Consider the following 217,158-nt stretch of genomic DNA (forward strand, 5'->3'; position numbering starts at 1 on the left):
TTGTTCTAAAACTTTTCTTTACTTTTTTTGTATCAAACTCAAAAGCAGCCATCATAGCTGTATTTCTACTGCACCATGAAATGGCAAAGCACCTTCAGCAGGGATCTATGGAGGAGTGATGGCAGTGACCAGGAGCCTCTAGGCTTGGAACAGTATTACTGTTACATTGCTACCATGTAGTCAATCTGGCTTCTCCCTGAACAACTACTCTGCTCCGCAGGCCAGTCATTTTCTGAGCTGGGTTGTGTCGATATTGACCTCCCACAGGTACACGACTCTCCTTTCATCATTCCCTCTCTCCGCCCTAAAGGAGTAAAAAATAAGCACACCTCCTTTACTGTCTAGATTCATAACCCTTCCACTGTCAGTCAGAACTTATGGTAAGTGAGTTTGTTTGTGCATGTGTGTGTGTCTGTCTGGATGTAACTCATAAGAGTGAAAGACTACCAAAAATTAGGCTGTTACCTCTTTTAAGGTTGAAATAAATCATGAAATTGCAAACATGCAAAGTCCTGCACACTTTGCTTTGTTTCTAATGTTTTTTGGAGAGTTTATAAAGTTTATATTAAGCCTAATATATCACTTTAACATACTTTTGTGTATTGCAGGTACATTCTGAATGCATCTCATGTATAATTTATAGGGAAAGAAAATACTCTAATTCTCACAGACTAGAAGCAGGACTTAATAGGAGGCCAGGACAAGACTGGCATAACAAAAACACAAAATATGATATACATGCATTACAGAAAAGCCTAAATGCCTGAGGTCTAAAGCTCTTTGGTTTTCCAAAATCTGGGCACTTTGTAAAATAAATCACTCTGCTTGTTGTTATGCAATGGTTTTGATAGATAGCATGTATGGGACTGAGTCATTGCACCTAGTGACTTTTTGTCTTCTTTCTTGTGCCAAGACTTGCCCTTTAAGGCATCCCATCTGCAACTACACAGATCAAATTTTATCTATATTTGGATACTTTCCATAAATGCAAAGCACTTCATGTAAATTTTATATTTCTCTAATCTCTAATAATGTTGGAAGCGTACACGACACATTTGCACACTGCAGATTTTGCACAGAGGAATGCAAGTCTGTAGATTCAATCTGCCAACAAACTGCTGATTGTTCAACATGGATATTGTGTATTCTCGTTCTGTCATAGTCCCGGTGCAATATCTTTTGTTTTAGTAGCTTGTTCCATTGCTCCCAGTACATCATTATTGCTCAATTGCGCAATAACATCTGTGTATCACAACAGTAATTATTACATTTCATTACATCATTTTAGAGTAATCAAACACGCCATAATCAACGGCTCATCAGCGTGTAATTGTACATCGCTATTCAAAATATCACCGTCATGTAATTATCAGCGAGCGTCGTGAAATTACTTTCCCGGCACTTTGTTGTTTTGCGAACGCCCCGACTGTCATTGTAATGGTAAAAGCAGAGACGCTAACCTTGGTGGTACATTTATCTCAATGACCTATTTGTCAGTGATGGAGATGATAACATCTGTGATACATGATACACAAATGGTTCCTTTGATAGACAATCACTCACAGGCGGCGTAATATCTCATCGTGCTCCCACCGCTGCTGTTTCCGAAAATAAAATAAATACAAGGATAATTAATGCCCAATTTCTGTGCCCTTGAAATTAAGTTCATAATGCCTTTTGTGATAAGAGCATAGTGAAATAAGCATCAAAGGCTCTCTGAGGGGAACCATGGCCCCAAAAAGACTCGTTAGCAGTGATACAGTGTTAAAAAAGAAAGTCGCCAAAGGGAGAGGGGGAGTCGAAAAAGTTCCCAAAGATATTAAGCTTTCTTGGAGAAGTGCAGTTTCCACTTTTTAGTCAGTAAGCCCAGATGTCAGATAGCAAGAAATTTTAATATGCATGAAGGTGACGAAACTTAATTTCAGAAAGTCATTTTTTAAATGATAGAAAGATAAACTGATATTTACATGAACAAAATGCAATTTTCTTCCTTAGTTGTCTCCTATCGTCCTATTAATTCTGACAGCTTATCAGTTTCCTCTGTCAACCACTGGCACATGAATCATTCACTCTTTATCACTGAAAAAACTAAATAGAAAAATAATGCTTTGATAGGCAAATACAGTATAAACTACACAACAAAAATGTAAAAAGGGTGCTGTAACCAAATATTAGTTGTCACCTAATGGATGTTTCAACAATAGCCCTCAAAGCTGTATTAAAAGCTCCAATTTGACCAGCTAAGTGAATGAGTGAGAAATTAAGGGTTCTATAGATTGATAGAAGCTATAATGCCCATCTTCCATTGCGTGTTTGATCTCCTCTAATTTTAGAAAACCCATTTAGCCATTTAGCCATAGTTATGCTTTGTACACTGAATGAGCTAGTAAAAGTTTCAGATTCTCTATTTTAATCAGAAATTTAAAAAAAACAAAAAAACCAAGCTGCATTATGGTTTTGCTCCATCATGTACCGGCATTACAGCTTCTGTGCACCTTGGTGAAGTCTGTGCTAAAACTGGAGGAACACAAGTCTTCCAAAAGTTATTCCACCATTTAGATGACGGTGGAGGTGAGCCCTGTATTGGCATGTACACCCAAAATCTCAGAGTACATCAAAGTTTTTGATTATTATTAAGGTGATTTTATTATCATCCTACTAATCCTGAGTATTAGTTATTGTGCAACTTGAGTTCTACTCACTTAGTACGATTCTGCTTTTTGATTTTAATCTCATTTTTCTAATAGTGAGTTTGATTTCTTCTGTTGGTGTTATCTCAGATTTCTGTTTTTTAATTCATGGGTTCTCTAGTAACGAGTTTGTTTTGCAGTCCTTTTTGGCTAATGTTTTCATTGTTATTCTAGTATGCTGCATTTTAGATTTCTGCGTATTAGTTCTGGTTCCCGTCTTGCATATAGAGCACTCAAAGCACTTTCTGCTACAAATGTCATCAGTGAGTCATACGCACATTCATACAATGCTTTCATCTAACATTTGCAAACACTCATTCTTCAATATGTGTGTGTGTGTGTGTGTGTGTGTGTGTGTGTATCTTGCCCAAGAATACTTTAATGCTAGAGTGGAGGAGCTTGGGATCGATCCACTGACTTTTTGATTGGTACTCTACCATCCGAACCACAGCTGTGGTCCCTCGGGTCTGTCACGTTAATGTAAGTCTTCTTCTACCTATGTTTACTTGTGTGTTCTCTGAGGTGTTTTCTATGATAGATGGCTTCTATAGTGTCTTGCTTTGAGTTCAACTTCCTTTAGAATCTTTAGAATGAATTAGAGCCGAAACTGCGAGCCAGGCCTTCTCGTCCAACATTGAGGTCTGACCTCACAAATGCACTCTCGAAAAATTGTCAAAAATTCCCATAAACACACTCTGAAACCTTGTGGGAAGCTTTACCAGAAGAGCTGAAGCTGTTATAGCTGCAAAGAGTGGGATGATATCTTATTAGATCCTATGGATTAAGAACAGAGTGTTACTCAAGTTCATATGTGTATATTTTGGTTTTTGTGTTAAAGTTTGGACTTTGTCAACATGAATTACAGCTTTTTTTGCTGATAAATCTGCTTACAGTGTACAATCCACACACTACTGTGATAGACCATGTAGGCAATAGCTGATTGATATTCATCAAATGATTCAGTGACCAGCATTCTATGGATGTAACCCTGGAAGAACTGTGTCATTGTAGGATAAAGGAGACACATCGATCAAACTGCAGCAATATTGGGAGTCAGCAGGTAATGATCTGGTTTTAGAGAGGGGTAAAGTCCACATTTGGAGTTTTGAAGTAATTTATTCCCACTTGGGCCTTTAGTTTGCTTTGTCTTCACTGTTTGATTTGCACCAACTTTTACTTTGCTGCATGTTTCGGCATTGCTTGGTCAGGCTTAGTAATCAATTGTGGTATGGGCAAAATATGTATTAAATAAAGAACACTAATCAACCTTTTTTTAAAGGCATTGCAAATTATACTCTATTTATATCCTTTTTTTCAAAGCCAGTATTTGATAGCCTGGGAATAAAAATAGGATGTTAATGGAAAATTGTATTTAGTAGTCAGTATAATCTTTTAGTGATATAAGTTTGCATATGGTAGAATACTGCATGTAGTTATTTGTATTAGGAAATATTCAACCATGTATACTTAGAGGCATATAATTAATTGTGTGTGATCTTTAACAGGCTGCAAAGGCTTGGTGTGTATTCCACAGTAGAATGCATCCTGGGAGCACAAGAGAGGTCATACCTTCTCTTATTGTTTTACGGCAGGATTAACGTAGCCATGTCTGTTTTAGTTTAAGTGCTTCTTTACATATAGATGAACTGCTGGACTTCCTCACCATGTTATTTAGGGTGAGGGGGAGACTACCCTTTCCTGACCAAGGATGTACCTTTTGTGCTTTTATGACCCTTTGATCAGCAGGACACACACACACACACACACACACACACACACACACACACACACACACACACACACACACACACCACTGAAGTATAAATAAAGACCAGCGCAAAGCTCAGCGCGAGTCTCTGAGACTGCCCTTGCTAGCAAGAACTCTGTGTGTTTCTCTTCTCTGAGTCTTTACTGAAGAAGTGTTTTAGAATATTTTCCCTAACATAGGAGCATCATCTTTCATCTCTGTGGGGATCAAGCATTGAAGTTTCTTCTGTAATTTGTCAAAAAAAAAAGTGCAACTAAAAGCCATGGGTAAATTATCTACGCTATTTTTTTTTCTTTTTTTGGAAGCTGAACACAAATAAAAATTCAACATCTTAACCAAGAACACTTAAGTGAGGTAAAAAGCTGCAGATAGCCATTGCAGCTCATTTTGGTTTAAGGGTACAACTGAGTGCTCTTTCTGGCCCAATTTATCTAGAAGTACTGGGTCTATCAGCAGGTGACAGAAATGTGAGATTTCATCTGTCCTCTATAGCTGCCTAAGGGAGGTTATTCCATCCAAAATTAAAGGCTAAATAGGGGGGAAATGACAGCCAATTCTGCTGGGAATCTAGGTTGTATTTCATGGACAAAGGCCAACTCTCGACCGCATATATATTATACATTTCAAACCAGCTCTACACCTTTGACCTGGTTGCACTCACAGACAACTCCCGCATTGGTGCCTTTTTCCCTTGTGCCATCATTCCCTCATGTGACTCTATTATTACACTTCATTCTTTCTCCCGAGTCTAACCATGTCAGCGCCCTTACCTGAGCTTTAATCCTAAAGCTTTGCTATTCCCCCTTATCCTGCTTCTTTCTTCTGTCTCAGTACTTTGTACCTTGCGTGTTGTGCCACCTCTTTGTGGCTTTTAATGAAAGTGTATATTTTTAAAAAAAGCAACTCTGCAAAAAAAGTTGGTGATAATAATGCCAGTCTCTGTATCCTCTCATATCCACTTATTTCTCCCTGTACTCCCCACAAACCCTCGTTTTAGTCTTTTCACCTTTCGCTCTTAGCCATCCCTAGCTTTGACCTCCTTTCTCACCCACAAAGCTGCCATTGACTCCTCCTTTCTCCCTCTCTCTCTTTTAGTCTCAGAACCTCTTTTTATAGGTCTTTGGAGCTGCAGCATGTTAGCAGTGGGAGCTGCTCTGATTCCATCTTCCAAATAAATGACTGTGAGGAGATAAAGAGAAGGGAAAGGCAGAACGATTGTGTGGGAGGAGAGGGGGCTCTCGTTCCTCTGAGATAAGCAGGAACACACTGAGCGTGTTTGAGTGTTGTGTGACTGTTTGTGTGTGTGTGTGTGTGTGTGTGTAAGGAAAAGAGGCAGTAGAGAGAGGAAGCTCCTGAGGGCACCACAACATGTCACCTTATCAGCCACCAACACTCAAGCATCAGTGAAGACCACCCCTTACTGCTTCTTCTTGAGCTCCCTTTTGGGCCCTTGCTCAAACAGCCAAAGGTAGTCATGTGTGGAATCATATCGCCATCAACCTGTGAACTCTCTGATATAACAAGGAAGCGTACTGCTTTCAGGTATTGCGAAATGCTTGTTATGGAGCAGTGTTTTTACTTTAAAGATGATTACAAGTCTAACTACAAAAAAAAATCACACTGATTTTCTCTAACAAAGCTCTTAGAAAAACCAGAGCTGCGCTGCATGGGTCAGCAGCTTTGTTGAATTTTGGATAATTTTGTGATGAATGACTGCTGTAATTGCCTTTTCTTCCAAGAGAATTAGGCTTGCTTTTATAAAGGAAGCTTAATGTGAATAATGTATCTCTATTCATCAGAGAGTGTGATGTAGCCATCGCTCATGCAAGCTCTTTCCAACTCTGCAAAGTTCCTTCCTTGCTTTGCCAAAGCATTTTAGTAATTAGAACCAGCAGATGCCATTTTTGGCACAACTAGTCAGCTTGTCAGAGCTGAACAGATCTCACACACTTCCTTTCACCCGTTCCCATTGCCTTACTATCTGATGTCGGTGCTTTTTCTCCCCCCCTCCACGGTCTGGTACTATGACAAATTGGGATCGGAAGATGAATGCTAAATGTTTTGTTTTTCCTCTGTGTTTTCAGTCTCTACCTATCACCTTGGAGATGTAGGTTCCCTTTTGTCATTGTCTCCCAGTCAAGCAAATATTCAGCAGCAAGTGCAGTGAGTCAAAAAAAACCCCCAAAAAACAGGTAAGACAAAGACAAAATTTGCAAGGCTTGTTACCTTTCAATTGTTTTAATTAGTCAGAGAGGCAGAGATGAATCATTTCTAAATGTTTGTAGAAATCTGTTCATGTTGTCATGCTTCAGAACTATTCCATTAAATTTCCCACCACCCTCTTGAACACAAATCAGGACCCTCCAACACCAGGCAGAAAATGTTCCCTCTAAGCCAGGAGGGAAAGCAAAGGAACACACAGGTGTAAAGAAAGCTCTTAAAATATGTGGTTATCCCAATCGGGCTTTCATAAAATCAGCAGAGATGCACAGAAAAGAAGGTCAGACACCAACTAAGGAGAAACAGAATGACAAACAATATCAAACAATATCAAACAATATCAAACAATATCGTCATCCTTTATGTAGCAGGTTTATCAGAGAAACTCAGGAGAATCTTTTCCAAGCACAGCATCCCAGTGCACTTCAAACCCAGCCATACACTCAGACAGAAACTGGTTCATCCCAAACACAAACTAAACAATGTAGTATATCATGTGCAATGCAGTGAGGAATGCTCAGACCTCTACATTGGAGAAACTAAACATCCAATTCATAAACACATGGTACAACATAGAAGAGCCACCTCAATGGGACAAGACTCAACTGTACACCTGCATCTAAAGGTCAAAGGTCACTCTTTTGAAGATGTCAATGTTCACAGAGAGACAGATGGTTTGAAAGAGGAGTGAAAGAAGCCATCTATGTCCACTGTGAACGACCATCCTTGAACAGAAGCAGTGGCTTACGACACAAACTGTCTGTCACCTGTAATCCAGTTTTGAGATCCCTTCCCACCCACTTACATCTTCAGTCAGTTGATCTCAGTAGGTCACATGATGGGGTGAGCCAAAGTCTTACAATAGTTTCACTCGAAACCTCTGCTGATTATGATCCGCACCCTTTTTCACACCTTGGCTCTTGTAATGAGGCAAATGATCAATAGTGGGCCGAACCCTCTTAAGGGGCAGCTCCCACTAGGGCTTAAAATCTGGGACTCTCCACCATTTGGTCTTAGAACTGAAGAAGCTTCTTGGAGAGATGAAAAATCTTCAAGACACTTAAAGAAGTCAAGACGCTTTTCTATCCTTCCAAGTTCCTTAGATTACCATAACCTGGATGACCTAGACTCTACACAGACATTCCATGAAATACAGCAAATACATTATAATACAATACAGAAATGCAGAAAATACAGCAGCATCCTATTCCTAGGTTTATTGCAAATAAATATTACTTTACAAATGCATTAAAGTGTTTGACAATGTCTTCCATTTTCTTTGAGGTGTGTAAATGAATCTATAGTCAACAATATGAAGATGTGCTGCAATATTAAACTTTGTGCTAACAATAACAATAACAATAACAACAATTATAACAATAATTGTGAACTCTTCTGTATACCAGTAAAAAGTATTCTATAGTCAAAAGGCAGGCTATCTTTCTAAAAGGCATAACATATCAGCAATTACCCCACCCAGGGAGGTTTGGAGTCTTCTCCCACCCCCATTCTCTGCGGCCTGCTGGAGCGGGAGGGCTAGTAGGAGGAGTTGGCCGTCCGACTGCGGTCTGGGGTGTGGGGCCTCCCTGCTGCTGCGGAGTCGGGGTGGTCTGCCTCTCCCCACCGCAGGGAAAAGGGTAACACCACCTGGGTCTGGGTGCAATTCCCCCCTCCAGGGGCAAGGGTACCTAGACCCGGTTTGTAGAGTACGCTTGGGGAGTGTGATTGTGTGTACAGCGTCTCTTTATGTCTGTCTCCACGTTGGTTGAGTGTGGAGTGAGTGCATATGAGAGCATGAGGGTGGGAATGGATGTTTGTGTCTGTGTGTGCCTGTATGTCTGTGTCTATATGTCAGGTTGGGTATCAGACGCCACCTCTCTGGGGACACCTCAGGCCCTCCAAGGTTTGGAGGCCTATCTCCACCCACCACCACTTCCCCTGCCGGTGGCGGACTCCCTCAGGTGTCGGTGTGTTGGTGGTTCTTTGTGTCTGGGGGTGGGCGTCCGGGTACACACCGGCTCACTCCTTGGCGGCCGCTTGTCGGGGCCTGGGGCCTGGGGCTCGCTCGGGCCCCTTTGGAGGTGGGGTGCCCCCGGCCTCTCGGCCTGGGGCTCGGTCACTCAGGCACAGCTGGGGGCCGGCGGAGCTCACGGGCGCGTCACTGCAACTCCCCCTGACTTCTGCTCCGCGGCTGCTGGGCGAGCCCTCATCTGGGACTCTCCTCAGCTCTTACTGGGACAGTGGCGCGGCTGCCCCTCTGTTGGTCTTCCATGGTCTCTTGTGTTCTGGGGGCCTCTGGATGTCTGGAGTTTTGATCTCCTCCATACCCGCTTCACACCCTGGAGGACGGGGCTGTGGCCCCCCCACACTCCCTAGCAGATCATTACATGGAGAAACCTTTGGAATGCAAGCATGCTGATCCACACAGGTATGCACACATGGGTATTCACAGACGCAGACTAAAGCTTTCTTGGCTGCTGCCTCAAAGCACACTGTGCGCTGTCTATCTTGCGTGCTGCACAATATCGTTTATTACTTAGTAAATACTGATATCTATGACTAGCTAGTTTATTGTGATGGTGCTTTGTTTTCTCTATTATTATGTTGCTCTTTGTTGTTTGCTGTCTCCTCTGTTTGTTTTTGTTTGTTTGTTTGTTTGTTTTTTTTCTCCATACAGGTGACCCAGGAGTTTTTTTTTTTGTTTTTTTTTGTCTCTCTTCCCCCCCCTTCTCACCGTCTCTTCTCCCCTTTGGTTTTCTTTCTTTCTCTCCCCCTCTCTCTCTCATTCATTCCCCCTGTCCTATTTATTAAAAAAAAAAAAAAAAAATGACAAAGGATGAACTGAAGCTCTGCCATCACGTAATGTCGCATACTGCTGTTTCTGATGTCATTTAAAAAAAAAAAAAAAAAAAAAGCAATTACCCCACCCACAGCAGCAAATCTGCAACAGAGTGCCTAAAAAAAGAAAGAAAAATCAAGGTGTTTCAAAGGTCCATTCAAAATCCAGACCTCAACCTGATTGAAATGACAGCAAAGCTCAATGAGCTGTTGTCATGTTTAACCAGAAACTGCACCCAAGGACCAGACTCAGACCAGTGATAAAGGATTTATTGAACAATAATAAGGTTTGCTGAAGAGGTCATAGATGTCAACAAAGAGCAGGAGAGTGACTTGAGAAAGGATTATCTCTGCTGGAGTGAGACTAGAGAGAAGAGACAAGTCAGCAATGGCCAAGGATGAGCAGGTTAGTTTCTGGTAGTTATACGACTAAAGTGTGAAACCTTACTTGGGGTTTTCTCAAACAGAAGTTGTGGAGAGGCTGTTGGTAGTCAGGCTAGATTCCTTTGGACTCTCATGAAAATTGATGGAGTGGGCAGGCAGGTGAGTAATGTGAGAATCCAAAGAGGGTCTACTTTCTTTTAACCCGGAGTTCCAATACAGAGAATGAAACTGATGTTTTGCACATGGACTTTAAACCCAAACTGTTTGCATTTATACTTTTAAATATGAGATTAAAAAAAAACAAAAAATGTCATTGTCATAAAGTCACTATAAACAAAACTATTTATACTGTAAATATAGTACAGATTACTTAATATTCAACTGATGTTGGTACTTTAGCAATAAGACATGAGTACAAATAACTTTTTCCCACTTGGCTGTCCTCTTGCTTTCTTTTCTTTTTTTCTTTTGACAATTTATGAGTTTATACACAGTTTCAAGCACGTAATGGTCTGACCCAACAGATGTGGATCTGGACAGAAAATGAGCATAATTTGATGAAATTTTGCATTTTATCCCACACAGTATGCCACAAATAGGGCATAAGGCAACCCACACAGCCTCTCAAGCCCTAACTTCCCAAAGACTATTGTGCTTGAATATTCAGATCTTCTAAATCCTGCTTCGACAACTTCTGTCACGTGTTACCTGTCACTTTACTCAATGATGACATAATAAACATCCTAAAACGCACAAATATTGTCTGACTTCATTATGACTTTGTGAAATAGACTGCAAAGCACATGAACCAAAAAAACATTTATTAAACCCTAGTCAAATATATACAGCTGCAGACTTAATGGGTTATTGCAATGATTCATTAATGATTTATTAGGTTTTATAAATGCATGTGATTTACTATGCCCAGCTAATGGCTTTTCATAAAGTATGAATCAAATGACCCCTGATGACTTAATAATCTTCATAAATGAAGACAGATGGCTTATTATTTATAAAGACATCGCTGAGCATTTACAACAGATTTTTCAAAACCTGGCAAATTGGCTTTACACCTAACCTTTTACTTGACCTATAAATGATCACAGAATCATGTATTTACTATGAACAAAGTCATTTTTAACAATTTATGAAAAATGTATGAAGGATGTCCTATTAAAAAGTGATACTGAGATCAAAAAAACTACAAATGAACCTGAGTACTTTTTAAATTTGTGCTTTTTTTCCCCATAGACTCAATTGTTCATTCATGATCGGACCTCCTCAGCTACTTAGACTCTAGACAAAATGAGCAATCACTGTCAATGGCGTGCATTAGACTTCCATAATGGCCAGGCTAAAACCAAGTCAATGCGAAAAATGTGCAACAGTTTCATGAATATCAACTATTGTGCTGTCTACATGTATCCTTAGCCATCCTAACAGTGTCTGATATCTCTCTTTGTTGTTAGCAACTTACCTTGATGTAATCTCTCCAGCAGGTGCAGCGAAGCAGTGACCTTTATGTGACTTTTCTTTATGCAAACCCACACACCATCTTGTCTGTCCCCATGGAGCTAGTAGAAGAGCTCTGCATGCCATTTAACCGTTTTATCTCTTTGCTTGAAATTGTATGTAGGATTCATAAGCAGAATGTATATGCTGATAGGGGCAAAATGTAAAGTCAAACCGTACTGTGTGAGGAAGATCATTAGTCCAAAATTGTAAAACTGTGGCTTACTAATAGTAATTGAATGCACAAACTTCCCTTTTGTATCAAAGAAGAGGCAAAAAGTCTTTCATAATCCATCATTAAAGTTTACAGCCAAGTCCTAAAATATAATGAGAACACATTCAAATTATGATTTTCTTTCTTGTGTGTGTGTGTGTGTGTGTGTGTGCTTGTTTGGGGTTTTTTTAATATAAATCAAATCATCTTTCAGTAAAATGAAAAAAAGAAAGAAAACATTAATTATAATTAATCCTTTAAAACTGCCACTGTATGAATTTCTGTTTATTTTTATGTTCTTCTACAGCTCATCATTCTCCTCTGTGTTTGGTTGTTCATTAGTCAGAGAAAGGCCAATTATCTCCAACAGGCTCACTGCAGAGTGACCCAAGAGAATGAGTGGGGAGTGTTAACAATTATCCAACCCCCAGCACAAGATTTTGATCCATTTACTGCAAAGTATTTGGGAGCAAGCACATCTACTGCGCACTCTGAGACTCTCTAAGGAGACCGAAATCTCTCTTCCTCATTTTTGGATCGCAAACCTGTCTTCCTGTTGGATGATAAGATGAATTTCGAGGGGGAAAGATTGGTTTTTAGGACCAAAAAGTGAGGGAAAATATGCCTGGATGATTTTTTTTAACCTTGGCCACCTCGTGCTTGCTCACTTGTCACTGCTTTAGTGCCTGTGAAGCAGCATGGAAGTGTTCTATCACCATGAGTTTGAGAGGTCTCAAAAAAGATTAAAAGCAGCACAAGTCAGCAGGAAGAGACGTGAGGTGCAAATAGCGTGAACCGAGAAGAGCGCTGCTGTGTTTTTCTGAAGCTCTTTGCTTTAATTATTTCCAGGCTATTATTTTGAGAAGGCATGTTGTATGCACCAATGGGTATCTGTATTTGCTCATTTGAACATGTGATAATCACATAAGCGTTCATTAGAGAACCCCACTTACTTAAACTGAGAGCGTATTCAGTAAAAGCTGCAACCCTGATTAATTAAAGCACAAAGGAAACAATCAGCTGGGTATCAATCTAGCAATGGTGTGGTGAGTGTATGTGTGCACGCATTGAGATTTTTCAGCAGGAAGAGTGATGGCATTAATATATGCAATAATTGGGGTGAAGGAGGGTCAGTGTTGTACTCTTAATGAGCCTCCCGGTTCTCACAAGGTGCCCCCTGTGAATAGCACATGGAACCAACATATTTTACTTCAATATCAAGCAAAACCGACTTCAAGAAGTATCAGTGAAAAACAAAACAGCAGAGAGGGCATAAAAGCCATATTATGTGCTTCATTCCCAGTGGAAAGAATCCAAAGTGAGCTTACAAGAGAGCAAACATTAGCAAATAAATTTCAGCTGAAGACAAGCTGATGATGGGATAGCTCACAAAAGCCTCACCTCCAGTGAGTCTGAGGCTCACGTGGTTTGAAAAACAGTTCTATATATTTATATACCAGATAATGATGCTGCTTATGGGAGTTACAAACACATTACAGATAATTTTTTAAAAAATGGAAACAGGCCATAGCGACCCCCCTGCATCAAACACTCTTTACTCAGTAGCCACAGGTTGGATCAGAGCTATCTTCTAACTCAGCTACCCATCAAAGTTTTCTAACTGTTGTTCTACAACCTGAGACACACATAGAGAGCTTGCTAAGATACTCAAAACTATATTCTAAGGACAAAAGCACTTTAAGTTTTGCCTGTCTATACATTAAACATACAGGAACTGCTCGACAATGGAAATCCATGTCATGAAGCTCCCAGTGCACAGTTTGTGTGCTGATGTTAAAAGTAAGACTTTCAAATCAGAGGTGGTCTGGAACTCTTCACTTACCCAGTCAGCAAAGTGTTTGCAGCCACTATTAACTTTAAGTGGTGTGCCATTTAATTGCTGAGTTGCTATGGTTCCTAAATGCTTAAAAGCAACAGTTAATCGGGGATGTCTAGGAGAGAAGAAATGTCATGAAATGACTTGTTGCATCCTATCACAGTTCAAAGCTTTTTAAAACAACCCATTCTTTCACAAATATTTGTAAAGGCAGACTGCATGGCTAGGCATCCACATGCAGTGGACGCCTAGCAAGGACTACCATAAAGATAGCTCTTGCTAGGCATTCACTGCACAAGAATGCTATCTCAAGGATTGCATCTTGCCATTGGTGACCAACTTCATGAATTTTGCAGAGGTATAGGAGTTTATCCCCAGAAGTTGATTCTGTTCATCTGGACATAGCGTTTTCAGTGGGAGAAATGTTTCATCATTCATCCAAGTGACTTCTTCAGTCTCAGCTGACTGCACGTTTCCCCAGTCTTATAAACAGTATATTTGCATAATGACTGAAACTAGCACCACTGAAGGAACAATGGGCTGGGAGGTCAGTTCCTTGATCACTAATATGCAAATTATCTACAGGAGTTTATTTGTTGTTTTTTACCTCTGGCCCAGTAATTGTCTGCATAGGTTCAAGTGACTATGGCTTGTATATCTGACAAGTCATTTCCAGTTACTTCATGGTCACTGGAAATGGACATAAATAAGGGAGACAGGAAATAAGACATTTGAGAATGTGCATTATGACAGCTCCTTCTTCAACTCACCAACTGAAATTTGAAGGTTACTCACTTTCCCTATACTGTAAGTAATAGAATGAGAGGAGAGCCGGATGATGTGTTCAGAAATGGGGCCTCATTTCTGAACACATCAAAATAATACAAGTAAGCAAAAACATTTTAAGATAACACAGACTCCAAATGCTAGTTTCATTTTCAATTTTTATTAAGTACAAAGAAGTTGACAGAGTTCAACAGATGACTTTTCTCAGTTCTGTGGATTTATTCTGAAAAAACGTGAAAAAATTTAACATTACAGCAAGTAGAGCTACAGTAGAAAGTAGATATTAGGTACACTTAAGCAGAGATGGGCAGTAATGTGTTACAAGTAACGCATTACTGTAACCCGATTACTTTTTTAAGTAACAAGTAAAGTAAGGGACTACTACTGCAAAAAAGTAATGAGATTACTGTTACTTTTCCGTAAGCACACTGCGTTATTAACCATGATTTTGTTTGTGAGAATGTCTCATGATGTACAAGTGTGCGATGTCTGTGGCAGCAAGAGACGTGTGTAGATCAACAATGGATAATATGGAGTGCGGGAGAGAGTACTTGGTGGCGCTGTCACTTGGTGTTCGCTCGCTCTGCGGTAGAGTATCACTTCCTGTTCCTGCTCAAACACAGTGGTGTTTCTGAGTAGCTTATTTGCTTAGCAATTTAATTAACAACTTTTAAATACATTCTTCTTTCATAGTATAATTTTCACGTGCTTCATCCGAAGCACACTTTCTGTGTACTCACTACCTAATTTATAGCCAAAGTATTCACTCACTGTCTCTGTACTGTTTCGCTAGCTTAGCTCGTAGCCGACTCGTTAGCACCATGGCTACTTCACCTGTCCCTCCTGCACTTTCTTGCTCATTGTGTCAGATGTTTAGTTACTCCTCGGCCTCCTTTAGCAGTAATGATATCTGTAACAAATGTAGCATATTTGCAGCTCTGGAGGCCAGGATTACTGAATTGGAGACTCGGCTTCGCACCCTTCATTCACCTGTAGCTAGCCAGGCCCCTGTAGCTGGTGCAGCCGAAGATAGCATAGGCCCCGCTAGCTGTTCCCCGGCAGACCCCAAGCAGCTGGGGAAAGAGGGCGGCTGGGTCACGGTGAGGAGGAAGCATAGTCCTAAACAGAAGCCCCAGGTACACCACCAACCCGTTCATGTGTCTAACCGTTTTTCCCCACTCGGTGACACACCCGCCGGGGGTCAAACTCTGGTAATTGGTGATTCTGTTCTCAGACATGTGAAGCTAGAGACACCGGCAACCATAGTCAATTGTCTTCCAGGGGCCAGAGCAGGCGACATTGAAGGAAATTAAAAACTGCTGGCTAAGGGTAAACGTAAATTCAGTAAGATCATAATTCACGTCGGCAGTAATGACACCCGGTTACGCCAATCGGAGGTCACTAAAATCAATATTGAATCGGTGTGCAACTTTGCCAAAACAATGTCGGACTCTGTAGTTTTCTCTGGTCCCCTCCCCAATCAGACCAGGAGTGACATGTTTAGCCGCATGTTCTCCTTAAATTGCTGGCTGTCTGAGTGGTGTCCCAGAAACGATGTGGGCTTCATAGATAATTGGCAAACCTTCTGGAGGAAACCTGGTCTTGTTAGGAGAGACGGCATCCATCCCACTTTGGATGGAGCAGCTCTCATTTCTAGAAATATGGACAAATTTATTAAACCCCCCAAAATATGACTATCCAGAGTTGGGACCAGGAAGCAGAGTTGCAGTCTTACACGCCTCTCTGCAGCTTCTCTCCTCCTGCTACCCCCCCCCCCCCCCCCAAAAAAACCCATCTCCATAGAGACTGTGTCAGCTTCCAAAAAGACAAAAAACAAACTAAAAACCAGCAACAAACGACTTAAACATAAGCAATTACAAAGAAAGAACAATACAGTATCCACATCTGAACCAAAGAGTAAAACAGTGAAATGTGGATTATTAAATATTAGGTCTCTCTCCTCCAAGTCTCTGTTAGTACATGACTTAATAATTGATCAACAAATTGATTTACTCTGCCTTACAGAAACCTGGTTGCAGCAGGATGATTATGTTAGTTTAAATGAATCAACACCCCCGAGTCATTCTAACTACCAGAAACCTCGAAGCACAGGCCGAGGGGGCGGTGTGGCAGCAATTTTTCACACCAGCCTATTAATTAATGAAAGACCAAGACAGACTTTTAATTCATTTGAAAGCCTGATGCTTAACATTCTCCACCCCAGCTGTGAAACTCAGAAACCAGTCTTACTTGTTATCATCTATCGTCCACCCGGGCCTTACACAGAGTTTCTGTCTGATTTCTCATACTTTATATCTAATTTAGTTCTGAGCTCAGATAAAATAATTATTGTGGGTGATTTTAACATCCATGTAGATGCTAAAAGTGACAGCCTCAACATGGCATTTAGTCTGTTATTAGACTCAATTGGCTTCTCTCAAAATGTAAAAGAACCCACCCACCACTTTAATCACACTCTAGATCTTGTTTTAACATATGGCATAGAAACTGAATATTTAACAGTGTTTCCTGAAAACCCTCTCCTGTCTGATCATTTCCTGATAACATTTACATTTACAATAATTGATTACACAGCGGTGGAGAGTAGACTTTATCAAAGTAGATGTCTTTCTGAAAGCGCTGTAACTAAGTTTAAGAATATAATCCACCCACTGTTATCATCTTCAATGCCCTGTACCAACACAGAGCAGAGCAGCTATCTGAACGCTACCCCAACAGAGGTCGATTATCTTGTTAATAATTTCACCTCCTCACTACGTACGACTCTGGATACTGTAGCTCCTGTGAAAACTAAGGTCTCTAATCAGAAGTATTTGACTCCGTGGTATAATTCTCAAACACGTAGCCTAAAGCAGATGACTCGCAATCTGGAGAGGAAATGGCATGTCACAAATTTAGAGGATCATCATTTAGCCTGGAGAAATAGTTTGCTGCTTTATAAGAAAGCCCTCCGCAAAGCCAGAACATCTTACTATTCATCACTGATTGAAGAAAATAAGAACAACCCCAGGTTTCTCTTCAGCACTGTAGCCAGGCTGACAAAAAGTCAGAGCTCTTTTGAGCCAACCATCCCTTTAACGTTAACTAGTAATGACTTCATGAACTTCTTCACAAATAAAATTTTTATCATTAGAGAAAAAATTACCAGTAATCATCCCACAGATGTAATATTATCTACAGCTACTCTTAGTACCATTGATGTTAAGTTAGACTCTTTTTCTCCAATTGATCTTTCTGAGTTAACTTCAATAATTACTTCCTCCAAACCTTCAACGTGTCTTTTAGACCCCATTCCTACAAAACTGCTCAAAGAAGTCCTGCCATTAATTAATTCTTCGATCTTAAATATGATCAACCTATCTCTAATAATCGGCTATGTACCACAGGCCTTCAAGCTGGCTGTAGTTAAACCTTTACTCAAAAAGCCATCTCTAGACCCAGCAGTCTTAGCTAATTATAGGCCAATCTCCAACCTTCCTTTCATATCAAAAATCCTTGAAAGAGTAGTTGTCAAACAGCTAACAGATCATCTGCAGAGGAATGGTTTATTTGAAGAGTTTCAGTCAGGTTTCAGAGCTCATCACAGCACAGAAACAGCTTTAGTGAAGGTTACAAATGATCTTCTTATGGCCTCTGACAGTGGACTCATCTCTGTGCTTGTCCTGCTAGACCTTAGTGCAGCATTCGATACTGTTGACCATAATATCCTATTAGAGCGATTAGAACATGCTGTAGGTATTACAGGTACTGCACTGCAGTGGTTTGTATCATACCTATCTAATAGACTCCAATTTGTGCATGTAAATAGAGAGTCCTCTTCACACACTGAGGTTAATTATGGAGTTCCACAGGGTTCAGTGCTAGGACCAATTCTGTTTACATTATACATGCTTCCCTTAGGCAGCATCATTAGAAGACATAGCATACATTTTCACTGCTATGCCGATGACACCCAGCTCTATCTGTCCATGAAGCCAGATAACACACACCAATTAGTTAAACTGCAGGAATGTCTTAAAGACATAAAGACCTGGATGGCCGCTAACTTTCTGCTTCTTAATTCAGATCAAACTGAGGTTATTGTACTCGGCCCTGAAAATCTTAGAAATATGGTATCTAACCAGATTCTTACTCTGGATGGCATTACCTTGGCCTCCAGTAACACTGTGAGGAACCTTGGAGTCATTTTTGACCAGGACATGTCCTTCAAAGCACATATTAAACAAATATGTAAGACTGCTTTCTTCCATTTGCGCAACATCTCTAAAATTAGAAATATCCTGTCTCAGAGTGACGCTGAAAAACTAGTTCATGCATTTATTACTTCCAGGCTGGACTACTGTAATTCATTATTATCAGGATGTCCAAAAAACTCACTGAAAAGCCTTCAGCTAATCCAAAATGCTGCAGCAAGAGTACTGACAGGGACTAGAAAGAGAGAGCATATTTCTCCTGTTTTGGCTTCCCTTCATTGGCTTCCTGTTAAATCCAGAATTGAATTCAAAATCCTGCTCCTCACATACAAGGTCTTAAATAATCAGGCCCCATCTTATCTTAATGACCTTGTAGTACCATATCACCCTATTAGAGCACTTCGCTCTCGCTCTGCAGGCCTACTTGTTGTTCCTAGAGTATTTAAAAGTAGAATGGGAGGCAGAGCCTTCAGTTTTCAGGCCCCTCTTCTGTGGAACCAGCTTCCAGTTTGGATTCGGGAGACAGACACTATCTCTACTTTCAAGATTAGGCTTAAAACTTTCCTTTTTGCTAAAGCATATAGTTAGGGCTGGACCAGGTGACCCTGAATCCTCCCTTAGTTATGCTGCAATAGACGTAGGCTGCCGGGGGATTCCCATGATGCATTGAGTTTTTCCTTTCCAGTCACCTTTCTCACTCACTATGTATTAACAGACCTCTCTGCATTGAATCATATCTGTTATTAACCTCTGTCTCTCTTCCACAGCATGTCTTTTATCCTGTCTTCCTTCTCTCACCCCAACCGGTCGCAGCAGATGGCCGCCCCTCCCTGAGCCTGGTTCTGTCGGAGGTTTCTTCCTGTTAAAAGGGAGTTTTTCCTTCCCACTGTTGCCAAAGTGCTTGCTCATAGAGGGTCATATGATTGTTGGGTTTTTCTCTGTATCTATGAAGCGCCTTGACTTTTGTTGTGATTTGGCGCTATATAAATAAAATTGAATTGAATTGAATTGAATTGAAGTACATCCATGCAGTATTTAAAGCTTGGAAGTACTGACAGAGAAGTAATGGGATTACTTTCTTGGAGAAGTAATCGGTAATTAGTAACTAATTACTTTTTTCAAATAACTTGACCAACACTGCTCTTATGGCACCTTACAACTCCATCACCTAGCAAAGTAGCTTTTGGCCACACAACACCTGTTGGGAGGCCACACTCTGAACCAATTCCCAGGGACAAGGATCAGCATAGTGGCCAAGCATGTTATGACAGCTTCTGCATTCATCACACGACACACAGCAGCCAAGAAAGCAGGTTTCCATTCATGCTCACTGTAAAGGGACTGACTACAAAACAGCAAATAGAGCATCACAAACACAAATTAAATCACCAGAACTGGATTTAGCTGTATATCGTTATTTATATTATCCAGTTTATATCTTGGGGACTCAGCAGGTTTAGCTGGCAAACATTATAGCCATTTCCTTTCAGCCAATTTGGCTGGCCAAGAACACTACTGTGCTCTGGGCTGAAAGACATGGAAACGTGTGCCAGAGAGCAACATTTCATGCAAAGAATGAGGCCCCATTTCTGAACACATCATCCAGCTCTCCTCTCATTCTATTACTTACAGTATAGGGAAAGTGAGTAGCCTTCAAATTTCAGTTTGACAGTTTGACAGGAGGTCTCATAACGCACATTCTCACATTAAAATCTATAGTGAAAAAAAATCACTGACCTTGAAGCTATGTACACACAAGGTTTTTGGCTTTGCGGTGTACAAGGTAACAGAAAGATTTAGAAACTGAATACACTGAGCACTTGGTTCTCTCTGCCAGCATTCATGTGGAAGCAGAATATTTGATATAATGTGCAAAACATGCAACTTCCACTCCAAGTAGATATTATAGCTTATACTTGGTCATTCTTCTCGTTTTCTCTCTCTGCCTTATTCACATTCTGACACATATTGTTCCCTCTAAGTCTCCCCAATCTCTGGTTGTTCCCAGTCTATCCTATCACTCCTGCCTCTCCTTATATATCAAAATGGAAATGATGGACAGGCAATCTATATGTAAATAGTATACAGGTGTGCACACTGTGCTTGGAGACATAGACATCCCTTGTGTTAATCTGCAGGGTTCCCCTGCAAAACAATACATTCTCTATTGAAACAACTGTGCTGTTGTATGGCTCTGAAACATCCATCAGTTTTATAGGTTTTGTTAGCCTGTCACTAGTGGGAAGAGCATGGTACTTGGCAATTATATGTGCTGTGAGGTTGTATTCAGAGATTCTAGGAGTCTATAAAAATACAATCAACCAAATAAACTATAAACTATCTATACATTATGATTCATAACATAATATATTATTAAAATATGAATTTTTTTAATGGTAACATTATGTACATATATAATGTGTGTAACACCTTTGTTGTCACTTTCATGTGCTAAACATGTTGTATACTGTGTGTACAAAAATGTAAGTATTGCATCTGAAATAGGATATATAGGCTATAGTGTCCTGGGTCTCTGCATTTGTCATTCTTATTAATAGCAAGCATCACAACACAGTTGCTGCTAAAATGAGCTGAAGATATCCACATATCATATCACATCAGACTGTCTGCATGCTTCTAAACGCAATGTACTATGTGGACACCACCAAGAAGACCTGACAAGAAACTACTACAGCAATTTCCTCAGTGAATACATTTTACACGTTTTACACATGTACGCTTCACAGAGCACACTTAAGGAACAGCTGTACATCTGCAATATATATGCATGACTAGACTAAGAAATGATCAAAAGACACTAGAGGTTTCAAAATGAACTCTGTCAAACCTTGTTTGTCAGACATGTTTGCGGGGCTTTTATGTGCATTTCCATTGTAAACACTGCATGTTTTCAAAAGGCTGTCTAGATGGACCAGTCTTGTGTTAGCATCTTGTTTCATTGAACCCTTTGCTAAAAATATACAGCAGCATTTATAAGCAGAAGTTGTGGGGAAATCATACATGATGTAATGAACTTTTGTACCTGATGTAATGTAATTTAGCTCTTTATTCACCCAGTATTTCATCGACTGATGATGCATTTGTGATCCTAATCAGTAAATTAAATTGCACATAATTAACTCGTGATATTATGCATTTAATCTCCCCCAAAACACCCAACTAACTGCAGTTTCTAAGGAGATCTCAAAAGGAGAACTTGAGACAATCACATAGAAATTCAAACACCTGCACCAAATTCTTATATTTTTGTTAAAGTCAGTAAAGATCAGTGTATACACTGCGTTCCACCAAGGACAAGAACAGCTCAAAGAAATCATTAAAAGCACAAAATTATCATGATAGTCATTCCCATACTGAGTGGATGTAAACCTCTGGCCACATATATAGACCCTAATCCACCCTTTCTGTATTGTTGTTGTTGAGTTAAGATACATTTTAATACTAGATTTCTTATTATTTTAACACAATTCAATTTAAATTTACTGAAATCTACAAAAGAGAATTTATAACAGAGTGTGCGACAAGTTAGCAGCTGACTTGTTATTCTTACAGGTGGCCTTATTATATATGTATTGTAGGCACTTCCTTTTCAGAACAAAATACTTAGGCAGGAAAGCATTTAAACGAATCATACAAACTTGATTTACTGAGGTCTCTGCTATAATACTCCAAACTGCAACACTGTGTTTATCTAGCTGTCACTAGAAGTCCTGTTTTATATTTCTTTTGTGCTAGTACAGTTCTGTGAGAGGACATTGTTTATTGTGTATCATTTAACAAATTTATTAAGTGTCTATGTATCTGAGAATTTTCATTGGTCCCTGAAGCGATCCTTGCATTTTCCATGTTCTTTGCAGTTTTACTTCAGCAACTGTAACTCAAAATTAGCTCTAAAATAATTGAAAAATTATTTTCAGTGCTTATTTCTTTTCTCACAGATGCCTCGAGCAACAACGTTAAGAATGTACATGTTCCACCAGCTCTGACATGATGTTCATGCTTTTTCCAAAACTAGCCTGATCTATTATGTAAAAAAATATGTATTTATAGTGATGTCCAGTGTATGTTTCTGGTGTTTCATGAAGTAAGAATTAAGTTTAACGGTTGTTTAAGTGTGCAAATACTCTTTGGGGTCCCTGATACCATGTCCTTCCCCTTTACTTTGTACACAGATAACGTTATTATTTTCAAATAAAGCTATGCAGCACTGTTTTTGACCAAAAGAAAGTTTAGGGGAAATGGAGCACAAAAAAATGGAGAGGATTAAGCAATGTAGGGAATTGTGGAAAGGAAGGAAAGTGAGAGACACAGAGGAGTGGTTGGAGTCCACTTAGGCTTGACATGTTCAATATGCTGCGCTGGGTACACACCATTCTATGCCAAGTTGTTGTTTTCCCCACTGAGACCCATCGAGCTGCCTGCAACTCAGTGTGCCTCCTTACTGCTTTAGAAAGGTCAAAGCGGACTTCACAGTACAGCTTCCTAGAGCTGGACCAAGACTGCGATAAGTATATGGATGTATCAACAGGTCCCAGGTGAATGAATTTTTTGGGCATTATTGAGCTGTAAAGCAAAAATGGAGAGCACAGGAAGATCAAACTAAGTGCAACGAAGGCTAAGTGGGGAAGCCTTACTTTGCACTCCAGGTGAGGACTGACCAGAAAGGTGTTGATGCTAATCACCAACCAATAAAGAATTCTGACATTCTCACAAGTCAAAGAAAAATTGTAACATTTAACATGTTTTCCTTCTTTATAGCTGAAGTCATCCTGTACACTGTAATGTAGTAATCAAATGGAGTCTGGTAAGCTTTTTTTCTTAATCTGAATGCCAGTTTTTGTTTGTTTGTTTGTTTGTTTAATCAGGTTTGTTTAGCCATAATGCTAAAAAAAAAAAAAATGAGGAAAAACCAGAGTCAGACTGCAGCTTATCGGTCTGGTAACCCAAACAGTCTCTCCTCCAAACTGTCCATACTTAAAAAGTGCTTTACAAACCCTAAAATTAAGACTAACAGGTGGATTTAGCCATTTCAATTCAGCTAACAATAAAGAACCACTTACTGCTAAAGAAACAGACAGTGAAAGTGGTCAGCATAGATCCAAAGCATTTTAACATGAAAGTCTTTGTTGTAGCCAGGGGTGTTAGACTGCTTTTTATTTTTAGTCATGTTTTCCACGGCGTTATTAGCAATGTCACTTGTTAGCTAACATAACCCAATGTTAGTCTATTAGCCACACCCAACCAAGCAACCCTTTGACGTCACATTCTGTACCAACACAAGATGGGGCTAAAAATGTTCTAAAAACTTCTTCCAGTTTTGCAGACAGTGTTAAACCTATGTCAGTTTTTGAGAGTAGGGCTCCATAGTGTAAATTATCATAGTTTAAATCCATTTTAAACCTGATAAGATAAGGAAGGAGAGGATCTGAACAAGATGCAAGACTAAAAAACCCAAGGCTACACTATTTTCCTTATTGATTCCAAGTGGGACCATAACATGGAAAATAGAAAACAGTCAAACTTAGAGACTGAGACCATGAACTCATCAGAAAAGAAAGAGGTCATACATCAGTGAAGCCAAAACATAATTTTCCCAATTTCTTCGATTCAATAAAACTTTCTTATGCTATAAAAGCAGTCACGCCCGCAGGCTGTTAGTAAGAATGCAGATTTAAGACCTTCACACACTTCAAATCCATCTTTTATATAGTCTATTCTCCACACACTCGCATACAAGTACAGTGGCTAAATTACACCAGTTCCCCCCATCTCTATCAGACTGCCAGTCGTGACTCACTTGAAATTAGATTTTTGAAGGCATTTTAATTTTCATTGGGAAAAAGTTTTGATTAGATTATCATACTTGTTAGTATGTTCAGGGCTCAGATGCTAATACAAATTTACTGGCTAAGAAATGTGTTGTTGAGTTTAAACTAGGGACCTGATCTAATGAGGATGCGATATCATGGAATCAGATGGCAGTTTAAATTTCAACAGTAATCACTGGGAGAAATTTATTTATATTATAACACTCTGGACCACACAGTTGGTCCAGAGTGTTGTTTCCATAGCAACAGGTCATTCTGCCAGAAGAAAGGAGGTATAAAAAAGTGGCTGCACATTTTAAAAACTTTCTCATGTTCTCTGTTTTTCCTGTCTCTCCAGTGTCTTCTCACAATAGCGTCTCTCTTTCGTTCTGTCAGAATCTCCTCTCTGTTATTCTCGCACTCTATCAAGACTATCACACGCATCTGTGCTGAGTGTCTTCTGCTTGATCTTATCTCAAAAAGCTCATCTTGAGCCCCGTTTGCCTTTGGATCAGACTCCACTGATTCTTTGTTCTTTTTGCTTGGCTCTTTTAAAGCTGACTGGATAATCAAAACTCTCTTCCTCTTTCCTGACTTTTAGGGACAGTCACAGAGAGAAAAAGTTAGTTCGTGACAGCCATGTCCGTAATGAGGAGGCTGTTTTTGTTCTGGCTGGTGCCTTTTCTTTAAAGTGAAGCAGTCAAGGGTCATCTCTTTCTACTATGTCAGTCCTCTTAATGAGCCGTGGACACTAACCTCACATTGTTGTTTGCTTTCAAATGATGCACCAACCAATTATTTATGTAGCTTGAATTTTTGAAAACCATGGAACAGTTGGATCAAATTACTCTGTACAGGTATTGTCCTCCGTAGAGGTTTGTCAGGTTGAATCAAAAGCCTTTTTAACTCAAAAAGAAGTTGTAGAGATGGATAAAAACGCTATTGTTAAAATGTAAATTATTGACAGTGACACTGTCATTTTGTTTCCGTCTCAGAGCCATTAAAGCATGAAATTAGCCTTTTGTCCTTCTCTGTATTGTCATGTTATGTTAAAAAAAAATGCAAAAATCAATTCAGTTGGGAAGCACAAAGTTAAATATGTACAGTATGTTGACTCAGAATGGGTTTCCAAACAAGTAACTTAACACAGCTAATAGACTCCACAAATTTACTCAAATGGACACAGCCAGCTGTGCACATCTGTCTGCATGCAGTTTGTCAATAACATCTTTGACAATGAGTCAGTCATTGTTTTTGGAAAAACAAAAATGTTTTCTGTTTTTTAAGGGAATGGAGACAATGGATTACAAATACAAAGTGTTAGCCTGATTGTACTTGTCAGGAGCACAACTGATTGTTTTTCCATGGCTGTCCAACAAACCTGTATACCTTTTTCTACTTGCCAGTGCATTGAGTATCAACTTGGTGACACTGACCAGAGTCTTTTTAGTCCTTCTTGCCACACTGAAGCCATCTTTGAAATGCTACCTTGTTTTAAATGTTTCACCAGGTAGAGTTGGGCAGATTGATCCAAATAGCCATAGTATGGATACCAATGCTGGTATTGGTATTCGATTGATACTTGTGCAATAGGATCGATACTTTGTTTCTATCGTCTAAGTTCAGTCCAGTGTATTGTGTTAAAAAACATACCTCAAACATACAGTGGTCACTAAAATGTGTTCATTTGCAAATTACTGATGATACATCTCATACGCAGCCAAGTGGCGGAGGGCTTTCGCTTTGGTGGCCTCAGAATCTCATCTCTGATTTTTGCAGATGATGTGGTTCTGTTGGCTTCATCGGGTGAAGGCCTCCAGCTCGCACTGGAACAGTTCGCAGCCGAGTGTGAAGCAGCGGGAATGAGGATCAGCACCTCCAAATCTGAGGCCATGGTTCTCAGCCGGAAAAGGGTGGAGTGCCCACTCCGGGTCGGGGATGAGTTCCTGCCACAAGTGGAGGAGTTCAAGTATCTCGGGGTCTTGTTCGCGAGTGATGGGAGAAGGGAGCCGGAGATCGACAGACGGATTGGGGCTGCAGCTGCAGTAATGCGGACGCTGCACCGGTCCGTCGTGGTGAAGAGGGAGCTGAGTGTAAAAGCGAAGCTCTCAATTTACCGGTCGATCTACGTCCCTACCCTCACCTATGGCCACGAGCTGTGGGTAGTGACCGAAAGAACGAGATCGCGGATACAAGCGGCAGAAATGAGCTTCCTCCGAAGGGTGGCTGGCCTCTCCCTTAGAGATAGGGTGAGGAGTTCGGCCATCCGGGAGGGGCTCAGAGTAGAGCAGCTGCTGCTCCACATCGAAAGGAGCCAGCTGAGGTGGTTCGGGCATCTGACAAGGATGCCCCCTGGGCGCCTCCTGGGTGAGGTGTTCCAGGCATGTCCCACCGGGAGGAGGCCCCGGGGCAGACCCAGGACACGCTGGAGAGATTATATCTCTCGGCTGGCCTGGGAACGCCTTGGTATTCCCCCGGACAAGCTGGAGGAGGTGGCTGGGGAGAGGGAGGTCTGGGCCTCTTTGCTTAGGCTGCTGCCCCCGCGACCCGGCCCCGGACAAAGCGGATGAAGATGGATGGATGGATGGACATCTCATACCTCATGACACATTGTTCTCCCCAACATAAGCTGCCACTGTACGTTAAAAACATCTGTATTGGTATTGGCAATGCTGTCCCTGTATTGGTATCAGATCAATAGGAAGATTAGCAGTACAGTGGTCCCTCGCTATAATGTGGTTCACCTTTTGCGGCCTTGCTGTTTCGCAGATTTTTTTTGTGCAATTTTGCATGTTTTTTTTTTCCAGCGCATTGTGTTCTGCATCCTGATTGGCTGTAGACCGTTGTCAATCAGACTCCTCCATGCCATCCAGAGGAAGATAACCATTGCACAAACAGTTGGACTTCCGTATTTTTCGGACCATAAGGCGGATTGGATTATAAGGCGCATTACGCCTTATAACAAAACAGTCAGATAAGTTGAACTTTACTCAACTCCTCTTCTGTACCATCTGTATCATTAATTTTGAATTCTCTGGCAGCTGCTCTATCCCCATGTTCTGGACCTGAAAACAGGGTTTGATCTTTGGTTTCTTTCTATAATACTGGACTTATTTTTCTACAAAGGTTTGAACTTGTGAGCGTTTAAACAAGAGAGAAAAGTGTGAAAATGTTCATGCCTGTCTGAGAAAGTGTATAAAGTGTGTATGGACGGGTTTTACAGCCCTAAAACATCTATAATAATCGTAAAAAAAAAAGTGGCATTCACCTATCGTGGGTTATTTTTAGAATTTAACTCCCATGATAAATGAGGGACCACTGTATAGCACAGCACTAGTAGCTACAGTACATGAATGAGAAGAGCCAAAAATAATTTCCAAAAAGCTTCTTTTTTCTACACAAGTCATACTCCTACTGTACATGTACACAGTTACAAAACTACAGCTCAGTCTAGAGTGCCACTACAATTGACATCCTTGGTTATCTCATGAGAGCACTCAAAAAATGGCATTCTAATTTCTATATATAAAGTAAGGAAAGGGAAACGCACACTTATCATGACAAGCAGTACAGAGATACACCTGCCACCTCACAGCTGAAACTGTGGTGATCCTTTGTGTCAGCACAACAGCATGATTTTCCACTTCTTTGGGGCAGGAACAGGGCTACTGCTGTGGTTAACTTGTCATAAGTGTCCCACAGATTCAAAAGCCAAGTATCCTGTGCTCATCAGGAGCAACACAGACTGGGCACCACCGTGTTTGACAGTTGGTATATGGTGTTTTTGCTGATGTGAGTTTTGTTTTTCACAAATGTGGCCCTGTGTTTTATGACCAAACGTCTCCATGTTGGTCTCGTCTCTGGAAGAAGCTTTCTCCAGGCAACCTTTCCAAACAAGCCATGTTAGTTTAATCTTTTTATAAGTGTACTTTCATGAACTTTAACATTATTATTATTATTATTATTATTATTATTATTATTATTATTATTATTATTATTATTATTATCTAATTTCAAAATTTCTGGCATGTTACTGGACCTCAGCACCTGAGCTCAGTGACCTTTTTCAGCAGCTTTGGTGTTCTGCTGATCGCATCCTCTAAATCTACAAAGATGAGATACAAGTCAACAACTAATGTTTTCTCCCCAACGACGGTCTGACTATAGAGAGCAGTCACTGTCATTGTTGTCCACTCATTGGGTTCAAGTGCAATTTTGGAAAGCTACACATGCATTCTGTTGGCGAAATTTTAAAATGTGCTCTCAAGCTGCCCTCAACAGCTGGTAATTAAATGTTTGATGTGTGTTGTGTGTGATCCAGATTTTAAATAGGGAGCAGTTCACCACCTTGGTCAAGAGAGGAAAATGGGCTTCATGGCCAGCAACTGTGAAAGATTTAATAATATTGATCAGGCAATAGCTTTAGAGAGAGGGGCACGTCCTCGAGTGGCTGCACTGGCATAGATTTGTAGTTACCATCCACTGTCCTAACTATAGTCACATGTAATGGTTTACACATTTGCCTACAAAGCAAAAAAAAATCCCAGATTAGATTCCAAGAGGTGACAGAGATCCTTTTGGGTTGTGTCATGAAGGGCATCTAGAGATCTGGTGAATCAAACATGTGGTGCTCCTGCTGCAGTGACCCCTGGTGAATAACGGAGCAACCAAAAGTAACTTAAGTCACAGTAGGTTGTTCAGGTGGCTGAAAACAGAACCCTTTTACAGCTTGTGTAGGAAGGAAACTGAAACTTCTCTTACATTACTCGATACTCCCCTGATTCGGCTTTTGGGAAAACTAAGCAATGCACAAGAAATTCACACTTCATTCTTTATAATATGTCTTAGAAAACAATGTTAGAACATACCAAACCTTCATTCAGCACTTGCAGTAAACATATAATCAGAATATTAACACTGTGATGGTGCTCACAGAGCCAAAAATACAATTAAATCTAACTAGCTCTCAAACTCTGCAAGAGAGTAAATTGCTTTATCTTAGAAGCAGTTGTGTATAAGAAAACTTAAGTGTTTGTTTCATTTTTATCTCTGTTGTTCATGGATATAGTGCAGGCCACAGCATCTCTTTTTATTTGTGGATAAAATAAATACTTGCAAAGCAGCAAGTATTAAAGAAAACTTCAGTAGTTAAAAGTACAAAAGAAAGAAAATACACAAGCCAAGATTAGTACATAAAATTGTACTTACATAAAATGTCACATTACATTCAAATGATTATCCTCTAAAACTTTGATGGAGGCTCTCTTATGGTGGTTATAATGGTTATAATTTTTTTAATCTGTGTTATTCAGATTAAAGTAGCACATTTTGGAAGGCATACTAGCCCACAGATCATTTAAATGGCAAGAAATGTGCCATTAAAATTGAGAAAATCCTCAACGAACAAATAAACAAACCAGAACAAGAACAATCACCCACCTACTTCTGGTCTCTACTTCTCTGTTTGTTACTTCAGCCTTACTTTAGTTTCTTTCTGCTTACTCTTCTGCCAGTTTTTCAGTTGCTCTTTTTGTATTCAACTGGTTCTTATTATACAAGTATTCTGCCTGTAATAAAATTCATTGGCATGCTGAGTTTTTGGCATCCGGATTCCCCTGAAACATGAAGTTCTCTTCAAAGGACAAATAAATGCTGTACTCACTGTGAGACCCTGAGCAGGTGTTATAGATTTTATACATAATGTTTTGTTTCCAGTCTTTTTTTCAGACAACTTTTCAGTTTCCCCATGATGGTACTGAGGTTCTATCAGACTGCAAATTGTCTGTTATTTGACTCTCACCTAAAAATTGATCGTATCTGAGAAAAATGTCAGACAAAAAGTATAAAATCTGATATTTGGCAGATTACGGAAGCCACACTTGGATCCACTGATTGGAATTAGCTGCTTCATTCATGCTTTACAGTCACTGCTCATTCTTCAGCTGTTTGGCAGTTGAGTAGTAATATCCAGTCATATTCACGCAGGTGTAGAGCTTGGCTGGTTTTTGACTTCCTCCTAATGTGGAACAGTTTTGATCACCCTGTGGCTGATTTGTGGAATCAGTCAGCTGTCTCAGTCGTCATTCACTGCCAGGAATTTCTACAACAGGAAAAATAATAATAACTCAAGTTATATAAACAGTGTACTTACTAAATTCCAGAGAGGATTTGCATTTTTTTAAAAGAAGAAATAGGTGTAAATCATACACACTCCCCTTTCACCCCAACAGCACAATAGGTGTTAAAAGTAAACTCTAAACTAAGTTTACTGTGCTTCTGTAACAGCAGGGGGGAGATATGGAGGCTTTTTGCTACCTGCTCTCTAAATAGGTTTGTTTTCCTGCCTATAAGTGAAAATTGAAATTACAGTATAAGCAAAGTTGGTGGCTGATTTTACCGTTAGGACAACAATTAGCCCACACAAAGACTTTACAGTCAATCTCACCTTGTGGGTTTGTATTTAGCTTTTGCTTTGCTTAAAATATGTTATTATAATGCTAATGTTGTTTTTCTGCCACAATGTTTTAATAGAATTTTTTCAAAACAGCTCTTAGAGGCTTGACATTGTGAAGTGCTCAAAATGGAAAAAATAACTTTTCACTTCTGAATCAGCCACATCCACAATTAACTCGAATGGTGAAGAGGGGCTGGCATATAAATCTGAACTCAGCATTAGGCCTTACACCAAAAAATATTTACTGTGCTGCAACCACTGTGCAGTACAGCAGGTATGACGGACCTTTTGTAGATTTTTCAATGGGCAAATGTGACCTAAATGCAGGACTTGCGAAGCACAACATAAAAACAGCTTTATTGCTGAAGACATGCAAAACATAACCAAACATGAGCCGGTAACAAACACACAGAAGGAACACAAGCACTAACAAGCGAAGTGAACACGACAAAGGGCAAGGAAAGACTGAGACAATATATACTTAAAGAGGATAATGAGGGAAAAGGCCAAAGGTAGGAACACAGCTGACACTTATTACACACTAAAGAGACAGGGGAAGCAACACTGAACCTAAGACTGACAAACCAAATCAGCAAATACTAAACACTGAACTAAAAACTAAAACATAAACTTAAGAGAACTAAACAGGGACACGACTGGGGAACCAGAGAGGTAAATAAGTGTAGAGACAAGACTTACTTCCATTGGAGATGCAGATGATAAAACACTGAGACGAGACTAGGAATAGACTGGACGAACAAAGGAACTAAGGTCACAAAACAAGAAGCAGGAACCAGAAATGTTGTTAAAATGGCGCCGGTGAGGTCGGCTGCCGTGCTGGATGCTCTGCCCTAACTTCTCCACTTTTTCGTCACTTTTTGCTATATCTGCGATAATCTTGCATGGGCATCATGCAAAACACACAAATCCGCTACAGTAGAGACACTTTGGTTTCTATTGGTCTGCAGTACACGAACATTTCACCATGTTTAACTCCGGACCCAACCTGGCCAAAGGAGATCCTGAGAGAGAACAAAGGACGCGACCCTAAGCGACGGCCTCGAGGTAAAAGAGCTGGCATCAGGAACAGGCTACGGGCTCGCGCACACCGCGCACCCATGCCCAGTATCCTGCTAGCCAATGTTCAATCCATCGAGAACAAGCTTGATGACCTCAGAGCCAGAATCAAGTTCCAGAGAGACATTCGGGACTGCAACCTCCTCTGCTTCACCGAGACTTGGCTGAACCCAGTGATACCAGACCACACCGTGCAGCCGACGGGGTTCTTTTCGGTTTACCGCATGGACAGGACAATGGAGTCGGGGAAGAAAAGAGGTGGTGGAGTGTGTTTGATGGTGAACAACAGATGGTGCGACAGCACAAACATCTCCCCACTCACACGCTCTTGCTCGCCCAATCTGGAGTTTTTGATCGTTAAGTGTCGCCCTTTCTATCTCCCTCGGGAATTCACTGCGGTCATTGCCTGCACTGTTTACATTCCGCCTCACGCGGACTCGGACACTGCCTTATGTGAGCTACATGAGGCTCTCACACATCAACAAACACTTCACCGAGATGCCGCACTCATTGTTATGGGAGATTTTAACAGAGTGAATCTCAAACGGACATTTCACAACCTTCACCAGCACATCAACTGCCCCACCCGGGGCACGAGGACATTAGACCACTGCTACACCCCGTTCAAGAACTGTTACAAGGCTCAACCCCTGCCGGCATTTGGAAAATCGGACCATTCCGCCATCTTCCTCATACCTGCTTACAAACAAAGGCTAAAGCAGCAACCACCAATCAGGAGGGAGGTCGCTCGCTGGACGGACCAATCGGTGGCCGCGCTGCAGGACGCACTGGATGACGCAGACTGGGACATGTTCCGGCGCAGCTCTGATGACATCAACATGTTTACGGAAGCGGTTGTGGGATTTATCGGGAAACTAGCGGACGACACAGCAGAAAGAACTATCATCCGAACGTTTCCCAACCAGAAGCCGTGGGTGGATAAAAACATCCGCAACGCTCTGAGATCACGCACCGCTGCCTACAATGAAGGGCTTGTCTCCGGTAATATGGACCTATACAAGGCTGCGTCCTACAACGTGCGCAGCGCGGTCCGAAAGGCAAAGCGGAGCTACGGGGAAAAACTAGAGTCACAGCTACGACAGTGCGACTCTAGGAGCCTGTGGAAAGGACTGCGGACTATAACGGACTATAAACGACCAGCTTCTTCAATGATGAATGCCGATGCTTCACTGGCTGATGAGCTGAACACGTTTTATGCTCGCTTCGACGCCGCACCAATTAAAACAACAAACGGCTGCGCGCGCTCGGAGTGCACCAGTGAAGAAAATGCATTCGTCATCACAGAGCATGCCGTGAGGAACACCTTCAGGAGGGTGAACACCAGGAAGGCAGCAGGACCAGATGCAATCCCTGGCCGGGTCCTTAGAGCCTGCGCTGATCAACTAGCACCGGTGTTCACGGAGATCTTCAACCTCTCCCTGGCCCAAGCTGTGGTTCCCACGTGCTTCAAACGGTCCATTATTGTCCCTGTTCCAAAGAAACAACAGCCCGCTTGCCACAATGACTACCGTCCAGTAGCACTGACTTCAATTGTGATGAAGTGTTTTGAAAGACTGATGAGAGATCACATCACTTCTTCACTTCCTCCCACCATCGACTCACTTCAGTTTGCTTACCGGACTAATCGTTCCACAGACGATGCCATATCTCACCTGCTCCACACATCCCTGAGTCACCTGGACACTGGCAGAGGGAATTATGTTAGGATGCTGTTCGTGGACTACAGTTCAGCATTCAACACAATAATTCCCTCTAAGCTTTTCACCAAGTTGACGGATCTAGGACTCAGCTCATCACTGTGTCAGTGGATCCTCAACTTCCTCACAGACAGACCCCAATCAGTGAGGGTAGGAAAACAAGTCTCCCCCTCCATCTCACTCAGCACTGGAGTGCCTCAGGGCTGTGTTTTAAGCCCCCTGCTGTACTCACTGTACACTTATGACTGTGTAGCCACATCCGACACCACCTCCATTGTCAAGTTTGCTGACGACACTGCTGTTGTGGGCCTGATCTCCAACAACATCGAGACGGCCTACCTGGAGGAGATTAGGAACCTGGAGACCTGGTGCCAGGAGAATAACCTCCTCCTAAACATCAGCAAGACTAAGGAGCTGATCATGGACTTCACTACAAAGCAGGCGAGGAATTACAAACCCCTCATCATCAGTGGCACGCCAGTGGAGAGAGTGGACAGTTTCCGATACCTGGGTGTCCACATCACTCAGGACCTGTCATGGTCCTGTCACATCAACACCCTGGTTAAGAAAGCCCGTCAGTGTCTCTTCTTCCTCAGAAGACTTAGAGACTTCCATCTGCCACTGAAGGTGCTCAAGAACTTCTACTCCTGCACCATCGAGAGCGTCCTGACGTCAAACATCTGCACCTGGTTTGGGAACAGCACCAAGCAGGACAGACGAGATCTGCAAAGGGTGGTGCGCTTGGCAGAACGCATCATTCAATCAGAGCTCCCTGACCTGCTGTCCATCTACACCAAGCGGTGCAAGTCCAAAGCTAGGAAGATTATGATGGACCTCTCCCATCCCAACAATGGACTCTTCTCACTGTTGAGGTCTGGGAAGCGCTTCCGCTCCCTTAAGGCCAAAACAGAGAGAATGAAGAGGAGCTTCTTCCCCTAGGCTATTCGGGGCCTGAACCAGGTGTAGGACTGGACTCTCCCAAACACGTCACTATAAGACTGGACTCTCACACACGTCACCACACGCACCACCACACATTTCCTATAATCCTATAATTCCTATAATTTATAATCCTTATCTTTATAATCTCTTCTGCTATTTGCACATTCTTTACTGTAAATTCCTAAGTTAATTTGTAAATTTTTGTAGTAAATTGTAAATATTGTAGAACTTTTCTTCTGTCATTTAATGGTCGGGCATTGTACAGCTACAAGCATTTCACCCCCATGTCATACTGTGTATGGTTGTGTGTGTGTGACAAATAAAATTTGAATTTGAATTTGAATTTGAAATACCAAACTCAGATGCACCGGAGAGTAAAAACTACAAAACTAACTAATACAACTAAAACCTGAAAATCTCTTAAATCCAAAAGAACAGATCACAAGTTAAAAAAAACAACATAAGGGGCACATAAAGCATAAATGAAAAGCTTCCAGTTTTCAAAAAAAAAATTCTGTACCCACCCAACGACAGAGTATTTTCTTAGTCTACCTTTTTTCTAAAGGAAGCAATGCACCAATTTGAAAGACTGTGTATGCCACGATCCCTGGTCTGTTCCTATTAAAGTTTTAGAAGCAAGGTTGCACCTCTATCATTTTGCAGCAAAAGTCTTGCAGCAACTACATCTCTAATCTTGGAGGAATTTCTGTTTCAAATCTGTGAGGTTCTAGTTGGACTCTGTAAGTATTTAATAGAAACTTCTGTGAATGTAGAAGGCAACAGATTTGTGATTTGTGCTAGTTTATTACAGTTAATCACAGTATTATCACAAACAGATTGCATATAATTGCCATCTTGACCCCCTTCAATCCCAAACTGATGGCAGACTGATTCCATGTTATTGCTGCTTCATTGCTTTCTTCATGTTGCAAACTTGCTTTGAAAAAGGCAACTGACTGCGAGTGGTTGTAGGTCTGGTCCCTGTCTTTAAAGTAAAGAGAGGGAGCTTACAAGTTTATTGCACACAACCACAATAACTTTTTCCAGCCTCCATTTTAACTAGCCTAACTGTAGCATGATGTTTTGAATTTGACTTTTTTTTGCATTGTTTAGATTTTTGGATTTTGGCATTTAGCTATTGAAGCTAATGTTTTGTTTCTGACCCCTGCCTCCTTCTTCTGGGTCTCATCTTAAAGGATATACTTGGTGGGAGGGCTTAGAAAATCTTAACCAGTGGTGTATTTGTTTTGTTATGAAACATTTTTTAGTGTTTAAGACTATTGTAGTGTTTAACGCTACAATTTAGCCTAAAACTGTTGGTTTTTTCAACGCTGACACTGTGTCTGACACTTCGTTAACACGCGTCCATGCTGTTTTTCCTTTATAAGCTCACCCCTTAGATCAATCCAAAAACCTCCAAATCATAGACTAACTCATAAATAATTTCTGGCTCAACAAAAAGTGTGCACAGTAAGACAGTTACTTGCATCTCTGACACAAACATTCATCAAAGCTTTGTGTTCTCACAACATCTATTGTGGTGTGTAATGTCAAAACAAAGCAGCTAATGAAGCTTGAGGGACCTGAGCTCACTTATATCATTTTTAATTTTCAAAACACTGCGATTTGTACTACAGCAAACTCCACAGATAAAAAGTAAAGTAGTTCATAGTCTACATTGTAGTACAGTGTGGTGTACTAAGGAATATTTCAGTTATTTAAGTTAATTAAGTAGTCATAATAACGGTAAAGTAAATATGTCAGTTAAATCATTTCAGTGGCTATGACTGATGTAGATTGAAAGAAAAAAGAAGAAATGAGGCACAAGACCGACCAGGTCTATTTCTTGGATGTTTGAACCTCTCATAATGGGCTTTTTAAAAATTTTCAGACATTGCAGGTAAAACGGTCGCGATCTGATGAGACCATTGTTGTTTGAATGAGTCAGCAAAGCCAGATGAGCAGGTAGTCCTTCAGTGTGGCGCAGGATATATACAGCTTCAGCTTCTCTGTACGTGTGTGTGTGTGTGTGTGTGTGTGTGTGTGTGTGTGTGTGTGTGTGTGTGTGTGTGTGTGTGTGTGTGTGTGTGTAGACAAATGAGCAATGCTTCTTATTTTGGCATTCTAACTCCTCAGGCTTTAAAAGAAAAATTGAGTGATACTGACAGTGACCATCCAATTAATTCAAAAGCTGATACTTATAACCTTTTATATTAATAGGGAAAAGAATCCAACGCATGCTGAACAGATGCTTTTGTGTTATTGTGAAAATGTGACAAAACTGGCCTCTAATCTTGAATTCCAACATTTTAGACATAATAACATTTCTGTTGAAGGAGATTCTGTTTGAGATTCTGAAGGAGAAACTTTTGCACTGTTTGACAAAGGTTCTAGTCATATAATAATAAGATTGTCTGAAATTCAGCCTCCAACCCAGATATTCTCTTTCTTTATACTTCAGAGTTCTGAGCTGCTGTCCAGCTTTCTGGAGCACTGTAAAGAAAAGCATTCGAGTGAAAGTACAAGACAAAAATGAAGCTTTATTTTTTTCCATGCAGTTGATGTATTTGACAGTGCTTCTCTCACTCCGCTTCTCAACCAGTCTCTATTCTTTTTCCACATTTCCTCTCTGCCTCAGGTAACATCAATTACAGGCTGAGATACATTTGTGCAGTATAATGTTGTTCCATTACTTTTGTGGAAATAATGCAGAGCAGGGTTTGTTCCCTGTGTCCAACGAGAAAGAGATAAATTTGAAGAAATCTGCGAAAATGCGAATGTATGCCTGTTGAAAAATAATGAGCTCAGACCCAGACTGGCTGATGGACCATCTGCCAGGAGGGTTAAAGAGCACTTTGATTCTCCTTAATCAGTTACCTCCTTCTGTGGCATGTTTTCCTAAATTGATAATCAGAAATACTGGAGATCTGGAGTTCTATGCTGCAGATATTCCCTTTGTCTCTCAGTGGCTCATCCAGCTGGCATTGGTACTGAGGCCTGACTTTTTCTGACAAGTTGAATTGTTTTTAATTTTTGTCAGTAAAGAAACAGTTTGTGGACTTTATATGTAGATTTACTGGTGTAATAGTAGAAGCAGGAATTAGTCTTGGGAACAGCAATCATTTCTTTATCGTGCATAGAAAGATTTATTTTTTATCTCAGTTTAAAAAAAATCAGAGATTAATGGATTATAATATTAAGCATTATATACTTTTAGTCTCTATAATCTTGGGATTTCAGGCTACCACCCTGTTGATGTTTGATAAAAATTCAGTTCAAGTCAGGTTTACTTATATAGCACCAAATCACAACAACAGTCGCCTCAAGGTGCTTTATGCTGTGAGGTAAAAACTACAAGCACTTTGAAACAGTAGGAAGGAAAAACTCCCTTTAACAGGAAGAAACCTCCAGCAGAACCAGGCTCAGGGAGGAGAAGCCATAGGGGTGAAGTGGAAACAAAAGAGAAGAAAAAAGACAAAGATAACATAGGGAGACAGAGAAATAACACACCAAGGGAGAAAAAAGACAAAAAATGTAATGTGATGTATAAACATAAAGGGAGTGAAGAGGTGCTCAGTGCTTCACGTGACGTTCTACAGCAGTATGAGCTGACAGCAGCATGACTAAGGGTTGATTCAGATAACCTGATCCAGCCTATAAGCATAAGGTAAACTGATGGCTTCGAACTGATGAAAACGCACAGAAAAATTCAACGGCCCTAACAGTTTAACCAGTCTAAGGCCTTACAGTGAATGCCATTGTATCTGACATTGTCATTGTCATATTGTATTGGTCAGGAATGTACATTCAACCTCTCGTAAGAAAGAGAAGGGCTTTATATGAGAGAGAGCTGGCTCTCTGACAGAACTGAAAATGAAATCATTCAACAGTATGCCAATGCTTTTCACAGTGACGCTATAAATAGTCTGTGGGCTCGCAGTCGATAGCACCCAGGATGCCAGTAAAGTAGGAAAAAAAACAAAAACATTGACGCTGCAATATACAGAAATATGCTGCAGTGTGTAGAAAAAAACATTTATCCTGATTCCCCTGAATTTTGAAATAATCCTAACAGCCCAGTTTATGTGTATTTATGTGAATATTTTTATGAACATCTTCCAAATAGGACCCAAGTTCACACAGAAATGATGTTGCTGTCAGCTGGGACTGCTATATTTGTCACAACTGTATTTGTCTGTTCCTTATGTATAAAAAAAGAAAGAATACCGTACTCATAAGTATTCATAGAATAGGCTGTAATTACATCTTCCAGAATAACTAAGACACTCTCATAGTTATGTAATTAATCTATAAAAAATACATAGGAGTCGGTCTATGGGTTGCGGAAGCAACCATGTTTGCTTCCCATTATCTTTAAATACAGTGGTCGGGAAAAACATCTCCCTTCTGTCTAATAGTGTTTTATGTATGGGGCTAGAGATCAGCCATATATATAATACTCGAAATGTGGAGGAGATGAGAAGTTGTAGGCATTTTCACAACATAGGGGGGTTATTTAAATTTGGTCCTGCACCTTCCACTTCAAGATATGAAGGCTATGTTTTATCATCTGAGACGGGGTCATCGTCACCAAAGAAGCAAAAAAAATGAAGGAAAGAGACAACGTGGCAAACATCTTAATAAAATGTCATCCTCCTTCTCCTCACTTCAAGCATCATCTCCTAAACTGAAGTTGGGGCTTTAACATGGCACATTTATACACATTTATACACATTTATACATGTGTACAAATGTGGTGATTTATTCTTGATATTGATAAACCTTGAGTGTCCTACAAATCACACTTTCCCACAAATACATAGTTTGATGATTTCACATTACATGAGAGTATATTTCCTAAGTTTAACTATCACCAGCACATAGCAGGTAACAGAGCTAACAGTAGCTAACAGCGACAAAAACAGTTTAGCGCATCCTCAACAATTCATCTCAATATGGTGGTCATTGCTCATTTAAGACCGATTTAAGACTCTGTTTACAAAGTTTTACAGCCTATTGCAGAGTAAATAAAGGTAGACACATCACCATTGACAGCTGAGGTAAAGAGTAGACTCATAGGGAAAACCCTGGGGCAGATCTGGTTTAAACAGTAGTAGAAACACTCCAGCCAACCGTGGCCATTGTTAGATACAGAGTCGAGGGGGGGTGTCATATTTTTAATCTCTCTTGGCTGACTAATCCATGTTTGTCCTATAGCAGTCACCTATCCTATAGCCAGGATTGTGCACTTCATTTGGGAGTGGTAGGAAAATCTAGTGGTGAGAATTTTACACACTGTAACATTATTCCAAGCATATCTGAATGAATAAAACTGTCATTTTTATATATTTCAGTTGCATTGCACAGGCTCAATACTACTGACATGATGCTAAAGCATTTCATAAGAGCATACACTACTGTATAGTTTGGAATACATTTAGCCATGTAATCAAAACTTTGCAAAAATTTCCTCATATTTATTCTCCTAGTCTTTGCTCTTCTGTATAGGTAAGTGATCCTGCAGGGATCTTCTTTATTGATAAATGCAAGTGAAGGAATTGCCAATGGTACAGAGAAGGTATCAAATGTGTGTTTGTACCCAGTGTGGTGTATCTTCTGCTTGTGTCTAAATGCTCTGCACCACACCCTGAAAAAGAAATCTTTCTTCTTCCATCTGGCTGGCTGTGCTGTGGGCTGAATGGCTGATGTATCTGGGTTTCACTTTTGATGACAGCAAGGCGGCTAGAGGCAGCCGAAGCTGGCAGGGCCTGAGGGTTAAGACAGAAGAGCTCCCACACAAAGATTCGCTTTCCTCTGGAGGGGCTCTACAAATGTTTTCCTCCTAAATTAGGCATTTGTTTAAAAGTCTTGGGGAAATCCTCTCAGAAACAATTACCTCTGCTGTCTGAGATACAGTCTGTGGAGGCTGGAGGAGGAAGAGAAGGCTCTATGATTTTTCTATTTAAAGATACTTAACACATCCCCTTAGATAGGTATTTTGAAAGAGCCTTGGGTAGGAAATCCTTTTCTTCCTTCAGTCCCTTTTATGTTTTCCTCCATTTTGTCCTTTCAGGTCCTCTCCTGTCACCTGCTCCTTTGAGGTTTTATTGAATAATGATCTTGATTTGACTTTTCAGTCCTTCATTTTTAGCATCTCTACCAACCTACATCTCCTTTGCATGGCATTTCAAAGACTGAATTGGTGCTTGGTGTGATTTACACTGAACGAGGAGCTCACCTATGTCAAACCTTCAAGGGTTGTAAGAGGTTCTTTCCATCCATGAAAGCATTCTGCTGCCTTTTACAAGGTCCAGAGTGGGGGGGTTTCTCAAAAGCCTATCACTCCACATTTTTGTTGATAAAAGCTTCATTTGATATGTTAATTTTAGTTTGATCTTGTGGTTTTGTTTACCCACACCATGCCTTCAGTTTTAAACACACCTTCCTATTAAATGATATGCATCAGTCAGATAATCATTTTTAATTATAAGCAGCTGGTATCAAATTATGCTAGAAAGTGTATTTACATGAAAGAATTTTAAAAGCCAGTCCAATTTGTTGGCATCGTGCAGTCAGTTCAAAGAGAAAACAAAACTTTCTCCACAAACAAAGCTGAAACAACCAGACAGGGATGGAGGGTCAAGGCACCAAAATCAAGTTAAAAATAAAGTATAAAAATATTAAAGTATTGATTTAAAAAGTATTTCACTGATTAAAAAAATTGTCTGGGATGTGCCCTCCTGCTCGCCCTATGAGAACTGGAATAGGCCCCACCCCCTTTCAGTTCTTCAGGTCTTTATATTCAACCACGCCCGCCTTCAAAGTCAGCACCTTCTTCCCAAGTGATGCAAACAATAGTACACACTGTACAAAACATTTCTTCACTACTGTCTCAAGCAGCAGTAAGCGTCTACTGCTAACACCTCCCCTCAATGTATCCAGGAGCTGTCAGCAACAGCCACTGCAGGCAGAAATAAAAAAAAAAGAAAATGATTTATGTGATGTTATGTTGTGCTCCTCGGTAAATCAACCAAGTAAACAAATTTATGTTCCTTCCACAACATAGATTGTGACAACTGAGGGAAAAATATGAGTGAAAGGTTTTTATTTTATCCTCTTTGTCCTTCAGGAGTGTGAAAGCTGCTGATATATGGGTCTGCTGTTGTTTTTGGTGAGGCCGTGTGTGTGTATGTGTGTGCGTGTGTCTGTGTTTAGGTGTGTTTTTATGTGTGTTGTCAGAGGCTCTACCAGACAGCAAGGCTGGCATTGCTCTTTTCTAGCTAGTCCACTCGGTGGACTAGCTAGAAAATAAAATACAAGCATGGTCAACAATGTTGGAACTCAGAGTTCTGCACCTAAAAAGAAAACACACACACACATAGAGACACAGGCATTAGACACACACGCAGACGCCTCAATTACCAGGCTGTACACATCCGTCTACATTCTCTGGGACTCTGTATTAACTCCCAGATTGTGTCTCACCGTTCCCAATTCTCTCTTCTACTGTTTCATCACGTTGTCTTTTGTCATGCCGAGCCCACACTTGTCACCATTAAAGCGGCCATCAGATTTAAATCCACTGTGAATAACGTGCCATCTCCATTCAAGCCCACATCTGGAGGAAGGGAAATTCCATTCACTCCTATATTTACAGTTAATGCTTCCCACAGCATTCCCCAGAGTAGTGTTGACATGCTGATATCCACTGCCCCCCACTGATTCTGCCTAGAATCACATGCGCTTCCTGCACAAGCAGACAAAAGGTCTGCAGTATGATTCATTGTGGAGAAAGAACGTGCACGTATTGTAATGTTCATGCTTGCCCAAGCACTTATGGGAGCAGTTTTTGAACAGTGATTAAACAAGGTATGTTAAAATTTTAAAGTGGTTAAAGTAAAAAACCACATAAAATATTAGGTTGGAAGTGGCATATAATTCCCTCAGTGTAGTGTTTGCAAATGTATGACTTTCATTAACTGAAGCAGACATGCACTATTTAATACCCTGTGGCAAGCGTGTCAAGTGTGCACGGGCACCGAGGGCAGAAAAGGGGAGGGGGCGGGGTTGTAATTAGCAGTTCCAGTAATTAGACTAAAGGTCAATGTTAACAAGACAGAGTATCTAATTTCTCATTGGGTATGAATCTGTACGCAGACCACCATCTGAGAAAACAGGCATGCATGCGCGCGCTCGGACGCCCTATTAATCACGGCACAGATAAAAGTGAGACAACATTTCCATTCTAGGGGTGAGCTGATCTTGCGCATGACATTTTTCACCTAACTCTTAAACCCCCACCCGCTCTCTTCCTCTCTTCAGCCACTGCATCTCATTAATGGTGATAGCCAATTAACACGAGCAATAATTACTAACCTTTTCCATTTCTCTTCCATGCCACTAATGACCCCAGTGTGCTCTGCTCCTTATCTTTATCCTTGCTATCCAGAGACACGAGTGAGTTTATTTCTTTGCCTCAAGCTGAAGTTAATGCAGCAGCGCTCATGAGGAAGAAGATGAATAGAGTTGTGCTTCTGTTTATTGTCTTAAATGGCACCGCCACCTACAAGGGGGCTTCATGAAGATGATATCTAAAGGTGAACTACTCACCCGTGAGGACTCGCTTCCAGCCCGCCCGATCATTTCTTTTTAATGTCTTTCATTTTTTATGTAGATGGTGTCAGCCTCTGTGCCATAACCCTGCACATCTGTGTTTCTAGTTTCTCACAATAGGTTAGAACAGTAAGCTGGGCTCCGAATGAAAGGAGAGATGTTCAAAAATGTCATACAGAGAAGTGCTTTGCGTAATTCAGTGCTTTTAGAAGGGGTTTCAAAACCAGTTTCGTAGGTACAAGCTTTCAAGAACTCGGTGAATGATTAATTCAATTCAGTCTTTCTGAAAGAGCACCAATTTACAGCATAAGCAATCTCAAGGCACTTTATATTTTAATATGAGGACTTTACAATACCAAAAGTACAGCATTCACACTCTCCCTTTGACAAAGCTTTGTAGGAAGTGTTGGTAAAGCGTACTAAAAGCTCAGCACATTCTCTACATGCTTTGACACATTTTTCAGTCTCCCACACAAGCACAGAGAAAGAGACACACTCAGACAATAATAATAATAATAATGGATTGCATTTATATAGCGCTTTTCAAGGCACCCAAAGCGCTTTACAATTCCACTATTCATTCACTCTCACATTCACACACTGGTGACGAGGAAAGGAAGAGATATAGGGGCCAAGCCTTGCAGCCACTATCCATCACATCCTCAATTAACATTTGACTGGGCTAGATGGCCGTCTGTATCGACATTTCATTAGTAGCAGAGTCAGTACAGTACCATGTCAGGTATGTTAATGGGGTGGAGCCTTGCAGCCAACAGTACAATTTGAAGCGTAGAGCTAAGAGGAAGCCAAGAAATCTAATGAAGATATCCTCCTCTACTTACTTTATTACAGTGCAGTACTATGAAAGGTCTCCTTGTTGGCTACTGCTTTTATATTACAGTCTCTGGTGGGAGTAAAAATATGTTCTGTAACCTATAAGGACATATTTTGGGGCCCATGCTAAACACAATGCTTACATATTATTACTTCTTATTAGCACTTTTTAAGGTGATAAGATGCTGGCAAAAGAAAAAAAGAAAGACTGCAGACATACAGCGCAGAAAAGGTAGCAATGGTGTTTTTTTGTTTTGTTTCTACACAAAATATTGAGAAATGTTTCACAATTTTGCAAAACAGCATGTGGAATAATTTCATAGGAGTTGCTTGGTTAAGAACAAACAGCTGTTGCAAACATCATCATACAGAAATAACATGGGAAACCTCCGATCATGATTCCGATCATGTCTTGAGATAAAGACATGATAGGAATATATTTTAATATATCAGTTTATGTGAATCTCCCACCCCATCCCAAAGCTGCTTTGTTGGATAGAGGTGTGGTGACTGTGGAGGCTGTTTGAGTACCATGAACTCACCGTCATCTTCAAGAAATCAGACTGTGGTCATGTGGGAGTGACATGGTCAACAGCACTCAAGTCTGTAGTGTTTAAATGAGGCTAGGTTGGCCAAAGTGTGTCAGGAAAATATACACAACAAAAATTACAGAACCACCACCAGGAAGGATGGATCCATGTTGTTTACATCAAATTCTGACTTCCCATCCAAATGTCACTGCAGGATTCAGGACTCAACAGACCACGCAATGCTTTTTCCAATTTGCTATCGTCTAGCCTATAGTTTCTTGTTCTTAGCTGACAGGAGTGTCACCCGCTGTCGTCTTCTGCTGCTGCAGCCCATCTGCTGTGCACCTTACTTGTACTGTAACAAGTGGTTCTTTGAGGTTTGTTGCCTTCCTATCATCTTGAAGCCGTGTGTCCTGCTCTGACCTCTGTCATCACCAAGGTGTTTTCACCCAGAGTACTGCCGCTCACTATATATTTTCTCAATTTTTCCTGGGCTTCTCTGTAAATCCTACAGATGGCTATGTGGGAAAATCCCAGTAGGTCAGCAGTTTCTGAAATACAACAACCATGCCACGATAACAAGCAGTTGAATAGGTGTACCTAATAAACTGTCTGCAAATGTATATCCGTCTGTTGTGCTTCATTCAGCATGTTTTCAAGGCCTTTTCAACACAGATGAAAGAAATACAAATAGAGCAGCAAAGCTGTGGTTTACAATAAAGAAAAGAAAGAGCAGAAAGAATCTTAAAAAAAAGATCTCAGTGTAGATGATGAGAACGAAAAACCCGTGAAATAATTCTCAGAAATTATTCTCAAGGGTCTCGTCCCTACAAGCAACCACTTCATGTTGCATGTTGTTATTTGATCCAGGGCTGTTTTGAAAATTATTGATTATGGCTGCTTGAACAAAACAAATGGCCTTGATTTAATAGGTCACTGGGAAAGACAAACAGATCTATCAGAAGCCGGTTCGTTTACATAGCCATCATCTCGTGAACCACTCACCATTTGTCAATTCATCTGAAACCAAGTGTGAAAAGGCACCTAATTACCATCTACGAACGACAGTATAAGACTGTAAATTATCTGGCCTGTTCAATCAGCGATAACGATGTTTCTCTCAGTGACACTGGGAGCTCTTTCTGTGGAAAAGAAAAGACAGCCGTGGGTAACCAGACCCACTCTGAATGACACCAAAATGAAGACATCTGGAATGAGACTGGTGCAGAAGAAATAAGAGGTGGCTGGCAGGAGGAGAGTAAGAGAAGTAGGTGGGGATATGACCTTTACTCCCAGCACCTGCAGGCAGGGATATTACTCAGCAAGCCACTCAATGAGTGAATCGATCCAGACACACAGCTCAGCTGCAATCAATACTGGCCTTAATATAGTCCATACTAAATATTGGCTTTTAAATGAGATACCAGTGGCATTTTTTCACCTCACTTCTCTCATTACAGTTTTTTACAGTCGCTAACAAGCGCCTATCCATACTTCAGATACTTTTTCTAAACTCTTAACACAGACCCACACCTACAAAACACAATTGGCCAAATGGATAATATCCTTCCCAAAAATGCACTTTGTTAAATATATACTAACTCCTCATTTCAAAATTAGAACACATCTTTCTCTGCACACACTAACTGTACAAAAACACTATAAATCTGACTCAAAATGAAATTAGTCTGTCAAAGAATAACACTTGTTTTCACTTCACAAGGTACATGCAGTCAATCAAAGTACACCAGGTTTCAAAATACTGGCTATTATTGACATTACAAAAACTGCATAGACTTTTATGTTTCAGTTTCACAGGTATTTGCATGCGAAACATGCAATCCACCATATTGACACCAGAAATGTCTTGGTTGGTAACTGTATGTCCACATGTACAGTAATGTTCACATTCAAAAGCATTCCAGTAAAAAGCAAACAAGTTTTTGTTTCTTTACTGTTTACCACAGGAGGTACAGTAGAAACACGGTATGATAGGACAGAGAAAGTTTTACAGTATTGCTTACAGTGAACAAAATATCCATGAAACACACAAGAGCATTCTGAACAAAAAAACAACAGCAAAAAGCCAAGATAAAAAGGGGGGGAGGGGGGCTAAAAAAAAGGCAAAAAAGTTGCATCTAATCTCTGCGATCTTCAGGGTTAGGCCACATGTTTTCATCAACATCACATCTGATGTCAGCCAAGTCGATGCACCTGGGATAAAACCGCCTGGTATGTCGGATCCACCCTTGGCAATCGTCAACTGTGATGTCCCTGGAGCCAGCATCCATGGCTTCAAGGAGGGACATCTGGTCATGTGGCTGATGGTCATAAACCTTCCACCGCCATGCAGAAAAGAACTCCTCTATGGGGTTGAGGAAAGGTGAATAGGGTGGAAGGAAGAGACTCACCAGTCTTGGGTGGACTTCAAACCATGTTGTTATTGCTTGCGAGTGATGGAAAGCCACATTGTCCCAGGTAATTACAAAGGTCCTCATGTTTTCACCCTCCTGACCCTGCTCTGGAACCAGGCGCTGGTGGAGATCATTGAGAAAGGCAAGCAAGCGCTCTGTATTATAGGGTCCAACCTGACATTTGTGAAGGAGTAATCCTGCATTTGCAATTGCTGCACACATGGTAATGTTTGCCCCTCTCTGTCCTGGCACATCAACTGTGGCCCTTTTTCCAATTACATTTCGTCCACGTCGACGCCTTTTGGCCAGATTGAATCCTGCCTCATCGATGTATATGAATTCATGAGGGGCCTGGTTGGCCTCCAATTCCATAACTCTCTGAAACAAAGTTTATGTAAGTCATGTTAGTACTGTATACCATACTGTACTGTAACCTAGTATTGTGTAGGTTACCTACTTGCAAAGTGCAAAGCTTATAGAACTGGACATTGGATTGAATATACACTGTACCTGGACATATTGTCGTCGTAGCTCCTTGACCCTCTCACTGTTCCTCTCAAAGGGAACAGTGTAGAGCTGCTTCATCCGCACTCTATGTTTGGACAATGTCCGCGAAATGGTTGTGAGGCTGATTCTATCGATATTGTCGAATATCTCATGGTCCGCCACAATTCTGGTTTGTATTTCACGCAGTTTTATTGCATTATTTGCAGTAACCATTTCCACAATGGCAAGCTCCTGATCATTACTGAGGAGCTTTCCTCTTCCCCCAGAGGGTGGAAGACGTTGCATTCTTTAGAAAGACAAAAAATTCAACATATGCATTACTGTATGACCATATTGACATGTCAAGTGAGAATAGGAACAATCCATGTAAAATGCAATACTTACCTGTTGGTTTGTTGAAAGGTGCGTATAATGGAGGCAACCGTTGACCGCCTCAAATTGGGCTGCACTCTTTCACCAGCCTCTCTTAGTGAAAGACCATGGTTGATTACATGGTCAATGATAGTGGCACGGATTTCATCACTGACTACTGTTCTTGCAGCCCTTGGAATGCCACCACCACGCATTCTTACACCTCTACCTTGCCCTCTCCTTGGGCCTGCTCTTCTCTCTGGGCCCCTTGCTCTTACTCCTCCTCGACCAGACATTACAGTGTTTGTCTTTTTTTTGTTTCCAAAAACATCACTCCTCAAGGTCTTGCCTTATGAACCCCACTGAGTCTAAGCCAGAATGGAAGAAGGTGTGGTTGGCCCAATTTACCCAACATAAATCAGCTGTGTGTCAATTATTCAATTGTTTGTTTGTTTACAGCTGAGATATATTTTTGATATTGATATTGTTTTTGTACTGATATCATTGCAGGGGCAGAGGTTTTTATACTGTATCTACGGTTTGGAATATTGTTTTTGCTATTGTGGGATGTTGTGTGTTAACATTCGTAGATACTACAAGAACAGTCCATAGTTTTGTTGGGAGGTATAACTTGTCTGTTAAGAAAATGTAAGCATTGTGGAAATGTGTTCACTGACTGCATATTGGGTGAACACGACATGAAATGTGTGAATGGTATGGCCACAACAGACCGATCCTGTGCTAATTGTGTTTAGAGTTTTGCAAATGTGACAACTGTTTGGACAAACGCTTGTTAGCGACTGTAAAAAACTGTAATACCCATCATGTTTCATTTTACTCCTGTTCCAACCTCAGGCAGCTCTGAGCAACAGCAAAACTGAAGTTAACAATTTAGTCCCGCTGGCACTAAAGCAGTGCGTTATTTCCACCTTTGGATTCTAAAATTATTGTAATTTACCTTTGCATAGCAACGCTGAATACCAAACTCCCTTCAAGGGCCCTATGTGAGAGTGTGTAAGCAATCCTGTGGGTAAATATGTGTGTGTTGACACTAAATGAATAGATCTCCTCAGTTATGTTTTTGTCTTCTGCTTCCAACAGCTATTTAATAACACATACACAGGCATGTGTCGCACGTCATTATTCGAACTTCATGTCATCTCAGCTGTTCTGGAAGCTGAACAGTTCATGCTGTATGACAGAGTGGCAACCATCTAACAATAGCTCCCTCATGTGGTGGAAAAGCTTCTCTGTTCCTCTAATATTACCTACATGTTCTTCTAATGTCTATTCAACAGGGAGAAGGTTTTTTTTTTTTTCCTTTTTCTTTTCAGTTACAAGTTCCTGCTTAAATTAAAGCAGCCATCTCTGTAGCTGGATCACTTTTACAAAACGTCAACATTTGTCCGGACCACTGAAGATTATTCAAGCTAAAATGTCACATTTGCATTCTTTTGGAGAGCCAATTCCCCTGCAGCCCTCTGCTAAGATACACCCTTTTACCTCGAGGTGAGACATTTAAAGGGATGGGCCTATCGCCAAAGCAAACCTTTAGTCAATAAATCTTCAGCATGCTGTGAAGTGATGTACACCAATAACGCTCGCCGTTCATCATAAGTGGACCGAACCTGCTGTGACTTTAAATGAAGGTGCTTGTCTTTAGCTAATTCGTCAATTCACTATGTGCAAATTCACCCCTCCCCTGCATGCACAAATTCTCATAAGGCCTTCAATAGTCTGCCTGGCAATCACAGCAAACACACAGATATTGTGTATGAGCGCATACAACAACGCCAACAACAACAGTCTACAAATACTTCTCCAGCAAGCGCTCTTAGGAATCACACTTCATATTTCTCAGGAGACGTCTGCTCTTTCAGTTCCTGGCTGAAGTTTGGAAAAAAGGGAGTCCGTTTGGAGGACAGAGTCTGCGACTTACCTCATTCTTCCTGGTACTTCCTGCCCTCCTGGCATGACCTGGATAAGGTCTGATCGCGCTGCCCTGCCCTGGGAAAGGGGAAGCCATTAACAGTCTCGTGAGAAGGACACATTCAAATAGGAAGCCATACAGAATAAACACAGTGTGAGTGCGCCGTCGCGTTCCCATGACCCAAAATGACTGGATGTGTAGGTGTGTTTGGGCATGTGTTCAGTGTCAGCCAGAAATCAGGAGTGCTGTGTGTTGACCCAGCCAATTTCCAGCGTGAGTTTAGACTACAGGTTATACCTTCCACCTGATTTTACCATGCAGAACTTTTGGGCTTTTAACGTGAAGGTAACCACACCTCCACATCACAGAGTTCACTATAAAAATTTTGAGAACTTTGGAAGCTTATTTAAGCTCATCTTGCTAAATATCAACCCAAACAGGCTCTTTGGGTCTTTCCTGATGTACTGCTTAAACACAGCAGTGTTTTAAGGCTTTAAACAATAGTTATTTTCATTGCTGATTAATCTAATTTGTCAACTGTAGTCATCGTTGAATCGAAAACATGTCCGCAGTCACATAAGCCAAAGAAAAGCACATTAGAGAGTCTGAAACTGAGTGATTGCATCTAAAGATTTAGATGTTAGATGTAAATGATCAGTTAATTAACTGACAGATCCAGTAAGAATTAAAACTTTGCGCATTAAATTCAAGCATTTCTTTCATTACCCACCATTCTCTCATTTATGTGCTTTGTATCTTTTCCAATCTGCTCTCAGTTCCAGATGTAAAATTCAAATAAGCCCTCTCTGAACTGGGCGCTTACCACTGAGAGGCAGTAGAGTTCCAGTGTTAAGCGCCTCACCATACAGTCCTAAGTGCCACCTTCAACGAAAGCCAAGCAAATCACAAACACATTCAATATTTCTTGATATACTGCAGACAAAACTATATTTACTCAAGGCCCAAATTCACTTAAATACAGGCACGACATACCGAATCACCACAGTGAGCTGAAAAATCCTCACGGTGTCCAGAGTGTGCATTTACAGGGCATAAAAAGAGCATTTCTATCAAAAGAAAAACACACATTTTGTGCAAATCTTACACTTGTGCTTTGATTTACGGTCACACCTTGGAACAATAGCAGGTTGCTATTTATTATTTCATGAAGATTTACTATGTGAACAATTTTAAGTGCAGTGATTTCACTTGGTGATGAGCCAGGGTAGTTTGCCGGAGGTTGCCAACATTATTTCATCTCCCTCCCTGTTACACTTCAATGGATAGAGCAAGATTTGCACTCCTAAACATGGGTCACAACCTTAGCTGGGGCAATCTAAGTGCTATATAGATTGTATAAAAGTAAATGTGTGCCTAGACAAAAGTAGACGAGCAGTATTCAGACCTCGGGGGGCTGGGGGTTGTATTAGGAGCCTCTGATTATACAATAATGAAGGATAAGGTTGAGAGCAAGAAGGAAAAGGGTGGGTTTACCTCTTAGTGAACAATACTATTAAACAAAGAATCCCATTTGCATTTAAGTGGATCAAAAGCTTGGTTCTCTAGTAATGTATGATTTATAGAGTATATAAGAGAAATATGCTATTACAATGGCTTTATTCAATTCCTGCCAGAAATCCAAATTGAGCAGGCACAGACAAATTGATAGGGGGTTTACAGGCTCAGAGATGGTATTATCATGGTTATCTTTATAGGCCTGGTGTGTGTTTGTGTGTCTGTGGTCATGTAGCTATATTTCTGACTGCCTGCTTGTGTGTGAGAGGTTCTTCATACGTGAGTGCGCGCATGCATGTATTGTGTGTATACATAAAGAGGGAGGGGGTTGTCACTGAAAGCATGGTGCAGATTAAAAAGGGTTGGGGGTGGGGGGGGGGGGGGGGGGGGATGTGCGAAGGAGTAATGACAAGAAAGCCGAGGGTTCCCAAGGCAACCTGCTGCTCCCTGGCCCTTGGTGTGGGGGGCCTTGTCTCATCTTGTGTTGTGCCTGAGCACCTGCATAGTGTTTGCACAGGCAACAGTGATTATTTTGATGATCTCTTGGCTTGCTAGAAGCCCACACTGCAGACCGTATCCACTGATCCAACATCCCCTCCTAGATGTCATCCATTTACTCAGCTGGAAATGTGCTGAAGAAATGCCTCATATGCGGAGACAAAAAAGATTGAGCCTAGAAAAAAGTAACAATGATGGGAGACCTTGAGTGACAGTTGTGACATGGTTGGTGCAGCCTTTAGCAGTGGATCCCCAGTTACATGTTACAGTCTAATTTCTACACTATCATCAAAGTGAGGTAATCACAGTGGGAATATGGCTGGATGATTTTGAACTGATTACATGTGGAGGGTATAAAAGCACTGACAGCCTTTGGTGAGTCGCAGTAAAGAAGCGGGGTGAACGATCTTTAAACCCCAGACTTTCCGGAGTTTCACTGTGTGAGCGCTGTGCTAGTGGTTATGATCCTTTTCAACAGAAGTTACATCATAAGACTCAAATGTAGGATGGTTATTTAGTGCTACTAAAGATAGGTAACATATGAGCTAGACAGGCAGACAGCAGACAGACAGAGAGAGAGAAAAGGATTAAAGCATGTTGTGAGAAATTAAACCTGCATTAACTTTTTTTTCACCTATTGTTCACAGTACTGTGTAACCATTTAAGCTGATATGGTTAGTTATGGGTAGTGCAAACTGAAACCTATAACTAATCATATAGGTTCATTTTGAGTTCAATCTAATTTGAACTAAACTTATTGCTCTGCTTTGTGTCTCAACCACCTCTTGATCAAAAGCTCCTCCGTGCTTTGCCAGCGAGCCAATGACTCACTGCCCACTGTTTGATTCCTAGCAGGCAGTGTTTGTCAGAGCTTTGTTTGTGGTATATTGATGCTGATGAGGCCCATGAGAGTCAATAAAAAACTACAAAGTTGCAAGCCATAAAAGCAAAACAATGGGCTGAAATGCTAAATGCTCCCTATAACTGAAGGGAACTTCTTCTGTGTCTTGGTCAGTAAAAATTCCCATTAGCATACACTAGATTGATTATTCTTTCCTTTCTTTTTTACAATTATGTTACATTGGGTTTTGTTTTTTTTTTGCAAAAATGCAAATGCCTTCTATGTGCGATAACAACGAGCTACTGTTTACTGACCCAAAGTCTTATACACACACTTTACCCCTTCTGAAGACCTCTGCATTTCCTGTTAGTCCCGATAATGCAGGAACAAGCAGTTATACTTCCTGGTTCTCAGGCTGGCGCGGAAGGAAGCACAGTCTGGTCACACGGTGCTCCCTCCCTCCCCTCCCTTCATTCTTCAAACTTCTCCTTCATTCAGTTTTTCTCCCTCATTCTTCAGCTGTCTTATGTCATTTACTTTTTCCTCATTGCTCTCACCTTTGTCTCCTTCTACCTCCCAAGCAGGGCCACACAGATTCAGGCAGTGGGAAGAAAAAAAAGGGCTACCTCTTGAAGGAGAGGGCACTCGAACAAACAAATAAACTTTTCTCGGCGATGGCAGGATGTTCCCCAGAACGAAGGATATTTTCACATGTCGTGGAGATGGTTTGAGGAGCGAAAAACACGAGCTCTATCTTTACAGGCTGTGTTTATCTCCTGTTGTGGAAGTAGGACGTGGAAGTTGTATTTAAAAAAGACAGCCTTGTCCTATTCTAGGGCAAGGCAAGAGCTATTGATGGAGATGTGTAACAAGAGGGGGGAGAGAAAGAAAAGGTTAACTTTCAAAGTGCTGTTGCAGTAGAGTGCTAGGAGAGTGATCTACTGTACACTTTCCTGCTAAAAAAAATGGCCACTCAACACCCGAAAACTTTTAATAAATCATTCATTCAGGCCTCTAGAGCACCATATGGGAACTTGCTGATGCAGTTCCAGAACAAGTGCCGACAAAGTAGTGCACTACGCGGTTATGTGTCCCCACAGACGTGTTATAGCATCATTGTCTGGCTGTAAGCGCCGCGCTCTTTGCTCATACTCCCCGTGGCGTGTCCCATTAGTGGTCTCTTGCAGGCCACAACTCATTCCCGGCACAAGCCAAAATAATGCATTATTAACCAGCCTTGCTTGTTTTTCCGTATGTGATCAACCTTAGAAGCAACCAGCATGGTATGGCCACATACAGCCAGGCATCAATGCATTCACTGTGCATACACACACACACACACACACACACACACACACACACACACACACACACACGTTATTTACTCTCAAATGCAATGCCCTCCAGTTCACAAGACCTATGTGAAAAATTGGAGCTCTGGTTACGGACAACAATGGTGGCATTTAATATGGGTCATGGTTACTAGGCAACCACAAGCCAAGTGGACTGGTGTTGGATTACTGATTGTTTCATAATTAATTATGGATTATGAATAATTGATTGAGAAGTGTTGGGTAATTTACAGTCGTGTGTAAATGGGACCTAATCCACCGCCTTACCCTCAGAGTGTGCGCGCGTTTGTGTGTGTGTCTGCATACAAATGGCATCAATTTATGCATGCAGCTATCATCTCTATTGGTGCAAGTAATATCTTGAGTGAAAAAAATGTATTTTATTTTCTTAATTTTCCATACAGTCTTTGTACATTTCTTTAATAATACAGTTCTCTATATTTCAAAAAGGAAGATGATATTTCTCATTTCCTTAATTGTTGTTAAGGAATACTGAACTGATACTGTCACCTGCAGTTTGTGGTTTCTTATGGAACCTAGAAGTTTAATTTTTTATTTTTTTTATTTTCTAAAATAGAAAGTTATAACTGGAAACTGTTATTTTGGATGTTAGCATGGACACATCAATGAGTAGCTGGTGAGAGGGGGTTTCGAGAAGAGCGTGTGTTAACAGATAGAAATAGAGAGTTAGAAAGAGAGGCAAAAGAAGAGAGGAGGATGTAGGTGAGAGGTAGATAAGCAGTGTGTAGGAGTTTGAGTGGGCTGGAGAGAGTGGGAGAGAGAGAGAGAGAGGAAGGGATGGAGCTGAAAGCAGATCTGGACGAAAAGACCAGCCAGGAGGGAAACTGTCCTCAATTCAAGCTGAATTTAAATCCAAGATTAGCTTTTAAAAACATTCACAACTCGACTTACTAATATCTGTCACAAGTTGATTAATGGCAGCACTTCAACATCTGTTACACAAAGGAAAACAGACAGGAATGACTGAAGGAACAGTGATTTAAAAGAAACTGATCTTTAAAAAAAATAAAATAAAAGTAATTAAAATTGTATAGTATTCAAAAAGATGCTGTTATTGGGGTGACCAGTAGGGGTCAATGGCATCACAGAGGGTAAAGAACTACAGTGTATTAGATAAAGAGATGGAAAATCAATGGAAAAGAAAATATGTTATTGTAATAAAATGTTATTAAAACATGTGCAAACATACAGAGTATAAGGCAAAAAGTTTGTACAATTCTAAAAATATTCTCAAATGTACTTCGTGACATCGTCATTATGGCTAATCAGAATTGAATCAAGAAGAAGAAGAGGGATGAACGTTTATTGTCCCTTTATTTGTCTTAGACATAGAGTGCTAACATAGCAGCATTTACATAACAGCTCAATAATAACATCAATTAAATTAATTAATTAATACACATTTGTTTCCCATAATACGATTCCACCGCACATTCAAGTACATGTTGATGTGACTCCAGAGCTTTTAGATTTCCCTAAATAACAGTTTGTTTCACAGCTGCTTGCTCTATGATAGATAGATAGATAGATAGATAGATAGATAGATAGATAGATAGATAGATAGATAGATAGATAGATAGATAGATAGATAGATAGATAGATAGATAGATAGATAGATAGATAGATAGATATCCACTACAAGTCTATATACAGAATAACTGAAATAACCTCCATCATCATTTTTAAGTAATTGTGCTCAGTTGTTTTCAGTTCCATTGTGGTCCCCAAATAAAAATACTGTATTACACTCTAAAAATGTGAGCAGCTTGCTGATGATATTTGTTTTCCTAAAATATGTCAGTATTTAAAGTATTCAGTTGTATTCACACAGAACAGTACACGACTGCGCTAAATAAAGGCATATCAAATCTAAATGTACCGTATTTTGACAGCAATTTTTTATAGAGTCTTGTAACACCATTGTAACAGTGTTTGTTCTCCATGTTTTTACTACTTCTGAAACAACTGAAAACACCAAATAGAATTAACAGGCATAGACCAAATTATTATATATTTAAGAAAGGGCAACAAAGTAAAGGGTGGAGACAGTAACCTAATGGAAAGAAATGCACACCAGTAAGGGTGGTATGAGCGGGAGATGCATAAAAGGAGGGAGGGGGAGAAAAAAGAGCGGCAGCTGAATGAAAATAAAGGAGGGAAGTAAAATGAGAAGTTAGATTAGTGTGGTATCACTTTCCTCCTTGGACCCCCATTATCACGCCTTCAGATCCCCTCTTTTGGCCTCACACAAACACACTAAATCACGTTGAGCCTCCCTGTTATGAGTACTTGGTGACTGTTAAGATTACAAGCCTTTGTGTTACAGGGTACAGTAAGGGAACAAACACTCAGAGCCTCAGTGTTTCTTTGTGTGAAGTTAACAGTCTGTAGGGATCAGAAATATGAGACTGAACGAACAAGCTGATATAAACATTCAGAATTAACCTTTTCAATATGCAAGTTTTCCCGATTACAACACAGATAAACAAAGTTTGAGACTGAATTAGTACTGCTTCAGTTAATTAAAGTCTACTGGGACCACCACGAATGAGAAAATATACAGAAATTGTGGTCTGTAAGACAATAGCATAAACAGAAGCTCAGCAACAAAAGTAGAATAAGTAAGAAAAATCTGTTATAAAAAAGTATGTTCGTCCAGTTTAAAGAAAAAACACTGAGTAACACAGCTAGTGATCTTCTGAAGTCAAAAGTAGTTACAGATATGGGCGATAGTTCTCTTATACTAATGTTTCCTCATTATGAATGCATATGAATACTTGCATACTTGTTATCAAGAGTGTTGAATGTAACATGTTCCAAAGTAATGTGTGACTGTAATTACATTACATTTTTCAATAACACAGTAATGTAATGTGTTTCTGTACTAAATTCACTAACTACATTACAGCAACAATGATGTAATAATAATAATAATAACTTTATTTATAAAGCACTTTCAAACAAAGTGCTGTACAAGTATTTGAAATTAAAGAGATAAATAAAATAAAAGCGATACATAGCAATACAAATAAAAAACACAATACAATATCATACTAACAACAACTTTATTTCTTATTCAATGGATTCCACTTTGTGTGCTGGGAGGTGGAAGATGGTGGAGCAGTCTGTAGCTTTTGAGGAGTCGTAATTTGGACGTTATTTTTCATTTTATTGCAAGACAAGACAAGAGCACAATGACAAAATGCAGACTGTGTCCAGGACAGAAACAACTGCATTATACTCCAACACAACTTCTGCTCTTGGAAAACATCTGTACAGACAACATGCTAACACAAAGCCAGTGAAGAATGATGTTAAAGCTGAGTGTTGTTCAAAGCTTACAAAGTTTGCAGGATTGCGATAAAGTTCACAGTGATGCATTATGTGGGAGTGGCTACCCCTAAAGTACACTTACTAGGTTACATCAAGGGTTGCAGTTTAGGTTAGTTAGGTAGGTATAGGGCTAGGAAATCAGCAATTCTTTTCCCCACGCCTATACCTAGTCTTAGTGTCCCCCCCATTTGTTAAATCCCACTTTAACTCCTGCATGGAAAGAAAGAACATATCTGATGTTGATCTTTGCTTTTGTCATCAGAACAATGATTGGTCACAAAAACAAAGTAAAAATAAACATATACATATATATATATATATACATATATATACATATATATGTGTATATATATATATATATATATACACATATATATACATATATATATATATATATATATATATATATATATATATATATATATATATATATATATATATATATATATATATATATATATATATATATATCCATAGGTCCCTCATCCTATTCATGTAGCCCCTCCCTACACAGCCTGCACCTGGGGTCTTGCCTGGGGTCCGATTACCACGGGGACCACCGTTACCTTCACCCTCCACATCCTCTCGAGCTCTTCTCTGTATATATACATATATATATATATATACATATATATATATATATATACATATATATATATATATATATATACATATATATATATATATATACATATATATATATATATACATATACATATATATATATATACATATACATATATATATATATATATACATATACATATATATATATATATATACATATATATATATATATATACATATATATATATATATATATATATATATATATATATATATATATATATATACACATGGAACTACCTTTGAGATATAAGCAATCAGGAAAACACTTAATACACAGAGGATCCTTTTTTTTTTTTTTTTGCTAAACAATGCAATAAGTAAAGATTTGGCATTACTGCAACCTGCCAGTTTAGCTCACTGACTGAGCAGGTGCTTACATGCCGTATGGCTGAAATGTACCAGCTCAGTTTTGAGTCAGGCAGGGGGCCCTTTGCTGCATGTCTTTCCTGTCAGCTTTTCACTGCTGAATTGTTGAATAAACAAAAGTCCCACAATAAATCTTTTTTAAAAAAGAAATGAAACTGGACATACTGAGAAAAGCAATCTAAAAGATGCAAATACACTGATAGTTGGGGCAATGTCTGTGCTCTCTGGTGACAAGCAGTTGTAGTGGATAGAAATATAATTGGAGTGAGTTGCAGGTAATAATGGATTGCATTTATGTAGCGCTTTTCAAGACCCTCAAAACTCTTTACAATTCCACTATTCATTCACTCTCACATTCACACAGTGGTGGAGGCAAGCTACAGTTGTAGCCACAGCTGCCCTGGGGCAGACTGACAGAAGCAAGGCTGCCATATCGCGCCATCGGCCCCTCTGACCATCACCAGTAGGCGGTAGATGAAGTGTCTTGCCCAAGGACACAACGACCGAGACTGTCCGAGCCGGGGCTCGAATCTGCAACCTTCCGCTTACAAGACGAACTGCCAACTCTTGAGCCACGTAATAGACTGTGGATGTTTACTAAGCAGCAGTAAAGCTGCCAAAAGTCATACAAGAGGCATAAAATACTCTGGCAGCACCACAGATAAACTGCAGGCCTGCTGTTCTGCCTACTTATGTGTGTTTTGTGTGTTTGTTTATTAGCAAGGATCTGAATGTAATGGAAAGTATATATTGCGGACAACCAACCATCTTCATGTTTGTTGTTCCAGATACAAGCTTATGTAACATTCCCGTTAGGCAACAATCTAGAACAGATTCAAAAGTTTCACTAGTATGAGCTGGTTCCTCTTACCATGAACATGTTATACTTACTACTTTAATGTCAGGTATAAAATCAAAGAGGAGAACTCCACCTTTATTTCAGCGTGGCTGTATTTACCTTTGATGGGGAGCCATAAGGGCTGCCGTCCTGCAAACTGCATGCTCGTCTCCTTTTACAACCTATTAATTATAGTGCCACTATCTCAGAGCCTTTGGCAATCTTTCCATCAGTCCATCACCCACTCTGTCTCTCCTTGGACAAATAATCTCTCTTTCGATTTCTCTCCGTCTGACTACTTTAAGATCTCTTTCTGTTTCATTACACTGGCATGACTCCCTGTGTTTTTCATTTTCATTCCGTTAAAACTGGCAAAGAGTATCACATAACAAAGCAGACATGCATCCACAAAAGAAACCACTACCTTTGGCAGTTTCAAATCCTTTTATGTCTCTCTTTCTTTCGTTCTTTCTTTCACACAAAGCGATAACCACATGATGACTACAGGTTTACTGGAAAAGTCAGGAAGGATATACCTGAATAAACATGTAGTGTGTGTGTGTGTGTGTGTGTGTGTGTGTGTGTGTGTGTGTGTGTGTGTGCGCGCGCTTGTGGTTTAATGTGTGTACATGCATCTACAAAGACCACACACTTTTGCAAAAACTGTACTGAAATGTATGTCAGCGTGCAGTTCTGCACAAACAATGTAAGCATTTGCTCACATGCATACTGTGGTATATGACATTACGCTCTACAGCGAGGAAAGTATATTTCAGTTTTAGCTCATGAGTGTTGTGTTTGCACTGGACAGGTTGTAATTTACAGAAGGAACACAGTGGCTCACAAAGGGGCAGGACCCAGGGGGGCCATCAAGCTGAACTTGCTGTTCCCCGGGACGTGCCCTGGGAAGAGACCCGATGTCACATGGATAAAAACAACACACACGCCCTGTCAAACAGCAGGGGAGGATGGATGGATCGAAAGAGGAGAGGGGAGCAATAAAGAAGACGGAAAAGAGAATAATGGCGGCCAGAGTTAAATGGACAGTCGATAGAATAAGATGGAAAAAGACAAATAAAAAGGAAAAAAGTGACTGTGTGAATGGTGCAACCCTGGAAGTACCATGCTATCATCTGACAGTGAATGGAAGAGATTATAATACTATAACGGTAATGTATCACTTGAATCCCTGCTGGGTCTGCACTGTTAACAAGCAAAAATAGAGGCGTGGTCTGGCGATCTGGAAATAAGATCAGCGTGACCCCCTCAAAAGCCACAGGGGAGTCACAAGTTGGTTTTGTATTTGAATGTCTTTGTTTTCACAAATGCAACCCTCTTGTTCTCCAAATAATTCTGCAATAGTGCAAACTAACAGTAGAGCAGCAATACAAGAATTCTAAAAAATGGACCTCAGTGACAGCTGAAGCGCATAAAGCGACAGCTCGGGATGAGTCAGTTTACTTGCTGTCTCTCTGGCTTGTCTCGCTTTATCGCTAAAGAGAACCAGTTGTGTAAGGAGGCATAAAAAGGCAACATCTGTGGAGCCTCCACTCTTAATGCTGGAATGTAAAGATTTATGAGAAGTATTCAGACAGATGACTCGTACAGCGTTAGAAGCCAGGCCTTGAATTTTATGTAGCTACCTTAAATGTGTGGAAAGGAAATTCTAATTTAGCTTTAAAACTTGTCCTATCTGCATTGAATTTTTGCCGCCCGACTGCACTTCAATTGCAGAGACTTGCTAATGGATATCCTCTTGTCTCTGCCATCTGATGCTTTACTGCTCTTCTGGGGTGGAGCATGTTTTTCTGAAAGTGTGTGCGTATATGTGTTTACACTGCAGTGTCTCTGGGGCTGACCACTGCATGATCAGGTGACCTCCTTATTCGATGTGTAAATTGACCCTATGTTGGACACTGGCCTCTTTTCTTTCGATTGAAGTACTGTATACCACTTCTATACTACTTAATGTCTGTCAGTGAGGAAAAAACACTCAGTCTGTGCAGCTGGATATGCTGTGACTTCCAGGAAGAGTGATCAAAGCTTCTTCCTTTTCTTTGGGATCAAACGACAAGGGAATATTTACTGCTTTGTTTGGTACTAGGTCAGAGAACTGCATCATTAGATGAAGATGGGAAACTAGAGACACTTTAGTTCCACTGAAAAACAGAATGTTACAACAGAAACAAAAAGCATGTCCACAATTTCATGCATCCAGAATTATATAAAACAGGTGACAAGGACAAGCAATTATTTCCTGTATGTTATACAGATGCTGTATATCGATAGTAATATGACTTAGAATCTTACAGGGCACAGAAATGCTCATATACATACTGATAACTACTTCTACTACTACTAGTAGTAGTACTACTACTACTACTACTACTACTACTACTAATAATAATAATAATAATAATAATAATAATAATAATAATAATAATAATAAATATGAAAACAAATCTGTTTTAGCAACTGAATTAGAAGACCTGCCATCTCTTGTTTCCATCTTCAGTGTCTTTTTCTACTTTAATGCATTGTATACAAAAGTCAGATAACAAACACAAAGAGTAATCTGTTATGTCCTGTGCAATTCCTCACACATGTTGGTTATTTTGTCCAGAGGTCAGGTAGGCTACTGTTATCTTGGAAGATGTTGGCTCATTGCATAGTGGGTTAATACTGGTAGCATCTTTTTCATGATTCCAAAATAACCTTGATAATTTTGTTGCAACTCTTTGCTGTAACTCAAGTATCATTCCACCCCTCATCACCAGTTTTATGGGGTTGTGCTCACAAATGTTTACAAGTGTTGTTGAGTAAATAATTGCTCACTATTAATTACTGGAGTTAAAAAATATTACTTTTCGGTGGCCCTAGTCCTGTTCTAAACCTCTTGTGTACATGACCAATTTTACTTCTGTTTTGTCCTACCTGCCTGTTGCCAGCAAGATCTTCTCTTTCATTTGGCCAAACTAGCAGTCATCACAGTGCAAAGCTGTCAAAGTTCAGTTTTACTGATCTTTGACTACAGTAGCCCCTGAGCTGGGTAGTGCACTTTGACTTTCCTTTCTCCAGGATCAGATTTTCATTGTACAGCAAAAGCCTTTCAAAAAAATGGGTGTCAGAGTGCAGCACGATGCGTACGAAGGCAATAATGTTGGGTAACATTACTACCAAGCATGCTGGGAGGAGTGTACATTAGTTGAAATCTAGTTTGGACAAAAACATTTACATTTATATTCAAGTTCTAATTCTCCCAAATTTTGACGTTTTTGGACTGTGGATGGAAACTCGTTTACACAGGCAAAACCCACTCAAAGCTAAGGTTCCAATGCTGTGGGTCAACAGAATGTTGCTCACAACCAAACCACTTTAACCACTTTATTGTTTCAGTGGTTTGTTCAACCCTTGAAACACGAAAGTTTTGCTTCATTTCTGGTCATTTCAAACAAACATATAATGTCAGCTGTAATTCTTGACAGATAGACAGTTGACTTCATAACATTTACTTAATCCTTCATATGTCACCTCGTTCATTGTAAGGTGGCCAACTAAGCACTCGCTATAAAAAGGTACAATAAAGAAGCAATATTTTGTACAAGAGTGAAAAGGAGCATATGGGCAGTAACATTTTAATGGATCACAATCAAACAAAACATCTCCATAAGTCCATTATGACGAGAAGAGATCAACAGAAACAGCTGTTTTATGGCTTGTGTTTGCAGTTGAAACACGCCAATGTGTTTTTCCAGATCGCAATTAGAGCACAGGGTGATCACTGCTGTTGGTCCAGTTTGTCATTTTATAATACATTTGTAAGAGACGTGACAGGTGTTTCATTATGTCTACATGGTCGGTTATTATTTCACTGAACAAACTGCATACAATAAAAAAAATAATAAGAATGTAGCACAATAAGGTTTTATAACTGCCATTTATCAGTGTGATGTTCCCTAATCTCTACAGTATCTTGGTTCTCAGATAAAGGCCTGGCTATCAGTCTGTTGTGTATATGCTGAAATCAAGCTCAAAAGACTTCCCAGAATTCAAATAAATTTTGAAAATGTTTGCTCTTGCTGAGAGTCTCCATAGGTTCAAGGGACAAAACATTCTGGTTAAAAAAAAAACTTCTAACAACACACAAGGTAATACTGATTCATTCGCAAGAGATGTAGAAGAAGCTGATTGGCTTTGCTTAGTAACAGTTTTTGTTTTTCAGGGTTTGTTTGTTTGTTCTTTTGTTTGTGTGCTCCAACTGTTGAATGGCATGAAAATAATGTCGAATCCTGAAATGTCTGGTATCTTAAAGCAACTGCTAAATCTAATTTAATACCATGCCTGAACAAGGAAATAAACATTTTATGGAGTCCTTAGTTTGGCGTTCTATATTAAGGAATTAACTGACAACATAAAATACTACCACACAGTACAAAAACAACAGTTCTGGGGCCATTGCTGTGTTTGTGATGGATATTACCATATTTTTATTTCATGAAAAAAAAAATTGGATGGATTACCTAAACATGTCTCTGGCTCGTGAATCCAGTCCTGCTCTGGCAACAGTTGGTGAGCTTGGCTGTAGTGGCCATCTCATCATCCAGCTGAATAGCAGCCGTTCCAGCAAGCAGTTGTGGGATGTGGGCCCTGGGCCCCAGGCCCCAGCTGCTGACTTAGCTTCACTGTGAATCTGCTGAGTTTGAATATTCATTAAGCTGGCCAGATAATCATAGACTCACCAGTGTTTGCGTTGCTACCTCAGGGGTTGAAGGCCCCATTCAGACACATGAGGTTTCGTTTTTTGCCAGCAGACACTTTCATGTGGGCTTAGACGTGACTCTCGTGACGCACTACATCATTGTACCATACACACTGTTTCACTGAAACCAATAAAATAACAGGTCATCACATGATGGGATAGTGGCTCATAATTATTATAAAGTGTTGTCCATGACCTTTGATCCAGTCTTAGAAAATGGAAATAAACCCACAAATTGCCTGGCATACTTATTATTATGATTATACTGAGCATGTGCTCAGCCTAAATTCTCTTGCAACATTTCCCCACTAAATTTCATCATGGGAGCTGGCTGGGCAGGCAGGAACCAGAATAAGTAGCTCTGGGTCTTTCTGGCTCTCATGAGGCTTTGTGATCCTGGAGTCCTCGATGGCACACGGAAACTGAACAACCTTGGTATCCTGCTCTAGTGAACCAAGTAATTCCCTGTCAGTTGGAGGCTTATAGAGCAACTCTGCTCCCTGGGAAGATGCTTTTCATTGCTACAACACCCACAAATCACCATTTTCATGGTCTGACTTCCCCTGCAGAGCCAGGCCTTTTGCCCCCATTGTATACTTAGGGAGAGGGTTAATTTCCAGGTGTCCTTTGCCCGATGCTGTTAACAAAATTGGGACCTCTGACTGGACAGGAAAAGACTCTATTTTTGGGGACCAGATGGTCACATGCCCACAATTAGCTTTCCCCTGCAAATTAGGTTGGATGACATCAAGGCAGCTGCCGGAGAACCGTTGGGGATTATGTGGACACTGGAAGTTGATGTGTTTTCATACAACCAATAAGGGACACGCTAATTTTGAGAGAAAACGTTTGGAAATTTTAAGCTGACGCTGTAGTATCTAATTTCCTCTCAATCTTTTAGTGATTCTGAGAATTAGTCTACAGAGAATTTACAGATTTGGAGGTCTACAAATAGCATCTTTGGTATTATATAGCATCTTTGGATTATTCATTCAGGCTGTTTAAGGGAACATACCACAGAAACCAAGTGTGGTATCTTCTTTCCTGCCCAGTGGTCTCCCTTTCTAGTTGTTCTCCCCTCTTAGGAGCAAGTGGTGGTGAGCACGGTGGCAGAACAGATCCTCCAGGTGATTGAGTTTTCAGCCAAAGCACCTTGAATAATTAAGCACGTGTTGTGCGAGCCTGCTCAAGTTTCGCAGTCGATTCAAATTACCAAGTGTATACAAACAGATGGAAGCGCATACGTAAGCACATGTGTACTCATACAAAATCTTCTCTGTGTAAAGTATCCACACACACACAAATACAGACACACTCCCCAGTATAGAAAGGCCCTTGGCTATGCAGCTTTGTGGGAGGTTATCTCACTCTTATCTGGTCTTCTCCCTCCCTCTCACTATCTGCTGCACAATCAACTGTGGTTTCAAAACAACTTAATCCCTCTGACTGCACTGTGTTGTTGCTATGCCGGCTAGATGTCCTACACCAGGGTACAATTTCACACCACTGTATCCTACTCAGTCCGGTAGTTATGTTTATCCTTGAGGGCATTATGGAAATGCATTTTTGATTATGAATGATGGTGAAAAGCCAAGTGTAAGTCTTTTGGTTATTAATTTGGGTTCAGACTTCCACAGGTTTAAGTAAAACCTTTGTATGCCTACAGTATCGTTTAGTGTGAAAGCATGAGGAGAATGTGTCACAATTATGACGATGCTGCTGCCACTGACCCTTTTTGGGATAGTCTCCAGCATTTTTTGATTCCTCGCTGTTTAATGCCAAGAAAAGGCAACAACTGCCTTACAGCACAGGTTGCAAAAGATTCTTTCCTTATTTTATCTAATTTTAGGATCCAAAAAGTGAATTTCTCCATCTTCCAAATAAAAAGAAAATGTCCTGATGTCAACCAGCTTTCTTAACCAGACCTCATTTAAAAGAAATCTAAGGTGAGGCTTATGTGATTCGTATGAAGGACAGTCAAATCTACAGAATAACCTTTCATAGGAATCAATAGTGTAATTTTTACAGAGAATGAACTTTTCTAAAACACAGGGGTCTAAAATATTAAATGTTTACGTAGAAAAAGAAATTCAGAAAATGACGGTTTTGCTGAGCTACAAAAACAAAATAAGATAAAAACATTCTAAAACGGTCTCGGTCTTGCCCTCCTTCTTTCCCACTTCCTGCTGTGTTGCATGGCAGCCCGGCTGGCATCACCCATCTGGGCTGTGATACTCGATGATGTCATGCACCTGGCTGGGCTCTGCTGCCACTGCGACACCTGATCATGTTTGGCATGGTCCTGGAGCTGTTCATGGATGTTGGTACAAGTGTAATGTGACAGCTCATTCCTTTCACATTGCATGCATCTGATGTCGTCTCTGCACACACTGATAGACTTATGCTACTCAGTTACAGCGCTCTTCACATGCCAGGGTGCAGGAAATGCAGATCCATTTGGATCGCTCAAGTTGGATCACATGAGCAATTTGGGAAAAGCAAAAGATGCTAAGCGCAACATATGTGCTGCATAGAAGTTGGCGTGAGTGACTTGTGATCTCCAGCGGGACTTTAATTCATATATATAAACTGTTCTTATGACAGCCACAGTCATAAGAATAGAGATAGTCTACAACGCAGAGCTCACTGATAAAATAAAAAAGACAAATATTAATAATAAGAGGCAGCGACTGTACAGAACTAAAATCTGTATGATCTCTCACAGCATCTATAATGTACAAACAGATTGTTTTCAGCTTTCCGAGACAACATGGACAAGAATTCCTAAACAACTTTTTTGCTAAAATGAAGATATTGGTAGCTGTAGTTTTGCAAACCATAGCCCCAGTCTTATTCAATATATTTCAGATGCTTAAATTTTTAAGGACCTACATCTTTTGTGTTATTGTTTTATTGCACTAAATTTTATCAGTGTCCATCAGGTCTGGCCTGCAGGTGGGCCAGAGTTTCATTCTCTTTCTTTTACACTGGCCTCATGGTGTTATAATCATGGGTGAAAGTGGGATTTAATAAGTGGAGAACTCATGATATGTATGTGTCGGCAAAACCATTATTCAAAAGTAAGACATGTAAAACTTCCTATTGTGAGCTTCAGTAGATTTATTGACTTTGGTTGAAGTGCGTGATCAGCTGACCTCTGCTGCTGCTGCTCAGAGGTTTTCTGCTCTGTATGAATTTAACTGAATTCAGCAAGAAGCAAGCAAACAAATCAGTTTCAATTTAAATGGATGTGTCTTACCTTTGACATAATCTACAATTGACCATAAACACCACAGCGGCTCTGCACAAGTCGATCACAGTGCATCACTGTAAATTTAGCCAAATCTATTTAATAAGATATATGCAGATGTTATGCAAGCTATATGGCTAATATTCAACTGTTTGATACTATAAAGCTAGTATAAAAAGTAGAATTCAGTGAGTTAATTAAATTAACATATCACTACCATAAATATAAATGTCTGCTAACATTGAGACAACCTAATAACAGTACCCTAGATGTAAACAGTCCAACACAATACGTTAGTGTAAACTTCATCACAATACTGTAAACTAATCAGTGTAGTCTCCACTAAACTATATTAAACTGCCTAGTACTTTCATGCAACATCATTACACATCAAATTGTTTTTCAAGTATTTCACAACTTGATAAGAAAATCAGACACAAATATATGATTAAGCAATTTCCTGTTTGTCAATGTGACTGAGCAGTCCTCACCTTTAAAAATAATCTGTCATCTATTTCTCCTGGTAACTCCTTTTTACATCTTTCCTCCATCCTCACCATCACATATGAATGTATTTTTCTTGCTTTGGAAATACAGCCTCTGTAACTTTAGCTTGACATTATGGTCTAAATTGCAGTTTGTGTTTGGTATTATTTGTTGAGCTCTTTGAAGCATTTGAAATTGCCTTGAAAAGTATAAGCATCAATTAAAAATTCTCCATTAATGGTCAATAATCTTCTTTACTGCTAGCCAGAGTCCTCAGCGAAATGCTAATTCTGTGACAGCTTTATTGACATCTGCAGCATTAACGTATCACAGTCACAAGAAGGAAAAAAGGTTGTGCTGAGGGTATAAGTGGGCAATGGGATAACATTACTTTCTTAGTGAGAGAACAGTTAGTGAGCAAGCATCTCTATGCAATCAGCTGGAAGAAACACTGGGGTCGACACACAACAACCTGAGAGCATCATGTATTAAACTGGCTATCAGATTTGCTTACTCATTAATTCAAGGTGCCCAAAAGGCCCCTCCGTAGTCCACTTTAACTCCTGGTTATCATAGGTTTTACAGTTGGTTATACAGTTTTATTAAAATGCAAGCCTTCCCTGAATGGTGCATTATGTTGCTCCAAAATCTGTACATGTCACTTAACGTTAAAGGCGTTTCCACAGATGTGCACAGAATCATATCTTTTCTTAATGCAGTGCCAACTATGGCTCTGAAGGTCACAAATGTTCAAAACTGGCTTTTGGTCTTTTTCCTCACTTACAAAGATTTCTCCAAAATCTCTCAATCTTTAATAAAGCATAAATGATTGCACATCCAATTATGTAATTTTACATTGACATCAATGTCAATCAATATGTTAATCAATATTTGTTTAATTCAATATTTATATTTACCCAAAGTTTTCTTATATGTCTTCAAGAAAAAACATTGTCTGACTTAAGAGTTGTTTGATGTTGTACTTTTGTCACAATTCTTTCTATTGCAGCGTCTTGTGCTGCAGTATATCATAACACCCATATCTAACTGTATAACTTAATTTCATCAGTCGTGTTCACAGTCCATGCTGTCACACAGACAGGATGACAGAGTGGAATGACTTACACCTGTTAAGGAAACAACCATTGGCTGAATGTTGCGATGGGTATGGGAGAGCCTCTGGGCTTCCACCACCTGCTCCATTTCTCACATTCTGTCACACCTTAGGGGACATATCTCATCCGGTCCACAGCCCAATTACTCCACAACACATTTAACTGCCATCAAACGCTGCACAGCAGGGGTGCAAAAGAACCATGGAGAGCCAGGCTGTTGCCATGGCCACTGTCACTCAGCAGATTTCCAAGGATGGAAAAAGATACCGAGAGCTTTCTGATTGGTTGCTGGGCTATTTTGACCAACAGAGATATAGCCAGTACTCACAACAATCACAGACACTGTTGTTATATAATTGAACAATTAGAATATGCACATTTGTGAACACTGGCTGGTCCTATTTGTTCAGTTGGAAGCACGTCAGAAAAAGTGGTTGGACACCAATTGTAGTATCTAGTTCACATTTGCATTTCAGCTAAACTATGACTAAATACTCTGTGCTCTCTCATAGGATCTGTGAAATTACAGTTTAAGTAAAAGGACTCCTTGTTAATCTCAATGTTAGAAATGTAGTAAATGATTCAATTTGCACCTGTAGCATTTAAATAAATAAACAAAAGGAAGATTATATCTGAAAGGGTTCTATTCAATGCTATCAACAGGGTATTGCATTCTTGGAAACTTAGAATTACCAAAACTAGAAGACTAAACTGTTACAGTGCTTGATACCAAATACATAGAGGTTTTTCCACCTGAATAACAATCCTGCTGGCACTGGCAAATTGGGGAAGAACTGGTTGCTTAACGTTCTGTGACAATCCATCCATCCATCCATCCATAAGCATGGGGGCACACCAAGTGTGCCAAAATCAAATAACTACATGCATCATTAAATAATTAATTAATGTTTAGCTAAAACAAAAAAAATAATAATAATAATAATTTCCTTCCATCACGCCTAACACATCGTAGTAGATGTTTGCCCCTCTTTAAGCCAGGCCCTTTTGGAGGTTTCTTCCTGCTGAAAAGGAGTGTTTCCTTTCCTGTGTTACCAAGTGCTTGCTGAAAGGGGGTTGTTCGATTATTGGGGTCTTTACCTCACAATATAAAGTACCTTGAGGTTCTTAGTTATTACCTGGCCAAGACACTAAAGAGTCCAAATTAAGGTATAGGAATATATAGAATTATGTAGACTTTCAAAACTTCTGTTTTAAACTGATGTTTAAAATACAAATGAATACATGTAAATAAAACAGATAATCTGACCATCTCTGAACCAGACTTGACATTACTTTTCTAGATATGTAGAAATAGTATCAGCATGTCACAAACACTAGTGAACCTGATTCATGGGTAACTATACATGCCGATGCCATAATATTGCCACCATCATGTTTGACAGATGATGTGATATGATTCATATCAAGAGTTGTTTCTCTCCTTCTCCATGTTTTAAATTTTCAGACAGCTCCCAGAAGTGCTCAGCAGGCAATTGGAAAGTCAGAATATAGAAAGACACAACTGTTTTATCAGCCGGAAAAGGGTGGACTGCCCACTCCGGGTCAGGGATGAGTTCCTGCCCCAAGTGGAGGAGCTTAAGTATCTCGGGGTCTTGTTCGCGAGTGATGGGAGAAGGGAGCCGGAGATCGACATACGGATTGGGGCTGCAGCTGCAGTGATGTGGGCGCTGCACCGGTCCGTCATGGTGAAGAGGGAGCTGAGTGTAAAAGCGAAGCTCTCAATTTACCAGTCCATCTACGTCCCTACCCTCACCTATGGCCACGAGCTGTGGGTAGTGACCGAAAGAACGAGATCGCGGATACAAGCGGCGGAAATGAGCTTCGTCCAAATGGTGGCTGGCCTCTCCCTTAGAGATAGGGTGAGGAGTTCTGCCCACCGGGAGGAGGCCCCGGGGCAGACCCAGGACACGCTGGAGAGATTATATCTCTCACTTGGCCTGGGAACGCCTTGGTGTTCCCCCAGATAAGCTGGAGGAGGTGGCTGGGGAGAGGGAGGTCTTGGCTTCTCTGCTTAGGCTGCTGCCCACGCGACCCGGCCCCGGATAAAGCAGAAGAAGATGGATGGATGGATGGATGGATGGATGGATGGATGGATGGATGGATGGATGGATGGATGGATGGATGGATGGATGGATAAATACATTTATGTACAATACTTTTTATACCACTGTTAAGTGTATGTTGTTAAATTATTGTGTATCTATTTGTCATAACTGTTAAAATTAAATTAAAAGCAAATCTTACCTGTGTTCTTGACATATTTGAAGTTTGTATTACCAAACTTCCAATATGAACCTGCCTGTATGAGCACAAACAGCATCAAATTTGAAACCCTGACTGATAGAAAGTGAAGTATAAACTATACGGAAGGTAGAAGGAGGCCAAAATCCTGTCAAACGGAGGACGTCATCCCTGTACAATGGTAATGAAGTCATGTCCATGTTCCTGCTTGCTTCTTGGTGGTCATGGTGACAATATTGACAACAGGAACAGGACCTGACTAACTCATTTCCCCCAAGCTTTGTTTTCTCTGACTCAGTGGCTTGGACCATGAAAGTATGACAAACACAAATTTACCTCCTGGGTATATATAAGTTTGTACTAACCAGTCCAACAACCAGCATTTGTGCCTCCTTCTAGCTCAGGGTAAAGAAAACAACTCTCAAATGGAGAGTAATAAGTCTATCCTTTCTCTAGCAGGAGACCTTGCTGAGCATCAAAGGACTGGAAACTCAGTGCAGCTCAATAATCATGGAGTGTTGAAGGGCAATGGCACAAATACACAGCTGAAGCCAGATGCCAGGCAAAACTAATGCAGAACGGAACCCGTATGGGTGTTTTAACTAGTGGACTCAGAGATACTCTATGAGGATAGGGGGGACTAATGGAGACCAAAGGCCTGTGGTCTACGTGATGCTGGCCAGAGAGACCAGACGACTGATGACTGATCTGGAAGGAGGAGGGAGTTGTCGTGTGTGTGTGTGTGTGTGTGTGTGTGTGTGTGTGTGTGTGTGGAGGCGGGGGGGGGGGGGGGGGGGGGGTAATTAAGGAGCTACTCAGGCTCTAATCATAGAATAACACTCCTTCTTTTATCTACATTTAGTTCCATCTCACAATGAGAAAAACCAAGAATGTAATCCAAGTCCCTGCTACAAATGTTGAGTTTTCACTGATGAGTCTTAGCAAGGAAACATCTGCAAACCATCCACTTGGAATGAAAGTCATGAAAAAACAGAGAGGGGTTCAAAAAGAAGAGGATCAGTTGGATTATTTCCAGGACAAGTTGTTTGCTCTAGTGATTACTTGAATCATTATTTATATTGTGCAAGAAAGACATGGCTGTAATGTATCATTTCATAAAGTTAACCCTTGTCCCGCTTTCCAAAAATGTACTTATAAATTATAATGTTAGTTTGACAGCTTAAAAAAAGCTTGGCGGCACATACCGTGGAGAACAGACATGCTTCTGTGCAGCCCCGAGAGGATGTGATTTTAAAAAACTTACTCTTAATACGTTAACTTTAATATAACTCTTCAGTGGAACTTCTATTTACCTTGACACAAAATGTCAAATTCCGATCTAAACCAGAATGCTTGAGAGGAGGCTGCAAAGCATCGCAACCTGTTGAGCCAACAACATAGTCGCTCTCACTCTCATGAAGCTATCCTCACTGCTGTGCTGCGTCAAATCATGACTGACTCTTTGAAGAGCAATGTATTTGGGAAAATTAATGCCCTGTCTATGAGCCTACATTCCGAAATAGCATCAGTGAGACATGAGCTGTACAATTCAGTTGAACCACTTGAGTGCAAGGTCAATGCACATGAACTTGCAAGATAAAAGTGGAAAAGCTTGAGCAAGTGAGAGAACTTGGGTAAGCAGCCTCCAAATCCTCGCGCTGGATGAACAGTGCCAGGATCTGGAGGCCAAGATATAATACATATATGCTTGTACCAGAAGGACTGGAGGAGCCCCAACCCACTCACTTTATTTCCCAAGACCTACTTGGTGTGGAGGAGAACCCCGTGCTAGACCATGCACATGCACCTTTGTGAGAAATCCAGGGAAGGCAGCCCACCGTGGCATTTTACTGCAAGAGTACACTATGTCTGCCACCAGTCTGAAATTCATTGCTGCAGCAAACTGAAAAGTCTTTTGTATGTCTACTGTTCCATGTTCCTCTTCATTTTTCCCCAGAGGTTACGTTTGGTCTTCTCCACCCAGCAATACTGAGAATAGCCGCACCAGTCAGAATGTCACACAGTTCTGATGACCCTGCTGCAGCCACTGTCTTTACAAAACAATATCCCTAAGCGATTAACCTTCCGGAACAGACTTATCTTCTTGTTTTGTTTGTGTTTTTTGTCATGCGTACCTGCCAAAGACAAACCTATTCAGATTTCTTTTGTACTGGACCCATATGGTTCAGTCTCAACTCTATCAACAACAAAGAGGAAATCCACTTTGGTTTGTAAACTGGAATTGTAAGGGGCTAAATTCCCCAACAAAATGTAGTAAGGCCCTGCCACCTTCAATGATTAAAAGCTCATGATGTTAATATACAAGGAATGCATCTGAAGCCTTCTGTAACTCTTAGTGTGAGAAGTTGATGGATCCATCCCAAGACAGAAGGCGGGGTAATCCCTGGACAGGTTGCCAGACTGTCGCAGGGCTAAAAGCTAGATCAATCTACTACAGAAACCTGTTTCCCCCTCACATTCAGCCAGGGTAATCAAAGCCTTTATGAATGAGTCCTTAATTTCAGACCCTTGAAGTATTTTCAATCCTAGAATGAATTCACAGTTACAACATAAATATAGATTATTTCCTGGCTATTTATACTGTAAAAAAAATTTCCTGGTTGATAGCAGGAAAAGGTGGAGTCATATTCATATTAAACCATAGTAATCTTTGATCACACCACTTCTTAGTGTTTTGACACATGGCTTCTCGATGCTGGATTTCATAGAACTGATTTGTAGTCAGATTGATATATTTTTGGGAAAAGCCGACATACAAGGATAGATCATAGCTTAGGTTATAAGAAAAAGTGTAAAAGAGATAAATTACATATGTAGAGAGAGACAGGGGGGGGGTTATATGTATTATGCCCTGATATGGTTGAAGAGTTGGATTGCCTTGTTGCCATTTGAAAATTCAATATATATAATTTTTTTATATACAAGCTTTGACGTAAACCTAATATGGAAACTGAAATCCACAAAACTGCATAACGTCTATAGTTGAAGAAAGACAAAAGGCTGCTTAACTTTTTATGTTAAGTCAATGTGTCATCAGCTTGTCTTGCAAATTTTATGCTGGCAAATAAAATGACAGCATAGCCGACAAACACAAAGAAAGCTATAGTGAACACACTGATATCCAACACACTTATGTGGTCAGAAAATACACATGGGATGTGTGAATCGGCTATTCAGATCATTTGCTTTGACATTTTTGTTCCTGAATGGTTAGTAGCTCCAACACAGATCTTAAACTGATTAAGCAAGCCGGGGAAGAGAGTGAGGAAAGCATTAGTTAAGAAAACAGAAGCAAGAGCTGAGCAACAGAGGTTTGGCTTATCGACATTGTGAGTTGGGGCACTCTTAATTCACTCAGAGCTAGGCGACCCATGTCGTTCCCTTGTTTATTTGTACAGGCCGTGGCACAAGCCTTTATCTGGCTAGCTAGCTTTGCCAACTCCTCCCAGGCTCTGACATCGACACTGTCTGCCTTAAAACTGAAAACTGAGTGCTGATGTGACAGGAAGGATAGGACAGATGGTCACTGAAAGCGGTTTTACAAATCAGACAGAAACATCCTGGCTCAGAGTGATGCTAAAAAGCTAGTTCATTAATTTATTACTTCTAGGCTGGACTATTGTAATTCATTATTATGAGGCTGTTCTAAAAGCTCCCTAAAAAGCCTTCATTTGATCCAGAATGCTGCATCAAGAGTACAGAGAGGTACTAGAAACAGAGAGCATTTTTCTCTCATACAGGCTACATTTTATTGGTTCTCTGCAAAATTCAGAATCAGATTTAAAAATCTTCTCCTCGCATACAAGGTTTTGAATAATCAGGTCCCATCTTATCTTAAAGACCTTGTAATACTTTATCACCCCAATGGAGTATTTCACTCTCTAACTAGAATATTTAAAAGTAGAATGGGAGGCAGGGCCTTTGGCTTTCAGGTCTCTCTTTATTGAAACCAGCTCTTAGTTTGGATTTAGAAGACAGACACCCTCTCTACTTTAAGATGAGACCAGACTGGATCAGGTGACCCTGAACCCTACCTTATTTCACTGCAATAGGCCTAGGCTGCTGGGGGAATCCAGAGAGGAGTGTTTCTTCTTCTTTCACCTTTTTTCACTCACTGTGTTTATATACCACTTTACATTGAGCAGTTATTATTAATGTCTGTATTGTATCTTTGGTCCTGTTGCTGAGCCAGGTTCTGTTGGTGGTTTCTTCCTGTTAAAAGGGAGTTGTTCCTTACCACTGTCACCAAGTGCTTTCTCATAGGGGGTTGTCAGATTGTTGGGCTTTTCTCTGTATTGTTGTAAGGCCTTACCTCACAATCTAAAGCACCTTGAGGTAACTGTTGTTTTAGCGCTACATAAGCAAAACTGAACTGAAGTTTTCTGTAAGCTTTGGTGGACCATCAGCAGTTACTGGACTGGGTAACTGACTAGCCCTGTGGGGAAAACCTGCCTGTCATACAAGTAGTTTTAACAGCCCTAAAATAAAGGAACTTCCCACCGAACATCTTACCTCAAACTACATTACTTGGCCTTGGCATGACAGGCAAATAAGACTGTGATTAAAATGTAGTTATTACTCCGTACGTAGAGTGACAGCATGAAAACTGAAATGAAACATTAATTGTCACTAGAGCAGCTCAGCTTTTAAGCATAATAACACAAAGACATGTGCCAAGTTTGACAATTTGTCTCACACTTCTGAGCAATATATAGATACGTCAGTAATGTTTGCTCCAAGGCAAAGCGCTCCATCATCATCTATGACAAATTTTCATTCGAAATCAATCTGGATTGTCTACATGTGCGAGCACACCATGAAATTGTGCACAGCAAGCCTCATTAATTTGCAGATGTGCTGACTGATTCACTTATAAATATCCCAGAGACTGAACAGAGCCGATTACATGGACAATCCAGACATCAGTGCTCTGGGTAATTATAATAATCACTCAGTGGAAGAAAATAGACATCTGTTGCCACACGTTTAATGAAATAAAGCAGGGGGAAAAGGTTTTGTGAATTATGGAAAAATGAAACAGTGTAAAGCTGTGTGGATTTCTCTTCATAACATTTATAGGGCATGTTAAATGTAATACAAAATCCTTCTAAATCTATCCAACTGTGAGTCACTCCGCTTTTATAACTTGTTTAATCCTCTTCGAGTCCCATTCCTCACCTCTGCCCCCATGAACTTGCCGTTTGCATGCATATCACATTGGCACAGAGTATCCATTTTGATTTTACATTGTGGCTGAGTCTGTCATTAAGAGTGCAGAAACAATGGGTGGAATGAGTGGTGCCACAGTAAACAGCTCCCCTGTGAATCCCAGCACAACAGTTCCACACTGCAAGAATGGGGGGGGACCACGCCGCACACTTACTTGAGCTGCAAATCATCTAATGACATTATTGCAACCACTAAATTCTCATTCCCACACAATGGTTTTAAATCGCACTGTAACGGAAAATGGTGGGTGTATTTGCAAAGATGATAAGTGAGAAAGCAGCAGGCTCTGTCTTTTGGCGCTCTGCGCCCTCACTTTGACCTCTCTGCGGTTAACTGGAATTGGACAGATTGCAGTGTTAAGGGTGTGGAGGTCCATATGTCTGCCAGTTGCTCAACAAAAACTGCGTCACAGTTCGGGGTGATTTTTAGAGTTTAAGCAACAAGCTCTTCAAAGAAGCACTTCTTAGTTATATAGCATTGCTTTGACATAGAGAAAAAAACTGTTGCTGGTGAATCTTTATGGTTCATCAGCAATGTGCTTGTACTTTCATGCGGCTTCCTTTTTCATAGATCCCCAATTCTTTTGCTCACTGCGGTGGTTAGATTAAACATTAAAGAGTAAACAAATAATGAAATACCCGTCTCATTTGGTGTGTTCTACCCAATGAAATAACCCCAAAGGTCATCGCTCTTATTGTGATCTATGACTGTATTGTGAAGCTACACTACTGCAAATGAAAATGTAATTAAATGCACATAAAATACGCAATGGTGTCCATGCCATTGAGATGGTGTTCTATAGATGCTTAACCAAGAATGTGGATTTTCCTAACATATGAAACCCCTTGTGAAAGAGTATACAATAACCCCAATCCTGATCTTTTTCTAACCCGTAGTGAAAACTAAAGTAAACACCAAAAGTAAGTGCTTTCAGAATGCACTTTGCACAGTGTGTTGCACAGAAGTCCAGACTTCTCATTTAGGTTGGTTTGCCTACCAAAAGCAGACATTTTCACTCTTCTGTGGAAACTCACTAAAATGTTCTTTAAGAAATACTTGCATGGCTAAAACTACTGATTCAAGAGCTTGGCTGAACCTGTCAGTCAACATGCAGAAATCAGTCAACAGGGATTGTCATGAAAATGAAGCTTGAAAAATGAAGTCATGTTAATCAGACAACTTCTAGATCGATCATAATTTGATCAGTTCTGACAAAATCCCCAAAACCACTTGCTGAAATGGAGCCCCAACCGGATTCATCACTCCACAAGACCTGTTGCTACTGATTTTCAGACCCGTTTTTGTGTAATTTAGCATACCTCAGCATTTTCTCCCTGTTCCCATTCCTTTATAAGGTTTCTTGACAGCCACTCTTCCCCTGAGATCATTTCAGTAAAAAGTAGCTGAATCAACTGAAGGTTGCCAGATGCATCTCTCATGTCTTGTGTCAGGTCTCTGTTGTACTTTTTTAGATGTTGTAGATAGTTTTTTATGCCTGACACTTTTTTGTAATCCACTTGTCAGGTTCATCGCACACCATATTGAAATATGTGAAGAAAAAAAGAAGACAGACACACACACACACACACACACACATTGAAAGACCTTCACACCCCCTGGAGAACAACTGCTTCTATATTTCTACAATGTATTAGTATTGTTGGAAGGTTCAGCTGCACCACAAACAGAGCAGCACATGTTGGTCAGTATTTTGCAAACACTTTGTTGTAGCTGTTTTCTCCTGCTGGAAGTCGTGAAGCAGTTGGACAGGAATATCCGTTAAAAGACTCATTCCCCAACAAAAGGTGAACTCCTGCTGGGCTCACCTGTCAGTAAAACATAAATATAATACTGCCTGAACCAGCTTTTCCACTCAATTAAATGAACCTCCTGACATTTCCCAGAGGAAACGCTGCTAAATGCAGCGTATGGTTACAGTCATGTCAGGAGACAAATGTGTAACATGCAGGCACAAAAATGCACATCAAAACATTGTAGTATCGCAAAATGGAGATTTACACCAATCGGTCATGACATTAAAACCATCTGTTGACTTGTGCCTAGGTCCCCTTTGTGCTATCGGCTAAACACCAGATCCGTTGTGTCCTGTAGGTTGCGTTATGCATCATACGGTGGAGTGTGCTTGCTTTGTAACAATGTGTAGGTGTAAAATCCACATGGTTGCCAGGACTTGACCTTTCCCAGAAGGCATTGCATTGTTTCACCTATCAGAGGTCTAAATGTTGTGGCTAATTGATGTAAATGCTCAGCTCGTCACCATCAGGGTTTCCCTTTCAGTGACTCAGAGCAGAGAGCGTGTGCCAGCTGTCCGCAAACCACACCACCACTACTTAAAACTTCAACCACTCTCTCACATTGACACACACAGAACTGCAATCACAGAAGGATCCCGCTGTTCATTTGTTATCACACCATCCGAGCATGTGCATGTGAAAAAGTAGGATAATGGCATCCCAATCTAAATGCAAAAACGTCTTTAGAAGTAGCGTACTGTTGCGGTCTTTTATTTTGGGCAGTGATACAGTCTAATTACATCGAATTGTGTTTTTTATGGTTCATTCTGCGTAAACCAACACAAATTCAGTTTTACAGGGGAGTTGTTCATTTAACTCAGGAGAGGAAAGGACGGTTTTAAGCTATGTTTGCGCAGAAATTCACATTCATCACTTACTTGATGTCCACTTACTCCTGTGGATTCTATTTTGGGTTTTTTTTGATGACCTATATTCATTTCTCTCTTTCCCCCTCACTCCTAAAACTCTAACAGCAGGTGGTTGCCCTCCTTGAACCTGGTAATGTTGGAAGTTTGTCACTGGTAAAACAAAGTTCTTCCTTCCTTCCATCGCCAACTCCTTGCTCAAAGCAGACTGTATGATCATCGGTGCTCTCTCTAATCCTTTTTGAGCTTTACCTTATAATATAAAGTACCTTGAGGCAACTGCTGAAGTGAACTTGCACAATATAAATAAAACTAAATTGAAACATCATGGATACATATGATGCAGGAGAATAATAAGGAAAAAGTAGAAACAAAATTGAAAGGGCCCCCCTCAGAGTTTTTCAGAAGCTTGAAATGTGACAGTTTTGACAGTATTTTGGACAGCAACCCTATCATACAAATCCCTGCACGGCTAGGAAGTTGAGTGAATGTAAATATTTTATAGTATTTAACAGTTTAATAGAAATGATTGGCCTAGCATTGCTTGGCAGTTACACCCATAAAAGTTTTTAAATGTGCGGGGATCTTGGCCTCTGTTCCATCGTTTCTGGTCATCCTTTTTTAAGAAATTCTCTCCCTGCTCCTTTAAACGTTTAAAGTTATCTGGTTTTCTTGCAATGGTTCAACTGTTATAATAATTACAGCCAGTATGAGCAAACAAGTATATCCCATATAATGCCATGGACATGCTTATTTTGCTGGTTATTAGTGTTTACAAGGCATTTTTGCCTACATTTGACACTGCAGCAGTTTGGAGAGAAAAACAGAAAATGTGACAAGACTGACAGTCTTGCCTGAATTTGAAACAGAGCCGTCACAGTTACACACTTCATAACTTAGTGATCAAGCCACCATAGTGAGTGCAACTGTCAAATTCAGTCCATTAGCTAATTCCTGTGTTGTTTCCATTTCTTGGCATGTTCTTGTTTTATAGTGATTTTTGGACAGCTATGACTTCATTAATCTTCACTAATCTTTCTTTCAACATATTTTCTTTAATGAAAAAAAAAAGTTGGATTCAATCTAGCAGGAATCACACTGAGGCAGCTGTCACTGATTATTAGAAGCATAAAATTATTTTTAAAAAAAGGTTCTGGAAGACACATGTTTTTAGACTTCGGCGATTCAAAGGCACATTAAAAAATATTGAAAAATAATAATTTCCGGAATTATATCACCAGGAAGATCCTCAAAGTGGACTAAGATCTGTTTTGTTGCATGCACGCTGCAAAAAAAGTATACAATATTGACAACAAAAACATTTATTACATTTTCAACCAACTCACCACTTGCACACAGGTTGTTTGTCAAATGTTTCCAATTGCATTGAATTAAATGACCTTTTTGTTTGAAGAGGCCTCTGCTGCTTTCTGCCAAGCCTCTCCCATGCAAAGTTAAATGAGAACAATCTGTATCTCTGTTTGATGATAACACAGATCTCTGTGGCTAGTGAAGCACACCCAAGGCATAATGTGACCTCCTCACCAACGAAAGATGAAGTCAAACTTTGTGGTGGCAAACAGACATCGGTAGACAAAAAAAGATGACACTGATATAGATATTGCACACACACATTCACACAATGGGTATCCAGCCCAAGAAGGAAAATCGCACGAGTCATTTCTCCTAGAGAATATGTTTAATAAACATTTAAAACCTTACATGCATATTTTAATAACTTGAAGTATATCCACAGTAATCCCTCCTCCAAGCAGAACTAATCATTCAAGCTTTCCTTTTGTGCAAAGGCCTTGTTCTGGTCACGGCTTGTTTGCAGCAGAAAGCTCTCAACAAAAAGTTCAATCTTATATTGGACACAGGTGAAGATATTTGCAATGTCACCAACAACACCTCCTATCATTCTCGGAACAAAAGCACACAGCCTTCCCATCTGGCCCTCTGCATCGACACAGTATGTCACAAAGAGTTAGATCCAAACCTTTAAAAGACTTCCTGTGTTTCAGCCAGCATCTGCTTTCTATTTACCCGCCTCTAAAAGCGCCTGGCCATGGGTAGGGAAAGTACCTGAGAGCGTGTGCTAATCACACTAGTTTGGAAAAAAGGCTTTTAATGTTTCCAGTTTCCCTCGGTCATGACCAATAAGAAACATTCAAAAGCAAGTTTTATGTTTGCTGCCTCCATCTACCTTCTATAGAGCTCCAAATCAGGGGCTTCCAAGTTACAGTGCTATGCAAAAGTCTTGAGCCACCTCTTATTTCTTTATGTTTTACTAGGAAAATGGGAAATAGGTGCAGCAATTTATTGCCATGCCCAAATTTATATGGAAATACAGCATATAAGGCAAAAACAGAGCTGAATTGGAAAGAGGTTTTGACTTTAAAGTCAATATTTGGAATAACCACCTTTATTCTTCAACACAGCTTGGACTCTCTTAGGCAGCTTTTTTGTCATTTCTTTAATTAGTCTTCAGGAATAATTCTCCAGGGTTCTTGAAGGACATTCAAAGCTCTTCTCTGGATGTTGGCCGCCTTTTGTTTGCTTTAATAATCTTTAGGTCTAGGCTCTGAAGAGAGCAGTCTTTGCTGTTCCACTGTGTGTTTTTATCCAGGTATGCTTTTACTGCAGTCGCAGTGTGTTTGGGATCATTGTCAAGCTGAAAAATGAAGCTGCTGTCAATCCAGATGGTATTATATGGTGGATCAAAATCTGATGGTTCTTCATAATTCCAACAATTTTAACAAGAGTCCCAACACCACTGGCTGAAATGCAGTCCCGAATAATAACAGAGCCTCCCCCATTTAACAGATGGCTGACACACTCACTGTTGTGCATACTGACAACAATTTGGAGCAAAAATTATAAAATTTGGCTACATCAGTCCATAAGACCTGTTACCTGTTTGTTACAAGTCAGCCTTTTCTCCCTGTTTCCTTTCATTAACAATGGCTTTTTGGCAGTCACCCTTCCACTGAGACCATTTCTGTTGAGGTTTCAACGAACAGTTGATGTATCAACAGAGGGACCAGACACATCTTTCAGGTCCTGTGTCAGGTCTTTGTCTCTAAAGGACATGACTTTCAGATCCTATTCAAAATACTATTTTATGCCTATCAAACTTTGTTACCTATATCATTTCTGATCAATTCATTAATTAGAGAATTTTTGTGACAGGCTGCTGATAATAAAGTTCCTAAAGATACAATTTACAATTGATTCTTTGCTAAGTAATCTCTATGTCTAAACAAAATTGTTCACAATTATTCATCCACTGATTTAGGTAGCTTCTTTTTTTACTTGAATAATTTTTTATAATGCCCTGAAAATGGTCAGATACAAGGACTCGACTGAAAAGCTGCCAAAATAAAATCAAAAAAAATTGGAAGACGTCCAGAAAGCCTGGAGAGCTATTGCTCAAGATATGAAAAAAGTTTTTTGTTTAGTAGCTTTTTGGAAAAAAAATCTTGTAGGTTGTTATAATTCTGAAACAACTGAAGCTGTTAGACACTATGGCTCGGTTTTTGTAAGAAACATGTTTCATTTTGAGGTTTTTACATGTTATGGTTAACTTCCCATCTATCTGAACATCTACGTGAGAAGAGATTAGCTGTAGTAACCAAGGTCAATAAAATCCAGTAATTTGCATTAACAAAAATCATCATTTTTTATTTTTGAAGAGGATCAGTAAAGAAAATGGCAGCAAAGGACACTATTGATTGACTTATTTAACTACATTAAAGCGTTTTCTGCACAACAGGAGCCTGAACTGTCCGTGAGAAGCTGTAAACCAATGAGCTACAACAGCTTTATATCTGGATGGGGCTAGTGAGCAGGTACTCCAGCATGTGGTTGTGTGAACGTATAACCCTCTGATATATATCCCACTCCATTGGTATCGTTCTGTGAAATTGTTCATGTTAAAAAAGATTAAACTTATGTCATTTTTATATCACTTGTCTTTGACAGCACCTGCAGTTGAACTCAGATACAGCATTGCTTTGAGTTTAATGTTAACATCAGCATGCTAGCACGTTCACAATGGCAATGACATGAAAGGCTGATGATTTGTAGGTCGAATGTTTTCCAAATGTAATAAAAACATCTTTATTAAATCATACTGTTGAGGGTATAAGTGTGTCTAGCAAATGGCATGAGATCAAAATATTTCAGTCAAAACCACTTACTTTAACCGACATCTGCTAGATATAGTTTATGACATCTGTAGGCTTTATCCTCTGGGAAGCATGAATCACAGTTAAATAAATGTTCATGGGAATCTCTGCAATAAAATAATTTTGTGCCCATTCTGGTAGCGGGGGCCCAGCTGGTGTGGTGGTGGTTTTGAAACAGGCGAGAGTCACTGATACATCAGAAAACATATTCTAGAAGACTTTAAAGATGGAGCAGAAACAGCATCAGGTGCTTTCTTTCTTTGCGGCAGACATGAGGAATTTTCAGAACGCTTTCCAAACTCAAACGCGTTGACTGAAAACAAACACATTGACTTGTTCGTCTCCAAATTTTCCTCTGCTTCTTTTATGACTGATTGACCTCCAGAGGCTTTCTAAATGCAAGCAATTTTTCCCCTTTTGCGCGGCTTGTTATTCAAGACGGTGTTTGAAGCCTGAGTTGCCGCGTCTCTTTTGTGGCCAGATTGCACAACAGGCAATAACGCGTGCTGCCTCATCATATTACAGCCAGGCAGGTCAGTCAGGTCAGGCACAGGTAACACCTCAAAAGCTGCTTTCTTGTAAATTGTGAAAGTAAAGTTAGCGCTGTCCGGTTCAGAGGGACAAGAGGCAATTTTTTTTTTTAACATTATGATAATTCAGCTTAACAAAGTTTCCAACTTTGCTCACAGCTCTTTGCGTATCATCCTTTTGCAGAACAGCAACCTGTACTCTAACAGCTTTACAATATTTATGATTTACAGATTTCAGCGTCAGTCTTTGTAGGATCAAACAACACCATACATCCAGCTCTATAAGCCATCTGAAATGCCGCCGAGCTTCCCATGTGTGAGTCGTCCTTCATTTTACAATGTCAAGAACTTCAAGGCGCGGGGAAAGAACTGTAAATATTCACTCTATTATTGTCTGCATATGTCGGCAAATGCAGACAATAATTGACTCCCCCTGCACATGCTGTGCCCTACCAGATTTCTAGACTAATGTTTTAAACAGAGAGCAAGCCACCTGAAGTAGGGAAGGTGTTTAGGACAAGCTACCACATTGTAGCTCCAGGAAGAAGAAGGAAACTGAGAGCAAATGAGCTCCGTTTTACACGCGAAAAAATTAATTCAACCATTCTGTTAGAAAAGAAGCCCCATAAAAGGTGTTTAAAGGAAAGATTTTATGATGTGTGCATACCCCACCTCGCAGAGAATTGCCCAATAAGCTGAAACCCAATCACTGCTGCTGTAGCCTGGCGTCTGCCAAAAGCACTGAAGTCTCAGTTGAATGAGGAGCTGACTCGCAGCTGTTTGACAGAGCAGAACATTTTCAAACTTTTTCTCTCCCCCCCCCCTCCCGGTTTTCTTCCAGGTGTCCATCTGTGTTTTCTCTTTCTAAGTACACCCATTTTGCATGCTCTGTAGTCCTGAGCTGTATTTACAATAAAAGCCTAGAAAAATAAACCCCACTTTGACCTGTCACACTGTCATCAGCCATCAGAAGGCTCAGCTTTTCCACTTCTACCTGCAAGAGCTCGTGTACAGTACACACCTGGATATACCCAGAAGTATATACACGCCAAAACACCAAGCAACCGTACTGTACACAGATAATCCTCCATACACACACACACGCACACACGGTTTTCAGGGGCACACGCGCACGCACACACAGATCACACTTTGTTTCCTTTCTTTCTTTCTTTCTATTTTTTTTCTAATTCTCATTGTGCCATGGTCTGTTTGTTTCAGGGGCATGGTGTCAGGAAGATAAGAACAACAATTCATGAGGGAACACAAGTGGCAGAGAACAGTTTACGAGAGCGTTTTTGTGAAATGTGCATGCCATATTTCGATAAGGGACAATATAAACTATTTGGACTGTTCTCAATAAACATGCGCTCATGCAGCGATTTCAACTGATGGCAGCTGTGCTCGGCTTACAAAGGAGCATACTGCGTCTTTAAAGAATTATGTGACAAAGACTTTTTTTTGGTGTGTGTACGCGCAGTAAGCCACTGGAAACCAATAATCAACTGGAACTTCCAGCTGTTTATTGAGTGACCATCAATAGTAAGACATAGTGCTGCGGGCCTGCTCGAGGATGGAGTTTTGTGCTCAGATAAAATGTTCATTGAAAGATTTATCAATAAATGCAAGCAAACTCAGTTTTCTTCATCACTGCTAATGAATTAGAGCAAAAATATGAATACTTCAGCACACCCTGCAAGAGAGCTCTGGGCAGCTGTGTTTGCCTGCAAAGAAATTCCTTGTATGTTTCTCCAAGCATGTGAAATATTTTGACCAGTGGTGATAAGTCTTTAAAATTTGCTGGGTTCATTTTTCCACAGTAGACTGTCCACTAAGGCATACAGTCACAAGAAAAGGGGGAAAAAATGACATTCACATTACTCTAACTGCACCCCCCCACCCCCCACCCCTCCCCTCAGAAGTCACTTGTTGCTTTATCTCAGAGGAGTAATGCTTAACCTTTCTGTAAGTTAACTCTGACTTAAGTATTTATATTCACTGTGAATTTCTTAAAAAAAAACAACAGCAAGATTTTTCCCATCTAATAAAAAAATTCTTCGTTTTGAAGGCTCCCTAACCCCCACCCCCATTGATCTTTGGCATGCTGTGGGGGGTTTTTCTCCCTCTCTCTCTGTCCTCCGCTCAAACTCCAGATCCAGACAATCACCAGGCGAGCTGTCATTCTTCCAGCCTCAGGAATGTCTGAAAACCTCCTCCTGATTTCACATATAAAAAGAAGACTGTAAAAAAAGAAGAAGGATGGTTTGGTTGTCCCATTTTGGCATCAAATGAAGACACGCCCGCATACATTAAAAAACATATAATCAACATTACTGTGAAAAATTGTATATTTAAAAAAAAATGCACATAAAATTGCACCAGCATACAGGAAGGTTACTTTTCACTTTGACTTTGGCTGATTAAGGCCAGAGGCAGCTCTGTGGGGCTAGTGACGACGGTCTGCTGCCACACGCTCATTTGGGCTGCCACTGTTATTTTCTGCTTTGCCCTTGTGAGTCGAGGAAATTCAGCACACATGTCACGAATCAATGCCAGGCAAAAACTGTGGATAACATCAACTGTAAGGCTTCTAATGTTTCACTTTCTTCTTAAAAATGTTTATGTTATGAGCAAATATATGTGCTTTGTATTTATGTACAGTGTTGTGCAAAGGTCTTGAGCGCCACTCATTTCTTTATATTTTGCTTCAAAGGAGCCAGACTTTTTATTTTATTTTTAACATGATCTTCAACAACAGTTCAGAGCTCAACTGAGTGCTCAGTTAGAGTAAAAAAGCTCTATGCAAGAACAAGTCCATTCATCATTTATAATATCTTTGCAAAGTGTGTGGTGTGTTCTTAGAAAACTATCAACAGCATCTCAAAGTCGTGTCGTTAAGAAGTAGGAATAAATCTGGCAAAGACCTGATACAGGACCTGACAGTTGCATCTGGAACTTCAGCTGATCAACCTGCTCTTCACTGAAGCTTCATCAGAAATGGTTGATGTCAAGAAGCCATTCTTAATGATAGAAAACAGGGAGAAAAGGCTGAGCTATACCAAATTAGACAAGAACTGGACTGAAAATCAGTGTCAACAGGTTTGATGGAGTGAGGAATCTTTTCTTCAAACTGTTATCAATATGCATGGAGAAAGTCAGGGGAGATGTACAATAGTGAGTGTCTACAGCCATCTTCTTGTCTTTTGTTTTGTTTTTTTAGCTTGTCGTGTCTGGTAGCTCGTGCAATCAGAATCAGTATCTGAATGCACTGCTGAACAAAACACGTTAGCCTTTCCAAGATGAGCTCTATAGATCTGCTATAGGCTTGGCTTGTTTGTGTTTTTATTTTGATTCTTTTAATTATTTACCTAGCGATTCATTTCTATTATTATTCATGAGTGCATGTGTGATATGACAATAACAGAGATGACAGGCAGGAAGAAAAAGAGTAAAGAAAAGGGGGAAAAAACAGGTGAAAGCATAAGAATACAGAGATCTGTAAAACACAGTGGAGGCTCTGTCATGGTTTATACTACATTTCAGCAGGGATCACGTCAAAGTGACGGAATTGCAGAAAAACACCATCAGATTTTGATCCACTATAGACCACCATCTGTAAAACATCTGATTGGCAGCGTCTTCATTTTTCAGCATGTCAATGATCCAAACACACTGCCAAACATGAATAGAAAAGTACACAGAGGAATGCTATCAGTCATGTGAAGCCCAGACCTCCGAATTACTGAAGCAGTTTGGGATCATCTTGACAGAGAACAGAACAAAAGGCAGAAAACATCCAAAGAAGAGCTTCAAGAATCCTGGAGAACTACTCCTGAAGACTACTTAAAGAAATGACAAGAACGCTGCCTAAAAGAGTATTGAACAATATAGGTGGTCTTACCACTGTATTTCCATGTATGTTTGCATGTTTCAATAACCCACTGCCCCTATTTTCCTTTTTTCTAGGAAAGCATAAAGAAAGAAGAGCTCAAAACTCAAACTCTGTTCGTCTTTTCTCATGCTGATTCTAGAGAGGGGTTAAATCAAAACACATATAGCACTGTCCTTGCACTTCCACATAAAAGAAAAACTCTGAACTTCACAAAATCCCTCAAGCTGTGTGCAGATTGCCAGTGCAGGACATGTTTTCGAGAATCAGATAAGAATGCTTTGAAACATGACTGCACATGCAGGCCAAGAGATAAGGAAAGTGTCCGTACTGTGCGGCATGTGTAGGACTATAACAAAGCAGGGATTTTTCTTTAGTCCTTAGTCCAAAGAGACTAAGGACCAAAGAAAGTCCCCTGACACTGATCTGAGATCAATAAGATAGAAGCACTACTGATGTCATTCTTACTGCAAGTTGGTGCAGGATGGCAAACGTGAAGTTGAAACTGTTAGTGAAAGTAAAAAGTAAAAAGATTCAGACAGATAAAAACAAAGACCAGAGCCAAAGTATTGTTTGATCTCTACTGGAAGTAGATGTAGATTTTATGTGTGTGGCTTTACCTTGTAAGCACTGTGTGCAAATAAAATTGTAAATAATACTAAAACAAAATACAGAATATATTATTTTATTTTGCATATTCTGCGATTGGCGAATAATGTTTAGATCACAAATTTAAATGTCAGGACATTAAATCCAATTGGTCAAAAGATGGGCTAAGAGCGGAGAGAGCAGAAAACATATTGATGCTACAGAGAGTAACATAATGACTGCTGTGATATTCAATGATTTCTTTATTTTTAATGCAAATATGTATTGCTTGGAGGTCTTTTGGATTTCATCTTTCAACCAGCCCTTGAATAAAAAGCCAACTGTTGCATAATTAAACGGCCTGGACATGCCATGGATTTCTCTAGAATTAAATCTACTAAGAAAACAAATATGGATGAATTAATTATTATATAAGTTATAGCATATAATAAGTATATTGAGGTCTGTGGAGTTCACATGATGTCATCTCTCTGGTTAAAAAAAGAAAAAGAAAAAACTCCCTGGGGCTGTTTTTAAGGAATCTGCTCGTCTGTGGTGTTCATATGTGAGCAGTGTGTCAGGTCTCAGCAACTCCACAAGGTTCAGCCCCTCAAGAGATACATTTCCCAGATCACTCGAGGAAACTTCTGCATACATAATTCTGACATGAAACTAGTGAAATATTTGTTTCTTGCAGCTGGAATATTTCAAGATAATTGAGCCAATACCTCAGTAGGTCCAGTCCACTGCTGTAGACTGACATGTCATTCATTAAAGTGATCCAATCACGATTACATCTTCATGTTTTTTATTGGAGTTAGAGGAGACATCTTTCATCCTTTATAGGCAATCAGAAGAGAAATGTATTGCTCATTTGTCTCCAATAGAGTATACATCATTGTTTTAATAATGTTGCACTATGGCTTCAATTTCTGAGTGACGTGAGGTGAATTGGATTTAATTGACATTTGCCTTGCCCAGATGGCTGTGTGTGTGTGTGTGTGTGTGTGTGTGTGTGTGTGTGTGTGTGTGTGTGTGTGTGTGTGTGTGTGAGTGAGATTTTGTGCGTTTGAAAGGCCATGTGTTCCACTGTAAGATCCAGGGACTGTGTTTCTCCCACCAAGTCACACTCTGGCCAATGTTACTTTTCTGCCTCAGGGGATGAATATCCCTGGGAACCTCTACAGCCAAGCTCACACGTGCACCTTTATGGGTATTGGGAAAACAATAACACAAGAGAACCTATGCAAAAACATACCTGGTACAAATCTAAGCTTTGTGAGGTGTCTCCACTAGGTCATCTGTCAAATACGAAGCACTGGATGCAAAGTTGACTGTTCTGACTTTTAATCATCCTGTTCCTGCCAGCTCCACACACACAATTAGCAGCCACAGCATCATTTGTTGTCATCCAACTGGGGTTTACAGATTTTCCAAGTTAAGCCCTCACAGGATCTGGAGATCACTTGGGACTTGAGAGAAAGGGGGAGGCTTAATTCACAGAGAGACAATTAGGGGCATATGCCATTTGCCAAACAAATGGCATCAAAGCATTGCCCATTAAAAAGGAAATTGCACAAAAATTGACCCCAAGTCAATTAGGCTCATTATATTTTCTTCAGTAGTGTGTCACAGGCGGTCAAAAGAGGAGGAGTTGGGGTTGGAGGGTTTAAAGGCTTGGTCTGAATACTGTACAAAGAGCTAGAAAACGGGCCAGTTTACAAGAATGAAGCAACCTGTGTTTGTTATGCACGGCATCCGTGTTGTGAATTAGAAACAGAAAGCAACATGTTGACAAAGTTAAAGGCATTTGTGATTGCGATGGGAGATTTAGTGAGTGTTTGTTGCAAACCAGACCATAGCGACAACATCAGCTTCGATCCCAATGCGATAAGGCTCTGCTTAAAACATGTTGTGCATACCAAGCTGTCTGGGACTAGCGTTTTTCCACTGCCATTCCAGGACTCCAAGTATTCCTGTCTCAGGCCCAAACTGTCGCAAATTGTCACAAACAATGCACAAACTGGCTTTTGTTCTCATGTTTTGCCACAATTTACTGGTTGTCGAAGCTTATTGAGGACCTTTAACTGTCATTTTTCAGCAAGCAGATATTATGTTGTGAGGGGGCGTAGTCCACCCTAAACCACAATCTTTCCCTAAACCTAACCACTTGTTTTAGGTGGATAAACCTAACCGAACAGCAAGTGAAAACTAAAATAAACAGAGAATGAAAACAATGCACAATACACAAAGCTATCATGAACTGCAGCTTCCAGGTCAACAAACTGGCGATTAAAGCCACTGCCACCCTTCCGACTTGGTCAGTCTTTCATACAGAACCGCTAGCTATGGGGGTCCAATATTGCATGGAGGAGGCAGAGGTGTGTAATTCTAAAATATCATCAGCTCTTTTTATTAGAACATATTGTTACTGCATCCACTGTACTTTCTAGTGCTGTAGCAAATTATTTTCTTTCAAATACAAAGGATGGGGGGGTTTAGTCTTGCCTCCTTGTGTGGAAAATCTCCATAGTGTACCGGAAGTCCTGCTCAACCATGGAATAGTTCAGCACCTAATCCACTATAAAAACAACAACAACAACAACAAAAAAAAAGAGAAGAAAATCAGTTGCTGCCACAACCTTTTTTCTCAGCTCCTACTAGGGAAACATATAGTCATAAAATACTGAACTACTGATTTAATCTGAACAAATTTTGCAATTTTGCACAGAACGGCACCACAGTAGTGTGCTAATTAGCACTGTTGCCCCACAGCAAAAAGTGCCAGGGTTCAAATCCAGGCAGGAGAATTTACATGATCTCATCATGTCATTGTGGGTTCTCTCCAGATACCAAGGCAAGATGGATCCATGTTCATCAGAAATTCTAAACCTTCCATCTTGATTCCCAAAAGTTGATTCTGTTCATCTGGACGTAGCTTTTTCAGTGGGAGAAACGTTTCGTCACTCATCCAAGTGACTTCTTCAATCTCAGCTGACTGCAGTTTTCCCCAACCTTATAAACAGTACATTTGCATAATGACTCAATCTAGCACCACTGAAAGAACAATGGGCTGGGAGGTCAGGTCCTTGATCATTAATATGCAAATTCTCATGACCATTGATCAACAACCACTGATCAAAGCTCATTGATCAAAGACCATGAGTACCATTCACAGAGAGTTGGGGAATGGCTGCAATCACAGCATTGTAAGATGGCGAAAGATGTACCCTTAGGCCCCCTCCTTGATTCAGAGATGGTCTTTCCCTTTTCACGTAAATGGCCTCCTTGTCTCCCTGCTGAAACCAGAGTTCCTTCCTGTCCAGGATGCGTACATCCTCATCATTGAAAGAGGGTCCACTGGCCTGTAGGTGTGAATAGACTGCGGAGTCCTGGCCTGATATGGTAGCTCTTCCGTGTTATGCCATCCGCTTTGCCAGAGGTTGTTTGGTTTTCCCGATGTATAAATCCTGGCAATCCTCCTGGCACTTAACAGCGTACACTACATTACGTGCTAGTTTCAGTCATTATGCAAATGTACTGTTTATAAGATTGGGGAAACTTGCAGTCAGCTTACACTGAAGAAGTCACTTGGATAAGTGACGAAATGTTTCTCCCACTGAAAACGCTACGCCCAGATGAACAGAATCAACTTTTGGGGATTTGCTTACCTGGATTAGTGAGTATGACATCAAGACCTACCATCTACCAAATTGAGAATTACATATCGGAAAAGTTTTGGTAAGCTCATGTGAAAACTGTAGCTATTCAATCTCTAGCACCAACAACACAATGGTCCTGAGAGCTGTAACTTTCTGGAAATTCTCTCTTTTTTGGACCAATTTTTGCAATAAGAATTGAACATGTATACCTAATGGAGATGCCTGAGAGTGCATACAGCACTTAACAATGTTGAATTTGAGAATATTCTTGAAGACAATGTAGGAAATATAATGCATTATGCACTAAACTGACTTTCTGTAATTCTATGATACCAGTCAGTGATCAGATAGACTTGGAATACTTGCAAAACAAACATAAGTGAATAGGAATATATCCCATCTGCACAAAATCCAATGTATTTCTAGTGTATGAATTATTGGGTCCACATAGCAGTAAGTAACATCCTTGTCATGTCATGAGTCCTTTTCTGAAAAGAACAATAATTGTGGGGGTAATAAATGCAGAATATGCCTATATGTCCAAATCAATACACACAAAGAAATAGGCTTTTACCTCTTTTTCTTTTGAAAAGAGAGACAAGATTGAGGGCACTTTAGACTATTGAAAAGCTAGCTGCAGATCCCGCAGTCTTCCTTAAGTGTAATGACAGAGTGTTATTCAGACAGCTTTCTCTGAAGACACCATACCATTAGACTGAGAGAAAGGTGGGGGCAAGCTGTGTCACACACAAAAGTAATTGAATCACTTCCTTTAAGCCAGATTCAATTACTGCCACTCATAAATGGTCAGGTTAGCTGTCCTATGGGTCCATTTATCAAGTCAAAGAGACAGTCAGGGTTTTCTTAAGGAGTAACACTAAGTATAATTTAGCAATGCGAACAGTTATTGTCTAAACACAATGTCAAAGGGAATTTATATACAGTGTTGGTGAAGGGGTGGATTTGTCCTTGTCTGCGCAAGGACAATGAAGAAAAAGTGCTTTTTCAGCCAAATTGTTATTACTGCTAACTTTCGCACACCTGCTGCTCTCTGGTAATCTGACCTTGACATGAGTACAATGACAGCTGCATGCAAAAGAGCCCACTTTGTAATTATACCAGAAAGCTTCATGTTTAACTCAAGTGCCCAAGACCACAAAGCAAATAGGAGGTTATGCTTTTTAAGTTTGTTCGACATAGGTGACTTTTACAGCTTGAATGCTTTTAACTGACCTGGTCACTCTTTAAGGAAATGGAGTTTGTCAGCAGTCATTAGTGTTACCCTGACTCTTGCGGGAAATACTGTCACACAACTATCTGACTGTGTGTTGTGTGTTTGCTAAATCTGTCTCTGTGCTCTCACAATCATCTAATTCCCCAAATGATGTATGCAGCAACCCAGCTGGTCTCGTCCTGGGCTTGGATCAGAGAATACAGTAGGCCGCCTTTGAAGGGATCAAGGAAAAGACTCCTGCTGGTAAACAAACACAGTTCAAAACCTTGCTTGCTGGAAGTTTTTTAAGGGTGCATTTGCAATAAAAGGGACTAATTTAAAGAACTGTAGTGGGTTTTATGGATCAGTGTTTACAGGAATAAGACAGATGCAGGGAGGGAGTAAATGTGTTGTTCTGTTAGGAACAGCAAAAAAGAAAAATAAGGAAAAATATCACAATTTGCCCTTTTTACTTTGCTTTACTTCAAATCCAATAAAACTAAATGATTAAACGTTGGCCCCATTAGATGCTCAAATATTACAGAAAAGAACAGAGAGGATGATAAAAGGCTATTACAGGAGCACAGAGAGCAAAATTCAACACAAGGATGAGAAGAAGACACTAATGTCTGTTTGCCAATGGCAGCTATAAAAATTCAGAACATGCAGGGTCAAAGCAGTCTCTTCTGTGTCTTAAGTGGGTTTTAAAGTGATAATTGTTTTTTACAGACTGTAAAGCCTGTGCAGTATTTCTGTACTCCAATTTATCTGTCAGTTTTCCTGGGGGCAGGTCATGGTAGAGGGAGGCTCTACTTTGTGGTACTTCTTAGAGGTCTGAGCTGTTTCACTGTCTCTTTCTTAGTGAAAGCTCTGCCACCGTATAGAAAAAAATAATGTCAGCCTCCTCTTTCTCTCTATAGCTAAAGGAAAATGCTGAGTAAGACATTTTTTAAATAACAATAAGTGGAAAATGCTACAGCTTGTGACACTTTGTTACCTTTGTTAAGATGTAATAAAAAATGCAAAATTGTATTTTTCCTACTAGTCAGCTGGTCATGCCAGAGATTACAGCCTATGCTATTTGAGCCTTTTGGTTTGGGGCAGGGGTGTCACACAAAAGGGCCTCTGAGTAAAGTATCTGGTTCCAATGGACAGCTTTTGAAAACATGAAGAAAGACATAAATTTAGGACTAGGAATCTATTTGCATAAAGATCTCTTACATTCATGCATTAATGCTACAACAATGTAATTAGGCAATAAATTAAATTAAAAACAATTAATAATGATAAGGTTGCTGTTTCAGTATCAATTATAGAAATGTCAGGGGTTTTTTAGACTGGATACGCAGCAAAAACTTTCCATTTTATAATTACGGGACACTAAAACCTTTTCTGTAATTTTACATTTTAACTCTTACAATTACAAAGAGCACAAAGAGTTGTGCTAACAGATTCCTTTACTTTATTACTTTTCTTTATCATTTAGAAAAGAACTGACATGTCCAGTTGAAATTGCACTTCTTTTTCTTATATTAAGACATTTTTAGTGATAAAATTTGTAATGAAACATATTTATGTTGACAGTATGGGTTTGACATGCCTGGTTTCAGGGATGTCAAATTCATTCAAATTCTCTACACAGAGTATGGGTCTGATCTTTAGCCAGATCAGCTAATCTTAATGTCAGTCCACATCAGTGGTCAGCTTAGCTCTTTGTAGCATCCAACTGCTAAACTTAAGATGGGACAAAGTATTTAAGCTGTAACAGTACCTGTGCATCTGCAAGCTCCTTTGCAACCCGACCTCCACCCTAGATGCTGCTTTCATGTCACATCTTCCTTAACAGATTTAATTTCGGTTGTCACTGATGCCTGCTGTGTTTAAGTAATGGAGGTCTTGCTGCTGCTCTCTGCTGTCCCAAAGCAGACTCATACAGCCATATACATTGCTATTATATATTAATACTAACAATCATCTTTTGTCTATAGTGGTCCAGGCTGAGTTAGGTCTTCTATTTTGTTAGATATATGCTCAAACACTACATAATTTACCCACATGCATTAATCCAGACATCTTCCATTTATACAACAGTGAAGCCTGAATAATAATAACAAGAAGAAGAAGAAGAAGAAGAATGGTGGACACAGAAGATGTGTGAAGAAGCAGCTGCTCTACAGCTCAATGAGCAGCAGCAAAGGAAGAGGAGGAGCTTACATCAGCCAATCCCTGCAGGAATCGGGGAGCAGCATGTGATGCAAACCAGGAAGCCACCTGATGTGAGAGGGGTCAGATAAATGCAGCAGAACTGACGGTCACACAGGACAGGTGCTTCCTTAATGATACACATCCCACTCATACACACACACACTTGCATACTATATTAGGCCTGTTGCTCATCCCCTCCCTCAGCTGTGTCCGAGGCTTTCCCAGACATCCAGCCCACGCTCACACACACATTCACACACACACTCATGCATCTTCAGACAGGAGGGGCGGGGTGGGAAGACAAGCAGGCCAAGGAGGACGGAGGACAGGGCACGCACACAGACAAACCTGACAACAGGCAGGAAACTCTAGAGAGCAGCCGAGGCTATTTTCTCTCCTCTTCCAATGGGTTCAATTTCCATTTCGGTCAAAACAGGTAGGCGAAAAAAAACACTTGCAGGCGGGGGGGGGTCTAAAATTCCCAAAAACATAAACAGGAGCACAATGAAAACGTCAAATAAACCTGTAAGAAAACACTAAAAGCACCAAATTAGGATCGTCTCCCGTTTTACGTATGAGAGGGATTTGGATGCCTCATACTTCCTATCATGTTTCCCCCTCACAGTCTGCAGGAAAGCATAAGTTGCATATAAAGTTTAGGACTTCCGCCAAGCTGTATCAACTCTACACATTGAGACAGAGAAGAATGTGTCTTTTGAGTTATCCATACGTGCAGATTGCATGGCGGAATAAAACAATGGGACCATCATGATGGGGTCGTGAGAGGGGACGGCTGGGGTTGGGGACAAGCCTGAGGGAGGAGGAGGGGGGGGATACTTTGATTCAGTGCCAATTTGTGCACGTATGCAATGCCGCGTCCCCTATTAAATATGCACACAAAGACGCACATTTGCAACCCTTTAAACTTCTGACCTCAGGAGGGATGCAAACATAGTGCAAGTGCTCATTCCATCTAAACTGGGCCAGACGCCTTCACCGTTCTGTGGAGACCCAAAAAAGAAAAGAGAAAAACCCAATGCTGCAATTTAGAAAATCATAGGAAGTAACAAATTTTATATGATAACAGAGGTGCATCCTTTTGTCATTGTGTCATCTCAGCAACTTTAATAGTACGTTTCTGTTTACAGGAATGGGGCTCTGTCATTTACTTCTGGGTCATGGTAATGTTTCTAAGATTGCAACCACTAGTTTGGCTATTCAGGAACCATTTATGGTTAAGTGGAGCAAAATGGGTTTGACCGCCAAACATCTGAAGATTCTCAGGAAAACTTCATTTTAAAAAGCTCACTTTCACACTTGTGCGTGAGCAAATTCCTCAGAACATTCAAATGAGATTATAGTTTTCCCCCAAGGACCCATCTGAATATGTACGATCTTTATGAGCATGTGATGGAGAAGGGAGAAAAAAGAAATTAAAAGCTCATGACTGAGGGAGCAGCGTGCACTTTTTTATGACAAGAATGTTTCATTGTTTTTACAACAAAACAGATTATGATGCCGAGGCGAAGGCAGGCGGGCTCACAGCCGGTTGCTCAAGCCCACTTACAGAGATATAATGTCAGCCTGCCGTTTGTTTCAGCGAGTGTCAGTTGGGCACAGTGGGATCTTTTTTCCCCCTTTGTTTGTTTTCAATGGCCCATAAACAGTCTGGATAAACCAACAGAAAAAGACTTCTCTCGCTCTTTCCTCTACTTTTTTTTTCTCTTTACTCTTTCTCCCTCCACTTCTCTTTGCTCTGTGGCTTGCCTCTCCGAACCTCGTACCCACAAACACTCTGGGATTGTTTTGAGCTGTCTGGCGGAGGAAGGAAAGCAGTGTGAGAAAGTGGCTGTTTTTTTGGAGCGGACAGGAATTGGCCTAACGGCGCACGGTTCCTCTCCTCGCAGCGGGAACAATGCCGTGGCGTCACACCCCTAGGCTGACCCTCGCTGTTTCACATGGAAAAATGTTCCCAGAATTCCGCTCCCAGGCTTGGAGGTATAAGGCCGACAGTGGGAAGGGAGAGAGAGAGAAAAAAAGAGAGAGGGATATCAGGAAAGGTAAGAGGGGAGAGGAAACCTATGCGACCAGGAGCATTTGTAGCCATGGTGACATAAGCTACGACTCCTGAAGCTGATTAGTGAGATGGAGGGGTGGGGCGTGGCATTAAAATCACACGTCCCAACAGCGCCTCATATCACTGAGCCGGGAATACAGAGCGCTGTTCACACAGGTGAACTGTAGTACACTACAAACTCAAGTCCTTGCATTATCACACTGCTGCCCCCTTCACTTCCCTGTTCATTATTATATTGTTGTGCCTTGCCAGTGTTTGTATAAAAACTAATCAGACTTATCAGCTGTTGTCGGGGCAGATGTTGCAGTGATATTGGCACGCAAGGCTCAACTTCCTGGTGGCCTAATAAGGTCACCTCAGGGAAGTAAAGTTGGAGCAACCATTGGTTAGTGGCTGATCATCTGGTGTGGATGTTGGGCTTTGGAAGCTTCCCACATCTGACGCCAAACCTTTGCAGATCCAATAAGTAAGCATCTTCTACTGCTACTGCAACATTATACCACTACTATTACCTTAAACTGTTGATACGAGGCAGGATTGAGCCATGATTTCTTGCTGTTTGCACAAAATCTTGACCCAACCATTTGAATACTGCAGGAGAAACTGAAAGTCAACATTTTTCTAGTCTTCTGTTGTCCAGATGAACCCATGTGAACTGTAGCCTGAGTTTCCTGTTCTTAACTGACAGGAGTGGCACCCGGTGTGGTCTTCTGCTGCTGGTGCCCATCTGCTTCAAAGTTTGCTGTTGTATATTCACAGAGCTCTTTGCATACTTTGGCAGTGGCAAGTGGTTATTTGAGTAACTGTTACCTTCCTGTGAGCTCAGAGCAATCTGGCCATTCTCCTCTGACCTCTGACATCAACAAGGCATTTCCACACAGAGAACTGTTGCTCACTGGACATTTTCTCTTTTTCAGCCCATTCTCTGCAAACCCAGGTGCATCCATCTCACACCAACATCTATGCCACATTCAAAGTCGCATAAATCATCTTTCTTCCCCATTTTGATGCTCACCTTGAACTTCAACTGGTCGTCTTGACCATGTCTAAATCCCTAAATGCACTGATCTGTTATCATGTGATTGGACAATTAGATATTTGATTTAATAATCAGCTGAACATGTGTACCTATCAAAGGGCCATTGAGTATATATGCTAAAATAAATCAGCCAGCACCGCATTTCAGTCTAATGGACAGATTTTCAAATATTTCTGCCAACAACCAACAGCCAGGAGCTCATTGGAAAAGGAAGAGCGGTTGTTAGAGATCTTTCAAATTTGCATTTTCTGGAAATAAGGAGAGGAAAAACTTTAGCCTGTCCAAAGCAATGCATTTTTGTTTTTTTACAGAACAGTTTTTTAGGCAAATCAAGCAAAAATCCTCTCTTGTTTAAATCCCAATGCTCAGAGGGAATTTATATATCTTCGAACATGGCTGGAGGGGATCTTTAAGTTTCTGTGTTTGAACACTCACAAGTCTTTGCTAAGGCTTTCAGGAATGTATTTACTCCTTATCTCCCAGTGCATCATTTAATATTAAACCTAACACTAAAAACAAACCCAGCAGATTCACATCAAAATGCAGCTTTAGACCAAAATTTACATATGACAGGCACAGAAGTATGTTGTTGTGCAGCTTTATTATCTCTGCTAGTAACAACACCCTGCGTGCAGCTGCCCAGTAACCATTTTATATGCCCTTGTGAACTAGCAGTGTTTGCATAACGCCCCAGTAAAATCAGTGCTTATGTGTAAAAAGATCATAAAGCATGCATAGAAATCACACAACTGCTGCCAAATCTCCTTCTCAGAGAAGATCTGACAGCCTATTCTGTACAAGATAATCAAAGTGGTATACGTAGAACAAGGCTGTGTTTCTATTCAATGTTTTATACCACTGGGAGTTGAAAGTAAGTCTGTTATTTGCACTTATTAGCAATTTAATGCACACACCGCTTAAAAGAAAGCACATTGCTACTTTTATTATTCAGTGCTTGTTTAAGGACCTAAACAACAGCATCTGTGAGTTTGGCGCCCATCACTTGAAAGCTACACTTCAGAGGCAGACAACCAAACATGCTGATTGGGTTAATAACAGGGCTTGTGAAGCTGAAAGACTCAATGACTGATCTGCTGAATACTGAGTCTTTAAATTCAAGGATGGCTGGCATTGAAAGGGCACTTCTGGTGATGTGATAAAACATATTGAGGTCATTGTTATGTGAAAATGTAACTGACATCTCTGTCGTCTGACGCACACACACTCGCAAGACAAAACAAAACAATTAAGCAGCTAAGTCTGGATTTGTTGTTCCTCTTCTTGCATCGCACACAGACCCCAGAGCCGATTTGGACGATCAGGACGGGGAAAGAGATGAAAAAGGAAGCTGGCAGCGAGTTTAGAGGAAACGGGGTGTGGAGTGAAAGCATTTGTGGAAGGAGAGGAGGAAAATAAGGGGACTGCCTGTGCCCCATTCCTCTGTTTTGTTTTAACAGAAGTTGGCAGCACATTGCCCCGACCTGGTTGGCACTGAGGCATCAAACGGTCTCCACCCTGTGCCGTTACTCATTAAAGCTTCTGAATGTGAGCTGCACTGCCAAACTTTCTCTGTTTTATCCTTTGCATGCCATGCTCATCCTCTTTTTTTACAACCATAGCACAGAACTTTAAAGTGGAATACTTGCACATTTTGCATTGGTTAATATGTTTCCAATACCAACTAGTTTTTCATTTTCTCCAAATTATTTTAAATGTTATATTTCTAGTCAGATGAGAAGATCAGTGTTTCTGTCATGTCTGGACAATAAATATGAGGATGGCATCAGCTTAACTTTAATAGTGGACGCGGTGGAAACAGCTGTGTTGGCCTTCGGTCTAAAGGTACTGAAGGTATGCCTGTTTTTCTTCACATATTCACTGCAGCCCAAAACTTCTATACATTCACTTGTATGTGAGAAAGCAAATGTCGGATTTAGACAGACTGGACATTAAATCCTGCCCACTCCCTAGTACAAAGTCTATGTGATTTCTTACTCAGCCCACATGAGAAAAGGCGAGGTAATTATGCTGTTTATTTACGGTAATGGAGCACCTTCGGCGCACTCTACCCAGTTGTCACCCCTGACCTAAACCAAAAGGAGTGTTTCCAGTAGTATGATTTGTCTTGTCTCTCCATCCATTTTAAGCACTTTCATCAATTCAGGAGGTGGTGGTAGGGGCAGCAGGGTCAGAGGGTGACAGACAAGCCAGTCGTCAGTCTATTGCAGGGCTAGCACAGAGAGACTGACAACCATTTACACATATTGCCAATTTAGAATCACAAATGACTTTGAACTATGAGAGGAAGCCGGGGTACCTGCAGATAGAGCATGAAGACACAGGGAGAACTTTCAAACTCCATGCAGAAGGGTCCCTGTCCACCATTGAATTCAAACCCAGACCCATCACATTGGGGTGACAGTGCTAACCACTGGTGCACTGTGCCACTCCTATTGTAGACCATCTGTAACTGGCTGCTTGTTGGAAAAGGCAACTACTGGCCATGTTATGACCCAATTCTTATGAAAGTCATGCAGGTCATCGCCCATAAGTGTGTGTCAGTTTATTCTGAGAAATGTTGCCACTTAGCACCTTTAGAGTCAGCTGCCTTTTTTTTAAACAGCATCTTACTATGAAAACTGTTACAAGCTGCTGAGGTTCAAATCTGCCATTTTTAAATTGCATTATTTTTTAAATGCAGATGCTAGCAACATGAAATTTAAACTCATCTATATAAAGCATCTTCGTACGTTTCAGATTTTGAACTATTGCCTTCGTCACAGTATGCCTCTAGTAAAACTGTGTATAAGGACTCATTTGTGGCAAATGCATTTAGTACAATGAATAGTGAAATGCTTTGATGTATTTATGTAGTTTTATTCAAGTTTTATTTATGTATATATATGAATGTGTGTTGATTACGAACAGTATTTTTACTACAAAATGATTTTTGTTAGTGGGGACAGGTTAACTGGAAACTCTAAATTGCCCATAGGTGTGAATGTGGGAGTGAATGTGAGACCGAATGGTTGTCTGTGTCTATGTGTTAGCCCTGCGGCAGACTGGCGATCTGTCCATGGTGTACCCTGCCTCTCGCCATCCCAACCGCCGAGATAGGTTCCAGGTAGGTTCCAGATAGGTTCTTGGTTCACGCTGGTTCACGCTGACCAAACTCGAATTTTCACATGTGATTAAACAGATCTGACCAGTCAGACCACTTCATTTGATGACAAGTCCGCTTGCAGCTCAAACTGCGCGCTGGTACTGAAAATACAATGTTTCTTCCTTTTCTTACTTAATAATATCAGGGCCAACTTGTCATCACTTGATGTCTACTTTATTTGTATTCACAGGACAAATAGGACACATTTTTGGTGAAAATACTTTTGGTGTGTACATACGTTACACAACTAGTTTGAGCTCCCAAAAAATTCAGAATTTTGTGCAATTTTTTAACAACACGGATGGTTTGTAATGGCATTAATTCTAATTCAAACTCTATGATCAACTTTGAGCATGCATATCATGCAATATAGTCCCAAAAGAATAAGGGTGTCCAGACTTTTTACTGTTAGTAGATGCGAAAGTTATTGTATTAAAACATAATAACACTAATAATAATTCATGTGATTCTGGGGCATTAGGCTGTACTCACTGGTACTCCATGGAATGACCCAATGTACTCCTGCTTCCCAAAAATTACATCACTTGGCTTCAAGTTGAAGAAAAGTGTGAATTATGGACGGAGCAAATGCTTTTTTATTACTAGTCAGTGAAAGAGGCTGAAAGCTATATCTATTGCAATTACTGTAAAATGGGAACGGGAATGTGGGGTACTTTTTTAAAAAAACACACTTTGCACTGCCAAGCTCTGACATAAAAAAATACTACAGTTGACTTTTATGAGGTCAGAGGTTTTGAGATGGCTACACACACTCAGTAAATATAGCTCACCTTGGTTCCCACATCGTAAACAACCTTGTGATGTCAGTGATGATCCCGAGGACAGGATAAGAGCAATAAACAGGAAGTGGCTCAGCAGCAAGCTGCATCCCATAATAATCACAGCAAAAAAACAAAACAAACACACACTGACAAACAATCCCAAATCACCACAAGACACAAAGTGACAGACAACACAGACAAACGACCCCAAAACCCAGCACAAACGTTCAACAGCCCCAAAAAGAGCACGTGACAGAAACACAAACAGCCCCCCTTCATGGAGAGATTTCCCAAAGAGAACATCAAATGCATCAATTTCCAAAATCAAAGGCTTCTAAACCTAAACAGTCCATGAATCAAAGAAAGGCGCATGCAGGAATGAGCAGAGATGCGTGCAGAGAATGGTACAAACAGGCATAAACAGAGGATAGTGTGACAAACACTGTAGGATCAACTGTGAGACAACTTCACATCTTCAAGAGTGATGCTCTAATGTATCATATTTCCTTGTGTAATATGCTACAGTGGGGCACCACATTTCCATTTTATTTGAAGCACATAACAGAAAGAAGAGCCTTCATGCTTCATCTCAACAGCAAAACCTCCTTTATGGCCACCTGACCTGTGTCAGCAGCACATAAATCCATTTTGAACTTATCATACTGCCTGTAAACAGACAGGGAGAGTGTTTAATGCACTAAGAGCACACAGACATAAAAATATAGTGTATAGATACCCCGACTTTCTCCACCCGGTGAGCAACCTGAGGGAGACCATCTGGATGCAGTTTCTCTGTGTTTTATACCAATGGACAGTTGACTATGCAATCACAAACAAGCATTTTAAAGCCTTACTAATTGGCCTGCAATTAGCATTAATCTCAAAAACCTGAACACCTTAATCAGCATAATTACTGCTACTATTAGTAGCTTAATTACAGATTAGCATACTAACACACTATTGTAGGATAGCAAACATGGTAGGCATTAAACATGTTAAACATCAGCACATGTTAGCATGCCATTTAGTTCAAAGCATCATGGTACAATTAAATATCGCCCCAGAGCGTCTCATACAAAAAACTTGATTTCAACTTTAGTGATGGTACTTTTACAATTCTGACGAAATTAAACGTAATCATGTCTGACTGAATAAAAGATGCTGTTAAAAGTATGTTGTGTGCTGGAGGGGTTGTTGGACTGTGTTTCAAGAGTTGTATTGTTTTTAATGAGTGCTAATGGATCCCGATGACAAAGCACGCCAACTACCACAAAAAAAAAAAAAAAAAACTAAATTCAAGTGAATCTATGACAACATTTTCTTTTACTGTGTGATGAGTGTGCAAATCTTAACACTGATTGGTTATACTCAGTTTTTATTTTCAGTTAAATGACATGCTTGACTCTTCCTGTAGCGCAAAAAATTCTGCGAGGGATCTCTGGTTATGATATTGCTCGCTGGATCAGACGCTTGTCTGGAACGATTCAACGTCCTTCCTTCATCCACGGCTGGCAGACCCACCAAGTCCGTGCAGCTGTTAATCCTGCTCCCTCCCATCTCTGACTACTGACCGCCGCCACACAAGGAAGGAGAACTTGAAAGGCAACCTCGGTGACTGTACTTCACACCTTTTTCTCTGCCTTACACACAAGGGTGCTTGCGCACGCACATCATCTGTCTCCTCGTTTTCATATAAACACACACAGACAAACACGCAGCTGCCTGGACGCTTAAGATAAGGAGCAGGAGCTGTGAGGTGCGGGGAGGGGGGTTGCTCTGATGAAGTATGCCTGTATGTGTTTGTGTCTGTTTGTGTCTGTGTGTTTTTCTTTTTTCTGGGGGGGGGTGCTACTCTACAGGACGTCCTGAGAATGGCGAGCTTTTCAAACAGGAGACAGGTTGCGCACCACGTCGAGCCATATACAGGGCAAACAGCTCAAAAACAAACAACTGATTGCTAAACCCCCTAATGGCTACAGGACAGCTGATGACAGACATTAAATATCAATAAGCTAATGACCAAGCAATCGTGATAGCCAGATCTGGCAGATATTCAAAGGGCAGCTTTTTTTGTTAATGAGCTGCAAATATATTAGAGCTCTAACTATGGCCACCGTTTGGAGAGAAAAAAAACACCAGCAGCAGCTGAACAGTGTCGTTAGCAGCAGGAGTCCACTGATGGCACTGCCTCTCCATTTCCCTAACGACTGCACCATAGGAAGAGAAGCAAGGTCTTCTCAGCACTGATTTTCCTCCTGGGTCCGTGTGTGTATGTGTGTGTGTGTGCATGTGTTGTCAAGTGTGAAGGTAGTAGCCTTCCTAATGGGATGTGTTGTATACAGGGGGGGTCTGGGAAACAACAGTGTAACCAAAGGGAAGAGCAGAAGGAAAACAAGGACCCCTCCCTGTCCGAGTATGGGACAAACACATTCGACGCACACACGCACACATTAACACACATGCCTCCTCGCTCTCCTTTCAGGCTGATCTGGAGGGGGGCCAAGTTTCTCTTGGACACCTCTCTCTTGCCGTGCTTGGTTGGCTTGCGTTTTGTATTTGAAGGATGTGTTTTGATGTCGGACCAGACGATGCAGTGAAGCTCTACTTCATGCATCCCGAGCTCTAAGTTTAGGAAGAGGAGGGCAACACCAAACACTGTGTACGCTTTCTTTTCATCTTGTTTATTGGCCAACATGCCCTGTGGTCTCTGAGAGCTGCGAACCAATGACAAGCCGGGGATGAGAGTTGGCACAGTGCCCCGCTGGAGCAGGTGCAGCCAGAATAGGAGATAAGGAAAACGTGCTGACAGACCTGCCGATCAACTTAAAATCACTGATTGCTGAGGGGACACTGTTGTACTACCCATGTGGGTGTGGGTGGCCCTGTTTGTGTGGGATTAGAGCAGGGAGGGATGGGGAAGGGATAAAATAGTGCATATGTGTATGTATGTGTGTGTTCTCTAGTGCCAGAACTCCTGTGCGACATCGTGGAAAATCCTCCTCAGCAGTTTCCTGTGGGTCTCCATTATCAGGCCTCGTTGATAGACCAGCTTTCCCCCCTACTTCCTGGCTCTCTTCCTCCCCTTCCACCCCACTTCCCCTCCCACACTCTTCTCAATCACATGAATCACCACTGCCATGTTGAGGGCGAGGGGCTGGCAGCAATTATAAACAACTCTCCCAAATCGCATATGGCCAAATTATGCAGTATAATATTTACTGTGCAATGAGCTAATGCCATCCCTTCAGTACTGCATGTTATTCGTAACATGATGTCATTACCGTGCTGCATTTACTGACATTCTGGTGCACACACTTAAGACAAATGTTGAGTCACTTGAACATGAGGTCATTCCTCCTTCCCCTGTGAGATGTGAACCCAAGATGCCAATCAGGACTGAGCTTGCCCTGTTCAAACATCCTTAGCAAGCCCTTGCTGTTTGATTGCAGCCAATGCAAGTGGGCCTGAGTGACGCCACCATTCATCACGATCATTGCGACCGTACAAACTCAAGACGATGTGTGAGCCAGATTTCAAGGTTTCAGTTTCTCCTCCTTCTCTCTCCAGACTCTCCTGTGATAAGACAAACTGGTTTGAGATGTGGGGATTTTAAAACACCGTACTCTAATCCTTTTCAGCAACAGCTAAATGATTCTTGGTAACCCATGTTGTTACTAAGACAACATCAACAAACACAACCCTACCTGACAATGATGAGGGCTGAAAGGTGGTTACTGGTCAATAAACATACACGCCGAGTTGAAAGGAGAGTGAGCTTCAAATCTTTTCACCAAGTTACACTGCAGGTTGCTAGAGGGATAGGAAAGCAAGGAAAAAAAGGGCACCCATGAGTCATTGTAGGTGGAAATAAGCAAGAAAAGGTTTGAGAGTAGGAAGAACAAGGGTTGGGGGGATAAAACATGACTAATCTTGCTTGCATACTTTTTTTTCTCCAAGATTTCAATCAGTTCTGTAGACATGAAGAGGATTGATCTGTGGCTGGAATCATTGTGCCTTTCAGGGAAGGTAGGGCTGTTGTCCGCTACAGGACGTGACACAGAGCATGTGTGAGGGGCCTGATAGAGAAGCAGAGGCCGATGAGAAAAGGAAAGAAAATAAAGAGAGGGAGGAAAGGGAAGCACTTAGGTGTGCTTGATATCCTATCAGCACCCAATACCCATCTCGGGCATGGAAAAACACCGCGAGTATCATGAATGGGAATCGTAATTTGGTTAAAAAGGAAAAATCAATAAATAAAAAGCTTGAGAATACCGAGCGGATTTTGGACTGTGAATGAGAGCGGAGATCAAATGTGGATGGATAAAAGGTGGGGAAACAATACCCAGATCCCCTGTGTGTCCGAGAGCCAAATTCGCAGCGGCAATATGAGTTCCTTTTTGTTCTTGAAAATGCTCCTCAGATGTTTGACGCAAGACTGAGAGTAGAGGAGGGGGAGGCGGAGGGAGACAAAACAAACAGCAATTAAGGTAGTTTGTGGATCCGTTTGAAAGGCCTTGTGATCCATCCTTTAGGAAACATCTGCCATATTGATGTATGAGTCCAGGAAAAGACAAATTCCTTCTATCCCTGTAAAACAAACCCTAGCAAGGATGAGTTGCCTATTAATCCATTTCTAACCTGACGCTGGTCTTCACGAATACTTAAATCAATGAGTCACATGTAAACGCACTCAAACAAAGAATGTGTTTTTTGGCTATACTCTAAACTTTATTCTTCCTAAACATTTTTAGTCTAAACACAGATAACACCAACCCTTATCATTTCGCTCTCAGCTGGAAATTCCAGTCAACCTTCTGATAGAGAAAGTGGATAAGAACATATTTTTTAAAGCAAAAAACTTCATGCTTGTCTAGGGAAGAAACATAATTCATAATCTCAAGAAAATGCAACTGCGTTTATCGTCCGTCCACATATTGCTGGTATGAAAGAGTTCAAACGTCTCCGCTGTCGGTCAAAACAACCCTGAAAGTCCCCGAGAGGAAGCAGACTGAAAAAAATCTCAGATTTACTGTGTGAGGCAGATGGAAAAAGATACAAACAATAGTTTTACAAATTCACCATGCAGTTCCCTGAACACTAAATCATAGTAAAAGAACTCGGGAAACACCACTGTACAGTTTACATCACTCGTCTTTGGGGAAATCATCATCTTTGGATGCGTTAGAGCGATTCATCATACAGTTAATCTGATAAATCAGACCACATAAAACACTCAAGTGCAGTTTGGAGGAGTCAGAAGATAAATGACAGACTCCTACATAGCAATGCAAGCCTGACCTAGTGCTTTACACACCTCGAAAATGGGAGTTTTGTCTTTTGTCGTTTTTCGTGTTTCTGTTTTTTGGGTTTTTCGGGGGGAAAGGTGATATGTCTATATGTGACTGCTAATGTCAACCCATTTATACTCCACCTTCAGCAGTATAGCCTGGAATCCAAAAACAAGAGGCTGAGGAAAAATCCAATATGACAGTAGTTTAAGTGGTTTGTTGTACAATAAACAGAGGAGCAGGCTGCAGTGTGGCATTGTTTTTATGTCAACACTGAAATATTCATCCAAGGGACCACTCGCTTGCAAGGGCATGCACTCAAAATTGTGTCTGTCCACCTTGACTTATGCCAGCTTCTGTAAATGTAGTCGGCAGTGGTAGAAATCATTTTAAGGTAATTTGATTTGGCGCTGATTTTCTACGCTGGATGCCCTTCCTGAAGCAACCCTCCCATTTATCTGGGCTTTGGACCAGCACTAGGAGTACACTAGGCTGGTTTTGTGTTTCCTCCCATTTGCTAACCGGGGAAACCTTTTGTGTGTTAGGTGAATGTGCTAACCAATACACTCTACAAACACAAGCTTGTCTCCATCCTAACATAACAAAGAACTAAAGAACTTATAATTAACCGAGACACACAGTGCTTCAGGGGTACTGGTTGGACAAAATCAGGATGGTTATATGCACATGCTTTCTTCCTACTTACTAACATGAATGCAGTTTCCAGGTCTGAAAAAAGAAGCCAATGCAGAATTGCATTCAACTTTGTTTTTTATCTGAAGGCCATCGGATGGCTATAGATGTGGTTGCAAACAGAGGCTTTCTGACTTGACCTCTGTAAATGCTTTTCTGATGAGTTAATGGCTATAGTCACTCATTTGGGGTCATCTTGAATTAGTCATTAGTTAAATTGGTCATATTATGTTTCAAAATGGAAAATTGTCTGTGGTAAGAAACTGCACACCCATTGGCTAACAATTTGTGACTGATAAGTCGTTAGCCAGTGAGCATGCAGTTTTACAGTCAGACATGTCCCACTCAGTTTTTTACAACCAAGATGGCAGAGACAAAAGCATTAATCTAGAGGTTTCAAAACAAGACTGCAGATATCAGTGGTTGATGTCATCTTTTCTATTTTGTATGGTTGCTCCAAGTAGATTCATATTTTAGCCCACAGACTTTTAAAAAGGCATCAGTCTTTTCTCTTTAACTCCTAACAAATGAAAGACAGGACAGATACAAATTAATTTTACTTTCAGGGGTATTACAGTAGTCTTCTACTTTAGGGCTCACAACATTGGATCATCTGCCACCATCTCATCCTATCCCTTGCATCTTCCTCTGTCTAACCAACCCTCTTCATGTCCTGCTTTATGACATCCTCTGTGGTCTTCCTCTTTCCCTCCTGCCTAGCAGCTCCATCTTCACCAACATCCTTTGTCTAATATATCAACTATCCCTCCTCTGCACACTGTTATACTACGGTAGTCTATACTAGAATCAGATTTTTGTTAAGACATGTAACCATTCTTCCCTTACTGAAGTGATTAGTGTTGAAGACAGCTGAAGGTCAGGTCTAGACTCAACAGTTATTTGGAAAAGTGCAAAATGCATGTTCCCAGGCATTAGCATCAAGATGGAGGAATGTGCACAGACAGAAATTAAAGCTAAAAAAAATTAGTTTATTCTGATTCATCATAAACAACATTTTCATTCTGTTTCAATCTGCTTGGTCTTTGAAAGCAATTACAGTCAGAAGGTAAAGCTCTATGAAAATTGACCCAGTCAATTAAACAGAAATAGATCTGGAAGAACAATAGAAACCTTAAGTTTGGCATTCCCTTGTTTGTGAATCACTTTACTATTTTAACTGAACAATGATTTACAAAATGAAGATTAAATTGTACTGATACCAATTCAGTGTATTTATAAACAAAATGAAAATCGAGGTAAAAAAAAATCAGTCAATCAAATGAGAAGTATGGCTATGTTCTCATAGTGGTGCCTGTACCGGCCACTGGAAATAATGCAATTTTAAGTCACTTCCACATTAGCTCCATGTGTCAGTTCCACAAGCTTATATGCAGTTGGTTTTTTTTGGACATCTCCATTTTTATTTCAATTGCACTTGAGGTTTATTTAAACTTAACCTCAAATTCAGCTGCACTTTGTCCTGCAAAATATGAGTCATGTGTTGCTGTGTCTGTGCTTTGCAAGTAATAGATCACTCTTTGTTTACATAAAAAGCGAAAAGCGAAAGAAACACTGAGCTGATAATGAAGAGCCCAGAGACTCCCAACAGTTTAAGGAAGAAATGTGTTTCTTTTCATTTTTCAAGTGTTTACGATAACATCAAGCAATCGCCATCCAGGGTTACACAGCATTAGCTGGATGCAATATCAGATTGAAATATGTAAACATTCCCCAAATGAATTATAATCATAAAATAACATTTTTGGTTCTCTGACCTTGCAGCATTTTAGTGCACAGATATTCAACCTTTTTTGTGACTTTCCCAAAGCTGACTTTGCAAACTGGCAAAAGGGACTAAATGAAGATACCGGCAGATAGTCCATCCCTTGTCCCCGGGATGTCAAATAAAATGTTTTACTAAGATTAATGCTGTACCAACATGGTTGATTGCATAGCAACTAAAGGGGAGAAAACAAAATCACCATGTTGTTTATATGTAATGTTTATTGCTTGACATGCAACATTGAGAAATAAGCGATGCTTCAGACACTTGATGTTTATCATATGTAACCATGTAGCACAAATGCAAACCTTGTATTTATAGGCATGAATCGTTTCCTCTGGGGTGTTTGTAGCTCTCTGTTTGTTCTGCTAGAAGTCGGTTAATTTGCAGGGAGAGATGCAGAGTAATTTGGCCTGCAGCAGGACTGTACAGTTAGATCAGAAGCCAGACTCAGACAACATTGGCCAAACCAAAGATCCATCTGTCTGTTCCTTGCTGAGAGGAGCGTGTAGGGCATAGAGTGCATACACACACACACACGCACGCACACACACACCTCCCATCGCCAGCTGGATTGGAGAAAGCAGCACTTGGGGAACAGTTGACATGCTGATCTCTTTAATGGTTACATCCTCCACACCCAACACCCGAGATGCTCAGACACACACACGCGCTTTCATTACTTTAAACTGACTGACAGAAAAAATACATATTGCAACATTCGCCACCCTCCACCCCCCAATTCAAGATTCGCAACACAAACACACACACATATATGCAGCACCGTACTGGTCACACACACGTATAGACACACTATCCTGTTAACCACCCCCACTTCCATGCAATCAGAGGCTCAGAATAGGAAGGAGGGAGAGGAAGCGGCCCTGCATTCACAGGCTGGGAACAAGGAGAAGGAAAAACAGCCGGAACCTGGAATTTACGGAGGAAAAAACAGCAGCCATCCAAAAATACCCCACTACCATCTCTGCAGATAAACAGAAATATCATTACTCTCATCCTCCCGCTCAGGAGTTTTCCTTACATACTTCCTTTGACTCATCCTCAACCACTCAACGCCGTTTCTGGCTACTCAATCAAGGAAGCATTCATCGAAGCTGCAGAGATTTTTGTTATTCACCCAGAGTGGCTGATCCTCAGATGTTTCTGCCCAGCCTTCCTCGCTCACTCAGGCCAGGAAAGGCCTTGAGTTAATCACTGTTAAGTGGAGGTGTGGAATCCCTAAATAGCAGACCAGACACTCAGCCAGTAGTTTTCCCTGATGGTAGGCGATGAGTACCCACTCTCCTTCACAGCTTCAAATGAACTGGTGCAGTATGGTTTTGCATTGCATCATAGCCATATAAACCTGGAGAAGTAGAATCTGAAGTTTATTATAAATTGCATGAATGATAGTATATATAGAAAAGGGGTGATCTCTGCAATATAGCTCTTAATTTGTAAGGCTGAACCATCCAATACATGCAAAATGCAGGTGGATATAAAGTGCCGTGAAAAAGTATTTGTCTCCTTGTTGATTTCTTATGTTTTTGCATATTTGTCACAGTTGCACGTTTCAGATCATTAACAATCTTTTAATTAAAGATAACCACAGTAAATCTTCTTCTTTGTAGAATCATTCTAATTCAGCAACATTTGGGGTTTTCAAGTATGAACAGCTTGTTTTTAAGGCCATGCCAAAGCATCTCAATCAGGTTTGAGTCTGGACTGTAACTAGTTTCATTTTGGTTTTTGAGCCATTCTGAGGTGGACTTGCTGGTGCATTTTGGATCATTTCCCTGCTGCGTAACACAAGTTTGTTTGAATTTCAGAGCAAGAACCAATAGCCAGACATTCTCCTTCAGGATTTTCTGGTAGAGCGAGGAATTTAATCCATGTCATGATGCAGCAAAGTAGCCCCATCACACTACCACCACCATGTTTGACTTTTTATATGATGTTCTTTTTATGAAATGCTGTCTTAGTTTATGCCAAATGTAACAGAAGACAAACCTCCCACAGAATTCAACTTTTGCCTCATAAGTAAAAGGAAAATTTTCCCAAAAGATGCATTTCACCTCTTCTATGAGGCAACTGTTGTTTTGGGTTTCTTTTGTGACCTCCTTGGGGTGATTTTGGTAGGCCACACACTCCTGGAAAGGTTCATCAATGTTCCAGGTTTTTTCCATTTGTAGATAATGGCTTTGACAATGTTTCAACTGGAGTCTTAGAGATGCCTTAGAGATGTCAGTGATTTTGTTTCTCAGCTATCTCTTTAGATTGTGATATGATGTGTTGTTTTTTGAGATCTTTTAGCCTTTTTCATTTTGTCAGAGAGGTTCTACTTAAGGGATTTCTTGATTCAACAGGTCTGGGCTGGATGCGGCTTAAGAAACTTATCTAAGCTTTCCAAAAAATGTGGTTAATCAGAGTTAATTCATGATTTGACAAGGGTGGCAATTACTTTTTCACAAAGAGTGGGTTGGGATTTCTTTTTCCCCTTAACAAATGAAACCATCACTTCAAAATGGTATGTAGCATTTACTCAGATTATATTTGTTTAATAGAAAAATAGGGGGAAAAAAGTTGCCAGTGGGTCCAGTAGACAGCTCACTGACAGAGGTCTTCCTGTGGATAAAAGGTGGGGTTAAGTGACCCTGAGGCCATTTCCTCTGACCTCTTCTTCCTAATTGATTCAATTTCCAAGCCACTGGCCCTTTATTAGGATGTTCTAATAGACCAGTGCCACATTTTCTAAGTCCCTTTCTTTTGTCACTAAAATAGGGCAAATTTCCATGCTGTCCACTTGGATGAACTCAATTCATGTTGCTAAAATTTCTGCTTCTATCCACATGTGATATCAGTTAAATGCATACTTCCCTCACTATGTGCATAACCGTTAAATTACATAATTAACCTTTCAATGAAATAGCGGTGTCATCTGTTGAACTCAAGTGGAATGCAGTAGATGTGGGACTGCAGAAAAAAAGATGTGGCAAATGGCTTATCTGCAGTTTGCCTGAGAAAGCTTAAACCATACAGTTACATTCAAAACTATTTAGTGATACAATTTTGCCCAGTGCGCTGAGAAAATAACAAAAATTGTTATAAACAAATACAAATAACAAAATTCACCTCTTGCACAGTATAAATAAATAAATACCATCCAATAATGGATTATAACACAGATAAAGATTAAAACAGTCACAGGTTTAAACTGAGTTATATATGTATATACTTGTTTATATCTGGCATCAATTTTCCTGCTGTGTTTAATGTAACTTGTAACTTTAACTGTTGTTAATAATCAACTATAATTACAAACATACAGTATTTTATATACTACTGCATATATGATAGAGTGTGTGTGTGTGTGTGTGTGTGTGTGTGTGTGTGTGTGTGTGTGTGTGTGTGTGTGTGTGTGTGTGTGCATATCTACACAGGAGATAGGGTACCATATCATATCCATTCATTATAGTATGATGCTATGATACGTTATATTGTGATACACCATTCTAATCTGACATTCTATTCGTTTCTTAAATTACTCATCAAATCTACAAATATATACAACTGTGGGATTTGTATAAAATATTTCCATATGCTACATAGATGATGGAACTCATAGTGGCCCCGGCAATGTTTGTGCAAAGTTTCATTAAGTTCGGTCCACTCATCTAGGGGGAGACGGGGAAGATATAAACAAACGGACGCTACATTCATTATCTTGGGATATAAGTGTTTGTGACGTTAAGAATTTCACTGCAGCATAAATGAAACTATTGATTACAAAACATCAGCATTTTTCGAGAATGTAACAAATTTTTTTCCACGTTTTCTTATGTAATCATATTACAGTAAACTTAAATTTGCTGATTTGCTTACCAAAGCATGTTTCACAAGTTGTCAGGCCAGTGACGGGCACCATGTGACTGCTATTTTGCCATCAGACGCTGCTTAGACTAGGCTCCAGGTTGACTGCCCTACAAAGCAGGTGAGGGTAGAAAACAATACCATACCATCAGGAGAATGTATGCAATCACCACATTTTACTTTTATTCCATTACCACATACGAAGTTATTTTTCTGACTGTAAAAATGTCATTATCACTGCTTCTCTTCCTTACGCACACCAAGGGGATCGTGAACATTAAACTGCTGCAGGTCCTACGATAAGTCAATTTCACCGTGTTAACATCCATAAACATTTCAGCCCATAAGTCAGACCCATTTCTGTGTAGATGTAAACACAGTGTGACATCAGGGTAATTAAACAACTCACGAGGACTCCAGACTGGTCTCCTTCGGGCTGTTCTTATGTCTGTTTATTCATTATGTTACTTTTTACGTGTTCGTTTATGTGACTACTGAGCGAAAACCTCTAATTAAGATAAAATATCACCACTGCACTGGAAAAATTACAGGCAGCCCCAGACAAGATGTTTCATTTGAAGTCCATGAACCACCCGGGGTAATTCACGTAAACTCAAAATTTTGCTCTAATACAACCGGATACAATATTAATCTTTGTCCTTTATTAAATATTAGTAAACATGGCTGATATATTTTTGTTTAATCTGATAAAAAGGAATTAGATAAACTGACACAGATACTTGCCCATGGAAATGTGCCACTTCAGCAAAACTAAGAACTCGGGACAGATAAACAACAATTGCAATTTGTTTGTTCTTTCCTTTTCTTACACTGTTGACACAAAGCATGAAGCAGGAAAATGACTTCTGTGGCAATTAAGGAATGTTTCATACGATGAAAAGCTTGTGTTTGCTTAGATATGCTGGATTTACAAACATTTCCAGGGCCTTTTGGAGTTTAGACTGAAAAATATCTGTGAATTCATGTAAGCCATGAGCAGTTGCTGATGCAGCAGTTTGTCTGATTTGCTAAGTGGTGTCTTCATCTGTAGCAGTTTCTGTTTATTAGTTTAAGTGTTTGACATTTTCCGAACGCAACGTCTTATTCAAACAAGCCTGCGCCGAGCACGCTGCTTTAATCACAAACTGCTCTTTTAGGATAAATACAACTGTCAGCCTGTCAGAGAAGCATTTCACAAAACTATGTCTGTGTTTGTTAGGCATGGCGTTTCAGATGTGTGTGTGCACATGTTCAAAAAGTGTTTACGTGTGTGAGTGTGTGCGTGCGTGTTAGCCCCACTGAGAGAGTTATTACAAAGAGCCAATAGGAGCGAAGGACCACACTCTAGCACATCCTGTTTGACTTGACCTCAGAGGATACTCTCCTTTCCCAAGCAAACAAACTGCCGGCTTTTTGGATCGTACCAACGTCGGAGGGGAAGGGAGGAGACGGGAGGAGACGGGAGGCAGGAGATGTCTCTGGTGGGGAATCAGTGGGCTGAGCAGAGTTTTTGCAGCACAGAGCAGCAAAATAGTTAATATATTGCCAAAGGGTGGGGGGAGGAACAGGTATAATCTCAGAAAATCTGCGTGTTAGCAGACTCTAGTCCTACAGTGATCCAATGATAATACACTGCTGTATATCTATATGGATATGGACTGGCTGATGTGTTAGGAATGCCACATTGTTTGGTGGATATGAAAATTATCAACTTACAGAGGGCTGAATGCAAAGTGAAAAAGTGAAAGTAAAAAAACAATAGAGCAGGATAGTCCATTTTTCCGAAATATCATCGAGCAACTCAAAATGATACTCAGTACAGTGGAACCCCAACTTACGAAATTAATTCGTTCCCGAGGTTCTTTCGTAAGTCAAAAATTTTCGTAAGTCGAAGCACCCATTGCGCGTTTTGAGTGAGGCGATGCTGAACGATAGGCTATAGGCTAATTGCTAACTAGAACAACAATACGTCGTTCAAGTGAAACAGCGAAGCGCAAGTACAGAAGCCAAGGGGTTGTCACATGATTCGGAAGGCATTGTGGGCATTGTAGGCTCAGCCGATCAGAGCCAGCGGATTTCATTACCCGGGCATTTTGCCGTAACAAGGGCAGAAATATTGCCGTTCAGTGCCTTCGTAACTTGAATTTTTCATGAAATGGGGTATTTGTAAGTCGGGGTTCCACTGTAGTTTGTATGGCCCCCACATACTTGTATGCATGCTTGAAAATGTTTAAGCCTGCTCTTGATGAGACAATGGATGGTGTACTGGGGGTTTGCCCCCAATTTTGGAGCATCACTGAGCTCTTGGTGCAACCTGGGCGCGTTTGGATGGACTGAAACATAAGCATTTTGGTCAGGCAAGTGTGGGAGTCAGTGAGTGGCATCAATTCCTTTAACCTCCAGAAACTGCCTGCATACACTAGCCACATGAGCCAGGCATTGTAGAGCATCAGGAGATACCCAGGTTGTACTGCAACAGTGTAGGCTTTGACAGTGGGTCCGAGGATTGCATCCCAATACCTAATGGCAGTCAGGGGACTGTTGCACAGCATGTAGAGGTCTGTACATCAATCCATGAATAGGCCTTCTCAGAATATCACTGACCTGTTCCTTGAACAAAGGAAGTTGCTGGTCTTGTTGATGAGTTAAGGGCCTTCTACAGCCCTGTCCAGCTCTCATAGAGTAACTGTCTGTCTCCATGGAATTTCCTTCACACATTTGAGACTGTGCCGGGAGACACAGCAAACCTTCTGGCAATGGCACATACTGATGTGCCATCCTTGAGGAATCGGGCTACCTGAGCAACCTGGCACCTATCACCAGTAGTGACATTGAGCTTAGACAAATGAAGACTAGTGAAAAAAAACATTCTTGTTTTAGTTGTTGCCCCTCTAGTGCACCTGTTGTTAATTTCATTAACACCAAAGAAGCTGAAACTGATTAGCAACCCTCCCCACTATCCAACTGACCAAACTGGATCAATATCCCAGAAGTTGAATTTACTTAATGCTATATTCTGATTAAAAAGTGGATCTTTATATTTTTAAAAGGGCATTATGTATGACATAGCATTTACATATTTTACATAATGTTTGAGCTGCATTCTCAATTCTCAGCAAAAAATATTTGTATATTCAAAGCAAAGCATCCCAATCAAGAACAATCACAAGTATATGGCACTGGGGCTCACTGTTGTGGCGAATCCACTTAGCCAAAAAAATGGATCGGACATCAATTGTAGAAACGATAGTCTTTATATAAGGCTTCAAAAAGGGGAATGTACAACAAATAAACTGCTCGACATCAGAGCAACATATAATGGCTTCCCGAAACTTTCTTTGCTAGCTAAAACCCAGAGTAACTTTCGTCTACCACAAAGGATTCTGGGAAATGCAGTTTTCTAATGAAAATACCTGTTAAATGCTCCCCTTTAGCAGGAAATTAAATCTATAATTAACAGCTCTAACTAGACATGTGGCTAACACTTAAATCACTTACAAAATAACCAAAATGCTGTTATCAAACAATAAACTGCAATAAAGTTACAACACTCACAATTCTCAGTATTCAGTACTGATCATTTTTGTAGTTAATCAATGTTTTTTAACCAGTAATATTTTTTCCTGTGTTCAGTGGTGTTTCAAACAAAATTCTGTCATGGAAACAAATTCCAGTGACCCTTAAGTTATGTTAATGGGAACGTCGATGAACACGACACATGAAACAAACACAAACGGGCAACCCCCACAACCCTGAATTGGATGGATAGCTACACAAATTTTTTGCGCCAGAGGAGATTGAACTGAAAAAGCTTCTCGGATGAGAGGTGAAACGTTTTCAAGAAACTTACAGTACTTAAAGGAGTGCAGTCGCTTTTCTTTCCAAGGTCCTTAGACAACATAACATCACATTCACAGGGGAAATAATATATCCATCCATCCATTCATTCATTCTCTTCCACTTGTCCTCATCAGGGTCGTGGGTGTATGGGGCTGGAGTCTATCCCAGCTGCCACTGGGTGAGAGGCAGGGTACACCCTTGACAGGTCGTCAATCTGACCCACCCGTTGAGGACGTGATAGGGCACATGCCCACATATATACATAAATAATCTATCGTCAATATAGTGAAACAGCATTCATTCTGGCAGTCAGCATACCGGTTGCCTGATCCTTGCTTCCCTGTTGCTGTCATGGAATTAGGGTTAGGGTCTTGTAACAGATTATGAATCACACCATGTGGACACGGCAAGTTGGCTCTCCAAGACTACTCACAAGAAATAAGCTTGTGAGTAGTAATCGCTTTTTCATTACTCTTAATTGTTTTGCTATAAGTATTTTCAACTGTGTAAAATTTGACATGGCAACTTGTTGGGTTTCTGCTTTTCTAAAGCTTCTTAATATGATTTTAAACTTGAAAATAAAAAAATGTGTATGTCTATCCATCCTATTACCCGGTCGTAAGGGGCTATATTTAACAAATGCATATAATTAGACTACCATCTGGAAACATCAGAGTTGTGTTCTAGTTAGATGAAATTATCTACTGATACTTTTGTTTTTATGGTGGAGCTTTTTTTTTATTTGTGTGACTATGTATTACTGCTTGATTTTATTTTGTTGATATATCTGTCCCAAGTTATAGGTACTGAATTGACTGATTCAGTGAAAATTTCAGGCAGTTACCTTTAATAGCTGTTTAGATATGCTGGAAGTCGATGAAAAATCTATCTTAAATAGTATTTTATACATCATATTGTATTTGTACCAAATTTCTGGGTAAATCCAAGATTGTCAAAAAGAAAATGTTCTAAAATTTTTGATGATTTAAGGTGTTGTGAGCCGATAAGCTCACATTAGTCTAAAGATATTTGTTTTATTGTGTCACAAAATAATTAATCCAAATATACTTAACGCTTAATAATGTGTCAGCTGTGTCATCTTATCATTGTAGGATGAACAAAACATATACTAACATACTAACACAACAAGGCATACAATATAAATCTTGCGATATATGTAAGGCAACAATATCAGCAAATTGCCCGTATAGGAAAAAAATGGACAAGCCTGCATCACAGTAGTAAGTTTTTTTTGTTTTTCTTTGCACATTATGTAGAAAGTCGTCTCCTCCTCTATCTGTAACTGATTAATCCATTATTTGGTTAAGTCGCTGCTGCCCACTCCCTTCAGCCTCCCACCGGTGTTTTTCTCAGCTAACGGTGGGCCAGCTTGATGCTGCTGCTGCTGGGAGACTATTGGGATTAATGCTGCCGACTGACACTAATCTCATTGTGGTTAAGGCTTTGGAGAGACTGCATAGCCTACACCCACTTCACTCTCACTCCCAAACACGTATTTATGGCACCAATCCACTGGGATATTCATGCCCAGGGAGGGATTTGTGTAGTGGATTCTTTCACTCACTGCTCATCTAATGGATGGCTTGATTTAATTCCTAAATGACTGATTCTGAAGTCTTGAAAAACTAAACTTAAAAGATACAAAGAAACACAGAAATCACAAACCTATTGTGTGCTTTTATTATTAAACACTATGTCATGATTTTTACTCTTATTATTTATCACTACAGTAAAGCCTTGACTTTGAACTACATATCAAAAAATTCACCTGAGCGGTGAGTCCTTCCACTTATCTGAATAATTATTGAAAGCTCTTTGTTCATGGTGAATGATATCTGCTGCTTTTATCAACTTCAGGAGCTGCTGTCACTATATTTAGCTTATATAGCCTGTGTTTCCATGGCTACTACAGTTAAACTGTGGTGGTTAAAGGCAGGAAACCTATACAATCCACATCCTCGTAAATCATGTCAGCAATCACAGCGTTTGTATCAGAATACTAAATCATTTCCACCTGAGTCCTGTAGTAAACATTAACAGAACTTAAAATCATTAAGTCCATAACACTGGCATTGCTCTGTTATATGAATTCATGTACCCAATTTTTATGTTTGAAAAACTGTTTCAGTAAAAAAGTATTTTAGTTTGATTTTTCAGTTTCATCTTCACAAAAATTGTGCTGATTAAATTCTGCAAAGCTTGTCTTGAGTTAAGTTGGAGTAACGTGACATGCTCTTCCCTAGAAATGTAACTACACACTGCATCAACCCAACCCTAAACAATTACCATCTCAATATAAGGAATAATAATCATAGCATAATGACTCACAAATGTCTCACTCGAGGGACAAATATGACAAATATACCCCCACACCAAATTTAAAAAAAAAAAACCTGACCAGAACAAAGAACATAGAAAAAAGTCCCAGCATTTTATTTGTTTGTATCGGCTGGCACTGCATATAAAACATGACCACAATGTAACTGAACACATAACACACCAGGTAAAGGTGCTGGTTTACACACCGAACAAACGTAAGAAGCATGCCAGGAAGAGTAACTGGTGTAGAAAATGAGTAAATAAATCTACAAAATCAATCATGCAGCGCTACCTGCAGTGACAACCCATTGTGACTAAAAGAGGAACAGAAAGTACCTTTATGATGCTTTCTGCTTTTATTCCCTGTGAGATTATTATATTAGATTATTATATATCAATGCAATTATTGTGGTTTGTACTTCGAGCTATTCATTTTAAAGCTGTAGGTACTTTTTTTGCAGAATTGCAATATTAAAGACCAAACTTTATACCCATCAATCAATCAGTTATTACAATTGAGCAAATCTAAATATTTTTCATTATACAAAATATAACATAGCAGTTTTATTTATATAGCATATGTCATTATCATAAACCTTGGAGATTAAAAACATAAAAATCTGTGTAGATTTTACAATGCCTCAAGGCAGTGAAAAGCATCAATTAAAAAAAAAAAAAAAAAACGCACACAGCTATTGACTGTAAGCCTGTGTGAACCAGACGGTTTTGAATCTGTTTTTGAATGTGAGCACAAATGCTTGTTACAAAGAACAGGACCACAGTAACTGAAAGCACCCTCAGCATACTTGAATCTGATTCTAGGAATATTCAAAAGATCTGCACCTGATGACCTGAGAGGTCTGATTTGGTTATAAACAGTGAGCTAAGTCAGAGATGTCCCAGGAGGGCCAAACCACTGAGAGCTTTGTGACCTAATAGAAGGATTTTAAAGGTAATTCTATATTGCACTGGGAGCCAATGAAGAGAGTTTAATACTGGGGTAATATGGTCAAATTTCCACGTACCTTTAAGGACTCCATCTGCTGCATATTGAATGAGTTGAAGTCACCCTACTGATGCAAACAGAGCATTACAATAATCTAACCGGCTTGATATGGGACACATTTCTCAGAGTCCGTATGAGATAAGCATTTTCACATCTTTTAAGGGATTTCAAAAACATTATTTATCAGAACATTATGTTTAAATTCTTTATGCAGACTACTTATAACATAATGAATGTGTAAACACAGGACTGCACATGAGCCTGAAATACGTGTTTTCTATCCCAGGTTTCCACAATGATTTTATTTCTGTTTAAATATTAATTTGTCTGGGTTCTCCATCCTGTGCTCTCAGTCTCCTCTGTCTCACCTTATTTAAAAAAAAATCCTGGAAATACCCTTTGTTTTGAGTTGTTTCATGTTGGAAGTATTTCTTTTACGTAGTAAAATTTGATGTATGTTTTTGTGCTTTTTATGGTTTTTGGTCCATTATAACCAACAGAAGGCAGACATCTCTATAGTTCATTTTGTAAAAAGGGCAATTTGCACTGAAGCAATCTAGAAAATATCACATATGGGAGAAAAAAACATGTTTATTTGATTTTGTGTGACTTCTTCATTTAAATTATAAAACTCAAAGCTAACCTCAAACCTTAGTGTGTACTCCATTAAGATAAGGTAAAACTGACCTCGACCCCCTCCTTGAGATTATGATGTTCTCAGACAAGGTGAGTTTTGATGACGGCACATTCTCTGTAGTCTGCGGCATGCTAAACAACTCCAGATGGTTCATGTTGCCACTGTAATCGTCAAAAGGCCAAGTCAGTGCTGGTACAGTGCTGTTTGTAGTAAACACCATGAAGTCAGAGAAAGAAAAGACAGGTTCCAAAACAGAACATAAGGGAAAGCATTGTTAAGGTAGACAGATACGGGGCATTTTGCTCCAATGAAGTCCAAATTTCAAGAGTTGAATCAGATGTCTGAATTTTCCTTTCAATCAAATATCATGGATTATCTAAACTATGTTTCACCTTCTTTAATTAAAATAACTGGACTTTTATTAAATTGGTTTGTATGAAGAACTTCTTAAAATGTTAACCTATACATTCTTCAGGTTTCATTAAAGAAACACTTTTTTTTATAGCTTGACCTCTCGAGGTCATTTCCTTCACCTGCAACTGAAGAAAATGGAAAATCCAGAGAGACTCGCATCTGCTGACGGATTTTTTTCTGAATCACTTTTGTGCAGGTCACCCGTGACTTCCTTAAATGAGGTCTTTCAGGTGTGACTAAGAAGTATCCTGTATACAGCCAGGCAGTGAACCTGTACCTCTGAGGAGCAGGTCATAAATCTGCCGTCTTCTGGTGTAACTGTCGATGTCAATGTCAGTCTACTCCAACACACTGGCCTCCTTTCAATTAAATCAGGATTTATGATACATTTACGATAAAGCCCAGGTGGACGTCAAATATAAGCTTCGTTGAGTAGTAGATATGGTCCGGCCTTCCTGATCATCATCCAGCTAAACAGGATCAGACAAATATGACTGACTGCATACACATGTCGTATATAACGACTGAGTCATAGTATACAAAATGTGAAGTCCAAACCATTTCACCTGATGTACTCCCAGTTCTGTTATTTCTCTGCCTATAAGACAGGCTTGGTGTAGTGAAATGTAAAACTGTCAAGGCTTCAAATTACAGCATGTGTTACCTTAGACAATTAGTGGCTTCCTTTTCCTTCCTTCACTCTCTGTGGTCTAAAACAGTAAAAGTGGACACTTGATGACTTTACATCTTGTCCACAGAAGTTTAACCTGGGAAGAAAAAGGAAGAAGCAGAAGAGATTTCTGATTCCACTTTGTTATCCAAACTATTCTACTTCAAAGATAACTCCAAAAATGTACGACCGGAGTTAAAATTGCTGTTATGGTCTGGTTGAACAAAGAAGCAGATTCCTGTCATAGCAAAATTATATTATGTCAATTTAGTTGAGTCTATATTTTTTTTAGATTAGCACCCATTGAAGTTTAAACCCACTTCATCTACCCACAAAAAGTTTAAAATATAAATAGTTTCAAGGTAGTACAAATGGTAGTGTGCATACTTATAACTCCTTGTAAGAGAGCCCTAAAAACTTTAATAGCCTTCTGTATGTTAAGCCATGTGTGGCAAATAAAACTGTATAAATTAATTTGATATAGAGTGACAAAGGAGCAGCATATTAGAAAAATATCTGTCTTCTCATATTTCCAAGTTTCAAGTATCATTACAGATGCGCCTATACTGTAGCGCTTGCCCTTCGTTTTCAGATTACTCGTGTGATAAATGGAGAGGCTGACATCATCTTGCTTGCTCCATTAATACAGCATTCTTCACATTCCACTGACAACAATAGATATTTTCTTGGCCGCTCTCTGACCGATCAACCTGTTTACACTTCCTTGTCAGATCACAATTATTCATGAGAATTGTCCAGAATGGTGAGAACAGGAAACGCGGTTTTCTCCGCAGCGTTCCTCAAATCCACAAACAGCCAGGAAAGCATCGCGGAACGATCTGAAGCGCACCAGCAAAACCCACGAGGGGGGTTTGCTCGCTGTGGAGTAGAGGGACGCAAGAGGAAGCAGAGGAGACATGAGCTTGTACGCTTTCTTCAGCTTCCACGACACCCACATACAAGCTCGTAGACACAGACACACACACATCCAAACATCAAAGCGCTCGGATGAAGGCTACAGCATGAACTGAAGCCTGGTCAGTCAGATCCTGCTGTGTTGCTGGAAAGCAGCGAGCTTTGATGCAACATCTTAATAAATGCAGGGTCCCAGCTTGTGGTTTAGAGAATGGGTCCAAATAGCTTAAGAATGAGCTGCACCAAAGCAGTTGGCTTGTTGTGGGCTCCAGTTGCTGCCTGGCATTGCATAAGAGCTCAAGAATACAATGGTTTTTCAGCAACGCATGTTATAAATAAAACCACAGAGAGCATTTGATGACAGCGGCTTAACTCTATCTCAGATCCTCTACTGGAAATGTTTCTGACTGCAGACATCGTGCGACGTGTTTTGATTTTTGCCTACCATGCTTTACAGCTTCAATGCTTTCCCTTTAAAGAGTTTTCAACTTTTGCCAAATATAATCAGTAAGTAAGCATGAATAGGCCATCTGCAAGTATATAAAAGTGTAATATCTGCTATCTTGTACAAGCACTATAATAAAAGAAAGGGTCTGATATTGCCGACATTAACAGTGTTGTATAAAAAAAGCAAAGCTGTTTGGTTTAGTTCAGCTTTATGAAAAAAAAAACAAAGCCCATATGGCATTGTCTTCATAGTAAAGACAGTTTTGTGTTATCAGCTGCACTCACCTGTTAAACTGCAACTGTCACACTTTTTATGGTGGTGACATTTTAGCTGGACTGGAGACATAGGGCCATAAAGCAGATAAGCGGGGGAATATTGAAGATGATTAGAAACCATTATTGGCAGAAAAACTGATGTGCTAATGTGGATCAGTAATCCTGAACCAACTCAAAATGCGTGAATTGAATAAATAGGTGCAGCTCCTATAGAGCGCACACACAGATTCTGTTTAAAAACACCTCATTAAATCAGAAAGAGTCATCAACATCGCAGTGTCAACAAGTTACAGAATTAGCATCCGAGAGTCAAAAAAAAGGGGGGGGAAGAGCTGCACGGCATATGGCTCAGTCAAGCCAATGCCATTGTGTCTCTGCGGACCCACTAGAGACACAACAGGTGTGTCAATATGACAAGCATTCAACCAATCCATCGTGTCTCCCTCATATAAACACTGAATAAATATAGATGCTCTCCATTTTCACTCTCAGCAGTGCACAGAAACAACAGATGAAATGCAAACACTTTGAGATCGTGCCGAGGTCAAGGGAAAATCACAGACTATTTAAGCGTGTCATCATCCGTTAAGTCATAAATATACACTTTTAGGAGGGGGGGAAAGCAGCTTTTGTTGATTCTAGGTGACTAAGATTTTAAGATTAATCAGACTCTAGTCACATGTACTTGGACACATTTGTTCCCTTTTCATAAGCATAGCATGCACACCTACAAGAAAAAAACGGGGGGGAAATAAAAGAGTTGATGGAGGAGTGCACAGTTCATATGCTCAGCACTGACTACAGTATTTAGTGTTTTGTCTTCAACAACCTGATTATCATATTTTCCAGAAGCCTCCTCCTCACGTGGGCAAATGGTGTTGCTGCACAGCAACAAGTTTTGTCATATCCCCAGCGTTCACGTAGGAAGTCATTTTATTACACTATTACTGTAGTTTCCTCTTAACAAACGCTCACATGATGCCAAACAGAATTTAGATGAACAGGTTGGAGAAAACTGGCTCGTGCCCTCCGCGAACAGACGATAGAAAAACGGTGCGTCGGACTGCCAGTCTCCCACCAGATGGTAAATGAGAGAGACACGGGCGATCGAACAACAAATACAACCGATGAGATTAATCAAAAAAACAGCCAAGGGATATGAGGGGGGAAACTGAGGTAAAGAGTGGGTTCCAAAAATTCAAATAGGGATTCTTTTTCTTTTAAATATCCCCCGGAAGTCTTTTCAATACAAATTCAATAAATAACATGTATAAATTTTATGTGATTGACATTCTTTGTGCATTACACTGGCGTCTACGTCATCCTTAGTGGGTAAACCTGGAAGTTATTTATTTATTATTTGCGTCAAACGGATTTAAGATAAGACAAATTGTCAGTTTAATAGTTGGACGCATCACCGCTGCCAATTTCAGGCCATCAAATCAAATATTTTATCTCGAAAATGCGGGGCTCAGATTCCTATTAGATGTAAAAGGCCGCGTGGAGAATAAATCAGTTTTACGCACGCGGGTGAAACCACGCGCAGTCTCTCCGTGTGTGTTTGTAGGGTATCACAGAGAGAGAGAGAGAGAGAGAGAGAGAGAGAGAGCTCATTTGCATACAGCTGAATAGTTAAGTCCCCCAGTCCTGTACACCCGCATGAGGGCGAGAGAGGGACACGCGCCGCAACAATAGGAGGCACGCTGCCATTAACCGTAAAAATACTTGGGTGGGCATGAAGGGGCGCACGCGCTGCAACATTAAACACAACTAGAATAAGATGTTCAGAAAGGAGAAAAAACAGAATGGAAACATAATACGAAATGTAGGTGGGTGTGCGTAAAATACATTTTTTATTGGAGCTGAGCAAAGGCCCTTTTTCTAAATTAAAGCAAGCGTGCGTTTTAGTGGGATCATTTGGGTTTGGGAGTTGTAAGATATTGGCTCTTGTGCTTCTGGGTTTAGTCTGAAAAAAAGTAACATTCTGAAAACTCAAAAACAACTCAAAAGATTGTCTCCCCCCCTGTAATCGCATTTCTGCTTTCATTGTTTGTCTTACATCCCGAGGGAGGCGCACATGTGACCCCACAGAGAGTGGAGGGTCCTGGAAGGATAGCCCAAGTGTGCGAGGCTCCAGTGCTGCAGTAAGGGCTAATTAGGCGTGCAATTGAGTGGAACCGGGGGTTAAGGAAGGTACAAGGAGAGTAGGACAGTAATTGAATTTCTGCTCTCCATTCTCGAAGTTTCGGCTCTCCTGCGCTGTCCCCTCTCATTGTGCAAAAAAAAAAAAAGTCTAAATGTGCGCCCCGCATATTGTGCGCTAAAAATAAGTCAGCAGATGTTGGGGGCTTGTTAATAATCGCCCGGTATCCATGGTGGTCAGTCATCTCTCTGCCAGTGGGTATTAAATCTGGATAATTGTTGGGGTGGAAAGAGAAGGGGGTTGAATATGTAAAGTGGGCGGTGCCAGTTGGGTGAGTGGCAGTTTATGTAATGAGCAGCGCAGTGGTAGTCTATATATCTGGGAGGAGACACACTAGGGTTCATTCAGTAGTAATAAGACGAGTGATGAACGTCCGTGGCGCACTGACGCACCGACTTGAGCACCAAAACAAGGTCTGAGCCGCGCGCACACAGAGGAGTTGACCATTGTGGAGTACAATATCATGCAAGGAGAGGACGCCTGCTGACGGAGTGGGACACAGCTGTGGATATTGGTCTTCCCTCACCTTTGGATAACTTGGAGATTGGAAACGCTTCCTCTGGACGCTTTTGACGCACGGCAACAAGGAGCTATTGAGGACTAATCGGGAGTGGAGGATTTATAGTGTTTCGTGGAAGGGTTTTTTTCAATACCCTATTTGTTTACCTCGGCGTCAATACTTCGGAATAAGAAGGTTTTGCTGCGTGAGTGGCTGGTGACGCGGCTGCCCTGGAGAAACAAGAAGGATGGCAGCCTGGTTCACCTTTACCATCGCATTTAGCACCACGTTAATATCACAGGTATGAAAGAGGATCTACATCTCCTTGGTGGTCCTGAGACCTCGGCGAAACCAGATGGAGAGCCGACTGTTTAATTTTTACCCCCCTCCTTTTTTTAAATAACAGAATAAGCTTCATGTAGCTGCACGGCGTTTTCTTAAATAATATTTCCTTCTCTTTTAGGTATTTGGATCCGGAGTTTTTGAGCTGGATCTCCACGAATTTAAAAACCACAAAGGTCTGCTTGCAAACGGAGATGCATGCAAACCCAACTGCAGGACTTATTTTAGAATTTGCTTGAAGAACTATCAGGCTGTGGTCTCTCCAGGTGACTGCATCTTTGGAAGTACAATGACACCAGTGCTGGGGACAAACTCTTTCAGCGCCAAGGACAGTGGCACTTTACCTACACCGATTCAAATACCCTTCAACTTTGGCTGGCCGGTAAGGGCGTGGAGCAGCACATCCACTTTATTTGTTTCACTACAGCGATTGCTATTATGTTGATTTCGGGGAACTGCTATGCATTTTGGGAGCGCACCAATTATTGGTCAGCTAGTCTAATCCATATCATTAGGTAATACTCTTTCGACTAACAGATTGGACTGCTGCCATGTCGTTCATTTCAAAATCCAGAAAGGCTCTCGTGATCACTGTGACACATATTTCCTCGTGCAGTCTTAAGTCTGATTTAAATTTCTCTTCTCAATTAGCAGGAGCCTATGAAATACAAAAATAAGCAAGATTTAGGCTCTCGTCTAAATTGCGAGCACTCTTTTTTTAATCGCTATAGTATTTGTAGCATGTATTAACGGCATATGTTTTCTCTTTAGGGGTCCTTTTCATTAATAATTGAAGCCTGGCATTCACCTTATGGAAACCTACCTGTAGGTAAGTGCAGCCTTTTTTGCCACAGGAGGGAGCTCTGTCTGTAGGTTTAACACACTCCAGTCGGTTTACAATTTTTGCACACTTAACATGCACGAAAGCAGAAAATAAATTGGGCTATTAAATGCAGTTTAGTCACTGAAGTGTTCCCCCTCCACCTCCCGTTAATTGTTCATCATTTCAGACAATTTTCACGCCTATTCATGCCTTTGTTATGAACTTCAGAACACCTTTTTCATTCTTATACCCAATACAATTGAACTTCCTCTAGTTTATTTTTGGCGTGGGAAAGAGCTGTGGGCTTTGGTGAGAATACTCAGTGCTTGCCAAAAGCCCCTGACTACATCTTCCTGTATTTTACACCTTACTCTGTTCTGCCCTTTGGAAGAGGGGACTGGGCCTGGGAATGTTTTTGCTGACGGAAAGAAAGAGGAAATTTCAACCTGAGTTTATCTTTCATCTAAGCTGTATGGGATTTGATAAGGGATGCAGCTTGGCACTGGGCAGATTATTAAAGCAAAAGTGGATGACTTTTGACCTCGCAAGCCATTTATGATGCATAAGTGACATAAAACCATAATCAATCCAGGACATGGGCAGGTTTAAACTCTAAACTTCCTCCATTAGTTCTGACTTCCTCTTCCTTCTCCTCTTTTTTCTTTTTCTTCATCTTCTTTCAGAAACCAACAACCAAGACGCTTTGATTAGCCTCTTTACCATCCAAAGACAACTTGGTGTAGGAACTGACTGGTCTCAGGATACACTGGCCAATGTGCAGACAGAGCTGAAGTATTCGTACCGATTCATCTGCAATGAAAGTTACTACGGAGAAAGTTGTTCCAAAAAGTGCACGCCCAGGGATGACCGATTCGGCCACTACACCTGTACCCGTGATGGACAGCTATCCTGTCTGCCCGGCTGGAAGGGGAAATACTGCGAAGAACGTAAGCAACCAGCTACATAATCTTTATGTTTTACAACTGTCTGGCTCACTTGCTATCAGTAGTCTATTCTTGGTGATCACAGTCTGTAGTTGCTTCAACTCAATCTGATTGTAATGAGTTTTTGGATAGTGTTCTGCAGGATTTGGTGGACAGGCCTTACCTTAAAGTGGTTAACTGTCCAATACTCTGATGAATCTGTTTCTGTACATCGTCCTTTGCTCTTCATAATCATTATAATGGTTTCTGCCTATAGAGAGAAATGCATAAGTTTGATATCAGCTGTTGCTAGTATGTGAGTTGTGTAACCCATAGGTCATCATCCTCAAGGCCACAGGATGTTTGAGTGCTATAACTAGACATGACCTCATGATATCTGGCAAGTCTGATAGGCAATTTTGGTGTGGAATGCATTTTTCATAGCTGTTTGCTTCATATAATTTGTAATCATGTAATTCTGACGTGCAATTGGTGGGTTTGTGGGTACTCATTGAATATGGGTTTTCTTGGCAGGGGCAGGCTTAGCACGACAACAGGCACATTATACTTGTGCAAACCCACTTGGCCAGATCGTGCACCAGCACTCCCAAGATTTGGAAAGTTCTGAATGAGCCTATGAGGAGGCTCGATGCCATTTGGCTCCACAATACCAAGGGCCCCCTTTCACCAAAACAAATTAATCAAAGAGTAGATTGGAAGGAGGCACCGTGAGAGTAATAGTTACCATGTGCTGGATATGTGGCCACACGGGTGACAGCGGATCTGTCATCCATGTCACTTGGCGGTGAAAGAGAAATTGGCATGTGCTATTTTGACTGTGGCGCCAAATTCTAACCAGATGGGCTCACGTGTTGCAATTACACACACATCAATCGCCACTGACTACAGAAAATATACATGAGAAAGACAGATTGGGCATCTTTCAGAGGCCATAATTTGCCTTCTCGCTCACACGCTCCCATACATAAATTTTAACAAGCCCGGCCGTTCGGGGCCATAGTGTAGAGTTTGAAGGAGCTTAGTAGCAAACACATTAATGCAGAAACACACACTGTGGACACTTGCGCACAGTGGTAGTAGTAGTAGTCACGTGACACAAATGGCTGGCTAACTTAAGCTAAATCTACGCGTATTAGCGAACATTTACCTGCCGTTTCTGTCCAGGTAAGTTAAAGGAAGAGCTGTTAATTTCTGTTTACTACTGTACCTTCAGAAAGCGCGTGCCCGGTAACTTAATCTGCAGGAGAGAGGGGAGGGCGCGAGGGGGTGCGCGCGGGCATTGATAGAAGGAGCCCGGGCGACTGCACGCGCCAAGGTTAATCGCAGCATTATTATCCGCCACGCGCCACCGATGTTTAGTCCCCTTCCATTGTTGGGCGCGCGGTAGTGGCAGCTGCAAATATGGTTCTGGCAGACCACAAACAACAATAGTGACAGCTGTCTGCTATTGAGAGCGAGCATCTGTTCTGGACTAAACCGGCCGCTTACTGTCAGTCGCCTGATATGTTGCCCCGGCGAATCAGTGTCATGACCGGTACACTTAAAACAGGACAAACAAACTCTCACCCACACACACACACAAACGACCCACCCAGTGGCAGCTGTGGGTGTGGCGGACAGGTTTAGATCAAATGGAGGCTTCTGAGGAAAGTTGAGCCTCACCAAGGCCCCGTGTACTTTAATATACAGAGCTTACAGTTGGCTATTTCAAGGAAAGCCTTGGTTGTTGTGTGCCTAATGGCAGTGCAAGGGGCTTGTGTGACATTTTAGCTTATGGTTTATTTTTAACAGTATGGAAAATGTGAAATTGTCACACCTGATGTATTGTGTCAGGAGGAACAGGTGGACAACAGGCAAAGAACAGTAAAAGAGCAGCACCCTTACTGTAAGTTTCATTTTTTTCTCTCTCTTCTTTCTGCTTGTAGCTATCTGTCTGGAGGGTTGCAGCGAGAGGAATGGAAACTGCACCAAACCTGGCGAGTGTGTGTAAGTATTAATAATTGCAAGTGTTGAAATATGCGTTGGCTGTTAGGAAAGGAGCACATATGGGCACAGCGTCAGCTCCTTTCATGTGGAAGGCCTGGGTTGTTTTTCACTCAACTTCTTCACTCAGCTGCCTCCCAGTTTATGCGCAACAAAAGCACTTTTATCATCCGAGGATCCACATGAGCTGAAATATTTCCATATGATTCATTAAGTGAGGCTGAAGTTCACGTCAGCGTTTCGGTCCGCGCCCTCTCTTCACAGCATCACTCACTGAGTTCTCCGCTTCCCATGTTCCCTCCTTGTCACTGCCCTATCTCACTCACCAGCGTGGATAATTCACACACACACACACTCACCCACTCGCTGTGGGAAATTCCTCCTGATTTTTTATTTTTGCCCTCTTTTTAGGCACAAATCCACCGTTCCCACCACTAAAACCATTCCAGATTAAGGTTAAATCCTTTAGATACCAGTAAAGCTGCTCCCATGTCTCTGCGCACTAAGTAACAGAAAAATGTTTTAACCTTTAAAAGAGCATCTTAAGTCCCACGATCTTAGGAACCTTTAGGAAGCATCTTAATCTTTAAAAAATATTTTTGCTTGGGTATTATTATATTATAATTAGTAATCTTTAAACACAATAAAGATCCCTGCTTCCAGCCCCACTCTTAGCATTAACGTCTACACATGCTGTACATACATTGTATAACCTACCTGTACAAATAAAGTGCAGTTTCACTGAGTGATGAGCGATGAACTAACAAGATTTTACTACTACAAGATCTCACTTTTAGCCAAGTGAAAGTTTGTTTGTTTGTTTGTTTTTTTCAGATTTCTGTGATGCATTAATTAATCATCTAATGATTGTGTCCAACTGTGGTATGACGCAGTTACTGATGTTAACCGATTTCTTAATATTAACATCCAATTAATCTGTTACAGGGATATTTAATCTGAGTTATTTGATGGCTTAAGACTGCAATCACAACACTTTTAGCATGAGAAAAAAAACAAAGACTAATGTTTTAAATGTCTTTCGTTTTTGTTTTAATTTTTCAGATGCAGAGATGGCTGGCAGGGCACGTTCTGTGACGAGTGCAGGAAGTACCCGGCCTGCAAGCACGGTACCTGCCAGCTGCCGTGGCAGTGTAACTGTCAGGAGGGCTGGGGAGGCCTATTATGTGACCAAGGTACGCCAGACAACTTGGCTCACTGCTGCTATTCCTTTTTAAAAAGATGCTCTCATATTACTTGCACCCTGTTTTCATTTGAATTAACTTGAAAGCATTAGTAAATTAGGTTTCCTCTGAAGTGTTCTATTCATAGCTTTCTACACATCCGGGGGTAGATTGGTTGTGTGTGTGTGTCTCCTGCAGACACCCTGTAAACAAACACTCTTCTCCTCTCTCCCCCAATCCAGACCTGAACTTCTGCACCCATCACCATCCCTGCTTGAATGGCGCCACTTGCATGAACACTGGCCAGGGAAGCTATACGTGTACATGCTTGCCAGGCTTCACGGGGGTCAAATGTGAGCTGGAGATGAAGGAGTGTGACAGCAACCCCTGCAGGAATGGGGGGACATGCACAGTAAGTATGAAAATGAGCGGTGCATGCCCACCTTTAGGTTTCAACATTCACTGCTGATCATACTTACTCACTGACTTGTTTTTATTTCCATTTCTCAAGAATCTGGAGAGTGGCTACATGTGCACCTGTCCCCAGGGCTTTGAGGGTTCCCACTGTGAGCACAGCCTGCTGACCTGTGCCGACTCTCCCTGCTTCCACAAGGGGAAATGTAAGGAAAAGGACAACGGGCGCAGCTACATGTGCGAGTGTCCCAGAGGCTACACCGGGCTCAACTGCGAGAAGAAAGTGGACAAGTGCACGTCGCTTCCCTGCGCTAATGGTACAGTCTTCCTTTCCTCTTTGCCCCCCCCCCCTTTTTTTTCTGAACTTCCCTTTCCCCCCCCACTCCAATTCCTGCCACTGGAACAACAGGAATTGGTGGGAACTTGGTGTCTATTGTCCTCCATGTAAACACTCAGCAGCTTCGAGCAGCAGCTTGTAAATGTCACCACAGCTTGCTGTGGTTGTTGATGAAAGGGGACAAATAGCCAGCGCAGTTCAATTTCTGTCCTCATGTAAACACAGAGGGCTCTGGGATTGTTCTGCGCTGGGAGAACAATATGCAGCACTGCGGTCACACTGTGGATTCAGTGGAAATGTGTGAACTCAAGCAGCCTCGCGGGAGGGATTACGGAGATTGTGTTCTCTGTCTTTGATTTTGAAACGCCTCAGTGTCGAAACGTCTCTCACTCTGTTTGCTAATGGTAGCTTCTGAGTTTCCTCCGAACCTGTATTCGTTGATGCTTATGATCTACATCCGCTTTCTCTTTTTTTCATAGGAGGTCTGTGTCAGCTCCATGGTGGCATCCGTGTGTGCAGCTGCCGCGCAGGGTTTACCGGCCAGCGCTGCGAAATCAACATCAACGAGTGTGCTGGAAACCCCTGCCTTAATGGAGGCACCTGCCAGGACCGAATCAACGACTACACCTGCATCTGTCCTGCCGGCTACGGAGGGCGAAACTGCGACCGGATCCTGAACGAGTGTTCCCTTCGGGCCTGCCTCAATGGGGGTACTTGCAGTGGGGGAGGTGGGCCGGGCAAGTCTCCAGCAACTTGCAGCTGCCCCGCTGGATTCACTGGACCCCAATGCGAATATTTCGCCGTCACCTCTCCTGTGACCACCGGAGAGAACAAAGATGGTTTCCAGTGGGCGGCGGTTTCTCTGGCTGTTGGGCTGGTGGCACTACTGGTGGTGCTGTGCATGGTGGTCTTGGCCTTGAGGCACATCCACAGGCAAGCCCAGAGGCAGCGAAGAGAATCAGAGACTATGAACAACTTGTCCAGCAGTCAGAGGGATAACCTGATCCCAGTGTCCCAGCTCAAAAACACCAACCAGAAAATCAGCCTGGAAGTAGACTGTGACTCAGAGAAATCAAACTTTATTCATAAAAACTATCACTTGGACCCTTACAACTCGAAATCAAAGGAGTTCAAGGACGAAAAGTCACAAGAGGATAAAAGTCTTATTTATGACAAGGGTTTAGATGATAAAATGCCTTTGAGTAGAGTGTACAGGTAAGAGAAAACATCTTTGCATGTCTTTATACTCTCGTCTTGGCTGCGATAATGTCTGTTAAAGAACTATTTATTCCACTCACATAGATAGTGTGTATATATACAGGGCTCTGCTGAGTAGAAATGACTGTTATGTATGAGAAGCCTCTGTCATGTAATCCTCATTTGCACCCAACAGTGGGCCCCCAACCATACATTGCTCTTCATCCACAGAGTTTATATTGAACAAGTGCTTAGCTATGTACTCTTCTTTGCTGCTTCGCCGCATGTGTATACACCTAACGCATAGTTCTGCCATGTGCTTCTAGTTTGCATTAACACAAAGTGTGATTTGTGTTTTGCAGCGAAAAGCCAGAGTGTAGAATATCTACAATATGCTCCTCGAGAGACTCCATGTACCAGTCGGTATTTGTTATAGCGGAAGAGAGGAAGGAATGCGTCATAGCGACTGAGGTAAGGCAAATAAATAAATAAATGAAATGAAATAAAATCACGTCTTCATCAGCATTGCCTTAGATCCTCTATTTGACATCCATTAGGTTGTCTCAAGTGCACGATTCCTCACTAGTACACCAACATTCATAGGAGAAGATGAGACTTGCTGTTTTTCCCTGTTTTTTTTGGTATTCTGACCTAAGCTGGGGGGGAAACGCAATCACGTGCATTATTGGTTTCTATAAATTATGCTAGCTACACTTTATCTTGGCCATATGAAGACCTAAAGTGAGAACCTATAATGATTTCTCGCACATGTTTGGCTCTGCTCAGTCTCAAAGGTGCTATGTTTTAGTGCTGTGGCTTTTAGTGGAATTTTTAGGATGTTTACTTCCAAGCAAAACATAACAGTGATACCGGTGCGTTTGAGCTAAAGGAGTGCTTGGAAACTGTTTTTAATTTGCTGTTTTTATGTTGTTCAAATTATTTGGTGTAACTCCATTTTTTTCTCTCTTTTATCCCACAGGTATAAACTGTGAGTGTCAGAAGGCAAGGGAACGAGGGGGGGAGACACAATCAAGGCAGAATGTAATATTCTGGATTGTTTACAAATGCTGAGAAGAGACTGGAGATCATTTTAGATGTTCACTGCTGCTCTGGAACACTTGAGAACTGGAGAGGGCAGAAAAGTCTGCTCTGCAAAAAGGAAAGAAAAACAAAAACAACAAAAAAAAGGACAGAATTGAAAAACTTTGACCGAGTGTTTGTATGCAACACATGTACAGTGAAGGACCTCTCTCAGTCGCGACAATGGTTAAATGGACTGGCAAAAAAATAGACTGACTGCACGAGGTGTGACGACAGCATCAGTGAAATTATTAAACTTCTAACCTTGGCCATCCTGGACAGTAAAAAAAAAGAGAGAGAGATAAAGGGTGGATTGTCGCCCTGTGTATCTAACCTGGCCTTGTGTGATAATCATGATGACTTTGACAGCCAACCAATCAGTAAAAAAGAAAAGGTGCCTAAAGATTTGACCACTCCAAATCCGCCCCCCCACCTTTCTCCTTCTTTCCAGCCAGCTTCGCCTGCTATGCAAGACTCAGGGTCTAGACGAGTGAACTCACCCCGTGTCACAATCCAACCTCACCACTGCTGAGTTCTGAATGTCTGAAACTAATCTTCAGCCGTCAATCACGTGGAAAAAAGAAATTTGGGGGGGGTGGACACGTCATGCGCAAGGGTGAAGATCGTATGCAGCCCAAATTCACTAGAAGCCTTAAAAAACGGGGTTTGAATGCTCAGTTGTGTGCCCCTGTCTATCCTTGGATCGATTTGCACTACCAAAATAAATAAACAAAAACAATGGGGGAAAAAAATACTTTGAAAATCAACAGAGATTTGAAGAGAAAACCACAGGAGCACAACAGTCAGTGCAGTGCCAGCACGATCCAAGAGAAAGGGAAAAGTTTGCGCATAGAAAAAAGGTGTTGGGTTTTTTTTTTTTTTGTTCTTTTTAATGCAACTGAAAACAAGAGACTCAAAACGAGAAGAAAAAGACTGTCACACCACTGCCTGCCTATAATGAATTTCAAAAGTACAGAACCAATAATGTAATTTTTTTTAAATGAGTATTTCCAGAGTTTTAATTTAAATATGACACACTGCTCTTTATATGTTTTATAATGTTATTTTGTATATAATGCATATTTATAAGGACCAAACTTCTGTAGAATAAAAAATTCTGTGAAAATTTCTGGAAAGAAATTATTTATGAGGCCTTTTTTTTTTCTTTTACATTATTGACCGTGTGTGTCTAGTATTTATTTATATCTGTTTAGCTTCATTTCAGCCAACAGCATTGGTTTAATCAGTGCTAACTGCTCTCCTGCAGTAACACAACATCACATATAATGTTTTGGACATTTGGTAAATGAAGGTCCTTGAATGTAGTATGTCTACCTCGAGTAATTCCTGGAAATGCTGTTGGCTCTGGCCCCACTCACTCAGCCACCCACCCACCCCCTTGTTTCTCTCTCTCCAGCCCTAAATTGGCTTGAAATTCAAATCCGTTTCCACGGATACCACCCCCTCAAGCTGGAAATGGTGAAACAAAGCCCGGTGCGGGGCAAAAGGGGGAATGCCTCCCCACCACCACTACTCTTCTCTCTCTCACCCCTCCCTCCTCATAAAGCTCGTGCACGCAAACGTGCACACACGCGCAGCCGTCCAAGCAGATGCCGTGGGGGAGCGCGGTGTGAGTCTGCAGTGCCATAAAAACAGCAGCATATGCCAAGCCTCTCAGCCTGTGCGCACGACCCACAGAGACCTCCTCCCATAAAAAATACACTCAGGCACTTGCAGGCTCCCCAACTGCTCTTCCTCCCCTTCAGGGTTAAGAGCAATATTTCAATGCCCGGTTCCGTACCACCCACTCCTCTGCAAACAAAGCTGGAGAGAGGACCTGGCACCAGCAGAGAGGAGGGTGAAACCAGATGGAAGCCAGCGGATCTGTGAGGATTCCACATAAATAAATAAGTCAACTTTTCTAAAATAGAGATCTTTATCAGAGTACTCTTCTTCGTCTTGCTATCATTTACCATCCTCATCTATTTGGAAAATAGCCACTGTTCCATACAGTTTGGAAGAGCGCTTAAGGATCAGTGTTTTTATTATTATTTTTTTTATTTTCTCTTTTTTCCTTTCTCTCTCGCTCTCTTTCTCTCTCTGTGTGTGTGTGTGTGTGTGTGTGTCATGCACATTATCAGAATCTCTCCTGACTCCAATTAACACAAATGCTGCAACAGTCAACACCCCCCTAATCAGCAGCAATCAACACTCAGCAGAGAATCTGGATGGTTTTTCCCTCACACACACACTCATCCACACACACTCATCCTGTCAGCCCGTTGACCTAGGCATCCTCATCCTCAGCTAGGGTGTGTTCATTAAAAAAAAGGAAAAAAAGAAAAGAGTTTGGAAAGGGGAGCTTCCGCACATGCTCGGAAAAAACATACGTGCTATCACAGTGATGAATCACCCAGTTAAAGGCCTCTCGCGCTGTGGTCATCTGTTACCTGACCCAGCCTGATAGCGCTTCCCACCGTCCCCACACTCACACCTACGAGCAAGAGCGCTCTCTCATCCACACTCCATCGCACATGCTAAGGCTCTGCTCTTTGGCCTCTCGGTGTCCATAACACAGTCAGGCATTTTCATTGTGTTATAATCACAGCATCCTGTTTGTGACCCGGTGACATCAGTTCCTGTTTCCTCCCTGATTTAAAAAAAAAAGGGAAAAAAGCAGAACATGCCACTGCATGCTGACTGCTTTTCTCACGCATCGTTTTCATTTCGTTCTGTACTTAGCTCGCACACATGACTCGGGCTCTCAGGAAACATCCTCAAAACAAGCCAGGGCCCAGACAAACACACTAATCAGTGCTATTTATTCCCAATCTAGGAAAAGGGAAGAAAATAAAATGTATAAATTGATGTGTGAGCAAAGCAGATGTTGAAAGTGCCAATCAGGAGTTGAAAGTTGCAGGTTGTCTTTCTTTTTATAGCTGGAGCTCTTGTGGTTTGTTAAAATCCTTAAGTGGCTTCAAACAGCATGAGTTTGTTATTGTTGGCCTATGTGTCCTTGCCCTGCCCTGTTGAGGTGAGCCTGATCCAAATATTGATAGTATCGATACCAACCCTGGTATCGGTATTTGTATTGGATCAATACTAGCACAATCCGGTTGTTCAGTGATGACGCGACGAATCCTACTTCCGGGTCTAAAGTAGTGTGCGTTTAATATGGCTTTTGTGTTGTTAACATGTTTAATGTTATGTATTTTCTTCTATTTGATCTCAAAAAGCTCCTAAAACAGTCAGTGATCCCTGTTGACCTCCCTCGGCTTTTATTACCGCTAATCATTTATTTAAGCTCAGTTTTTAAAACCCTAGGATGTAACTACAGCCCAGCCCATGCAGCAGTATATGAATGACTAACCTCATATGTGGATGGATCTCAGTTGTTCTCCTGGCTGAAGTTTGGTCCTTTTACAGCATCCTGCCATGCGATTACATTTGTTTCTGACCACCGAGAACACTCACGTTAACTTTTATCGAGTGGAAAAAAAGTTAGCTTGTTTATATTATGCTAACATAGCTGTGTCGCTAGCGGTCACGTAGCACATCATTATATACCAGCTAGCCCAACTTCAGTAACCCTACAAACGTCACTGCTGTTTAGTTTTCTGTCTTCATTTATGCTGGAAGTGATAGCAGAGCTGCACGTTTTAATTTGTTTCCAAAACCCCGCAGTCAGGACATGCTATATTGTATTTAGATAGAAGCTAGCGAGCTAACTCCCTGCTAACTTCTAACTCCGTTAAATGTCATAAATTCCGTTTTCATGGATGCCTGGATGTTAAACTCAATTGTTACACCTGGTAGAGCAGAACGCTGATCATTTTATTAAAGATGAAAGACTTTAGACAGTTTTTCAACTCTCAGTAATGCCATAGTGATCGTTTGATATATGGACCTGCAGCGGAGTTTAGACCCAGACACGGCTAGTGACGTTAGACTGAACAACCGGATAGGATTGATACTTTGTTGCACTATGAAAAATGTCTAAAACTTTTTCTGTTCAAACATCACGTTTATTCTAGTTATAGCCTACAGCACATTTAAACAACAGAAGCTGACGCAAAGTGCTTTAGAGACAGACATATGTACATTCAGGGTCTCCAAAAACAGTTTCAAAATACAGTTTCAAAAGCTGAAAGATGTGTTTTACTGTGTTAACTGAGTACTATGCAAAGTAAAAAGCACCACAGTGATTTAGTAGTTATTAAAATGTGTTAAGAAGTTAACAAATTGATGATGACTCAGCTCATAAATAGTGACACACACTGACACACACTCTCCCCCACTTAAGCTGCCTTTCTCGGTTATACTTATCAGCATCTGTATCTGTACTGTTACTGGTATCTGCAATGCTGGCCCTGTATTTACTTAACATCAGATTTGCAGTATGGAGCAGCACTACTGTCCTTGCCCTGCTATTATAGCTGTCTCATTATTTAACACTAGGTGTCAGTAAGAACCCCCCCCACACACACACACACACACACACACCCCACACCCCCACACACAGGAAACAGGGGATCAGTACATGCCAACATAAAACCTGCAGGAACCCTTATGTTTAACTTAAATGCCACACTTCTAGAGCAATAAGCAGATCTGCTTTTACTTGATCTACAACCGACCTTTAATCAAAATGTAAACCAGTCAAACACACTGTACAGTTTATTAACACACACCCTCATCTAAGATAAACATGCACTGATCATAATTCCTTCATAGTTTACTTTTAGATCCAAATCATCTGTCCTAATTACCCCCTAACCTTTTATCTAACATTAGTAGAAGAATGCATACCCTGAGTCACTGCATATATGTGCGGGGAAAAAATAGGGGTCGGGAGGTTTTACTAGGATATCAGGACTAATTAAACATGTAGACTGTGTCAGCATGAGGCTTGAATGATGATCTTAGATTGGTTTGAAGGCAAAGACAAATGAATGTATGATAAACGGACGTGTGCAAACATCGGAGAAGTGGGTGCCACTGAAGTCCTTAGCAGGCTGTGGTGAGAGCAACACGAGATAATGTAGCAGAGAGCTTGAGAAGCGGATGGACATGAAGGCACAATGGGCTGGAAGCTCGTGCATGCAGTAGCTTTAGATTTATGAAGAGCTGATACTGGCCTGGCCTCTTATCAAGACAGGTAATGCCAGCTATTTATAGATAATCTATGTATTGAGCACAGATGAGCCTCTGCTATAACTGTATATCAGATCTAACAAGAGTGGTGAGCATTTTTGTGCGTTTGATCAGATCTGAGGCTGGATCTTTCTGTCCATCCCATGTCTTTTATTTTGTCTTGACTGAGTTCCATGTTTTAGCTGTGTTGGCACTTTGCCATTTTCTTTCTTATCTTTTTTAACAGGGTTTCAAATGCATTTTAAATCTTACATGAAGTAGAAACCCATACATGCTATTATTTTGCAGGAAATCCAAAGAAAACACACTTGATTATTACAATATATATGAGGGAACCTGTGTTTAAATAATTCAGAAAGATTATGCTTCCTGAGTATAACTGCAAGAAAAGCATTGAATCTGGTTACATTTTGGAGTTTAAGCTAGTAGGCTTTTTGGTGATTGTAACCTACAATCACCTGCTGTACCTACTAGAGATGGACCGATCCGATATTACGTATCGGTATCGGTCCGATACTGACCTAAATTACTGGATCGGATATCGGAGAAAAATAAAAAATGTAATCCGATCCATTAAATATCACGAAAGCACCTCACAAAACTTGCAACACGCCGTAACTCGCCTCAGAACGTTAGCACGTCGGGGCAGTATGCATCACGTGATAGAGCGGCTGTGGCATGCGGGACCTGTCGTGGTCTGGATAGCATTTGGAGCTTCGCTAGCAACCCGGCATTTCATCTCCGACAAAGTTATCCCGAGAGAAGTAAAGCAAGTGTGTAAGTCCATCTCTGAATGTTTGTAAAGCATTCCTGCATTAAGCTTAACAAACGATATATGGAGCGACTGCCTCTTCTTGCTGCTACTTCAATCATGAAACTGCTTAACGATCAGCTGATCGGCTTTTCTGTCGCGAGTCCGTCTCTCTGGTTTGTTTTTGGCCCACTTTGCACCAGAAAGAGGAAACCAGCGGCTGAACAACAGCAGCACGTTTAAGCTTGATCAGCTGTTGTTAGAATTTATTTATTATTACTTTCTACTCGAGGATCTTTTTCTACTTAGCTGACGCTGACTGTGCAGGGGCGGATCTAGCAAAGTTTAGCCAGGGGGGCCGATAGGGCATTAACAGGGAAAAGGGGGCACAAAGACATACTTTTCTTTCTTATTCTCATTTAAAATGTCTAGCTTTTAATAAATAATTATCTGACACCCAAAGTTTTAATTTGATGCAAAATAAATAGAAGTCCATTACTGTATATAGTAACTATTAAGTCTAATATATATACCCTAGTAAGCTATAGTACTTTTTCCTTTGGGAAGGTACCATCTGTGCAGTCTGCAATTTTGTTGAAGAAAGATGTTGAATCTATTTAATATTTCTTGAAAAATAATTGATTTCTGTGCATTTTTTTTTTCACACTGCATCAAATTAAGGTTGATTACGTCGATTAAGCATCATGAGGTGGAGCGTGAGGGGTGGTTCCCTATTTTTTATTTATTTATTTTTGTTGTTGCTGGGAGTTGGAACCCTATTAGTTAGGCTGCTTAATATTTATGCTAAGTACTCTTTAAAATACCAGAATAGGGAGGATGGTGTAGGTTTAAGTTTATTAGATTGATCAGTATTGCTGAACTATGAAATATTTTTTTTTGCATACAGGTATAACAGAATAGCTTTAGTGTAGTTGTTGTTTTAAACTTGAGTATGAACTTATACAAAATGCAGCAAGATATTTAAAAAAAAAAACAGTTTTGTTGATTAAAAAACACTATATCGGATTCATATCGGTATCGGCAGATATCCAAATTTATGATATCGGTATCGGTATCGGACATAAAAAAGTGGTATCGTGCCATCTCTAGTACCTACACAGACAGAAAGAGAATCAAAGCTCAAATTAACATGTTATGGTGTCGTAATGGGTCCCAATTAGATACATAATGCATGCAAAGACTGACTTGAAAAGATGAACGTAGCCACAGTGAAGTTATCCAGTGAATGGCCCACTTCCTTTTTGAAGGCTCGACTTGGGCTAAAGCCTATCTAGGGTGAAATACACCCTAGATACACCCTGGACAGGTTGCCAGTCCACTGCAGCGCTAACACAGGGAGACAGACAACCTTTTAGGCATACATACACACCTACAGCAAAATTTGGAATCTAACATGATCATTTTTGGACTGTAATAGGAAGTCGGAGTAGAGCCCACACAAGCAGAAAGAGAACATGCAAACTCCACACAGAAAAGCCACAGCTAGTTGGTGGATTTGAACCCAGGAACACAGAAGAATAAGTATGTAAGTAAGTAAATCCTATTAATTCATATATATATAATTCATATATATATATATATATATATATATATATATATATATATATATATATATGTATATGTATATATATATATATATATATATATATATATATATGTATATGTATATACACATATGATTTTTCTTTATTTTAATTTTAGCCACCATCAGTTCACCCCACAGTGACACACTGCTTATGTATTATCAAAAATTGAAAAGAGAAAAAGAAAAAGAAAAGACTAATACATACCTAGTTTACATAACATAACCTGTGTGCTTTTTGTAAACTTTGAATTAATGACCACTTGAAAGTAACTGTGATCATTTAATCAATATAATAGTGATACTAATAATTGGTTCATTTGCAGCTTAAGTGACTGTATTTTTCCAGGATGCCACAAAGTGAAGTCAGGAACTCTGACTTTTTGAGTAGAATAAATAAATCATATGTTTTCTCTCTTACACATGTACATCCATATAAGGTCCTGTGTAACTCCCTGCTATACCAGATGTGGTTTCCATCTCTCCTGTGTAAAGTCATATCTTTCAGTTAGAATAATTTATTTGTGGTTTGTATCAAAGTGAAGCAGTTGTTTATGTGCTCTTTTTACGTGGTTAAATAAAACGATTCCTATAGGGAATCTCCCATAGGAACATCTGATGCAATGCCTTGGTATGTTGCTTGGTTCCTGCTGAGGCCCTGAAACGCTTTGGGAAGTTGCATCAGCCGTATGAATCGCTAAAGCTTGTGAAGAGAGTGACAACGCATTGGAGCAATCACAGAGTTATTTGTTTTGAGTGACAGTTCATCGAGCAATCGCGTTAAAAGATGGCAATGCCGGGCAAGTCATTTTTAACCAATAGTGTAACGAATTTGTTTCCTAGTCCCGCCCTATTTGGCGCACCGAAATCTGTTTGGGCAAACGGGGTAATTTGGTAACGCCCCTTTAAATATGATTGGTGTTAAACGGTAGGAGAGGACCCGCCTACGTCCTGCGGACTCTATAAAAGTAAGATCCCTGCTTCGCCATGTTATCGAAGAAACGCGTCAGACAGACAGATACATCTTGGCAGGTATATTAATACCATCTGGGCGTTAAACGCGGTAACATCTGTAAATCCTCGATCTTTTAATTCGGTTTTTTTTTTAAAGCCAACCATCACCAGCCGGCAAGCAGCTGGCAAAAGCGGGTTTTGTCTTTTTTCGACATTGAGCTAAGGGCCAAAGCGACTGCCATGGATTTTTAAGGCATAATGCGGCATCTCTAATGCAATGGCAATGCACAGTGCAAGGCAAAACAAACAGCGAAATTCCATCTTCGCAACTGCCAAGCAGTTGGGCTCAAATACCGTCCGCGGTATACCTGCGAGCCAACCGGTGCCTCTGCTCCTGGACCGACGGAAGCTAACGCTAGCTAGCTAGTCATCTTAGCTGGTTTAAAACAAATCATTCAGGAAAAAAGATCCATTCATTCATTTGAACGTCGTCAAAACTAACGATCCAAAAACAATGAAGCCTCAAGATATCATCGCCGGGAAGACCAGCCTGTGGATTTTCGGGTACGGGTCGCTGGTGTGGAAGCCTGACTTCAAATATCAGAGGAGCAAGGTCGGTTACATTCAAGGCTACAAGAGACGCTTCTGGCACGGAGACAACTTCCATCGTGGGAACGATGAGTTGGTAAGATGGGGCATATGTTTACTTGTTAACGGGAACATCATTAGATTGCTTAGGGTGGCATGATATGTTGAACAGCTGGGCTCACACTGCATCAGGCGTTGTCCGTGACGTGATTTATTTTTTTCTTCTTCTCTGCAGCCCGGAAGAGTGGTGACGCTGATCGAAGATGATGACGTAAGTGGAACTTTCTGCTTCCTATTGGTTTACAGTAGAAAGTGCAGTGGAGTTTCCAGTCTACATCAGTTAATTGAATGATGACTTAATATGTTTTCATCTTCCTCCACAGGAGACTACTTGGGGTGTGGCGTTTGAGGTGGCAGGCTCACAGCTGGAGGAGTCCCTGAAGTACCTGAATGTGCGAGAGACGGTCTGCGGAGGCTACATGACCAAAATGGTGGATTTCTTCCCTGAGGGGAATGACCAGCCTCCGGTTCAGGCGCTGGTTTACATTGCCACCTCCGACAACCCTCTCTACCTGGGCCCGGCCACCTCGGAGGAGATCGGTGCCCAGATCGCAATGTCCAGAGGGAAGACGGGCCACAACTTGGAGTACCTGCTCCGGCTTGCGGAGTTCATGAGGAGCAGTTGCCCACATGTGGAGGACCATCACCTGTTCTCCATCGAGGCCACAGCATTGACCATGGTGTCTTACCTGTTAGCAGCACAGTAGCTCGTACCCTTTGTTTCACTAGCATGTAATGGAAAGAATACACTACACATGAGGCTTTGATCTGCCATGTTCTACCTGTGTTTTACATTCTGTAGCTTCACGTCCTCATCACCATCCATTGTACTTGAAAAAGTGGAAAAAAAGAAGGGTAGCTTAATACAATCCCTACAATGTTCACTGTAAACACTGTTTTTCTTCACTAACTGTTTTGATTTGTACGGTGCAACTTCCGTCCAATTCAGAAGGTACTGCTGTCGCTCGTGGTTGAGTGCGTTGATGTGTCAAAGAATAAATCTGACTCTGAAAAGTTGCTTGTGACAACTGAGTGTCAAGTAAAATAAATACCAATTTAAAAAAGTGGAAAATGACTGTTTTTGTGTGTTATTGCTGCAACAGAAACTGTTTGTTTAAATGAGCTGTGGCTCATTTAAAAGAAAAAGGCTCTGTTCTTGGTCAGGAAAATCTGGAGGTATCAAAAGTGGCAGTTTAATGAGTGCACAGCAAAGAGATGTATTCTAGAGAACTGATTTAACCAGAAATCCTATAATAAAGTACACTAAAGGAGAAAATGTTTCTGTACTGCATTTTCCCAAGGAGTATTTTGTGGGGGGGTTTTTTGTTTTTTTTTTTTGTTTTTTTCCCCCCTCCTGTTTAAAAACAAAAGCACTCAGTGTGAAGATTGCAATTGAACCAGCTGACAGAACTTTTTCACACCAGCTAATAACCTGTGGTGAGGGAGGCTTTCAAGGTGTTTGTGTGCATGTCATAAGAACACAGACCATGAGGGTCTTCTCTTGCCAAGAAGCAGCTTTTCTGACATGCTCTTGGAATAAAAACAAAAAACAGACGTGCTGGTTCACATCTGGTTTGCAGACTGTAACTCAACAGCAATGTTCTAAGAAGTCAGTAAAGCTTTTTGAACAGGTCTCCTGAGTGCACATATACAAACATACGTCAGACACACCCAAACATTGGCCGGAGCAGCTTGTACCCTGGATGTGATTCAAGTCCAAGAGTCTATCTAGGTGAAAAGGCTTATATAACTGCTGACCGGGAACAAGTCCAGACCTGGAAGTCCTGTGTTTACAAGTCTGCCCCGTGGTCGTGTCAAGAGTGCACCAGGAAGAACACACTGCAGATGCGTTCACTGAGATGAAATCTCAGCAGGGTGACATGAAAACGGCGACATGGGTCTCAGGTGCATCTTTGTCAGTTTGATCGCCTCTCAAATGGGTTGTTTTTCTGTCATTTCCTTACATCAAGGCTAAGTTCTTCCAAATGATTTTTCATAAACAGACCTTACAGATAGTTTCTATTTTAAGTGTCAGAGGTTTTGAATATCTTATCTCTGAGATATACGTTTCCCTCCCAGTGCAACGAAGCTCAAAGCTCCCTGTAGCACAAAAAAACCCTACATTTGGCAATCTTTATACAGTCGACTTCTTTAATAGTTACTCCAACAAAAACTGCCCATGGCGAGGTCTGCCTATTATTCTGAGCAACAGAGATCTAATTTCTTGGAACGACTACAGTAGAATAGATTAAATGTAATTTTAAGATTGCTGTAAGGACCACCCATTAAATTAGGGTTGAATGTGACCCTTGGCTGTATAAGGATGTCTTACTAATGAGATTACAGGTATAAAGTTTAGTTTTTCTCTGTAGAGTTGTTAATCGTACCTTTATCTTTTTTTTAAATCAAAAACATGTGAATTTTGGTTTCTGGTCTCTGAAGTCCCAGTTTCCAGGGGTTTTGGTGAGTTTATGAATCTATGATTGTGGGATTGTCAGGAGATGCCGTAAAATCACTTTCTGGCTGAAGGAAGAATACAGAGAACCTTACAAGGGTAAACAAGCAGAGACATAACAAGAGGGGTGCCAAACAAAATGGTTTTAAGAAAAAGCCACAGGTGAGAAAACATTTGTGTGATAACAGAAACTGCTGTTTCTGAGCTTCAGATGTTATATTTAAATAAAGGGCTGAAATGAATATTGTTTGTATCTATAGCCACGAGGGAAATAAAGCGTGCAACTACTGAGAAACTGACATGAAGATGTCAGTGTTCTATCATTGTTGTGCTGCACACAGATGTTTTAGTTTTCTGAGAGATGGCAAGGCATGTTTCTCAGCTGGCAAAGTGATGTTTCCACCTGGCAGTAGTCTACTAATATGTGACCACCCATTTGTGGAAGATATTAAGTAATATGAAGCTTTTATGAAATTTGTGGCCTTCCAAATCTCATTAAGCCCCCATTCAGCTGTACTTTTTAAACCTAGTACTTCTACAAGCAGAATTATTACATTCTTGGTCCTTTATTCCATTTCTTTTCTTTGCCAGTGCAGATTCCCTCCACTGTTGCAGACCTGAAGTCCACAACAGCCTCATAGATTGAGAGGCAGGGTACACTCTGGACGGGTCACATGGCTAACACAGAGAAAGGCATCCTTTCACGGTCACATTCATAGTTAAAATCTATTTAGAATCGCCAATTAATGTAACATGGATGTCTTTGGATTGCTGGAGGAAGCCAGGGTACCTGGAGAGAACATGCAAACTCCAAACAGAAAAGCCACGGCTGGCTGGTGGGTTTGAAGCAAGTAAGCAAGCAAAAATTAAAAAATTTAAAAAATGGAGAAAAAAAAAGGGCTTTTTACATAAGAGTGTGTACTTTTTATAAAGTTTCACTTGGTGACCACTTTAATATAACTGTGATAATTAATTAATATCAATTAATATTGATAGTTATCATTTTTTACCTTACAGCCTATTTATATTTTTCCAGGATATCATACAGTGAGTTAACCCTCGTGAAGCAATGGGTTCAAACCCAGGACAGTGCTAATGTAAAAACCAACAAACAAACAAGCAGCAGAATCAAACTGCTCAGATTTCGCCATCTTTTATTTTCAGTTGACTCCTGTTAGTAAAATGACAGATGCATTTCTTCATATGTACATGTGACTTATAAAAATAGTCAGGCAAATGAGAGAAAAAGCCAGAGGAAATGTCGCTTTCATTCATCATTATGTACAATCGATATAGAACATTGCATTTTATTCACGCTATAAACACAAAAACAAACCCATTAGAACAGATGTAGTGCTCAACTCAGGACACTGGTGCACACCTTTTTTTTTCCTGTTTTTTGTTTCTGAAACATGAATGACATCAAAGAGAACCACAGATTTGTCATCACAGAAAACAATTTTGGAAAAAGTAAGAAAAAAAAAATGGCTCTAGAATTCGCAATTTACAGTTTACAGGTGAAGATTTTTCCGCAATTTTTGTGAATCGCCTGTTTTTAACTTAAATAACTTAAAACAACCAAAATAAATGTGAATCGATTCATACGTTTAACATTAGCAGCATTGCTCTATCAATCAGTACCCCTTATTTTAGTAGGCCTTTTCTTTCTTTTTTTGTTTTTACATTATTTTCCCCATTGGACACAAAAAATAATCAGAAATTTTCCATTTCCACCTATACATGAACACATTTTATGGATACAGTTTTACCTGCCTGCCTGTTGGTTTCAGTACATCTTTCATTACAAAAATAGGAGCTTTAGTACAAAAGCTGTTTGGTATGGTGGGTTCACATTAAGCTTTGTAAAATGCAGACTTGTCCACCAGCTTTGCGCTGAACATATCTACAGAACAATTAAATAACCAAATGTGCATGTAGGAGAATCAGTAACACAGAACAAAAATCTAAATAAAATAACAATTAAAAATGAAAAATAAGGGAAGACGTGGCTCAGTGCATTTGACAGGAACTCCTTTTTCTCGCTACCCGGGCAAATCCAAGGATCTGAAAAGCCCTTTGAGCTACACGCCTTTGGGTTTCCTGTCGTCAATAGTAGAATACAGCTTGTCTTCTCAAAAAAGCACTTAGAAATACTTCTGTCAAAATTCAAATTAAAATGCTCAAGGCAGTGTTTTTGTCCACTGCTCTGGACAAACAAAACAAAAAAAAAAAAACTAAATGAATATAAATGAACTAATGCAGAGGCTGGTTGAGGCTGTACCTTTAAATTGTTGTGGTTACTCTAGCTTCTATTTAGTTGCTGAGCCAGAAGGGAGAGCGTGGTCCTCCAGGTAGTGAGCCTCAGTTACTATAAATACTCTTGTTTATTAGTTTAGGTGGGCGGGGAGGGGGCGGGGGGTATCTCTGGGAATCACAGTGAAGAGCAGGTCAGTTATCTGTCAGGGCATATTAATACGAATATGCGTACACATGTATCATCGAGCCCCAGGACCGCCAGGACCCTTTCCTTTCCTGACTGCTCCGTGGCTGCTGTGGTGGTGGCTGTGGGCCAGCTGTTTGTGGGGGCTCGGCGTGGAGGTGCCTCCTTTGGTCTGGGGGGAGGAGCTTCTGCTGAGGCTAAAGGCAGGACTGGTACCAGACCGGCCCAGGGAGGTCTGCAGAGGGCTGGATGCAGAGAGGCCCGCTGAAATTAGGGACAGGAAAGGATGAGGTTATTTATCATGTTCAAACAGCCAGTTCAGTAGGACATAACTGGCTTGTGTTTGTTTTTTTGCAGTGATACCACAACAAAATACATCGGCCTCAAAAAACCAAAAAAAAAAAGTCTCGATTAGACATCTCTGGGAGAAGTTCATAACAGTGTCAACTGTGTGGCACTGATTGGAATGTGGAATGATTATGGACTCTAACAATCTTCTCCTTTGTTACTTTCTTTTGGCTTAATGTATCCATAACAGGAACCAGTAAGGTATTCATTCAGTGCATTCATTGTGGCTTGAAAAGAGATGACAGGTCAGCACTCTGGCTTGAAACATTGGTGAAGCTGTAACGTTGTGCATGGGTAGTAGACGTTTAGCTTGCAGGGAAAAGGACAGATTTTAAAACAATATTTTTTAAAAAACTGAGTTACTCTTGAGTTAAGAGTGCTCATTTGAAAATATGGATGTATGAACATGAGAAACAGAACAAGCATGTTTGTTGTGACATCAACAGTCCTTAAGAACATTTGTCCAAGAAATGCATTGACAGGTAAACAAAGCACACATATTCTTTTTGATTTCTGGACAGCCAGTGCCTGTGCATAAAGATCCGTACAATATTTACATACCTTTCGAAACACTGTAGCCATAAGCAGCATAAGCTGCTGCCGAAGCAGCTGCCGCGCCTGCCATCGCTCCTGCCATTGCTGCTGCACTACCTGCAGTTGACTTACGCCCGCGTCCTTTCCCTCCAGTCTTGGCACCGCCTCCAGAGCCTTTAGGCCGCCCACGACTCCGCCCGGACCTGCCTCTGCCTGGACTGATTGTGTCCGAGGCTGAAACACCTGAACACCACAGGCAATAAAAGGAAAAAATAGTAAAAAAAAAAACCTCTTCAGTATTTTACAGTCAGGCGGGAATCAACATCACTGTCAGAGACACTCAGTTTGGTTTGGCCTTGACCCTAGAGCTGGGCGATATATCGAGTTTTTAAAACATATCGATATATTTTTATACGAGATATAAGATGTGACAATATCCTTTATATCGATATAGTCTATGTTACGTTATAATTATAGTTGTGGAGCCGCAAGTCTGCCTCTTTCGTCCACTTTTGTCTCTACGCAACGTTACTCCGCCTCGCCTTCACTGAAGACAACTCCCCTTCCTCCCCCATCGCTTCACGTGCAGGCAGCGACAAGACGGACACGGCAAATCTCCGTTAACGAGTTACTGCGCATCGCCCCATGCGTGGGGCTGGACGGCGTCAACGTGCTAACGAGCTAACCGCGCTAACGAACTAACAGCGCTAACCCTAAAATCCTTTCATTCTCTCAAAAGTTGATAGCGCGCCTTATGTATGAATTCTGGTTGTGCTTGATGGCCACGAACCGATTTTATGTGGTACACGGCGCTCAGCAATCTGTCAAAAATGTTTGAGTACGACTTTGGTAAGCTACGGAGCTGCACCGCTTAATAGATTGTCGGCGCATTACGGCTACCGAGGAGCTTCGCGGAGTAATACGTACTGTGCATCAACGTAATATTACCGTATTGTGTGTGTATAAGGACCATAAATGGCACCTGTAAGAGACGTGGTTATGAAGCGGATTTCAAACTCCAGGCTATCAGTCACACAGTAAAACTTGGGAACAGAGCAGCTGTGAAATCTGTCTGTCTTTGTTATTACGCTCAGCGTCTTTTAGTTTACATTTTGACTGCACAATTGTGAGCTCTTTGTTTAGCACAAAAACAACCTTGTTTTCTTTTATTTATGGAGCATTATTATTTAATGAATGCTCATAATTTAATTTTGAGTAATTTTTCATGTACATCTGTGCTGTATGTTAATAAAAGTGCCTGTGTGACATCTGGGACACAGCTTTGACTAAGAACTCTCTTTTTGTTCTTACTTTATGGCTTAAAAAAAAAATCGAGATATATATCTTATATCGCCATCCAGCTAAAAAATATCGAGATATGAATTTTGGGTCATATCGCCCAGCCCTACTTGACCCAGTCTTTCAGAGTCTACTGTGGTCATTTCTCTGCAACATTTAAGCGCAATTGCACATTAATCACGGCTCATCATTACTGTAAGTGCTGGCTCAAGCAAAAAAAGGAACACTCTTCTCATTTTCCATACTGTTTGCACAATCAGAGCCAGAGTGGTGATGTACCTAATCCTCCAGTACCTTGTCTTCTCCCTCTCTGACTCCCCACATCCCACCACTGGTCTGCATTTCTCTACACGTTTCACTCCAAATACTCTGGATTACAACCTCCCTATGTGGGGAAAAAGGCCCTACTCTATCACTAACACCAAAGCACACATGAAAACCTTTCATAAAATTCCCCACGCTTCCCCCGACCTTCAGGTCTAAATTTCACTCTTCTTTCCTTTCCCATTTTCAAGTTCACCAGTTGATTCTTGATTCTTTGCTTTCCATCTCATCTTCCAAACCTTTCATTTAAACATCATCTACATCTCTGAAGGAACCAACTTTCTCCCAGCTTGCTGGCTCTGGTTATCACTGCGCATCAATAATCTTGCTGGCAAGCACCTCTTAGCATGGCAGCAAAAATTCCCAACAGGTTTTAACGAAGAAGTATGGATTTAGGAGAGATTATCTTGCCGCAAAAATTCCAAAGTGAAGATAAAAGGAAAAAACATTCACCATGTATCTTGATTTCTGAGTGCGGCCGAGCCAAAATAAAACTGTTATAAATGTAAAACAAGCAAGAAACGAGCTGCACACAGCTTATGAGGTAAAAAGCCACTTGTCTCAATGGACCCCAGCCTATTAAAACACAAGGCGAGATAGCAGAGAGAACATAACAAGCCAGCCTTCTACGTGCAGCGATGACTTTCATGTAAGTCACACTAATTTGCTATTCTAGCAACAGTAGAACAAGATAATAGTCTCATGGAAAGGACAGATTAGGTTTTATTTGGCAACTCCACACTTGGAAGAGATTATATATACTTAGATTATTTTTAGTTAGGACAAACCATTAGGTTTCTGATAGTGTATGAGATACGTGGCTGGGTGGGCTGGCTGTTTAACACTGCCAAAAATGCATTGGCTAAACAACCAGAGAGCAAGAGAGACCTCTAAAGCCTTTATATAGGAAGAACACAACTTTTAGCACCATTTACATACTTTGGGCTTAAGTGACTGTCTTTAATGCTACATATATGCTACATATTTATTTGGAAACTTTGAACTTTAGCTGCTGATATCACTCACTATACAAACGGATATGTCCTAAATTCAGAGGTGGGGAGTATCAGTAACAAGTCAAATCTGGTCTTGATCTACAGCAAATTTTCCAGGGACACCAACTGCAGAGCAAGTCTATGCAAAGTGCAGAAAAACATAAAGTATACTGCTCTACTCGCTCCATGAACGATGGCTAGACTGAAATTGTTTTCTCACCATTCATATTGTCAGAGACTGATCCAGACACAGAGGCGGGTGAGTTGGTGGCACGAGACTGAGGCGCGGAAGAAAGCGGATCATCCACGATGACGAGCATGTCGCTGCTGCTCTCATCCGCGTCGGCATCAGGAGGTAATGAGCCGGGCTGGAGCTCGCTACTTAAGGAGATCTGTCCATGCATAGGAGTACAAACAGACATACATACAGGCTGCGGGTCAGCACCACAAGGGAACGAGGAACCAGGTAAGTACAGTAAAGGGCAACAAGAGGAACAGTCCGAGGAACAGAGAGGAAAGGAAAGGAAAGGAAAGGAAAGATTCAATGTGCAGGGTATAAAAGTGACAAATGGTTGGGAAAAGGTAAGACGGACAGAAGAGTGGATCGAAAGAAGAGGAAAGCCGGAGAAGAGAATATAGGGGAAGAATTAATAACCCAAAAGAAACAAAAGATAAGAAAAGAAAAGGGGAGGAGGATTAATAGCACAGCATGCAAAGTAAGATTGTGAGTTTGTGGATGCAGGCCAAAGAAGCCTAATGGAGCAGCCACAAGTCATCACATTTAACATAAATCTCATCCCTTTCCCGCCTCATCTATGACCTACACTTTCACAAAAGCCTTTCTCTCTCTTTATCGGACACATGCACACACCATCCATCTCTTCTGTTTTTCCTCTGGATCCCTCACCTCGCTGAAAGGACTGGGCATGGCCGAGTCCATCTCGACGCTGATGAACGAGTCGTCTCCATCTGCCGACAAGTTAGAGTTGTCTGCTGAGGGGGCGTGGGAAATGACCAGGTTCACTTCCTTTTTCCTCTTGTTCTCCAGCTCCTCATTCTTCTTCTGAAAGTTAAAAACAGAAACGAGAACAGGAGAGGGTATTGATGAAATCAATTCTGCTGAAGTAGGGGTGTGAAATTATTTTTTCCTCTAAAACAGAATTAACCTAACTAGTATATATTAAACCAGTGGTTTAAGCCACTTATTGTTAGAAGGCTTTGCTATGCAGATGATACCCAGCTATATCTATCAATGAAGCCAGATGATACAAAATAACTACTTAAACTGATGATCTCTAAATTCAGATAAAACATAGGCTATTGTACTCTTATTATTATTTCTTATTATTAATTATTAATCTCTGACTCTCTTCCACAGTGGGTCTTTTGTCTTGTCCTATCCCTCCCCTTATCCCAGACCTGTCACAGCAGATGGCTGCCCTTTCCTCAGCTTGGTTTTCCTTCCTGGTTTCTTCCTGTTAAAAGGCGGTTTACCTTCCCACTGTCGCCACTTACATACAGGGGTTAGGTTTTCTCTTATTAACAGAAAGGTCTTTATCGTACATTGTAAAGTACCGTGAGATGACTGTTGTTGTGATTTGGTGCTATATAAATAAACCTGAATTGAGTTGAACTGAATGCGCTGACAGTCAGTTGCATGGCATATACATTTTCTGTTCAGCTCTTGAGTTCAGAGCAAGACAAAACTCAGCAGCCACTGACCAGATTGCCATGAAATCCAGTATGGATATGATCCCCAGAGGAAGATATTTAATGATTTTAGATGAACCTCTGACCTTCCATCTGACCCTACTTTAGTCACTGACTATCTCAAACTAGTGACCTGATTTCTGTCAGATTCACCAGCTATGTACTGTATAATATCTCAAAGGAATAAGTCATAATGATTTCAATGTCCCCTCGACCCTTCCTGCAGCTTCACTATCAGGTCAATGTTATATTATGTTAGACAGAAGAGAGTCTATCGTCTAACAGACAGACTACAGTTTTCACTCTTGAGCTGAACACAAAACTTTCTGTAAAAGTTTCTTCCAGGACTCTTGTCTCCTTATCTTCCTACCTTACAATTTCTTCCATTCCAACTTTCTCTCTAACATTTCACATGTGTTTCTACTCGAAGTATTCTACATATTCCACTCCACATCCAGGCAGCCACCAACTCAGTTAATCAGTTCCATACCTTCTCAGCATACTTCTCCCTCTTCCTCTTGCGCTCCTTCACCTTGCTGCTCTCCTCTTGCTGCCTCTTCTCCTCTTGCCTTTGGCGCACTACAGAAAGAGACACAATGTTTGTTTTCATATTTTCCTTCCCCTCACAGTGAAACTCTAACATCTGCCCAATCAAAACACTCACATTTCTTCTCCAGCTCGTCATCGTCCAAAAGCAGGCTGACCACCTCTTTGGGTTTGAGCGTGTCTGGCTTGAAGTTGCCTCCAGAGATCACTACCCTTTGGATCTTATTAAAGAAGACCATTAAAGCATTAATCACCTCTGTTATTAATATGACCATTATGCACTTGTGTTATTTTGTTGTTGTTGGTTTAAAAAAGAATAGAGGATATTTTTGACACACCTCGCTCTTTTCCTTGGCCCGCTGCAGTATCCTCTCCTCGATGGTGCCCTGACAGATGAGGCGATAGACGGTGACCTGTTTGGTCTGACCCAGCCTGTGAGCCCTGTCCATGGCCTGTTGGTCCACTGTGGGGTTCCAGTCACTGTCATAGAAGATAACCTGCACAGGAAAAAATATATATGTCATAATATTTTTCTCTAAAATTAGGATATCCATGTTTACCACATTGTCTAATTTTTTTTTGTGAAGAAAGCCTGAGCGTGAAACAGACACTCCCTTCTCTGCAATTTCGGAGACTAATAACAATGACGTGTTTTCCCAAGTGAACTGCCTTTTAACGTGACAGATGTCCTGTGTTAACAATCGCTTCACGCTCATTGTCATGAAAGCTAATTTCACTCGAACAGGGCTACAGGGAGTTTATAGCGAGACATGTTAATAAACACTGACATTATCATTTTCAGAGGCGTGTTTAGCCCTACTGATTACATACACAATCATGCTCCTTAGTCATTATCCAAACGTATTTATTTATGCTGAAACTGTGTTTTACGACAGAGAATGTGTGCTGCCCTGGATATAGACCTTTAGTAAATGTTAGTGCTATTTAAACTATGATATGGTATCAATAAGGGGCTCACAGTGTCAGCAGCAGTCAGGTTAATGCCAAGCCCTCCGGCCCGTGTGCTCAGCAGAAAGACAAAGATATCCGTTCTGTGGAGGGCAGTGAGAGAGGAGTGGGGGGTGGAGGGAATAGAGGAGGGGGACAAAATCAGAAGATATCATTCCCAACTGCAGCTACAGCACAAATATCCACATATCATGCCATTAAATGAAGTTGCAATGTAAGTTAAGAATAAAAATGTCAAGCTTAAGTCCTGTATAGGATGTGAAATGTGCACCAGTAGTGAAAGCCTTGCAACATAAAGCAACTTCAATAAACTCCAATAAACTTCAAACTCTTTTGTCCTCCAAAAAGAGTAATGCTGGCGCCTGAGAGCTATGTACTAATGCAAACCAGAGAATGTGGACTAAACACACCCATATATATTTCGATGTATGGGTGACGTCTTATTTCATGCATGCACAACCACTTGCACTCTAGGTCGTATTTTATCTTTACCCACCGACTCTGGAAGTCAGCCACCATATCCCTGCGCTCAGAAATCTTGGAGGATCCATCGAGGCGCATGTAGGTGTGCTTGCGATAAACCATGTACTCCTGGAAAGATGGGACAAAGACAGTAAAGAAAATAATTACTAATAAATAAATAATGACTCCTCATTTATTCTGGTCTTTCACAGAGCAGAAGGTTGGCTTACTTCCAGTATGGAGGAATATGTAGATATAGAATAACTGATTCTAATTTTCACAACATCTTTTGCTTTATTTTCACAAAACCTATAACTAGAATAACTAGATCTGCATCAAGTTAATAAAAAAAAACAAAAACTTAACTCTAGGATTAGCCAATATTTGGCATTCATAGATCGCTCTCACCACTGATTTCGAAACCAGCAAACCAAAGTTATCCAAACTTCAAATCCAAAACTCAAATCTCAAACTGTTCTTCAGCCTCTGCTCTGGGGATCGCAAGCAGCAACTACACACTGAATTTAATAAGCTCTCAAATATGAAATTCTATTCTTTCTCTGAGGAGTGGATAAAGCCTTCAGCCCTACTTGTTAAATTTCAAGGGTCAAGAAATATTCATCTGTGCTGTAAGAATTTCTTTCTGACAGCAATTTTGTGTCCAAAATCCCACATTTCTTATGTGCATTCGCTGGAGTTGAAACCTCAATCCGAGCCCAGGGAGGCATTGAGAAATCAAGAGCTTGATATTCTATCCCCCCCAAAGTCTGCTAAGCTGCGCTGTGTGCGCCTGTGTGTGTGGATTTGATGGGAGGAGCTCTGAAGTCAGAGCAACAGCAGTGATGAGGTGACTCGCTGAGCTTCCTTTGAGCGCTGCCCTGAACTCGCGACCTCCTCGATGAAACATGTCAGTCCCCCCTGAACCAGTTACAATAAATGGCCACACATAACAACTCCCCTCACACAGCCATTATCAATGATAACGATGATTTGAAGCTATGTTTTCTATGACCCCCTCCAAATCCCCTTTCACGACACCCGGGGCCCTCAGTCCCAGCAGGGCCTGCCCCCTCATCGCTCTGAGTGTCTGGCTCTGTTCCCAACAGCCCCATCTGCTCTAACTGAACACTACATTAGGGACCATTAGGGCAGCGCTCGCCAAAATGCTGCTAACCTTGTTGAATTGGGCTTTGGTATCTTGCCAGCACAACGCTGCTGTCTTTCTAATCTCCATCTAAATCAGCAGAATCAAAGTTTTAGAAAAGTTACACCTGAGAGATCAAATTCCTCTGCAGCCTTTTTGTGGTTTACACTTGGAGTCCTGGTTAGTTGCAGCATGCTTTCGATTTCTTCCAAGATGCCACACTGAAATATAAATCCCAACAGCTGGCAATTTTCTACAATATTCTGATCCAGTTTGTGCTAACCGTAGGTGAAAGTGTGATATTTCTGCAGTTTTTCACTCATTTTCTAATGTATTCCTTTACAAATGTTATAAATCAAGCACTATGTCGGGTTGGCCTGACTGGACAAAATGTTTACTTTTTTCATGCAACTATCATCGGCCCATTATGAACCACATATCGCCAAAAAAACCAAAAACAAAACAAAACAAAACCCCCCAAACCCCTATGTTCCCTGAAGTTCACGACGCATGGGAACACGCAAATTTGTTTTAAGAATGCCCGATACTTTTGTATCCACTCCAATTACAATTTTGCTTTTTCTTTCAAAGTGGCTCTGGGAACACAGGCTGTTCCCAACTTCCTGTTAAAAATGAGTCCCCACAGTCAAGCAAATGCTGTTAGATTAGTGTGCGTGGTCACAGACTGTTCCTAACCCAACAGCTGTAATAACTGAAAAGAACATGCTGTGGCACGATAATAAAACAGAGTCCACTTCAGAACTGAGCTGGGCTTAAGACTGTTATGTCTGCTGTCAGTGACATGGTACATACAACACCTGCCCAAGACCACAGGAGCAGCAGAACTTCACTGACCTTAACTATTAAACAGTGTTTCCAATTTTAGGCATTAATACAGATGTGTGAAAAAACACTTTGTAAAACATCCTATGGTGTAGTCTATGCACATTTCTTTTTGCATGTGTGGCTGAATCATTCTGCAATTACAAAAATGCTATCTGGCATTGGCTCCTATGCCAGTCTGTCGAGTTTCTCCGTGTTCGGTTTCTCATGGTGACTGCAAAAGCAGATCGTGTTGGCTTTTTTTCCACTTAATAAATGTTTAGCCACAGTTATTTAGCATTAAATTAATGTAACACTGAAGAGAGAGTCTATACACAGATTGAAATAGCAAAGAAAATGAGAATAAATATATAAATGACCACATTTTGTTTCACAGACGCAAAGCATATTGCCACTGAGCGGACAAATCAGTGTGTGCGCGTGTCATTAAATGTCTGGGGAGGGTGTGTGTGGCAGGCTTCTGCAGGCTATATGAAAACTACATCATATCTTTGACAGGTATCAACACAGCAGTATAAATCACACCTTAGCAGAAAGCTCATTGGACCTTTCTATCCCCCTCTAGTACAGCATACTAAGAAGTGAGCGACCAAATTGCATTGAGGAGAATGAAATGCAGGAAAAATGCAATCTCTGGTTCACTACAACAGTTCAGATCATTTTGGCTTCAAAAATAGTTCCACAATATTACAGGAGCCAAATGACCGCAGTAAGTGTCAGCAAGCAAGAACATGGACTTTGATTAGCTACTGCTAAAAAGTCGCATGTATAAGCAGAAAACCAGTTCAGACAAGGACAAGGTGATGAAACCTGCAAAACTATTCATTCATCAAAACCACAGTGTTAACAAACACGGTAACTACAACTCCACTCTCTGGCTTTTCCTTCTGTGTCACAGGCTGTAGAGTTTCTATATTTGCAATCATAGTGTGCAGAAACGTACAAACAAACTGTCATAATATGTTCCACAAAATAATCTATGCAGAAGCCGTGCTTTTCATTGAATAATAGGTCACTGTGTGTCACTCCAACACTCCAAGACAATTTCCCCTCACACCAAACTAGTGATGGCAGCTGGCCGCCCCACCCCGAGCCTGGTTTCTATTAAAAGGACGTTTTTCCTTCCCACTGTCGCCAAGTGCTTGCTCTTAGGGGGTCGTTTGATTGTTGAAAGGTTCTCTGTATTATTTTAGGGTGTCTGCTTTACAATATCAAGTGCCTTGATGTGATTGCTGTTGTGATTTGGCACTATATAAATAAAACTAACCTGAATTGAATTGAATAATGAACAAGGCACACCTGAAAGGCAAATTGCATTACCAGTACTTCATTTACAGACAAAATTCTATTCTGGTTTGGCAGCAGTTCCAAGAGACTGTGGGCATTTCCCCTCATTCCTGCATTTTAAGCTTTGCAGACTTTGCAGTAAAATGATGTCTAAAAAAAACTCAGCTTAAATAGGAAGGCAGTGACTCCGTGGTCCCGCTACACTATCAGCTGCTGCCAAAGAAAGCAAACAGTGTTATTTTTCTTTGGGCCACCCGAATCTTAATGATCCATCAACTGACCGCGTGATGTCACCAGAAGAACCGGCAGCCGACTGGTGATGATAACAATGATGATAATGACAAGATCAGCATCAACTTCTCCCGCACTCTCTCTCTTAGTCAGAGACTCACTTTCAGATAATGAACTCCATCTGCAGATTTATTTATTTTTTTAGCTATGACCAATGACAAACATGGAAAAGGAAAAAAAACAAAACACTGAAGCCAAATTGGGTGAATGTATGATTTCATCCGTGATTGCCTTGAGCCCATTAGCAGAGGAGATGCTGTCATATACAACCTCCCCCTCAACCAACGCCCACCTCCCATTGCATTATGAGGTCACTTATACACAATGACTTCTGTGATACACAGGGCGCTGTAATGTTGTCTCATTAAATCATAGCTAGAGGGAACAACTATAGGTGGGGCAATCAGTGAGAAGAACACTAAAGCAGAATGACTAGCCAGCATTATCGAAGCCATCTTGAGCATTCTCATCACTGCCGTTTTCCAGTGGCCTTTAACACGAGGCATTCTTGCTGTTTTCCAGACACACAGGAAGACGGTCCTTAGCCACCTGGGCCAGGTCCATCTACCATCAAAGCATTTGGCTGTGGAACTGGCTCTGCACTGTGTGAATAGGGACAGAATGACATCATGCGAGAGGCTTTTGGCTCCATAGTGATGTTTGCAACAAATATGGAGGCAACAACAGAGTACACCGAGGCTGTCGACACATAATCACTGTCAGGGCTGTGTTTCAGCATTATATTCCTGTAGGGAGAGCAGTAATGCACTTCGATCTTCATCTTGGATTCCAAACTGACAGCCTCTGACCTTCCAATAAGATTATAACTAACTAAGAAGTTGAAAAGAAAAACATGCATGTGGGTAAAAGTAATACGGGTTCATTTATCAAGCTCAAACCGGGAAAAACGGATTTTGTGATCGTTTATTTGTTCCCACCTTTTCCTCATCCATCTACCTTTGTCTCGGTTTTCATGTTATTTCCTTCTCCTCTAACCCCATGGGTGCCACTCCCATCACCCATTTCCCCTCCACTTCCCCGCTTTCCTTATTTCACCCAGTTATCCCTCCCATCTGGCTGCCTCCCCTGCAGATGAGACCCCTCTAATTAGTCCTGACCTGTTAATTAGCAGTCTAATGAGTGCACCAACGAGGGACAGGCAGGTGGTTTAGAGGTGCTGTAGCGCCACACCCCAACGGTTACACTGCTCGGGTGAGGAGCTTAAACAACTTACTTGGAAACTTGGAATTGATTTATGCAGATATCTAAAAGATTTAACTCACCTTCAGGTTACATATTACTGAATGGAATTCAGGACGTTACTTTTTCTACACTTAGCAATAGTGTGAGGGTAACTTATAAATAGAATAGATATGAATAGAGCGAGCAGAGCTGTAAAGGGGCAAAGGTAATGAAAATGAGGAACAAACTGTTCTATTTATAGATGTATGCCGTGTATGTGTGCTTTTATACCTCAAGCAGGTCTATCATGCGAGTCATCTGAGAGTAGATGAGGACTCTGTGTCCCTGAGCCTTTAGTCGACTCAACAGGATATCCAAGGTGTGGAGCTTTCCACTTTCTGTAATCAGGCTTTCCTTATCTGAAAGAGGGAAAGAAAGTTTTACCACACAAACCACCCGGGTGGCAACACAGCAACTTTTCCATGTTACTCTCAGTAAGTAGCTGTGTGATGAAATCACATTAATCACTGAAAATATTTAGTGAGTTGACACAATAAAATATCTGCTTACTTACAAAGTTAAAAAAAACAAACTCCAATCAATTCAGAAGTTAGATAAGACTCTTGAATAACCCTTTTCACCAGAACAGATAGAGCTGGGGGGGGGGGGGTCGATCCTCCTAGATCTGGCCCTAATTTAGTGACCGTTTAAATAAAGCCTGTGCCCTGATTGACTGTGCTGTTGCTGAGAGCAGAGAGAATAAGAGACAAAGTGAAACTCTGAGGAAAAAGTGATTTACACTCCATTTTAGACAAAAGCACAAAAGGTGAACAAAGAGGCCTGGCAGTTGGTCACGTTTCTGTTGATACCACATCAGGTATTCGCTGGCCTTCAAATGATTTACCGACAAGAGCAATGGGAAAGAGGGGGGTGTTCTGACCCTGGGTCTGCTGCTGAAGTGGTTTCCTCGATGTCCAGCTGATGAGGAATTAACGTCATCTGACACAATGATAGAATAAGGAAAAAGCTGTGCCTGCATTCGACCCTGTGACAGGCACACGATGGTGTTTGACCGAGAGGTCGTGGCCCTGAGTAGGAAGAACCTAAGGCCAGGTCCAGGGTCAGGGGACAGGGTCAGGTCAGGATTAGAAGAGAGTCCCTATGGGAGAGTGAGGCTTGACCGTCTTACATAAGAGGTGGACTCCTGTCCCCCAAGCCCTTTTGTGCGCTGCAAACCTGGGCTTACAAATATTTCCCAGTGTTATTTCTTCACTTTGCTTCGGCCATTAATTCAAAACACATTCTCCAAAAAGCAAAAAACAGACTGGGATACCTTCAAAAAGAATAGCCTCCTGGAACATATTTGAAACATGCAAAAAAAATTGAAATATACACCTGTGTTAAAATGTACCACAGACCCACAATCTCACATAGATCTTTTTTTAAGGAGACCTTTCTATGCTAATTTGTACTTGGACTGAACCCTGACCTGTGACCTTTTAGTATAACCTTCTGAAAAAATGTCAGGCCTGGCAGAGGTGTTAAAGAGGAACTAATAGAACAGATGAATAGGTGAAATGCTCTGGGGAAGTATTGGAGAGCTCACCTACAGGTCACTGTGGAGTGGTGTCAGCCTGTCAAATACATCCAGTCCTGGTCTCACTCACACTCACAACCTACAGCTCCTGGGAATACGCTGGCAAAATTTGTTCTGGATTAAATTCATACGTGTCTTTAATTTCGCTTGTTGTATTTTTCTTCTGGACAGCTGAAAAGCTGAAAAAGGTTAATGTTTTCTGAGGCGCGTAGCTTTTTTGTCAAGTATCCTGTATTTTTTTCCATTTGCAGAAAAGAGGATTATGCAAAGGTTTGTGTGTTGACCGGTCAAAAAGTTGGCTTGAACATGAAAGAGCGAGACCACAGTGGAGTTTGCCACGTAGAGGAAGAAGTGCAAAATATCAAAGAATCACGTAGGAGAAACGCAGACAATGGCTGCAGTGAATAGTTTTGTTTTAAACAGTTTCACTCCACTGCTAAGAATTTCATTGTATAACATGACTACTGTCTCCTTTGCAGCTAGAGCAAGCTTAAAGACGATCAACAGCACTTGCATAAATAAGAGTAGCCCACATTACTGGTTTTTCCATGCATGGCGTAGATAGCAACATGTAAATGTGGGTCTGCAAAGCTCTACGTAGCACCTACGCACTACTAACGCAGTATCACGCAAGTACTTTACACCATTACAATAAACAAAGAAGTTCACCAACAACACCTGGAACCAGCTCAACTGAAAGGAAGGTCTTATAAAGAGACATTTTAAAGAAGGAGACATGGAAAAAAAAAATCTATAGGAGACTTCTCTAACAGTCAAACTGGAAAGCATGTGAGCCAACCGTGCTTTTGCTACACCCACAGTTTCAGCTTTGTAGAGGGCGCATCTAGTCATTATAGAAGAAAAGATGTATGTGTACTGCATGTTTTCACAGTTTATCATACAGGCTGAATTAGAATGGTACTTGTTCAGTGCTCTGGTAGAAAGAAGCTGATAGTTACTGCACTGCTGGCTGAGCTGTTAAAAAGCTGTAATGTTATGAAGCTTTGCACATGCATGGTGTGTGTAATGGGTTTAGCTGAACATTTTAAATATACAGCTGTTATGTCCTGATATTAGGTACGCTCTCTCCTTATTCAGACAGAGGCTTCGAAATACCCAAATAGCTGCTTGGGGGCATTACCAAGATGGCTGCCAAAGGGCAAGACTTGCTAGAAAGATTTGGTTAGCAGGATGAGCGTTTTATCTCCTGTCATTATGTAAAATTAAAGGTGTAACAGGGGTCTACATTTAGTAAATGACATGCGTTCTTCCACATCAGTATCTTTTCTCATTATATTGTAAATACAAAAGAGAAAACACCTACAATGAATTGAGCTAACTCACAAAATACTGAAAAATTGTGAAATGACATAGGAAATGCTTTAAGGAGGATAATGAATGGCTTAAATAATACACCTATAGCTAAAGGCATTAAAGTACAACTGAAGCAGATTCGATGTGACACTTTATTTACTCTAAAATAGGCAGTTGTGCATTGCTGTGGTTCTATTCGGTTTGTACAAAGAGCCCAGTGCACCGCAAACCATGAGATACACAATGTACCCTTCCGTGAAAGGCCTGTAATTGGCCTTGGCGTCAAGAAAGTTAATGGACTGAGAAAGTAAAAGACAAGAGAGGCCGGCATGCAGCAGATTAGACATGCAGAACAGAAAAAAAAATGGTCCAGACAGAGAGGGACAGACGGAGAGGAAAGGGGGTCTGTGGTGGCTCCGGCTACAGCGAAGCTGGATTAGCCTGGTGGTGGTGGCGGTGATGTTGTGGCTGAGATCAGACAGGGCCTCCCGGCCGCAGGTGCCAGTCTAACCAGGGCCGCTGCTCAGTCAAGGGCACTGACTAACACTTGCGGGCCACGCTGCCAACCACCCAGGCGCAAAACCACCACTTGGCAGAGACACAAATACTCATATAAGACAACACTGCTAAACCCCTGCTACTGATCTGTTTCTGTTTAGGAGATTATATTTAAGCCTCCAGACTCCAGTGTCATGTTTTAAGACAGGTTAAAAGCCCCTATCTGAGGATTTTTCTGGCCAAAGAGGACTAAATGTTGCATGTACTTAAACTAAGTCTTGAATGGCATTAACAGGCAATGAGAAAATCCCATATTAAACAGTTGGATACTATTATTCTTGTATACAGAGACGTGTCAGTCACAATAATCCTTTTGTTTATGACTGGATTATGAGGGAGACCATTAATAGGGAAGCTGCTCTGCTCCTTAAGAAAGCAACCTTCTGGTGTTTGATGACACCGGTGACCATGATACAGCATTTGGTAGTTGCTTATCGGCATCACTTGATCATCACCATATTGAATTCTGAGTTGCATTCATACACAGAGAAATTATTAACACAAAGACAATAAAAAAGGAAAGAAAGAAAGGCAAGCAAGAAAACAGGCAGAAAAAAATCGTCCCACAGCAATGTGGCTTATAGAGAGGTTGCAGAGTTCAAGCATTTAGTACTGCATTGAGAAAACCCCAGTTTCATATTGCTGCTATACTCTATAAAAGGGAAGCCAAGAAAATGAATAATTACAATTTGGGAGGACTTTGGTGGTCTGTCTCATTCCAATGTAACACTTATGCTTACATTATAAGCTACATGTGGTGGCAATGAAATGCAGGACCACTGCCCTTAAGCGTGAGCAAACTGGATATAGTAACTACGCATGTACCATGAATTATGGACGGTTTGGAGGAATTTAAATGAAAAGGTCGATACAGCTAAAAAAAAACAAACAGTGTGTTGGCTCGAAAGAGTCACTAAAATTCATTGACATAGCAACAGCAATATTATGTAGCTGATTGCAAACAAAGAGATCATGTCCAAATATGTTGTGGTGTGTAGATCAAAATGTGGAGTAAAACTGAAAGCAAGAAAAAAAAAAAAAAAAAAAGGGGGGGGTGGGGGGGCGGCACAAAACAACTTTAAAATCATGGCCTGACAGGGATGAGGACTGCGATAAGACCACACCCCAAAACACGAGCAAATCCCATGTGGTGTCACACCACTCTGCCGTTGCTATGGATACACATATCAAGCTTCACCACCTGCCCTGCCCCCCTTTCACAGCACCCCCCTCCTCGCCACCACCACCCGCTTCAATCCAATCCAGTCTAACAGAGGTATTCACCCAGCCAGGCCCTCCCCATCTCCTTCATGCTTACCGCCTGCTGGCAGATTAAGCTGCACTCCCTTGTCCCTCCTCACACCCCCATTCTACTACATCCACTGTAGCACCCTCCAGCAGCCTCTCCATCCTTCCCTCCTCCACTTCTACACTCACCCTCCCACTCCACGATACACACCCTCTCTCGCTCGCCCCTTTCCTCCCCCTGCTGTCTGTCCCCCGACGTTGTAATCCAATCCCTGCAGGGCCAGAGCCAGGGGTCTGACATGGTCCTGACCCAATTAGAGGCCTGCTGCCAGCTAATTAACCCCGGCCCAGCCCTAGTGCCTGGCGCCTGATACTCCCAAACCAACTATGGCGCTAATTTCATTAATACGCCGCTACAATCTTCTATGCTGTCCTCTGTTTCCTTCCCCTCTGCTGCTGTTGTCTGCCAAAGCCAAGTGGGGAGCTGCCCTGAACACGGAGGGAAGTGAGCCAGATGTGATGAAGAACAGCAATTTTGCAGAAAAGGAGTTAGTGAAGGAAGATGGATGAATGGTTATGTGAGAAAGAGAGACAGATGGGAGGCCACAGAACAGGTCGAATCAACGATCGAACCAAGCACCAGCCCCTCACTGTACAATGATACATTACACTGGGCAATCAATAAGTCAATGAGCAACACTTGTTCAGCAGCGCTGATGATGGAAATATTAGCCTGACACTACTTTGCTGCTTCTGCATATATTGACAAAAATCAGAGTGAAACTTAATTTTCTTACAGCAACAGCATCAGTACAGCTAAGAGCCAGATGCCAGTGGGAGGATTTGAAAGCTAGGAAGTGAGAAGCCCGACAGAAAACAGGAGAATTTAGTGAAGATTTACAACCCCCCCCAAACAAAGTCTGTCTGCATCCAGAAAGCAGCATCTCTGCTCTGGAGCCTGAAAGAGAGTCATTAAAAAAAAAAAAAAGAAGAACATAAATTCCCTTAAAAGAAAAAAATATGCTTGCACAACTAAGTGTGGCTGAGTCTGAGCGATGGAGGAGCATATATGGAACATGTTCACACATACACCACCGCCTCCCCTCAAACATGCAAGAGGAACGCTTCTTTTGGTTCTCTAGGAGTCGTTAAAGCAGCGGAAGAGACAGACAGTCTGATGAAGACTCCCAAGTTTCGCTGGGGAACCTCACCGCACCACACCACAGCGGCCCACTCTGAACTCTGTCATTAAGACAGATTACTGCTAGTTACCCTTGGCTGGCATTGACTCAGAACTTACCACAGATCAAAGCACAAAGATTACTTGGCTTCCATGTTTAAAGATCCCAGCATAGAAAAATAATGTGGCTAATGTCTCCCCCTTCAGTCTACACTGGATTTTTTTTTTAAAATTTGCTCTTTCTTGTGGACACATTTATAGCCATAAATTGGACTAGGAAATCACAATCCCTTTACACACTTGGCTGTATGTTTTGTTTTTCATTGCTAGCAAAAAAAAAGAAAAAAGCTGAATTCCACAGACGGACACCGGTGCCAGCTTAATGCAGATTAAAAGGGGCAGAGTCAGACGGTGATGTGGTGAGGCTGGCAGTCTGTGTTGTTTTGTGCCTGTCTATCAGAGGGCCGGGGAAGCTTCCTGCCATTTTGGTGGAGAGCAGAGTTTCTTTGAAGGGACAGGAAGGCAGAACTGCATTTCCCACAGCCTAATGTGAACGGCAGGGCCAGAACTTTACTGATGGATATGGAAGTACGCGCACACAGACTCCTGTGTGCTCTCTAATGCAGCTAAAAAAAAAACCCCAACAACAACCAAAAAACAGCTCCACAACCTGCCAACCATCTCCTTCAGAGATTCCTTCACGGCAGCAACAGTCGTTTAACAGTACACAATAAAGCTAGAAAAAGAGTTAAAGAGTCGGTGCTATAGTGAGAAGCCCGTTATTTTGTGGAGTGGCTGCTTCTAATTAATGCGAGGGAGACAGAGGCCACACAGACAGCAAGGAAAGCTATTTCTGTGGAACTTAAAGTTTCTTTTAAACTTCAAATCTGTCTCCATTTGAATTTTTTTTTTTTTTAAATTGAGTGGTTGCGAGGAGTAGAATTTTCACAAAGCAAACTAAACTAATTTGGCAAGAAAACAAGCCCAGAATTTCTCTGTAACTAGAGTCTAATCTTCTTTTTCTGCCATGTCTCCGTGGAGAAGACAGTGTGGCTGCTTGGGCTTCATTTTTGAGCCGATAATACATGTTGCTTTCTTTCAGAGACATACAGAAGCATCGTGTCATCATCGGTGTTAACATTTTTTACATGTAATTAATTCTCTCTCTTTTTTCTTTCAAGGAAATAATACAATTACAATGACATCAAAACAAATAAACAAACAAACAAAAAATAATGTACGGTCCAAAATGTTACAGCCCATTGTTTTTTCCTCCTCTATGGCCTGATTCCTAATAAGTCCTCTGATTAGATTCCTCCATCGATATCAGTGGGCAGCTGTACTCACGCCATGGCGCTCAAAACAAACAGTTATTCAGCTCTGCCATTTGTTCTAAAGGTGTGGGGCTGGGAGTGCGGAGGAGACGGAGGGTGGGAAACTTCAGCTGAGCTACTGTACATATCTGAGCCTTGATGTGGCAACAATGTGTTCAGCGGAGGACGGGTGCCTGAGTGTTGGGTCATTTCCTTCCTACTGAGGCTGAGAAAGAAGTGGGAGACCAGACGGACTGAGAGCCCGTGGCCAGATACTGATTTCAGCCCAGCGCACCGTCCTGTCTGTTAGTGAAGGAGAGACAGAGGTAAAAGCTTGTCCCCCTGAGCGTGGGAGAGTGTGTGCGGAGGGCTGAGAGACACCTCGGTCCCCGTGTGAGCACCGCACACGTCACTTAATGGGCTCGACTGTACATAAACAACACACATATACACACACTCACTCGCACACAGGCAGACCATCTATTAGTGTTACCTAACTGAGCACTTGAACAATGACCAGTAGCTAAACTTCCTCGCTTTGTCTGCCTCCGTATAACTTCACAAGAGCTTTCAGGCTGTTCTCACACAGACAAACAAATACTTGTTGTGTTTCTCACTTTTACACAGAAACGCTCTCACAAGCACATGTATACACAGGAGCTTAAAAAAAGGACTAAGCTTTATTATTATTTATCTGACAGGATCTAAAGGACCTATTATGATTTTTAGAGAAGCTGTTGTTTTACAGTGCACCTCAGAAAGTACTAAAGGTTGTTAAATGAGCGCACTGCAGGCTTATCAAACAAGGTATCCAGTGTCTGCTGCGCTGGGACAATTTGACAAAACAGTCATCATAATCCATAACAGAGTTTATCAGAGACCCCTTCATTAGGTCACTGAGAACGGATGTGCTTTCTGTAAGAAGGTAGCGGCCTCTCTCACCTTAGACATCCATCAGTCATCTGAAGCCTGGTGGTGAATCACCTTTTAGTGTGCTGCAGCTAACCCTTTGCTCAACAAGCCAATCTTTTCTGATAAAGGTCTGCTAAGCCATAAATTCACTTGGACAAACCCCCCCCCAAAACAAAACACAATCTTTCCATTGAATCTCATAATTCAATGGAAATTGCTGGTATGTGTTGTGAACCTCTGCAGAAGCCCTTTATCTCAGCAGTTCCCTGGGAAGTCACTGTGTGACCTACAGGTAGAGATAGTGGAGGGTGATGTTGCTTGCCCTGCCCTCCTGACCCAGGACTAAGATCTATGGATTCTCCCACGGGCCTCTATTACTCACTATTCTATAAAAGAGGATATCCACTATTTACTGTTATTGGTCACCTCTGTGTGGAGCTAAACTTACCTCATTTACTGCCCTAAACAAGCTCTGTATCTCTCTCCACATAAGCAAACTTTCTTCAGATTAGCTGCCCCTTGAACAGTCATTGCTGTTACATGCTACATCTAATACATCTATTTGTTAGACTGCAAATTGTGGGACATTTACTTATGGGATTTGATAGCCTAGTGTGAAAAGCTGTGCATGAGACCAGGGGGACTCATTTGAATGTTCAGTAGTAACACACACACACACACACACACACACACACAGAGACAGGACTTACCAGGTATCCGTATAAAGGACCATCCATGGCGGGGATAGAGGGCCATCACACCCCCAGGGCATTGTGGGTGAAAGGCATTAGCCCTCACACGCCATTCTGATGCCAGTTCAGGAGAGCCGTACAGGAAACACTGTTTAAAAATCGGGCCTCCTCCGCTGCGTGTCACCTGCCACTCGTATTCAGCACTGCGGTCGTTACAATAGCGCTCCATGGGTACTGCTGTCACCTTGGAAACAAAAGACAGCATTGCATGATGGATAGAAACAACATTTTACGATGGCAAAGCACAAATACTGTACGCTGACATAGGCTCGGTTTTTAAGACTTCTTTTTTTTTTTTCTTTAACAAACTGATAACTTTGCTCCAGAGAGATTCAAGCTGTAGATGGAGAGATGTCGATGCATGCAGTCCTGGTTTCACTGAATCAGCAACTTCTGCATCTGCGTATGTTTGTGTGTGTAGGGGGAGGAGGTGGTGAGGGGGCAAGAGGAAGCTGAACAACTACTGAATAACCTGAGCAAGAAGCCCTTTTTTGGAGACTCCGTTTGTTTTAAGTGCAGCTGGGAGTCACAGTGTTGACCTCCTGTACCCCAACCACACACAGTCATACAAACATTTCACAGATAAGAGCTTCTCATTGTTAAAAAGCCACAAAAGCATTGTTCACAGCGCTTCCCTCTTCCACGACCACCCAAATGCTTAGCTGTTTTAAGCGCGCCAGCACACAACCCCGACTGTCATCACATACAGACAGGCAGGACTTCCAAGTGTGTCCTCCTCAGTCTGTTTGTTGCTCTTATACACATACCCTGGGTGTGGCGGCTAGCAGGAACTTAGGTGGCAGCGTGGGCTGGCAGGATTGGATTGTAAAGGTGCCCAATTTTCTGCAGTGGACCTTCACATCTGTGTGCCCCACCACGCCGGGCCTGGAGGCCGTGAACACCAAATCCTGAAAAGCATATACAGAAATCACCACAATGAATCAATGATTTTGTTTAAGCAGAAAAGAGAGGAACTGCAAACAGAAGTAAACAAAGTAGGATCATACAAAGCTCACTGAGTTCAGTGCTCATCGTTTTATAAGCTGTTTTCACATTATATTTAAGTTTATCTGGCTTTTATCCAAAGATATTACATAACATTTCAACTTAAGGCTGAAATTGCTATGTGAAATGTAAGATTACTGCAGCCTATATGGTTTAAACTCCACATGTCACAGCATGTGGGCATCAGGATAAAACACTGTGGTAAACACAAACATTCATTTGGAACAAAGTATAGTAGAGTATTACAGAATGGTAGGTTTTTAAAGGAATATGGTAATGTCTGCTTTTGTGTGACGTGTGTGAGATTATGGGTACACAGTGCCATCTAATGGCAGATAAAAAAATAAATAAATCAACTATCAGTGTCAGACCAACTCAGGCAGTGCTTAGCAACTACAATTTTTTCTTCATTTTCTTTGTTGAAGGCCATAATGCTTTGTGTGTGTTTCACAAAAGCAATGCACCAAGGAAGATGTTAGTTTTTCAAACCCAGCAAGAACAGATTATTTTCACATTGAGCACTGAAAGCTTCATCCTCTTTGAACATACAGGAGGATGTTACGATTGTTAGCAGATTGCAGTTAAGACAAAAAAAAAAAAAAAAAAAAATACAGTTTAAAAATGTGCTGACAATATGCAAAAATCATATCAGCACATCTTTATGGTTGTGAAACATAATTATGATGTCAGATACAAACAAAAGCAGAGTTTCATATGGTAGATATGGATGACATTAAGAGAAAGACAACATGCTGTTTGTATATTACGACTGTTTCAGCACTGAGATGGAACAGAGATGGAGTGAGAGTGAAACAGAGGGACAGACAGCCAATCCAAAGCTCCCCCACAGCTTTCTGGGTATAATAGTGCGCGTCTTGGTTCTCTCGGTTTTCTCAATTCCTTGATAGAAGCAAAAGGAAAGCTGAAAGCAATACTGGCCACGCTGTCAAGTACACAGCCAGAGAGAGATGAGCCAAGCAGAAAGAAGTGCCACTGTGTGCCAGCTCCATGCAGTTTTAAAAGAAAAATGAGGAGTTAAAAGAAGTTGGCAAGAACTGCGGGAGTGAGTCATTTCTACAAGTAGGAGTTTGGGGTCAGCGTGGTCATAAAGCACACATACAGTAAAAACTCTCCAGGTGTCTGCGAGTTTCTATTCCTTGCTCATATTTGAAGTTGCATCTAATATTCTTATTCTCATATGTTGAGAAGCTCCAGGGGGGAACCTAAGATGCTAGACAGCTGCCTAACCCAGCATGATGAGGCCGGGAAAGGAAGAGGAGGATGGAATTACCCCCGGCAGCATTTACTCCTGAGTATTTTCCACCCAACAAGTTAAGCTAGAATTGGTGGAAGGGTGGAAATGTGATACAGAAAGTATCTGCCAATGGCTAGAAGTTTGCTGAGTGAAATCTTGATGATTTTTTTAGGCTTTTCAGTTAAGCAGATAAGTGAAGGAGCAGGAATTTTAAGCAGTGACAGTGTAGAGCTTTTATTATTATATATTTTTTACTATTCTTTGTATTTGAACTGGCATTGCACCACTTCTGTACTAACAATAAGATTTCCATATTGCCAAATAATACAAAGAAAAAAAAAGTCAAAGCAATAATGTGCTGTCTCAGCAGTACCCATGAAACTATTTGCGTGTAGAGAAAAGGCTTTGCTGTATGTATTACATTTATCATCTTTACCGACGAACATTACACATCACTAATCATATTTTGTCATAAAACACCAGCAACACACTGGTCATGTATACTAATCCACACAGACAGACCTCACAACCAGCTAAAAGTCTGTACTAAAAGCAGATCAATATGTTTTAATTATTAATACAAGACTTTGTATATATATTTTTGAAATGGTGTTCAATGTTTTGAGGAGATTTCCTCTACACATCTGATGTAAGAGTGAAGCTAGATGGTGTGCTGCGAGGTCATAGAAACATATACCAGGAGGGAAATCGACATTAATGGGTCACAGGGCTACAAAGGGATTAGGTTCCACATTGCGTCCCTGTGGACGGAGAGGAAGCTTGGGGCAGAGAGCATGATGTGTGGCCAAACACCGGCTGATGCTCTGGAGAGAATTTCAGCACTGTCAGCAGGACATGAATCCTTTACTGGCGTTTCTCATTTCTGCCACACATTAATGTGTACTGCAGATGGCTACTCAGGAATTTCTTGCGTATAGCTTGCCATCAGCATGCATGCACCTTGATGTTTCTTACCTGCAAAACAGGACTGTTGTGCATGTTGGGGAAGGAAATGGGTCGGTTCAGCCACAGAATCAGGTCCTTGCGAGACAGACACTTAATCCCTGGCTGTAACTTTCCTCTGCAAGCCTCCCCGTCTCCGGCTTCCTCCTGGCCCTGTTCTTCAAGGTCGAACAGGCGCTGATGATGGAGCCGGTATGCAGCTTTCAGAGACAGAAAAAGGGCTAACCACCTGTAAAGGCAGGAAATGAAGACTCAAGTTACAAATGGGAAAAAAACTGTAGAAATGGGTTTAAGTGATACATAAGCTCAGCCTCAATTAAGGTGGATTTACAACTTTTCAATGTTTAAAATTGGACTACAGTAATTTTGCTTACCCCTTTGGCTTTAAGGCAACCCACTGTTTAAGCCAACTTACTTCCCAAATCTTCACAAACAAAAGGATTTAACAGCAGGAGGATGGGGCTGTGCTTAAGATGACCATATAAGGTCACATAAGGTCATATATATCCACTCTCACTGACATCTTACTTAGCTAAGAGTAAAAATATCCGTCTGAAACAGAGCATTTAGAGCAGTCTAAAGCCTATTTGATGCCTACCTTACTAAGGTGCCTTGGAGGATAAGATTGGACAATTCAGCTGGTGACACGTCAATGAAACGCAAGAAGGAGAAACAGCTTCCTTTGTCATCACCTGAAAATGGCAAATAAAAAAAAAATTAAAATATTTGAAACATGACACTAAAGAAATCAAAAAAGGAGAAAATGTTAAGCATGGATTAATGGAAGTCAGGGATTAACCACTTTTGATTGATGGAGGCAAACACAGGTATTTAAAATGCCCCCTGTGCCCATTTTTCTGACAATATTTCTGATTAAAAATAGCTGAACTGTGTTTCAGGTCTTCACCACACTGACTGAACATGTAGCCAACACCAAACTGGTGTGACAACAGGTTATCATCAGCCACTGCCATCATAAGTATCATTTTATTATCAGTGCATCCCTAATGGAAACATCAAATTAAGAAGACAGAAACTGAGGTTTGGATGTCAGGTCACGTCACAGGAGAAAACCAACTCCTGGTTTGAGCAAGAACTGTCTGTATTCTAGCTGAGAGCTTGACGTGTGCTCACCTTTCCTGTGAAAGAGAGACTGCTGTATGTGATTCGGGGAGAAGGGAGACAGCAGCACTTGAAGTAATCTGAGGACGACATGGAGAGAAAGACCAGGTTACACCAAAGTTTAAAAAAAAAAGGAGGGATAGCAGACCTGAACCTAAATTTGACATGATCATCTGATCTCAGTCCAACCCACACAAATTCTTATTTTCCTATCTATAATTGGGATAATAACCACTTGTGAGCCCCAAAGTCAGCTTATGTCCACAAGGCTGAATATTTGTTGAAGAAAAAAAACAGACAGTTTTCAAAGTGTTTACACAGTAATTTCAAATGTAAACGTAACCCTAAAACACTGTTAACAGAAACTCTGACAGATCGTCTATTATTGGATTAAGTGAATATTAGTGAAGATTACGTGATCCTGTGAATGTCTCTGTGTGTAAGAACTCACTTTTTCCTGGTCTGATTGTCCGTGTGAATGAGGCCATGACGGTAGAGGAACTTGCACATGACGTAGGGCTTGAGGGACATGTGGAAAGGTGAGCGGGTCTCCTGACGCTCAAACAAGTCAGGGTGGTTGCAGAGCTACGCACAAACATACGCACAGTTGGAGTTCAGGAATCAGCATGTTTGTTTTGTGCAGGCAAGTCATTGTTCGGATCAGACTAACATTCTCAACAAACGGTAAATGGACTGGTTCTTATAAAGCACTTCTACTCTACTTGAGCAATTAAACTGTTTTATACAACATATCTTTTTCACCAATTTCACACAAACACACGTTTAAGAGCTTCCTACCCAATAGTCACACATTCACACTCTGCAGAACGCATCAGCAGTTCAGTATTTTGCACAAGGACACTTTGGCATGCAGGTTGGAGCAGCCAGCCACCTTCTGATTAGCAGATGACCTGCTCTACCTCCTGAGCCACAGCCAACCAAAATATGAGAATTAATATAATTTATTTTTTAAACCCACTATACCTTAATAATAACTAAATAGGTTATGTTTACATCAGTGCTTGTCTGTTTTAGTGCCAAAAAGTAACAGGCCAATTTTCAGCAGCTGGAGCAGCATTATGGTGCTGATTTCACAATTACTTTAACAATCCTGTCACAAGCACATACGCCAGGGAACTGCTTAGGGTCCAAGGCTTTTAAAGGGCCCCTAAAGAACAATTTGTGATGGCATCTATGTGAAAATGGCCCCCTTTCTCTATGAATTATGCAATTTAGGTCATACTAAATAAAAGATTTGGTCCATTTTGTATATTTTGGTCATATCAGACAGAAAAGAAGATTACCTAGGGTCTGCTCATTGCACAATGACTTTGTGATTGGCAATTCGTTCGTATTGTTATGTGCTGTGCGATGTAACCAATTTATTGTTCAAACATCCAAACATATGCGTAGCCATAGTCTTATTTATTGTTCTTGAATATCTAGTTATTTGCTGAGTGTATAGGTCTCTTCAAGTGCCCTTCTAGTTTTCATACATTTTTAGCATTGAATACCATAAAGACAATAAAATATGGATCAGAGCTCATACCTTTCTAAACTGCATGACCAGATTCATGAGGGAGGAGGTGGTGCTGTGAGCCTGCTGGGCCGTGCCCATCGAGGACTGCAGCAGATCCTCGATAGAGATCTTGTTTCTCAGAGCCTGGTAGAGCAACCTTTGCCGGGAGGTCAGCTGACAGTAGGTCAGGATCTCAATCTGAAGAAGGTAAGGAGAGTTCAAACATTAAAAAAAAAAGAAATATAAGTCACATAACATACATGCAGAATAATGCCTTATTAAAACTGTGCTGCAGAATCATTGTTCTCAACGAAGGATGCTTCATCATGTGTAGTTCAAATTAACTTTACATTGTCCCCGCCCCTTTGGTCAGCCGAACAAAATGGTTTTGATTTTTCTGAGTCAGCATTTCTATCCCATTAGAACACACACAGTGTTTTCCTGTGAGCTTAGCCCAAACTGTTATGTGAGTATGGACTTCATGCCATTTGCCCAACAGTCTTTAAACAAACATTCAAATCTCTGGTTTTATCTTGTGCCACGCTTTGATGAAAGCCGTGAAACCCAACGGTAACAATCCATAAAACCATACCGTGAACCACCAGTGAACTTTCCTGGTTAGTATTGGCTTTCAGTGTCCTGACAAAACAAAGAGGAACCAGCGGAGAGCGGAGAAGTGAGGGAAGTGGGCTGGCAGGACTACATGTGGGTGCAAAGGAAAGTGAAAAAGACAGATGTGGGGGAGTGGTGAACTCTGCCATTCCTCGAGACTCCCACAGAGCATGAGCGACTGCGTGTGTGTGTGTGTGACCTCGGGTCCAACATCTGTCAGGAGGATCTGCCAGCACAAGCATCACTCATACCTTCATTACAATACTTTCTCTGTCAATGAGGTGTACAGAGAGACAGATGGAGGAAGGCTCCATGTTTAACCAGGAGAGGTGACAAGCATAATACCACAACACCTGCATTTATTCTAGCTTTAAGCTCTTTTATTGCATCATATTAGATTTCATTTATTGAGATCCTCACTTCTTTTTTGGACATATTTTCTATTCTATTTTTTTTTTTTTTTTAAACAGAGCATTGTGTTCTGCATCCTGATCGGCTGTAGACCATTTTCAATCAATCATCTCCGTGCCGTGTCTCCTGTCCGGTATAGAATGCGTTCAGCTTGTCAAATTTACATAAATCTTCGATCGCTAGCAATGTGACTCTGAGTGGTGTACTGTATGTTTGTAACTTTTCTCCCCAACAAACAACAATGTCGACGAAACATTTTGGACTGTCAAAGGCACCTGCAGGTTCCTTTGGTTTGATTCTATACTTCTGGACTTATTTTTCTACGAAGGTTTGAGCTTTGAGAGTGTTTAAACAAGACAGATTGTGGGAAATTGTTCACGCCTGTCTGAGAAAAGTGTATAAAGTGTGTAGTGAGGGGTTTTATAGCCTTAATAATAATTGTAAAAAATAATGTTGGCTACTTCACGGATTTCACCTATCGTGGGTTAGTTTTAGAACGTAACTACTGCGATAAAGGAGGGACCACTGTAAATCAAATATTTCTTATACTATCTTAGCAGAGTATAGGGATTAAAATATGGAGAGGGAATGTGGCATAACACGAAGGATACCACTTGGGGGGGAAGAAACCCATCTTTTTTTGCCCTTAGGAAAACTGAAAAATGAGATTGTCGTGTCACCCTTAATTGTTAATACACTCTTGGTTCTTCTACCTTGTCTGAGAGTTCATTTTCCACATCCTTCTTGATTCTGCGCAGCATAAAAGGCTTCAGGATCATATGCAATCTGGATAGTTGGTCTGAAAAACAACAACAAAAAAAATTATGTTTACTTACAAATCATATCACACACAAATAGAGCCAGGATAGAAGAACAGTGTTGGTACACCTATTTTCAAATAAGCTAAAAAGCATACATATAAAATAGGGGGAAAAAATAGTAGCCTTTGCTGTACTCACTCTCATCGATGGCAGACTTGTTTTCAGCATGGCTCTCTATGTCTTTGGAGAACCACTCGTTAAATTCTTCATGGGAATCGAACAACGTAGGCATGATGAAATGCAGCAGGGCCCACAGCTGAGAGGAAAACATGCAGTCTCTTACAGTTCTGCCCGGATGACACCACACCACACACACACACACACACACACACACACACGTCGCTCACCTCAGCCATTGTGTTCTGAATGGGCGTCCCGGTTAGCAGAAGTCTGTTCCGACACTGGAACTGCAGGAGGATTTTCCACCGAACGCTGAAAAAGCACAGAAACCAGGACCGTCACCTGCTGTGACAGCTACAGATGTTTATCATCTGCATTTAACACTTCATTTAATGTAATCACTGGATGTACTACATTTTTTGGGATTATCGCTTGTGTGTGGCTGTACGTTTGGCCAGTCTATTGATTTTGGCTGGTCTCCAGTAGGAGCCGAGAAATGACACACACTAGTGAAACCGTAGAGACCGGTTACTGTATTTTTCCAGACATTTTTGTTGATTTACCAAATGATTTAAAGAACAGTTTCCCTTGTTCTGCATATTTTAGCTGATTTATTACAAACTTTTTTCACTTGCATTTCTCAAGACACTTATCCAAAGCATGCAGGGCTTTATTTGTTCTGACAAAAAAACAAGAAAACTTACAAATGGCCACAGCATTCTGTGCAAGTTAGAACTGCTGGGACTAGAAAAGAGTCATTTATTTTACAACACTTGTGTTTTGGCCAGAATGACATTATAATTGGTTAGTAAAGTTGTTAAAAGGCCGGTCTGCATTTAAAACATCTTAATAATGTTTGTATGCTCAGGCTAGTTATTGAGTTGCCAAAGAAGGGTAAGATAAAATCTTTAAATACAAAGTCTGATAAATCAGATATCACGCATCAACACATGAATCTGTGACCCTGTGATCACAAATATCAATGCCACCATGATAATGCTTTACCTTGTGCTGCTTTTCAGTGCCTGGGCTTCATCTAGAACCATGTACTGCCACTTGACCCTCTGAAAGTACTTGACATCTTGGACCACCAGCTGGTAGCTCGTGATGACCACGTGGAATGGTGCATTTTGCGTGTAAAGGGTTTTCTGTGTGACAAAACACAGCGTTAAGAGTTAAAAGGATAAAAAGTGCTGAGTTTACTGGCTGCAAAATGTACGGTGATGTATCCTTCAATGTTTACCTGGCTCCAAAATTTCCGAATCACTTTCCGATCGTGAGGATTTCCCCAGTACGGTAACACCTATGGGACATATCAGTAACACTGTTCTGTCAGAAAACCTTCATAGATCAAAATAATCCCCATGTGAACATGTTTAAAGCAAAAAAACAAAACCCTACAGTTAAGACTGAGCAATGCTGGAAAAACAGAGCCACAGTGATGTTCTCAGAGAAAATGTCTAGGCATAACATCGCACATGAATCACTGCCCCACTTGTTGAGATATAGAATGCGATGTGAAAAGATTTACACATCATTACGTCGCTCAACGCAAGCCGCTTTCCCATTGTTTTCAGTCAGTCTTGCTTTGAATGTTCAGGAAGCTTATCTTCAAATTGTGTAATGGGGTCTTTTCACACCTCATTAGTAAAACAAACTGCAATTGATTTATTTCCAAACTGGCTGAGAAAATGGGCAAAGCTGAATGTCGTACACAACAAAGAGTCATGTTTATCACTGACTGTGTGTGTGTGTGTGTTCAAGCATAGCTGACATATTGATGCATTTGATAATATTTTGGCTACGCACAGTCTTTCAAGAGTCAGTTATGGCATGCAAAATGATTTTTTTGAGATGTATCACTCAACAAAAATAAAAACAGCTATGTAGTTATGTGTCAATGCGAACAGTGCTACAATACTGCCCCCTAATGGACAGCTCCAGATAACATTTCATCTGGTAACCTGCGCTTGCTCTCAGAATGTCAAAACTAACAAACCACTGCATTAAGAAGCGGAGAGAGAAATGCATTGGCGGAAGAACAACAGAAATGACGAATCAGCAGTTCCTTTGGACGTGCTTCTGCAGATGTTTCAGTGTGTGTGTGCTCGCTTAGCCACGATGGGTTCTCACCTTGAATTTTGGCACAAAGCGGGTGAACTCCTGATGCCAGTTGTTGAGTGTAGACGCTGGAGAGATGATCAGGAATGGACCCCAGATGTTATCTCTCTGTTGCAGGAACAGAAAAGCAAATATAATGTCAACCACCGCAACAGGTGGTCTGCTGTGCTTGTGTGAGCAGCACCCAGAAAACAGGAAGTCCTGGAGGGCCTGTGAAGCCCACAGCATGCACCTTCCTGCCAACGACAGTTGACTGAAAAGCTCGCATTTCCACCTTTTTTTTTTTTTTTTTTTGGCCTTTGGGGTTGTGAGACTAAAAAATGTAAAGAGCTGGCAAATCAGCTCTTCAGAGGAGTGAAGTCATATGACTAATTCATTGAAATGTTCCAGCACCTGCAAAAAGCCAGAAACTGGGGACCCTTTAAAGGATGCAGGTGCAAATAGGCTGCCTTTTAGATGTTTTATCACAAGTCGAAAACAATGGTGGAGTCAACTGAATATTCCGCAAAGTGTTTTGGAAGAGTGTGGTGAATGAAACCTTTTGGCCCCCCGTCCTCTCTCTCACCTCTGCTAAGTGTGCCAACAAAGCGATACTCTGAACTGTCTTTCCCAGTCCCATTTCATCTGCCAAGATTCCATTGATTCCCTGTGGAAATGAAGAGCAAAAGAGAAAAGGGAAGAAGAATTAAATCACTCAGTGGGGAGGAAAAAAAAAATATTAGAAAACATCCTAAAACTGTACACATGTTGACAAAAAACAATGCTAACGAACCCTGAATCATGTTAGTGATGTTACACTAGAGATTCATAAATTTTCTTAACCAAAACACTAATAAAGATTTCTTTTATACTGTTGGCCATTAAAAACTGCCCAATTCATAGTAATGAAAACAAACTAAAGGAATACCGAGAGTTTCAGAAAAGCGCAGCATAAGTCAGAAAAAACAATAAAAAAAATAAAATAAGACACGTGTACCTGTTCATAAAGGTTAGCCAGCCAGTTCATGCCTTTGAGTTGGTAGCCCTTGAGTTTTCCGTTGAAGATGGTGGGTTGAGGAATGTCTTCATCTGCGCGGATGGATGGGTTTGAAAGGCTGTAGCTTTCTCCAAACCCAGAGCCGGCTCCTTTGGACAAGCTGCCAGCTGCATGCAGGGACGCACTGCGACTGTCTTTAGCCTCTTCATCGAACATTCGCGTCTAAAGGAGGAGATTTGGACATTACTGCCAGTTGCGCTGTGTGAATTAGGGCATCTAATAAAGGATGTGCGTGAATTACTCACTCTCTCCTGATGAATCTGGTAGGCCTCTTGGGCATTCCTCAAGGCCTGGGATTTGTAGTATTCGCTATCTGCAATCACATACAATCATCTTGTGCATAAATGCATTGCAAACCATTTAAATGTAATATTTCTTCTGACAAGAGTATATAGTCAAAACACAGCTAGTCTAAACTGAAATTCTTAGTAATGTATTACCACAATTCTTTATACTTAATCAAATAAACTGCAAATTATTATCATTAGTAAACGGTATAATAGCAACAATCATGATAAAAACAAAGTACACACTCTTTAAATTTTAACGTTTTTGCCTTAAAATCTTGCAAATGTACAAAACACGACATGTTACACTGTCGTTATCTATTTACCGAAAAAGCAAAATGCAGACGAATTGAGTAAAAAAAAAAAAAAGTACATACTTACTGCTTCCCCATGAATTAGCAGGAGAAGCAGCAGTCAGCTGCTGCTAAGCAAATGCACTTGTTTACCTGATCATCAGCACATGTGTTCAACAGCAGACATTTTGGGAGTTTGCTGGCCTGGAGCATTCATGTGTGTGTTAACTTAATGTGTTAATTCACCCCAACGCCAGACCCAAGACCTATATCTCAGGCTCTGCAGGCCTCAGTTAGTATGCCAAATGTTAACATTTGTGACAGAACAATTAGAAAAAAGACTCGTGCAACGGTGATGATTTGGGCTTGCTCTACAGTGACAGGACCTGGGCACCTTGCAGTCATTGAGTCAACCATGACTCAATGACTGCAAGCTGTATGCCAAAGTATTCTAGAGTCAAATATTAGGCCATCTGTCCAACAGCTAAAACCTGGACCAAACTGAGTCACGCAACATGACACTGATCACAAGCACAGCCACAAATTTATGACAGAATGACTGAAAAAGAAAAGAATCACGGTGTTGCAATAGCCAAGTCAAAGACCAGGCCTAACCCTGACCCAAATGCTGTGATAGAATACCATCCATCCATTCGCTTCCGCTTATCCTTTTCAGGGTCGCGGGGGGCGCTGGAGCCTATCCCAGCTGTCATCAGCTGTTCTTACTTTTCCACACAACGCTTTTGCATTTTGACTTAGGTTTTGTTAAATACATAATGACACAGTGTAACACATCATGTGCTTCGGTTCATTTGAGGTTAATTTTAAGACCTACTGAGGACTAGATCATTTTTATCATGCTTGTGAATGGATGGAGAGTGTACTTTTGTTTTACCATTGTAGAGGAAGAAAAAAAATCTAATCTACAAGTAGAAGATTAGACAGGAAACAAACAGAAATGAGTTTCGTCCCATTTAATTTCACACTGTTATAGTTGATGAAGGGAGTCAATATATGTATAAATTTCAGCCATCAACGATGACTACTAATTTCTTCTGTAATACATTAAACTCGATTGAGTCGTTCATACCATAGTCCTCTTGTCCCATGTTGACCATTACTCCTCCTCCAATGTCTATCTGTCTCTGGGCTGCAGTGTCTTCAAGTTTTCTCAGAATTTCCTCCTGTGCTGCATCTGCACCTGGAGCCCCCACGCTAGCTTTACCACTCATAAAATGAGCATACAGCTCCGTCTGGGTAATGAGAAAATTCAGTTTGCGCTGCTGACGCTTGGCCTGAGAGAGTCAAAAAAAAAAAAAAAAACCCAGGGAGAAAAATGTATCTATATTTAGGATTTTCAAAAAACCTGTAATGGCAAATTAAAAATGTCTCCATAATAACTTCCTTGTCACAGACCTCTCTCATTTCTTCATCAAGTTTACGTTGCTCCAGGGCTTCCTTCTCGGCTCTCTTTCTGTGCTCCTTTTCCACCTTGTCATATTTTTTCCAGTAGAGCATCATCTCCTTGGTAAGACGCCGGGCACGGGGTAATGTTTCTTTACAGTTCTTCTGAGCCTGAATAGCTGCACGCCGGACCTCTCGCATGCACTGGTGAGCCAGCTAAGAGGACATGAATCACACGTTAAAAGTTACTTTTGCAATATACAGACATGGAGAGTTACCAACACGCTGAACACGTGTGCAAAACCAAAAACATTTAACAAAATGCTTTAAATGTACCTAGCCATAGAGTGCTGTGTACACTTTACTCACCTTTTTTGCATTGGTTAATACCAGATTCTTAGCAGAAGTCTTCTGCTTGAAGGACTGAAAAAAGTAGAAATGGGACAGTTGGCATTAGAAAATGTTGGAAAAATGGGACCAACATCAAAACAAAACTGACTCTTTGCTTAACTAACCTTGGGGATTTCTTTTTTGGCAATGGTGAGCCAGACTTTGCGTCGGCGAGCATTCAGCTGCTCGACGGTGAGATGTTTTTTCTTCACCATGGGCAGCGGAGCATCATGGGAAAACTTAGCAAATATTTTGGTGACGAAGGGACGCTCCTCATCCACAAATTCTCCCTCTCCCCGTTTCTTCTTCTTCTTTACTTTTTTTAGTTTGGCTACAAAAAAAAGGAAAGACATTTAAATGAAAAGGTAGATCTTGTTTGCGGTTTTAAAATATGTTTTTCTTGTTTGTTTTTGTTTTCCTTAAAGGCACTGACACTGGCATGCCTTTTTTCTTCTTACCCTTAAATTTCTTTTCATCTTTGATTTTCTTTTTCTTTGGACCCAGCAGATGGCGTTGTTGCTCATAGAAGGGATCATGAGTAGATAAGAGTCCCGTGCTGTAGTACTGATATTGGTGAAGCTGAGCAAACACAAACACACAGAGGAGCATGATACATCTTAATTAATATGTCTGAAGAACTTTGTTTTAGGTGACGAGGCTCTGAATTGGCTGATTTTCATTTTTTTAAAGTAAATGTCTTGTCCTGTACTTCTTTATTTAGTGGGGTTCCCCAAGGTACTATTTTGAGTCCCCACTTATTTGCTTCTTATATATTATCCCTGAGGCAAATTGTGCATGGCCATGCCATTGATTTCACCCAATTATATATTTCACCACCTGTTCTGGCACCAGAGCTACATCCTGCATTATGTTGTGACTCTCTGAGAGGGGATTTCCAACACATTTCGACAGCTAAATGACGCTAAACCAGAAGAAATTATGAGAAACCACTATGAATCAAGCACAAGCAGAGTTATTTGCTCTTTTTGTTTTGTAGCACTTATTGATTAAGAACTTAATTAAGAAGCTTATTATTACAATGACATTAAATTGACACAAAGTATTAGCAATTAGTGTTCTTTATTTATGTGTGTATTTGTACCTCCCGGTCAGAGTAGAAGTTGCTCTGATGCTGCCTCGTGTAACGATGGAGCCTCAGCATGTCATGTAGTTCTTCCCGAGACATGCTGAAGTTAGCGTCATCTGAGTCTGTATCTGAGTCTGTGGTGTCATCACTCAACAAGATACTCTACATGAGAAAAAAAGTAGGTACAGGCATGGTTAAAGGAAGCTGAGAGCATGTGACACACAAACATATCCTATGAGAAAGGAAGTACCTATAAAACTAAAATTCTTCAGATATGGAGGTCAGTATTAGCCAGTGTAAATACCTTCAGCCATTTCCTGTTCTTCTTCAGCTTAGAAAAATTGTAAAGGCTTGTTTTATTTGCCTTTTGGTCTGTGAAACAAACAAAAAAAGAAACAACACAGGATAAATATGCATGAAAAGATTCATTAAACCAATGAGTGTGGATGTGTAGCAACATGTCACTAACACATTTCTCAATACATCTTACCTTTACCTTGCGGAAGTACTCCATTAAGCGGCTTGCCATCTGCCAATCCATCTCCTTGATCACACGACTCATTCTTTATTGTCAAAGCCGTATCATGAGTGGTGGCATCCAGGGATATCCCTGGCTCCAGTCCACCCTCGCTGTCATCGCTATCATCACTGCAAGAGAAATGTATGGCCGTAAGCTCAACATTTGCATCCTATTTGTATATTATCCATTCTCTTCTTAGACAGTGTAATGTAAAGCAGATGACAAGAGGTGCAATCAGCCATGCAAAACATCTAAATTTGTATATATTTATGTATGTATGTATATATGTATGTATATATATATATATATATATATATAAATAAATAAACACAATATACAGTTTAATTTTGATAAGATGGGAAGATTGCTGCAAACACTTCGTTTTTTTTTTTTATAGGTGGCCAAAACAAACCTTAGCCTGGAAGCAACAAGTGAATGCCCACTATCAGCACCTCTTTTTCTGTACCTGGTTATGTCTCTGTTGAAGATAGCAGCGGTTTGACGCAAAAAACTGTCCAACTTCAGGGATCTTTCTAAGCGCTGCAGGTAGAGAGGTTTGGCTAGGCTGGAGGCCCCTGATACCCCAACCTCCAGCTGGCCACCCTGCCCTGACGCCATACACCACAGACCACCTCTGCCCAGCAGGGCAGGACCTTTTACTGAAGAGAGAAGTATGGAAGAAATAGATGTGCAAATGGCACAAGGTAAGAATGAGCAGTACAGGAAAGTTACATCTATGTGAAGAAAAACATTTTAATGTTATTCACCTAAAGAGTAAAAATGGTCCAGACTAAAAGGAACTGTACATTGCTTCATTTTCTCAGCTAATCTGGTATAATGGGAGATAATCTCCTAGTATGTTTAAAGATTTCATAATTACTGCCTACATTTTTTTTTGTCAAGGTCAGAAAAAAGGCACTTACACCAAAAACAAAATACTTGCCTCCAAATGCACAGATATGAAGTATGATACTGTCCATTCTACAAAATGTTTATTCTATTATTTTATTTTTTTATTGGACATACCTTCTCAATAATGGATGGCATTGATTTTCGATTCCAACACTAATGATCAAGATGAAAAGCCTACAAAATAAGAAATGCAGTCACACACTGACAATTAAATGGCAAAAACAAAAGCTTTTATTAGAAGCTCATTTTACAGTGCTGTACTAACAGTGTTTATGCACGTGATTTCAAAACGATAAAGGAAAAGTTAGTTTATTTGGACATCTCTATCGGTTTAAAGTAAAAATAATTTGCTCCCATGTTTCAGTATAAATACGTCGTACACTAAATTGTGCTTTGAACTCAATTTTGAGAATTTATTTTATTTTCAATAAAAAATAAGTTATGATACGTTATAATCAGCCATATATTATGCTCGATAGTGTGTCTAAGTAATCTTGGTAATCATTTTCAGTACTTGCAGTTTATTAAAAAATAAAATTAAACTTTAGGCATAGTGTAATCAATTAAGTGTTATTATGCATTAGGTCCTTATGAAGAGTCAGGTGGTTGTTTTGAGAGTTTCCATGCTAAAGTTAACTCAGCTGTCCACAACAATACCCATAAACAACACTATGGTATTTATTCACTTCACTTTCTGTGAGTTCATTTCCTCAAATGTAGCAGGCTGCAAGGGACTAAAGTTTAAAAATAAATACTTTTTTAAATAGCATTGCTATCGCGTCGTTACGTTGTGCTTTGGTGGATAGCAAAACCAAGCTAGTGTTAGCCAGGGCTTGCTAGCTAACCTTCAGCAATACTGTAGCTTCAAAGCTAACGACCGTTAGCTGTCAGCAAAAGCAGCATTGCCTCGGATCAGTGACAGTAAAGAGGCTCAATGTGCTGCTACAGACGCTCACTGACGGCTTTGCCCACGCCAGTTCAATTAGGTAGCACAGGTAGTTTTACTATAGCTAGCCCCTCCTTGCTATCTTTGTAACTTAGCGTATCATTAACGTTAGCTAGTTAGCTTATCAAATACTAAGGCGTTTTGACACCATCGTCCTCTCACACCATTAATATGAAGTATTTAAATCGGCCCTGTCTCTTTAAGGCCACCACCTCCCTGCCTAAACAATGTATTAAGATATGAAATCGGTTTAATGACAACTCTTTAGCTTGCTTGCTGTCACCATGCAGCGACAGCTAGGGCCTCCGCCCGCGCCTCTTGGACCCTCGTTTCGGATACGAGCCGCGGCTCGGTTGCTTGGCGCACGCATGATCCCCATCTTTTAATTCTTTCTCCCTCCCGGCCATCTTCCCCATTGCTCCTTCGCCATAACAACCACCGCGGAGTCTCTCACCTCGGCCCCGTGTCCGCCTTTCAGTCTCTCTCGTCGCTGCTGCCGACTCTCGGTTCTCTGACTCCAAAATGGCGGTTTGAGACGCCGAGCGAGTCTGTGAGCTTTGAGTCGGCAGCAACAGCGGAGAGGCGGCCACTTTCTGTTACTGAGAGAGCAGAGACACGACGCCATGGCGAAGGTACAGCAAGGAGCAGGCATTTTAATCAATCCCAGAGAGAAGGAAGCCAACCTATCCACGTCTCCTAGGACATGACCATGACAAAATTTTCACCTGTATATTTCGCTAATAAAATACGAGACAGCGCTATCATGCCTTTGGGTTTGGAACGTGTCTTTGCAACTAACGTAAATGTATCGATGAATTTCCGATGTTGATTGATCGTGTCTGCTGGCTGCGAAGATTACCGAGCTACGTCTTACGTCACTAGAAGGGAACTCCGTTTTAGGTAAAGTGGACACCGTCACAAAATTTTTAAAAAATGTGAGTAAGTAATTGGCTTAAGATTCTCGGAGGACAAAAACAACGAAAAACATATTTTATAATCTAATTTACCAGTTATGGTCTCTGATAATGACTGAATTATATAATGACTACAGGCTCATGGAGTTGGTAGCAAGGTTTTTATAATTAAAACTAAGAATTGAAGTTACTTATAAACCAATTATTTCTGTAAACTGAAATAAAAATAAGAATTAGACTTCGGATAAATTAAAACTAACAGAAACAATAATTCGTTTTTTGCAACAATAAAATTAAATATACAGGAAAATTCTTGCACATCTGTTTATTGAACATGGCAAGTCCACCACTCTAGGCACATTAGCTTCCTGTCATCTGTGTTTGGATTATAGTACCAGTTGTCAGCCTCTCAAATCTTGATCCTGTCCTGACAATTGTAACTTAAAAGAAAAGAAAAACTTCCAAAAACTGGCAGGCAGCGAACCCAACAATGACACGTGCATTTGCAATCACTTAAACTCAGATCTTCCTGTTAAAATGCAGTTTACACAAAATCACCAGTTGCATCTTTTTCACTTATGCTGCTCTTTTCATATCTTCCTTTAACTTACTGGGCTGTTAGTAGTCAACTGCAGTCTTGAGAAACTTTGATGAAGCACAGGGCTTTTCATTTTCCACAGTAAACATAAAATGATTTGTTAAATATTTTTTACATTTAAGCCAAGTCAAAAAACAAACAAACAAACAAAACAAAAAACAAAATCTGTCATAACTGAGAAGCTGTACTGTGCCATAGCTGAACTCAAAAACAGCCAATATGTTATGTAATGTTTAGATGAACACAGATGCATTAATTGGAGAGAAGAAACCGAGCTTAGGACAGGCAGATATTTTGTTAGTGCATTTTGTGTTTTCACTGAATCGAACAAATACACAACATAATGCAGTTAACAGCTAGAAATGAGTGTAAAGCAGTTGTATCCTTATATATAATCTGAGGTTTAGGCACATGTATGCAGTATACAACTCTAGCACAAGCATAGATCAGGTTGGTTTATGTCTTCTCTATGTTCTTCACTACATACTCCTAGTGCAAATGTTCAGTTTCAAATACTGACAACAAAACAAGTGCAGTTTCTAGAGGACAGAAGCTGATTAAGTGTTCAGCAGTAGGCACTACCAACAGGATATCGGCATGTCTCCGCTTAATGTGTCTGTCCTGTGGATCATCCACTTTCGCTGACAGATAGTGAGTTTGTAACGAAGAGAAAAAAAAGTCTTTGTTCACAGCCAGCTGGATTTCTCCTCCTCAAATTTCTGCGGATCGATGAAAGGCTTGTCGATAGATTTGATCATCAGTTCGCCGCAGTATACGCACTCGGATGCGACGATGTCATCAATGTCTGATTTTATCTGCTCACGGCTTGTGCCCGCAGTGGCCTTGCCCAAACTTGATGTGTCACCCTCATCCTTTGGTGCTGGACGGTGGCGCGATTTGGATGATTGCGTGGTTGCTGCCAGCTTTTTATGAAGATCCTCCAGGCGATTCTGCTTGAAGGCCGACAAATGAGGAGTCACTTCCTAAAAAAAAAAACGTAGAAGGAGAAAAAAAAAAGGTCAGAGGACATATTCAGATTGATTACTGACTGAATTAAATAAAAAGTGAAATATTCCTGTGTGCAGCAAGTTACCTGCAACAGGCAGTCATTGTGGAACATGTGCCCACAGAGGAACAGATAGAAGGGCCTGTTGAGCAATGGGAAGTCACAAGCAGCACACTTTTCTTGGGAATCCACTACACCATACTTGTTCCTCATTTCCTGTATGTCTTCCCTAATACGTTTTGCGCTCTCTGTGGCCTCTTCCATTTCCTGCTTCAGCTCTTCAATGTGCTGGTTGTACTCCTCCAGCGAAAGGCAGATGGCCTCCTGAGAAACCATGATGAACAGAGCATTAAGAACCTTCATTTGAAATAGTACACTATTTTGTGTCTTTGTGAATGCAGATGCCAGCCAGTATCACCCAATCTGGATATTCATCACCTACTACAAATAGAAAGAAAAAAGTGCCTAAAACCTTGCCCACTGCTTAAAGATTCTACTTATGAATACACAGAATGTGATTACTGAGATCAGGTCTCACCCGACCGCTCAATTTACTGTAAAAACACACACACTGAGGGAAAAAAAAAAAGACAGGAAAGAACATCCTACTTATTACAGACCTTAAAGTGGTCGATGGTGACAAAGTCTGGAAAGAAAGGAAGGATGTCTTCAATTTTGAGCAGGTTGCAGCTGGACAGACAGTTCATGGCTTTCTTAACATCTTCTTCCTTCTGCACCACATGCTTGGCGATTTTCAGCCAAAGCTTTTTCCTCAACTCCTCATCATCCTCTGGGAGGTCAGCGCAGGACTTGGCCAAGTCCACGTCTACCTGCGGACAATTAAAAAAACGACAAAAAACAGTGCAACAATTGAAATCGCCAACTGCTGTCTATAATTTTGATAATCTGGAAAAAAGAAAAAAAGTGACACAACATTTCAATGATTTACATATGTTCACCACTTCTTTACAAGCACTGCTGATCCATTAATATACATTACTTACTTCTAAAGCAAGATCCACTGCCTCCTCATACAGTTCCATAATCCTATAAACCAGCACACAGGCCTGCCTGTAGCCATGCTCCGCACACAGCCTGAGAGCATACTTGAGGTCGTAGTGGATCTCTGAGGCGTGTGTGCCTGCCTGCTCTAGATACCACAGCAGAGAGTCTGGTTTGTACTTTGCATAAAGCGACAGCAAGTAGTTATGGATGGCCTCCTCTGTTACCATCAGCTCATAAACGCAGAACTCCATGTAGCGGATGGTCTCATTGATCTGCTGCGTGCTGCCCATCTGGCTGTAGTTCATCAGAGCTGGGATGAGCTTCTTTGGGTCCAGCCTCTTGCCCATCTGAATCCACGCGTCCACCACGTTTTTGGGAATGTGCTGCATGAGCACCGGGGAGAACTTGTAAAAAAGCTTTTCGTCACAGTGCTTGGAGAGCACATCCAGAGCAGCACTGTACTCGTCGTGCTGGCAGTAGTGGGATATCACTCTCTCGTAGTCCTGCATGACGACTGAGAAGTAAACCATGTCGTCCACGTTGCCGTGGCTGGCCAGCAGGTCGTAGATGGTGGAGCGGTTGTTGTACAGGCAGTCTCTGTGCTTGGAGCTGCCAAGGAACTGACGAAACTCGTCACGGGTTTCTTTGAAAATGACGCTGTTGCCATCACTCTCCAGCTGGCCGAGGCGATTCAAGTAGAGCTCAGCTAACCAGGTGACCAACAAGGTGATCTGAGTTCTCTCACTGGGTTTGAGATTGTTTAACTTCTTCAGTAAGAACTCCTTTAAGGCCTCCTCTTGTTTGGCTTCTATGAACTTGAGAGCAATCTCTTCAAAATAGTTCTGTGTTTGTGCATAGCACATGGCACTCTCCAGATAGCGTTTATTCTGGAAACAGTGCTCAGCCTCCTTTGCCAGCACCATGTCCATACACTCAGGCCGATCGCGACAGTACTCCTTGGCCAGATCAAATTTATTCATGCTCATGTACATCTGCCAGACATCCCTGGACTCCCGCTGGATGTGATATCGAAAAACTGCCCGCTCAGTGTAGATCCACACCAACCCGCCAACTGGGTCTTTGATCATTTTCTTGAGGCTGCCAAATTTATCTGGGAACAAGTCCTCGTAAACCACTTGCCCGTTCAGAGTGCAGATGGCCTTAACTCGGTCATGAAGCAAGAGCAGGAAGTGGAACTGTGTCAGCACAATGGAGATAGGCTTGTTTTGATTAAGGTCAATGTCTGGAGTGTATTCCCACACCTGTTTGTGAAAGAGGAGATGTGGAGATAGTATATGACACATAAACACAGCAAGGATGAGATATTACTAAGAAAAATGTTAAAAAGTTTTCACACACGCTGACTGACATTTACCTGCACATCACTCAGCAGGGAATCAGGCCTGACGTAGTCAAGCTGACCATAAAGAACTCCATTACCCATCATCCAGGCGAACGCCTTGGGGGACGTTCGCAGCTTAGGGGTGTAGAAGGTGATCTCGCTGTGTCCCATATTGACTGGGAACTCCTGGAAACTGGGCAGCAAGTCCTGATTTTGATTGAAGATGGAACTGAAGCCTTGCTGCTCCGACCCCTCGGCTACCTTACCCACAAACTGGAACAGGCGTTTGCGTGTGGTAGCTATGATAAAGTACTTGTTCTCTAGGCCCCGCTCGACCTCCAAACAGCAGACTGGAGCAGGTTTGCCATCCTCCTCCACAGAGTGGACCTACATCAGGATGTTATCAATTATATCAAGAGGAAGAAATGAACTACATCAGGATTTTCTTCTGTTTCCACAAGTGCATTAAATGTATATGCTTATAATACAGTTTGAACAGTTAAAACTTACAAAGCAGATGTGGCTATCATGTGCTAAATAGCAGACGTAATCACTTTCTCACCTGTCTAAAGTATTGATCTGGATTGGTGTTAAACAAGCTGCCCTCATTCGCAGAGATCTCTGCCTCAAAAATGATGCCTTGACTTGTGCCAACCAGGATAGGTCCTGTGCTGGTCTCGTTGCCCAGCAGCTTGTTCCAGCCCACACTCTCGATGAGGTGGCCTCTCCAGCGGGACAAACTGCGCACCTTCTGGGTGTTCCTGTTGAGGTACAGACACTCACTGGTGTTCAAGCTGATCAGCAGATGGGAGCCTGTAACGGAAAATATGGAGGAGGTTATAGCTGTTGTTAAGCAGTCATAACTGTGACATAGCATTTATATATGATGATGATGATGATTTATAGATTGATGCACTGCCAGACATTTTTGTCTAATTGTTTTATCATATGAAACTGTTGTCTTTATCCAAGTTCAGACTCGCTGTGCATTGAGGTTTGTGGCTGCTAATATTACAGCACTTATGTATGAATGCTGAATCACCTCAGAATACACAATGACTAATCAAAATCAATTATTTCTCCAATTATACAACAATATATAATATCTGCATAAACAAGAATGTTCGATAGTAATTAGCAGTCCATTTATGATGTATAAACAATATTTTGAAAACTATTATGGTTTATCTCACCTGTTGGGTCCAAGAACAGTCTGTGCACTTTACTGTCATCTTTCCTTCCTAATTCAGTCTGGTTTGGTTGATCTGGTTTTGCTAAGTCAATCCTACACAAAAGAACAAAATATCTTGAAACAGATGTGCTGAATAATACAGCTGTCTTAACAACAAAGTTAGAACGCTGTGTAAAAATGTGAATAAAAACAGAATACAGCTAAACTAAAGCAAGCGTAAACACAACCTGACAAATGTTTAAAACTAGGAAGATTGTGCCCATTGTGAATTTGAGGTCTGAAAAAAACAGAAATGCTCTATCCATCTATTTTCTTCTGCATAGCCAATTCACAGTTGTGATCGGACTGGGGCCTATTCTGGCTGTCACAGGGCAAATGATGGAGCACACTTTGGACAGGTGACCAGTCTATCTCTGGGCTGTTGCAGAGAGACATTCAGTTTAGGGTCCAACATATTAACCATACAGTATCTTCTAAACTTAGGCCTTAACTCTTTCAGGAAGACAATGCTAAGCATGCCAAACGTCATTGTTCACATATTCCACGGGCATAGCTGTGTAGTGACAGTGTGTGGGAGATTAAAAACACTTTTCAAACGAGAAGTCCATGAGCTGCTGTATGCAGATGAAATTCAATGCCGAGCACAGATGGGAAAACGTTTTTGATTTCCCAACAGCATCAGCTCCTCTCCCACACTGGCAGACAGTTGTTTAAATGAAAGATAATACAGCAGTGTGGTAAACACGTCCCTGATCCAAAACATTTTTGATTTACATTTTAAACTGCACCTCCATGTTTTTACAAAATGGGTTAATGACGGTAAATTACAAAACAAAATAACAAAACCCAATGAAACTAATCAAAGCCATACAAACAGCAGTGAGCGTTTGAACTGCATGTCATTGTGCTATTTGCCTTAGCAGGGTGTCCTTTCCCAGACTCATGCACAGCTGATTGTTGCAGACAGCCAGATGATTTATCTTCTCAGGTGGGGTGAAATCAATCCTCTGCTTGTTGAATATCGGCTTCTCTTCTTCAAGCCTCGCGTTGACAAAGCCTAACGTTGAGAATATAAATGTCTGTATCAGCCAAATATTCCCCACTGCATCTTAGCAAGGAGCTTTAAAAAAAACGAAGAGGGCGACCTACCAGAATGGGTTATCCCGATGTTGGTGCTTGACAGGCGGCTGTGCTGCTGCGCACTTTGCCGGATGTTTTGAGAATCCTCGTACTCATCGAGAATTGAAGCCATGGTTAAAGTGCCTCAGCTCACTTATTGAATGGATTAACAATACAGGACAGGAGCCAACCCTAAACCAACATGGGGTGGGAAAGAAAACCTGCTAGCAGGTAGCTAGCCAGCTAGCACAAATTTACCCGTTAAAGCTGCAGTAACGTATTTCCTTTCTCCGCGTGTGTCTAAGTTAAGAAACAAAAAAGCACAACAGACGCGTTTATTCTGCAGCATTAACACACGAAGAGAGGAAATTTCAATCATTCGTTTTCTCACACCAGCTAACTTAGCTTCCGCGTACAGAACGCAGGGTAGACCGTGATAATCAGGTGACACATGGAATCATGTGACCACTTTGAATGCAATGCTATCTTGTAAACACCAGGGAGCGTAGTTCGTCCAAAAGTGATTATATTTAGACGCTTAGAAAAAATATAAATAAATCCTGAGCGCTTTTGTCATTTACATGTTGTTCAAGTATCGGATACTTTTCATTTTTAACTTACAGACGGCAAAGAATTTGTATATAATATTTTCTCCTCAATGAATGTCTAATATATATGGGCTTTATTAAAACAAGCTAATCTAATATGGGCTTTATTAAAACAAGCTAATCTATATATCTAGCTAATAGAGAGAAAAGCTGAGAGAAAGCTGTTGTTATTCTTCTGTCAGTGGGCGTGTCTATGCAAATCACAACCTGTCTGAGCACAGTAGTTACCCTAAATACGTCCCACCCCGCACATGTTGCTCCTCAGTCGTACTTCTACAGTCAGTCTGGTGGTATGTGTCAGAGAGAGAGGCAACCTACGGTATCTAGTGTCGCTGCGACCGGGACGGAGAAGAGTTTGCATTCAGAGGTTTAATGTTCGGCTCGACATGCCACCTCACATGGATTACTTTTACCACGAGTCCCGAGTCCCATCTGCGTGCGGGCTGACCCGGGAGGATGAGCTCGATCCCGCTGTCATCAGCTGTATGCTGGTCGGAGACGGAGCCGTCGGGAAGACCAGCATGATCATCAGCTACACCTCCAACGGATATCCGACAGAGTACAAGCAGACGGGCTTTGATGTCTTCTCCGGTGAGTGATGATTTTTAGTTTTTAATGACAGCACAGATTTACATTGAGTGGCAAGTTATGTTGGAAGTGGAATGGCACCAGAGTGCACGAGCTGCATGTTCTGATGTTTGAATTGGTTACTGTGTTTACTGTAAATTGACTGACTGATGTGGTTTTTAACAGGTCAGGTCCAAATTGACGGATCTCCTGTCAAAGTTCAGCTTGTGGACACTGCTGGCCAGGTATGGATGCCTTTACACTTGAATCAAGAGTTTCATTTAAGGCTGACACAAAATACCAAATTATCCACTGATGAGACCCTTTTGAATTTAATGATATGAGCTATGAAAGTACAGACCGTCACATCCTTGCTTAACCCACTGTGTGACTCACTGACAGGATTTCAAACTGAATGTTAATGGCGTATCTTTTTTTAGTGACTCAGACTTGGTACTCACTTTGATCGGCATTAACCCTCGCTCTGTCTCCACACAGGAGGAGTTTGACGAATTCCGTGCTATGTCCTACGCCCACACGGATGTCTTCCTCCTGTGCTTCAGCATGGTCAACCCCACCTCGTTTCACAACATCACCAAGAAGTGGGTACCAGAGATCCGTTCTAACAACCCGACTGCTCCCATCATTCTCATAGGGACTCAGTCCGACCTGCTGCTGGACGTAAACGTCCTCATCAACCTGGACCGATCCAACGTCAAGCCGGTTCTGAGCTCCCGGGCCCGGAGCATGGCGGAGAAGATCAGAGCCACGGAGTACATAGAGTGCTCGTCGCTCACGCAGAAGAACTTAAAGGAGGCCTTTGACTCCGCCATCTTCGCTGCCATAAAGAACAAAACGCGTAAAACCAAGAAGAGGAGGTTTTCTGACAGGCGAACCAAAGCGTTCTCCAGGTGTAGCTGGAAGAAGTTCTTCTGCTTCATCTGAACTCCTTGTGATTGTCGACCCTGTGGGTTGTGGACAGAACCTTGTTATTTATTTGATTCTCCTACTTTCACTTCGATCACATATTCAGTATGTGGCCACATAGCACTGTTTCCTTTTTTTTAAATGATTTGGCTTATTTTCAGTGGGATGCCAAATGGGGAAACAAAAGACACGATTGAGAGCACTGAGCTAACATCAGCAGTGACTACAGAGAGGATTCTGGGTCGTTCTCACATTGACCCGGGACAACAGTATTGTTTACATTACATTTACATGTTTGATTTGGTTCACATAGCCTGCGCCCCCTTGAGAGGATAGGACGGTGTGAGCTGACACTTCAGTGTGGGGAGATGAAGAGATCAAGCTCGGGCAGGCACAGGGAGAGAAAAGAGAAAAGACCAGGTCTTCATGTAAAGCTGTGAATTTGCATGGTGCTCTGCCTTTTAATGTAGGCTTGTGAGAGAGATAGAGAGAGAGATAGAGAAACGGAAAGTGTCGGGTCTGTGTTTGAGCAGATGGGCGTTAGCCACTTAGCTGCTGTGTTCCCACTGCCTGACTGCACCAGCGATTTATATGAAGCAGCTGTGAGTTCACCTTGCTGTGTGAGCTGCCGCATTCTTACCTGCGTGCAAATCTCCCCAGGCTGGTTTTTCTGTTGCTATTTTCTGTCCTCCCCATTTAAGGTCAGCTGACACTTCTAATCAAGCCGGTGTTTATTTCCTGATTCACAATTGATAAAGAAAACACAGAGGGAGATTTTGTTTGTGACACATCGAGTCGGGCCGAGGAGCTAGTTTGTAAATCTCCTCGTCTTCAGGTAAAAGGTTGCAAGAGACCAGTGACCTTTGGCTTTTTATTCCCCTCTCCTCATCAATCTGCATCTGTGAAAGCTAGCACTGCAGGGATCCCGACTTCCTACCACCAACCATCTTCATCCCGGCTTTCTTATTTGCCTCTTCTTTGTTTTGTTGGCTCAATACGCTGCTTAAATCCTCCCGTGTGTACAGTTAGGGGTTGCTAAACAGCCTATGTGTGAATGCAAGTGTAAGGTAAATACACTTTAAAAAAACAAGCTTGTACCTGTGACAAATGTGTAAGAATGAAAACAACTTACATTTGCACTCCAGTGTTTTGTTATCTGGTGGGTGTAAACTTTTGTATATTTTGTTATGCTTCTCGTGGAAGTCAACTAAATGTTTAAACTGTTCTGTTTGTTAAAAACAGGTCTTATCATCGCGCGTATGTTTATGAAATATCACACGAGGCACAAGTTTTAACAGGATTAATGTACTCTACAGATTTGTTATATTTTGTATCATTACCAAATCACCATTAATCTTAACCACCTTCTGATCTAAAGCTGTGTGTCCTTTACATGGAGTGATGTGATGCCAATAAATGAAGTGAAGCTCATCTATCTTCTGTGTTATGTATATATTTTTTAAAAGTAGTCTGCATTTGCAATTCACAGTTGTTTATGTGGTGTGATGCGAAGGAAAACTTTGTAAAAAGCCGAAGCACTGCTCTCTGCAGGGTGCCCGAAAGGTCCCCAGGATCACACTGGGTAGTTTTCCTGAACCACCCTCAGCCCAAACATATGATAAACAACCTCTGGGCTCCAGCTGTGCGTCGGCTCGATCAGTTCCAATGCAATCCAAATGACTGTTAATGGGTACTGGCAGTGCCATGCTGTGACTTGATTAGGCCTTTTTCCAAAATGACACAGGAGAGTGACATTCGGGGGAGAATGACTGAATCAAATGCACTGATTGAGAATAAACACTAGCGGTGGAGCACAGAACATTGATTACAGACTTTAAAGCATGCTTTTGTCTGAAAGGAATCTCTTGTACTCGTTTTTAAGCCCGAGCTGCAGAAAAATAAACGTGGACGGAGTGTCGCCGAGCAAACTGAGGGTGAACATGACAGAGGAAAGCATGAGAAGTGCCTTTGTTCAGAGCAGTGAGCGAGAGCATATGAAAACGCGTTCACCCCAATACTTCAGAAATCTGTTTGCCATTAGTCAGTGGGCAGTCCGTCATGTGGAAATCTGTCAGGGTTCTGTTTGAACGTCTGTTATTGATAGGGAAGCACGGGACATCTCACTCTTGGCCTACTGACCTCATGCAGTGGAGAGGTCACAGAAGGGAGCTGGTGTTTTGCAATCTGACAGCGTGACAGCGCTTTCACACATGAACTCTCAGTAACCAGCTGGTGTTAGCCATGACCACTGACAACAGTCACAGAGGTCCATAGAAAGATTAAAGCTGCTCTTACAAATAATTCCATATGAGCAATGGTTTAAATGATGATCTTGTACAGTGTGGGTGCTTTTCAGTGACAAACACAAAGCTTTATCATCCAAATCAGTGTTCACTATTTCCACCTCCCACAGTTTAATATTATGTATGGCGCTAAAGACTCTAAAAGGTGACCGCATGCTACCTGCCCAGCTTCAAACAGCAGCTAAGGGCAGCAGCTGCTGGAAAACATAGCAGAGCATTTATATTAGCATGGCGAGAGATACTGCCAGAAATTGGCACCTAATAAGAAGTGTGATCAAAACATTGGGACGACTGGTCCATAAACCTCAAAAGCCTTACCTGATACAGGTGTGACCAATCCCACATTTAAGGTTCTTACAGTCTCAGTCTTACGCTACGATATTTGATTATATCACTATATCACAGTCTAAAACCTTCAGTGTGCGCACATGGCACTTTTACTTCAACCATGTTGTTTATTTATTTTAGACTGTATTGTTTGTTTTCTTTATTAAGGTGCTGTAACATGGGGGACCAATAAAGTTTCTGCCTACCTACCTGCCTGCCTAACTACCCCTTTATCTGAAAAAATAGATCTAGGATCTTGTGCACATCTTTGCCATTTTCAGTATTTGTACTTGTGCGCTTCTGGGCTCTGAATCTTTTCCAGTGTGTCAAAACTGCAATCAATAAAACATGATTTTCATTTTCAGGAAGTGGATCAAATTGCAGGCAAATCTGTCGGTCAACAAAGATTGCGTTGATATGGCTAACAAAAAAGGAAAAAAAGACAAACCCAATACAAAATCCCTCCTGTGCTATTGCGATTGCAAGCTGACACAAACTACAGATATTATTATTAAATCCTTTATTTAAACAGGTGTTTTCATTGAGATTGAGATCTCTTTTTTGAGAGACACTTGTGTACAAAGACATATGCAAAAATGAATAAAACAGGCGTTACACATGATCACAGTTTAAGAAAAACTTGCAAGAGATATAACCTTTTTAAAATCAGAGAATGTAGCTTTATAGCTTTTCATGGCCTGTTGCATTTAGACGACATCATTTTTATATAAGCTGCAAAGGTGAGTCAGAAACTAACAGTAAGAAACTATGAATGAGAATTTGTTTATCTATACAAATCCAAATTTGGGTCTCAATGTTCTTGAGAAAGTGGTTTTTAGAAGTGAGTTCAGATGGTTTCCGGAATGTTCTCCCTCACGCACTTCAGGATGTTAATGTAAGACGTTTGTGCTGACATCCTTACCCTGATGAATGTTGAAATAACGACAAGTGAGCTCCCGCTCGTGCACCTCACCTGTGGGGCTGTTTTGGAGCTCCTGCTGTTTTTGAATAAAAATTGGTTGTAACAGGACACCCAGCTCTCATGGCCGGGCGGTTACCCTTCGTATGAACCTTCGGGTCAGTTTGAAGCAGATTTTGACACTGCCTCTGTCTTCAGACACTGCTTTGTGATCACACCTCGTGAACGAGAAATACATAAAGCCTTCTGAAATACATCATTATATACTGGCACTGTAATATCAAAGATCTGTGACACTTAACTTGTAGAATAGCTAATGGAAAGGAAATGTACTGATATGCAGTGGCCTAGATATTAATCAGTCCTCTTTGAGTCATCGAATCTATTAGATAAATGACAGATAATTTTTTTTAAGATGGACATGTGTATTCTTTATAGCAGTTAAAGTAAGAATTACTGCACAGTGATTACGATCCAAATAGAAAGTCAGCAGGAAGAAGCAGAAGTTGAAAAGTGAATGGAAAGCCCAGAAAAGCCTGTTTGCAGTATGACTAATCTCACTATTGTGAGGGTTATCTTAATATCCACCAAGGTTTTTCCTTCTTTTTGTCCAGTATCAGATTTTGTCAAGTACAGCACATTTTGAAATGATTTTATTCAGATGTCTGCAGTAGATCTTGCTGTTGCCGTTTCAAAGCTGCATGCTTTGCCTCATGTCGTTCAGTAATTGTTAATTATTTTATTCCTTAGATTTTGATACGTCTGTGATATTTGTAAGACTGAGGAGCCCATAGAGTCGTCGCTGGAGGATCTGTGCTCTAACGCTTGCGTGTAATAATGAGAATCGTGTTATGCGCTGAAGATGAGACACAAAAGGAAGGCGTGAGACTGAATAGGAACATTAGAAGGCATTGTGATGGGAGAGTGTGTGTGTGAGAGTGTGTGTGTGTGTGTGCGTGTGTGTGTGTGTGTGTAAGGGCAGCTGTAGGTCAGAAGCACTATGGGTTTTAACATCTTGAAGGGTAGCAGACCTCAGTCGAGGCAGGCCGTGAGACTCCTTATCTCATCCAGTGTTATTTATCACTCGTTCTTTCTTTCTTTTCTTCTTCAAAAAGCTATGATTGCTTTCCAGTCAGTCATTAAAAGTGAAAAATGTTCTGCAAAGTCCTTCACTATAATACAAAAAACATGTCAGAAGTTTCATCCGCTCGCCTATGATGCAAACAGAAACACTTAAGAGGTTGTGTAGTATTGATTGAGCAATCGTCAAGGCCATGCCGGACAGGTTCCAGGTTCCCAGGAGATCATTGAACTGTACCCTTCTTCTTCTCCGCCCTCTTCTCTCTTCTCATGGTTAGTCATCTTTTTTTTTTTTTCTCGTCCTGTCAGTGAGGGCTGGTCTGCCTTCCAGGATCCCCTGCTTTTAGCGATTGTGTCAACAGTAGTCAACCAGCTCTTCCTCTGGCACTGAGCCAGTTTCACTCAGGTTGGTTTCACTGTAGTCAAAGCCTGGCAAGGAGGCCTGGGAATCAGCAGGTGCACCAACAGGTCTGCCTAGCTGGGGACAAAGCCTATTGGCTCACCGCTGCTCTTCCTCGGTCATCCAAATTGGCAGTTTGAACTTGGCAGTGCTTGTAGTTTCTCTTTCACACAGACAGAAAGCTGACTGTTGTGATTATAATTGTTTTCTTCTTCTTTTTTTTTTTTTTTGCTCCTGTTATTGTTGCCTTTGGTCTAAATTTTGAGACATGTGCATGACAGAGTTGCAGCGTTCTTAAACTAAACAAGCTATTAAATGCTTAAATTACTATGGTAATCATTGTTTTCCGTGCAGTATCTATATTGATGTGTTTTGTAGAGCAAAAACAACCTGTCAGTCACATTCAGTGTGCAGAACACTGCATTGAAAAAAACACAACTGCCAGTTTCGATGTCAAGCAAAGCCAATAAGGAAAGGTCCCAGTTCTCGACTCTGGCTTTGCCTGGAGGCAGCAACGATAATTTCTGTCCCACAGTCAACAGCATAAGTTCTTCTCCATGCATATGCATGTGCTGGGCTTAATATTCATGTTGGATAGTTGAGTTATACATGGGTAATAATACATCACCACGGCCACGTGAGCATTGCTCCTTTTGCACTTGTCATTTCTATGGGCACGTGAGCCATTCAGCTTGTTATCAAATGCAACTCTTTCTTTTTGTTCATGCTGAGTTTTAACCTGCAAGTGAATCTGCAGCTATCAAGAGGGACAAAATGACTTCAGAGTGACCATCAACAATCACATATGATCAAAGGAGTGTGCATATAAAGGTGCACGCTGCTTTCGAAATGAGATGATTAGCACTTCAAATGGGCCTCATCACAAGGCTCGTTATTACCACAGATGACCCTCAAACACCCAGACACTATCGCCCCTTCACAGCTCAGGACAACAGCAGGACACTTAAGCTGTGACAAAGTAGCAAAATCAGTATTTTTATTGATTTTTTTTATGTAGTGTAAAAGAAGAAAGGCCTGCATGTAATGTGATGCTGTTTGTTCACTGCATCCACATCCATGTTGTGACATTTATTCTTTATCATTATTAAGCAAAAGGGATTTTCTTGACTGATAGCAAATATTCATCATGAAACAAAAACTACAGCAGATAATATAAGGCTCCGAGCTGCAGTGCTCACATGGAAACATGGCATGAAAATCAACTCGTAGATGAATAATTAATGCTACAATAAGCAGAGCACACTATGTGAAATTCTCAGTGCCAAGGTGCTCAAAGCTGAAGTTTGCACACAAATTTATGTGAATCATCTTATGTGATACTACTATGCTGTTGAAATAGCACATGCTAATGTTACACCCTAATAAATGTGTTATATTTGTGTGTATATTAGAGCTGCAATAAAGAAATATCAGCAGCTCTGTATCAATCCAAAAAAGGTGCCAAAGTAAGTATTTTCATATAATACTCAATTACAGGCAACAACAGTCTGACCAAACTATGACTCACATACAGTACAAGTGTAGTTTTCATGAACAGAATGAGTAATCATTCACAGTATAAACTGAAAAAAAGCAGAGGAAGTCTTTACTTTAGTAACTTTCACAACCTCCTTCAGCAGGAACTGCCTTCATCTCAGGTTTTATGCTTCCAATCTAGTCACCACTTGGATAAAAACATTATTTTAAATCTTTTCTTTGCTTGTTTTCATGAACTTGTTGCATATACCAGAGGGCAACAGCCACCGTCCTCTAAGCTTCAGGTCATGGTGGGCTGTCCCGACACTCTTCTGTAAAATGTTTTGATAAAAATCAGAATTCAATTTTGTTCTCGGTGATTCCCGGGCATTCAAGGTAAAGCAGCCGCAAACCATGATGCTCCCTCCACCATGCTGAACAGTTCACAGGAAAGTGCTGTTAAACACATTTGATTGGACAATATAGTGAGAAACTGGGACTGTTTTTTTTTTTTCTTTTTTTTTTGGGCCTGTCCCGTTTGGCTCTTTTGCCATCAGAATTGTTGTCTAAAGGCAAAGAAAGATGCCCAACGGATTTACTTTACCAAACTGACCATCCCAGCCTTGCCGTAATGGTCCATTTGATTCACCTTTTATTGTTTATTTTATTTTCACTTACTGAATACGGGACAGACTTGACTGGGGGAAAGAAGGGGAGGAAGAAAGAGGGAAAGAGAAACAGCTGAGAAGAGGGACGGGGGAGAAGGGCAAAAGACAAAAACCAACAGAACGGGCAGAGAAAAAAAATGCATATATCAATCACCTGGATCACCTGCTGAGAAAGAAAAAAGAAAGCAAGCAGAAGAGAACAAGAGTAATAGAATAAACAACATCACAATGATATATGGGAATATGACAGTAAATACTAAATGTTAAACATTATTGTGCAGCACATAAGATCAACAGAACACAGTGTGCTTTGAGGTAGGAGCCAAAAAGGGTGTAGTTTGTGGGTGTGATCACCCGTGTGTACACCTGTGAGCATGGACGCGCTTGTTTTTTGTTTTTTTAAAAGGTTCCTTCATGTAATAATCTGCTAGAGGGTGTGGGGGGGCCACAGCCCCGTCCTCCAGGGCGTGAAGCAGGTGTGGAGGAGATCAAAACTCCAGACATCCAGAGGCCCCCAGAACACAAGAGACCATGGAAGACCAACAGAGGGGCAGCCGCGCCACTGTCCCAGAAAGAGCTGAGGAGAGTCCCAGATGAGGGCTCACTCAGCAGCCGCGGAGCAGAAGCCAGGGGGAGTTGCAGTGACGCGCCCGTGAGCTCCGCCGGCAGCCAGCTGCGCCTGAGTGACCGAGCCCCAGGCCGAGAGGCCGGGGGCACCCCACCTCCGAAGTGGCCCGAGCGAGCCCCAGGCTCCAGGCCCCGATAAGCGGCCGCCAAGGAGTGAGCCGGTGTGTACCTGGACGCCCATCCCCGGACACAAAGAACCACCAACGCACCGATGTCTGAGGGGGTCCGCCACTGGCAGGGGAAGTGGTGGTAGGGGGAGATAGGCCTCCAAACCTTGGAGGGCCTGAGATGTCCCCAGAGAGGTGGCGCCTGACACCCAACCTGACATATAGACACAGACATACAGGCACACACAGATACAAACATCCATTCCCACCCTCATGCTCTCATATGCACTCACTCCACACTCAACCAACGTGGAGACAGACATAAAGAGACGTTGTACACACGATCACACTCCCCAAGCGTACTCTACAAACCGGGTCTAGGTGCCCTCGCCCCTGGAGGGGGGAACTGCACCCAGACCCAGGTGGTGTTTCCCTTTTCCCTGCGGTGGGGGGAGGCAGACCGCCCCGACTCCGCAGCAGCAGGAAGGCTCCACACTCCAGACCGCAGTCGGACGGCCAACTCCTCCTCCTAGCCCCCCCGGCTCCAGCAGGTCGCAGAGAACGGGGGTGAGAGAAGACTCCAAACCTCCCTCCACCCGCTCATTGTAATGTTGATGCATGTGTGTTCTAAGGTGCATTTAAAACCCAGGAGGGCATGGAGCTACCTGCCAGAGAGCAGCAGGTAAGCGTATGGTCCCTCCTGCTAGCCCTCAATGTCTACGTGTATTTAAAATTGAGAGGTGGGCAACGATGCCAGGGGTGGGGTGTACACCCTGATGGTACTTTGGACTCCGTGTATCGTGCCCACCCCCAAGATCCTATATGTATGTGTAATGAGAGTGTGAGTAATGTGAATGTCTAAGTTGTGGGATAAAATTGAGGCAGAGGCAGCCAGAAGGGGACAGAGGGAAGGGGGACAGAAACTGGGACTGTTATGGAGGACCACTCCAATAAGCTGAACTATATTCTGCTTAATAATAATAATAATAATAATAATAATAATAATAATGATAATAATAATAATAATGATTGGCAGCAGTTTGTTACACACTAAAAGAAGAGTGCAACAACCACACTGAATAATAATACTGAGAAGAAGTGAAATCAGCTTATTGGTGTGGACTTCCACAATAGTCCCAGTTTCTCATGTGGCCCTTTGGAAAAATCAAGTACCCGTCCCCGAATTAAGTTTTTTGTTTATTTGTTTATTTTTCCACACTTAAGATATGCTGAAATGTGTTTTTGTCATTTTTCAAGAGAAGTTTGGGTTTCTTTTATTCACGCCATTTAATTCAGTGTATTCAGTCTTTCGTAGGACAGAGAATTAGACAAAGAAGAAGCTGGATGCAGAAAGACCCACCTCAGAGAAGCCACAGCCCTGCCTTTTTTGTGTTGTGGACACACAAATATTCAGGTCTAGCTTTTGTAGGATATTCCATTTTGAATTGTCACTTTAATGCTTCTTTGAAGATCCTCTTAAAATTGCTGTGATTGAGGCATGGTTTGCATCAACACGTCTTTCTTGCGAAAGAAAACTTAATATACGAGAAAGGTCATGCTTTGTTTACAGGGAGGGCCAAGCTTCACAAAACATTCTAGCTTGCACTCGAAGTGATCACTCAGTGTGAACAACAATCACATGAGAAGTTTGAGCACAAACCTTGTATGTTATTAGTTTAGTCACTCTACCATTGTCTACACTTTGGACTTGCACAGATCTTAATCAGAAGTTAGAGGGGGGTGGGGGGCTGGAGGCATCAGTGACACAAAGAGGGGATCAAAAAAATAATTCACTTTTTAACTGTATTGTTAATAAGTGCTTATTCTGTCTATGTATGGGTCTTATTTATCTCAATCAAAACAAGTATAATGATTCTGTTACCTTTCCATGTTACTTTTGGGCTAGTAGAAACTAGTCCAAAAGTACTGGGACATGTTATCTAAATCTTCAGTGAAACCACACACTTTTCTTAACTGTTCCCACGAACCCAGAGAAATATGAGTCAGTCAAGTTACATCAAAACTTAGCCAACTTAAATGAAAATTAAACCAGATTTTATGAATAATCGATGGTGAAACCCTTGTAATTACAAATGGTTCACAAGGTGCTTCCCGGGGGAGACACACTGAATACTGACAGCAGGAAGGCGTCCTAAATTGTAAATTTTAAATCATTTTGTTATTTGTGCATAAAGATGAGCTCATGTGTTGTATGTGAAACCAGTCTCCAGTGCCTAAACTTGTATCTGTGATGAAATACACATGCATTCGAACCAAAGTCTTCACTGAGTAATCATTTACTCAGTGCCACACTCAACTGAATAGAGACTGAAGATGAGTGAGCCTAACGCCTGCTTTCCAATTTGAATTAAAAGAGTCTGTGGTTGTATGTGAGACTGATCGTCTTGCTCAGCGACTGTGACTACATGAATCATTATAAAGTGTGAATACACACTGGATGTGTATTAAACCAGCCACCAAAGTGTTTTCCAAACTTTTCTGACAAACTTATAGAAAAGGCAACATACAGAGTGATGGAAATGTGATGATCTTGCCAGCGTATTAAACAGTATTGAGTAATATAGTGTCAAATGAATTATAAGTAACTGATACTAACGCGAGTTTGTTTTTATCTTGCTTATCGAGTCGCATCTTAATCTGTAGCAAAGCTGGAGATGGAGCAGACAGATAAATAGAGGCAGGACTACATCAGTGTTTTAGATTCAAATCCTTAAAAAAGTGACAGTTAACTTTAGGAGGGAATATGATAGTCATTTGCATATGGGAACTAGGCAATTTGATTGGATGTGAGTCTGTGAATTGGGTGTGTGCGCGTCTGGGAATCAAGGGGGTGAGGTGTTCTCACAGTGGCGTTGGGGGATGAGGAGAGGAGGGAGGGGGTGTTGTGACATCCACATATGATGGCAGTGAAGCAAGTGAGAGTGTGATGCAAGTCAACACAACCCTCATTGTCCCAAGCCCCCTTGTTGACAAGTATATTGATTCGCACAAACAGACACGCGTGTACAGATACCACTATGTGCACATGTAGTGTTAATAGAAATGCAAGAATATAAACAAAAATATAGATAAACCTACATGTAAACGCTCACAGTCCCCAGACTTGTAAGGACAGGTTTGACAAGACGTGATGTGGTCTGGAAGGTCAAGGACAATAGATAAATAGCTAGATTGTGTGTTTCAGTCACTCTTTTTGTGAGAGCAATATGCCGTGCCTGGACTTGTTCAGCAGAGAGTGACGGATTACTCACAGAAAGTAAATCGGCTTACTCAAGATGTTTTTGTGTCACCACCGCCATCACAAAAGCACGTCTACGTGTTTGGGGCATCTTTACAATGAAGGTGAAAAAGAGATGTCAGAAAACAGTGTATCAGTTTCTTTCTGCCTAATTGGCTGGTGTAACCTCAAGTGTTTGCATATTTTTGGAGTAAAAGTGGTAACACTAGAAGAACTATTTTATACTGATTCCAACTTGAGATTTTTTGTTTTGTTTTTAACTAAATAATGCCTCTGTTATATATATATAGAATATTATTTAAAAAAATTGTCCTTCTACATGCCATGAGTGCTGCAAACTGCAGTTCCTGGAATGGCCACTTGTGGCTGCTTCTTAAAGCAAACAAGTAATGTTAATTTATGAAATCGCCTTTTGGTCACACAGTACTGGATATAAAACAAAGTAAACTAAAAATGAAATGCCATAAAAAAAAGTTGTAGATAAAAAATAATTAAATTAGTGCAAGTATCTAGAAAAAAGACAGTTTAAACAGAAAGATTTTTAACAAAAGAAATGTTCGAATTTAAACTCTAAAAAAATGGTGAGGTCTCTGTGACTAATTCACCAATTCTGTCTTTTAACTCGCTTGAAATGTTTGTTTTTTTTGCCCCAGTAGGGGCGTGGCTGCCTTCCAGGTGGGTGTGGCCACATTTTGCTGTAGTCAGCATGCTTCAGCCCGACAAATTCAAATCACTGAGTAGGACCCATGTTTTTGCTTTTTGGGAAATTTTCAATGCAGTGATCAGACACATACTGTAATGTTTCCAGTTGCACTCACATCTTTCCCAGTAGAATAGAATAGCCCTGTAGAAACAGCAGGAATATAAAAAAACCCCAAGAGGAATATATATAATATGCTACTAAGTTTCCTGCTAAGTTTATTTTATCTATAATTACTTATCTATCTGTTACTTACCTAGTCATTCTATTTATTTATTGCTGTTTTTATCTTAAGAGAAAATTAAAACAAGTTTCATTGTACCATGTATAACAGATATGAGAAAGCATTAGTGTGTTTTGTTTTTTTACTGTGGAAAACTGACTTTTATTACCACTAACTGCTACTGCTGCACTGTAAATATGTTTCTTATTCCCTTGTCTTTGGATTTATTGCTGTCATTGTGTTCTTGTTGACTTTTATTTCTCCTCATGTGTATACATGTATGCATCTGTTGGAATGACAATAGAAATACTTGAATCACTGAAAAGAGTAAAAACCTTTTTTTTGATCTTCCTAAAAAACCTACCTAAAAACACTGAAAAAGAAAGCAATTCAATTAAAGTGCAGTGACACTTCTTGGGTTAATTTTTTGGAATATTTGTCACACCCACATGTTTCAGATCATTAAATAAATGTTAATATTAGTCAAAGCTAACTCAAGTAAATTCAGTGCTGTTTTTAAATGATGAGTTCATCTATTAAGGGGGAAAAAAACCTATCCAACCTATCTGGGCCTGTGTGAAAAACTAATTGTCTCCTAATTCTAGTAACTGTTTTTCCTGCTAGGGAGCAGCACCAGACCTCCACACTAACACCACCATGTTTGCCTGTTGGTATGATATTCTTTTTATGAAACGTGTTCGTTTTATGCCATGTGTAATGGGACTGAAACCTTACAAAAAGTTCAGTTGTTGTCTCGGCAATCCACAGAATATTTTTCCCAAAAGTCTTAGTGATCATCAAGATGTTTTTTTGGTAAATGTGAGACGAGCCTTTGGTTCCTTCATGGTCAGCAGTGGTTTTCACCACACTTGGACAACATAATAGGTTGGATAGTTTTTTTCGCCTTTGATGAATAAAATGAACATTAAAAAACGGCATTTTTGCATTTACTTTGGTTATCTCTGTCTAGTATTAGAATTTGATTGATGAGCTGACAAGTGTAAGTGTGACAAATATGAAAAAAAGGAAGAAGAAAAAACCAAAAAGGGGCCAAATAGCCTACTTTCCACAGCACTGTATGTACGGTCACGTACAGATGATAATGTTTGAAAAACAATGCTAAATTATTCACGTCAACACGAGACCAGTTGTATAAAGCAGGTCTGTTGACAACAACTGTTTATGTCAAGAAAACAGGAGGAGGTGTAAGCTGTATTTTAACACTGACACAAAGACCCAGCAGAGCTAATCACAATGTCTCATCAGCTCCCTTAGCCGCTACGCTAACTGTGGTGGGGGTTGGTTTTATCATGTTTGAAGTCGTGGATCTCCTGCTAGCAAAGTTGTTTATATACAGACTCCAAGTCTCCCTTTTCAGATACACAAGTCTGTTGGGCCAGTGTGCATGTGTCATGTGTTCATGGTGACACAACAGAAATGTGCTGCGGGGCTTTCCAAGAACTGGCTCATGAGACAGCCTCCAGGATGAATCTTCTTAGTGTTGTCTCCAGAGGATGAGCAACAACATAAAACGTTTCAGGATCATTTTATTGGAATTTTGCTGTCTTGTTGTTAAACAGATATTAATCTTTCTATTTCTTTTGCTCAACAATATCTGAGCAGAAATGTTCTACAGTTTAAAAGCCAACCAGTCCATTTTCATTGTAACCTTAAGTGAATAAGAAATTCCGATATTTTGTTTGAGGAAACTTTCAGTAGCTTCCTTTCTTCCCCTTAACTCCTCGTTCGCTCATCTCTTCTGTGTCTCAAGTCACTGTTATGTCACTTTTGCATGCCACTGCAGCACGATCACCGTGCGGGTATTTTGGAAGAAATGACGGAGTGTCTTCATAATTTGCATCTTTTTGCAGCAGCTGATTACAGAGCAAGCATACCTCTCAGCGTTACACAGTGATGGGCAAAGTGACACGCATATGCGCATGCCTATCTGGAATCGCACATGAGGGGATTCTGCTGGGATGAGTCACAGTTAAGACTGATACAAAAGTTAGGGATGGAAATTAACACCAGGCTTTCAGATGAACAATAAAAGACGTACAGCTTGGTAGGGTTGTTTGCGGCCCGCTTTTTATTTGTTTTCAATTTATTGCTGTAATATTTTATGCAAACCACAATAGCTGTGACTGAATGACTGGTCACAGACAGCTCGGCACCACTGAAAGTGAAGATACTCAGCAGCTGTCATCGTACAGCAATGGTATATGACAGATGTGGGAGTAATGGAATGAGGATGCATACGCAATAGAAGGACAATCAGATCTCTTATTTCCAGACCACTAAAAGCACAAACCTACCCAGTGGATTTGAATACGGCAGTTTAGGCCTGCCTTTGTCCACACACACAGTATTACAGGCCTGTATGCACTCATAACAATGGTTGGCTCTTTTCAATAGAGAGCGAAAGGAAGAAAAAAAGGATGTGTGTTTTAGCAGGTAGCTCCCTGCTGTCAGCTCCCCCTGACAGACCTGTAGAGCAGGCTTGTCTTTCTTATCTGCTGCCAGCTGGTCTGACAAGAAGTTTGTCTCGCTTACCTCATGTACAGGTGACTCTGCAAGGGTGTGGCCTGAGAAGAGTCTCTTGCTTCATTGCAGATTTTAAAACAATGATTTTTTTTCTTTCTTTCTTTTAAACTGAGTGAATGGCAGATTACAAAAGCTCAAAAGAAGGGAGTCTTTTGGCTGTAACTGTGCCAAAAGGCTCAATCGTCAGCTCATCAAGAACTACAGCTGCAGCAGTAGGCAGGCAGGTTGACTGAAGTGATAGAGTGAGCCTGAGGAAAGAAAGAAGGCAACACCAGACTTTCCTGTTCAAGAGGGAAACTAATCTCTGTGTCAATAAGAACTGAAAAGAAAAGTAATGACCATGATGGAAGCTGTCCAAACCTCCACCGCTGTCACACCTTAGGTTGGACTGGTGGATTACATGAATATCAGTGAACATGTATAAAATCATAAGACAGTGTCCCCATCACTTCTAGGGGATCATCATATTATTGAGGATCTCACTATAATTTTTACTTCAAAATATAAAGTGGCTTATATACATAAAACTGAGTTAAATAGAATGAATTAAAATTTAGAATAAAAAAAATATATTGATGGGTTCTATTCAGTCAAAGTGGGCAGAATGTTATTTTTAAATAAAAGATCATTTGCATAGTTATCATATATTTATTTTAATCTAGTTTTTGTTTCATAAAATCACAGCAACAGTTGACTCAAGGCGCTTTATATTGTAAGGTAAAGACCTTCCAATAATACAGAGAAAAATCCCATCAATCAGAGTACCCCCTATGAGCAAGCACATCAGCCACAGTGGAAAAGAAAAACTACGTTTTAACAGGAAGGACCTTCTGGCAGAACCAGGCACAGGGAGGGGCAGCAATCTGTTGCCCTGCTTGATGGTAAGGGGAGGGAGACAGGAAAGCCAGAGATTAGTAGTTTTTAAAGGATCTAACTTACATGTTGTTAAAAGTCAACACAATTAAATTCATTTGCTTTTCTTTCACTTCATGTTACCCCCAAGAAGGCAAGAAATTTCACAAATGGACAAGGCACACCTGTGAAGTGAAAACCAATTCAGGTGACTACATTATGAAGCTCATTGAGAGAAAGCCAAGGGTTTGCAGCAGTGTCAACAAAGCAAAGGGCGGTTACTTTAAGGAATCAAAAATATAAGACATATTTAGAGTCATTGTCATTTAACAATATATATATATATATATATATATATATATATATATATATATATATATATATATATATATATATATATATATCCATAGGTCCCTCATCCTATTCATGTAGCCCCTTCCGCCGGGGTTACTTGCGTAGTAGCATTCCAACAACGCCCTGTTTTCGTCTCTTGCCCACCGATGCCTTCTTGTTCCAGTAGCCCACTTTTCGTCAGGGTGCCCTGGTTCCTCAACACCTGACGCGGACCTTGTTGATCCGGGCGACGTCCGAGCCGGCATGCCTTCATATTTATCTGTCTCACTCATGTCTGCGGTAGGCTTGCTTAGCATAGGGGGTCTAGCCTTAGGACCCTTACTGGATACAGACGCCCCAGGCAGGAATCGAACTTGCGATCCTCTGTTCTAGAGGCCAACTCCAAGCCCATAGCAGGAGACGGAGCAATACTGGAAGAGCATATGGGAGAAGGACGCAACCCATAACGGCAATGCTCAGTGGCTAGTGGATCTGAGGGCAGACCACAGCGACCTCCCTGAACAGGGTCCAGTAACCATCACAGTGGCAGATATCCAAGAAAGGGTCTCCAGTATGAAGAGTTGGACAGCACCAGGGCCCGACATGGTTCACGCCTACTGGCTGAAGAAGCTGACTGCACTCCACGAGCGTCTGGCAGCACAAATGAACCAGCTGCTAGTTAACGAGAGACACTCGGAATGGCTAACCGAAGGCCGGACGGTCCTGATCCCCAAGGACCCCAAGAAGGGACCGGTCCCCTCCAACTACCGACCAATAACCTGCCTCAGTACTACATGGAAGCTCCTGTCAGGCATCATATCGGCTAAGATGAACAGGCACATGGGTCAATACATGAGCGGGACACAGAAAGGAATTGGCAAGAATACCAGAGGCGCAAAACACCAGCTACTGGTAGACAGAACAATCAGCCGAGACTGCAAGACCAGACTGACCAACCTGTGCACTGCCTGGATTGATTACAAGAAGGCCTATGACTCAATGCCCCACAGCTGGATACTGGAATGCCTAGAATTGTACAAGATCAATGGGACCCTAAGAGCCTTCATCAGGAACTCAATGGGGATGTGGCGTACAACACTAGAGGCCAACTCCAAGCCCATAGCACAAGTCACCATCAAGTGCGGGATCTACCAAGGAGATGCTCTGTCCCCACTGCTGTTCTGCATAGGCCTGAACCCCCTCAGTGAGATCATTAACAAGACTGGCTACGGATACCGACTACGGAACGGAGCAGTTGTCAGCCACCTCCTGTACATGGATGACATCAAGCTGTATGCCAAGAGTGAACGAGACATCGATTCACTGATCCACACTACCAGGCTATACAGCAATGACATTGGAATGTCGTTCGGACTGGAGAAGTGTAGTCGGATGGTAACAAAGAGAGGGAAGGTAGTCAGAACTGAGGGGATTGAACTACCAGAAGGCAACATTGCAGACATAGAGGACAGTTACAAGTACTTGGGGATCCCGCAGGCGAATGGGAACCATGAAGAGGCTGCTAGAAAGGCTGCAACCACCAAGTACCTGCAGAGGGTCAGGCAAGTCCTGAGGAGTCAGCTGAATGGTAAGAACAAGATCCGGGCCATCAACACGTACGCCCTGCCCGTGATCAGGTACCCTGCTGGGGTAATAGGCTGGCCAAAGGAGGAGATAGAAGCCACTGACATAAAGACAAGAAAGCTCCTTACCATGCATGGAGGGTTTCACCCCAAGTCCAGCACCCTGAGGCTGTACGCTAAGCGGAAGGAAGGGGGCCGGGGACTGGTGAGTGTCAGCACCACAGTCCAGGATGAGACAAGGAACATCCAAGAATACATTGGGAAGATGGCCCCAACTGACCGAGTGCTCAGTGAATACCTCAGGCAGCAGAAACCCAAGAAAGAGGAGGGAGACGAGGAACCATCATGGAAGGACAGGCCCCTGCACGGTATGTACCACCGGCAGATAGAGGAGGTGGCTGATATCCAGAAATCCTACCAGTGGCTGGACAAAGCTGGACTGAAAGACAGCACAGAGGCACTAATCATGGCAGCACAAGAACAAGCTCTGAGTACAAGATCCATAGAGGCTGGGGTCTATCACACCAGGCAAGACCCCAGGTGCAGGCTGTGTAAAGATGCCCCAGAGACAATCCAGCACATAACAGCAGGGTGCAAGATGCTAGCAGGCAAGGCATACATGGAACGCCATAACCAAGTGGCCGGCATAGTGTACAGGAACATCTGTGCCGAGTATAACCTGGAAGTCCCGAGGTCAAAATGGGAGATGCCCCCAAGGGTGGTGGAGAATGACCGAGCTAAGATCCTGTGGGACTTCCAGATACAGACGGACAAAATGGTGGTGGCTAACCAACCGGACATAGTGGTGGTAGACAAACAGAAGAAGACGGCCGTAGTGATCGATGTAGCGGTTCCGAATGACAGCAATATCAGGAAGAAGGAACACGAGAAGCTGGAGAAATACCAAGGGCTCAGAGAAGAGCTCGAGAGGATGTGGAGGGTGAAGGTAACGGTGGTCCCCGTGGTAATCGGAGCACTAGGTGCGGTGACTCCCAAGCTAGGCGAGTGGCTCCAGCAGATCCCGGGAACAACATCGGAGATCTCTGTCCAGAAGAGCGCAGTCCTGGGAACAGCTAAGATACTGCGCAGGACCCTCAAGCTCCCAGGCCTCTGGTAGAGGACCCGAGCTTGAAGGATAAACCGCCTGCAGGGGCGTGCTGGGTGTTTTTTTTTTTTTATATATATACACATATATATATATATATATGTGTGTATATATATATATGTGTATATATATATATATATATATATATATATATATATATATATACACACATATATATATATACACATATATATAGGTCCCTCATGTTTGTATTGTTAATACGTAGCTGGAGCAAGCTCCCAGGCCTCAGGACCTGAGCTTGAAGGATTGACCGCCCGCAGGGGCGAGTGGGGAATTTATATATATATATATATTAAATTCATATATTTAATGTGTTCTGTATGTATCTACAACGTAGGAAGTAGTAAAAAATAAAGAAAAAACATTAAATTAGAAGGTGTGTTTCTCTTTAGCCTGCCCTTGGCCCTTGGAAGCACACTATAAAGACAAAGGCTTGTTTTGAGTGAGGCTTGATCAAGCACATTTTTAGCGTTGAACTGAAGAACAATGAGGCTCTGCAGCTGGAGTCAGGGGTGGGAGGCCAGCCAGGTGGAGCTCCAGTGCCAAGAAGTTTTTTTCCTAAGCTTTCCATGTCAGGCAGATTAAAACTATCCGTGGATAAAAACGCCCCCCGAGGGAGACATGTAAATGCGAGTCCCACCGGAAAAATACACTTTTACACTTCTACCAAAGCACTGTAGGCAGTGTTCAACATGGAGGAGAGATAAGTGACCGGTAAAAGCCCCTGTGACGTTGCCAGTGAGGTGGGGAAGGCTTTTTTTTTTCTTTTTGAGATTCAAATCCAAACTGACATCATGTTGCTCCTGCCTGTTTGAACTGGTAGATAAAGAAGATAAACTGACACATTTTAAACAATACAATAACGTTTTCTTCCTGCACCTGTCAGCCAGGAACTGGTGCGCATACACACACAGCACAACAATACAAGGACAGAACATTGTGAATACAAAGAGTAGCTTATATCCAACAAATGAAAAACCGCAGCACACAATTAATTTCAGTGGACTGCCCTAACATGTGTGTTCTGTGCAGTTCATTCATTTTGATTTTTTAGCATAAAGCTCCGAACATTACATGTAAAACATGGAGTGGAAGTAAAGCGAATGAATTTGAGTGTGTTGACTTTTAACAACAAGTACCTTGGATCCTTTATAAAATGTATATATTATTATTAGATTATCGATCTTGGAAAGAGATGAGAATACCATCATGTAAATGTTTGTATCGTTAATACGTAGCTGGAGCTAGCCTTCGGTTGGCTTGGCATAAATACTAGAATTAAAGGTATAAGGAAAGGGCAACATCGCCTCAGGACAAGAAGGTCCTGGTTTTGGGTTCTTTCCAGGTACTCCAGTTTCCGCCCACAGTCCCACAGCACGTTAGGTTAATGGCTGACTTAACTGACCGTAGTACCGGTTGTACCCAGCCTCCTGCTGGGGTACGGGATAGGCTCATGCCCAACCATAGCCATGAGTTGGATAAGTGGAGCAAAATGGATGGGTGGTGGTATAGTGTACAGTCTAATGTAAAGCGTCTTAGATCCTCCCCTCAAACCTGGTTAAATGACTCTATATATACGAGATTTACGTCTTATCTGTCATCAATTTGAGAGGAGGTTCAAAAAAGATAAGCTTCGGGTATCCCTCAACATTTTACGTAGCTGCCGCACTATATATCAGGACGCTTTTTTGTCCGACATCATTGCGACTAATAGCCATAACCCCCGGGCCCTGTTTAAAATGTTCAATTCTGCCATCAATCCTTGCCCTGATAAACTAGACTTTGCCTCCCCAGCTCTCTGTGAGCAATTTTTCAATTATTTTATGAGGAAAATCTCACTTCTAAAAACCCCACTCTCTCATCTGTTGTGGTGAATCCTCTTCCTCCTGGTGGATCTCCGTCCAACTTCTACCAGTTTGAACCAATCTCACTTTCTGCTTTTAAAAGTTTAATTAATCGAGAAGTTCGAACTCTGCTCGGCTCACCGAGGTGACCGTAGTGCGAAGAGTGAAAAAGAGCCACAATCGTGCCTATCCCTGAGATCTCCACTACAGCTCAGATGGTGAGGTGGGTGGGCATGGTTGGGGTGGGGGTTGTGTTTGTGAAAAGATTTCGTATTAATTCAAAATTAAAGTTCATCCCCTCACTCGCTAGATCTATTTGTTTAATCCAAAGTTTGCATATGTATTGCATATGAACACTGAACATTTTCAGAATGCACTAAAAGAAACGATTTTGAGTGTCTTATTATCAGTAGTTATTATATATTATTAGGCATGGATTTTAGTGCTCGTATTTGAATGATCTTTAATTGCTTTGATATTCCTGGTTTAATCTGC

The 217,158-nt window shown here is 41.1% G+C and overlaps 6 protein-coding genes and 1 long non-coding RNA gene across 13 annotated transcripts; 3 read left to right on the forward strand and 4 right to left on the reverse strand.

The window, feature by feature from the left end:
* Positions 1 to 46,062: 46,062 nt before the first annotated feature.
* On the reverse strand, positions 46,063 to 48,545 carry LOC309688697 (uncharacterized protein). The gene is made up of 3 exons (XM_082504602.1): positions 47,765 to 48,545; positions 47,384 to 47,666; positions 46,063 to 47,251 (listed from the first exon to the last, which is right to left on the reverse strand). Exons 1-3 carry the CDS (start codon positions 48,025 to 48,027, stop codon positions 46,598 to 46,600), a joined length of 1,200 nt encoding a protein of 399 aa, XP_082360728.1. The 5' UTR covers positions 48,028 to 48,545; the 3' UTR covers positions 46,063 to 46,597.
* Positions 48,546 to 49,726: 1,181 nt separating this feature from the next.
* LOC309688704 lies at positions 49,727 to 130,716 on the reverse strand. Of its 4 annotated transcripts, XR_014271146.1 has the most exons (7): positions 130,393 to 130,716; positions 129,349 to 129,435; positions 122,731 to 122,833; positions 121,703 to 121,813; positions 113,842 to 113,939; positions 105,900 to 106,005; positions 105,751 to 105,768 (listed from the first exon to the last, which is right to left on the reverse strand). It is a non-coding gene; the product is annotated as an uncharacterized lncRNA (long non-coding RNA). The 4 variants fall into 4 exon arrangements; XR_014271145.1 differs by lacking the exons at positions 105,751 to 105,768; positions 105,900 to 106,005 and adding an exon at positions 49,727 to 49,738; XR_014271147.1 differs by lacking the exons at positions 105,751 to 105,768; positions 105,900 to 106,005 and adding an exon at positions 110,076 to 111,325.
* On the forward strand, positions 126,857 to 136,517 carry dll4 (delta-like 4). The gene is made up of 11 exons (XM_082504587.1): positions 126,857 to 127,377; positions 127,540 to 127,800; positions 128,190 to 128,247; positions 128,925 to 129,188; positions 131,111 to 131,171; positions 132,231 to 132,361; positions 132,592 to 132,761; positions 132,861 to 133,080; positions 133,580 to 134,315; positions 134,660 to 134,768; positions 135,277 to 136,517. The coding sequence occupies exons 1-11, from the start codon at positions 127,324 to 127,326 to the stop codon at positions 135,280 to 135,282; spliced, it is 2,070 nt and encodes a 689-aa protein (XP_082360713.1). The 5' UTR covers positions 126,857 to 127,323; the 3' UTR covers positions 135,283 to 136,517.
* A 7,341-nt stretch (positions 136,518 to 143,858) lies between these two features.
* chac1 (ChaC, cation transport regulator homolog 1 (E. coli)) lies at positions 143,859 to 145,559 on the forward strand. Its single transcript, XM_082505102.1, has 3 exons — positions 143,859 to 144,524; positions 144,663 to 144,698; positions 144,811 to 145,559. Exons 1-3 carry the CDS (start codon positions 144,354 to 144,356, stop codon positions 145,192 to 145,194), a joined length of 591 nt encoding a protein of 196 aa, XP_082361228.1. The 5' UTR covers positions 143,859 to 144,353; the 3' UTR covers positions 145,195 to 145,559.
* Positions 145,560 to 148,079: 2,520 nt separating this feature from the next.
* On the reverse strand, positions 148,080 to 187,838 carry ino80 (INO80 complex ATPase subunit). Of its 4 annotated transcripts, none has more exons than XM_082505644.1 (37): positions 187,814 to 187,838; positions 186,183 to 186,242; positions 185,623 to 185,815; positions 185,127 to 185,284; positions 184,941 to 185,008; positions 184,652 to 184,798; positions 184,008 to 184,128; positions 183,675 to 183,880; positions 183,529 to 183,582; positions 183,172 to 183,375; positions 182,846 to 183,050; positions 181,421 to 181,488; positions 181,116 to 181,337; positions 180,705 to 180,785; positions 180,152 to 180,247; positions 179,262 to 179,321; positions 179,024 to 179,166; positions 178,246 to 178,330; positions 178,037 to 178,154; positions 177,791 to 177,876; positions 176,085 to 176,252; positions 174,987 to 175,120; positions 174,548 to 174,615; positions 174,012 to 174,105; positions 173,426 to 173,642; positions 170,958 to 171,098; positions 170,149 to 170,374; positions 161,608 to 161,735; positions 156,604 to 156,698; positions 156,118 to 156,190; positions 155,477 to 155,635; positions 155,257 to 155,359; positions 155,083 to 155,171; positions 153,790 to 153,945; positions 153,103 to 153,274; positions 150,292 to 150,507; positions 148,080 to 149,646 (listed from the first exon to the last, which is right to left on the reverse strand). In XM_082505644.1, the coding sequence occupies exons 3-37, from the start codon at positions 185,772 to 185,774 to the stop codon at positions 149,438 to 149,440; spliced, it is 4,722 nt and encodes a 1,573-aa protein (XP_082361770.1). In that variant the 5' UTR covers positions 185,775 to 185,815; positions 186,183 to 186,242; positions 187,814 to 187,838; the 3' UTR covers positions 148,080 to 149,437. The 4 variants fall into 4 exon arrangements, with proteins under 4 accessions (XP_082361770.1, XP_082361769.1, XP_082361771.1 ...); XM_082505643.1 differs by lacking the exon at positions 187,814 to 187,838 and adding an exon at positions 187,740 to 187,811; XM_082505645.1 differs by lacking the exon at positions 187,814 to 187,838 and adding an exon at positions 187,469 to 187,668 and having other exon boundaries at positions 185,133 to 185,284.
* Positions 187,839 to 188,238: 400 nt separating this feature from the next.
* On the reverse strand, positions 188,239 to 194,639 carry vps18 (VPS18 core subunit of CORVET and HOPS complexes). The gene is made up of 9 exons (XM_082505646.1): positions 194,221 to 194,639; positions 193,987 to 194,128; positions 193,073 to 193,164; positions 192,442 to 192,692; positions 191,913 to 192,266; positions 190,537 to 191,799; positions 190,153 to 190,362; positions 189,620 to 189,856; positions 188,239 to 189,509 (listed from the first exon to the last, which is right to left on the reverse strand). Exons 1-9 carry the CDS (start codon positions 194,321 to 194,323, stop codon positions 189,213 to 189,215), a joined length of 2,949 nt encoding a protein of 982 aa, XP_082361772.1. The 5' UTR covers positions 194,324 to 194,639; the 3' UTR covers positions 188,239 to 189,212.
* A 309-nt stretch (positions 194,640 to 194,948) lies between these two features.
* Positions 194,949 to 197,727, forward strand: rhov (ras homolog family member V). The gene is made up of 3 exons (XM_082505647.1): positions 194,949 to 195,389; positions 195,552 to 195,610; positions 195,864 to 197,727. The coding sequence occupies exons 1-3, from the start codon at positions 195,050 to 195,052 to the stop codon at positions 196,308 to 196,310; spliced, it is 846 nt and encodes a 281-aa protein (XP_082361773.1). The 5' UTR covers positions 194,949 to 195,049; the 3' UTR covers positions 196,311 to 197,727.
* The last annotated feature ends 19,431 nt before the right edge of the window (positions 197,728 to 217,158 follow it).

Source organism: Aulonocara stuartgranti (genome assembly GCF_965226115.1).
Source record: "Aulonocara stuartgranti genome assembly, chromosome: 15".
Lineage (NCBI taxonomy): Eukaryota > Metazoa > Chordata > Actinopteri > Cichliformes > Cichlidae > Aulonocara > Aulonocara stuartgranti.

Excerpts from the sequence above, each read along its gene's own strand:
- dll4 (XM_082504587.1), top strand. The coding sequence starts at position 127,324 with ATGGCAGCCTGGTTCACCTTTACCATCGCATTTAGCACCACGTTAATA. Across the intron at positions 128,248-128,924 it reads TTATGGAAACCTACCTGTAG|AAACCAACAACCAAGACGCT; the intron begins GTAAGTGCAGCC and ends ATCTTCTTTCAG. Across the intron at positions 134,316-134,659 it reads CCTTTGAGTAGAGTGTACAG|CGAAAAGCCAGAGTGTAGAA; the intron begins GTAAGAGAAAAC and ends TGTGTTTTGCAG.
- ino80 (XM_082505644.1), bottom strand. The coding sequence starts at position 185,774 with ATGGCGTCAGGGCAGGGTGGCCAGCTGGAGGTTGGGGTATCAGGGGCC. Across the intron at positions 170,375-170,957 it reads TGCTAGCCGCCACACCCAGG|GTGACAGCAGTACCCATGGA; the intron begins GTATGTGTATAA and ends TTTGTTTCCAAG. Across the intron at positions 155,172-155,256 it reads TGACGAGCTGGAGAAGAAAT|TGCGCCAAAGGCAAGAGGAG; the intron begins GTGAGTGTTTTG and ends CTCTTTCTGTAG.
- vps18 (XM_082505646.1), bottom strand. The coding sequence starts at position 194,323 with ATGGCTTCAATTCTCGATGAGTACGAGGATTCTCAAAACATCCGGCAA. Across the intron at positions 194,129-194,220 it reads CATCGGGATAACCCATTCTG|GCTTTGTCAACGCGAGGCTT; the intron begins GTAGGTCGCCCT and ends TCTCAACGTTAG. Across the intron at positions 192,693-193,072 it reads ACTGTTCTTGGACCCAACAG|GCTCCCATCTGCTGATCAGC; the intron begins GTGAGATAAACC and ends TTTCCGTTACAG.
- LOC309688697 (XM_082504602.1), bottom strand. The coding sequence starts at position 48,027 with ATGTCTGGTCGAGGAGGAGTAAGAGCAAGGGGCCCAGAGAGAAGAGCA. Across the intron at positions 47,667-47,764 it reads ACCTTTCAACAAACCAACAG|AATGCAACGTCTTCCACCCT; the intron begins GTAAGTATTGCA and ends GTCTTTCTAAAG. Across the intron at positions 47,252-47,383 it reads TACGACGACAATATGTCCAG|AGAGTTATGGAATTGGAGGC; the intron begins GTACAGTGTATA and ends ACTTTGTTTCAG.
- rhov (XM_082505647.1), top strand. The coding sequence starts at position 195,050 with ATGTTGCTCCTCAGTCGTACTTCTACAGTCAGTCTGGTGGTATGTGTC. Across the intron at positions 195,390-195,551 it reads GGGCTTTGATGTCTTCTCCG|GTCAGGTCCAAATTGACGGA; the intron begins GTGAGTGATGAT and ends GGTTTTTAACAG. Across the intron at positions 195,611-195,863 it reads TTGTGGACACTGCTGGCCAG|GAGGAGTTTGACGAATTCCG; the intron begins GTATGGATGCCT and ends GTCTCCACACAG.
- chac1 (XM_082505102.1), top strand. The coding sequence starts at position 144,354 with ATGAAGCCTCAAGATATCATCGCCGGGAAGACCAGCCTGTGGATTTTC. Across the intron at positions 144,525-144,662 it reads ATCGTGGGAACGATGAGTTG|CCCGGAAGAGTGGTGACGCT; the intron begins GTAAGATGGGGC and ends TCTTCTCTGCAG. Across the intron at positions 144,699-144,810 it reads CGCTGATCGAAGATGATGAC|GAGACTACTTGGGGTGTGGC; the intron begins GTAAGTGGAACT and ends CTTCCTCCACAG.